General features: G+C 41.9%; 1 protein-coding gene across 4 annotated transcripts; it reads right to left on the bottom strand.

Moving 5' to 3' along the window:
* Window positions 1–14,933: 14,933 nt before the first annotated feature.
* FRMPD4 (FERM and PDZ domain containing 4) lies at window positions 14,934–219,058 on the bottom strand. Of its 4 annotated transcripts, none has more exons than XM_081196987.1 (17): window positions 218,708–219,057; window positions 92,766–92,879; window positions 72,353–72,513; window positions 70,667–70,769; window positions 50,238–50,283; window positions 40,628–40,732; window positions 38,647–38,754; window positions 36,287–36,418; window positions 32,238–32,357; window positions 30,469–30,605; window positions 27,692–27,818; window positions 24,497–24,586; window positions 23,942–24,124; window positions 22,461–22,599; window positions 20,904–21,968; window positions 19,284–20,570; window positions 14,934–16,879 (listed from the first exon to the last, which is right to left on the bottom strand). In XM_081196987.1, the coding sequence occupies exons 1-17, from the start codon at window positions 218,746–218,748 to the stop codon at window positions 15,534–15,536; spliced, it is 5,304 nt and encodes a 1,767-aa protein (XP_081053113.1). In that variant the 5' UTR covers window positions 218,749–219,057; the 3' UTR covers window positions 14,934–15,533. The 4 variants fall into 4 exon arrangements, with proteins under 4 accessions (XP_081053113.1, XP_081053114.1, XP_081053115.1 ...); XM_081196988.1 differs by lacking the exon at window positions 218,708–219,057 and adding an exon at window positions 139,898–140,113; XM_081196989.1 differs by lacking the exon at window positions 218,708–219,057 and adding an exon at window positions 108,041–108,100.
* Window positions 219,059–252,323: the final 33,265 nt, after the last annotated feature.

The raw sequence follows: 252,323 nt of genomic DNA, 5'->3' as shown, positions 1-252,323 counted from the left end.
GTTCAAATTCCCACCCCACCCAGGGTGGCTGAAGTACCAGTAACAGAACAGTTCTGCATAGAGCAAGTAAAGCTCCGCCCCAAAATCAAAACACTAACGTTGAAACCATCTCATCACCTAAAGGTTTTTTAGTATCGCAGGAGCTCTGCCCATGGCTAAGTAGGAGAGACGACTTCTTTTTTTAGGACCAACTAAAATGACACAAAGCTAGTCAGCAAACCTTCAGGCTGGGTCACAGTCTAGACTCTAGAGTCATGTGCAAAAGTTATAGTTATCAGGTTACTGGCATGGGACATACAGTACAACAGATAACAAGTGCCCACTCAAACCACAAACACAGATGGCTCAGTTCCACAATCTGACCCTGCCTGGCCAAAATGGCAAACTGCAGTCTTTGAAGGTGCAGGAGTTGTTAAGCAAAACCTATTCCAGATAGTATTGTAGTACAATAAGCCCACAACTTATGTGGGGGGTTACACTCTGGGGCTCAAGCACCTAAAGCCACAACACAATGGGTGCACTAGTGGGTGGGAGTGGCAAAGTAATTTTTCTCAGATGCCTGCTACCTTTTTTTTTTTTTTTGCCAAGCCGTAAAGCTGAATGCACAGAGGTTAAATGTGGCAGAGTCCAGCCAGCCAGCACAGCCCTTGGATCATCACAGTCTTGCAAAGTGGCGCAGGGCTGGCAGGGCAGCGTGAGGAGCCAAATGTGCAGCACCCCCTTAAAAAGTGTGCCCCAGCATCCCCCCACAACACGCTCCGTCTTCATAAAAACCTCAGACAACTGTCATAATTCCATTACAATCATTTGCTCTTTAAAAGCAAGGCAGGATGAGAATAATGTTTAAAAATGCCTCCCAGTTCGAGGCAGCATAATTTATTTTGCCTATTCCTCTGCCGTCATACCTGAGACATGGATGTGAATAGACTCTATAAAAGGGAAAGCAGAGTGTGACATAGGGCTTTAAGTAACACACAAGGCAGCTGCCCCCCAAGCCAGATTGTTATGTACTGAAGTTCTCACCCTGGGCCAGCAGGGGGATACTGTAGATAGTTTTCACTCAGGTCCACATATGCAAATAAGGAATTGAAAGTGACGTTCAGTGATTGGATAGTTACAGAAAATGGTTACTGTTGCGTTCTAGTGGAGCTCTATATCAGTGTTTCCCAACCTTTTTTGGGCAAAGGCACACTTGTTTCATGAAAAAAATCTCGAGGCACACCACCATGCCAGATGGGGAAAGGTCACTTTTTACTTATGTAAAAAAAAAATAAAAAAATAGTAACTTCCAACGAATTCTGTAGGTCTTGTTTCTGAATCATTAAAGCTGCATTTGGGAAGGATTCGTAAGGGCGCACAGCAACTCAGTCCCACCAACTCCACAGCAGGGTTCTCAGGTTCAGTGAAGGGCTCCCTCAGGGGGGCACATATATACACCTGGGCTCCCGAAAAGCTACCGCAAGAGCCCTTCAGGAGTTCACACAGCGCAGGCCTGAAGGCTGCAGCTTCCCACTTAGCATCCCGCCAGAGGAGGAAACCTCAAGTGGTCGACCTGTTTTTTTCCCCTTTTGGAGCGCAAAATTTTGAAGGCCGGCATCAACTCCGTTTTCCCGGATACTTCCCGCTCGAACCGAGGGCTGGGTGAAGCAAGGGCGGCGCTGCGCGTTTTACCTCCACGGCGCAGGGGCTCTGGCTCGCCTTCAGCCACTGCACGACAGCGCTGGCTGCCACTTCGTCCTGCAGCAACAGCTCCAAAACAGCCGCCATGCCCACCTCTCTCCTCCTCTAGCACTACCGCGCGGGCGAGCCTCCGGGGCGGGCGCACAAGGAGCGTGGGCGCCACCCCTCGACGCCGTCCCAAAAGCCGCCAAAAAGCCCTAAAAAAAGAGGAGCAGCAAAAAAAACACACCACACACGGGGGGCGTGTTCTAATTCGCTTCTAACTCCGGGTTAGAGCGCAGCACGTGGAGGATGGGTGGGGAAAGAGAGAGGAGGCGCACTGATAGAACGCCAGGCACGGGGGCCGCCAGGGAGAGCCAGCGCGCGCCCCACCCCGGACGCTCGCGGCCACCGCCGTCCCTCCCTCCCAGGGAAGGCGGGATTAGAGCAAGCGCCCGGGCAGCAAGAAGCGCGCACGCGCGCGCCGGCCCTGCCCTGGATCCCTCAGAACCGCCAGTCTCTGGGAAAGTGGGCGTGGCTTCAGAACTCTCAGGCAGCAGCGCCCGCCGCCCGGCAAGGCTTCCCATTGGGAGGCGCGAATGCTTTAGTGGGCGGGGATTGGCGCAAATATAGGCAGGGCGGGCTGAGAGGAGGAGCCGCCGCCGAGGAGCAGCGGCACCAGCAGCGTTTCCTCTCCCCCCTCCCCTCCCGTGTCAACAAGCGGGGCGCCTGCGCCGGGGGTTTGCGCGTCAGGCAGGCAGCCAGGCAGGCAGACGGCGAGAGCCCCGCGCTGGGCGGCCTCTCCTCGCCGCCGCCGCCCCGCCTCTCGCCGCCCGACTCGCCCGCCTCCCTCCCACGGCACACCAGGCAACGTCTGGCGGCACACTAGTGTGCCGCGGAACACCGGTTGGGAAACACTGCTCTATATAAGCAGGCTGGCTGAACCCTTCAGTTCAGTTCTGTTCTGGCCTGTGAATAAATAAGAGCTGTTTTGAAGAATTGCTGTGTCGTCTGATATGTTCACCCACAACTTAACACAGATATTGCTACAAAGCACACACCATACTTCCTAGCAATAGGTCACTGCCAGAGGCAGCGTGTCTCTGAGTGGCTAAAAATTGCAGGTGAGTAGAGTGTTGTTGTGCTCAGGTACTACTTGGAGGGTTCCTCCTGCCATCTGGTTGGCCACTGAGGACAGGATGCTAGTCTAGATGGGTCATTTGCCGGAGCCAGCAGGGCTTATGTGCTATGTCATTGAGCTATAGGCCCACCTCCCCATTGTTATGTTACAAATTGGGTGCTGCAAACACGGGCAGAGCACAAGACAATTCTTCTGGGATACACCTTGCGTTCTACTGCTGACCTGCAGTCACATCACATGCATACAAAAGTATGCATATAGTTGTAACTTTACAGTGCAAGCCTATATTTGTCTATTCAGAAGCCCCACTGAGTTTAATGGGACCTACTTCTTACCAAGTGTCCTTAGGATTGCAGCCTTAACCAGAATTGTGGTCACATTTCATGGTTTCAAAAGGAATCAATACAAAATAGACTAAGAGAAACAAAAATATAATAGGCAAAAACTACATTTTTTACCCATCTCATGCCAGGACTAACAATTGCTTTGGGGGAAAAGGTGGAAATGTTACAGACACAACTGAACTGCACGTTCAATTTCCTGCATGTTTCATCGTAATTTTGCAGAGCAAATGACTAGATGTGCATTAACAACTAAGAGCTTCTGAAACTAGAAACTCTCCAAAATGATTAGATGAATGGATGTCAGGGAGAAGACCCTCCTCTGTTGGGCCTTTCTTTCCTGTTGCCTGCTGAGAGTCTTGTGCTTATCATGTGAATTTTTTTCCTGGAAAGTTTCAAAACTTGTATTGTAAGAGAGAACCTCGTGGTTGTAAACTAATGCATGGATGAATTCACAACGTTTCAGTAAGTGGGTTTTAAAAACATCTCTGTTATAGCCAATTGTGTGAAAGTGAATTAAATAGAAAACAAAAATTTTGGATAATGTTCTCTCTTTTCTCTCTCAAAAGTTCTGTTTAAAATCTTTTCCAGGAAGTACCGTATTTTTCGCACCATAGGACGCACTTTTTCCCTCCTAAAAAGCAAGGGAAAATGTGTGTGCGTCCTATGGAGCGAATGCAGGGGGGAGGCAGGCGGGAAAAGCCCTCAAGAGCCGCACAGAAGCTTTGTGCGCTCTTGCGGGCTTTTCTCCAGGAGGGAGAAGGGACTGACTGGCTGCAGCAGTCCCTTCTCCCTCCTGGGGAAAAAGCCCCCAAGAGCGGCACCCTCTTTAAAGGCTGCGCGGCTCCTACGGGCTTTTCTACGAGGTGGGGGAATCCCCCCACCTCCCAGAAAAGCCAGGAGAAGTCGCACAGCCCCTTTAAAGAGCGCACGGCTTCTGCGGGAGGTGGGGGACTCCCGGGCTCCCTTTGAAGCGGCAATGTGGGAGGGGAGCAGCTTACACTCGTGTAAGCAGCTCTTCTCCCACTTTCCTTCTTCAAAGCAACCACGGAGGAGGGAAGGAAGGGGACCATGGATCCTCTTCGCTGCTCGAGGCTTCAGCGGATTCCCTCCTCCGTGATTGCTTTGAAGCGGCAATGTGGGAGGGGAGCAGCTTACACTCGTGTAAGCAGCTCCTCTCCCACTTTCCTTCTTCAAAGCAACCACGGAGGAGGGAAGGAAGGGGACCATGGATCCTCTTCGCTGCTGGAGGCTTCAGCGGATTCCCTCCTCCGTGATTGCTTTGAAGCGGCAATGTGGGAGGGGAGCAGCTTACACTCGTGTAAGCAGCTCTTCTCCCACTTTCCTTCTTCAAAGCAACCACGGAGGAGGGAAGGAAGGGGACCATGGATCCTCTTCGCTGCTGGAGGCTTCAGCGGATTCCCTCCTCCGTGATTGCTTTGAAGCGGCAATGTGGGAGGGGAGCAGCTTACACTCGTGTAAGCAGCTCTTCTCCCACTTTCCTTCTTCAAAGCAACCACGGAGGAGGGAAGGAAGGGGACCATGGATCCTCTTCGCTGCTGGAGGCTTCAGCGGATTCCCTCCTCCGTGATTGCTTTGAAGCGGCAATGTGGGAGGGGAGCAGCTTACACTCGTGTAAGCAGCTCTTCTCCCACTTTCCTTCTTCAAAGCAACCACGGAGGAGGGAAGGAAGGGGACCATGGATCCTCTTCGCTGCTGGAGGCTTCAGCGGATTCCTTCCTCCGTGATTGCTTTGAAGCCTGCCGCAGAACTGTAGGACTGTATAGAGTTGGGAGGGCCACCCAAGGGTCATCTAGCCCAGCCCCCTCACAATGTAGGAATCACAGCTAAAGAACGCCAGGCAGATGGTCCCCCAACCGCTGCTTAAAAGCCTCCAGTGGTGGAGACCCCAAACACCTTCCGAGGTCATAGAATTGCAGGGTTGAAAGGGAACCCCAGGAGTCATCTAGTCCAGCCCCAGTGGACAGCGGGCGCAGTCCATCCCGTTGTGCAAGACTAAAGATGCTGCGCAAGGCTAAAGAAGAAGCCAAGGCAGTGAGCGGATGGATCGCGCTTGCTGCCTTGTCTTCTTTAGCTGCACTGGAGAGGTTTAGCTCCTGGCTGGAGAGGTTGCGCGGCTATGGATCCCGCGCGCTGTCTTGGCTTCTTTGCTCTTTGGGGCTGGGGGGGGGGAACCCGGGGGAAGAAGCTCTGGGAGAAGCTCTGGGAGAAGTGGACAGGCTGCATGCAGCCTGTCCGTTGCTCTTTGGGGCTGGGGGGAGGATAATATTTTTTTCCTTGATTTCCCCCTCTAAAAACTAGGTGCGTCCTGTGGTCCGGTGCGTCCAATAGAGCGAAAAATACGGTAATCAAAATGTGTCTATTGTGGGGTTATTTTCCTATTGTTATTTAGAGTATGGTGTGGTCCACAACTCTCATTAGCTCCAGCCAGCATGGCCAATGCTGATGAATGATACGAGTTGTGGTCCCAGCAACATTTGATGTGCCACAGATACCCAAACCCTCGCTTTAGAGCAAAGATTGGATTAAGGACTTGTGCTGGTTGAAGAATGATAGGGGTTCCTATCTTCTGCTTCGTAAATGAGCCTCCTTCAGTTTCATGAGGAAAGAGGAAGGAGGAGCTCACAGCTGCTATTCACTTTTTCATATTTCTCTCTGGCAGAAGCCCAGACATGCTGGGTGGCTTGGAGCCTCACTGACACCCCTCTGGAGGCTTCACCCAAGGCCGAAACCCTGGCTAGACCCACCCCTCAGCTACGGCTCTGCATTAGGTGTGGGGAGATGGGCTCCACTGAGGGTATAGACTAGGCTGATCCTGAAAGTCAGGCCTTTAGCTGTTAGCTTTTGCCAGCAAGGGACAAGCATAAAAGGAGTGATGCAGCAGAACCTGTGTCCAGCATAAATGCTTACAAAACTCCAAATTGCTTTTCTTTCAGAAGGAGCCTTGGATATATTTGCAAGGGAGAAACAGCAGTAGATGTCAAGCACCTCCACCACCGGCCTTCCGAATGTCCACCCTCTACATTAACCATCATTCATGTGTTTTGGGGGGACACATTTTTGCTAGTATAACAATTCTGTCTTTATGTGGAAAACCGTGAGTCACTGTCATTATATTGCATAAAATAATATTCTTTTAGGAGATGACTGCACTTGCACATTTCATTTTACTTGACATATATACTTTACTTTATATAAGTGGCTGCTAATACAAAATTGATCCTGAAAATATTTAGTCATGAAGTACTTGACAGCTGTACTGTTCGTACCATCCCTTCAGAGGGTTTAAGCTACAGTGGTGCCTCGCAAGACGAAAAGAATTCGTTCCGCGAGTCTTTTCGTCTTGTGATGTTTTTCGTTTTGTGAAGCACGGTCCGTCACAACTGCGCCTCTTCAAGCGGCTTTTTAAAAAAAGCGCAAGACGTTTTCGTCTTGCGAAGCAAGCCCATAGGGAAATTCATCTAGCGAAGCAATGCAAAAACGGAAAACCCTTTCGTCTAGCGAGTTTTTCATCTTGCGAGGCATTCGTCTTACGGGGCACCACTGTACTGTTGTTTCCTACTGGTCTTACATCTGCATTTGAAACACTGTGGCTATCCTGTATTCTCATGAAAAACAGAGGCTACTGTCTTGGATGGGAAACAAACACGCTAGTGAACTGCCTCCACTGTTACTGCCAGAAGTTGTTCTACCATCTCAATCATCCCAGGTGAAAGGATTGCAAATTACTGTTGGATTCGCCACAGTAATTGAATGCCAATTACCACTGGTTGGGTGTGAATCTTAAAGCAGCTGGAGCTCCATCCAGTTCCAGTTCTCATAATGTTAGCAGCAAATACACTCTCAGACTCAATGCCAACACAACACAACACAACACAACACAACACAACACAACACAACACAACACAAGAAGGAGCTAGGTGTTTAAAGAAGCATTACAACCTTGTAAATCCCTGCGGCACTCTCTCAGAGGCTGTTTCTTCTACCTCCCATCATGGAAAAAGCAGGGAGGGAGTAAATTTGACATGTCAAGGTTTCCTCTTTTCATCACAATGAATGGCAGGATAACCCAACAAGCTTTCCCCCAAAATTCTCAAGCACCTCCATTTCTCATTATCCCACTAACCATGTCTGATGCATCATGATGTGGGTCAGACAAGCGTGCTTTACAACTGGATATGAAAAACTGGTATCAGCATCCTCTCCCCCCTGGAAAATGGCTCTAATATTAGACTAGGAAGCAATTACCTTGAGACAGTGCCTCAGGGGCTGTGCATTTAGCCAGGGAAAGGATCAGATGCTCGCCAGTACTTCTTTGCTGTCAGGTTCTCTCATTAGAGACAACATAGCAATGTGCAGGTGGTTAGTCAGGCTGATCTCATGGGTAAGAGTTAAATGCACAGGAGAAATGAGGACCACAGAAGGCTGGTGCTGTGCCAATAGGTGCATCGTAGGCATTCCGATTAATGTATTTGACTCCAAGCATTCCCACAGCATAACTGGGCAGTTTAATTAGCAATTCAATCCCTAGAAGCATGTGCCACTAGGACTTATTTTATGGTAAGAATGCTTAGGGTTGCCACAACTGGCATGTGGCATGCAACTTCCAAGCAAGCCTGAGCCTCTGCACTTTTAAAGAAACTAAGCAATGTTTATATTGATATATCAGAATAAAAAAAATCCTTCCAGTAGCACCTTAAAGACCAACTAAGTTAGTTCTTGGTATGAGCTTTCGTGTGCATGCACACTTCTTCAGATACACTGAAACAGAAGTTGCCAGATCCTTCTATATAGTGAGAAGGTGGGGAGGGGTATTACTCAGAAGGGTGGTGGGAATGGGAGATTGGCAGATAGCTGAGATGAGCCTGTTGACGACTCATCTCAGCTATCTGCCAATCTCCCATTCCCACCACCCTTCTGAGTAATACCCCTCCCCACCTTCTCACTATATAGAAGGATCTGGCAACTTCTGTTTCAGTGTATCTGAAGAAGTGTGCATGCACACGAAAGCTCATGCCAAGAACTAACTTAGTTGGTCTTTAAGGTGCTACTGGAAGGAATTTTTTTATTTTGACTATGGCAGACCAACACGGCTACCTATCTGTAACTTGATATATCAGGACAGTGTATAATCTTTTTTCCCTTTTTCGTTTTAAAAAGAATTGAGCCAACATTCTCTCTTATTCATGGATGGACAGAAATCTATAATAAAAGTATTTTCATAAGAAACAATTTATCTAGCTCTTAATGTTTATCTAAATGCGTTATGCGTGATTAGATAAATAAGCACTTGTGCTCATTACTGCGTGAAAACTGCCACATCTGCACAATGGAATCATTTCTTTATTATTATTGCTGTCATTTCCTTCATGGAAGACCCAAAGCCTGAATGTGTATTAAGCTTTCAGAGTAAGGCTATAACATGATCTTTAAATGATTTGTGTTAAATGAGTTCTGCATAGTGTGCTAACAAACCTGAAGTATGAATTAGCTCTCCATTTATTCAAATTGTCAGTACGATAGAACTGCTGAAGGTTTTGAAAGTAAAATGTGTGTGTATACCTATATCTAAAGGTAAAGATCATAGAATCATAGAATCATAGAATCATAGAGTTGGAAGAGACCACAAGGGCCATCGAGTCCAACCCCCTGCCAAGCAGGAAACACCATCAGAACACTCCTGACATATGGTTGTCAAGCCTCTGCTTAAAGACCTCCAAAGTAGGAGACTCCACCACACTCCTTGGCAGCAAATTCCACTGTCGAACAGCTCTTACTGTCAGGAAGTTCTTCCTAATGTTTCGGTGGAATCTTCTTTCTTGTAGTTTGGATCCATTGCTCCGTGTCCGCTTCTCTGGAGCAGCAGAAAACAACCTTTCTCCCTCCTCTATGTGACATCCTTTTATATATTTGAACATGGCTATCATATCACCCCTTAACCTCCTCTTCTCCAGGCTAAACATGCCCAGCTCCCTTAGCCGTTCCTCATAAGGCATCGTTTCCAGGCCTTTGACCATTTTGGTTGCCCTCCTCTGGACACGTTCCAGTTTGTCAGTGTCCTTCTTGAATTGTGGTGCCCAGAACTGGACACAGTACTCCAGGTGTGGTCTGACCAGAGCAGAATACAGTGGCACTATTACTTCCCTTGATCTAGATGCTATACTCCTATTGATGCAGCCCAGGATTGCATTGGCTTTTTTAGCTGCCGCGTCACACTGTTGGCTCATGTCAAGTTTGTGGTCAACCAAGACTCCTAGATCCTTTTCACATGTACTGCTCTCAAGCCAGGTGTCACCCATCTTGTATTTGTGCCTCTCATTTTTTTTGCCCAAGTGCAATACTTTACATTTCTCCCTGTTAAAATTCATTTTGTTTGTTTTTGCCCAGTTCTCTAATCTGTCAAGGTCGTTTTGAAGTGTGATCCTGTCCTCTGGGGTGTTAGCCACCCCTCCCAGTTTGGTGTCATCTGCAAATTTGATCAGGATGCCCTTGAGTCCATCATCCAAGTCGTTGATAAAGATGTTAAATAAGACCGGGCCCAAGACAGAACCCTGTGGCACCCCACTAGTCACTCTTCTAAGATGGACGACTCTGGGGTTGCGCACTCATCTCATTCTATAGGCCGAGGGAGCCAGCATTTGTCCGCAGACAGCTTCTGGGTCATGTGGCCAGCATGACTAAGCCACTTCTGGCGAACCAGAGCAGCACACAGAAACGCCATTTACCTTCCCGCTGGAGCGGTACCTATTTATCTACTTGCACTTTGACATGCTTTCGAACTGCTAGGTTGGTAGGAGCTGGGACCGATCAATGGGAGCTCACCCCATTGTGGGGATTCGAACCGCCGACCTTCTGATCGGCAAGCCCTAGGCTCTGGTTTAGACCACAGTGCCACCCGTGTCCATATATCTATATCTAGCTTCCTTTAAATCTATGGGGCGTCTTTCTAAGAAAGCATCTACATGATGTTAGACTCATTTCCCAATTCAAAAGGTTTAAGGAAGGGGTGGTTCTGTGGTTCTCCAGATGCTATCCTCCCCACCCCCAGCTTCCATCAGCCCCAGCTAGCATGTCCAATGGTCAGAGATGATGGAAAGTGGAACATAAATTTAATTGGGAGGAAGAGATCTGCATTTCATAAATTGTCCAGCAACATCTGGGATGCCCCCAGGAGCTCCTTCCCTGGTTTAATGGGCTCCAAAGCATATTAATTCAATGCTACACAGTGGTCTGTTTGAGTATTTTCACAGTGCAGGGAAACAGTACATGAGTGTTGTACAAAAAAAGAGATAGATTTTGCTCTTGCACAGCTCCATATCAGAGCACCCATATTTGTCTATAGGTGGGATCAGATTTCCACACACAAAATATGAGCAGTGCCTACCAGGAAGATCTACTGTGCAGCATGGGAACAGAGCAAATATATTCTGACCTGAAAACACATTCTTCCAGATTGGTTCACAGAGTGCTGGCTCTGTTGGTGCAGGCAGAAGGACTCTTTCATCTGCAAGTAGGTGTTTTACTGTCTGCAACAGTGGCTGGACCAGCAGCAGAGGGAACTCTAATTGATATTGGCTCATTTAGTGGAGCAGGTTCCTTTCCAATTTCTCCCCTAGATGCTATGGTAGTCTCCCTGGAGTTGCTTCTTAAAGAAGACTCCCAAGAGTCTCCCTTTAGCATCATTTCCACCATTGTACTGCACTAGAAAAGGGGTGTGGGGACCAGGTGGACTCTGGCTCCCAACATTAAAAGTTGTATTTATTGTTTATTAAATCTGTATACTGCCCTATGTTCTCAGGGAGGTTACAACATAAAGTCACAATATAAAAAACATAAAATACATAATAAAAACAAAAACAACCTAATAACCCCCTTCCCTCCACAACACCTTTTAAAAGGGCATTGGATGTCAATCAGCCAAAGACCTGGTTAAAGAGGAACGTTTTTGCCGGGTGCCTAAAATTGTGTAATGAAGGTGCCAGGTGAACCTCTTTGGGGAGAACATTCCATAAACGGGGAGCCACTGCAGAAAACATTCTCGTGTTGCCACCCTCTGGACCTCTTGTGGAGGAAACACCTGAAGAAGGGCCTCAGAAGATGATCTCAGTGTCCAGATAGGTTCATATGGAAAGAATTAATGTTTTAATCTCCTCTTCCACTCACAACCATCATGTTTGGTAAACTGCAGCTTTTAAATAAAACATACCTTTGTTAAACGCTTGTATTCTTGGGTTGCCATCTTTAGTAGAGCTATTTTGATGTGAATGAGACCTCTTCCATATAATTGTCGTGATCCTTCCAGAGGCCATCTGCATGGAAGCAGGTTTCTGTACATGGAACTGTACATTGAAATGAGTTTCCTAGGCTGCTTCAAAAGCTGGAACTATGAAATACATCATCATTCGTGCAATTCAGCTGTTTGGGAGGAAGAGGGGCTGGGATTCTGTCTTCCTCACTCTCTGCTTCCCAACAAACTACTGATCAACACAGTGGTAATTTATCTGATTGAGTTATACGTACACATAGTTGGACCACAACCAGTGAGATTGGCTTGAAGATGCAAATGTGATGCTGCAGATCATAGCTTTGTCTTGAATAGTGACTGAAAAATATGCTATGATGTTTCTATCTGTTTGGTTCCACCTCAAGCTACAGAGTTCAGGTTATTAGCTCCAAGAGTTAGGCTAAGTCAGAAATGGACATCTCAGGGGCCACTCAATTCCCCAAACAATGTCTAGGGAGCCAAAGAAATGTGGGATATGCCAACTGCTTCATGGGCTGTCAGGCTCTGTATTAGTGTAATAATGGCTTCTAGCCAGGCCATTACTCCACTCAGCCATAAAGTTTAGTAGGAGACACTGCAGCAATAAAAGATTGGAGCCCTCTCTGGGTATAGAATTCTGGTAGACTTTAGGTGCCTGATAAAGTTATTTGAAGACTAGATTGTGGGATAACCGGCCTCATATAACAAACATGCTTAGGCCTAATTAATGCATAAAGGGACTAACACCATAAAGTCAGCTGTCTTGCCAGGCTTAGCTCACCTTGGAAGGGACTAGGTTCAAACCTTTGTTCACTCTCCAGTCTCCCCAAGAAGCTCAGCATGTGAAGAGGGCCACATGGCTCTCACCAGCCACTCTTGAGTTCCTATACCAATAATTTAGGAGCTTTCACCACTGTAACTAAGCCAAGTTTTACTGTCTGTGCAACCTTTTCCAAATGCTGTATGGAAAAGCACATGAATCACACCTTTGGAGAGTTTGTAAGTAAACAGTTTTTAACTTGCCAAACGTGTGGTATTTTTCTGTCCTAGGAGAAGAGGGGAGTTTGGGAACTCACAAGGGCATATTTTAAAGGTCTAACAGCCTATATTTCGACACTTTGCTGTATATTTTGTGATTTAAAATCTTTGCAGGGGTTCTCTCACTAATTAGTATTATTATTAATTCAATGTACAGTCATACCTTGGCTCCCAAACGCCTTGGGAGTCGAACGTTCCCGCTCCCAAATGATCAAAAACTGGAAGTGAGTGTTCCAGTTTTCAAAAAAAAATTGGAAGCCAAATGTCTGGCACAGCTTCTGCTATTGTTTCCGGCATGCCTGCACAATTGGGAACCAATCAGAAGCTGCACCTTGGTTTCTGAACTTTTCAGAAGTTGGTCAGACTTCCGGAACAGATTCTGTTCGACTTCTGAGGTACATCTGTAAATACTGCCCTTAATCAAAAGATCTCAGGGCAGTGTACAACATTAGAAACACATTACAAAACATAATTAAAACATCGTAAAAAGCACACTGACAGACAACCTAATTGTAAAATATTGGGGCAGTACTTGCTCCAAACTTGGATCTTGACAACCTAGGAATTATTATTTTATACATATTTTTTCCCTTGAAGCAACATGATTGGGCCCATAAATATCAGTTGATCAACTATGGGTATGGGCTAGGTATCTTTAAGCTAATCAGCATATCTGGGATAAGCCCTCACCCTGCAGCCACACACATGCACAGCAGCCATATTAATTATGGACTTTTGGGGGTTGTTAGTTTGACATAATGTACATTTATAGGCTTAATTTGAAAACAAAATTTGCACAAAACGGAAGGCATCCTATTCCTTTTTATTTTAAAGCATGATTTAATGGTACTAGAGCTTTTAGTCATGAATGTTCAATGAAATGCAGTTGACTAAGTCTTTGGGAAATTCCTAAATGGTAAAACACAAGCAAGATTGATGTGGAAGGCTGGTGACTAAAAGTAGAGCAGTCGTATCTTAGATGTTAGCCTGAGAAGCCTAAAATCTTGAAGACAGATTCTAGCTGTTGAGAAATGCTTGAAAACAGTGTCTGGCATGTACCCAAAGGGCACAAATAGCCTTTAGACAAAAAACTAAGTCTTCTCAATAAATATCTCATTTGTTCCTCAGATAACTGTGTTGACACAGTCTCTGCTGCGTATGCTCTGGGATCAGCTGGAATAGCAGCAGATGTTTCTATGCAGCAATGTGCTCTCATCCTCTCTTCTCACCAGTATTAAGCACATGAGTGTGTACACTCCACATGGTACACACCGTAGTTTACTAGCATCCTATGGAGAGAGAAAAGACCATTTGTATGAGAGAACCAGTTTAAGTAGGCACTTCAGTTAATGCTGGAAATGATCCAGATTTACCAAGCTAAAATGGATAAAATAAATGAAGAATGCAATCATGTTGTCGTTGATTAATACTTCACTGCATTACTTGTTCTTCGTGAGCTAGAGATACGCACCATATTGTTCTGAATATTGCTTAGATCTGAGATGGGGCGATCTGTGGTACTTCAGATATTTTTGTTAGACTCCAACTCCCATCAACCTGAGCCAACATGGACAATTGTCAGGCTGATGGAAGTTGTAGTCTAGCAATGATTGGAGGACCAAAGGTTTCCCTTAATGTACACTGATATGTTCCCAAGCTTTATAGGTAATCACTGATTACTACAAGTCTGAAATGTTCATAGGAAAACTGATGGGCCAGGAAATTACAAGTTAGTTATATGACATCCTTTCAAAGCTCTATATATTGACCTAATTGAACAAAGAGCAGAGCAGGAAAACAGACCACAAATCACCAAGTGCATAAAGTAACAGAAGATGATACAAAGGAGTAAGAAGACTAGGAGATGCCTTAAAAAGCCTATACATAGAACTCAAGTCACTCTGTTCAAACTGTCCAGGAAGTTATTTCATGTAATGCACAGAGCTACCTGTGGCAAGATTGCTTTTGATTCTGTTTTCAAAGGGTTGGGTGTCTTAAATCGTCTTGGGATTCAAATGAAAGTGTTCCCCACACACCAGCTTTTGTGACGCACCATCTTGACATGGCAGACTAACCAAAATAACTTTGAGCAAGTGCTTCAAGCCACAGCGTTGAAAAAAGACTCAAGGAGAAGCTGTGTGTAGATGTGGATATAATATAAGGCAAAGCTGCCCTTTATTTTCATAGAAGGAATTGCTACCAGGGAGAGTGTGTGTGGCGAGACAGTGGGGTGAGCTTCTCTACCTGTTCTAAACCAGCCCCTTTTACAGGGAACCTTATGAAAAAAGCTGCAGTCTTAACTGGAAAGTTAAGGGGAGTAAACGTCCCCCCTGCCGAATGTCATAAGCTGCATTTACGTGTTTGAATTTTGCATTTGCATTAAACATTTGGGAGCAGTCCTGCAGGCCTTTTTGATTGAGCAGTGGCACAGAAATAAACTACCAATGTAACAGATGCATCAAGCAAGCAGTATGAACAAAAGAGTAATTTATTATGCGCGTATATATATACACATATGTATATATATATTTATATATATATATAATCTCTATTCAGTCACAATAGTCTCTGGGTTTTAAAATGTATTTTTGCTAAATTCAATGCTTTAAAAATTATAATTCAAACATTAAATACTGTTATATACATTATGATTCAATTTCTTAGTTCTAACCATGAACAGTATAGTTCCCAAGTATAAACCTGGAGGGGGAAAGGAAGTAAATCCTCTAGCATTACAGTCTTAAGAAATTAAGATCAAACACCTGTAGATTTGACTATGGAAAAAGTCAAACTTCCAAAGGCTTTTATATAGTTTATCCTTCAAAAAGAAAGAAAGAAAGAAAGAAAGAAAGAAAGAAAGAAAGAAAGAGGAGGACAGAACTGGTCAGAAGTCCCATAGTTGTTGTTGTTGTTTTTTAAATCTCATACCTATTTTATATAAAATAACAAAATATACAGAGAGAGCGTCAAGGTTTGTTTGTTTTAAACATTATTTCATACACGTACAAGTAAATAAAAGGTTTTTTTTAATGTATGGCTTTGCAAAGGTAGATTATGAAGTGACTTCTGTTTATTTATTTAAAAGCATTTTAAGAGAACGTGTTAGTGTGCTTACGATAGTGGCCATGGTGGTCGAATTACGAGCCAAGAGTTTAATGCTAGAGTTACCGGAGGTCTTACCAGATACTGCTTCCGCAGCTTTTAGAAGACAAATGTAGTTTATTACAACCTCATCTATTTTAGCTACAATTTCCTCCTGCTGTGTTTCAGAGTTCATGATTTTAACTAAACGCATGCAGGCTTCTGTTAAGCAACAGAGTACTTGAAAGCTGGAAGTCATAGCTACAAGCATTTCCTCTGGGCTTTTTTCAGCCATGGCCATTTTCCTGCAGGCACTTCCCAACTGTCTCGATTCTACAGATAACAGTTGTTTATACTGAGAAAGTTTAAGGTCATATGCTTCTGAATGATCCTCCCTCTTCCCCATACACGATCGGACCAAACAGAGGAGCTCATTGGCATCTTTTTGTGCTGCAAGAAATCCATCAGGCACTGCATAATTCTTCTCCTTCATTACGCCGAGTCTCGCTATTCGTGCATCGAAGGACATGTCGCTGAGATTCCTATCGGTTTGACCATCCTGGTCTCCGCGAGTGCTCTTGCTGCTTGGGCTGCTTTCCGCATCGCTGCCAGTCTTTGTGCCCTCCTTCCCATTCTCCTCACTTTCAATGGAAGGAGGCCGAGGGGACAATTCTGCGACCTGGCACTGTATCTCGGGACGATAGAGGAACGAGAGCCGGGCGCCACCTCTGTGTTCATCTTCATCCTCGTCCTCTTCGGCATTTCCTCTCGCTAGGAAACAATAACTAAAGGGGCCGCGGCACTTCCAATTGCTGGCATCCAGCTTTCGTAAGGGCAACGTTCTGTACTGCTTGGACTCCTTCCGGATGGCGTTCAAGACAGGAGATCTCCTGCTGCCCACGCTGCTGACATTCACAGAGCTCTGGGAATAACTTTTGGATAACGTTTTGCCCAGAGGAAGTTCTCCTCTTTTTTCTGATTTTGTTGAGCCACCTGCTTCAGCGATGTCTGTACATAACACACTGACTGGGGCTTTCTTCTTCCCGAGAAACGTCTCGAGGCTTGTCGATTCTGCAGTGACGCTGCTGCTTCGTCGCAGAACTTTCCTGTTGTGCGGCATCTTGAGGCTTCCCCCCATCATCTCATATGGCCATAAACTAACCGCTACCCCACCTGACTGGTTGACTTTGGGAACATCAAAAGAGTCTTGGTTTCGACTTGGCACCTTTGATTCTGAGTGAATGTGGGATGATAGCGTGATGGAATCAGCTCTGGGCTGGTTAGGAAAAGCTGAAGACATGCTTCCTTGTCTTCCAGTCACAGGCTCTGTGAAAGCTACACTAGGGGGAGTAGAAGAACAAAGGGAATAATTAAGCATCGCCTCAAAAAGCCATTTAGTGGCCAAGCATTTCAGCCATATAGTCTTAACTGATGCTTTGGAAATTTTAAAAAGGAAAGGTTTAATATTCTGAATACACAGACCCCACATGCAATCACAAATCTTTCAGGAGATGTGCAGTTCATCAAAACAAAAATTTAAAAAAAGATCTTTACATCAGTCATAGAATTATAGAATTGTAGAATTGGAAGGGACCCTTTAGATCATCTAATCTAATGCCCTGCAATGCAGGTATATGCAGCTCCCCCATGCAGGGATTGAACCTGCAACCTTGGTGCTAAACCAGTGCTAAACAACTGAGCTAACAGTTCCTTCCATATGTTATTAGTTAACTCTGATGAAGAAGACAGATGTAGGCTGGATCTACACTGATCTAAAAAGAACGCTAAGAAAAAAAGTTATATACAGTGGTACCTCAGTTTTCGAACGTCTCTGTTGACAAACATTTCAGTTTTTGAACGCCGTAAACCCAGAAGTAAATACTTTGGTTTTCGAACATGCCTCGGAAGTCGAACATGCCATGCGGCTTCCACTGAGTGCAAGATCCTGAGGCCTAGCTGTTGACTATTGAGTTTTTGGTTTTCGGACGTTTCAGAACTCAAACGGTTTTCCGGAACGGATTATGTTAAAAAACTGAGGTACCACTGTAGCTCTCAATGCAATTTTACATTTACTGCTGTACATTTTTACAACTCATTTATAACGTTTTAACTCACCAGTATAGATTAGTCTATGGTGTAGAAAGAGAAAACGCACCACCTCAGCTGTGAAGCTGCCTTGCAGTTTGAAGTGCACTTGTCACAGGAGTGACGAATTGAATGCTTGTTTAGCTGTTGGTTTTGTCCTTTCCCCTGCTTGAAGGATGACCCCCGCCCCCTGACTTTAGGAATCAGCATACACGTTACTCTGTTCATTCAATGTCTTGCTCCATTCTCAGAACTACAATTCCAGGAGTTTCATGTGAAGAAGGATTGATTGTGAAACCAGCTGGGAATTGTAGATCCATGAGGGGAAATAGGGGTTTCCTAACAACTCTCAGCACCCTTAGCAAATCGTACTTTCCAGGATTCGGCCAGGTCTAACTGGTACCTCAACCTCCCTTCAGTTGGTCTCTGGGTTCCTGCTACAGCCTCTCATTTCAGTATTTCCAATTCAAAATATTCTTCTGAAGACTTTGATTCTTTTATTTGTGGGGCTTGATCCCCCACTTCTGAGGAAATCAGACAAATGTGCATGTGGCCCAAAGCAGATAATGGAGCATGTGTTTTGGATATGCACAAAGTCTACACTCCACTGCACAGGTGGGATTTCTAGAGTAGCGACTGTGTGAAACCATGCTAAGGCCACACTCTTAACACTTGAAGTACTGTCAGGGCTCTGAGGAGTGGGGGGAAGAGATAGCGGGGCCAGAGGCTGATCCAGGAGCCCTATATATACCTGAAGGAGCATCTCCACCCCATTGTTTATCCTGGACACTGAGGTCCAGCTCCAAGGGTGTTCTGGTGTTTCTCTCATTGCTAGAAGTGAAGTTACAGGGAACCAGGCAGAGGGCCTTCTCGGTAGTGGCGCCCGCCCTGTGGAACACCCTCCCTTCAGATGTCAAGGAGAAAGAGAATTGCACAACTTTCAGGTGACACCTGAAAGCAGCCCTGTATTGAGACGTTTTTAATGTTTGATGTTTTATTATATTTTTGTATGTGTTGGAAACCACTCGGAGTGGCTAGAGCAACCAAGTCAGGGTGGGATATCAATAATAAAATTATTATTATTATTATTATTATTATTATTATTATTATTATTATTAGGTAATGATTTATGGGCTGTTGTGCCCCCCATGAAGCAGGAGCCAGAGATGGAAGATGGGGAAGGGTTTGAGCAGTCAGAGATGGGGGAGTAAGGACAGGATGTGCCAGAAGTGGGTGGAGAGATGGCGCCTGAAGGGAGGGGGCTAGCAGAATCCTCTCCCCTGCTGTCCCCCAGGACCAGGAGGGCCTTAAAAAGGCAGACACAATGACATTTCCAAGTAGGAGAAGTCACAGGTTGCTTGTGCTCTTGCCATCAGACAAAGGTACTTAGGTTTGCATGCAGGCATGGTCCCATCATTGCTCCAACTCAGAGCACAAGCCTGCAAAGGGGTGCTAGCTACCTAGCTACCAGGTGCATGTGTATGCATGTTTAGTGTGCTTCAGGAGCTACTGTTAAGTTTGTGCTGGTTGTTTGCCCTTCTTGGGCTGTGTGTGCTCTGGACAGTCACTTCATTTTTATTTTATTTTAACGGTTTAAAAAATGCGGCCCATGTCTCTTACACACATTCAGATTAACACTTTGGTGCTGCCGTACCTGTAGTTTCTTTAATCTTGGGGATCCTGTGACATCCATCTCTCAACGTGCCGAAGAGTGGGTCAGCGGAATTGACTGTGGGATGCATAACAGGCACTGCCATTCTGTGGCACACAGTTTCAGGCTGCTGGTGCAGCTCCTTGTATGTTGCTCCGTGGCTGGAGAGCATGGCGGCTCTTTCGTCTGCCGGAATAATGTAGCTGAGGCCCTTTCCTGCTGAGTCAGGGATAATGTGCTTCGCGTCCGAGGTGCAAAGAGGAGATTCGACCGGGGTTCCGCACGTGCTGCTGCCTGTGCTGCACCCTGCGTCCACCGAGGAGCACTGCGAGCTTTGCAGAGAAAAGTGGCCTTCGCTCTGCAGGGATGACATGCGCTTAGCTAGGTGATACTCACACAATCTAGTCATGCTCTGCTCTGCTTCCGGAAGCTTTGGGAGGTGGCCATCGCCAGGTGAATTAGCATCTTCGGAGTCACTGCGCTCCTTGGGCGAAGAGAGAGTAGTCACATCTGAAACAAAATGTTCATCTGGCCCATGCCCTAAAGCCCCACTAGGACTAATCTCAGGGTGCATTTCCTCTTTACAGTCCACCTCTGTTTTCCCGAGGCTTGAAACTCTCGGAACTGCCTTTCCGTTCACCGTTTCGGAATTTGGCTTCTCTGCCGCTCCCTCATCCGAAGCAGCATACCATCTTTGGCCATCCTTGCGAAAGGCAGTTCTTTCCACATTAAAAGTGCTTATGCGCTGACCCTCTCTTGAGGAGAGAGTGCTGACTTTGCCCTTTTGCTCATCGGCTTCTGTCTTTTTAGCCCCCGGCTGTTTTTTCATAACAACATTGCCATCAGGGGTTGCTTTCCCTTCCCCTTCGGCCGCCTTATTTTTCCGTTTCGTAGTGCAAGAATATATCACGGACCCCATGTGCAGCTTGCTGAAATATTCAGTAACAGACTTTGTCTCCATGGTTTCCGGTTCCATCTCCATGTTGTCTGAATGGAGAATCTGCTTGGAAGGCACAACTTTTGACTGTAGCTCTGCAACTTGCTGATTGGCTGAGGACTGTACGGATTTCAGCAGCAGCCCTCCAGCCTGGCTCTTGGTGATGGAGAACTCAGCCTGCTGCTCCACAAGCGGTTGATAACCTTCGTTAGTGGGCAAAAACAGGCGCGTGGCATTTTCAGACAGTTTCTGTGCTGTGGCCAATTCAGAAGTTTCAGTCATTTCGGAAGAGTTAGTCTCATTGCCAGAATCTGAGGATGATTCGGGGCTATATGCTCTCAAGATGGCTACACCTGCATGCCGTAAAAAATAAGAGCCAGTTAATGAAATCACACCAGGCACTTCAATATACCGACAAGGGGGGGGGGGGAATGGATTGTTTTAAGTTTTTTAAAAAATGGTCCTAGAATACTGATTCACATATTGCATAGTTTCCAAGAAAGGCAACTTAACATTATGGTAGTTCTGTCACATGGTATGTGTAGGTGATGGAGGAAAAACAAAAACAAAAAATAATAATGAAATGTTTCCAAAAAAATGGGCTAATGATGAAAAGGCTAAATGGTGAAAATGGATGAAATGGTATGGTTTGTTTCAGTGAATAAACGTAACAGTGGTGTAAGAACCTGAGTTGTCATTCGTCTGTTGTTCCTCGGAAGCAGCCAAGGCCTCCAGTGCTTGAAGAGTAGAAACCACAGCATCATCCAGACCCTTTTCAGATTTTCCTTCAGTATTTGTAGGAACAGCATCAATAAGTGACACTGGAATATCATCACTCCCTGTATTATTAGTCTCTTCCTTGTCCTCTCCATACTGCACTGTGTGATTTTGAGAGTCTTCTTCGTCAGAGCTATCCCTGAATCCAGGTGGAGGAGCTGCAATGGCCATGTTCAGAGAATGCAAGAGGAAGTCGTCTTCATTGTCATCCCCTTCTGGAGGTGGGAGGGATGTCAAGTCAATGATGTCATCACTGGAACCCGAAAGGCTGAGAAGAGCAGGCCTGTTGATCTCTCCCACCATCATGTCTTCCTCACAGCTGACGTCGTCCTCATCTTCAGCATCGTCTGTGTTCTCTGCATAGCAAATGTCATGCAGCAGGGGCTCCTCTATTCCTTCCGCAGCTCCAAATATTTTGCCATCGTTCAAACCTGCATAAACAGAATTTGCAGCAAACTGAATGCTTTCAGCGTCAGGGGACAACTCCAAACTCTTGATGTCGTTGGCATGGCTTATATAAAGAGCTCTCTGCTTTTCCAGTGCTTCTGGACTTTCATCCAACAGTCTTTCATAGCCAAGGGTTTGGGGGTTAATGCCATCCAAACTGTGATCTCCAAAAATAAAGGATACTTTTGCAGCTCTCGGAGATCCCTGCGTTTTCTTGTTTGATTCTATTCCTCCTGAGTATGACAGTGCAGATTGCTGGTTTAAATTTTGGTTCTCTTCTTCTGCCTCTACAGAGTCCTCTTGTTTGGCCAGCTGCTGATCAAGGACACTAGAATTATAAACACTCTCTATGTACAAGTGCCTGTGTTCTTTTGGGCAGAAAGTGCTGTCATTAGCCTCTGCAGTTTTTTGTCTCGAGTCTATATACATGTGCACCTCCTGCTCTCCTTCCGCTGGGAATGTTGTCGTTTTCGCTACACAGTTCCACTCGGGTCCATGGAGGTTATGCTTCCCCTTAGTTTCAGTCCCTAAAAAACGGAACAGGGGGGTAGAGAGGAAAGGCGAATTATCAAATCAATTTATGCTATCTCGCCTACTTCAGATTAGATAGCTATTCCTAAACAGCCATGTTTTAAGATTGATCCTTTCCATATAACCTTGAAATAAGTTTCTAACAGTTGCCTATTCTTAGGCTACTCCTTACTTCTCAAAGAAGTCAAATGCTGAATTCTTATTGTGAGAATAAATAAAAAACTCAACCCATTTTGATTGCGTATCCTAACAAGCAGACTTAATAATTCTACTTGGCTTGGTTGACACCCCGATACCGATAAGGGAATTTATATGGCTCTGAAGTCACTTTCAAGTTCAGCATGCCACCTGCAAATCAGATTTGCCAAGATACATACTTTTGCTTTCCTAGAAGGTCTCTGCTGACTGAAAGCAAAACTTACCTGAAAGGTAAACTGGTACATCATTTTGTATGTCTGTGTATTCATCACATGATAAGTATACATTACCTGCTTCACGGCTTCCACTATTTTTCTTGCAGGCCATGTTAAATATTGAACGCCTGGAATCAACTAAAAGTCTATAATATCCAGCAGTTAAACAGGCAAGATTCATGGCATCTGACGATTCCATTAACAAAGTGATTGGCTAAGGGGGAAAAAGGACAGCAAAGTCAAAGCTATAATCTCTGGTGGGGTGCCAGATTTAGAGCACAAATTGGTTGTTGTTGTTTTAAAAAAGAAAAATAGTAAGAAAATATTCTAGATGGAATTAAATTGATAGCATGATCCTAACCAAGCTTAACCACAAGCAATTCCCACTACGTTGAATGGGATTTCCATGAATTTGAGAGAGGCATCCTTATATGTCAGATCCACCCCTGCCACACTCTCTGTGTCTTCCAGGCACAACATATCTTGTGATCTTGACTTCCATGTCTTATAACATCAAAATAATAGCAGTAGAAGGTAAAAAGACTTAAAAGGTGCTCCAGAATGGACACTTTAAATTATGAGTGTTCATTTTTTCAGGTGGAACTGCCAATTGAGGCAACTGAGATCTGTTTTCTTAAGACCCCACCCCACCCACCAATTATTGGTCCAGGACCATTTGGACTGTGTTTTCTTCTGTCCCAGTTCTCAGGGGATAAGCTGTAGAGATAAACTGAGACAAATTCAGGCCATGCATCAATTCCTTTAATTAAGAATCTCACACCTAACAACCCTATAACTGTATATGGGACTGGATGCTTTTAGAAATCTACCACAGTTCAGTATTTTGCTAACGATTGGCTCTGTGTCATTCCCATAATTGTAAAGCATGTAAAATATTGGCTCATATGAAAAACACATTTTTCTGCTTGCTTTTGGTCAAAAAGTTTCACTTCAAAACAGTCATTCATTTTATGCTGAATGACAAGAGCTTTGGTATAAAGCCACTCAGAGCTGTCTTGGGGGGGGGGGGAATAGCACAAGTTAACAAAATATGGTGAATTCTTAGTTTGGAGGTTTAGAAAGAGCAAGGCTGCATTTTATTTTTCAATGTTTGAAAAAGGTTTGTTGATATTTATTTTTCTGAGGAGATGTGCCGAGGTTAATGTTTCCCAAATGCTTTCAAAATCCATTGAAGCATTATGCAAATAAACTGTTGCTGGTCACTTCTTTCACAAAAGAAGTACTGAGACTGAAAATAAACATTAAAAAGAAGAGAAAAACAAATACTCTTCAAAATAATAATTGTAATTGTGGTACTTCTAATCAGAGAATAAAGTTCAAACTAAGCTTGTTTACAACTACATAGTGAGCTTTGACAGTAACTAAGATTATTATTCCAAGGTACGACAAGAAAATGAAAAGAAAGGCTAATTGAACTAGACCTGATGCTGAATTTGATGGATCACCAAATTTAAAGGGATAATTGAACTCTCCTTTTTTATTCTTACAATGCAGAGCTGAGAGTCTTACTGAAACAATTGTGACATTCAACTTACTTTTACATCTAGCACATGAAGCTCAACTCGAACAATAGTTTCATCTTCTGTAAACATCTCAATTCTGTTCACGTGGCTGAAATCTGCCAGCAGAGCTACCAGATTTGTTTTGGTGTTTATTACGTGGCTGATACCATATCGTGGCCCCACTAACAGTGTCACCTCAGAACGTTTTTCACCCTGCTGCAACACAGGAAGCAAAAAGAGAAGGGGTTTTCACAAAGCAAGGAAATACATGTGGATTTAAATCAGTTTACCTCCACTTAAATCAACATTATGCAACAAATCCACAATATCTAACTTAACCAGCTAGGTTGTGGATCCTCACAGAAAATAATTTTACAAGATTTTCATCAGTGTATATACTTGGTACTAAGGGATGAAAAATCTATTTTAAAAGTACCTGATTGAAATGAGCCTGCTGGAAGCTGTACTAAAGCTATTGCATGATTTGGCTCAATATTACTTGTGAAGCAAATGATTAATTGTCTCATTAATTAGCCACTTGCAGAATACTCAGCAAACATTAAAAAATGATGGTGAGGGAAAGCCTACCAATAACGTTGCTTTGAATACACGGCCCCCATAAAGCCGTAGATCACTGAGGAACTTGAGATAGTGTACCTTGGCTTGCAGAGCAGAAAGCTGAAGATAAAGAGAGAAAACAATCAAATGACCATAGGAGTTAGGCGCAATGGTGACTATAATTCACTATAATTTTATTACACACCCCAGGCAAGCTGTTAATAAGGACTTCTCAAAGCCCATAGGTAAGCCATTCTTTAGAGAACTTCCTAAGGGCAGAAATTACTTTTAGATCTTGAAATTAGAAGTCTTATTTCATCCAGTCAGATGTAGTTCAAACTATATCAGAAATGATCTAGTGCAAGACAGATCTAAATGACTCATTGAAGGATTACAGAGGTAGAACACAGCATTCCATATAGTCAGAACTAGCCCCCTTTGTGAAAAGGTTTAGAGTAGCAATATACCAGATTTTTAAAACCATGTGGTGGCAACAATTCCCCAAATGTCTACTGATTAATCCCTCTGTGAATATGTCTCATTGCTACATGTGTTATGTGGACTGGATGAAGCTCATAGCTACCGTACTTTGCCATGTATAAGACTAGGTTATTTAAACTCAAAAATAAGGTTTAAAAACTGCGGGTGTCTTATACACTGGTAGTGGGTATGGGTGACGGGTGATTGTTTGCAGCTGCGAGCTGCAGATTGTCATTGGTGATTTGTATTGGCTGTGGGAAATGGGTGTGTGACTGGTTGCAGCATCAAGAGATGCTGAGGATTGGCTGCTGCTGTGACAATTGCGCTTGCTATTTACTTTTGCTGTTGGTGATTGGGCAGATGCTTGTAGCAGACGCAAGCGATTACAAGCGTCGGGTTAGTGATTTACTGCATCCCCCCCCCCCAAATTGGAGGTCCTCCAAAACAGGGGGTGTCTTATACACGGAAAAGTATGGTACTTTTTAAAAAAATGTTATCCACAGTTAAAAAGAAAAGCCTGATACTATTCCACCTTCAGCTCCTGCAATCCGCTCAAACTGAGGCTTGAACTGCAGCAGCTACAGCAACTTCCAACCCAAGGAAACTGAGGTATAGCTGTGTTTCGCCTCTCCTCTGACGCTTCCACAGATCCTTCTAAACACCTCATAACTTTCTGCCAGCACCAGAGTAATAAAGTGGAAGAGATTGTTCACACGGGCCTTAAGATGCCATACAACCATATCCTTTAATGTGGGAGCTTTTCTTCCAATACTATTGGAATATCTCAGTGCAGAATGAGATGCCTCTACCCAGCAGAATGAAATCTTAAGACACTTTTTCAGTAGCCTTAGGTACCTTTTAAATAGCACCATCCCACGGTGCTGTTGTAATGTTTAAAAGTCTTCAGATTGTGTAGACAGGGCCATTAGCACCCCACTGAGGAAAGACTGTGGGTCTTTAAAATTATAGCAGCGTGAGGTGAAACCACAGAAAGGTGCCTTTCACCACATGAAACCTGCAGCTTTCTAGCTGTAGTTGGAGTCCAACTCCTATCAGCCCTGGTGAGGAATTATGAAAGTTGAAGTCCAACAACATCTGGTGGGCCACAGATTCCCCCATCCCGGATTGAGAAGTTCCTTGACTGATGAAGGAACTGATAACGGACAGTCACATGCTGGCTACTGTTGTGATTTACAAATGAGGCATAATCAAGTGATTTCCTCGCTCCTCAGAAGCCAGAATAAGTAGACTGGCAAGAAGGGCAAGTCTGAGGGGGGTGTGCTCTCTGCCCCCATCATGATATTATGTTTTGCCCACAGGAATATCAAGATTGTGGTAGGCACCACATCTGCTTCACATGGTGTCTACCTTTTCAATGCCGGGTTGAGCATTGGTGCTTTCACCCACTACTGCCCACCTTCTACCTACTCCTTGGTAATCTTACTAGAGCAGCAGCAGGTAGTAGTGGGAAACGGCAGGGATGGGGTGCATTAGAAAATCTAGTCTAAGTGGCTACAGGTGCCGTCTTTATTTTAGACCTGAAGGAGCATCTCCACCCCCATCACTCAGCCCGGACACTGAAGTCCAGCTCCAAGGGCCTTCTGGTAGTTCCCTCACTGCAAGAAGTGGAGTTACAGGGAGCCAGGCAGAGGGCCTTCTCAGAAGTGGCACCCGCACCATGGAATGCTTTCCCATCAGATGTCAAGGAGATAAGCAACTATATGACTTTTAGAAGACGTCTGAAGGTAGCCCTGTACAGGGAAGCTTTTAATGTTTGATGTTTATGGTGTTTTTATATTCTGTTGGAAGCCACCTAGAGTGGCTGGGGCAACCCAGTCAGATGGGTGGCATAGAAATAATAGCAATAAGAATAATTACTGCTGCTGCTGCTATTTTCCCTTCCCCATCCTCTGGGTGCCCATGTAGCAGAGGCATTCTGGGAAAATGAAGATGGCAGTAGTTCCTTGCATCTTCATCAAATGCATCACTTCACAGTACAAGATTATGTGCTGCCCCAGCAAAATGTCAGTAACCAGCATCAGCCCTCTATGCTAGCTGCTGACTCTGGGCCCTCTATGCTAGCTGCTAACTCTGGGTGTTCAAAGTGGTCCAAAAATATAGGGCATGATCTAGTCTAACTGATGCATTTTAAAGCCTAATAATTTCAGGAGGAGAGAGCTAAGTATGTACTTAAGTCTAACATGGCAATTGAATTAATGGAACTTAAAATTGCTTCCGTTCAGCTGAACTGTGTCTTAAAAGTATGAATAAAATTTCAAATGTATCCAATGTGATATGCATCTCAAGGAGCCATGCCCATTAATGCCAAAGGCAGATCAATGGACCGGGATATTTCACTCACAGAAATGAATGTATGGCATGGTGAAGAAGATGTGTGGCAGACTCCTAGGGTAACACAGTTCGGAACAGAGAAAGCAATTTCCCAGCAATTGTGTTATGAAACATAGAAGCAAAATGAATGCAGGTAGAAGGAAACTGTCATGCCCCTGTGGTTAACTAGCAATTTCCTACCATTTTCAAGATAAAATAATGGTTTTGCTAAACTAATTCCTTTTAATTGTTCTTGAAAAAATGGCAATAAGCAGTGCGCATTGTACAGGCTGGCAATCTCGGAAAAATGCATTGGCCACTTATTTCTCTGAAGGATGGGACGGAAAATCTCTCCGTCAGATGCAGTCCTCCTGATTATGAAAATCTATTTCTATTAAGATGCAAATGCATTACCTTTTTACCCGGAGGAACTAGGTTTTGATTTGCTTTGACAAGGTGCGAAAGTGCTTTCTTTATGTTCTTTTCTTTCATGCTTTGCAGTACAGCAGATGGGAGGAAAGTCTCCAGGCCCCATTCTTTTCTGCAATACAAGGCACAACTTTAATTCCACAGTCCTCTGACAATTACCTCTTCTAAAAGGTATCCCACAAGGTTGAGGAAGCATGGAGAAACCAACTGGGGGCAAACGCAAGTTGCTCACCTGCACCCTGCAGACGCTGTTATCACATAGAAAAATACTGTAAAAGAATTTCAAACGCTAGAAAAATGAATAGAAGGTCATTTTGAGAAATGGCTTTTGTTCTAAAGCCACAAAGCATGATTGTGTGTTGGAATAAGTGATGGAAACAAACTGCTGATTCACATGTGCAGTCTTCAGCATGACCCAAGCAGAAGGGGTTGCAGATAAAGGCTCCCTAAGCCATTCAGAAAGTTTCCTTGCGACACTGGGGATTTTGATGATCTGGATAATCCATGTGGGAAGCTTCTCATGCAACTGGCTTACCCTTGCACAGTTCCATTTCAAGTGGCCATAGCAGCTGCCATGGGCCCACCAAGGCCCATGTGTGGCCTAAGGTGTTAAATTGGCCTAAGGTATGGCCAATTTAAATGCTTTAGTCATGGACACTGAACTGCAGCTATTAATCCTTGCTTAGGAATCCTGGTTGGGCTACTTGTTTAGGCCAATAGGACTATGAGCAAGGATTCGTTTGGAACAGTATACATATTAACATAAATTACATGACAGCTTGTGCGATTAGAGATGCTGCGGGAACCCAACAGAGTCAATTTCCAGTGTAGATATTATAGTCTGGATATTATAGTTCCACCAGTGTGGAAGTGTATCCCAGACTCTCCCTTCTGCCCAATTCTCTCATTCTCTCTGATTTAATTTCCATTAAGGGTTTAATAACTTATTGGCAGCGGGATACATAACGTTTTGCACAAGCTTAGAGATTTGTGTTCTTAGTTTGCAGAGTGACAGGATCGATATTCCCAAACCTGGTTCCCTTAAGGTATTTTGGAGTGTAAATCTCATCATGGAGAAGGTAGGCAATAAAAAAAAGTGTGGATAAGCCCCAAATCTACAATTCTTTGATAACTTAGGAAGTTCAGAGATGGAATGCTATACCCCAAACCACATACTTCAGGAGCTCCTCTTCCAGGGAGGTTTTTCAGTGGCCACAGTATGGGATGCCAATTTTTTCCAGGCAAGCAGCTATCCATTTGTTTGTTCCTAAAGGCTAGTCACTGTTTTATTGTGGCAATGGTTTGATATAAAATAGTTCTGACACTAGGCACAGGAGACTTTTAAAGTATTGCTGCCATCTCAACAGTGCCATTTTAAGGGTCAGTCAGCACACTACCCTAACCACATGGAGGATAGCTAAAATAAGTTCTGCCTGGCCACTTTTCTATGCCGTTGGTGTGACATTATTAAAGGAACCCAGGTTCCTCCATCTGAGGTGCATGGCAGAAGCTTCAGAACTGGCAAGTGGAAGCACTTCTTCACACAGCAGAGAGTAAAACTATGGACTTTGCCACTCCCAAGGTGCAATGGCCACCACATTAGATGGTGACACATTAGATTAGTCACAATAGCCTTACGGATCAGAAGTACCATGCTTCTGATAACCAGTTGCTGAGGAACTTACAGCAGGAAAAGGGTATTGCACTCAGGTTTTGCTTGCCATAGGTTTCTGGTTTGCCGTTGTGAAGAACAAGATGTTGGACATGAAAATGTCATGGATGTATCTAAGGCATCAGAGCAGCTATTTTGTCAATGGCACCCCCAGCATTCCCACAAAATTAAAAATGTTTCCACTGGTCCAAAAAAGGATGGAAACCCCTGATTTACTGTATGACTCAAAATAGGATGAATCTTACCTTATTCATCTCATCTATAATTATATAAATAAGCCAGCTGCTGGACATACAAACATGATGCTTCTGCTATGTTAGCTTTTGAGGCTTCCACCTTATCACAGCATTTAGTCATAACCATCAAGGGGAGCCTTATTTTCTACACTAGACCACACCACTGAGTGTTTTGCCAAAAGAAATATTGAAAGGCATGATGCAGGGGGGAATAATGACACACTGACCTTTTTTTCAGTATTAACAGATTAGTTTGATGAAAACAGTTGCCTAGCTGTTATCCAGGTTGCACATGAGGTGTGTGCATATTTAATGTGTAGCTGCTGTATGTAACAGAGGAAAGATCCCTGTAACTCAGCGTTGTTGTTTGACTCGTGAGAGACCTTTTGAGCAGAAGGCAATGGTGTCATTTCAACAGCAGATATAAATTAAACAGTAAAAAATAAGTTAGTGGAGAACTAGTAGTATGATAAGACATACTGACTTAGCAACTGTCTCAAAGTTTAACTTTAAGGTTCTTAGGAGGGCTTTGCTGAGAAATTAGCAGCACAATCCTAACATGTCTACTCAGAAGTAAGTCCTATAAGTAGCAATGGGGTTCACTCCCACTTAAGTGGGGTTAGGACTGTAACCTAAGGCTGCAATCATAGCCCCACTAACTTGGTAGTGAGTCCCAATGAATTCAATAGGATTTACCTCTGAGAGGAGATGGTTAGGATTTTGCTGATACTGAAAGTATCAAATTTTACTTGGTGTTTGCAGTTGTTCCATTTCCATCACAAATTCAGCTTGCACATCAACAGACCACATAAATGGTAACCACAGATATTACAAGGTTTGCATTCTATACTTACTCAATGTATTTGAGAGAGATTTTCTGCGTGTGCTTCGTGGTCACGGTTGCAATATACATTTGCAACGCAGCCAGTCTCAGTGCAATATCATACTTGAGCTCAGGTCCAAACCTCTCTTGAACCACATCGTTACAGCTCTGTCAAATAACCAGCAGAGGGAGTATCAAGCTCAAAAATCTCTGATTTTGAACATAAACACCGCATTATGACTAATTCTTCTTTAAAAGGCAAGCTTATAATTAACAAGAACTGTGACTGCCAGATGAGCCATCCATAAATCCTTGAAGATCACAGAATGAGAAATGGCCAGGAAGACACATGAAAATGTTGATATGTAACATGGAGCTTCTTAAGTGGGAGTGAGCAGAAAATCACCCTGTTTCCTTTCCATGTCAAGGACAGAGAACGTCAGCTGTTCTAACTGGTGTGCTGGGTATGACGGGTCAGAATCTAGTCATGTTCAAGGACTAGGAGCAAGGAATCTAATTCTCTTTATTATCCTTCCTCCATCCAAAGTGGTGTACCTTAGCCAATTCATGGTGAGTGAAAGGGCAGGTGACCAATCTACCACTTGGCTCCAGCAAATTAATATGCTACAAGGTCCTAACACTGTAACTCCTCGCACACGAAAAGGCCTAAGAGTTTGCACAACCTCTTTTGGCAGAACCAGGAAGAAGGAGCACAATAGATAGGTTCAGGAATGCGGATTATAGGATGAGCGTACATGCCAAATAATGAAAAAACGCACGTGCGCACACTGGCATCCTCTTACAAGAGCTTTTGGTAGGCTGAGGAGCTCACTGCAAATCAGCAACTGCTTTGCATGTGGAAGGTTCAGTCCCTGGCATCTCAACATGGGTCTGGGAATGGCTCTTGGAGAGTCGCTTACATCAGTTTAGACAAGACTGAGCTTGACGGACCAGATGTCTGACTTGGTATAAAGCTGTTTCCTATGATCCTCACTGAATGACCATAGCCAATCATTCTGTCATAGTTACTTCCTCTGGTTCTTAAAAGGATGAGATGGGCCCCATGCTGCCCTAGGTTCCTTGGAGGAAGGGTTGAATAACAGATAAAAATAGTCAGCAAGGAAACCTATGCAGTTTCATCCATGCCTGTTATTTCAAGAAGATCAGTGATCCTGGAAACTAGAGGTGGTTAACCTGTGATCTCCCCCCAGATGCTACTGGATCCCAGCTCCTATCAGCCCCAGGAAGCATAGCCAACTACCAGAGGAACCACTTAAAGGGGGAACTGCTGTGCACACAGCTTTGTGAGCCCTGTGTATCAATCCAGCAGGCAACTTCAGTGGTGGGTGGGAGAACTGAAGCCTGCTTTCTGCAAGCACTGGCTCTCCTGTTCAGCTGATTTAGCAGGCTTTGGTTTTCCTGCCCATCAGCTGGGGTTGGGGAACCAAAACCTGCTTTCCCTTGCAAATGCGCCATTGCCCGTGCACTTTAAGGCTCCCAATTGTGCATGGGCAGCAACAACTCCACCTGCACACACCTGATGTCACATGAGATGTTGACTGTGTAGCTGGGGGGCATGGTTTGGAGAAAATGGCCTAGTGGGATGAATTTGAACCACTAGCAAGAGGCCAGGTTTGGCCCACCCTAATCTAAACCCTTGTGCCGTTTTCCTGCTATTGCCATCATAAACAAAATGTTGTATTCTATTTCTTTTCTCTGCTCACATGTCACATGCCTTTAAAAACCTTCTCTTAAGGAATCCCAAATTGCCCTGATTTATAGTAAACCCATACAACTCACCTGTACATACAGATATTCAAAGGCAACCGCATCCCTTCGTAAAAGGTCAATGGGATCCTTTGGGACAAAACTAATTCTGAAGAGACATCTCATCTTATGGGAGCTTGGCCTCTGGGTCACCTGGAACAACAAAATGCATGTGTGGAATTCCTGACATTGCATCCTATTTTGCATAACACACAAACCTTGAGATGACTAGACAGAAATTCTAACAAAGGGTATTATTATTATTATTATTATTATTATTATTATTATTATTAGTTCCCTCTCCCCCTTCATTTTTTTTTTTACAAATGGTAACCCAAAGCAGCTTACAAAATAGTACAAATATTAAAACTAGTATAAAACCAGAACAAAATGAAAACCTAAAAACACAGGCAGGGAGCCACCACAGAAAAGGCTCGTTGTCATACCACCACCCCCTCTGTGCCTCCTTTGGAGGGGGCATATGGAGGGATAATCCTCATCAGGACGAATGGTCTTTTAACCAAAGGGCAAGTTATTATCACTCTGTTAATTAGTTATCATAAGGAGGCTATGTGGTATGAAGAAAGAAATAGAGGAACCAAAATCAGTTTACTTTGATTTCAGAAAAGGAGGAATCCTAAATTATTATTATCTCTTACACACACACACACACACACACACACACACACACACACACACACTCCATATGCATCAATGGAAAATACTGGTATTTCTCTTAATTCTGAAACATCCCAGACATCTTATGCAGTGTTCCATCATTGCACAACCTACCCAGGACAGACTTTCAGAAATCAGCACTCCCCACCCAGATTGCTAAACACCAATAAAGCCAATGAAAATCTAGGTACTCATAGTCCTATTTCTTCTCATAGTCCTTCTCCCTGACCTATCTGCTGAATGCCTCCGCCTGTTAGAATGTCCAATTTTGACCTATATTTACGCTGCTCCCGACCCATCAGGGTCTCCACCATAATCTCTGGAGACTGGCACACTGACTTATATGGCACACAGGCCATTTCCAAAACTTTCCAAATTAAACAAAAGCCTCTATGGAGTAGCCAGAAATTTATCAGGAAATCATCTCGCAGAGAAAATACAATCAAAAGGCAAACTTGGTGTATTATGAAGCAGAAAATCTTAGCTAATAAGCTAATCTTTCACAGAAAGATTATGCTGCAGTGTGTAATACTTGCTTGCTAATATCCACATTGGACAGCAGTTTGATTCAATTGTAAGATTTTTATTCAGTTCAATCGGTTTTTGGCTAAGCCCTGTTATACCCAATTGAGAGATTGCATTAAATGCAAGCATCAGTCAGAAAAGGCATTGTGACCCACCCATCCAATTACGGTGTTTCCATTTGCTAGTAAACAGTAAGAAAACATGGTGGATGAGCATTAAAACAAACCTAAACGGCCTCGGTCCAGTATACCTGAAGGAGCGTCTCCACCCCCATCGTTCTACCCGGACACTGAGGTCCAGCACCGAGGGCCTTCTGGCGGTTCCCTCACTGCGAGAAGCCAAGTTACAGGGAACCAGGCAGAGGGCCTTCTCGGTAGTGGCGCCTTCCCTGTGGAACGCCCTCCCACCAGATGTCAAAGAGAACAACAACTACCAGACCTTTAGAAGACATCTGAAGGCAGCCCTGTTTAGGGAAGCTTTTAATGTTTGATGTATCACAGTATTTTAATATTCTTTTGGAAGCCGCCCAGAGTGGCTGGGGAAACCCAGCCAGATGGGCGGGGTATAAATAATAAATTATTATTATTATTATTATTATTATTATTATTATTATTATTATTACTACTACCACCACTTGGACTAATATAAAGAGCAGGAAATCAAGGATATAAAAGGGAGAAACTGAGGTTGACTATTGATAGCTTAATCATTATTGAACTCCCAGGTTTATGCAATGTCGATCTAAAATATGGTATCTTACAGACCAGAAGCCCCATCATCCCTAATCATTGGCAATGCTGGTTGGGGTTGATAAGAACTGTACTCTAAAACATCTGGAGGGCATGAGGTTGGAGAAGGCAGCAATAGATTAACACAACCCAGAAACCTACCTATATATTTAACAATAGTAATTGGGTAGGGGAAATGGTCGCCACTATGCACCCTTCCCCATGCATTCCTTGTATGTAATTCTGTCTCCTGTCTCCTGTGGACTCTATTTCACTCAATCAATGGGACAAGATGGTGAGTAATATGACAAAGGGAAAGAAATAAAGCAGGAAATGTTGTATGGGCAGTTTCCTGAGGCGCCTGTATTGTTAAAAGGCACCAATGAAGGCCTAACAAGTAACTGCACATGACATTAATAGCGTTGCTTGGAGCAATTTAAAAATTAGGCATGGGGGCCAAGTTTGATTGGGACTGCAATGCACAGGGAGCGATGGGTTAAACCAGCTGCAATGCCACAGTGCAATTAAAAAAAGCTCCATTTGGCACCATCATTAATTTTGTCATGAATTTAAAATGCTAGGTTGGTCTTATGAAAATGAATGTTTATTTGGATTGCCATATGTTTTGAAATAAATTGGTATTAGAAAGTTTGTGGTAATGATGTACTGATATGTATTTTTCATGTTGTGCTGCTGTTATATTATGGGCTGTTTTGGACATCTTTATGAGGAAAAGTGGCTTATTTATTATTATTATTATTATTATTATTATTATTATTATTATTATTATTATTTAATTAATGGCACAGAAGGAAATCACCACAAGATCAATTTATATATATATATATTTTAAATCCCCTGATATCACAGTGACACAATTAATGCAATGTGTGGTTAGGACCTACTGTCTAGGTGGCAAAAAAGCAATCTGAGAGCCAATGTTTGTGCTTAAATCTCTCCTATTGAAGCCAATAGATGAAGATGCTTAACTTTGGCTGAATTGTGCCCAGCTCTGTTTGCTTTGATTGACAGGAAATTGGCAGCATTGTTCTTCAGCCTTTTTGTCTCTTCAGTGCCCATAATACAGTCTCCTAATTCATAATACAGCCCTCTGCTTTCCTTGCTCTAACAAGCTACTTCCTAATCATCAAAAGGCAGGCAGGCAAGCAGACAAAGAAAGAAGCACTAACAAGCTATTGGTGAGCTTTTGAAAGGTCTTTCCAAAACAAATATCAAAGAAAATAAGAATTGATTCCAGTGACAGCAGAATTAGGCCAGAACCAACAGCTTCTAAGAACCCCATACTGCTGTTTCCACAATGAGCTTAATCTTCCTTAATGATCTAATAAATGAAGTCACCCAACAGTGTTTTCTGCATCACCATTTATCACCGCAGAAGTGGATGGATTATGGCATTACTGAAACAATCAGGGAACAGGTTTTGTTCGAGCAGGCTTGAGGAAACACACTCAGTGTGATTTGGAGATATATGTAAAACGAGGAAGACGGGGGGGGGGGTAGCTCAGAAATCAGGCAGGGGATACAGGCAGGGGTTTTTAATTCTCTGTTTAATGCTACTCTTCTGCAGCACAACACACAAAAGGGAAGGAAGGAGATCTCACACAATACAGCACCTACACTGCTGACCAGAGCACACACATAGAGCCCCACCCCTGGGATACTAGCTGGACGGGGAGGGAAAGGCTCCTTTTCCAAGCAGCCAAAGGCAGGAGGAAGAACATGCAACAAGGGCAGCCACAGACACACACTGTCACCAGAAACCAGAAAGCAGGAGATAGATTGGGCCCCAACAGGAGAAGCCTTTTTTTTTTTTTTTTTTTTTTGCATGATGAGGGTGGGAGCAGAGAGTTCTTCCAGGAGCTAGAGTTGCAGAGCTCCCAATAGTTAAATCCACACTGCAGACTCCACAGAGCAGTTCCCTAGCCACCTCAGCTATGGCAGCAGGATGGAAGTTTCTGCTTATAGCACCATCTTTGATTTAAGTTCAGTTCACTGCATTATAACTAAACACATTTATATGCTAACAGTAGCTATCTGACACTGCTCTAGAAATGATAACAGTATATTCCAGAATATTTCAGGATCCACAGTGCTTCATTGTTGCATGCATAGTTGCATTATTGCACAAACCTGAGTAAGAGTCTCTTGTTCGTGTAACAAGAGAAGTTTGGTTCCAGACCCATCAGTCTTCTGCTCCAGCATCAGGGAAAAGTGTTCAATACACTTAATTGAGAGCTTCTCCTGAAGCGTTAAGATCACATCCTTCAAAAGAGAACAGATTGATAACAACCACCCAGAAGAAAAGAAACAGATAGAATGGGGACCTTGTTTTCTCTCACTCTGAAATGTAATTTCTCAGTCCAAAGGGGTAGGAGTCTGTGGGCCAGACCTGGAGTTGCTCAGCTGCCAATCACATGATGTCACACTGATGTCCTCTGCAAGGCACTTTGAAGTCCCAAGGTCAGGACTTCAAAGCACCTTGCAAGGCATTGCTAAAAGGTTTTCAAGAACCCCCTGCTAAAATGATGGTTAACAACCCCCAGCTCTCTAAGCAGGAGATTCAGATACACACTCTTTCTGAATTTGGCTAAGAACTGCCTGCAAAAAGTGAGGGCTTTTCCCCTTGCTTTAGCTGAAGTCTACTTTATGGCATTTCCCCATATACTTTCCCTCCACTTCAGTAATAAGCAATGTTGCTGTCATAAAAAAAATGATTTCTCTCCCCCCCCCCCCTTCTTTTTAAAAGACATTTTTTCATCAGTAACATTCTTGTTATCTTTCCACTGCTAAACATCTGAGTGGATATTTTTGAACAAGCTTTTGTAGCAATCTCTACCTTCTGTTATTACTTCTAAAATGGCAATTAAATGTCAGTTTGCCTAAATGCAGTTCTGATTTCATTCAAAACTGACCACCCATCCGTAAAGATCCACGTTATTTTCAATTTATCTCTGAAGGATATATATATAGGTTAACCTTGCCACTTGACAAAAAATTTGTTTGGTGAGTTCAGTATTAGAAATGGATACCTAGTAAACTGAACATAAAAATTCTGGTTCACAAAATCATTATTGATGCTAGGGAGATAAATAAATTATTGAATCAGTTAAATAGTTCCAAAGATTTTTGAAATATATGACTGAGATGCATCACAGATGCATCACAGACATATTGATTGCACTTCCTCGCAAGTTCACTTATTTTTGCTAAACATTTATTTTTAGATCAGAAATTAGGCCAAAATGTGCACACTGAGTATATAACTAAGAGAAACTGACTGTAGAAAGGACAACACATTACTGCAATTGTGAGGTTTGAGAGGTTAGTAGAGATATCAGTGGGGAACCAGAGCGAAGTCTCTATTCTCAGAAAAATAAATAAGTCACAATGTTGATTGAACTGTACTATATAATCTACATTTATCAACATGCTTAAGTTGTGCTAATGCATTATGGGTCAGCGTTGGATAAAGGCTTTGCTTTCCTTAGATGGGAAGGCACCGTCCATCCACAGAAGGCCTTTGATCAAAGTGGCAGGGTTAGCCCACCCATGAGGCAAGGTGAGGCAACTGCCTTGGGAGGCAGGATCCGGCCTCTGAGGAGTGCATCACCTGCTGCTGCCGCCTCTGCCATGGTGGCAACGACTGCTACGGCATGCACCTTGGGAGGCCAGATGTGCCTCCTCCTTGGCAGCCCTACCCCAATTGTGGCTATTGTGGCTTCTCAGCAAATAAGAGACACTGCTGGTCTCCTCCCACTCAGGAAATGGCATGGGCTGCTTGCTGGGATCTCCACCTGCCTGGCATGATTTAGAACAGGCCCATTTCCCTCTGTGCCAGTCTTTGATTCCCAAGAGGGTGTCATTTTGTGGTTTGCCTCAGGTGCCAAAATATCTTGGGCCAGGCCTGGACAGTAGGCTGCAACTTTTGTTGACTTTCTCCTCCTACTGCATCCCAAATGCTGCCTCCCACACTCTTCCAGAGGATCTCCAAAGCCAGAGTAGCTTCCAGCTCCCATTAGTACCATTCCCATTGTGAATTTATTTCACGATATCCCTTATTCGTTTAGCCTGTGGTCTACTTACTAGTAATATAATTCACTGCTGGCATAACCCTAACATACCTATTTCTCATATTATTGACCCATATTTGTTGCAAGTTATTCAATTAGCAATCAATATCTTAATTTCAGCTGGCACAGCATGCTGACTTCTGGCAGCATATCATGACTTCTTAGTGAGGTCCATGTAATTTTAATTAAGTTGCAGTAATTAAAGCCGTCACCCCTATTTTTGAATCACTAGCGCCACATTAGAGTTTATGAGCATAAAATTCATTTAAATCCACAAAATTCGTCACAAGGAAGCCTTACAGTACAGGCTTGAATCCTGCATACAAAAATGTAATTGTAAGGCTTGCTGGAACTTTATTCATTTATTTTTTGCAGTCTTAAGATGCAATGTATGTTGAAGATTCTGAGCAGCGAGCCTACCTTTATTGAAGTGCTGCAATCAAACCGAAAAGATTTGGTCTGCCCATTTTCAAGATACACTTTCAGAACGTTTGGCATGAAAAGAAGTGAATTATCTTTAACAGTTTCCTGTCAGAGAGTAAAAACAATGAACATGATCAGAGCTCCCATATAACAAGGCTTTAAATTAGCCTAGAACTCCGATTCAGGGGAAAGAACCACACAAGCTGTCTGACACTTGAAATCAAGGACTCTGGATCCCCCTTAAGCAAAATAAATTATTATTTACCACTAATATTGAGTTATTTTTCTGGTGGCCTTCACATGGAGGGATGGTGCTCAAGTTGTCCTTAAGCCACTGATGTTACAATCCTAGTACTTATTACCAGTGTTGAACTGCCCATGAGGCTGACTGAAGCAAGTGCCTTGGGTGGCGGAATCCCACGGGGCTGTGACCCTGCAGCTGTGCCCCTGCCACCACTTGGGCCATGCAGTTGAGGCTTCCAGCAAGATCTCATAAGAGTTCCACACGATCTAGCTGGAAGCAGCTGCCCCGCGACCCTGGAAAGTAACGCTTTGGTGGGGAGCACCTTCTTGTTTCACCTCAGTTGACGAAATGGGATGGGTTGCCCCTGCTCATTACTCATTAGTCGAAAACGAGTTAGAGAAAAAGATGGCCTCAGCTTTGATACAATATATTGCCAAATTATTGTCAGCAGCCTGGTTTCCTTCCCCAGCAGTACCTTTTATGCAATATGGCGCAGCATGAATACACTCTTTGTGTATGTGTTCATTGGCGGGAAGGAGTCTGCTGCTTGCATGTTGTTCTTCCATTGTGCATATCCAAAGGTTTATTTGTTTTATTGCCCACAGATTGAATTCTGATCTGAATGGGGCACTGGCGTGACCCAGCGTGGCAATTATTATACCCCACATTTTTTATAAAATTACAAATAGAAATGTGCAACTGAGTGGCCATGTTGCAGGGATTACGGTAGTTTACGGAAAGGACGAGACAATGATTAACACAGTACTGGCTAATTGGTACTTGTTCTTCGCAGGAATGAGCAAAGGTAAAAGTTGGAAGCTTGAAATTCAAAGAAACTAGATACAAAATTAAGCAGCGGTGAACTCTTTTTAAAGCACAGCATTTATAATATAATATTTATAATATAGCTCCTATATTAGGAGATGATTCCTATGAAATATTAATGCAGAGATGTTGTTTACTTTGCCAAGAACCAAAGATTTCATTGTGCCCTTGGTTTCATAACGGGATTCTTTAAATTATTAAGAAGGATCAAGGAATAAAAAAATACTGTTGCATTTTCTGAAACACCTTCTTTCTCAGGTAGGCAATTGTGGGGCCTGTGTTTATGTGGGGAGGACAGCCCTGTCCCCCCGAGTCTCTTCTGAACTGCCAACAAACCTTTATTATGGCTCAGGCGCAACCATTCAGTTAATTACACAGTAAGGTCCTTTCACATGTTGAGTTGCTTGCTTGAAAATACTCTCCATCAAAACTAAAACCTTGTGAAGAGTTTATAGATTTGTGTGAGAGAATGCTTTCCGTCTTAAGAACTTGTGTGTCATAATGGATGTTCACTGTTATGTAAGCTTTGCACATGATGTATAATTTCAACACAGAGATATTTCCAAACAAGCAGCGTTGAATAAAATATGCAACGGTACAGAGGAGCATAGGGAGCATAACATGCCACTGATTATATGCTTGAATTGATCCTTAGAATCCTGGATAACTTTGCTTTCTTTCTTTTTTTAAGGCATTAATTTCCACCCCAAATCTTGGCATGGTTTGGATATAATGTCTATAATGAATACATTGCTCACACATATCTAGGCAATTTATCATACTATTGTCCATTTAAAGTTTTAGAGAGTGATTTTGAATGAATCTCTCTCTCTCTCTCTCTCTCTCTCTCTCTCTCTCTCTCTCTCGGGAATTATATTTTAAAATGAAGAAATAAATATTCACACTCACAGAAACCTGGCCATTAATAATGACCTCTTCTGAGAATCGCACTTTGACAGGATTCGACTTCAATCTGGCCTTTTTCGCAGCGCTGATAAATGCCGATTTAGGAGACTAGAAAGAAGGGATGAGTGGAAAAGGCAAAGATGACTTGACTGACAGTTAACTGCCAACCACTGCTATAGATCTCCTGATCAAGTCTCATTTGATCCCATCTGTCAGAAATATTACTGCTTCTGCCCAATGCTATTTATTATATAATGGAAATAAAAGCAAATCACACTTTTCTGTTAGCGGTATGAAAAAAATGTAAACACAGTCGGTCAGATGCAACAGGAATAGGCTGACATTCTTTCAGTGACATGAAGGTGGGCAACATTAACCCCTCCATATGGGAATCCCTTGAAGACTATCACAGCGCCTGGAGGTAGACCATCAGGTTGTGTAGCTACAGCAGTGACCGGAGGAGGAATGGTTGCTGGGAGCAGGACAGAAAGAAGAAGCACCATGGTACACCTGTAGCAGCACAACTGGGCACCTTCATCTCCACCTGAAATAAAACATGTGTCTCCTGTATCACCCTCCACAGCCATCGTTGGCACTGTAACTCTCCAATGGTTTGATTTTACCTCCAAAGGGGCACTCTTCCACTGTCTCTGGTGACAGATGGATTCTAACAACACAGTCGGTATGCAAAATATTTTCACCAGTGTAGGCTTTTGAAAATGGAGCAGCTGTAGTAGACTGAAACCACTACTATGCTATAAGATCCACTATCCTGTAATATTACATATGAGCCTTTTCTACTGATGAAGACTAGGATGGCAAAATAAGGCTAATATTCCGGAAATCCTTGTCTTAGACTCTGTGAAAGGATTCTGTGGAACTTTAACAACCCTTCATGTGGATTATTGGACTCTTTGAACAGACAGGTGGAATAGATACTTATGCGTGAACTGACTAGAGAATGAACTGATCCACTGGGTCTTCTGTTTTTTTCCATTGAACTTTATGAGACTTCCGTTGAAATATACAATTTGATATAATGAATAGTATACCTTATTTATTCAAAAGTACAGCTGGTTACATCTTGTGTGTTTATTAAATAATGTAGTAACTGGGTCTTCACATGGAAAGAGAAATTCATAGGCGATTACTTCTCTTTTGTTTCAGGGATTTTTATTTTTTTAATATATTACAACAATATTGATCTAGCAGGCTGCAATGGTTTGCTGCCATAGTCTGTTGCAACTTCAGTTCTGCCGCAGACTTGCATTCAGGATGCAAAACGATGCACCAAACTTCTTTCCAATGAATAAATTGATAAGGAGCATGTGAAACAATGTACTGCACAATGTGCGGCGGGAAAGCTGTCTATTACTATATATATGCCCCCATTTTAGGTGGGACCAATATGTGCACAATTGTGCACAGTGCTGAACCTAGAACTAACCTGGAAATGTCATAAAATACATCACTTAAAGGGTGTAACTGGGGTGGAGGCAGAGCAGGGGCACAATGGGGCAGAGTGGGGGAGGAGTGGGGAGTTTCAATTGCATGCGATTTCACACAAGTGTGCAATGACTCTGAATGCAATCCCCACATGTGTGTGTGTGTACGTAGGTGTGTGCCTTTAAGAAAATAAGTTGTTATTTTATGCCATGGAGAAACAAAAGAATCACAAGAATTCCCAAGTTGTGACCTTCATCTAACTGGCTGGGCAAAAAGGTCATTACAATTGTTTTGCTAATTAATAGAGTATGGCTGCTGTCAAAGCAGCATGTTTTATATCCTTTTAAAAGGTTCTGTAGTACAAGTAAAAAGTTTTTCTATGGATTAGAGTAAGAGAATGGCATCTCTGATAATTTTAATATTTTCTTTTTCCTGCCATGGAAATCTAATGCAAATGTCCAGAGTGCAGGTGGGTGATTGTATGCAGATGTGAGTTAAAGGTCCCTTAATCATGATGGGTTCTAATGGGTGTCTATGTATCTAGAGTATGATGGATTTTCTGGTGCTTCAGGCATGGAGATTTCCCTGTCCAGGGCTCCGAAATACAAATTAATAGGTAAATACGGAGTATTTGACTGCATTGGGGACTAAGAAGGGAGAAAGGCACCTGCATACTCCAGAAGTCTCACATATGTTGCATGAACATCAAGAGCTACTTCTATTCTCTGTTAATGGAGGTGAGCCAAGGTGCACATGTTGCTTACTTGTCCTAAGTCTCAGCATGGGCTACCTTCTTAGGTAAAATGGTGACTTTAGAGTCAAGGTGCTAAGGAAATATCAAAATGGCAGCAAATTTGAGCCTCTTGGTCATACTAGCAATCACATGAGATCAGGAATGGGAAACTTCAGGTACAAGAACTGATAATGTTAATAGTTCTTGTCTAGACAGAGGATGGAGAGGGATGTGTGAGTGCAATGGAACTAGCCTCTTGTACAAAAATAAAATTCATATCCATTTCACTGCCCATGTTTGCCTTTGGCACCACTGGCCTGTGTCCCCTGGAAGGTTGTCTATATGGCCTTGAGAAGAAAAAGGATTCCCCGCCACCACCACTCTTGCATTAGATGATCCAGGCTTATCAGATCCATTGCATCCATCATATCTGGTGATTCATGCTAAATACCAAATACAAACTTTCCCAATGATCTAGGGTCAAATGTTTAAATACTGTTGTTTTAGAATCTGAACTGCAATATCATTGAAGGTTGCTGCTTCAGCTTTTAAATGTTTCAAAGGGTGCTTCTCTTACTAAAAGAACTTGATTTATATTTTCAGAGCTCGTGTGTCCAACAAAATAAGTCCAGCAATAAAACCAAAACTGATATGTTGCAACAATTTCTATTTTAATACCTTCATATTCATATTGTGATTAACGGTTCATGGACCGACTAGTTCATTTTTTTATGAAAGCACTTCTTTTTAGCTAAATAGAAGACATTATTCTTATTTAATGACCTTAAGCAGGAGCTTAAGGAATGCATTTGTCAGGGAATACAGAATATAGAATATTTATAGGGTTTGTAAGATATAGTCTGTAATAAAATCAGCAATAAAACCAGTCTCATTAGCACTATGTTGTTGGGAGTAGGAAGAATGAGAAAACTCTAATACCTTACCGTAACCAATGCCAGCAAGAACTCTTCTGTGTGGACCAATGACATTTTTTTCATGGCCACAAGTGTGGAAGCAAATTGCTTATGATAGTATGAACACAACGGTAGGAATGAAAGACCACTACAGTTGTACCTTGGTTTTCAAACAGCCTAGTTCTCAAACGTTTTGGTTCCTGAATGATCAAACCCTGGAGCTTCCTGCAGCCAATCAGAAGCTGCACTTTGGTTTCCGAACGTTTTGGAAGTTGAATGGATTTCCAGAACAGATTCCATTCGACTTCCAAGGTACGACTGTATTCCAAGCCAGCCTCATGTGCTTCATTTGTTTGCTTTATGAAACTCACAGTTACAATAACATATTAACTTACTACAAATCTATTAACTGCAACCGGCGCACAGAATACAACAGTAACAAAGGAAGCTTCCTTATTCTGAGTCAGACTATTGGCCCGTTTAGCTCAATATTGTTTACACTGACTGGCAGAGATTGAACCTGAAGCTTTCTGCATGCAAAACATGATGTACTCTACCACTGAGCTGCAGCCCAGTTAAGTCCATAGATAACTGTGCACATAATGTTCAAAAGACATTGACTGCACAAATGCAAAATGCCTATCCACAATATCTTATCCTAGAGTTACTGGTTCCCATAAGGGATCTTACACCATATCATGTTGCTACAGACCTTGTGACAAATATTGTCCCCTTTATTTTCCACTATTGTTATTTATAGGATTGTGAAAGTTTCAAAAAGGTGCAGCTATCATTGCATATAAAAAAAACACAAAGGGGTTTTAGCTTAATAACAATGAAATGGATTACAACATGTGTATTAGGTGGGAGAGAAAAAAACGTTCTATGAAAGTTATGTGGAATTTCATACTTTAACATTTACTGAGAATGAGACAGTGAAATCAGATATAATAAAAGATGAGCAAGGTTTGCATATCTTCTTAGACGCTCACATTAAATATGCTATTAAATGAACTTCATCATTACATAACAGTAAACACATTAACTATGATAATTAATAGCCACAAGCTACACGCCAGCTAGTTTACAGGAACAAGAATTGGTTTACTGGGAAATAACAAAATTAAAACAATAAGAATTGAGAGGACACATGTCTGCAGCCTTTATTGTGAGGCAGGCTTTTTTTTTTTTAAAGAAAAAGTTGCTTAGATTTCCACAACAAATTTATGTCCCTAGTACTTATCCCCATCTCATTCATTCTCTCTTCACAACACTATCCATCATGGCCAACTTTTTCTTGACTAATAATTATGCAGCAGTTGCTGACTACCAATATGGCTCCAAGGCTGTCATATTTGTCAATATTTATTTTAATGAAAGCATCTTGGAAAGGCAGTGAATTATCTCCAGGCAAATAATGGTACATAGCCATTATGCACTTTTTACTGGGGTAGACCTCAGAATTCCATGGAAACAAAGGGTGTGTGTTGTTCACACATCCAAGAGATGGAAGAGCACAATGATGTTTAAGTGGAAGTTATAATGTCTAATGATATCTATAATTAGGCTCTTCCCTAAGAGCTTAAAACACTTTACATAATTCTCTCTGTGGCATTAGAATCCTTACAACAAAACTGCAATGCAGGCCAGCATATATCCATAGGACCGACAGCACGCGGGAGGACTGAGTCTGCAAGACACCCAGATCTGAACTGGGGGACTACCTGGTCCATCACCAGGTATTGGAATGTTTTTAATAAAGTACGACTGAGCATCACAATGTATTTGAAAACAGTCCGAGAGTGTATGAAGGAGGACTGGTAAGGAATGTGCCCTGGAGAGAGTTATGAGGGGCATAAATGCTTGGAGGGCCACATTTGGCCACTGGGGCTGAAGTCACACACCCACCCACCCACCTGCCCGATATGAAGAAACAGAATCAGGAAATAAAGGGAGAAACACATCAAGAGAAAGGCAGAAATTCAGGAGCAGCCTGAAGTGAAGCAGAAAGCAGCTGCAGTAAGAGATCAAGCCACTCTGCCCTTTGGCCCCAGGCTAATTCATTGACTCTCCCTCTCTCTCTACCCTCCATTTTCTTACTGCAGGCTTTGCTGGTAAACCTTCAACTTCACTTCATGGCAATAATTTGGAGCAAATAAAGACTGCCATGCCTACCCCAGCATGGAAGAAAATGTTTGATTTTCTAGCAAACATCTCTGGATAACTCGGGGTGGGCAGGAGTGGGGGTTAAGACCCAGAGCTGTTTTCCTGATTAGGTCTATATCAAAATACATTCCCACAACAATTTCAAAACACCAAATAATTGTAAGTCCACAGAACAAACCACATGCTGAAATCAGTTTGTATAACTGTGTATACTTTATTGTTTATCTGTATAGATGTTGAGCTTTACAGTAAAAGGATTCATGGGGATGATTAAAGGGTCTCCTTCCATTGCCAGCCTCAGTAGGAGCAAAGACTTGCTTATGCTGTTCCCTCACAGCAAGATACCTTCTTAGGATTTAATAGCTTTCCAGAATGATGGCTTATCAGACCCTCAATTGAAATTTATTCTCCAAGCCTGAATGCACAGCACAATGGATAAATGATCTAATTGGAAATATGCCTAAGCCTAATAAACTACCCATTGCAATGATAACCCATTTACAAAACAAAATGTTTTCAACAGATAATCAAATAAACTTCCAGAAAAGTGAAACTTCAAAGTGCTCCAAGTGATTAAGCTCTTAAATCCTTTCCTTATCAGTACAGATGACATTCAAATTAACCTGAGAAAGATTTATTAGATTGACAGGAAGCACAAAAGAAGAATGTTTGGCTTTGGTTGTAATTAAACTGAAAATGAATGAGCTTAAGCAAAACTAATCTGGAAGACACTGAGTGAATTATGTTCAGCAGATGACCAGAGTACTGTAATTCTATAATAGTGTTAGTTTCACTGAGTTGTTTTCATGATGGGTTAGTAGCAAGCGTACATATACTACTGGTTTTATCCAATTCAGAATACACCTTTGCTCTCTCTTCTGTTTACACAACTGCTGGACAGACAACACTTCCTCAGGAGATCAAAACAATTTGACAAAACAAATGGGGGCAATTATACTTCATTTAAGATCATCTCTACCATGAAACAAAGAAAATAAAATATTTCTGCTGTGGTATCTGGTTCGAACACATACAGCATCGGAGTCAGATTTTAAAAAAACAACAAACTCATCTGGTAAAACCCATGAGCTGAGATTAACACCATCTACTCACTAGCACACCACCTAAGAGCAATGTTACTGGCAATCAGTTGTTGTTGTTGTTGTTTTGCGCCCACTCAGTCTGCTGCCCAGGTACTGTTGAGTTCTGTAAGTCCTGGAAGACCTGCTCCCTGCCTTGCAGGTCTTATATCCAGCTGACCTGGGAGGGCAGGGGCCAGACCGGCTTCACCTACAAAACCTGAGGCTGCTGAACAGACTTTTGGGCTGGATTGCGTTGAGGAACGGCTGTTGCTGTTGGTATTTTGTATCTTTATGTTAGACTTTGTGGTTTATGTGGAAATTGTTTGGTTCAGTTGTGTATTTTTTAAGGTTCTGTTTATTGCTCACAACTACTTTTATTATGTTGTAGTTATGTATTTTTTTATGTTGTAAGCTACCTTGAGCACAGTTTGAACTGTGGAAGGGTGGCATAAAAATAAAATTATGTTTGTAAGTATGTATGTTATGGGCAAGTTCAGAGGCTCTGCTTTTATTTCCTTTGGTTCTTTATTTTAATTCAGACTTGGGCTGGACGGCCCTTCAAAGACAGGACTGTCCTCTGTAAACTAGGAAACATAGCCACTCTAAAACGGCTCATATTGTTTTGTTTCAGCCAATGAGAAAATTCAGTACATATAATAGGAGAATTTTAAATACACACACAGAGTAATGCACTAGGTCCTTCTGAGGTTATTGTAGTGGTATGGGTACATCTGAAGCTTCAAGTTAACTACCTTGGTTTGTTTATTCTTGCAGTTGACCTAATATGCTTCTATGTTGTTGTTGTTTTTTTAAAAAAACCCAAGCAACAGTTCATTCTGAGTACACAGCCAGTTACTGTTTCAGCATTCTAAATCTCAGGAGCATTATAAGTGTACAAGAAAGGATTGCTGCCATCCAATCAGAGGTAGCACGGCCTGAGGCCAGGAATAAAATTTATAACATGCATCCCTCTGATTGCATTTAGCACTATAAGAATGTCTCCAAGCTGCATACAGGTTCACTGCAGGCTGTATATTTTTGCTTTCTATGTTATTAAATCCAATAACGGAACAAGCAGTTGTATTTCTTAATAATAAAATGTGGAATGAATTTCCTAAAAACCATGGCATCAAACATACTGTGAGTTTAATTCTGATGCCATTTTATACTAACTTACAAACCTTCAATGGATCCCTGCTATGACTTCAATTAACTGGAGTCAAAAGGAATAAGGTACATCAAAGACACAAACTTTAGGCCACAAATAGATCTCTGTTTACATAATAATTGGTGCAAACATGATCTATTCCTTGCTGCTAGCCTTAGCTACCTGGAAAAGATGCGGAATCAAGGCAAGGGGATATATTATTACCATTTAAATAGGGGGCTGTCCAAGCATGAAGGACACTACTCACTTAGGAGAATTCTGCATAATGAGTTCTGAGATCTATGAGCCAGATTTCTTCCATCATTTGCTCACCGCAGTGAAAGCTACCATTTTATCACATAGTGTAAATAAAATGCCATGTAAATTAATAAGCACATTAAATAAAATGCCAGTAGGCTAAATTGTGTAGATAAGGCTAAAGGGAAGGAGAATTATGCAATATTTTATGGTAGAATAAGAAGTATCAGAGCATCTTAGGAAGTGCCTATATCTCAGTCTATCAAGCATTTGCTTGGTCAGAATCAGGGATGGGGCTGGACTCACCTGATCCCCACACGTCTCAAGTCAATGTAAAAATCAGACTGTGACCTTGTTCAGAATCTGCACTGGACCAAATTCCTCCATGAGGTAAATCTGAGGATTTAAAATTGTTCCCCCTCCCTTTTGGATGACTTGTACTCAGAAAGGTATACTATATATATATTTTTTAAAAAAAGACAAATTAATGTGAACATCCCAGGCCCTCACCACCCAGAGTGGCTAGGAAACACTTGCTGTGTGGGTTGCAAACAGGGCCACAAATTCCTCTGGGAGTATTGGGATGCAATAATGTCCCATCCCTTCAGAGACATTATATGGGGAGGAAGCATGACGGCCGCATGGGAGGAGGAGGAGGATGTCATCACAGCCTGAAACTCTTAGGGGCATTTGTAGACCATGCTGCAGCAGCTACACTTCTTAGCTGATCCAGGCAGCTAGCTTATAAAGTTGGGAGAGAGTGAGCTTTAATGCTCTTGGGTGACCTTCATAAGCACTTACTTTTTGTTATATGCAGACAACTCTATGAGGCCGAGGTGTCTTCAGCCCCCTCAATACCTGCTGGCAGGAAGCCGGGCCCCCTCAGTATGGGGGGGGGGCTGAGCATGGAGCCAAGTGTGGCACGGTTCAGTGACCAGCTTGCTCCATGCCCCCATAATCTTGGGTGCAGGACCGCACCTCTGGTTATATCTATGTAGATTATTTGCCAGGGAGGGCAGCCTGCATATTAACTGCAGAAATGGGATTGGACTGTTTATATCCAAAACCAAAATGAACATGAACTAGGTTTGGAGAGATCTATTCATCTCTAGCCAGTATGTCATCGTCCATATTTGTAGCTTGGGCACTCAGAGCTTCCTCTTAGCTTAAAGCACTCAGTTGTCCAGAAAATGGACATCATATGTACCCCAAGCACTTTTGGAGGAGGCCTGTATTTTGCACTGTTTCATGTGAACAAAGGGATTTTGCCTGCCACACGCCTGTGTACTTGCCCGTACTACATAAAAACAGGCAACTGTTGCTTTTGTGTCTTACAATCTGCAGGGGTGGGGGATACCATGAATTGCCACATTACTTTTTGCTCCATTACTTAACTCTAGCTGGTTTGCTTGGGTCTTGCTCAAGGGGAATAAATGCAGCCTCCTGTCACCAAAAAAAAAAGGAGAGAAAGACCCCCTAGTCATTTAATACCCACTGAAAAGGAACATAATCATGGTGTTGCTAGACAAGGGGGAAAAGGGAAGCCAAAAAAAGAAGACTCAAAAAGATTGGCTAGTATACTTGTGAAATGTCTTGGAGTAGAGTTCAATATCCTTGTTCCTCTGCCCCCAAGAAGCACTCCTCATACATACTGGAACATATCCATATTTATTTAAATTACACTTACATTGTTCCACTTCTGTCTAGAGTAGTATATAATCATCACATTTATCTTCAAAGACACAGCTCGTACTTCACTTGTGCTATTGGTTATGCAGATAAGGAAGACACACACAGAGAGAATAGGCAGACAAAAGCAGTAAATGTTGCTAGGAAACTAATTCTAAAAAACATGATAACTACTTACAGGATAAGGCTGAATAACAGTAAGGAGGATCGATTCTTTGCAGCTTCTGTAAAAAAGGAGATGAAAGTGACGATTCATATTTTTATGCTCCAGAGATAACAAGGTTTCCTTTTTTAGTGGAGAGAATTGGGATCTTGTAACAGGACATTTGTTAACAACAACACCAAGAGTATTGAGAACAGAGCTGAGCCAAGACAAACAGCAGTTTCCCCAGATATTTTTGGCTACAATGAAATGTCCATACCATACATGCTTTCTCTGAAACAGGGTGAGAGTTTGCCCATCAAGAATGAAGGCAATTCTGGTGCACGGAGTCTTCACTCTGACTTATCTTTCTTTGCCCTCAGTGATGTTATTACACAGTCAAATCTGATTAGTTATAGAGTATCCTGGTATCACTCCATCTGCTATATGGTTCCACACTAGCTGGGGACCCAGAAAGAAGACACATGGGGGCTGGCGATTGTGCCAAAGCAGTGGCGACTGATGCTGGATTCAGATACCACTTTATTCCATCTTCACAGCATTGACTTACCTGTTCATTTGTTGCATCTTATGCTATCTTTAACATGACATAAAAGTCACTTCTGGGAACCTAGTGGAATCTAATGAACGTTTAGCACTAATTTCCATGTTCATTGTTTCCATAGAAAAATCTGCTTGCAACCCCCTTAACTCAGAAAACTGCGGGAGTTTTATGCTGATGAAATTTCAGGTGGTATGCAGTTTCTCCAGCCATTTATGGCAGTATATTGATTTTAAAAAGGCCACAGTTCCATAACACAACAAGATATTGCAGTTTAAAGGAACATTAGAAATCAAGACAGAAGCACAAGCATTATAACCAGTAAACCCCATGTCTTAATGCAGCCGGAGAGGGGGGCGGGGAAAGCAGCAAAGAAGAAGAAAGTAAATATTACTAATTATAGTGGCTTTTAAGGTATTTCAAGCTCTCCCCACTTCTTGCAGTCCACAGACAAACAGACCAACATCTGATAAAGCCAGATTGACAGCAAAACAAACGAACATATGTACATAAATATAGGAGTCAAAAGTAGTATCAGAATTAAGGCACTTTAACTTGCATCATAACAATCCAACTTGTATATTATTACTTATTTTTCTAATGAGAACCAATAGTGTCATATGCCTGTACACATATGTTATCTGGTGTTTGCTTTCAAAGTGGAACAGCCTCCCTCAGGAGGCTAAGGACTCTTCTTCTCTGGAGGTTTTTAAGTAGAGGTTGGATGGCCATCTGTTATGGATGCTTTAGCTGAGATTCCTGTATTGCAGGGGGTTGGACTAGATGACCTCTGGGTCTCTTCCAATTCTATGATTCTATGAGTCAACACTTAGGTTGCACTCCTAATGCTCAATTTTCTTGGGAGTAAGCCCCATTAAACACTGTGGGACTGACTGCCATGCATAAACTTGCACTTTTAAAGTATGGATAAGATATTTGCAAGGCCCTGTTAGTATTTTCAGATGTTTGTAGCATGATACTTAAAAAGATGTCTTTCCTTCTTTGTGCATTTGCTGCCAGAAATGCACACCAAACATGTTTGCCGCATCAGGTGTGCAGCTGCCCTAAGAAAATGTGTTTGCACATAGTCAAAGGTAATTTTGGGTCACACAAGGATAGACTCAGGCATTCAAATCCTTCAGCATCCTCTAAAGGCTAAGAGGAAAGATTCTGAGAAAACCACAGTCATTATCATCTACTTATAATTAATTTAAAGTAATTAATTGATAGCTTTCTGAAAAGTTGAACCAGTACATTGGGTAAAGCAGCAAAATGGGACACAGAGATTGCAAAAAGCCTGTGCTGGAGCATTCAAAGCTTTTGCTGAGGAACTCTTATGAAGTGTTAATCTTATTGAGTATCTCAGAAACACATAGATAAATGCATATTTGTTTGCCATGTAAACACCCTCAAAGCCAATATTTGTTTTATTACATCAAGGGGCTGTTTTTCTTTTTAACATTTGGGAAAGGTTAGTTGCCACTTGATGGTGATGAACTTGAGTTTCTGTTGGCTCCCCCGATTTCCAATGCAATTAATTGCCTGCTTCTGAGATTTATTGCCGGGTTGACTGAAGTGCAACTAATTTGCATGCCAGTGCTGCTCAGTTGGAAAAACAAAATAAATCACCACCACTGCATTAGCCTGAATGAGTGCAAAGCCCAAAAGAATTTACTCATGAATAATCCAGCAGCTGAAGTAACTGGGGACTCCTGGTAAGTGGTTCCACATTTGCAACTTAAGTGACTGGTCTTAAAACACTATTGATCTCTCCATCCCATTCAGTCTGGAACAACTCCGCGAAAAGCAACCATGTGTCAGGAAAGCATTCTAGTAGCAGCTCTTCCTTAAGGAACATGACACACACTCTGTCTCCCCATTCCCACCCAAGGGACAAAGTCTTTTTCAGTCTTTTCAGCCAGAGTGGAAGGGAAAGAAAAGGTATTGGTCCCTGTAACTTTAGAGAGAGGAAACAAAAATTCAGAGAAAGGCCCATTTGTGAGCAGCTCTTTGGCTAAAAGGGAGGCTTTCAATGCGACACTGTCAGGATGGAAAAAATGTACTTGAAGATTTTGTGGTAGTTGTGTACTGGATGAAATCATTGTATTGCCGTGCTGCTTTGTGTAGCTCTTTGGACAAAGAGAGAATAACCCTACCCTTTTATATAGCTGCGGAGTGAAATATTCACTTGGAGGTTTATAGGATGCCTCGTCTGTGGTTATCTTTGTCACAGCAGCTTGTGAAATCATGCAGCTGGTTAGGATAGGCAAACATGCTCAAGTGTGACAGGTTATCATGGGCTGATCAGTGGATGGACAATTTATTTCAAAAGCGAAGAATGTTGTAGGGCTGAGAGACATAAACTCATGAGGCACCACCAGAGTTCACCGTAAGGCCACCAATGCTATACTTGTCATTTTTCAAACCCAGGATAACTATAACACAATTGGATATTCCTGTTTTACAAGCTATTCTTGAATGATTAAGGCTTGAGAAATACATCTCCTGCCTCAGTCAGTCAATACAGTGAACCTTGCACCCAATTTTATTAAGAACCACAGCAAATGCTATTAATTTCTGCCCTAGAACTCAAGAAGCAAAACCTCCTTTTGCTGGTGTTTCCATGCCTTTGCTAGCTATGCCTCCCTAGATACAGGCATAGCGGTGTAAATGTATATTCCACCCTGAACAAAGGCAGATTTGAAAAGAAACCAGAGGTCATAAAGTGGCTTTAGTTAATATGCTCTTTGTGTAGCTAACAAAGAATCCAGATGCTAATAACCAGATTTTCTTTATTTCCAGAGAATTAACACTTGCTTAAGAACAGCAACAACCTGAATGAGGATTTTTCTAAGAGTAGGGGGATTTCAGGGCCATCCACTTTACATTTACGGTGCATTCCGCTTGGACTGTATTTGGCAGTTCTACCCAGTTTCATAGAGATACTTAACATGCAAGAAATGTGGAACATAAAGGTGAACAGAAGTATTAGATGATGGAACATTACAAAGGTCAAAGCAGTATTGCTAAGTATTATCTGTCTCGGACTACATGAAGCATGGGAATTCTAATATAAAATTTGCCATTGACTTTGTCTGTGAACTTGCAGGTGCAGAGGTCTCCCCCCTTTCTACTTATTCAGTGGAGAAGGAAAGAAAGAAATTTGGAGAAGAATGTCCCTGCATGGAGATGAAATATGAAACAGCTGACCCTGAATCATATTCTGATGACAAATGACTTATGAGACTTTAGTGGGATAGAAGGTCTGATCCTAACAGAAGGCACTAGAAAATATGAAGGGCATTGATGGGTATTGGCCACCACAGAACAAGAATCCAATCTTTATGGGTCAGAAAAGACAGACAGAATAGATAAGGCTGTTGGCAATGCAACGGGAGATAATTCCATGTGTTACTTAGAGTTCATTCTCTTAAAGTTAAAATGATCTAGCCAAGAGGGGACAGGTGACAGGTGCTCAGCAGCCAAGCAGAGTGGCATGATCTATATTGAGGTAGCATGTGTTCTGACTGGCTGTGTTGTTCTGATGGAGTTTTGCTCTGTACGTTTGGTCAAATGACACCCTGCTATGTACAAGGCCTAAAATAAGAAAGGCAAAAACCTTTCTCTATTCCTTTCTCTTCAAATTATTCTTTGTTTTTGTTCAGTTTTCTTAGGAAAGCCTTCTCGAGACTTTTATCTCTAGATTCAGATTGCATTACTTAAGTGGCTTTGCTCACAAAAGACAGGGTCAAGCAAGGAACTATGTGTGTGAGAGGGGATATACAGACTTCAGGGATAATTTCACGATGCAAATTCAGTATGACACATTGCACAGGAGACAACATCTTTCTCTAGAGAGCTTGACATTTACAGGCAATCTTAATCAGAGAATGAAGTTAGAGAACAAACATAAAATTTATTTGCATGATATAAATACTAATTATTATAAAAATATGCAGAGGGCCTTTTCGGTAGTAACACTCCAGTTATGGAATAGCCTCCACAGAGAGGCTTTCCTGGTATCTTCTTTATTATATTTTTGGCACCAAGTACAGACCTTTTCTTATTCATCCAGGCATTTGAACGGTATTTTAAACCACTCTGGGGCTGTAGCTGCTTAGTGTAGTTTTGATCTGAGCTGTGAACTATTTATGTTGCTTCTGTTGCGAGGAAATTTTCATTGCCTTTTATTGTTGATTTTAATTACTATAAATTGCATTTTTAAAAATATTGCCTGTTTGTAAGCCGCTTCAGGGAATATTTGTTGCTGGGTGGCCCTACAAATCGAATAACTAAATGGCAAATTATTCACTGAAATGCACCTAAAACTTTCATAACACCCCTCAAGAGCACAAAACAAAACTAATCCTTTTAGACATTATATGAAAAGAGAAGGCAAGAAATTATGTATCTAGAGATTAAAGTAAAAGGCTGGAAGGAACCTCAGTCTGTTTGGTCCATGCTTTTCAGTCACCAGCCTAGTTTTCTTGAACTCCATGTTCCTTTGCAATCTCTGCATGCACACACAAAAGTGGCCAACAAATGAAAAAGATTTCTAAAAGCAATAGATGATATTGATTCATTGCACAAAGGAACTAATTTTGAAATGTAAGAATCTTGCCCACCATAATGCCAAATAACCAAATTTCCTATTGAACCAAAATGAAGTTAGCATTGATCCCTCCTAAATAACCTGATGGTACAAAGCTGTTTTAGTTGCTATGGGACAAACAGAGACTTAACATTGGCATGCAAAAAAAGAGAACAAAGGGTCCTACTCTTGGTAAGTAGAGCAAAGCTTCTGGGCTCTGGTTACTTGACATGAAAAAATAACAACACTACAATCCTTGGCTCAACACCTACATCAGCACCAGCTTCTGGATCATTCAAATGAACCTTATGAAGCCAGTTGTTTCGCAGCAGGGACCAGTAACTATTGTTGATGACTAGTGTGGAACTCAGCTTCTTAACCACAGACCTGATATCAATCATTTTATGCTAGCAATCCATTTCATAATATTTCATAATATTTTCTACTGTCTTTCTCCCTTACTCCCAACAACTGACTGTACACTATTATTTAAAGCAGGGGTCAGCAAACTTTTTCAGCAGGGCGATAGTCCACTGTTCCTCAGACCTTGGGGGGGGGGGGTGGACTATATTTTGGAAAAAATAATGAACAATTCCTATGCCCCACAAATAACCCAGAGATGCATTTTAAATAAAAGCACACATTATACTCATGTAAAAACACGCTGATTCCCGGACCGTCCACGGGCCAGATTTAGAAGGTGATTGGTCTGGATCCAGCCCCCGGGCCTTAGTTTGCCTACCCATGATTTAAAGCAATAGGCTTGTGAACAGCTATTTGCTATGAATGGATTATTTATGTTTAGACTGAGTATATCCTTGATTGAGTTATGATACAGATTAATAGTAGCAATCATGAACTTTGATTACCAGATGTAGGGGAGAAACAACAGAGATTGTGGTACATAAAGTTTTAGTATGCCATAAACACCACAGCACCATTGATTTACATCTAAGTGCTAACATTTATTCCTAATATTGAGGGATGGAGCCAGGTTTGAGAGAACCCTTGGCAAAGTGGGACCCTTCCTACATTAATGAGCCCTGGCGGTCTTATCTTACAGCAACAGCAGGCAAATTACCGTATTTTTTGCTCTATAAGACTCACTTTTCCCCTCCTAAAAGGTAAGGGGAAATGTGTGTGCGTCTTATGGAGTGAATGCAGGCTGCACAGCTATCACAGAAGCCAGAACAGCAAGAGAGATTGCTGATTTCACTGCGCAGCGATCCCTCTTGCTGTTTTGGCTTCCTAGATTCAGAACATTTTTTTTCTTGTTTTCCTCCTCCAAAAATTAGGTGCGTCTTGTGGTCTGGTGCGTCATATAGAGCGAAAAATATGGTGGGTCTCGTCCAAACTTCTGCTTGTCCATGCCTAGAAAGCATGGGTCTGAGCAGTTTTGCCTTTGCCCCACTGCTTTCCTCCAGAAAACCCACTCCTTAGTGCTAAATCAGATGAAATGTCAATCCAGATAAAATTGACGTATGCTCCAATTAGCAGTAAAGAGCGGGTTTCCCTGGTGGAAAGCAGTGGGGCAAGTGGCAGTATGGATGAGCCCTTAAGCAGAATTCTGGAGAAGGGCTGAATGGCTTGGATTCACCACTTGAATCTCCTGCAATGTCCCAGAATGATTCTTCTGGGGCATTGTGGAAAATCTAAATGGCAGCTCCCAGCGCCAGGTACTTTGTAAAAGGAGATCCTAAGCAAGGCATGAAAAATGAGCCCTGTAGCTGCCCAAGGATACAGTGCTTTGAATTCCTTTGGGTAAGAAAGTGCCGGATCCTTATGGTCTATTAGTAATAGTTGCTTTATTAACAAATACGCAAGCAGAGCATAAGAAAAGGCGTGCTGATTTTAATAGTTCATCAAGGGCCTAACAGAAGAAGAAGAAGAAGAAGAAGAAGAAGAAGAAGAAGAAGAAGAAGAAGAAGAAGAAGAAGAAACAACCTTCATTCCAGAGCCAAACACTGCAATCCATTGTCAGATGGAATAAATCAGATGATTCCGCCCAGCAAAGGAACTTGCTGGCTCAAAGGGTACAGATTAAAAATAGACATTAGAACAGAGTCAGATCACAGGAAGTAGAACAACCAGCCCCTTGATCCCATCTAATCTCTTATCTCAATGCCACCTTATCTACATTGTTCAAAAACGTCTCTATCATTTCATTATAAAGAACTCGAATCTAAGTGTTGGGGGTGCTGAGCTGAGATGGCCCAACTGCCTCTTGCTTGTTCAAAGCAGAATAAACATGTCCTAATTATTTGCAATGAGAAGCAGGGTCATCCTAGGGGAGAAACAGGTCCCGAGACAAATCATTGTATGGGCCCCCCTGGGGCCTTTATATCAATCCCCTCCTCATACTGATGGCAAAGGAAGGAGCCCTCCTCCCCACAGCTTTCTTCTTCTTCTTCTTCTGCTGCTGCTGCTTCTTGACACACCCCTCTCTCTATCCACCCCCAGCTTACATTTTTCTATTTTGCCACTGATATATCAGTGATGTGCCTCTAAGACCCTTGGCCTCCACATCCTCCCTTCATTGCCTTGCTTTAAGATGAGAGGAGGTGGAGAGCCTCAGCAGGTGAGTGGAAAGGTGGCAGGAAAGGCAGGACAGCAGGTTGTGGCCGCTGGAACCAGGTGCTTCCCATCCTCAAATGTGCAGGACTGGAATAGTCACCTCTGTTTTCACACCCCAGCCCTGCAGGGACAGCCTTGCCAAAAGGGTAATGCGTTTGTTAATTAAAATATTTATATTATGCCTTTCAGATCCTCATCCCCACCTTCCAGCAGCCCACAATATTAATTACAGTTTTTTTATAACCAGGGCTATTCTTCAGCTGGAACTCACCTAAGCTACTTTGTATTTAGGCACAACTTGTGATTTTGCCCCAGAAGGAAGACAGAAACAGCCTAAGCTGCGTAAGTACCAAATTTACAGATATCTGGACTAGGGAAGGGATAGAGCTTAGCACTTAAGCATATGTTTTGCAGAAAGAAGTCCTGCTTTCAAACCCTTGTGCAGGCAAGGGGAACCTGTTTCAGCCCAAATGTTGCATTCCTGTCTGGACAACCTTGGGGGGATTCAGGACAGATAAAAGAAAGTACTTTTCCCACACGCTACATGGTTGAATTCATTCCCTCAGGAGGCAGCGATGGCTACCATCTTGGGTAGCTTTAAAGGAGGATTCAAAGGAGACAAATTCAATGCTTTTTTCTGGGGGGCGGGGTACGCATACCCCTAAACATTTTGTGAATCTACGTTTGGCCTCATTGAGGGGCAGTATTTCAATATGAGTAGGAAAATGAGAGTACCCCTAAACATTTTTTAAGAAAAAAAGCACTGGACAAATTCATGGGGAATACATGTACCTCAGGTTACATACGCTTCAGGTTACAGACTCCGCTAACCCAGAAATAGTGCTTCAGGTTAAGAACTTTGCTTCAGGATGAGAACAGAAATCGTGCTCCGGCAGCGCGGGAGCAGCGGGAGGCCCCATTAGCTAAAGTGGTGCTTCAGGTTAAGAACAGTTTCAAGTTAAGTACAGACCTCTGGAACGAATTAAGTACTTAACCTGAGGTACCACTGTACAGCTATCTAACCATGATGGCTATGTTCTGCCTCCACAGCTGAAGGCAACATGCTTATGAAGACCCATGGCTGGAAACCACAGGAGGGGAAAGTCATGTTAGTGGGTTTCCCATAGGCATTTGATTGGCCCCAGTGAGAACACGATGCTGGCCTAGATGGGCCACTGGCCTGATCCCACAAGCTCAGGTTCTTACGTTCTTAACAGTCTGGCTTGGTATATGGCAGCTTCGTATCTATTACCTACATATTTATTTTTACAAAAACAAAATGAAGGAAGTGGGTTAGTTAATCTCCTACTTTGTCACCCCATAAAGCTTTTCAAGCTCAGGAATTCTTCAAAGCTTTAAGATGCAAACTGCCCTGAGGCCTGCAGGTATAGGGCAGTATGCAAAGTTTAGTAATAATGATGATGATGAAGATGAAGATGAAGATGATGATGTCTTTCCTACAGACAGACCTCATCATGAGATGTTCCGTTTCCTAGATTATCAACATACATAGCATTAGAGAAAGTCAAGGAGAGTTGCCAAGTTAGGAAAGAAAATTTTCATTTCAAAAAATGAGTGAGTTTTTCAGGTGTCAAATGCTTTGGAAATCTTCTCCTATGGATTGCCAACACACACACACACACACACACACACACACACACACACTCACGTAAAGTTTTATGTTTCCCTTCATCTCCAGCATAGAGTGCAAGCCAATATAAGAGAAGGTAGGATCGGCTCTCAGTTGACTTAAAGGTCAACTGAATGAGGGCAGAAAGCTCTCAGAAAATCAACCATCTATTATGGCCACGGAGAAAACTCCATTAAAACTAGAAAATGTGCTGGTTTCTTGATGTACTTTGAGGAGATAAACAACCAGATCCATAAACCACCTGAGGCATTCCCTAACTAAGGTCACACCCAGAAGCGGAGGATGTGTTAGTTCAACATATGAGACCAAGCACTATGTAATTTAACTCTTAATTCACATTACACCAACAAGGCCCCCCCCTTCTAATTCTTGGAATAGCCAGGCTAGCTTTCTGGTGAGGTGATCATCTGAATGATGGGCCATTAAGGGGAACAAAGGAAGTGGATTTGTGCAAGACAGCAAATGGGTGGGGTGCCCCTCTCTCCCAGCTCATGGGTACGGTAATTAGAAAGACAAAGTTGAGAGCTGAGAATTGGAGTGATGTGAGCTAGAAGCAAAGGAGCAAGCTGGGGAGATAGAAACAGAGCATTTTTTAATTTCTATTTGAATCCAAGGCTGTGGCTGAGGGCAAAGCAAAGCCCTCTTGGGGTGCTAAAGCTATGAACCCCTCCACCATAGGCTCAGGCTGTAGATATGCGTAAATAAACCATACAGACATCACAGACTCTATGGAACCTCATTCCATGGGTAAGTGCCTGGAACTCCTGGAATCCCGCACTGCTCTGAGATTGGGGTGATGCTCAACAATATTATTCCAGTAATACAGATGTCTAGGTAGACCAAAAGAAAACATTTTATCTGTGGCTACACACCACCCTAAACAATGAAGGAATGGCATTTAGCATAATATTTTATCAGAACTTTGGAAAGCTGTAGCTTTCTGAGAGACAAACTCTATGGGAACTTTTAACCCCTTCCCTCAATGTAAATGTCCCTGAAAATAATTCAGAACCACAGCAGTTAGAGGAAATGGGTAAAACTTCCCCAAGCCTGGTAGATGAAGGGAATGCAGTGGATGTAGCCTACCTTGATTTCAGCAAGGCATTTGACAAGGTGCCCCATGATATTCTTGTAAAGAAACTGGTAAAATGCGGTCTTGACTATGCTACGACTCAGTGGATTTGTAACTGGCTGACTGACCGAACCCAAAGAGTGCTCATCAATGGTTCCTCTTCATCCTGGAGAAGAGTGACTAGTGGGGTGCCACAGGGTTCTGTCTTGGGCCCGGTCTTATTCAACATCTTTATCAACGACTTGGATGATGGACTCAAGGGCATCCTAATCAAATTTGCAGATGACACCAAACTGGGAGGGGTGGCTAACACCCCAGAGGACAGGATCACACTTCAAAACGACCTTGACAGATTAGAGAACTGGGCCAAAACAAACAAGATGAATTTTAACAGGGAGAAATGTAAAGTATTGTACTTGGGCAAAAAAAATGAGAGGCACAAATACAAGATGGGTGACACCTGGCTTGAGAGCAGTACATGTGAAAAGGATCTAGGAGTCTTGGTTGACCACAAACTTGACATGAGCCAACAGTGTGACGCGGCAGCTAAAAAAGCCAATGCAATTCTGGGCTGCATCAATAGGAGTATAGCATCTAGATCAAGGGAAGTAATAGTGCCACTGTATTCTGCTCTGGTCAGACCTCACCTGGAGTACTGTGTCCAGTTCTGGGCACCACAATTCAAGAAGGACACTGACAAACTGGAACGTGTCCAGAGGAGGGCAACCAAAATGGTCAAAGGCCTGGAAACGATGCCTTATGAGGAACGGCTAAGGGAGCTGGGCATGTTTAGCCTGGAGAAGAGGAGGTTAAGGGGTGATATGATAGCCATGTTCAAATATATAAAAGGATGTCACATAGAGGAGGGAGAAAGGTTGTTTTCTGCTGCTCCAGAGAAGCGGACACGGAGCAATGGATCCAAACTACAAGAAAGAAGATTCCACCTAAACATTAGGAAGAACTTCCTGACAGTAAGAGCTGTTCGACAGTGGAATTTGCTGCCAAGGAGTGTGGTGGAGTCTCCTACTTTGGAGGTCTTTAAGCAGAGGCTTGACAACCATATGTCAGGAGTGCTCTGATGGTGTTTCCTGCTTGGCAGGGGGTTGGACTCGATGGCCCTTGTGGTCTCTTCCAACTCTATGATTCTATGATTCTATGATCTAGGGTCCTAATCTGGATTAGGCCCACTCTGCCTCCAACTGGCTTTGTAAGAGCCATTTATGCAATTGCTAATTGTGCAGATGGCATCCCTTCTAGTTTCGATCTGAGAATATCCTGATGTTAAGACTGGCTGGCTTGTGGCAGGTTTTACGAGTTTTCGTTTGATGCATTAAAAAACCCTTCAAAGGCCATTTGACCATACATGACAGCGAGGTAAGTGCACACACCACAGGCAACATTGCCTCTTTCAGATCACCTTCAAGCCTCTGAAACAGCTACCGTCTGTCTCCTTTCTAAGTTCTGCATATTCTTCCACGGTTAAATCCAGCTATTTCTGTGAGTATCTGACAAATGCAGGGGACACATGCTGTTTGCCTTGAGCCAAATGGTGCACAGCTCTCCTCTTTCCTCTCTTTTGCACTAATTAACCTATTTCCTTTTTTCTGTATTAATTAAAAACTGGCTCTTTTGGCAAAATATGTATTAACTTTAGATTACTGAATTTTTCCTCTTTTTAATGAAACCTCTCTTTTTTGGCTATTTCCCACATTTGAGAATAATTTTCAAAATCAAGGCTAGTTAAAGAAATAATAGCTTCCCCCTCCTCCCAGGCCTTTAGAATTCTCTGCAGCTTGCTCAGGCTGAACTTTCCTGTATAATTAGTAAAGTTAAAGGACCCCGGATGGTTAAGTCCAGTCAAAGGTGACTATGGGGGTGTGGCACTCATTCCGCTTCAGGCCAAGGGAGCCGGCGTTTGTCCACAGACAGCGTTCCAGGTCATGTGGCCAGCATGACTAAACTGCTTCTGGCGCAATGGGACACCATGACGGAAGGCGCACGGAAACGCCATTTACCTTCCCTCTGCAGTGGTATCTATTTATCTACTTGCACTTTTGTGTGCTTTTGAACTGCTAGATTGGCAGAAGCTGGAACAGAGCAATGGGTGCTCACCCCATCCTGCAGATTTGAACTGCCGACCTTCTGATCGGCAAGCCCAAGAGGCTCGGTGGTTCAGACCACAGTGCCACCCACACCCCCTTGTATACTTAATACTGACATAGATACTACTACAATCAATGCATTAACACGAATCAGCAGCTGTTCTAGGTTGCATCAACAGAAGTATAGTGTCCCAATTAAGGGAAGTAATAGTCCTGCTGTATTCTGCCATGGTCAGACCACACTTGGAGTACTGTGTCCAGTTCTTGGCACCACAACTTAAGAAGGATATTGACAAGCTGGAATGTGTGCAGGGAAGGTGACCAAGATGCTAAAGGGTCTGGAAGAAGAACAGTGGAGCGAACTGGGTATGTTTAGCTTCTAAAGAGGAGACTGAGAAGAAATACCACAGCCATCTTCAAAAATCTAAAGGGCTGTTACATGGAGGACGGTGCTAGCTTGTTTTCTCCAGCTCCAGAGGCTAGGACCTGAAACAATGGATTCAAGTTATAAGAAAGATAATTTTGCCTAAACATCAGGAAGAACTTTCTTACAGATAGGTAGCCGTGTTGGTCTGCCATAGTCAAAATAAAAAAATTCCTTCCAGTAGCACCTTAAAGACCAACTAAGTTAGTTCTTGGTATGAGCTTTCGCATGCACACGAAAGCTCATACCAAGAACTAACTTAGTTGGTCTTTAAGGTGCTACTGGAAGGAATTTTTTTATTTTAACTTTCTTACAGTAAGAGCTGTTCGCCAAAGAACAGACTCCCATAAGAGGTAGTGGGCTCTCTTTCCTTGGAGGCTTTCAAGCAGAAGTTGGATGGCCATCTGTCATGCATGATCTACTTGAGATTCCTGCCTTGCCAGGAGGTGGATGACATGACCCTTATTCAATGATTCTATGAAATCTTTTAGTCACTATTTTCAAAAGTTTCACTAATACTCTAAAAAAGTATGGAATTTATGTCAGTTGATTGCCCAAATCAGATTTGTTCCTTTGCTTATTATAAACTTACAAGCTATATCAAAGAACTACACAAATACCACGGTATCTACTATCTTTAGGTACCTAAGAGCTTTCACACAATTCTATGCAGTCAAAGGAAATAATAGACTTTCAGCATCCTGTGAAACCTCATGTGTTCAGCAACAAGCACAATTAGTGTCAAATAAATCCATGTTTATGATTCAAATGCAGACTCCAGGTTCTTTAGTTGTTTGGGAAAACAACACAGAGAACCATAGGGATATATGCTAAACAATGTGACAATTTGTTTTAGAGGAGTGTTACTCACTTTTCTCGTGTATGAAATAAAACTGACAGCACAGAGATTCAAATGAGAAATCAAAATGTTCTCAACTGTGCCACATTAGCAATTAGAATATGTTGCGGCAAACTGGGGAAAATTGAAAACTTTCTTAAAACAGTAAATTAGTCTCAGAGAGACCATTTCAGTTTCTCCCAGCAAAAAGTACTCATCCAATGATTGGTCTATAAAACATTAAGAACACTACCTTTCCTAGGGAACCAACAGGCTTGAACCAGGAACTCTGTCAGTGAGAGTCAAGTGTTTTACTCCCTGTGCCAATGGGCAGTTCTCAGGTATGAGGAACTTTTGGACTCATTTTGCTGCTATGAAGTACTATCCAGATAATGGCCAGAAAGATGTACTGCAGCCTATCAGCCCAGGCCACGTGGACCCAGGAGCCAATAGGCGACCAGCTAGTCTTATATAATTGCTGCCTCCTCAGGAAAAAAAATCAGACAGAGTAGCTGCTTCCCTTCCACTGCAATGCTGCCTTTGGAATATCAGCCACCTGTCTGCCTGTACTATACAGGGTAGACACACACACAGAGAGATTGGATTTGATATCCCGCTTTATCACTACCCGAAGGAGTCTCAAAGCGGCTAACATTCTCCTTTCCCTCCCTCCCCCACAACAAACACTCTGTGAGGTGAGTGGGGCTGAGAGACTTCAAAGAAGTGTGACTGGCCCAAGGTCACCCAGCAGCTGCTTGTGGAGGAGCGGAGACGCGAACCCGGTTCCCCAGATTACGAGTCCACTGCTCTTAACCACTACACCACACTGGCTCTAGATTGGGATCTACGAGTAGATTACTGGATTATTTTTTGTAGATCTGAAAGGCTGACTCCTGTAGTAACTCGGATATAGGCCTATACTTGAATATACAGCTCATCCAACTAGCACCTGGTATCATTCTTGAGACATTATTTTGGACCTAGCTCCACCCCTCAAACTGCTAATATGCCCATAATAGCCATAAAGTCTAAAGTTTAAGACAGATAAGGCAGAATTAGCTTTAAGTCCCCTAGCATCATAAATTTGTGGATCTCTAACTTCATTCCATCACCTCCAACAGGTCTGTCAGTCAAGTCCCCTTGGCCATTAGGTGGATGCTACACCTAATGGTCAGGGGTACCTTTACCCTTTTACACGTAATGAGTGCAGGATAGTGAGTAGTATCCTCAGCTGTCCCTGGAATCCAGCATCAGAAGCACATAGTCAAGCACTGTTTGCTCAGGATATTTGTGCAAGGAAAAACATTCACAAAGGACAAAAAGGATCACAATTTCTTTGCGTGCGTATATTACGTTATAGGATTTGGCAGCTGGTTTCAATGTTGCCTGCAGGTCTCAACAAAGCCTATGGTTTTCTATCTACAAGAGGGGAGTTTGTAGTAGAAGGAACTGCTGAACTGGTCAGAGCAGCTTGTTTGCCAGGCTAATATGCCATAGGTGGACCTGTAAGCACACTCTATTTACATGAATGAAGAGCAGGCCATGTTGCCAGAGAGTTAAATGGGTGGGCCTTCCCCTTTCTCACCTGGTCAATTGTTCAATCAACCTAGAGGCAGAAGAACAATAGCCAGGGCTAGTCCCTAGATGAGGTTGTCTGGGGCTGGAAGGTGGAAACAGAGAGTCTTGATTTTATCTCTGCGCTAAAATGATAGCTATGGCTTCCCACCTGGAAGCCTTCTGGGGAGGCAGGATTTGTTGGAGTGTTATTGCAGTGAGCCCTTCCATCTAATGCTCAAGGGCTGTCACCTGTCCTGTACAATACAGGATTGTCCTGTATTTCAATGTAAAATGCTGCATCCTGTATTGATACAGTTTTGTCCTGTATTTTGGGTCTTTTCTCTCTCTCTCTCTCTCTCTCTCTCTCTCTCTCTCTCTCTCTCTCTCTGCCAAGTTAGGGATCCTCTCCAAATGCATGTGTTTGAAAGGGTGCAGGAAAGGTCATGTATTTAAGCTCTGGGTAGCCAAGCACAGACAGATTTACAAATTCATGTGTATGTGTGCGCACGACAAATTCCAGAGGGGCCATCCTGTTAGGCTGCAATAGACTCTAACAGATTGATTTGAAGTCACTTTAGTACCAGATTGAAAACAAAAACAAAAACCCAACTGCCTTGTCCTTTATCTTGCCAGAACGAAGGTGGCAATCCTAGTTCAAGCTGTATATCTGTGTAAATGAAGCCATATATCCTACAGACACCACAGTTGCCACTGACCTTCATTCCAAGGATATCAAACCTGGGTAAGTGCTCAAACCCCTGAAGCCTCTCATTGCTTGGCGATGAGGGTGTGTGCAACAATACAAACTGAAAATCATACCTCACTCTTGGCGATTAAAGGCATAAAATTCCCTTCAGTCATTATTTTGTATTGTACACTTTGCAGCATGCTTGACATGGAATAAATTGAGCATTTTTTCGGGGGGGGGGAATGCAGAAGTCTGCTATGGTGTGTGTTGATACATACATACATACATACATACATACATACATACATACATACATATTTAAAGGTAAAGGGACCTCTGACCATTAGGTCCAGTCGTGACCGACTCTGGGGTTGTGGCTCTCATCTCACTTTATTGGCCGAGGGAGCTGGCGTACAGCTTCTGGGTCATGTGGCCAGCATGACTAAGCCGCTTCTGGCGAACCAGAGCAGTGCACGGAAACGTCGTTTACCTTCCCGCCGGAGCAGTACCTATTTATCTACTTGCACTTTGACATGCTTTTGAACTGCTAGGTTGGCAGGAGCAGGGACCGAGCAACGGGAGCTCACCCCGTTGCGGGGATTCGAACTGCTGACCTTCTGATCAGCAAGTCCTAGGCTCAGTGGTTTAACCCACAGCGCCACCCGTGTCCCACACATACATATTTAAAATCACTCTAATTCCAAACTATACCGTGATTAAGTTTAAGACACCAGAACAGGCACCACCAGCATAATAAAATCAGCAGCAGCTGCTGCTACATAGCAACACAGCAGGTTCTTTAAATAGACCTCAGCTGCTTGGCATGCACGTTACCCACTCTCCTTCTGCAGTTTAATAATATAGTAAGAATTGAGCTTGGTTTTTAGAAGCAACTTATTCCCTGTTTCTTTGCTTGTAAAAGAAGCACCTCTGCCCCTCTTGTAAAGCACAAGTCTGGTTTACAGATACTGATATAAGCAAGCCGTTTTCTTATTTTTTGTCCATGGGGGGTCATTCACCTGGGGGAAAAGAAACTCAGCAGAGCAAAACGCAAGAAGAAGGGCAGTTCAGTGTGCCAAGGAATAATGAGAGCTTACCGATGCAAACTATACTATAACACTATCTGAGCAACTGGGCTTCAAAAGGCGACGAACACTCTAATTAAGCATGGTCAGCATAACAGGAGCCCAGTAAAATGAGAAATGTGGATGAACCACAGTTCATTATTTTTTAATGAATCTACTTGGTAGTCTCTAGACCTTTAACTTCACGTTCTTCCAGAGAGAGTTTTCCTACAAGAAGGCTGATCAACATGAACCGTGATAGACTCTCAGTCAAAATTCCTACTGCAAGGCAGGAGTCAAAATGCACACATTCAAAAATATCACTTCAGATACACATTTGGACTACAGCTGGAGGATCACATTCGTAAATCTTTTGGGTCCAAAAACTACTTGCCTGTAGACACCTAAGGACAAGAGTTCCTGACCAGATGCTTCAGTGACATGCCGCTTTTCTATGATTTTTTTTAACCTGTTAAGCAGTAAATAATGTAATCATGTAATAGCCAGCAAATAGCCAATTATATGTAGAGTGAATATATATAAGACGAAGCATTAGAGGAGAGCTATTATGTTATTGGCTCGGTATGCCAAACATTTAGAAAATTGCAAACACTTTGCACCTCCCCAGTTTTGCTTACTGCTACACTGCCAGAAGCTAAGCTATGGTTTCACTTAGTGATACATACAAACCTGGGCCCTGTGGTGTGTCTACCCCAAACCCTGGTTAAAACTCATGGTTTGTTTAGAGAAAGACAAAGCATGAGACCAGGTTTGCATGTAACATTAAGCCAAACCATAATAATAATAATAATAATAATAATAATAATAATAATTTTTATTTATACCCCGCCCTCCCCAGCCAAGGCCGGGCTCAGGGTGGCTAACAAGCAATATTAAAAACAAGTTGAATGAATACAACTTAAAAACAAGATTAAAATACAACATTAAAATATTGAAACAATAAAATATTAAAATGCAGCTCGTCACAGGAGGAGAAAGGAAAAAGAAAAAAGAAAGAGGGGGAGGGAATCAAATTGGCTCCAAGCCAAAGGCCAGGTAGAACAACTCTGTCTTACAGGCTCCGCGGAAAGAAATCAGATCCTGCAGGGCCCTGGTCTCATGAGGCAGAGCGTTCCACCAGGCCGGAGCCAGTGTTGAAAAGGCTCTGGCTCTGGTTGAAGCTAATCTAACTTCCTTAGGGCCCAGGACCACTAGGGTGTTGCTATTTATGGACCTTGAGGCTCTCCGTGGGGCATACTGGGAGAGGCGGTCCCGTAGGTACGAGGGTCCTAGGCCATGAAGGGCTTTAAAGGTCAAAAGCAGCACCTTAAATCTGACCCTGTACTCCACCGGGAGCCAGTGCAGCTGGAAAAGCACTGGGTGAATATGCTCCCATGGCAGAGACCCCGTGAGGAGCCTCACTGCAGCATTCTGCACCCGCTGGAGTTTCTGGGACAGCTTCAAGGGCAGCCCCGCATAGAGCAAATTACAGTATTCAAGCCTGGAGGTGACTGTCGCATGGATCACTGTGGCCAGGCCCCCTAAACCATGGCTTAGCTCTCAGTAGCAAAGAAGCAGCAGGGGAGGTGTGCAGCAGCCCTGGTTTTCTAAATGTGCACCAACATGTTTGCTCATTCATATTAAGCCATAGTTTGGTTTAGTATTACCTGCCAACCAGGCCATAGTTTCATTTTGTTAACTTTCATTATTTTGTGCAGAAAAATCATACCCCTTGGATTCATGTATCTTTCAAGTTTTGTTTTGTTTTTTTAGAGAGAGAGAGAACTGTGGGTGCAGGAATGGGGGAAGGAAGGGAAGCCCAATTTCTGAATACATAAAAGTACCCAAACCATTTATAATCTTGGGCTATGTTGCCTCACAGAAGGGATGCCTCATCACATTGTCACCATGGATTACTTTCTGCCATGATGTGGTGATTGTACTGTACTTTTCCTAATCATTCCAGATGTCCCCATTGAGACGATAGTAAGCTCTTTATGTGGAATGAAGTATTATGTAACAGTAATACAGCTCACTGAAACTCATTAAAGGGAAGACAACTGCTGTCAAAAGTCCCAGCGGCAGGCAGACACGGGAAAGAAAGGGTAGCTTTCTACAGTAAGGACATCACCATCGCAGTATTCCTCCAAGAATTCAGTACCACTTACAGGATCCGTTTACAATTGCCTGACTAAATTGGTATCAAAGGGGTTACACGCAGAATTAGCCCTGGAAAATGCATGGCTCATCTAGGATTCTAGAATGACAGAAGTTTGCTTAAAAGACCTACAATCAACTGCCTGAATTCGCCTGCAGGAAACTGCATTATACTCCAGGACTGCATACACTCCCTGCAACCATTGCTTTGAAGCATAAAAACAATCTGATGCCTAGGATGGAGTACAGACTCCTGAGACTCTCTGTTTTCATTTAAAAACCGAATGTCTCCAGTTCTTATGGAGGCCGAGAAAATCATGGAAGTCACAACAGGACAAAGTAGAAATTCCGAGGGGGGTTCTGCTCACAGCAAAACTCCTTGTTCTTCCTTCATAATCTCATATTCCTTGAAGCTGGCCTCAGTAAATTCCCAGTTTCCATGGCTCTCTTTCTTACAATCCTTCTGTCTTTGTCAAGATGATTCTAATACACAAGTACATATAACTAGCTATTAATTTCATACTTGTCACCTGCCAAGCTGTTTCACTAGTAATTTGTTCAAATCGACAGCTTTTGTGTCTGCCATAGTCAGACTGTTAACCTGTATAAAATCCCTGCTTGTCACAGGTGGTCTTGGGGAGGGAAAAAAAGAAAACACCTTTTAAAAGCCATAGATAGCTTTTAAATATATTTTCTTTTCACAGACTACAGTTTTTCATCTTTTCCTAACATTACCAACACTTGGGCAACCTAATTCCAATATATGTAGAATAGGAACAATGAGTGTACCATATACAGCCATATACAATATTTAAAAGCTTCTTCCCAACATGGAGTTACAGTTCCCAGAGTGGTTTAATAATCCATCCATCTGGGAAATACAGCTCCATGAAGGGAATATGGGTCTCTGAACAACTTTTAGCACCCATAAGAAACTACAGTTCTTGGGATTATTTGAGGGAACACATGACTTTTGAAAGCAGTATAAAAGCTGAATTTGTAGCTCAGGTTTGAGTTTGAGGGTAGGGTTGGCTTTCTGTCTTGTGGCTTATAGTTAAACCAATAAAATTATTACCTACCTATTAATACTACTAATACTGAATGCAAAAGTGAAATGGTGTTTATCAAACCACAGCTTGCTAGAGTAGTTTATTACTCAAAATAAAACAAAAAACAAACAACTACCTGACGAGGTCGATGACTCTCTCCCTTGGAGCAGTGTTGACAGGCTCATCATTAATCATTATGATCTGATCTCCCGGTATAAGTTTTCCTTCAGAGGGACCCCCTATAAACATATGACATTCAAGCACAGATTATACATCATTTCAAATGTACCAATAAAACGTCTCTGTTAGGCAGATAGTAGATATTCATTATATATTACTATGATGGAAATGTGAAGTACCTTCTACATCCAGATCATCCTTGTTGAAGGCTAGTTTTAATCATTCAAAAATATTAATTCCCTTTGCTTTTAAATTGCCCTTCATGAAAAACAGATCCCCAGGTGGCTTACAAAATATTATATAAAACAGAACCCAGTCTCAACAACAGACAAAATACAGTTCTGTTGACTCTATCATAAAACCGTAACACCACCAACCAGCAAGTGAGAAACTGGTTTTTTTGAAAAACATCATTTCAATAGATTCGACAGCAGTACATCATAACAATAAGATCATAATCAAAATGATAAATTTCCACCAAAAGCTTGGGTGAACAGACATGTATTTAACTAGATGCTGCAAATCTAGAAGTACAAGGGCCAGCCACATCACTGCAGGGAGGGAATTCCACATTTGGGGATCCACTAAGGAGAAGGTCCTATTCCACTTCACCAAACAGTGAGCTACACTCACTAGTGGGATACCCAAAAGGACCATCTCTACAGATCTCTGGGCTGGCTCAGCTGATATAGGAGGTGGCACTCCTTCAAGCATTTTGCGCTGGAGATATCAAATATCAGTGGGAAAGCAATGATATCTGCCCCCTCCACGTGACATGTACAGATATACAATCAAAACTTGCTGACGGATCAAAGAATTGTACCAATAGTAGTTTTAGTATCAATTTCAGCTTCTTATTTTAGACTTCTGAAATTCCCTAGTGGCACATGAAGCAGGGATGAAGCAGGAATGGGCAGAAGCTAGACCAGGGTCTACTGGTAGATCACTGAGTGATTTGCAGTAGATTATCAAACATTTCTGACTTCCAAGTAACAGCAACATCATCATCATCATTATTAATACTTTTCAAATTAGCCTGCTAAAATGAAGAAACAAGGCAAAAATAGGAATGGATTATCAGCTTTTTTCAGGTCCTGAAAGCAAGAATTCCTGAGCTCTTTCTTAATTCCAAGTGTATGTCCATTTTGCATTTGTACTTGATTCTAGCAGGTTGATCTAGGGGTTCTAAGGGTGGGAAGAAGGACCGAAGTAGATCCTGACAGCTGGACATCTGCCTGCTCAAGGCTCTGCTTAACCACAGATAACCATCCACCCTTGCACACTTCCCAGAAGTGTGGTCCTTGTGCTTTAAGAAGCATCCAAGATATCCCAGATCCTGGGATACTGAGTAGGTAAAGCAGGTCAGGTCTGTGAGATGCTGCTCTGCATTATTAAGTGACAGCCACAGTGGAGGAATGATCGATAGTAATGTGCCACCTGCTAATTCATTTAGGATGAGGGAAAGAGCCAACCTAGTCACCAATATAAGCTTTAATGTTGATTATGGCTGTACATTAGAAGGATTCACAGCAGAAAGCAGAAATGTTGAAATCATAATGCAGTATGTTACACACAATAATCAGATCCATTCTTCTGCTAGGTCATAAGTTTTAGAATAACTCAAACATAGAAGGAACCATACCTGGTGTGACAGAGCGCACCACCACAGGCTTTTCACTGCCAGCCACAAAACCAAATCCCAGCACTGGATCTCGCCTCATTTCCACTTTTCGAGGGGCTGGAGGTGTGATTTGGCAGCTGTCTAATCGTGGGTCATCAAAAGGGGCAGACTGCGTTATGTGACTAAGGGGAAAAGAAACATAAAATATATGTTTGTTATCTGTTAAAGGTTACCTACCTGGGTGACAGAATGACATGGTGAGAAACTGAGGACTAAGTCATATTACTCTAAAATTCATCATCTTATGTTGAAGAAATGAGGAATAAAACTTCAAATCTACATAAAACATCCTAAGTACATATCAGCAGAACACTCATAAATGGGTTCACCTTGTGCCTTCTTGGTGTTTACACAATATATGCAAGTCCAGTCGAAGTGTTCCAGAGAGTAATAACAGTAGTAAAGTTACACTTCAATACATCAGCATGGACACTTTCTTACCTAGTAAATAACACACAGGGGGACTAGCAGATACGGCACTGGTAAATTGAATTCAAATTTTGTCTCCTAAACCAAGGTTTGGAGGCTGCGGTGGAGTGGATGGCAGTGGGATGGATGAAGGTGAATAGTGAAGGGGAAAACTGAATTCAAACAAGTTGGAGAAGATGCTAAGGAAGGATCTTGGATGAAAAATGCTGAGATCCTGGGTAGGGTTAATTTAGCTGTGATACAGTGAACTTAGAAAGCTGCCTTATACTGAATCAGACTATAGGTGATGGTAACTACATCTGATCAGAAGGTTCTTGGAAGTGATTTGGCAATGCTTCTTGAAAATAGGCTATTATAAAATGTAGGTATTATAAAGAGCATTCACAATAGACACCAGCTATGTGTGAGAGGATGTTCAGGAGCAGTCACATCAATGGCATTCCACCCATCAGCCAGGAAACTCCCCAGAGCTATCTGGAAGCCATCTGGATCAGTCAACTTCCAGGTGTGGAATATTCCTATATGTCAACAGAATGTTACCTGCCCATGACAAGGAGACAGTTGTAAAATCTCCCACTTTCAGATCACCCTCTCTTCTTGCCTGGCTAACAAAACCAAATCCAAAGTGTGTCAGCATGAATACTGACATTCCCCAGGACTAAACGTGGGGGTGATCAGCACCATGCCCAAGGCAGCAATCTGTCCTGCTCACCCAACACAAATTACAAAAATTCAGCCAGACAGGAAACCTGGAAAGAGTGATAGATGGACTTCTCATAGAGTACCACAACCCCCTCCAAAACCCTATATCCTACCCTGATTAAAATTTTGTATTGTTACATTTGTATAGTATTTAGATCTCTTTTCAAAGTCAACTTAGACCTTCCTGTTAAAGTATTAAAACCAGGAGGAATAAAATAGGAACACTGGAATAATGTGTTTGTTATGTATTTCTCTCTCTACCTACAAACTAACATCACACAACAAACCATTAGTATTTGGCAGTCAAATAAGTACCGTGAAGTTAACATCTTCTGATCATTTAAGGAAAATGCCCACAGGGTGTAAAGCAAAGCAAAGCAAATTATCATGAGGACTCTTGTATGAATACTTTGTCTGCTCAATCAGCTAAAAAAAATTCATTTCTAAAAATCAACTTCCCCTTTCCACAATTCTGCATTTATAATCTTCCTTTTCTGCCCTTTCTCTAGGAAGCTCAAGGTGGTGTATATATGGAGTCATCAGACAGTCTTACATCAAGGCAACAAATAGGCCCAGATTACATTCAAAATGGCTGCTTCATTGTCAGGTGCCTCTCATGCCCTGGTTCCTGCATTTTCATCCTTACAGCGTTTTACTCAATATATATACTCAGTATATAGGCTATATGACAACCGCATCAGGTGAATGGGAAACTTCGTATCAAAGCAAGGGGAGGGGAATTCTGATTTCCCCCCCTTTTCTGACAAAGTGTCAATTCTATTTGTTCATAAGCTTCTTCAGCGATTAAATCCTCTGAAGTTAGGTCATTTTATAGCGCTCTATAAGTAGAAGCCATCTGGATGAGCATATGGTAGAAATGTAATTAGAAAGGGGTGGGGAAAAGGATCTGTTTTTTTATAAAGTCCATTTTCTTTTTTTAAATAAAGTCACATACTTTTCCATAAAATTGAGCTTGGTCAAATCAATCATATGCAAACATGCCAAAGGCTGCCTTGCCTTCCTCATACAACATGTGGAACATCTAGACCTAAACACAAGAAAGCAGAAATACATCTACAAACCTGAACAGAGAAATGGTACATAATGACTTATAATTGGGGACTTTGGTATTTGTTTTTTTTCCTATATTGCAATTTCCCAGATACTTCTGAGCCCCACATAAATGTAACTCATCTCTCTCTGGTGTATACTAGCGAAGTTGTTGTAGGGTGCCCAAGGCTGACTGAAGAACTCTTCAGTGAGTGAAGAGGTCCTTACAAAAGTAGGAATCTCCTCCTGTGAGTGGGAACGCCTTCCGTTACATCTCACGTAATTTTTATTGTATGGAAGCCACCCTGGCAAATTTAATTTGAAGGTTGGGGTAAAAAATCTATTTAAAATGTTGGACCCAGCCAATTATGTTGCTGAGTCAGCACACTTAGTAATCACTCTGAAAGGGCATCAAGGGAATCTCTCTTAAGTTGTACAGGTGTACATGGGCATGTCCAGATCATATCACATCGTGCATTGCATATGTAGTGCATACCTTCATGTGGAGTACTTCTAAATTTGAAATTGTGTGAACACAAGCCTTTGAGGATTTTTCTCTATTCACATTACTGCTGGTATGTGCTTATGCCATCTTCCTACGTTATTAGTCAACAAGCTTATGCTTTAGAAAAGAAATTGGCCTGAGAAGAAAGAGACTGAGAGCTATTTTTTCACCTCATAAAAATGCATCGGTAAACCCGATTGCAGAGTCTTAATGAAATGCAGTTTACAAGATAAAGCAGAGTAAAGTGGGCTGGAGAACTGAAAACACATGGTAAATTAATTGAGGTTGAAGGGCTCTGTACTAAAGTGGAATGAACAATTCTTGTTAGTTGTGTCTGTGACAGGTTTCATTCTAAGGGGAATGACAGCAACACATCTGCTTAAATTGAACCTCAGTCTACAAACAGAACTCCAATATGCCTTCAGGTGATGTTCTTGAGCATTTCTCCATCATGAAGAATAAGGCACTGATGTGTCTAATCTATCATGAAAAAACACGGGTAAGCCCAGCAAAACTGATATACATGCATACAGACATGTGTGTTTGTGTGGTCTAGACATTAGAAGACTAGAGTACACAGTACAGTGGTACCTCAGGTTAAGTATTTAATTCGTTCTGGGGGTCTGTTCTTAACCTGAAACTGTTCTTAACCTGAAGGACCACTTTAGCTAATGGGGCCTCCTGCTGCTGCCGCGCCGACGGAGGCCAATTTCTGTTCTTATCCTGAAGCAAAGTTCTTAACCTGAAGCACTATTTCTGGGTTAGTGGAGTGTGTAACCTGAAGCGTATGTAACCTGAGGTACCACTGTACTCAAATGCTTCTGAACGAAAGTTCCTAAACCAGTAGCATGTAATCAGAATGCTCTTAACATTTTTGCGGCAATCCCAGGCAAATTTACTCACTAGTCACTTTAGCGACAAGAGGAGAGACGATTATCACACTTGACATTGCATGTAGACAAAGTTCAGGTTTTTAAAAATGCAAACTGCCTCAGCTGTAGGAGGGGCTGGTATGAATGAGAATAATGGGGAATTCTCCCTCCCCAAAGCTTCCGAAGAGAGGTTCTTCTCAGGCCTGCTCTGAAATGTCTAGTGCTGTTTGGCTCATAGATTGCTGTCAACAGAAAATCTAAACAGTTGTAATAAAGTAACTCTTATTTATTCCTCTCCTTAATGTCCATTCGCATATGAATTAAGTGCAGAGATAAACTCCAATAATAAATACATCTATATTTAACAAGACACAGAGATCACTGTGCTTAAAGACCTTTGCAAACATTAGCTCAGCAAATCTATAGGACAGGCCAGTATCCCCATATGAGGAGTTGCTTTAATGGATTTTGAAATGTATGCATTGCCTTCTTATTAATTTATATTTCAACTATTGAGATACTGGAGGCTGATTGTTTATGATTTTATGCATTGCAATATTTTTGTCAGTTTGATGTAAACTACCTTGAGCATATATGGGAAGGGGATATGCAAATAAAACTGGTATTTGCATTATCAGATGGGATGCGGGTGGCGCTGTGGGTTAAACCACAGAGCCTAGAACTCGCCGATCAGAAGGTCGGCGGTTCAAACCCCCACAACGGGGTGAGCTCCCATTGCTCGGTCCCTGCTCCTGCCCACCTAGCAGTTCGAAAGCATGTCAAAGTGCAAGTAGATAAATAGGTAAACGGCGTTTCCGTGCGCTGCTCTGGTTCGCCAGAAGCGGCTTAGTCATGCTGGCCACATGACCCGGAAGCTGATCCCTCAGCCAATAAAGCAAGATGAGCGCCGCAACCCCAGAGTCGGCCACGACTGGACCTAATGGTCAGGGGTCCCTTTGCCTTTACCTTTTGCATTATCAGAAGAGTGGGGATAATGGCTTGCCTAAGTTTAGACCAGGGGTAGGCAAACTAGGGCCCGTGGGCTGGATGCAGCCCAATCGCCTTCTCAATCTGGACGGTCCGGGAATCAGCATGTTTTTACATGAGTAGAATGTGTCCTTTTACTTAAAATGCATCTCAGTGTTATTTGTGGGGCATAGGAATTCATTCCCCCCCCCAAAAAAAATATAATCTGGCCCCCCACAAGGTCTGAGGGACGGTGGACCGCCCACGGCTGCAAAAGGTTGCTGACCCCTGGCTTAGACCCTTCTCTGCGTGTGTTTGTGTACACATGCATGTAACTGCTATGCAACTGAGGTTTCCAGCTTAGAATGTGAAAGGGAAATGTCCAATGACATGCAAATAGGTGACCACACTCATTCATGCAAAGAGGCTTGTTGGACTGTAACTGTGTAAATGGCTTGGATATGCTGTACTGTGAAATGTCAGGAAATTACTATAGCCATTGCTGCTGTTTAGGCTCCAGATGTTACTTGTGTATAACTTACTTCCCCTCCAGCCAGTTTTTCTTCTTTCCACTCCTTCCCTAACAGTTACTTCAAAATAATTGAACTGGAAGTAATGTGACATTTGGATCTTGACATTTACATTTGGGGTAATCAAGGAAGCATTGCAAGTCTCTAATGAAACAAACAAAACAAGAAATGAGAGTAAGATAATTCAAGTTTTTTCAGGGTTTGGGTTGAGTTCTTTTTTAAAAAATAAAACAAAACCAACTTCTAGAGCAAAATATGCTACCCAACTGTTTTCCATTAAAATTGTGAAGCCTTCTCTTCCAACCTTTCTCAAAGTCAAAAGCAAATGGTTTTATTATATTGCATTTGGCAGAGAGCCACATTTCGGAGCTGGGAAAATCCTAAATAGACTGCATCAATTTTTGTTACGGGCTGTGACAATGATATTTTGAGAATTATATTCCACTGGAGTCATCTGTACTGGGTAAACTTTTGAACACTCAATACTGGGAAGTCTAAAGTTTCAAATGTCTTAAAAATGTCATAAGTCCTGTGGATATGTAATGGCGAGAAACATCAGATCCTGAGGTAGAATGGGTGGAGCCCAGAGAACTGGAACTCGGTGACCCTGTGGAGGGTCCTAGCATGATGAAGGAGATGAGTCTGAAGAGGTGTTCAGTAGTCCAGGGAGTGGAGAACTGGATGCAGGAGAGGGACCAAGAAGGTTAGCAGAGGAATGTCATTTTCCTTTGACACTGGAGACCTCCTGCTAATGAGAAATCTCCTCCTTTAGAGGAGGCAACTGAGAGTAAATCGGAGGAGCTGCTGCCACCTTTGCCTCTGTATCCAAGGACACAGAAACACCAGTGCTGGCATGAACAAACTTTGCAAACCCAGGCCACTTGAGGTATGCCCATTTGGTTACCCAATCCTGGGACAATGGTCACCTGTCATGCTAAATGCTGTGCCCACCCTATATTTTAAAAGAAAAGTACTGGGGTGTGTCACTTGTTGGCAGCGGCGTAGCGTGAGTTGTCAGCACCCGGGGCAAGGCAAGTAACTTGCGCCCCCTAACCTGGGGCAAGGCAAGTAATTTGCGCCCCCCTAACCCCTAACCTGCCACGTCAGGTGATCTGAGGCGAGTTGCTGCTGGCGTTGCCGCCCAAACGACGCCGCTTGCCCGGAGGAGGAGGGGGGCAGAGAGGCAAGGAAAATGCAACATGGCCCAGCAGCTGCAGCAGCAGCGGCGGAGGCGGGGCTGTGAGGAGGGGCTGCCTGGCGCGTCCTCCGCGGCCCTGACGCACGGGGACCACAGCGAGCGCTGAGAGCCACTGCCTGCCAGACGCCTTCAGCCCGGACGCGCGCACAGCTCGTCGGTTCCGCGAGACATGGGGCTCTGCTACAGCCTGCGCCCGAGGCTCTTCGGCGACTCCGGAGGCAGCGAGCGCGCCCCCCCCGATGTTGCGCCCAGTGCGGCCAGCCCCCCTTGCACCCCCCACGCTATGCCACTGCTTGTTGGATCTCTTAGCCATGCATCTCTACCTCTTCTGCACTTGTTGCCCTGTGGAAACTGAGCTTTGCCTATGTACTGTTTTGATTAATGCATTAGGGCTTTTGGAAGCCGAGTCCAATTCTTCATCTAGCACAAAAGAATAAAATGAAATAATATAATTCTGATGGAATATGCACAAGATTTATGTATATTAACTTGTAGATTTTTGAATTGTATTTGGTGAAGTCCAAATGAAAATGAACAGAATAATTAGCAGAACAACACTTTTAATTAATAGTGACATATTTAAGTTGCTCAAGTTAAATAACATATTAATATCAGGAAATCTAATGATTTATTAATCCCCAATTAAATTAGCATGCCTCCTTATTAACCCTAATTTAACAGAAACTTTCTAATGTAATTGATCATGGTCACCACCAAATGCATGTCATTTACTGAATTCAATCATAACTTTGTGATAAAATATTTCTCAGAATTAGGGCCTCAAATCCAGAGTTCTTTAGCATTGGTTCATTGTACTTCAGCAAAAAGTAGGAGATAGGAAAGACCTATTCCATGAGCAGAAATCTATTCATGGTAGTTAGGATCAAAGCCAGAAAGTTTTGCTGTCATTTCCTCCTTCTGTGATGGCCAAATTACCTGTGATGCTAAACATGTCAGCTTAAAAAAAAACAAAAAACCCAGCAACTGGGAATTGATTTTCAATTGGCACTGCAGCATGGGGGGGGGTTAAACCCTTCTTTCCCCAGCTACAATGCAGATGAAAATTCTTATTCTGTGCTGCCCCCAATGAAATTATTATATAGTTGCAATATAATTGTGTTATCAATAAATAATCTGTGACCTTGAGAGTACCCACGTGTAACTCATTGCTTCATTTGTAATCACAGGTATAAGACTTTATACCTGTGACTTTACGCTAAGTCAAAGGATCTCTTAGCAACTAGGACCTTAAAACTTGCCTTACTGAGAAAATCCTGCAAACTTATCACTTAAGCAACTGTGCTTATCACCATGAATAATGAGCCCACATTTCCATCGCATGCAGCCTTTAAATTGTTATTCACAAAAGTAGGATTTTCTGACTTTCCTGCATATTGACAAAAGGTTTAAAGCACAATCCATTCAAAGGTAGCCAAAATACACTGAAGTTGAGGTGCTTTTTTTGTAGTTTCTACTTAAACTCTTCTGCATAGAAAAAAGGGAAAAGGCTACCATATGAGACCTAAACTCAAGTTACTGAGTAGAAGAATTGTTGCCTCAGCACAAATCTATACAAAGATGGGCCTCAGTAACCAAGGTAACAAGCCAAACAAGTTCATGTAAACTTAGTATATAAATAAGGCAAACCTTTTGAATTTAGAAAAACAAACAGTAGTTAATAAAATACACAAAACACACTTTCATCAAGGCAGGCAGAAGATATGATTACATTGGTTTAAGAAGCTATCCTCCCCCCCCCCCACAGTCTAGTTTATAAGCCAAACAAATTGAATAAAAAGTCAACCTGGAAGATAAAACCAGTATATTTAAACACACTTTTGCCAGCTCAGAGATTTCACTCTGTCACAGAATCCATAAATTTAGTTGGACAGTAATATCATTTTATGAAGCCGCATTTCATTTCATTTTCTTTTGTGAAAACCTTGACAAAATATTTGACAAAGAGAAGAACAGATTTTACTTTCTCATTTCCATAGAAACTACAGCCCCCAGGAATTAGCAGAATCCTTTTTGTCTTCAGACCACAAACTTGTCAGAAATAAAAAAAAAAGCATATCCCAAGCTGGCCTGAGAACTGGAGTGGGCAAACTGGGCAGTAGTAGGCTAAATGTTTTTACCCTTGCTTTGGAGCCCAGTTTGCATTAAAAGAAGCATTTTGAGTGCATGACATAAGTAGGGCTTGCCAGTTGACCAGAAAAAACAACTGTATAAGATGTAACACACCATCACTTCCAGAAAATGCTGCCTCCTAAATCTGTAAGGTCAAATGACTGAGTAGATGTGTGTTCAAGTGCAGACTCAACAAAATCAGAAGCAGCTTATGCAGTACAGACACAGGGAAATGAGCCTTTGGGGTGCTTCTTGGCAACCTGTTCATTGTTGTTGTTTTATTATCGTTACACTTATTAATTGCCTTGTAAACCACCATTGCAAGGCAAGTTACACATAAAAAAGTTAAAAACATTAAAAACCGCAAGTGCATTTAAAACAAGATGAAAGCCCTAACACATGGAAACACATGGTAAATACTGGTTTAGCCAGCTGGGGAAGCTTGTCAGGATAGTGGGTACCTGTCGTATCTCGACAGGAATGCTATTCCACAGAACTGGGGCAGCCACTCTAAAAGCCCTGCTACAACTTACTGTGGAGTTGGTTTCTGAGATCTTTGGAAGGAGGATTCTTCCGCGGTCTGCAGCAATACTGGGTGTATAAGGGATTAGGCCAGGCTTCCTCAACCTCAGCCCTCCAGATGTTTTTGAGACTACAATTCCCATCATCCCTGGCCACTGGTCTTGCTAGCTAGGGATTGTGGGAATTGTAGGCAAAAAACATATGGATGGCCAAGGCAGAGGAAGCCTGGATTAGGCATTCTGCTTATTGAACATTCATTCTGCTTCCTTTGCAGGGAGGTTAAATAGCCATCTGCTTCTGCCCCGTAACCTGAATCTCATCCAAACTGGGGCTGATGGATGTTCCGCCAGAATTTCTTGACATATCTTTAAACTTGAAAGTGTAAATAAAGGGGGGGGGGATCCATTGAATGCCCCCTTTAGAAGTATGCCATCTTCTTATAGCACAAAAAGGTCTGATCTTTTGAGGGAAGTGGGGTTGTTGCACAAGACCTCCCAATCAATGATTGTGCAACCAGAATTTGTCAGTATGTGATTTTCACCTCAAAATAGCAACCGCCTGGAAGTGCCTTAAGTCCAAAGTCACATGCATTCTTTATAACGGGCTGAAGTCTCATCCTCATTTGCTTTTGGTGCTCTCAGGTTGCATCAGCTACTTTTGCCTACTGAGTTCTCTCCTTCCTTAATCCTTCCGGCCATTTCAACAACACCAATGTAATCTTCAGGTGAAATGAAAACAGTCTTAGCCATGCTGAAAGCACTTAATTTGCTTTCCAAATCATGATGCAAATGCTTTCTTCCCCTTCCTGGGGGTTGGACGAGCAGGGCAAGGAGAGAAGCAGAGGGAAGAACAATTAATCCTTTCTGTCAGTATAAGAGTGTGCAGCAATGTTTTGATCAGACTCTCAGAGTCACAAAGTGAAGGAGTATTTGTGATTCATAGCAGGCAAATTCTCTGCAGCAAAATTAGCTATTCATCTCCATTCTTAAAGGAGCAAAACGGGTTGCGGCCAAACTGTGGGCCTCTACAGGCTGTTAAATCATTCTGAATGCTGGACTGCACTAAGAACAGGCACCCGGTAGTGATTAGTTGTCAGTAATCGGTACTGCTGAGTTTTTAAAAAGAGAGAGAGAGAGGATTTCCTGCATGAAAAAACCATCCTAAGCAGATGCAAGGATTTGTGTTTATTTTTAATGACTGAATTTTGAAGAGTTATTTGTTCATAAAATACATCATGAGGCACAGAACAATCTTTGAAGCCAAGAAGCTAAGACAGCCATACTCACTAAGAATTCTTAAGGCAATTCTATTCAGGTTATCCTAGCACCACACCCAATATTACTAAGGTGCAGTTGGCATTGCTAGTATTGCCCCTTTTTGATTTCTTGGCCAATGGTGTGTGGTTGATTAGTCTGAGGAAGTACAATACAGTGGTACCTTGGGTTACAGACGCTTCAGGTTACATACGCTTCAGGTTACAGACTCCACTAACCCAGAAATAGTACCTCGGATTAAGAACTTTGCTTCAGGATGAGAACAGAAATCGTGCTCTGGTGGCGTGGTGGCAGCAGGAGGCCCCATTAGCTAAAGTGGTGCTTCAGGTTAAGAACAGTTTCAGGTTAAGAACGGACCTCCGGAACGAATTAAGTACTTAACCCGAGGTACCACTGTACACAACTTTCAGAAGAGAAGACCTATCACTTCTTTAGTTGATATCAGTCAAACATAGATTGCATGAAGTGTAGCTGTTGTGGCAGAAACATGTTCTATCCTCCACTAGGCTGCACCAGTTTAAAATGCAGGTGAGAGATTGCATTTTAAATGCCCCTGTCCTGTTCCCTGGACTCCAGCTACAACATATTTTACTTCTCAAAAGAAATACAGTACTTTCAAAACCCGATACTTGAGAAATGAAGTTTGCACTTCAGTATCAAACCAATCCAAGGCACTATGGTTCCCACATATGCTGCTGTACTCTTAAAACTCCTTTTTATTTTTGGGCCTCCTATATGGCTTTTTGTTACACTTATATCAGCAGCAAGTGTAATCTGTCCCAGAGCATAACTAGGGAAGGAGAAAGAGGGGGCATCTGCCCTAGCAGGCTCTTGGAATTCAAAACAGCGTGCAATATATTCATAGTAGTTAAAATAGTGTTTAATTATGTAGGTCAGGGTCCATGTGTCAGCAATTATTTTATCTGGGCAGGCAGAAGATGGCAGCATACAAACCTGGATATGTTAATTGACTTGTTACTGCTGCTCCTATTTGTGCAATTGTGTAAACTTCCAAAATGCCAATAAAATATTGCTGATGCACTGAATTTCTTGTCCAAACATTTATAGCCCATTTTACTGCTTTTACTTTAATAAGATTGCAGGTGTACTTCCTTTTTAACTTGAAAGAAAATTGCTGGGTTTTTTCCCCTTGACCATTTCTTCCCATAAATAAATGAGAAACTACATTTCTGCAGCTGCCTTGCGATGGTGGCAAAATGGCTTTTTGGCAGAGCTGTCATCCATCATATTGTAACACACTGCATTTAGCAACTACTATTTATAGTGTGTCTGATGCCAAAGCAATTTTTCAGAGCATGCACTGACTTGAGAAATGTTATTGTACAAATCCATTGGTCCAAACGTGCATTGGAAATTACCTGTAGCTCAAATTTATTTTATGTAAAATAATGGCTTCCCTTCATTGGGGTCACTTAATATAGTTATGTTTTCTAGGGGCAAATCACTAAGATTCTAGGATAACAAAACAGAACACAACTAAGACTGACAGAAATATATATAGTCCACCGTGACCAATTCAAGTGTTATTTGCTTTTTGCAGAATCACAGCCTGGTAGCTTACAGAAAGAAAGATAGGAAGGAAGGAAGGAAGGAAGGAAGGAAGGAAGGAAGGAAGGAAGGAAGGAAGGAAGGATCACATTAGCGATTTTGTGGACACAATAAGCAAAGCAGGCTCTTATAGGGGCTCTCCTTATCTTCCTCTTCCCCAAAAATGTTACCTCCAGGTTTCCTGTGTCTTGGCAAACTGGTTACTGCAAGACTTTTCCATGCATCACACATTATGGCATCCAACAGAATGGTTCTCCCCCAGACTCCCAGCTGCTTTCACGATGGGATCTTTCTCATCTTGGATCATGGCAAGTTTAGAGCTCCAGTCGCCCCTTCCCCCTCCTACAGCTGCTGCAACAGTCCCTTATATCTGCCAGCTTTCTCACATTTTTATTGCTAACACGCAGATAGACACACTTGCACCTCTGTTATTTATTCATGGTTTGCATGTTTATATCTGCACACACACACCGCACCCCTCTGCATTAGCCCAAGGAACATCAAAGCAGGAGAAATGATGATATCAGCAGGAAAGGAGACAGCTGACATACCAGAACACCCAGGAGAGAAACAGGGTTCCTGCCAGTTTTCCAAAACCCCAACATCACAGCCCCCTAGATTCTGTTGCTCATCTCCCTCTATACTGCAGGTATAACTTCAAAAGGCTTCAAAATGTCATGTGCCAACATTTTTTTGTTGTTGTTTAGTTGTGTCCGACTCTTCATGACCCCATGGACCAGAGCACGCCAGGCACTCCTGTCTTCCATTGCCTCTCTCAGTTTGGTCAAACTCATGCTGGTAGCTTCAAGAACACTGTCCAACTATCTCGTCCTCTGTCGTCCCCTTCTCCTTGTGCCCTCATTCTTTCCCAACATCAGGGTCTTTTCCAGGGAGTCTTCTCTTCTCATGAGGTGGCCTAAGTATTGGAGTCTCAGCTTCACGATCTGTCCTTCCAGTGAGCACTCAGGGCTGATTTCCTTAAGAATGGATAGGTTTGATCTTCTTGCAGTCCATGGGACTCTCAAGAGTCTCCTCCAGCACCATAATTCAAGAGCATCAATTCTTTGCCGATCAGCCTTCTTTATGGTCCAGCTCTCACTTCCATACATCACTACTGGGAAAACCATAGCTTTAACTATACAGACCTTTGTTGGCAAGGTGATGTCTCTGCTTTTTAAGATGCTGTCTAGGTTTGTCATTGCTTTTTCCCCAAGAAGCAGGCGTATTTTAATTTCATGATTAAATAATTTCATGATTTCATAATTTCATCTGCAGTGATCATGGAGCCCAAGAAAGTAAAATCTCTCACTGCCTCCATTTCTTCCCCTTCTATTTGCCAGAAGGTGATGGGACCAGTGGCCATGATTTTCGTTTTTTTGATGTTGAGCTTCAGACTATATTTTTCGCTCTCCTCTTTCACCCTCATTAAGAGGTTCTTTAATTCCTCCTCACTTTCTGCCATCCAAGTTGTGTCATCTACATATCTGAGGTTGTTGATATTTCTTCCGGCAATCTTAATTTGAGTGTCATCCAGCCCAGCCTTTCACATCATGAATTCTGCATATAAGTTAAATAAGCAGGGAGCCAATATACAGCCTTGTCGTACTCCTTTCCCAATTTTGAACCCATCAGTTGTTCCATATCCAGTTCTAACTGTAGCTTCTTGTCCCACACAGAGATTTCTCAGGAGACAGATGAGGTGATCAGGCATTCCCATTTCTTTAAGAACTGGCATTAGGCATGCAGTATTTTGGCACCAGTGAGGTTTGGTCCAAGTAAGAACTGTGCAGGCATGCAGATGCTACATGCATATGGAGAAGAGCAATTCAGTTGTAATGCCAGATGTATGGGGGTCACTTACACAGGTAATACTTTTTGGCAGATTCCACCAGGCTTCTCACACATTTAAATCAGCTTTCAGTGACCTGAATGTACAGGCAAACTGACCCTGATAGATACAATGCTGAATCTACTTGCATATGTGCTTAAGAACAATGAAGGCAATAGACTTAACCACACCTCATAGGGCATAAGGCCGTACTCCAAGCAAAACATATAGGTAGCATAATGTACAGCAAATTCTCTCTCTCTCTCTCTCTCTCTCTCTCTCTCACACACACACACACACACACACACACACACACTATTGGATTCCTCATATGCATTTATTTTCATGATAGGTGGCTTTATTGTTCTTCTGAACTATATTGAGGCACAAACATTATTACTGTGCATATTTCCTGCGTCCAAAAATAAAACACAAACCTTGATTTTAATTATGGGAAAATGATTAAGCCCTAAGGAAGCACATCTACATTTTTGTCTGCCTTGTTCCTATTTGTAATCCCAGCTAATTACTTCCCTTGTCAGAAAAAAATTCTCTGAAGTCCTAAGACACAGGAGAAACACTTCAGTTCCTTTCATTTTGTATGAAACGGGTTGGATGAAGTTAGGTGCATTTGTGGCTTATTGACTGACGAAACCCAAAGAGAACTCACTAATAGTTCCTTATCATCCTGGATAATTTATGGGTTAATTGCCAGCAAATTAGCTGCTCCTCAAGCAGAGATATTTTGCCACCTGGAGAAAAGGATAAGATGGTACCCCTTTCTGCATTCCTCATATTGAAGCCAGCTGGCAGCTTAATCTTATTTCAGCACTGGTAATGGGACAGAACCCTCTCCCTGTATGCCACCCCCCTCTCCGTGGGGAGTCCACAGAGCAGATTTTGAGGGGTCAGGGTGCATCAGAAGAGGAGAGGGTAAGTTCTGATGAGCAGACAAAATCCTTTGTACTAACATAAGCATTTCATTGAATACTGTCCAATATGGTTTTCATTAAATATTCTAAATCTCCACATTCACTTTGAAGTTATATTCACCCATCTGAATTACTGAATGATCAACAGCTGTATGAGTTTACTGACACCACTGACAAATATTGTTTGAAGTGAGCTGAGGTTATATGAAAGCACTGTGCATCTCTGGAATTTCCCCAGAATTATGTAATGACACAGAACGGAAAGTTTCCAAGTTTTCTATAAATCATGTTGCTCTGATCTCACCAAGACAGAGGCATCTTCTAAACTGCATCTGTGAGGCTTTTGTTTAACTTTTCTAGCCTGTAAATTCTTAACTGTTAGCTTGCAGAGATCGGCACAGTAACTGACATGATGTGGACAAAGTATGTTTAAAGGGTAAAGGGACCCCTGACTGTTAGGTCCAGTTGCGGACGACTTTGGGGTTACGGTGCTTATCTCGCTTTACTGGCCCAACCAGAGGAGCACACGGAAATGCTGTTTACCTTCCCGTCAGAGTGGTACCTATTTATCTACTTGCACTTTGTGCTTTCGAACTGCTAGGTAGGCAGGAGCAGGGACCGAGCAACGGGAGCTCACCCTGTTGCGGGGATTCGAACAACTGACCTTCTGATCAGCAAGCCCTAGGCTCTGTGGTTTAACCCACAGCACCACCTGCACTGTTTAGCATTGTTTAGCAATCTCTCTCTCTCTCTCTATATATATATATATGCACTGAAGGTATAAAGTATTCTAAGAAAATTACTGCATAGAAAGTTCATTCCTTATTAAGCCTGTAGTATTTGTTTGTTTATTTACAATCAAAGTATTTGCAAAGGATGCACATTCACTTCAAACATCATTCAGAACAACACTGGGTCTTTAAAAGAATTGTACTGCCCATGTAAACAAGCCTCAGGGATATTCAGGATTACAGGTGTTAAGTAACAACTGGGAGTATCCCTGATTCTGTGAGCAAGACAAAAAGCAGCAAAAATATATTTAAAAATTCAAGCAGAATAAATATTTGGGCCTGATATTAGGAAAAGCAGGCAATGTATAATGCATGCCCAATAAAATATATGAAAGCAACACAGCCTCAGAGCTGGAAACTATAAGTAGATGGGAGTCAAAAACCTTGACCTTCTCATTTGTTCACTATTGATCTTGGAGCATAAATTGATGAGTATGTTTGTGAGCCTCTGTGTTGAATACTGTAGGTATTATTAGTAGTTAGGGAGCATCGCCTACCAGTGACATGCCATTAATAATATAAATGATGGAGTTTGGCTCTCTCAGAGCCAAGGAAAGCTGCATTCACAATAAAGAAAAACAAAACAAAACCCATTTGGTTGCATCTGCTTGGGTAATTGCATGGCTTCTTCAAGGTGCTAAAAGAAATACAAGGCAGATGCAACTAAAGAGCAAAAGGAAGCATTGTAAGAAATGTACTACTTTATTATAATTCAGTTCTTTGGGCTATATATGAAATTAAATTCTATCACTGTGAGTCCCAGTGCAGAGAAATGAAGGCTGTTGTGTCTGAGAGTTTCAGTACCCAACATAGAAGCTTTTGCATACTCATCTGCATGGCTAGAGAATTTAATCCAAATGTCAGACTCAATACTGAAGACTGCCAATACTGGTCACAAACCACTGTGCCCTTTTCATAATACTGTTGTGAGTTTGGGGCAGGTGTAGGCTGTATGCCTGAGTCCCTTCTAATTCCTAAACGGCCTCGGTCCAGTATATCTGAAGGAGCGTCTCCACCCCATCGTTCTGCCTGGACACAGGTCCAGCGCCGAGGGCCTTCTGGTGGTTCCCTCGCTGCGAGAAGCCAAGTTACAGGGAACCAGGCAGAGGGCCTTCTCAGTAGTGGCACCCGCCCTGTAGAATGCTCTCCCACCAGATGTCAAAGAGAACAACAACTACCAGACTTTTAGAAGACATCTGAAGGCAGCCCTGTTTAGGGAAGCTTTTAAAGTTTGATGTATTATGGTATTTTAATATTTTGTTGGAAGCTACCCAGAGTGGCTAGGGAAGCCCAGCCAGATGGGCGGGGTATAAACAACAACAACAACAACAACAACAAACTTATTATTATTATTATTATTATTATTATTATTATTATTATTATTATTATTATTATTCCTGGATCCAACAAGGGTTCAATTGCTGGAATAGCCAGGCAAGTTTCTTTATAATGACCCCTAAATATGGGCCATTAAGATAGCAGACAACAAATGGGTGGGGGTCCTTCCCTCACCTGGCTGTTAGTGTGAAGTACAAAGGCCAGAGTTGTACAGTGGTGCCTCGCAAGACGAAAAGAATCCATTCTGTGATTCTCTTTGTCTTGCGAAGCAAGCCCATTGACGGATTAGCGGATTAGTGCTATTAGCGGCTTTTAGCGGCTTATCAGCTTATCGGATCAGCTGATAAGCGGCTTAGCGTCTTAGAAAAAGGGGGGAGGAAAAAAAACCTGCAGGAACTCGCAATACATTTTCGTCTTGCGAAGCAAGCCCATAGGAAATTCATTTTGCGAAGCACCTCCAAAATGGAAAACTCTTTCGTCTAGCGAGTTTTCCGTCTTGCGAGGCATTCGTCTTGCGGGGCACCACTGTATGTGAGAGCTAGAAGCAGGCTAGGCAGCTGAGAGACAGAGCCATGCTTGATATCTGCTGGAATCCAAGGCTGTGGCCATAGGAGAAGCAAGAACTTCTTGGGTCATTAAAGCTATGAGTTGATCTACAGTGGGCTTAAGTTGTATATACGTGTAAATAAACGATATATCCTAAAGACACAACAGTCTCTGCTGTTCTTCATGCCGAGGAAACTGAATCTGGGAAAGCACCTGGAACACCTGGAATCTCACACCACTCGGAGACTGGGATGGCATGCAACAATATACTCCTTCTCAGAAGAGGTTTTCAGTCCTCTGGACACTCCCACTAATAGATGGAGCAAAGATGATTTCCCACTTACCCCTGCAGTCCCTTACACTGGCTTACTTACTGTTCTAGAAGGTATTCCAACTCTCTGATGAATATTTCTGCGGGGTGAAATTAGTGACAGAGAGGAGGGAGGTCCAGTGAAAACTACCTATACCTTTACACGGAAACATGCTGGAAGTGTCCTTCTCATGAGTAGAACCCCATTCATGGGATCCTTGAATACAACCCAGCAGCATCACTAACAGACCCAAGCCTTTTAGACCTATAGAGCACACTTCACCATGTAGTGCTAACGCTAAACTCAGGTTACAACAAAACCTATGGATTTCACCCTGTTGGTCAAAAAAGAGGTAACAGAAACTGAGAATGCCCCCCTCCCCATAGGCTCAGAGTGCTCTGGGGCAGTGAAGGCTAGTCCATTAGGTTGAATGGGACACTGCCTGACCCACCTCAGCCTCCACCTGCTTGCCTTCTTACTTACACAAGGACAGTGGGAGCCTTTGGCTCTGGTTCCACCCCATTTTGGTCTCCTTGCCCTTCTACCCTACCAGTCTCAATGGGCACCGCCTACCACTGCTCTGAGGTATAAATAGCATTTATCTATCCCAATCCTTCTGTTTATATCTCAAAGCACATTCACCCCCCCCCCCAAAAAAAGAACCCTGGGAATTGTAGCTTGTTAAGGGTTCTGGGCATTGTAATAATACTAATACTAATACTAATACTAATACTAATACTAATACTAATACTAATAAATTTTTATTTATACACCGCCCTTCCCGGTTCAGAAAACAGGGTTCAGGGCGGCTAACAATAAATTTAAAACACTTAATTGATGCAACAAAAAACAGCATAAAATACAGTATACCATATTTTTCGCTCTATAAGACGCACTTTCCCCCTTCAAAAATAAAGGGGAAATGTGTGTGCGTCCTATGGAGCGAAGACGCCATAGCCCCGCGACCCTCTCCCGGCTGGAGAGGTGACGCGCGGCTATGGCAGGAGCCTCTATAGCTGCGCGTCACCTCTCCAGCCGGGAGAGCGCGCGCGGGGCTAAAGAAGCCATAGCCCCGCGACCCTCTCCCGGCTGGAGAGGTGACGCGCTGCTATGGCAGGAGCCTCTCCGCTGCACCTTTCCGCTTCTCCCTGACCTGCTCTTTGGGGCTGGTGGTGGGCTTTCCCCCCCTGCCAGCCCCAAAGAGCAGGTCGAAAAGAACCTGAAGCCTGGAGAGCGAGAGGGGTCAGTGCACACCGACCCCTCTCGCTTTCCAGGCTTCCAAGGTAGCCGCCTGAACGCACCTTAAACGGCACCTTGTTTTAGAGTGGGAAAACAAGAGGGGGAAAGTTTTCCCCCTCTCTGCGCAGCGCCTCCTGCCGCTTCGCTGAAGGGGCGCTGGGCAGAGAGGGGGAGAATTTTTTTTTTCTTGTTCTCCCCTCTCTAAAACAAAGTGCGTCCTATTGTCCGGTGCATCCTATGGTGCGAAAAATACGGTAAACTGTGAATAACAATAAATTCAGAATTCAAAAATCAATTTAGGGGGAAAATCCACCCAATAAACAGTAGATGATCACCAGGGCTAGCTGGCTAAATTAGTCCTATTTGGGCCAGCGAGGAGACCAGGGGAGAATTAGCTGTGGGATCCCAGAGTGGGTAATCTTCACAGAAAGGGGAAGAGGGGAAGGAAGGGGAATAAAAGATCAGGCTGAGTTCAAATTGAAAGCCAGGTGGAAGAGCTCTGTCTTACAGGCCCTGTGGAAGGAAGTTAAATCCTGCAGGGCCCTGGTCTCATGGGACAGAGCATTCCACCAGGTCGGAGCCATCACTGAGAAGGCCCTGGCCCTGGTGGAGGATAATCTGACTTCCTTAGGGCCTGGGACCTCTAAACTGTGATTATTCATGGACCTTAAGCTCCTCTGTGGGGCATACCAGGAGAGGCGGTCCCATAAATACGAGGGCCCTAAGCCACAAAGGCTTTGTAGCTGTGTAAGGGGTAAACTACAATGTCCAGGATTCTTTTTTGGGGGGGGGAGGGGGAGGAATACGCTTTAAATGAGCTTTAAATATATCATGCACATGCAGTCTTAGAGCTCACTCTCAGTGGATTGGTATTAAGGTACGTTTGGGCTTTTGACGCACCTGACAAAGCAGAAGTACAGCAGCAAAGCACGTACAGCCGCCCCTCCCCCACTCCCCCAGCATTTGTATGTCCCTCAATGTACAGCCACTAGGAACAGAAACCTCAAAAAGGAGATGAAACAACACACATTCCTTCCTTTTTTTATTGTCCCTGTTCTGGAACACCTTCTTCTTTTCCCCCTTTCAGCTGAATGCTTTGAGTAGAGATCTCTTTTACATTCAGAGTGCTGAATATATGGCCTTGGCCAATTAACTGTATTTCAGACATTACCTCTGCACCCCGGGACCTTCAAATCAGAAACGCTTATTTGAAAACAAGGAGCACTCAGGCACACAATGGAGAACAGCAAAACCAAAATGTAACATGCTGCACGCTTGGTTAATGAATTCAACAAGCCTACACCTTGTCTGAAGCCTTGCATATTTGCTCAGGAACAACCTGACATAGGCACAATGGACATAGGAAGAAAAGTAGCTGTGTTATATTGGTGAGAATGCACTAACTTCAGATGAACAGACTAACAGAAAATATGTTTGACATGTTTTAAATATCCAGATTTCAAACACTGAGATGTTGTTGTTTTTTACAGTACACATGTAAGACTCTTTGTGGAAGATGCTGTATACAGTTCATGTTAACATATAACCTATTGGCTAACAAATTTGCAGCTAGCACATAGCATACTTAGGTTTAAACTCTACACTTCAGTCTGCATACAAAACTCATCAAGCAGCAACCTACTTGAAGTAGTCTCTCCCATCTCTGTTTGCCGTCATCTCCCATCCATAGGAAGATCCCTGGTTCAAGGTCCAGGTTCCTGAAGGGGGAGGCCAGCCTGAAGACTTGGTTCTGTGGCTAAAAACAAATGAAAATCATTAGTATTTCAAAATGAGCCTGATCCATTCAATCCAACAGTGACTTTTCTGTATTTCTGAGTGCAAAGTGAATTCATGTTAAATCCTATTATATGTGTGGAATTGTGACATAAGCCAGTAATAACTAACACAAGCATAACACACTTTAGGACCTAAATGTTTAGATGCACTTTGTTGAATAATCATCGGACTCCTTGTTTTATTAAAATCTAGACTTACTTTGATTTTGGCAGACCAAATTGAACATTCCAACTAGCTTTTCACCTGTGACCTTAAAGAGAGGCTGTTTCAAGAAGACTCTTTTGGGAGGTTCATATAACCACCCTTGCATATTAACAATGGGAACTGTGTGAAGGGGCCTTATATACATAACAATGCACATAAATAGGGTTCCTTCAGGGAGGACCAGTGTGCACCTACAACCCTTTCACACAGCTGCCAATCCATGGCTTGTGCATATACCCCCATAAGTGGCAGAGTAGCTGGTATGACCCCCAAGACCCACTCATGGGCACCTTCAACACTTGGGAAGGTTGTATGAACCTCTTCCATGTTGTGCACACATGATAAGAAATAGACCTAAACTGGGTTTGGGGAAATACATAATGTGAAGTAAGAACCACTCAGCTTCTTCCCCAGTCAATGTCGTATTGAGTGCCATCATGCTTTCCAAGTATTAGTCACCTTAGACCATTTCCTGAAGAATGAAAGGATGAATAAATCATGAATAGATTCATCAGAGTACACACTGTAGGAACATGGTTCCACAAAAGAGCCTTTGCCCTTCAAAAAAGGTGTCACGGTTGCTAAAAATCTCAACGGTGGGGGGAGTGCTCTTGAGCTCAGGTCCCACTGTAGGTTTCCCACAGGCATCTAGTTGGCCACTGTGAGAAAAGGATGCTTGACTAGATGGGTCATTTGCCACATCCAGAAGACTCTTCCTATGTCCTTACGGCATTGAGCCATTTCTAAGGTGCTGCTAAAATACATATGGCCAAATCTTAACTGCAGTGTCAATTTAATCTGGATGTGCTCAGTGCAGAAGAAAAGCAGAGAAAGACAAAAATAACTGAGCCGAACTGGATACCCTCCTGATCGTCTTCTTTTTTAAATAAAGAAAAAATCAGCACAAATTATTTAAACACTAACATAATTTATCTTCACTCTTCACATCCGTAATTATTAGTTACTTTACAGGGATTTATTTTGCATTTCCCATTGCTGGATATAAACAGTAGCAGGATTATGTGATAATCTCCTTTGAAAGCAATCCTTCAAACGCCCAAGTGCACCACTCAGAGGCTGTAAAATGTGCACAACAACTCTCTGTGTTGTATGCCAGTGTTTACAATGCTGTTGTGTACTTAGAACTAAAAGAAGCAAAATTACTCATGTGGTACCCTAGAAGTCTCCATACACATTAATGGCATAGCTTCTAGGAGAGAGGCTATTGTTGACTGCTTTGCATGCAGAAAATCCCACGCTCAATCTCTGGCGTTTCCAGGTAGGGCTGGGAGATACCCCTGCATGAAACCCTGGACAGCTGCTGCCAGTCTGTGTTGACAGTACTGAGCTAAATGGGCCAACACAGACTGAGGTCAGTCAAAAGGAAGCATAGCTAAAACTACAGAATTCACCAGCACAAAGATGTAGCGATGACCGTCAACTTGGATGACTTGAAAAGAGAACTAAACAAATTCACGGAGGTCAAGGCTATCAATGGCTTCTAGGCATGATTGCTGCATATTAACTGCACGATCAGAAGCAGTAACCTCTAAGGGCAGTTGCTGTGGTAGGTGATTTCCGAACTGCTCTGAGATTTTACTGGCATATGCATGAGTTTAAATCAATAAAATCCTAGGTATGTTTACTCAGATGTTTCATTGTGACTGAGGAGTTGGGTAAAGCAACCCAAGTCCCACTTCTGCCAAGCTGGGAAAGGGGGGCTGGGTTGAATGAAGGTGTCCCTCCATCTAGCTCTTCCAGTTAAACCAGTTTCCTACTGGCTGACAACAACGGACTGATGAAATTCTCACTCCATCAGTGTGGCAACTCCCCCTACTACCAGCAGCACCAAGCAGAAGGTCCTGAAACAGGGCATTTCAAATTCTGCAAGGACTGAGCCACCTTTCCATTTACTGGATCCTGAGCTAGTCTTACTGCCACTGCACAATGGCATCCAGAACAAAACAGCCCTGATAACTTTGCCCAATAGCTCTGTAAAATCCACACTGGCAGGGAGGGGGAAACTGTATCTTAAGCCTGTTTAGTGCAGAAAGCTAAGAAGCTGACCTTTGTGACAAAGCCGTTTATGACACCATCTGATATAAAAAAGGACTCCAATCTTAGTATACACTGCTCAAAAAGGAGGAGTGAAAATTTAAGGCAAACAAAAAAATGGCAGCAGTAAAAGAAAACTCATCTCGTGAGGTGAGATGCAAAGAAACAGTTAAAGATATAACACACTGAAAAATGGCATTGTTTCTGTGGAAAACAAGGAGGACTCACTCCTAAATCTGCTTTCATCACATGCTTTGATGTGTTATATTCTCTCCATGTAATCTTCAGGTTTGATCCGACCATTAATATTTACAGTCGTATCAATTATGAAATAGATTCAGGCACTCAAAACTATGACAGTAGTAGTGATTGCCACTGAAAATGTTCTTGTATGAAGGAAGAAATAAAAGATATGCTGAAAACTATGCTGCAGATGAACACAAAAAAAAATATACATTTCAAGTGCATTTAAATTAATACACCTTTAATATGCTTCTCTGTTCTTGTTTAGCATCATCTGCTATAACTGCATTTCAGATAAAGATGGCTTTAATATGGACGTACAGATCACCTTATAAAGAAGGAATAACAAACAGCACGACAACATTTACAATGTTCATTCCAGCATCATACACAGCATGGTACAAAGTACTGTCTTTCACAGTTCCTCACATTTTAGCAGATTTTAGCAGCTTGCCCCCCAGAGTTTAGAGATCTTCCCTGAGGAACAAGGATTGATTTCCACTGAAAACATATATGCCAAAGCTGTAGGACAGCAGTTCTCAAACGTTTTGAGACAACTTGGAAATTGTTGAGGGTTTCAGTAGACCACTTAATAAACTTCTTTTTGTTCTACAAATCAAAGTAGTATGCAACACATATTTTAAAAAGCAGTTTTGACTTTCTAATGTGATGGATATGTTTGTTGTCAGTGTAGGCCCTAACATTAGGCAGAGCAAAGTGGCTACCTGAAGTAGCAAATTTGAGGGGGAATGGCAGAGAATAATGGCAATATATTTGAGTTGTGTGTGCCGTGGGACCTGATGACACTCCCTAAGCTAGCCTGCTGCCCTCAGGTTGTGGCAGATATCTCCAGAACGGGATTTCTCTGTATGAAGTTTACAATGCATTTAACTGAAACACTTCTTTGATCCAGCCTGGATTAGGAGGGGAGGACACCATCTTGTCCATGGGTAGACAAACTAAGACCGGGGGGGCCAGATCTGGCCCAATCGCCTGCTAAATCTGACCAACGAATCAGTGTGTTTTTACATGAGTAGAATGTGTCCTTTTATTTAAAATGCATCTCTGGGTTAATTGTGGGGTCTACCTGGTGTTTTTACATGAGTAGAACGTGTGCTTTTATTTTAAACGCATCTCTGGGTTATTTGTGGAGCATAGGAATTTGTTCATATTTCCCCCAAAAAAAATATAGTCCGGCCCCCCACAAGGTCTGAGGGACAGTGGACTGGCCTCCTGCTGAAAAAGTTTGCTGACCCCTGATCTTGTCCTTTGCCTCCGACAAAAAAACTATTTTGGGATTATGGGCTGACTCTGATTTTGATTCTGAGTAGATTCTGTTCTGAGTAGTTGATCTTTGTAATAAATCAAAGAGCAGGACCAAATGAATATGTTTTTGACTGTTCTGCAAACTTTCATCATACCACCAGTCTGCTGACCACCAGTGGTTCCTGGAGCACAAGTTTAGGACCTCTCCTTTAGGGAGGGTGGGGGACACACAAAGTGCTTCTATGTTAGAAAGCTAGTCATCATGACAATCCTTAAGTCCATTCCTGGGGGGCAGGGGGGGCAGTGTCACTGTCCCAAGCAACATTCCTTACTTAGGGGTTTCAAATGTCTTCACATTAGTTACTGCCTTCTCCCCCAGCAGTTTTTCAACTCCAAATTATCTCCTCTAATGTTGCTTTTATTTAAGAAAATAAGTCATTTGACTCCTTTAATTAATGTACAGCATAGGCAAACTCTGGCCCTCCAGATGTTTGGGACTACAATTCCCATCATCCCTGACCACTGGTCCTGTTAGCTAGGGATGATGGGAATTGTAGTCCCAAACATCTGGAGGGCCAGAGTTTGCCTATGCCTGCTGAAGATATGAAAGCTTCCTAGCTAATATCTATTTCTATGGTGCTCATTGTTTATCTCACTGCACAGAGATGCAGGATCCTGTGCTTAAAGAGGTCACCACTACACATGCCTAATGATGCACAAGATGAAGATTTGTTTTTACATCTTTTCACAGTTACTGACAGCACTTGGGAATGGCAAATTGTTGTTTAGATAGTCAATGTTTAGAGACTGTCAGACTGAGTTGTGATTACATTGAATATACAGCGGATGTAAATATGCCTATGTTGACTTCAATTAAAGTTAATTTTCCTTACTGAATTGTTATTAAGCAGGCTAGTTCATGGTTGTTGTTGCTGTTTAAAAAAAGAGATAGTCTTTGAACAAAAGAATTCCCCCCCCCCCCCTTTCAAAACATACCAAGCTATCTGCCTCACTTACGTTTCAAAACTATGGCCCTGCTAATAAAAAGAGAAAAGAAGATGATGGCGACAGGGGGAGAAAAAATAAGATCTACTCTAATTATACAACATATATACACAACTGTAACATCTTGCCATTGCTCCGCGCCAGGACCCCTTTGAATTTGCTGCCTGAGGCAGCCACTTCACTCTGCCTAATGATAGGGCTGGCCCTGACACACTGAGTAATTCAGAGTCCATCTCTCCCCAAATTGCTTCTCAAATTCTTCCCCATTTAGTGCTGAGTTATCCCACTTTGCTGATAATATTAGGGACCGATAAGAGCAGTATCCTTATGAAAATGAGCAGGCTTCTTGTTTTCGAACTGCTCTGAAATTGGAGCTTGAACATGCTCTAGAAGTGGGGATTTCCCCCCTTAGTTTCCTTGGAAGTTAAGAATTTCAGAAATACAAAGTATTCTCCCTGCTACCGATATCCGAAAAAGATTTTCTAGCTATTTTCTTGGTAGCATATTGACTAGAAAACAGGAGTTGTTACATGATGGATATACATACTGTAGGAAAGCATTCATCTCATGAAGCTTAGGAAAGCTTATGACAAACTACAAATGTTTATCAGCTTGTACTGCTGTGACATAGGTTTCTTGGAAATCATAGGCTTTCTAAAAACAAAAAAGGTACTAAGAGTTTAAAAAACAACTCTCATTTTTTTAAGCCCCTTGTCATAAACACAACTCCCAAGATTCTTAATGGACTCAACACAGAGTCTAATAGACCCTCAGATCCCCTTATGAAACTACAGTTATAATAATAATAATAATAATAATAATAATAATAATAATAATAATAAAAATAATAATAATAATAATAATAATAATTTATTATTTACACCCCGCTCATCTGGCTGAGTTTCCCCAGCCACTCTGGGCGGCTTCCAATCAAGTGTTAAAAACAATACAGCATTAAATACTAAAAACTTCCCTAAACAGGGCTGCTTTCAGATGTCTTTTAAAGAGAAGATAGCTGCTTATTTCCTTCACATCTGAAGGGAATGCGTTCCACAGGGTGGGCGCCACTACCGAGAAGGCCCTCTGCCTGGTTCCCTGTAACCTCACTTCTCGCAATGAGGGAACCACCAGAAGGCCCTCGGCACTGGATCTCAGTGTCCGGGCTGATGATGGGGGTGGAGACGCTCCTTCAGGTATACAGGACCGAGGCCATTTAGAGCTTTAAACGTCAGCACCAACACTTTGAATTGTGCTCAGAAACGTACTGGAAGCAAATGCAGATCTCTCAGGACCGGTGTTATGTGGTCCCAGCAGCCACTCCCAGTCACCAGTCTAGCTACTGCATTCTGGATTAATTGCAGTTTCCGGGTCACCTTCAGAGGTAGCCCCACGTAGAGTGCATTGCAGTAGTCCAAGCAGGAGATAACTACAGCATGCACAACTCTGGCAAGACAGTCCGCAGGCAGGTAGGGTCTCAGCCTGCATACCAGGTGGAGCTGGCAGACAGCCACCTTGGACACAGAATTAACTTGTGCCTCCATGGACAGCTGTGAGTCCAAAATTACTCCCAGGCTATGCCCCTGGTCCTTCAGGGGCACAGTTACCCCATTCAGGACCAGGAAGTCCCCCACACCCGCCCTCCCCCTGTCCCTCAAAAACAGTACTTCTGTCTTGTCAGGATTCAACCTCATTCTGTTAGCCGCCATCCATCCTCCAACCGCCTCCAGGTTCCCTGGCTAAAGGAAAATACGGATAATCTGTAAGTCTGTAATATCATTAACCCCTCAGGTGCCAAAGCACTTTTTATTCAGAAGTTCTTGTAAGGAAAGGAATTATTATTTATAGAGTTCGAAAATTCAAATGCTTTTTAAAAAACAAACAAACAAAAACGCTGTTAAAATCATACGTCACCTCTGAGGCAGTCTTTTGACACCCTTATTTGCTGTTTAGCTGAGAATGTAGAAGAAAATATTGTAGGGGGGAGTGGAGGGCTAAAATCAGTATGTGACAAATGGGTACCGCAGAAACTGCCCTATTTTCAAGCTGAAGGGAAAAGCTTTGAATGATGCACCATAAGGAGTATTAATCTTAAACAGCTCATTCTCTTTTCCTTTTGAGGAATGGGAAAGTTAGCAGGCTCTTTTCACCCCTGCAGGAAGAACGACAAGCTAAAATATTCCTTCAGGCACCCAAACAGGTCATTTTCACTTTTACATATAGCAGAATGATTTACTGTACAAAGCCAGGGATACATTTGCTTTGTTATTGTTTCCAGCACTGTAGAATTTAGGGAGGAATGTGAGGGAAGAAATGGAAGCTCTCAGACCAACTAAATGCATAAGGTGCTCGGAGCTCCTGTAAATCTGCACAAGGCAGGTCAGATTGAGGAAAAAAAAGACAAAACCATTTTTATTTACTTTTTCTTTTGGAAAAAACGACCTTGTAATAAATTCTGAGGGGGGCAGGGGAATGAAACAAAATGTGGAGGGCTTCAGAATTGGCTGCTATCACAGGCTCTCCTGTGGTGATTTTGATTTAAACAAAATAATTGTGCTTATTAAATGAGTCACTACTGTGGAGCTATGAGCTTTTACTGATTGCCACTGATGATCTGCTGGGAAGCTACGTTGTTTATTTATTTGTTAATTTACTGAGCTGGGCATAACCTCTTTGAACCTGGAAGGCATTATATAAATGCTAAAAGTTATTTTGTATTTAGCACTTGCGCAGAACCTCTGGAGTGTTCAAAGTGATTTTGGGTACATTATTTCAGCGGTTCTCTTACCACCTCCCTGTAAGGTAGGCCTGCATTATTATTCCCATACCACAGAATATTAGCCTTCCCCAACCTTGTGTTTCAAGAGGCTGTTGGACCACACATCCTATCTCAGCCAGGCTGGCTGGGGATTAAAAGAACTGGAGTAAAACAACATGTGAGGAACGCTGCCATTGTGACTGCAGAGTGCTTTGTACTGAAAGATCTCTCAGCTATAATTTTGGGCACAACACTACAGGGTTGTTGTTTTTTGCAATTTCCAGATATCATGTATCACCAGGGGAGGGGGGAAATGATTTCATAATAGACTTCCATCAGTCTAAACCAACAAGCCTTCACAACAGAGGCCAGATGTTCCTACCAGTGAACTATATCGGGGGGGAACCTGTGGCGCAATGGGTCAGTGTATCTGGCTGTTAACCAGAGGGTTGGTGGTTTGAGCCCACCCAGGAACAGCTGCAGGCAGGATTTCTGCATTGCTAGGGGTTGCACTACATGATCCTTGGGGTGCCTTCCAACTCTACAATTCTATGATTCTGTTTCACAGACCGAATCTTATTTCTGCCATGGTCACTTGGAGCACAGTTCTTCAATCTTGGTTCCCCATATGCTGTTAAACTACAACCTCCACCATCTCAGGCCAGCTTAGGCAATGATCAGGGGTGATGGGAACTGTAGTCCAACAACATCTTGGGCCCCAGGGTTGAAGAAAGCCAACTTAGAACATTTGTTCAGTCAGATATTAATGCAATGCTATTGACAGCAGCGAACAAAACACACACACACACAAAAAACAGCCTTACAAAAAATATATTAAAATCCATCATTGACCCCAAAATGTGCCAGTTCAGGAATTGCATCATACACAGAAGGTGGCTTTTTAGAAAATCAAAAAGAGCTTGCAGGTGCATAGCAATTTCACTTTCCATCATTCTCTGTAAACAAATGCCGCTATTACTTATCTGAACACATGTCAAATGGTTTGCAAGATGCATTTCACATTTTCCAGTGAGTGTTAATTTGTTTCTCTTATCCTCTACAATTATTGTCTTAATTGCAGGTGGCTATTCATAAAATGCAAAGGAGTTTTAAGGATTCTGAACACTCTTTCATCTTTGAAGACTATAGAAGGCTCCCCACCATGCCTGTCCCATTGACAGTCCTAGTCGCATTAAGCCTATCGCAGTGCACTTGAGAGTAAGGTGCCACACAGAAATGCAGTGCAATAAAGGTATGTGGAAACAGCCAAGAAATGAAAAACAAGAGAACAAAGTTTCCCTCTGTCTTATCTTTAAGCAAAACTTTTTTCTAGAAATATACTAAAAAGGGGGGGGGGGTATGCTGGATGGCAAAATACCTGTATTCAAATCTAGGCTTGTCCTAATCATGGGTTTATCAGGGGTCAAAATACAAAATGGGCACAAGATGGACATATGTGTCCTGAATTCCTTCCCCTTGTATCCTGGTCCCCCCCACTGCCATCTATCCCCTAAGATATTCTTACTCCAGTAACCAGGTGTGACCCTAGGCAAAAGGGGAAAGTGGCCTGGAGTCAGTATGGAGGGGAGATAGTTATGGTAGTAAGGAGGATTCAACACTGCTACCTGATTTCCTGTTTTGTACTTTATATCAGTACCCTCAGTTTGAAACCTTCAGTTTAGATACCCGGCTGAAGGATATTTGCATTTGATGATATGATTGGCCCACAGAGAGCCCCCGGTGTTGTAATACATTAGTCCTTTCTGCAATTAAATTCTCATTAGCAAATATGGCATTCCACTACAATAAGAACTTTTTGGCTGTGCGTATGAATAGCCATCGACTCCCCCCCCCCAAAAAAAAAAAATCAAATGAAAAATGCTAAGTTATGTAAGAACTACCCATCGAGTCTTGTAGGTTGTGCCCATCCAGCTAGAATCAATATGAAGAGCCACAGTAAGTGCACACAGCAAGGAGAAAATAATTAACACGTGTACTCTTGAGCTCCATTCATGTCATAACGCCACATAACAGAAAATACAAACACACAGCAGATTCTGAACGCTATATCAGAAATATGGCAAAAGCCTCGTGATTATACACACAGCAACACATAAACAACCACCCAAAAGCTGGCAAGGGAGCAGCATTAAATACACAAAGCAACAGGGGCCTAATTATCAGAGAAATGTGTAAGGATTTTAACACGAAGGCCTTTTTTCCAGCGAGAAGTAAGGAGTAAATGTTCGTGTATTCTAGAAACAATCAAAAACTTTCCACAAGAATGCTTGAGAGTTCATGATTTGGAGGGACTAAAAAGATACACAAACACATATTTATCAGAGTTATTAAGAGGAAGAGCAGTCCCTTACTCTCTACTGAAGGCACTATGGAGGGAGATAAATTGTTCAAGCTCCTTTCTCACTGCTAAGAAAGCCAGTGGAACAGTTTGCTAAGGAAGCAAACATCTGTCATGGTAGCTACTGTGCAACTTGGGGGGAAAGCCTCAGGAAAGACACATGTACCGTATTTTTCGCCCCATAAGACGCACCGGCCCATAAGACGCACCTAGATTTTAGGGGGGGAAATAAAGGAAAAAAATTTTATTTCCCCCCCAGGTGCGCTGCGCTACACAAGGAGCTTGGGGCGTGCGGAGCTCAGCGCGCCCCAAGCTTCTGCATGCCGGCAAGGTCTCCGCTAGCGTGGGAGAGCCGGGCGCCTCTCCCAGGGCTAGCGGACCCCTGCGCTAATCCAGAAGCTTGGGGCAAGCTGAGGTCAGCGCGCCCCAAGCTTCTGCGTGCCGGCAAGCAGTCCGCTGCCGCCCCAAGCCTCCCGCACCCGGCAGGAGGTCCCGCTGGGTGTGCGAGGCTTGGGGCGGCAGCGGACTGCTTGCGCGCACCTAGAAGCTTGGGGCTTGCTGAGCTCAGCGCGCGCCAAGCTTCTGCATGCCGGCAAGCAGTCCGCTGCCGCCCCCAGCCTCCCGCACCCGGCAGGAGGTCCCGCCGGGTGCGCGAGGCTTGGGGCGGCAGCGGACTGCTTGCGCGCCCCTAGAAGCTTGGGGCTTGCTGAGCTCAGCGCGCGCCAAGATTCTGCATGCCGGCAAGCAGTCCGCTGCCGCCCCCAGCCTCCCGCACCCGGCAGGAGGTCCCGCCGGGTGCGCGAGGCTTGGGGCGGCAGCGGACTGCTTGCGCGCCCCTAGAAGCTTGGGGCTTGCTGAGCTCAGCGCGCGCCAAGATTCTGCATGCCGGCAAGCAGTCCGCTGCCGCCCCCAGCCTCCCGCACCCGGCAGGAGGTCCCGCCGGGTGCGCAAGGCTTGGGGCGGCAGCGGACTGCTTGCGTGCCCCTAGAAGCTTGGGGCGTGCTGAGCTCAGCGCGCGCCAAGCTTCTGCATCCCAGCAAGCAGTCCGCTGCCGCCCCCAGCCTCCCGCACCCGGCAGGAGGTCCCGCTGGGTGCGCGAGGCTTGGGGCGGCAGCGGACTGCTTGCGCGCACCTAGAAGCTTGGGGCTTGCTGAGCTCAGCGCGCGCCAAGCTTCTGCATGCCGGCAAGTAGTCCGCTGCCGCCCCCAGCCTCCCGCACCCGGCAGGAGGTCCCGCCGGGTGCGCAAGGCTTGGGGCGGCAGCGGACTGCTTGCGCGCCCCTAGAAGCTTGGGGCGTGCTGAGCTCAGCGCGCGCCAAGCTTCTGCATCCCGGCAAGCAGTCCGCTGCCGCCCCCAGCCTCCCGCACCCGGTGGGACCTCCTGCCGGGTGCGCGAGGCTTGCAGACACTCGCCGGAAGCAGGGGGAGCCCTCCAGAGGGCTCCCCGTGCTTCGGGCGACAGGCTGCCGCCCCAAGCCTCGCGCACCCGGTGGGACCTCCTGCCGGGCGCGCGAGGCTTGCAGGCATTCGCCCCATAAGACGCACCCCGATTTCCCCTTCATTTTTGGAGGGGAAAAAGTGCGTCTTATGGGGCGAAAAATACGGTACTGAACTTGAAAATAGCCTGCTACTACTACTACAAAAAAACACACACACACCAAACTTGCAAGGTATTGAGAGAATGCTCCATGATACAGTCATAATTTACAGTACTAAACAAAAGCCTTGTTATTTAATCTGAAAGCAGAGATTCTTATTGCAGATAGCAGTTATATACACAAGAAGAGTTAGACAAATAAAGGCTTATTCGTGGCAGAATGACACCTGTCCCCTCATATCAATTTACCAAAAAACAAAACCCCTACTCCAGGCATTTATTCCAATTACCTCTTCACTTTCGGTATGATTTCCCTTTCCAGGGTTCTGTGAGACAAACATTTTCACAGTTTGGCTCATGCTGTGAGTTGTCTGTGCTCACCTTCAAAATCTTAGACTGTGGTGGCAGAAGCCAACATTAATAATTCATTTCTATAAATAAATGAAAAATTAATAGCCGGTCTAGTATTCCAGGATAGCCACTTAAAGACCTGGAGCTACACCACAGTATCATCACAACCCCCAAAGTATACAAAGTGGTTTATTTGTGAAACAAGTAATGCTCACAGGATTTATGTCCAGCCAATGTTTCAGTATATACATTAGGAGTCTGATCCTATCAGTCCCTTGCATGTATCATTTAGCTATGAGCTGTTCTCTTCTACGGGGGAAAAAAAATCGATGAAGGCTTGCCAAGGGAAGTCAAGGTTGGCGGAAGAAAATACCCAGGGGTGGAGCAGTGACACGAATGGAGAGGGTGGCTCAAGCAGACCCTATGAAACTACTGAAAAATAGGTCTACTTGTTGACAAAAGAATATAAAAGTTTAAAACAGGATTTACTTCCCAAAAGGTTTGTAAATAGCCTGGGAAAATGTGTTTTGAATTTGATATTTTTAATCAAAACATAGTTATTTAGGAGAATGCAGTTTTAGGCCAGGATCCAAGAAGGAATTGCAATTTTACAATATATGCCCCCTTCCCCTTTTAAAGAGCTACCTTTGCAAAAGCATCCCCCTAACTCATAGCTCTGGGATGCGGGTGGCACTGTGGGCTAAACCACAGAGCCTAGGACTTGCTGATCAGAAGGTCCGCGGTTCGAATCCCCGCGATGGGGTGAGCTCCCGTTGCTCGGTCCCTGCTCCTGCCAACCTAGCAGTTCAAAAGCACGTCAAAGTGCAAGTAGATAAATAGGTACTGCTCCAGCGGGAAGGTAAACGGCGTTTCCGTGCGCTGCTCTGGTTCGCCAGAAGCGGCTTAGTCATGCTGGCCACATAACTTGGAAGCTGTACGCCAGCTCCCTCGGCCAATAAAGCGAGATGAGCGCTGCAGCCCCAGAGTCCGCCACGACTGGACCTAATGGTCAGGGATCCCTTTACTTTTATCTTTAACCCATAGCTCACAGCATGATGCTGATAACGCCAAGGTTGAGGGTTCGATTCCAGAATGGGGCAGCTGCATATTCCTGCATTCCAGGGGGTTAGAAGGGACCCTGAGTATCATCTAGTCCAACACTACAATTTTGCGATCATCATCTAAAATTCAATCCACATATGACAGAGTTTCTCCCAATAGGTGCTCCCCCCCCCCACAGCTGAGTGGTGTTCATGTGGGAGGTACACCCCCCCAAAGGAACAGGTTTATAGTAGGGGGGTGCTCATAGATTCAGCATTGCCACTGGAGGCGCACATAGCCTTCATAGAGAGATATACAAATATAATAAATAAAATAAAATGCTGTTTGAAGTGCTCAGACATCAAGAACTAATTGCGTTTTCTTTCAAGTATCATTGGGAAAAAGCTATCTAAAGGGTTACACTTTGATTACGCAAAGAAAAATCTTCTGAAAAAGTTGGTTGGAGAAAAAAGCCTAACAATTAATCAAGGATTAAATATACATGGCACAAAAAATAAAAATGAGAAAATAGATATTTTAAGACATATTTGATTATCTGAAAGTTTCTGCTAACTTTAATGAGTTTTACAAAGTGGCACAAGATTAGTCTGTGGAGTTCAAAGTTTTTAAATATGTCTAAGTTCCTTCTTTCTATGCTTTCACTGTAATTAGAACAGAACAATGGGCTCCGAGATACTAAAATATATATGCTGCGAAAAGAACCTTCTCTTTAGAAAAACTATTTTGCAACTTACCAACAGACTGAGAAGCCCCTTCATGTCTGCCTTTGATGTAAATGTACAATCAAATTCCTAATACAGTTAAAGAACAGGCAGAGTTTATAAAACCAAGCTGCACTTTGTTTAACAAATGTGGAACAATGACATTTATCTAAACTTTTTACAACTTGAATAGCATTCAATTTTTATTTTTATTTTTTAAAAATCAAGTGTTGACACACAGTTTGAAACTTTACCAATGAAGTGCTGTATTGTGTTGCACTGGAAAGTTACAGGTAGGGCTCTTTTGAATTTTGTGAATTTTTATGTTAAGGTTACCTTGATCAGCAACTCCTAAATAAATGTGGCAGATCGGAATGTGATTATGCTTCACATTTCACACTTCTACAAATTGTATGATACAGTGCTCAGCTCAGAAACATACCATGAATACATATTAAGTGCATTTTCCTGTGATAAAATGAGACTGGTAATGCATATGTTCAAATGAATATCTCGTGATAAAATATCAAAATATGAATTTTAATGTAGCTTTTTAATTAGTTGTTGAAATAATTAAAGTACAAAAATGCAGATTAGCATGGAAAAAGGATGCAGCAAATTTATAAATAAATATAGGCAAAACTGGTACAGACCAAAAATAGTCCAATATACCTATCTTTTGTTATAGTTCAGATCTCTTCTCATTGGTTTGTCTTTGGAAATTCCCCTTCCCTCAGCCTGATCTATCTCACTGAATTTTGTGAGAATATAATGAGAAAACCTTACATACATAAACCTTAGACTTTTTGAAGGAAGTATGATAGCTTGAATTATCAAGCTTTTTGAAAATTCACAGGAGAGAAAGGTAAGGAAGTGCTTTAAAAAGAAAAAAACAGGATAAATTAGGGAAGTAAAAATAACCACAGAGATTTTAGTCACTCAAGTAGCAAACCACCCAAAGGATACGTGGTATAACAGGGCATCCACTATATGTTTCATAATTGGGAAATCAAATCCTTAATTTCAGAGGACGTTTTCCAATAGGAAAAAATGACTTCAGTTGAGAAATGTGAAAAGTAAGATTTCTGCAGCACTAAGCCTGCAGTCCCTGCCATTAATCTTGCAAATGGTGCCTATGTGCACCAATGGAAATCCTGCAAAACAGAACCTCAGAAAACATACCTCAAGGGAGAAAATAAAGCAAATATTGTTCCTACCTCTGTCTGTCCCTTTAAGAGAATGCCTCTTTACCAGGACCATGCCATTAACTAAGAGATAGCCAGCTACCTCTAAAGCATCTCCCTCCCATCTTCACATCCACAGGTGGTGTCCTTTCCCTAATCCACTCCCCCCACCCCAACCCCTACCCCGCCCAGGAAAAAAGAAAGAGATTGGCCTCACTGACATGCTTTGTTTCAACAAGCTTGCAAACACAAATGACAAAATTCCCCTCTGAGTATGTGATGGATCTCCAGGATGCCAAGTAGAGTTGGCTTTCCTGGATTGGTGGATCATCTTCATGCCTTTTAATCTCCAGGCCCTCCCCTTTTGCAACTGCAGAGATAAAAAGAGCAAAGCTTCCAGCTTCCTTCCACCTCCCATTTGTGTGTCTTCGATGAATCACCTGGGATGACCCATTTGGTTTTGCACGTCAACTGAACATATTTTTTGTCAGTTGCTAAGACAACCTCAGATAGTGAGTATGTGTTTTCTTTCCCTTTAAAGCCACTTCCCACTCCTTCCACTCTCTCGTACTGATTTAAATAATTCTGCTCTTTTGATCCGAATTCAGAAGTGGACAACCATTTTGCCTAGTCAAAGGACCTGGTTTTACTCATCTTGCCCCACCAGTTCAAGCTTCCAAGGAGAGGGACTGGGAACTGCAGACTGTACTCTGGCTGCCCCCCTCTCAGATCACTGTTACCACTTTAAGTCCGCACCTCTTTCCCCTTTAACCCGTCTTTGTCTCTGGGTGGGAAATTGGGGTTGGTGCTACCCAGGAGTAAAAAACTGAAAGAAAGCACCAGTCCTACAATACACATGTGAGTGTTTCCTTTGTGTTCCTAAAGATTTTGATGTAACACAAAAGTGATTTTTGTTTTTAAAAATCCCCCCCAAAATGGGCAGGGCTGGCCCTATCATTAGGCAGAGTAAGGTGGGCACCTTAAATGGCACATGCACAGGGAATGATAGGTAATGGTGACAAAGTATTGGATGAGAGAGCTGTGCTTGCCATATGCCTTTCCTGTGCCCCATAAACAAATCTGCTGCTCTCAGGATGTGCCCTGTCACTAGTGTTGAAAGAAGATTCAAAGGAGAAGATTCAGCTACCATCCAGGTCAGCTTCTATACATGAAAATACATGTCATTCACCTCAGGCAACAAAATGTATTGGGGGTTATGCAACATAAGCCAAAGAAGGTGGCTATCTAGCATTTGGTTTTCTTGGGCTCCCTTCCTCTTTGCCCCACTTCTTCAATGTATGCAACACTAGGACTTCAGTATACTGCTTCATTTGACTGCACAGAGGCAGTATTGTAGGTATGGCATAGGACTAAAGCCGTTGCTTGATTGTGTATTACCAGGACAACGGGCAACCCATGAGGGGTCTTTTTTATGCAGCTTGTTGTCAAAGGCAACTTTTACTCAGAAAGGCTTTTTCAATCCTGCGCCAAGATGCATTGAAGACTGTAGCATTTCCTTCCCCCGGCCAAGGAATCCATGCTGGCTGAATTAATGAGAAGGCCTTAATTAAAGGAGTTCATACTTACTTGCTTATGTATTCTGAATGCTGAGGTCTCTGGTGGGTTACATTGGAAATCAGTACAGTTTCATTTATATGCTGCTTAACTCCTACCTACCACAGACCCCTAATAGCTCAACTGTTTCCAAATCCAGGAAAAATAACTTGCTTTTCATGAACATTTTCAAAAAGTCTATTTTATAACAACGACCACTGTCAGATGCTTCTCCAGCATTTCCCTTCTCTTGCCGGAGCACCATAATGTAGGCTATTCCATCTTGATATATAATCAATTGAAATGTGTCCAGATTTCTATCAAAAGCATGCTATGTTCTACTGGTGACCAAGCATCACACATTTTTAATATAACTGGCTGGTTCTCCTTCACACAGCTATTTTGTGTGTATTTTTGTTTTTTAAAGAAATCCATAGCTTTGTTTCTTTTCTGTGTGCAAATTTTCTGGGTTTTTTTATTATTGGTTCATTCCTCGATTGGCATATTTTCAGATTGAATGGTTACTATTGACTCTGTTTTCTGTTCGTTTTGGGTTCAGACGGGGAGGGGGTAAATAATTCCCTAATGTGCAATTGGATTCCATTTTTGTTATGCTCTAATGCTCCAGAAAAGAATGAACTGCAAAACAAGCTGTGAAAGCAGCGATTTCAACAAGGTTTTTCTGCTTTACTTTAATATGAATGTAGGTCATTGCATCAGATGCGCACTAGTTGAAAAGAATGAAGAGGATAAAAGAGAGACTGCTGGAATCGCCATCTAGAATGCCGCTTAGTAAACTGATAAATATTATGCAAAAGTTGGTTGTAGAGTTAGGTGATTCATGTCGCAGGCCAGAGAACCACAAGAACTGCATCATCATCATCATCATCATCATCATCATCATCATCATTAACATTAGGATACTGACCTTCACCCAAGGATCGCAACAGAAAAATACAAAACGAGAACACAAAATACATAATAAGACAAAAGGAAACCAATAACCCCACTCTCACAAACACATTTTAAATGCTGTAGAATGTTAACCAGCCAAAGTTATAGAGAAACATTTTTGTCTGGCGCCTAAAGATATGTAATGAATATGCTAGGTGAGCCTTCCTGGGGAGAACATTCTACAAAACGGGGAGCTATCGCAGAAAAGGTCCATTCTCCTGTTACCACCCTCTGGACCGCTCATGGAGGAGGCACACAAAGAAGGGCCTCCGGTGATGATTGCAGGGCCTGGCTAGGTTCATATGGGGAGAGATTTTGCGGTCCTAAGCTGTTTCAGGTTTTATAGGTCAGAACCTGCACTTTGATTTGGGCCCAGAAATTAGAAGCCAGTGCAATCGGGGCCAGGATCGGTGTAATATGTTCAAACCATCTTGCTCTGGTGAGCAACCTGGTCGCTGAATTCTGTGCTAGCTGAAGTTTATGAACCATCTTCTGAGGCAGCACCACATATCTAGAACATGGATTACTGCAATGCGCTCTACGTGGGGCTACCTTTGAAGGTGACCCGGAAACTACAACTAATCCAGAACGCGGCAGCTAGACTGGTGACTGGGAGCGGCCGCAGAGACCACATAACACCGGTCTTGAAAGACCTACATTGGCTCCCAGTACGTTTCCGAGCACAATTCAAAGTGTTGGTGCTGACCTTTAAAGCCCTGAACGGCCTTGGTCCAGTATATCTGAAGGAGCGTCTCCACCCCCGTCGTTCAGACTGGACACTGAGATCCAGCGCTGAGGGCCTTCTGGCAGTTCCCTCATTGCGAGAAGCCAAGTTACAGGGAACCAGGCAGAGGGCCTTCTCGGTAGTGGCACCCGCCCTGTGGAACACCCTCCCACCAGATGTCAAAGAGAACAACAACTACCAGGCTTTTAGAAGACATCTGAAGGCAGCCCTGTTTCGGGAAGCTTTTAATGTTTGATGTATTATAGTATTTTAATATTCTTTTGGAAGCCGCCCAGAGTGGCTGGGGAAGCCCAGCCAGATGGGCGGGGTATAAATAATAATAAATTATTATTATTATTATTATTATTATTATTATTATTATTATTATTATTATTATTATTATTATTATTTTATTATGTTGCAGTGCTCTAACACAGAGGTTACCAGAGCACAGACAACAGAAGTTAGGCTACCCCTGGCCAGAGCCATCAGCCAAGCTGACAGGAGGCACTCAGCACCACATTAGCCACCTGAACCTCCAGCGACATCAAAGGATCCACTGTAGATGACTGTGTGTTTCCTGATGTGCTCACAAATATCAAAGAGCTGTTGGGTTGTTTCTTTGAATAAAGAGTTAACTTAACTGATGCCATGTGAGTTATTACTGACCTGCTCTTGACATCACCCCTGACAATAACTGTTCCTCCTTTAGCTCATATCATAAGCTCCTCAAAACTTCAGTTACAAATGCCCATTTCATTGTGTTTCTGCCCCATAAAACAATACACATATTTTCTGAGGGACTTTACTTAGAAGCAGTTTGCCAAGACAATTTGACACACCTCTGTAATTATTAATTTTGTTTTATTGTATTTTGCTATGATTTTGACTGTGAGCCACCTTGAAATGTCCTTGGTTCTAAAATTAGCATAGCATTATTTTAAATAAACAAATGTTAGCTTCTTTCATTGTACAGTTGCCCATATTAGGTGGCTCTATACATAAAAACTTACCTCCATAGGAATTAATATCAGTATCAAAGGCCTTGATTTCAGTACCTTGGAGATTTAGTTAGTGAGTTTGTTAGTGAGCATGAAAGGTAGGGTCTATCTGTGGTGACGCTGCATCTCTGAAAATCTCTCCCAAACTAAAAGTGTCAGACTCACTCACAGTTTCTCTTTTGTCAGAAATTGAAGGCACTTTTATTTTGATGGACAATGAAGACAAACTATTAACTGTATGAAGCTTTCAATGCAGATTTGAAAAACAAGAGAGACAACAAACTGGAGAGAGGGAAGGGAGCAGCAAGAATAAGGGATAAGTGTGTTAGTACATGCAATTAAACACATCAGGGAGAAACTACTGTTTAGTGGTAGAGAGCATGTTTGGATGCAGAAAATCCCTGGCGTCTCCAATAAACAGAATCACAGGTAACAAAACTGGAAAGGACCTGAGACCTTGGAGGGATGAAGCCAGTCATTGGCTAGGGTATTGGGATAGATCAGTGGTCTGACTCAGGATATGACAGTGTGTACAGTGATTCTGAAGCCCTCTTTGAAAGAAATTTGAGCATTCGTTCCCCTTGTTTGCTATTTGCTGCCAGAGTTCTCCACTCTCAAGCTCAGAGTAAGACATGGAGCGGGAGGATGCATCACTCGGTGAACTAAAGCTTCTCATTCTGGCATTTTCCAAGCTGGAAAACATGGTCTTACTTGATGGCACACATCCCCAGGAAGTTCTCACGGTAGCATGCCCTGGGAGCCAATGGATATAGAATCAGGCAACACCACTTTTTTTAAAAAAACAGACCAATTCTCAACTGGGATAGGGTCCAAAGTGGTCCCAGGTGAGCCAGCCTTCAGAAGGCCCCAGCCTTGTGCTGAGCTGACTGTTCTTCCTATGTGAGTGAAAACACTCCAGCCAGCACCTTCCAGAATGCTCTGTCCAGGGTCCTGACAGATCCTGCCTTGTCTGCCACGATCCTTCTCCTATTGCAGTCAGCTTCCCTTAAGCTTCACGCCATAACCCACAGGGTAGGACACAGTTTTGCCATTCTTTTCCTAATGGAAAATATAAGGCCACATCACATATTACATTTTTTTAAGGGTTTGCCTCAGTTATGTTATGTGTGCCTGAAAGGGACTTCATTGAAAGGTGGTGAACTCTCATTCACTGGAGGTTTTTAAGCAGAGGCCATGGATGCTTTAGTTGACTTTCCTGAATTGGAGGGGGTCCCTTCCAGCTCCACAATTCTATGACTCTTTGAATGCTTCTACTGTAGAGTTACAATTGACAGGAAGCCATGACAGGAAGTCAGCAACCGATTGAGTATACACAGTGGCAAGCCTGACTTGCTTCTGCTGGGTGTGTGAAGTAGCCCTCAGTGATTACAGTAACATGACCCCATTTATCAAAATGGATTCTATTGCCATCTCAGCCAGGGGCAAAACTACATTAGGGTTGAATATATAAAACCCTTGTTTACTACAGGAATGAAAAGTATAAATTTATTCGACATGATATGTCATGGAATAAATGCAACCTGCACACTGCATATATATAGTTTGCTTCTTGCTGAACATTTCTGAAGTGTCACAATGTTCACTTTATAGCATATTATTCTGCTTATTAATTTGCACTATCTATAGTCCCTCTTTTCATCCTTCTTGAAAATTATTAGTGCTTTTCAGACTAAGGATAATAATTTTAAGGAGGGTTTATATTATACCGATCAATATCTGGCTAATGACTTAACTCTGACCTTTTGCAAACATTTAAAAGAGCAGCCTGTTTTTATTATGAACATTATTAATTTTGTGGTGTGTAATTGTCATAACTTTTATGGCTGGCCATAAAGGGCATGTGAATTACTTGCTCAGGAGCCAAAATAGCTAGTTTCTAGAAATGAAACATTGCAAAGGCTTTCAGTGAAGCCATAAATAACCAAATCGAGGTTAACTGGAGAGTGGCACAGATCCATTTACCAGCTCATGGTTATATGCACTGATCTCTGCCTTCATACTTCAGCAACACTAGCTATGGAATATCAAAGACCAGGTGGATTGTTTGTGCCTGGTTCCATGAATTCACAATCCTTTGTAAAATGAACCTTCTGGCCTAGAAAGACAGGGCCCTTTTTCACTATGGCAAAGATTGTTGTGAGGGGCGGGGGGACTGGAGGCCGTGTTAGAGAAGGAATTAGCCAATTTTCTGCCTTGCAACAGGCAAGGCATTGAGATACATTCAACCAAGGTCTCACATGGGCAACGAAGAGGCAACAGCCTGTTTCCCATCTGAGCAGCCAGTAGACAGGGTAGACAAGGAGCTATTCGTTTCTCATGCCTTCTAGTGCTTCCAGTTGCATTTTGGTATCCAGTGCCTTTATCTCCCTTGGGTTGGTCCTAAAGAGGAGGCAATGACTATAAATGTTTGGTCAAACCCCAAGCCCTGATGTTCCTAGCCCCTGTTGACATGCTGACAAATTCTAAGGAATCCCTATGGCTTCTGTGAGGAGGTACCTCTTCTTTTGGGTACATCAAGAACGTATTATTTCACTTAAACAGGTGGTAAAAGAAGAACAGCCCATGCACACTTCAAATAGATTTGATGTGTCAGAGCGGGGGTCAGAAATACAGACAGGGAATTTTATATTTAGCAACATATTCCGGCTGTTGAATTGTCATTTTAAAATGTGAAGGTTCATTATTATTTCACAAGTTGTGTATGTCTTTAAGGGCCAGGGCATATAACAAGACCCAGCCTTGCAGCTGTGAAACATAGCAGGTGCTGCTAGGTTGTGTTAATTAAGCTGTGTCAGCATTTGGGCATAGTATATAAGGAGCAGCACCTAGCTCTCCCATTACCCTGGGGGTGGGTTGGTCATGTTTGTTGTTGTTATCTTTAGTGTAAAAGGATTTTTTAAAAACCTTAAAGGATTTTTTAAAAAAAAATCCATTAAAGGATTTTTTAAAACCTTGTTTAAGAAGTTTTTGAGCTCCTTGTTATGCATGGTCGCCCCAGCAAGCTCTCTGCAGCGCTACTAAACTGCAAATATACAACACTGGTGAGATGTCATGGTAGAGGTTAGAAAATGCCTGACTTTTGCTCTCCTTTACAGCATTCCGGAATTATGGTACTTTGTTAACTATGATTACTGGAATCATTAAATAAATGGGGTAGACTTGGGGGTGGCTTGAAAGTGGAACCACAAGGATACAGTATGAGGGGACATGACAGAAGTTTTAAAAAAGTATGCATTGGGGTGAGGAGAAACTTTTTTTTACCCATCTCTCATGATAGAAGTCAGTGAAACCCAATGGAACTGATCAGCAAAAGATTCAGGACACACTAAATAGTTATCCACACAGCACATCATAATTGTTTATGGAGTTCATTGACACAAAGCATGCTAATAGCTACTAGGTGCAATACTAAGTATGTGTACTCAGAAGTAAGACCTATTGCATTCAATGGGCTTCTTCCCAGGCAAGTGGAATTAGAATTGCCATTTTAGATCCCTTAACTGGAAAATAAATCTACCATTGGCTACTAGTTGTGGTGGCAATGTGCAGGCTCTTAAATTCAGAGGCAACATGCCAGTAAGTACCAGTTGTTTGAAAGGAACAATAGAAGAGGGATATCACATTCATGAACTGCTTATAGGCTTCTCAGAAGCATATGAGAAACATAAGGAATAAATACATACATAAATAAAATAAATCCACCATGAATAAATACATAAATAAAATAAATCCACCATGAGAAACAGAATGCTATACTACTGTATATGTCAAGTTGGTCCAATACAGTAGGATTATTATGGTCACAGGGTTCTAGAAAGCAACTCTGAGCAACTTCATGGCAAATTAATCTAAGACAGTAATTTGCACATTACTGGTGGTGTGTAGTGCAAGAAAAAACATTACTCAGTAACTTACAAAAGGTTCTGTGATCTCAGACTTCTCACCCACAGACAAGTCTCTTGCTGAACTTCTGCATTATTCCCTTTTCTATCCCCATCTGTACAAGTAATTCTTATCTTTGTATTGTGTATCATTCCATCATTCCCAGTATACAGATATTTCCAGAACTGAACGACTGCAGAATCTCTTTTGTTCTGCTCATCCCTAGCGCTAACTCTTACACACTCAAAAAGTAATTCTGTAAGTGTGTGCATTTGCATGTGTTTAATTTTTAAACGCCCTTAATTAGATTAAAACAAAACAATAATTTTCCAGAAGCATATTTCTAGTAAATTGTTCTTCCAGTTTTAACTCTGAAGAAAATACTACAACAAGATTTAGGCTGCAATCCTGTACACACTTTCCTGGGAGCAAGTCCCATTGAACCTAGCAACATTATGGAAACATGATAGGATTGCAACGATCACTTTAAACCCCACAGAATATACATATCTACACAATTCTGTTTGCTATCTCTTCTATAGTTACTAACAGGGAAAGCTTCACTACACAGAAGAAGTAGCACACAATCCAATCATTTGAAAGAAAATGAATGCTTAATAGAGAGCAATTTGAGATTGAAATAATATATGATAACAGAACAAACATGAAAGAAAAATATTATCAACTTGTTATAAACACCTAAGTTATGTGCAACACAGAATTGGAAATCTCCAGACGTTAACCAATTTTGCATTGGATTCATAAAGTACTGGGTATAGAGGCAATGGAAAAGCATAGCGCAGGAACTAGCCAACATTAAGCTGTTTTAATGACGCTCCATTCATGGAAATTTTTAACACACACTTGCTGCAATCAACGGAACTTTAAAATGCTCAACTATGGCTGGCTCAGGAACCTGCTGCCTGAACAGGACGAAAGAATGAAACCCAGGGCTGTGCACACACTATACTTTACAAGCACATTTGAAGGACATTATCCCCAACTCAATGAATTCTGGACACTGTAGTTTATTAAGGGTTGCTGAGGACTGTAACACTTTGAGGGCTAAGCTACATTGCCCATAATTCTATGAGTAGAATAATGTGCTTCAAACGTGCTTTGAGGGTATAGTGTTTGTGCAGCCATAGTCTGCAAATCTCCAGAAGAAAATACATTTTAATTGCTATATAGAATAGCCAAATAGAATAGCTACATTCACTTGCAGAAGTTGAAAGAACACCTCTCCCCACCCCCTTGACTTTATAAAGCTGATTTGGGATAATCATTCAACTAAAATGGTTTTCTTTCCTTGTTTGTGGAGAATTTCAGCTGTTAAATCATATACTTGGTTGGAGTTCAAATAGCTGCCAACTGCCTATAAAAGAATCCACAATACATGCTATTTTTCCTGTCGTACCTTAGTAGGCTTAGTTAATGGATTGCATAAGTGGTATCACAAACTATTTTCCATCACATGAATGGGCCATGAACCCAGTCAGCACACTTGGATCAATTTGCAATAAAAACATTTCATTAAAGAAGAATACATAGAATAAAGGTGCTTTGTGAAAGAAAACCTATTATACATTCTAATGCTTTCAAAAGATACTTACACTCTTGAAATCTGAAGGAAAGCACAAACTCTGAGTTCCACAGCTCTATAACAGCCACCAATAATGACTTACTACATGTGCTAGTTCTGGGTTGTATCCAACATGAGTTCTACTCAGAGGAGACCCACTGAGATGAATAGGTATGCTGATAATAAGGGATGCAGGGAGAGAGCCCAAGATAGGAAAAGAAGTGGAAATGGAACCCTTGCTACTGTAAATGAATTCAGATCTGCAGGGCCTGATGAACTGCATCCATGGCTACTTAAGGAATTTGCAGATGTAATCTCAGAGCCTCTGTCTATAATTGTTGACAATAGGTGAGGTCCCAATAGATGGGAGGTGGGCAAATGTTGTCTCTATCTTCAAAAGGGTGCGGGGAGAAGACCCAAGCAACTACTGCCTGGTTAACTTGACGCTGATACCAGGAAAGGTGACCTCCTCTACTTCCTAAGGAAGGAGCTATTATTTGCTTTTTAGTCCAGAACCAAGCTTTGTAAGAAGGATGAAGCCCCATTACATGTCCAATAAGTCTTCCTAGAAGCCACTCAATGCTGAAGGTCACTGTGGATGTTTGTCCCATATTCCCGCCCCCCACTACAGCAATAAAACATGGGAAAACTTCAGCAGGAAAGAGATTAGGCCACAAGAGACTCACACATAATAGGGAGCAACCTAGTCACCACCACAAACTCCATGAACTGAGCAAGGACTGATAATCTGAGCTTTCCCATCAACTCTTTTAACACTAGCTTTAGCCAAACCCCACTCACTTCATTCTCATCCCAAATCCATAATTTCAGTGGTGCCCATTATGTTTTGGTCCCAGATATTGTCTTATTTTTACTTTCAAGGTAATGCCACTGCAGCTCATTAATCTTTCCAAGACAGGAAAAAACTCAAGCAAACCTAGCATCCACTATCCCTTGAACTTGTCTGTCCGATAGTGACTATCCAACCTAATATCTAAAGCTTGAATCCTGATACTTGGGGGAAAGGGCAAAGGAAGATTGCACAAGTTTTCATCTATCTCAAGGCTAAACATTATTGAGTTCTAAAATAAACTGTCACTGGTTCACATCAACACATGATGGGATATATAAAGCTTAGACTTTGTAAACTTCTGCATGGTGTATCTTCCCCATGCTCTGCAAGAAAGCCGTTTAACATAGAGCCTTTAGGAATGCCAGCCCACCTATACCACCTCAAACTGAAGAGCATGGTGGGGATGCTCATCTGGAAAATGATAATTCACAGTTGCACAGCATGCATGTGTGTTTATAATAAGCTCTCATATTTCAAAATCATGCAAAAGACCACTGTGCTTATGGAAAATGTAATTGAGCTTGTGAAGTCAAGATGGACTATGCCGTTCCCTACATTCTGAAAATAAATGACTCAGCTAGAAACTTAATGCCATGAAGCTATTAGCTTCAGACTAATATTATCAATCAAATGTTCAGTAGGAAATTTTCCTGTCTATAAATACTAACAGTGATTTGAATCCAGATCACCTGTCTGAGAGGGCTCATCTGCACTTTTCGTTAGTCCTGGTTAATGTTTGTTCTGATTCAGGGGTAAACAATAAGTTTTCCCGAGGAAAGTGGAATGACACAAAGCAAACCTGATTAGACCCTTGCCTACGAATCATGGACTGTGTCTAGAAATCGCAGCATAAATGGAAGTGTGGGTGACCCCTGTGTCATAACACTCTCTCTACTACACCACATGTGGAGCACAGTATGCCACAAAATATACTGCTGATGTCCCAAATAATCTTCATTTTAAAAAGAATTTTAAGGCATTTCTATCGTAGCTGCATGGAGACTGCCAGATACCTATAATCAAAGCTTTCAGACACCATGCCATGCTTTTACATGAGGGAACAGGTTGACTCTTCCATACCTAACAATTTTCTAAATGTAGCAACTTAATGTAAAATACTTTTTATGGCACCATTGTTATTGTTTAAGTTGCAAGAGGAAAAGAATTCACTGGACACAAATTAATGCCAAGGTACCACTTGACTAAATTGTCTGTGCTGCAAGATGGAGAGTTTAAGAGGTATTTGGTAATTGACAAGGCTTCTATAATTTAGGTTAGGTAGTTGCTTCAAGCAATTTCAAACATCTCTCTTGGAGTCTCTGTACTGTGCTCATATACATATAAATTCATTTTATTGCACAAAAATCACAATTCAGCACAGAGGGAAAGAGAGAGATAACTGGATGCCATATAGCCAGCCTCAATTGCAGAGTGCTGTCAAGCTGAACCTGCCATAGAAAGATAAAAAACTGTAAAGCAAGGGATATGCACAGTTCAGAAGGTAAGGAGTATAGTAATTGACTATTAATCAGTTATCCAAATTGCTTCCATTTAAGCAAGATGCAAGATGGTAATGCATTGCTATGAAAGGCAGCCAGATTTGGGATTATGCCCGCTCTTCTCAGTTAAATGAATCAGAAAAGTACTCAGCAAGTGTACTGTCCATTTGGGAGCTGGCAGTCTTTCCAAGGTTCAAGGTAGCTCTGTTGGGAATGGATACTTAAAGAATCAACAATCCTACAAATCACAAGAGGAGAAAAAACACTGCAATAGTGCAGATGGGGGAACATCCACTCACCCAAAAACCTGGGAAAAGAGGTGCATCTTGACCCAGTGCCAAAAACTATACAACAATGGTGCAAGATTCAGCTTGGAGGGGAGGCCATTCCACAACCTGGAAACAACAGAGGAGGCCCTCTCACACAACACATATCCCTCAAACCACAGCATGTGGCAGTTCTGCTAACAGGGCTTCTTCTGTCCATCTTAACACAGAGAAGCAGGCTAATAATGACATAAGTGCTCCTTCAGATATTTGAGGCCCAAGTTGTTTAGAGATTTGTGTGTCAACTTTGTGTGTGTGTGTGTGTGTGTGTGTGTGTGTTGTTATTGTTGTTGTTGTTGTTGTTGTTGTTGTTGTTGTTGTTGTTTAGTCGTTTAGTCGTGTCTGACTCTTCGTGACCCTATGGACCAGAGCACGCCAGGCACTCCTGTCTTCCACTGCTTCCCACAGTTTGGTCAAACTCATACTGGTAGCTTCGAGAACACTGTCCAACCATCCCGTCCTCTGTCATTCTCTTCTCCTTGTGCCCTCAATCTTCCCCAGTATCAGGGTCTTTTCCAAGGAGTCTTCTCTTCCCATGAGGTGGCCAAAGTATTGGAGTCTCAGCTTCACGATCTGTCCTTCCAGTGAGCACCCAGAGCTGATTTCCTTAAGAATGGATAGGTTTGATCTTCCTGCAGTCCATGGGACTCTCAAGTGTCTCCTCCAGCACCATAATTCAAAAGCATCAATTCTTCGTCGATCAGCCTTCTTTATGGTCCAGCTCTCACTTTCATACATCACTACTGGGAAAACCACAGCTTTAACTATACGGACCTTTGTTGGTAAGGTGATGTGTAGTAATATGTAAATAAAGTAATGAAGACATGACATCTTAATCGATATGCATATGGATGTATATTCTACAATGCATTCATTATAACTTAAAGGCAGAAAGAACTTCTGTGAAAGAAAAGTAGTTTTCTTTTTTTAGTTACCACATTTTAAAAAGGTGATATTCTTCATGTGACTGATACTTTGAGAATTGAGGTTTTATAGTTTTGCCTTTTCATATGTGGCATACTGTGATTAATGTTAGATTTTTGAGCATTTAAGCTTTGTGTGCTGTACATATTGTGATTGAATACTGTACTATTTGTTGCATTCAATTTCTTATGTTGGGTATTTGGCTTTCTTCAGTGTATAATTTTATCTCTGCTTTTAAACACATTTCCCTTTGATAGATAGTTTCCTTGATGCACAAACCCACCCATGCACCTTCCTTTCCCATAACTACTTCTTAACTGAATGTGTCGTAAAAGAATTCAGGTAATTTATATGCAGTTCTTTTATTTGTCATATAGCCATCTGAAGTATTTATGTTATTCTAATACTTTGCCTCAAACCAAACATCTATCTTTGTGAAATATATTTGCTTTTAGTGGGTCACAGCTAAAGGGAATTTGCAAAGCAATTTATATTAACCTGGGTTGTCTTTGATCAATATGGAGCTATGAAGCCACACAATTTGTCCTTGCACTTAAAATAGCTGTAAGCCATTTAGAGTTGGAAAGTAACACAGAGATGTTAACAACAGGTGAGGCAAACAGAAGCTATGCATAAAATTCATTGTGGAGCTTCACATGAGGGAGAAAGATTTTTCATTTAACAAAAGTGAATGATGGTAAACTCAATAAATTATATGCAGGAGAAGCCAAACAGCATGGTAGCTAACCTACCTGCAAGTATATTATGACTGAAAAGTCTTAGGATGGTTTTGCTTTCTATTTTGAAAGAGATTCATGATGAGAGACAAATGACTTATTTGCTCAGGTAATTGGTTTCACATGGAACATGGAAACTATTTGCAGCAATAACACAAAACAAAACAATAAAAATGTATCTTTGCTCAGCTCCATGCCACACAATGACAACATAAAGATCAACCCCTTTGTCTGCAAAAGAGGTCACAATAGCCAATAGCAATTAGCAGCATTAGTTTGTGACCTGCACATAAATTAGATAGCTCAGGGTAGCGGCTGTGCACTAATGATATATTGTCTGTAGTATTTAAGTGTGCTGAAATAATACCTTCTCTCTCTTCCCAGGTTAGCTTTCCCTTTCAAATTTACACAGCTCTCATTTACTCTGGAGATTTCTAAATACTTTCCACACATAGCCAGTTATCCTGTGTAAGAATTCCTGGAATAACTTAAAACTTTGCTTTGCTTACACGTTTGAATCAGAAGCTTTCCTGAGCTGAAAAGGTGCAAAATCAGGGTATTCTTTGTCAATCTGGGGTAATTGGCAATATAAAACAGTAGCATGATTATTATGCCTAGAATGCAAATGGTTGTAGAAACATGGTAACCTCTGTAAGTGGCCCATGAAAGGAGGGATGCACAGATCAGTTTTGTTTCTGTTCATTCATGTCTACCCCATTTTGTTTATGATGTAATGTGCTGTTTTTTAAAAATAAAATAAAACCCACACCAAAAATCCATTTAGATACATATTCATTGCTAAAAGTGTGTTTTATCTTAAAGATGCATTTTAAAGCACATTTTTGTACATTTTCAAGCAGAGAACTGTATTATAAAATTTGGAGGCCTGTAAAATCTGAAGGATCATTGTGTTTGCCTTCTGTACATCTGTCTGGAAAGTGTCAACCAGGGTTAATTTGCATCACAATTCACAGAAATTAGAGTGACGAAAAAAGCCCAAAACACATAGTACAGTATAAGGAATTATTTGTATATGTGCATGGCTAGCACAAAATACAGCAACTAAGGAAGCTCAGTTGTGCATCCTTACCACACTCACATGATGCTGTGTTAAAGGAATTGCACTGGCTACTGATTAGCTACTGAGCAGAGTTTAAGGTTTTGTTGCTAACATTTGGGGTTCTGGACATCTTAGGACCAGGCTATCTGAGAGAACACCTCCTTCTGTACAATCCAGTCCATTCACTGAGATCACTGGAGGAAGCTGTTCTCATCACATCATGCCTGGAGATCTGATTACCTGAGGAAGGGCCTTCTCCGCAGTGGCCCCCATACTATGGAGCAGCCTTTCCCAAGAGATAGGGCAAGGCACTTACAGTAATGCTGGTCCACTGACTGACTGATATATACTTATTCATGAGATCATTCACAAACATTAGCTTTTAGTACTGGTTTTATTAAAATTTTCAGATATATGTGGGTATTTGTGGTTTGCTTTGTCTTTAGTAATTTATTGTCTTCTGCATTCCATCCTTGTTAATTTATATGAAAGGCGATCTATGGATGATTTAATGAACATATAAAATACTGTTGTTTCAGGATGGCAACTCAGGTCTAATTCAAGATCACAAATCATACATCAGAGACAGAAAGAGGTTTCATATTACTGCTCTTCACAACAGCATGGATCAAAAAATCTGCAGAAAGGATTTCTGCTCATTCAACAGGGCCTTCTTGACCCCCTTCCTCCTACAGTCTCTTACTTCCTTCCCCAATAGGTTGTTCCTAAGAAGTAGAGGATTTGGCATTGGGAATCCAGGATGGAATTGGCAGAAATCATGCATACTTTCTGCTCCTGCAAGGCACTTTTTGGAGTCCATATTTTTCAGTGGAGGCAGCAGCTGACACATTCATCTGTAAGGTACTAGCTGACTGAGCTCTTAGCAATGGGAACGTAAATGATGCACATACGTATATGAATCAGCCCTACAGCAACAGCCACTAAAACCCTTGATCATGAAACCATGATTTAAATCTAGAGAAATTAATTAATACCAGACATATCCAGCACACTGCATCTGGCACCAAGAAAGAGATAGACAGGCAGAAAATGATTTAACAGTGAAACTCTAGTTCCTGTAGATGCCACTTTGGTTCAAAGTCTCAACATTTTTCATAGGAAGCAGATTTATTATTTCCAACTCTGTATGCTCCTTAATCACATTATCTTGAAAGAGGCAAAATTCCTTTATTTTTCATAAGCTGTTTACAGTAGAGAGAGAGAGAGATGCCACAACCAGTAGGAACTATAATGTGCACAAGGCTTTGCCATCTGCAATACTAACAGATTCACAGAACTTTCCCAGTACTGCAGTTACCACCGATCCTACTGTGTTTCATAGGAGCCAACTCCTAGGATCAGAGGTCTCTTCACCACCACCCCAATACAATATTTGAGGAGGCCAGGGCCTCCCCAAAGTTGATTGCCATTCAAATGGTGTGTGTGCACCATATCTTGTGATCAATTATGTGGGGCGAGGCTTACCTTTCCCCCCAATATTAGATGATATATAGATAGATAGATAGATAGATAGATAGATAGATAGATAGATAGATAGACAGACAGACAGACAGACAGATAGATGATAATTTATTACGGTCGGAGACCAGCTTATAAAACACACTTGGGGGTACAGTCACCGAAGGAAAACAAACAATTAAAACAATGTACAACAATAAACTACTGCAGGGAGCTGACTCAGAGTCACCCATAGAACCGAGTTTGGGGATTTTCTTAATAAACTAGTTTGAGTTGGGCGATTGTCTGCGCCTACAGATCTGTACACAGATTCTGGCGACCATCTGGGTTGTCTTCTGATCTTTGCCTAACAGGAAAAGGTCAAATTTTTGCTTTTCCGGAAGGTCAGCGAGCCTCACCAGTAGGGGATCAATGGTCTTACTACGTGCCTCTTCATAAAAGGGACATCTAAAGAACAAGTGCTCTGGGCTTCTTATCTCCCCCAATGAACAGGTGCAAAGTCTCTGAGCGTATGGGACTTTTTAAAAGGCTCCTTCCAGGACCCGCGAGGGCAGGGCAGAGCTTCTGGTGAGTGTAAAGGCACTTCTTGCATTCTTACCCCCAATATTTTATTCAAGTTGGCACCCTTTCTGTGTTTGTCTATATACACATAAAACTTTTGCATCACATGTTGCCTACCCCTGTGCTAGTGGATCAAACTTATGTTTCTGGAACAGGATTTCTGCTTTCTTTCTTACCCCCAGCATTTGTTGCCAAATCTGCTCTAGAAGGTCTTATTATGGACTGATATGGCATTCACCAATCATCAACAGCAGCACCAGGTTGCCATGTGTAGTGAAGTTAGGAATTTCAAAAGCTCAAACTTTGGTCAAGTGAGGAGCAGAGTATTGTGGGAAGTCAAGAAGCCACAAGAGTTATGGGAAAGGGGACTTGTTGCTTTAACACTGCGGACTATCAGTCTCCAAATGTGTGAATTGTTATCTTGGGAAGGAACTTCTCCAGTTGATTTGGGGCTTGTTTGACACCTGGTGCCTAGCTCATTTACACCCAAATAGTGTTGTTATCAACCTTCCAATTACCCTGGGAATGTGCATCTGTGGAGTGTTAATGGAAGGGAGGAACCCTTTGATCCAGAAGTTCTGGGAACTAACAAGCTCAGCTGTCACAAGTTAAAATTATTAGTCAGCCAGCTGACCATTGGTGAATTTAAATGTAAACAAGAATTCTGATTGGGTCTAGGTTCTGTCTCCACGTGAAATTTGGAAATAAAGATCCCAGGAAAATGCTGAGGAGGTGCGCTCTGCAACCTGCCCGTCTGTTAGCTTTGCCACCTTGCTAACAGTCATCCTGCCTGTGTGTCTTTGTGATGAAGATTCTTACTATCCTTTGAGATGTGGATTTTGCTGAGGACTCTGAAACTATCCTAACTTTTTCTCTGTTCTTAGAGTGAGTATCTTAGTTATACTTTACAATGTTTTTGTTTTATCTGACTGAAATGTACAAAAGATGTGCCTGCTTTTTAAGCATGTTAAATTTATTTTTAAAATATTTTTTTAAAAGAGACCTTCTTCTGTCTTGTGTGCCGATTCTGAGGGAAAATCTAAGTCCAAAGGCCTGCTGGCCAGCGGTTACGCACTACCTGTTGGATTTCTGCCTGCAACTTTGTGGAAACAATTTGCAGGGTGGGCAGCCGGTAACTAGGAAGCATCGCCTTCTCCCTGGGCTGTGTCTCCTGGTGCCCTGAGACAAGGGAGCGGTGGCAGCAATACCATTTTTTGATGCGTTTTGTTCTGTAAAAAAGTAAATGCTGCCGGCTACCGTCCCTGAAATCTGACCCAGCTGGATGGCAAGGACAGGTGAGGGAGGGGCGAGTGGCCGGACCTTTACTACATGTTGGCAGCATTGTGGGATAGAACTTCCCTGCAGAAAGGCACTTTGATTTTAAATCGGCACGTATCTTTTGTATGCTGCAGACGTTTTATTTTTTTGATAGACAGTTAGGAAATTATGGAAGAAAATTCACTGCAAACTGTAGACGAATGGGTGCCAGGTGGAGAAGGCAGTTCCCTTCTACAGAGGTAGACCCCCCCCAACCTCCAAGTCCCAAAGCGGAATCCTCCTCTTGGGTTTCCAGAGATTCCGAGGCTGAGGAGTTGGCGGATACCAACCAATTAAGAACTGTTCGGAAGGGTGGGCACGAGTCCTGCAACTTGGAAAGAGTAAGGGGCGTGCCGGTTAACCAACCCTTGTCACCTCGTGAGGAAGTGGAAGCTGGGATGGTCTCCACACGTCCTAGAGGGAACTATCTTGTTTTTGCAGAGCCTAAAGAAATGGAATTTTCAGCTGGCGACGCTCTTGAGTGGGTACCAGATCCTGCACACGGAGGATTCCGGTGTCGAGATAAGTTTCCCAGAATGGGCCAGTCCATTCTTAGGGGCCCGAGAACCAGCCGGATGGCTTATGAGTATCAAGACTTGCCACAGCAACTGCAAGAAGTATCTGTGGGAGACTACCGTCGAGAGCGTCCATCGCGCAACATTCACAGATCGTCGAGATGGCCTTCGCCCAGTCCAGGTTGGGTCTACTCACCAGTAAGAGCTTGGGACACTCATGGGGCGAGGCAATGGTACGAGGAGGAGGAGGAACTTCCCTCTAGACCCTCACATGGATACAAAGAGGTGGAATACCTGCGTCCGGATGGACAGGCGCCTCGTCATTATGCTCCAAGGTATGACTACAGCCCAGAACCACGAGGAGAAAATACCAGACAGTCTTCTCCGGGGTTGGTTTTGAACAACTTGAACTGGAGGGCGTTCCCAAAATATCAGCCCCCCCCCCACTGATGTCCTGAGTTATCTGACTCTTTTTGAAATCACTTGTCGAGATATGGGGGTGTCCTTGAAAATGTACATGCCAATTTTGCGCTCCCTAATTTGTGGAGAACTAGCCGAACTGATGGGCAATCTCCCATCAGCTCCCATTGGAGCAAGCCACAGAATTCGCAGAATCTTTTCAGTTAAACCGTTCCCATCTGGCAAACAGGGGACTGGCCGGTGGGAATAGACTGGCAGCTTCAGTTTCTGCCGGGAGGTCTGTTCTTCCCGCTAAAGACCAAAGTAGAGCCCCCCTATGCCTGCAAAGGACTCCTCTACAGCAGGTGGGGAACACACTAACTTGCTCCTAGTTCGGGACTGTGTTTTTATTGCAAAAAAACCGGGTCATGTAAAAGCAGCCTGCCCCCAATTAAGTGAAAAGAAGCCTCCAGTCCTGACTTCGACTCCTGCGGTGTGCATGATCCAGCGGCCGGCGGAAGATTGGGAATCGGAACAGCAAAGTTCAGAAACTGGGGGAAACCTGGTCCCGGATGGGAAGGGTCTGATACTGTGGCTTCCAAACCAGCTATAACCAATTTAAGTGCTGTTACCATGGGGCCTGTGAGTACCGATGATGGACCAAGGGTGCCTCATCTGAAGTGGGCTAATACGTGCTGCCCCTCTGAACTTTATTGGAAAATGACACGGTGTTTAAAAACAGGGTCTTCGCTTCATAAATAGTCCATTCATATATGGGGATGTTGTGCCAGAGGTAGAGGGGCAGCCCCCACCATAAAAGGGGTCTCCTCTCCCTTGGACAAGGCGGATGGAGGGTGCTACGTTGGACAGCCATGTGCCCCCCATCCTGCCCTCCCTGCAGAATCTGGCCCCTCAGGCCTCGTTGGGGCCCCGGCTGGCTGGATTCTTCCCCTCCCTCCCCTTGCCCTTCCCCTTCCTTCCCCCTTTGGCTCGGGGGGGGGGGCTTGGACTCCTGGTCACCCTTGGCTTTCTCCCCTTTTGCCTCTTTGGTTTTCTTGGCCGCTGCAGGTGCCTTGTCATCGCCCCCATCTTGCTTTCCTTAGACACAGCTTCCCAGGGGGCACCATGTGTGTTTGTCGGGAAGGCCTCAGAAGAGCTCTGTTTCTTGAGGATTTGGGTCGTTCCCCCCCCCGGGGGACTTCTTTGCCTTGGGCTTCACTAGAGGTTTGCCTGGATGCTTGCTAGCTTTCGCCTTGGTACTCTTGCTGGGAGCCGCCTCCTCCTTCTCCCCTTCTGGGTTGCTCCCTGCCTCGGTTTCTCCACCAGAACCTTTGCCGTGGGATTCTTGTCCGCTTTCTTTGGTTTGGGTGCTGTTCATCCAAATCTGAGCGCTTTTCCTGGCTCTTCTTTCCCTTAGTTTCCTCTGTGTCCAGCTTGAATCTCCCTGTGGCACCCCGTGTGGAAGAGTTTTGTGGCTGGATGAGGCAGCCCCTTTCCCGGCCTTCAGGGCTTTCTTCAGGCAGATGGGGTCCACCCTGGAGTAGCTGCCCAGGGTGCAGCACTTTATGGCCATGACAGAGACCCCCTTGCACTCATCCAGGGTCTTCACCACCTCCATCACCATGGTTCCAGTGATAGAGTTGTCTAATACAAGGAGTTCCTCCTTTATTAGCTTCTGTTTAGAGTAGAGAACGCTGATCAGATGTTTGAGCAGCTTCTTAGAGAAAGTGTTGCATAGTTTTCTTGCATATTCAGTGGGATACGTGGATTGTAGAGGGTTCTTAATTCTAAGACCCTTGGGTATAATGTCCAGGTTCTTGCATTTAGTAAGAAAGAAGATATCAGTCTGTACCTGTGCAAGTTTCTTGGTGAGGTTGATGGCACCACATCCATCACCATGGTCAGTGTGAGCGGGTGCTGCGCCTTGGGGCGGTTCAGGAGGGCCAGGGTGCTGGCCAGCAAGGCAGAGGTCTTGGCTGCTGACAACGGCTCCATCCCAAGCAACTGCCCAACTCTTCCACCCCTTGCCACCTCAGAGCATCTTAAACCTAATGCATCTTTGACAGCTGCCTGCCAGGTTCTCCTCAAATGTGGAAGGCAAGCATGGAAGCCTATAAAGCAGCTTTGGAGCTTCCACTAAGGTTACTGGACATCACATTAACCTTACATTGTCTATACAATTTTCCTTTAATAGTTTGGTTCTAGGATATATTTAGGATTCAGTGGCTTCCCTCAGTTCTGTTCTGAGATAGTTCTGAGAATGGACACAGAAATGGCAATATAGAACAAGGTGGTAGGGAACATTTTAGCCACCCAGGATGCTCTGTAACTAACTGTAAGGTGGCCATCCTTGAGCAGACAAACTTCTTCTTTTAAAAAAAATTTCTTTTTTATTGATTTTGATTAAATAAAGGAATAAACAAACTATAAACAAGAACAAACACAAACAAGTACAATAATATAAATTTCCATTACAATCATTCTTTAGCATCATCTTAACACCACGCATATAGACCTCCCTCCCTCCTGGCTAGGGGCTTCTTGATATATCTTCCCTTTTGCAGTTTCATTCTCAATAATCTATACGTTGTAAGATTTATGTTAATTCTACTGTAGTTCTTAAATTTCTAAAATTTCCTTCAATGTTCTAAATTTATTCCAATCGTTAATATACTGTGTACCTTTTTGGTGTCTAATTTTTTGTGTCATTTTTGCTAGTTCCGCATATTTAAATAATTTTACTTGCCAATCTGTAACAGTTGGAATGTCTGGGGTCTTCCATTTTTGAGTTGTGGATAGGCAAAATGATGGCGCTCAGTCTGTGATTTGGGAATCTTATGGTAGGTGAAAGACTTAAACCACATTGTTATTTGACAGATGTTTGCTAGTTTGTTTCATCACTGGGACTCATGTAGAAACATAGAAACATAGGAAGCTGACTTGTCTTATACAGAGTCATACCATTGGCTCATCTAGCCTGGTAATATCTACAATAATGGGCTCCTATGAAGTCAAATACTGTATAACAGCTGCCCAAACTAAGTATTGTAAATAAAAAGCATCAAAAACACCAGGTGCACTATATGACTGAACTAATAGTATATATTGACATTATGTAACTTCAATGATAATGCCACTAAGTTTCTACCCATTAAGTGGTTAAAATTATCTTGTGAATGTATGTTATATAAACTGCCATTAAATGCTCACAAATATTCTGCAAAGAGGATTAAAGTGTCAGCAATCAAACCCTGGCAGAACAGTGTCGTTTTTATTTTATTTTATTTGGGAAGAAAAGTTTTATTTTTGCTGAGTACCTGAGCCCAGGACTGAGTACTGCTAGCAGAGATTGCAGTGGTGGGATTTAATTTTTATTTGGTTGCATGAATTATATTTATAGTTATCTAGTTTTATCTGGTTTTTATATTAAAGCTCCACTAATTACAAGAACAAATGACTTAATTCTACCAGTAATTAACATTAAAATAACTCAGCATTTTTATTTCATGGGTTAGTTTCACAGTACAGCTGGATAACAACAATAATCCATGAAAAATTATGTCTGGGCTTTGACAGCAAGTTGTGCCTGTTCATTGGTCAATTCCCAATCTCTCCCATGGTAGATTTTATGCATGCACAGTAGATATCTGGTTGTCTGAGCTTTCGAAGTACCATCCTATAGCAGGTTAGAAACACAGTGTGCTCCAGATACCACGTTAATAAGCATTATGCTAGTTTGCAAAATTAGTACAGTATATTGGATCTATACTTAGTCATATGTCTAGCAAAGACCCATTCTACTCTAAATCATGACTAACACTGATTTTCCTGCAAACAACCCATCAATTTCAATGAAAGTTTATCTTTAAAAAATGTAAAGAAATAATGTGTGGATTCATCACATATAGCACATTGCCTCCAAGTAGGATAGAAATATAAACTGTAAAATATTATCATCAGCAACAACAACAATGGCACTTAGGTCTTCTAGACAGCAATGAGATATATCGAATCAATGTTAACAAACAACTTAGCTACATACAACACTTTCAACCAGTCCAGTATTCTTTTTTCCAAAAACAAGAAAGCTAAAAGGTATGCTATGTTGGTGATTGACACATTTATAAACAAGCAGGGTGCATTCTGTTGTTGTTCTTGCCTGCATGAGTAACTACAATCACTATTATGGATTGTTCCTAGTTTGAGAGCTCTGTCCATATTAAGTAGGTAAATTTAACAGAGCTCTAGAAAGAACAATTCAGGAGAATAAGAAGAATAAAGGGTGGAGTTTGACCCTCTTTTTATGGGGAGGATACAATTGTGTGTCTGAAGAAACTTCTGTGTTTAGTTTTAAATACAGGAAGCAAAGAGCAATCCTTACTATCCTTCAAGAATAAAACTACAAACAAGGGCAGATTACCTTGTAGAAATATAGGTCAACATCCAGTTGTACCAGTTTAGCCCTACAATGGATGTTCTGCACAAGTGAACTCATCTTTCCTCTCCTCTCCCTGCAGCTCCTTGTACACACCTAGATCTGCTCCAGAGGGTTGAAGGACCCTCTGGGGAAGATGTGGGGAAGGAAGGAGAAGAGGAAGGGGAAGTCCCACTACGTGTCTACAAACATAATATTGCCCATAATGTTTAGTGGGTAAGAGAAAGGTTGGTCTTCTTTGGTGAAGCTCAAGGATAGATGTTTTCTATATTACTTGTTTTAAAAACTGAGATTGCTGTGCGATTCAATAATAGGAACAATGTGCATATTAGCTATGGTGGTTACACTCTGTTTCCATGGTCAGAGGCAGTAATGCTTCTGAATACCAGTTGCTGGAAACCACACAAGGGGAGAATGCTCTCATGCTTGGGTTCTGCTTGTGGGTTTTCCCACAGGCATGGGCTTGGCCACTATGAGCTAAGGTTGCTGGACTAGATGGGCTATTGGCCATATCCAGCAGGCTCCTCATAGGTTCTTACATGACCCAACAGCCATTGAAAAAGATGGTTACAACAAACTTTTAATATCCTATTTTGCCAGCAGTGGTAAATGGCTAGACTGACTATAGTGTACCAAGTGAGAAGGTGGAAGTCTTATGGAGATGGGTAATTCAGCAAATGTGCAGAGTACTTCTATGTAGACAATGCAGGCTTCCCGTATCTACTTTGAATATCTGCTCTGGAAAGAAGCCTCTCTATGATTCATTGTCCTGTGCCATTTTATAGCCACCTTCTGTCACCTTCTCAGTTTGCTGCAAACTAATAGTTCCCCACCCTTTTTACCACAATCCATTATTACAGTCTCCTGAAATTTAATCTGCCATTTAGTCCTTGGAAAATGGAACAGAACAGAGTGATTAATTGTTGTTTTTACAGCAATATCATCATCTCATCCTCATTCTACCCTTTGGATGAGGCATAGGTAGTCGTCTATGCAAAAGTTAAGAGATTCAAGGACAGCTTTTGAACACAAAGTGCTCTCAGCTCCATTTTCCTGTGTTAAAAAAACTCTTCAAATCTGTCTCATAATGAAGGACTTTTATTGTTTTAAACTGGTGTTTTAATGCAAAGATTGCATTTTCAAAATAAATATCATTTTAAAGTACGGTAGTTCAAAGGCACCTTTGGGTAATTTTCTATGTAAATGTAAAGTTACATATATGTGCTTTATCTTAATTATTCCATCTAAACCTTTTCATTTATACTCCTCCCACAAAAGATTTATTTCCCCATGAAGCTCTTTAGTTACCAAGGAGATCTGTTCCTTTGTCAGCTGTGAAATACGGCCTTTGATATTTTATTGATCTGGTGTAAACCTGCCAACATCCCTATACAGCATGAAAGAAACTTATATTTCAACATAATCTAATGGAACATCAATAAAATAAAATCCAACCTTTCTCTAGTTACTCTCAAAATGAACTATTTGCATAATTCATTTCATCATGAAAGTCCTTAAAACAACGTTATTTTATTGCATTTCTATGCGAGGGCTTTTAATATCTGCATAGAAATGTGTTTCATGCTTCACTGGGATGATATTATATGTTTGAAATGTGAAGCCCTAAATTTACACTGAGATTAACATGTTCCACAAAAGAGAAATATGGGTGGCTATTGACTAAATACTTGAGCCACTGAAGTCTCCAACATAGGTCTTACACCTCTAGCTTCATATGACTTTCACCATTCATGGAACTTAGTTTAGTTCCAAAACTACTGCAGCTATTTGAACTAATTTTCCAGTCTTCTGTAAATGTGAACCAGCTCTAAGAGTATACCCCCCCCCCATCCACACCAAACACCTTACAGTTTAGAAATATCTGTAGGAGGTGAACTTATTTTTGAGAACAAGAACTGCTCTTGTGCTGCAGTGACTTAATTCTGCTGCTCCACTGGGATCACAAAAACAGTATTTGCAATTGCTGAGCTACATGCTCTGCAAATTCATATTCTAGAGTTGTACCTGGGTTATTTGGATTCAGACTGCACATAAGAAACTGTATTTTTGAAGGTTAAAAAAAAAGCTAGCACTTGATAGAAACAAGGTTCTACTAAATTACACCAGTCCAAAGAGTGAAATGGTAGATTGATAATTATACCCTTTCCCTAGTACAGTCATACCTTGGTTTTGGAACAGCTTAGTTCCAGAACGCTTTGGCTCCTGAACACCACAAACCCGGAAGTGACTGTTCCACTTTGCTAACTATTTTTGGAAGCCAAACATTCAACAGGGCTTCCATGGCTTCCAAGAAAGCTCCTGCAGCCAATCAGACGCCACACTTTGGTTTTCGAATGGGCTTCGAATGAACTGATTCTGTTCGACTTCCAAGGTATGACTGTGTTTTGCTGTTGTTGTTTTATAATATATCAGACCTTCATAGCCCACATGTATAGATGCTCAGAGCAAATAATAACTTTATGGGCTGCTTCATTAGCACCAACAGAAAGTAATGCACAAAGTGGTCTGTACCTCATTTATTTGCATTAGTATCCAACCACCGCATCAACTCCCCTCAGTTATGTTTTTTGGTAGGAGGGTCTTCAAAGAGACACCAGTTTCAAATAAATGTGAAGCAATCCAGCTCCTAGAATCCTAGAATGGAAGGGACCACAAGGATCATCGAGTCCAACGCCCTGCAATGCAGGAGTCTTTTGCCCAACGTGGGGCTTCAAAGAAAACGCTAAGGAGTAAACCCTCTCTAAGACGGTTGGATGGCACCTTGTTCGCCTCCTTCTGGCAAGTCCTGCAGCCAAGCAGGTGCCAAACATATTGCTCTGCATTCCTTTGGACCACAACAGTGAGGCTGAGAGTGGGGTCTTGTTGTCTGGGAAGCCCAGGATCTCCATATGCACTGCCCAGGCTTGCACCCCAGAGAGGTCACTTTGGTGCTGCTAATGCAGCAAAAACAATGCAGGATGGAGCAGTTACAAATTAGCTTTCTCTGCAGCCACAGCAGGTGCTGTGATTCTCCAGTGGTTTAACTTCACCCCTGGAGGTGCACTCCACTGTCTCTTGAGACAGATGGATGCCAACAAACCAGTTAATATTCTGAAAATCTTTAAGCAGTGTGTACAACACACAGGTGGCGCTGTGGGTTAAACCACAGAGCCAAGGACTTGCTGATCAGAAGGTCGGCGGTTTGAATCCCTGCGACGGGGGTGAGCTCCCGTTGCTCGGTCCCTGCTCCTGCCAACCTAGCAGTTTGAAAGCACATCAAAGTGCAAGTAGATAAATAGGTACCACTCCGGTGGGAAGGTAAATGCCGTTTCCATGTGCTGCTCTGGTTCGCCAGAAGTGGCTTAGTCATGCTGGCCACATGACCCAGAAGTTGTACACCGGCAACCTCAGCCAATGAAGCGAGAGCCCAGAGTCGGCCACAACTGGACCTAATGGTCAGGGGTCCCTTTAACTTTACCTTTTACAACATAAAAACAGTAAACAATCTCACTAAAACAACAAGAACATAAAAACAGTTTTAAAAAGCATATAAAAACAGAGCAGGGATTCGGGGAATCTCATACAGATAAAAACAAGGGCTGGTCTTATGGCCCTGGCAAAAAGATACGTCTGTACAAAATGTCTGAAGCAACTGAGGGTTGCTGCTTCTTGTATTTGTCAAATTTATGATCCTGACCCTGGTATGAAACATTTTGCTGAGTTAGTTTGCCCTTGTTCTTTCTGTTACTTTATCATGCTGCGATTCATAAAAATGGGATTTTTATAGGTATAATACAATATTTCTATGTATTAGAGATGAACAGATTTTCCCTACCAGTTGCACTGTTGTTATGTGGCTTTGCTCTCCCAAATCTTCACTGTCTTCTTCCTAATTTAACATGGACACTGTCTGAACTTAAATCCTGTGAATGGCGCATGGCAGATTTTGGAATTGCACCACTTTCCTTCTTATGCATAAAATATTACACTAGTTTTCACTTCTGCCCAGGGCTTTTTTCAGCCAGAACTCGCCAGAACGCCATAGCCATCATAAGAGAACAAGGGAGGCATTCGTGGTGAGTTCTGGCACCTATTTTTCTAGAAAAAATGGCACCAATTATACATAACGAACAAGGAATACCAGATGCTACCTGGAATTCCAACAGGACAACCCCTATGTTCCAACTGAGCCACAAAGGGCTCGTCTACATTCTGCTTGTTCTGTACCTAGAAAGCATGGGTCTGAGATGTTTTGTGTTTCTCCCCACAGTTTCCCCCTGGAAAATACATCCTTTAACGCCAAATTAGACCATATGGCAGTCTGTGGATAACCCGATTGCTGTTTGGTCCGATTTAAGAGTAAACCCCAGGTTTTCCCAGGGGAAAATGGTGGGGCAAACAGAGATGGGGTCTAGCTGGTGTACCGTAGCCACAATCCTACACCAAATCTAACAGAAATGACAGCTGTAGAAACAATCCAAACAAACCAGTACAGGGGCACCTTGGGTTAAGTACTTAATTCATTCTGGAGGTCCGTTCTTAACCTGAAACTGTTCTTAACCTGAAGCACCACTTTAGCTAATGGGGCCTCCTGCTGCTGCTGCACCGCCGGAGCACAATTTCTGTTCTCATCCTGAAGCAAATTTCTTAACCCAAGGTACTATTTCTGGGCTAGCAGAGTCTGTAACCTGAAGCGTATGTAACCTGAAGCGTATGTAACCCAAGGTACCACTGTACCTGCAGACTTTGCCACACCATCCTTGAAAATTGCATAGCCACCATTCAATCATGGCGTTATTGCCAATGAGGCCCTCATGCATATTCATGCATGGATTCTACCCATCAATATGCAGCAAGAGCAGGGAAGCCACAATGATGTCACCGTTTCTAATGTGCATGTTTGTGTGTATGCACGTACACACCCAACCCACCCACCCACCCACACAGGCCTTAAGATTTAATGGCATAAGGTTCCCCCAAGGAGAATTTCCTAGGAGGAGGGTTCAACTCTGACTGTGGTGTATGATTTTACACACACAACACTAATAGCGCGGCACGTACCATTGGCAATGGCATCTCCATTGGGGGGAAATATTTTTATGAGGGAAAGGGAAGGAAGACACATTCATTTCCTTTCAAGAAAGGAAACCAAAGCATACAGGATCTACAGGAAGCAAAATGATAGCACCCCATTTATTTGTGACACCCCTTTCCTTCCTCTTTCTGCCATTCCCATCCCCTCCCCCATTTTTATTTGCTGCCTGAAATTGGGTCACAGAATCTCCAGCCTTGTCTTAGGACATGAGATCTTTGGGACAAGCCTGTCCCTGTATATCTGGCATACACTGGGGATAGCAACGTGTCGAAAGCCAAGCAACAGGGCAAATCCTTCCACCTCCATTTTCCAGCCAGGATAAAATAATAATAATAATAATAATAATAATAATAATAATACCCCGCCCATCTGGGCAGCTTCCAACAAAATATTAAAATACAATAGTCCGTCAAACATTAAAAGCTTCCCTAAACTGGGCTGCCTTCAGATGTCTTCTAAAAGTCTGATAGTTGTTTTTCTGTTTGACATCTGGTGAGAGGGCATTCTACAGGGCGGGTGCCACTACCAAGAAGGGCCTCTGCCTGGTTCCCTGTAACTTTGCTTCTCACAGCAAGGGAACTGCCAGAAGGCTCTCGGCGCTGGACCTCAGTGTGGCTAGTTTCCAAGGATACACAAATTACTGTGCCTAGTGGCTAGATGAAACTGTTCTCCAAACCATATCCCTGCAAAGGACACAGGTTACCCAAGAATATGATACTTATTACCCTGTGTAGTGTTGATCACTCACTGAAAATATACAATGATTCGTTTTAATAAACCAGGTGTAGGCCCAAGCAAAATAGACACATCTTGCTGAATATACACACTGCCTACTATGTGAAAGGTAGAGTGCTATTTATATAAGAGCATGCCTTAGGTTTTGGAACCACTAGATATGTAACCACTTGTTTCCATTATCATGTCTGCTAATGGCAAAATATTATTTATTTTCTACTCATATTCTCAGTGAAAATATACTTTCCTTTTTAAATATCACAATTCCTAGTTTCCATACTGTTCAATATAAAGAATAATAAGACAGTGCAATGTTGAAAATAAGGAACTTTCATAGCATTGTAAACAAGGAAATCACACCCCCAAACAAAAACATTAAGGAAAAGTAAGTTTTCACCTCCATTAGACGAAACAGCACTGCTAGTAATGCCTGCATTTCCCCCCCCAACAAAACACTAAAAATATTAAAACACATGGATATTACCAAGACAAATGGAAGCACTTTTAAAATGTATTTGTTTCAGTTGGAGAAATTCAAGAATGCACTTAAACCCTTCCATTGAAATCAATGGGACTTAAGGATAACCCTGACTTGATCACCTCCATTCAAAAAAGCTAAAAAGTGAAACTTGAGAAAGCTCGTTGTTAATATGAGGCAAAAGTTTAACTGGAACTTTACAACACATCACTTTGCTGCTAACACAGAAGAGAACACAGAGCACACAGAAAGAACATCCCCTTACCTCAGAAGTCTTTAATGGGTCGGAACAATTTGGATTGTCTCTTGCCCTTTTTCTATGCACAACCATAAAATTTTAAAAGAGCTCTTTGCCAGTCTCCACTGCACCAGATAAAAATAAAATGCACAAGCTAGAGCATTTGACAAATGGAGGTACCAATGCAATCCCTCACCCTAATTTATTGCCAGACAACTTGTCACTTTCTCCCTCTCTTTTCTTATTGGATCCTTCTTGGAATGTGAGCCAGCTCACATTCACATCAACCTAAAGCAGCAGAAATAGCAAAACAGTCTCACAGGTCTTTTAAAAAATGTTTCATATGACAACAGTTCACATAATCATTTGCCATCCAGAAAAATAGCTCCTCCTGAAAAATTCACCAGGGCATTAATTTACTAGTGAAGCGGGCTCTGTTTATTTAGAATTTGTGGTCCTCATGTATAGGACTGCCACAGGCATTCTTAAATTATCAGTCTCAAACACGGATTAAATCTACTTTCATGCAATAAATGGAAAACAGCCCCTTATGATACTCCTTTGCCAGTGTGCATGAAATAAATTGCAGCCTATGACTAGGTTGTAATATTTAAAAGAGGACTCCAGCCAGTAAATGTGAGGATATAGGAACTGAACTTATACTAGGCTGAACTCATATCCAGAGAATATATATGCTTAAATAGCAGTGACATGACGCTTACTACACAGTTTTGCAGCTGCTCTTTCAGGCACACCAATCAAGTGGTTCCAATGGCAAGGCATGTTACTCATTAGTGAAATTCTTCAGCAACACAGTGTGTGAGTGTGTGTACAAGTGCGTGCATACACTCATGTGTGCATACATTTTTAATCTGAAACTTTTTGTTCCTTACAGGAAGTAAATTTTCACCAGCAAACTCTGCAGATTCATAATAAACTGAGTATTAGCAGCAAACATTTTCTACAGATTTCTGTCTCTGGAAATATCATTTTCATCCTTTGCATAAAATAACAGTGTTGCAGTGCTATGGAATATACTTTTTGGCTCAGTGAAACTTGAGGCCTCTTTAGTAATGCAAGTTGCCTAATGTTCAAGGAGGAAAGCACATGAGAAGCAAATCCTCACAGACATTGTGCAATCACTTCCAAGAGAGTAATTTCTCTTTTCTCTCAATATAGCTGCAAAATCTGAAGCCGAATAAGTTTGAAACATGCATGTGCCTGGAAGTTACACAGAACATTAATCTTAACCTTCTTGTTATTATCTAATACTCTCATTCATTTGCTGTGCCAAATTAATACTGTTTCTAAAATATCAAGTAAAGAAGCAAGATGATACCCATACCCCATTGCAAACAAACATCTGATTCCACTTAAATGAAGAATTCAGTGCAATACTGAAGAAACGATCAAGTCTAGGATTGCTTCTCTGTATATTAAGCTTCCATGACTATGAACGCCCAATAACCAAAAAGCATGTCTCTAAGGTATACTTTGCTCACAAAAAATATTGCTTTGGGATAGTCATATCAAACATTCTCATTTACAGTCTCATTTTGTTTCAGCACTAAAATAGAGAGGTACAGGAGGGGGGGGTGAGAGAAAGAATGAGGGAGGGAGGAGAGAAAGAGAGAGGAAAAAATGAATGAGAGCTCTGCAGTGCTGTTACAATTTTAAGAAGCAAAATGAAGAAGGAAAACCTGGAAAGACATTTGAATCCTTTGTGGCCCCTGACACAACACTATCCATTCCATAGAATGCTACAACAGGTGACGTTGTGACGAATGCAACTTTGTAAAGCAGTTATTGGTTAAATTTCGTCCAGACCTGGGCTATGCAGAAATCTGTAATCTTGCCAAACGATTCTTTGAAGAATGTCTTCAGCGTGCAAAAAGACCAGCAAATAAACATCCAGTAAAAGAGTAGGGTAAGTAGCTGACAGCTTTAACCTTTCCTCCCCGTTCCCAATAAACAGGTAGATAAATAAATAAATAGACAGACAAGCAGACAGTCTGTTCCCTGTTTGCTCAAGATGCTTCTCCTTCCAACATTCAATTTGAATGAGCCAGTGCAAATGCACTGCTCATCCTCTCATGAGGCCAGGATGCATTTATGTGAAACATGAGGAGAATGCCTAATGCTGAAACATACTCTCTGCATCTTCAATGAGATTTCATTACAAGGCTCTCTTTTCACTTCACTAGCACATACTATGGTACCCGGCAAGTAGTCTCTATCTTCCCTGGTCATTCATTGCAGATGCAGGAAAATGTCGCTTTCAGATATATTAACTATGCCCTCCGCAAACACCAAGCAACTACCATTCCCAGCACCCTTAACAAACCACATTTTCCAGGATACTTTTGGGGAAGCCATGTGCTTTAAATGTATGGTGTGAATGTGACCTATCTTCAAAAGGCGGTGCAATAGCGTTCACAAGAAATAAACACACATGCATTGCTGCGTGTTTTTAGGGCACTGAAATATCCTGTAAATTATGAAGGGTAATGGGCAACTTTAGTCATGCTCAGAGCAGACCCATTGAAATCAACATTACGTCTCTGGAGCCCATTGGTTTCAATGGGTCTACTCTGAGTATGACTTAGCTGGTTATCACCCATTGTAATATGAACTGTGTGTATATATGTTAGAGCTGAACACAAGAATGTGGGGAAAAAAAACTCTGGATAATCTCAGGCAAAAACAAGTAAAGTGCCACCGGCTTTAGTAATACAGTGGTACCTCAGGTTACATATGCTTCAGGTTACATACGCTTCAGGTTACAGACTCCGCTAACCCAGAAATAGTGCTTCAGGTTAAGAACTTTGCTTCAGGATGAGTACAGAAATCGTGCTCTGGCGGCGCGGTGGCAGCAGGAGGCCCCATTAGCTAAAGTGGTGCTTCAGGTTAAGAACCGTTTCAGGTTAAGTACGGACCTCCGGAACGAATTCAGTACTTAACCCGAGGTACCACTGTATTATGTTTTTATATGTGTTGGAAGCCACCCAGAGTGGCTGGAGCAATCCATCCAGATGGGTGGGGTATAATAGAATTAGCAAAATTATGAGGAGCTATTTGGGAAGGTCGCCTGTGATGTGCCATTCTGGTGGCATTTACTATGCATGTGTAAGAAGATGAAATGTGCTGAAGATCTAATTGCTGCTAAAATCTATCATTGCAGAGAACATTGAGAACTGCAGAGGACTTTCCCAGCCCCCATTGGAGAAGTGGAAAATGTAGGTTAGGGTGATTGCTTAGCAGTGGCGTAGCGTGGGTTGTCAGCACCCGGGGCAAGGCAAGTAATTTGCGCCCCCTAACCCGTGGATTTGCGCCCCCTAACCCTAACCCCCAGATGCTGCGCCCGGTGCGGCCGGCCCCCCCCCTGCACCCCCCACGCTACGCCACTGTTGCTTAGAAGCATTTCATAATCACAGTATTTTCTACCTGAAGAAATATTTATTCATACCCACTTCCCCTATAATGGAAAACCTGTTGACCGAGACCATTTATTGCTGCCTTTAGAGTGTCTGGTACTAGACCCTTATTTAGCAGCAGCATATAATGGTGACTAATTCCACAAGTTGTAGGGACACCTTGAGGATAACTCCCTTATTTTCATCGACCAGAAGCCTGCAGGCAACATTTATTCCTTTTTAGCACAATCACAGCACAGTGCCTGACATTTGAAGCACATAATTTTTTCTTATTTTATTATCTGACTTCAGGTTTTCTAAACTGCTTCCTCTGAAGGAAAAGATTATACTGCACATATGGAACAGGCCCAGGCACTATAAAAAATAGGGAAACATGTTGACCTTTGGAAGTTCCATATACTCATGTGATTTTGACTCTGGTTAGGGGAGAGATTTCAGGTAAAGTGTTGAAGGTAAGTTTCAGAGGAAGACTTCATTATCATTCCATCCACCTGCCACTATAGTGAAAGAGAAAGCCTATTTTTTATTGCAAGAAAGTGGACTGTAGCACTACAATTTATGCTTATAGCAGCCTTCCTTAATATGGTGCCCTCAAGCTGTTTTGGATTGCTGTGATAGCTCAGTTAGTAGATTAATCTCAGGGTTGTGGGGTTGAGCCCCACATTGGGCAAAAGAGTCTTACATTGCAGGGTGATGACCCTCATGGTTCCTTCCAACTCTACAATTCTGTGATTCTATCAGCATTCCTGTCAAGATATGACAGGAAACAACTGGAGACATTTTTGTTCCAACAAGCTATTCACAGTTGGATCACTATTTCTCTGCCATGGGTCTACACTTTGTTTTGTTTGTAAATTCATCATCATGTTATTTTATATGCTGTTTTTAATCGTATTTGGTACACTGCCTTGGGATATATGTGGAAGGCAATTAATAAACACCACCATGGATAATAATAATAATCAGCCCCAACCACCATGGGGTTAATGGGATTTCAGATCCAAAACATCTGGAGAGTCCAACTTGGAGATGGCTGGTTTATAGCAATATTTAGACTACAGTGGTACCTCGGGTTACATACGCTTCAGGTTACACACGCCGCTAATCCAGAAATAGTGCTTCAGGTTAAGAACTTTGCTTCAGGATAAGAACAGAAATCGGGCTCCGGCGGTGCGGTGGCAGCAGGAGGCCCCATTAACTAAAGTGGTGCTTCAGGTTAAGAACAGTTTCAGGTTAAGAACGAACCTCCGGAACGAATTAAGTACTTAACCTTAGGTACCACTGTACATCTTAAACTGGATATGTGGGCATCTTAGAAAAATAAGTCATTTTCATGAAATTTAATTGTGGCACAGGATCTTAATCCACCTGGACAAATTGACCCAAATATAATATAATCAGCTTTTTTGCCACCTGCCATTCTTATTTTATTTTTAAAAAATGATTCTGGGACCTGGCCATAAATGTAAAGCATAGCAGTTTTGAAAACTGAATGAATTTGTATCCATGTCTAGTCAGAAACAAGCCTGAACAAGTTCCATGTGCTTTAATGCCCAAAAAGCAAGTTATCAGATGGCAAACTTAATTCTTGATCAGCGTACTCTGATCATATCTTCTACTACTTTCCTAGCCTCAGTCCTTTTCTTTGATATTATTTACAGGACCAGATATCATAAAACAGTAACTATTGTCCAAGGGTGAACATCAATGACTGCACAATATAAGTAGTTATTAAAGAGAAAAGGAGCCTGTATTAAAGTTGTTTTATTTCTACAAAATAATAATACTAATAATAATATGCACAGTTCTTTAGAGTTCTTATACAAACTTTCCCATAAACCATGCTACATTCAACATGCCTCTAAAATGCAAGTTAAAGTTTCCAGTAACAGCATATACCATAGAACATATTCCAAATTCTTCACAGTCTTCATTTAATTTGTACACTATGCCTTTCCTTTTCCTTTTTAGATCATTTTATCCTTTCCAGGTTGCCTTCCCATTATTAGGGATGTGAATTCTGTATGAAGCTGGATGTGGGGATGGTTGTGTGCATCTACTTTATACTGTTGCTCTCATACCACTGCTTCCCTCCAATGGCCTAGAACTGACAGAGTAGGTCCAAGTTTATAAAAGCCTGCCCACTGCCATAGTTCATTACCTTGGGCATGGTGTAAAGCAAGAAAAGGGACTTTAAAAGACTTACCAACGAACGCATTGAAATCTGTATTGAGTTAGATATCAAGCAAAGGAAGAACTTAAATACAGATCTGCAGCTAAAATGCTGCAACCCCAAAACAAATATTAAAATATATATATATTTATATTTATATTTATACTTTTTATTTTACAACAAATACAAAACATAGATTTAAATTATTCCACACATCATATTTTGACTCTCCTCCTCCCCTTTCTACGGTTTTTTATATTTATACTACTTTTTTACTGCATTTCCAAGTTAACCCTATTTATTCCCCCCCCCCAATCAATATATGTTTTCTGTTACTGCACATTTTTACTTTAATCCTGCTAAAGTCTTAATTTGTTTACAATAATTTTGTAAATATTCAATAAAAGGTTTCCATTCTATATTAAAAAGTTTATTGTCTTGGTTTCTTATTCTTCCAGTAAATTTCACCATTTCTGAGTATTCTAATAGCTTCTGTTGCCATTCTTCTTTGGTCAACATTTTCTTCTTTCCATCTTTGGGCAAAAATCACTCGAGCGGTAGTAGTCGCATAAATAAATATTTATATTGCTTAGGTAACTCTAATCCACATAATTCCCACAGCAAACATGGTGGAAATTGAGACCCGTCTCCAATCTACGTAGAATAGCAGGGTAGTGCTCCTTTCAGTATAGAGACTTTGCTAATTATGAGACACATTGCTAATGGGTAGTGTGGAAAATAATTCTTCTACTGTCTGTACCCTGTGCTAATCTTCCAAATTGCTGCAATCAATTGACTGGTGCAAGAAAAAAACCATTGTGCTGCTGAAATATTATGCAACAATCCCACAAGCTCATCAGTGAGGGAAGGAACGGCCTGGGTCTATCCATCCCCCCTCCCTTTCAATTGGCAATTAAGCCCACAAATGAGAGAAATGGTTATGTGCTGAAAGTAGGCTTTACTGACAAAAGAAAAGTACAGGTAACATTCCTCAGGTTCCCCTTCATATCTGATGTATAGATGGCTATGACAGCATGGGGACAGCTGCTGAGACTTTACCAGGCCAGGAACCTTTTGACATTCTTGGACAACATGGCCCAATGCGTACCATCTCAGTTCCCTCTGGACTTGGGCAACTGCATTGTTATGACTCCATGGATAACATGGAGTCTTCTACTTCCTGATTAGAAGATTATTCTCTTCCTTGGATAATAGAAGTCTTCCATTACAAGCGGCTGCTATTTCCACAAGAATTTCCTTTTAACATTAATAGCTCTGTTCTGGCAGCTCCATCTATTTAGATGACCCATGCATTACTCCAACATAGTTTCAGTTACTCCTAAGTGTTCCAAGTACACCAAGCTCTCTAGATTAACAGGCTTTGGGTTCTTAAAACTGAGGGTCTTGGGATCAAGCCAAGCAGGAACAAGGTGGGAAGATTTTATGAATGCTCATCTTTGGCCAAGAGTATAGAGAAACTCAGTATAGAAGCCAAGTTGCCTGCGCCAATCTGTATGCATTATGTATCCCTCAAGGACCCCAAAGATCGGATTTAACTGCAAGGGGCTTCTCCACCCTTGCCAGAGTCCCCTCCCCGCACATAAATTCTAGGGATTTGTTCTGACTGTGTGATTTGCAGTATGTGTGAATTATATTCATGCATTTGGCTCTATGGATGAAAATGAGAATAACAGCAGAAGAATCAGAGCGATTCCTTTCTTCCAGCTGTCTCAGAGGATGCTCTGCTTCATGCAAGTGAGCTGCAGCAAATCAGGTGGTAAATCAGAAGCTTGAGTGCTCTTAACCTTTCAAGAGTTGGTCAGCCAATCTAGAATTTGATTGACAGTCCAGCCTGAGGCTGCAACCAGGCCCTTAAAATTAGAATTTCAGCTGGATCTTTCATAGTTTAGCAGCAAGACAGGTCACCTTGAGATGTCCTGTTGTCTTCTCTCTGCAGATAGCTTGCTCTTGAGGAAATGATTGTCAGCTCACTGAATTGTCCATTGAAAGTGATCTGCTTCTCAGCCCAGTGACTCTTTTAGTCTTCTTCTATTAGTTGCTCTGTGATTTCAGACAACAATCTGGATAAAAACCTCAGCCCCATGTATAAACTTCCAACAGCACCCTCCTTTCTCTTTAGCGCTGGTATAGTTATGGGGAGGTTTGGTCTTTTCTCATGCAGATCACTGTCTAAGAAGCTGAGCCACACTCTATATCCCAAATAAAGTTTTCTAAAGCAGAGAGTAATCTTAACTCTGAAACAGACCATTCACTAATTGCTAACCCAATTCCTATGGTACTTCTGTATTCTCTCTCCCTCCTTCTTACACTGTTTCTTCCCTCAAATGCTTATATCATGGTACAAACTTACAACACAGAACAAACACAATGTAAGTTGGATTAATCATAACAGAAAATGCTTAAAATAAAACTGTTGGTGTCATTAAGTCTTCTGAGGAGCAGAAAAATACAGAAATGTTCTCTGACATTTATTGCCAAATTCCAGTCATAGGTTAAAAAAAAAAAGAACAAATTCGCCCAAGGCTCTTAACTATGGCGGAATTTACACACATATTAAAAAGTTCTGGAAATGCTTTTTTACAAAGCATTTTTAAAAATGCATTGAATTTACCATAAGGCTCACCATTGCCATCTAGTGTCACATTGTATATTGCACTTAAAACACACTTAAAGCGTCGTATTTTCAGCTGTATAGCCGAGTCCTATATGTTACGTATAGGTTAAGTATTTTGTTTTTGTCACAAAAGCAAGCAAAATTAATTTTTTTAAAATAAAAATATTTCCTAGATGAGAAAGGCAATTCCTTTTTTTAAAAAAATCCTTTTTAAAAAAAGACTACAATAAATTGCTAGTTTTTCAAAGCTTAAACAAAGCACACAATGTGAATACATACAAAAAGTTAAATTTGGGTGGTTCTGTTGGAAACATATTGATAGTTAATACAGAGTAAACAGATGCCTAAAATGCTATGAACTAATGGTTTGTGTTTGGGAACAGGCATTTTCTTTTTACTGAGTACAGTAAAAGCTATCATACCAAAAAAGGTAAATTCCTTTAAACGTTTCTGTTCTTTAGTATCTTTGGCTTGGTGCAAATGTATTACACACCATGGAATTCAACTTCTGGGAGCATGCCCCTCCCCCACCTCCTTTCTCTGGAGCAGGGATGGGAACCTGTGGCCCTCCAGATGATTTTAGACTCCAACTCCCATCAACCCCTGCAAGCATGGCCAATAGTCAGGGAAGATGGGAGATGTAGTTCAGCAATTTCTGGAAGCTCACAGGCTCTCCAGGCCTGCTCTAGAGCAACACTTTCCCATGACTTTTCCATCCTGACATTGAACATTATTTTACATTACGCAGGCGCTGATAACCATAGATTAAGGGCAGGGAACATTTTCTAGCTAAAGGGTCACATTACGTTATGGGAAACATTTCAGGGGTTTCATTCCTGTAGGGTATATAGCCAGAGGTATAAGTAGCCAGCCGTGACTTTTGCTTTTTTATTGTAGGTTTCATTTCAGCCATGCAAGAATCAGAGGTTTCTACTCACTCACAAATCTCTCTCCATTCTCCACCCAAGTAAGCAACATACGTTAATAGGTTAATTCCAGCCTGGCAAAGGTACTCAAGGAGAGTAAAGAGAAGGGCTGGTGAGAGGTGTGGCTTGGGGAAAGGAGTATGGCTTGGGGAAAAGGGTATGGCTTGGGCCAGAGGCCCAGAGAAAAAGAATTTGACGGTCTTATTTGGGGACCTGAAGTTCCCTATTCCTGCCATTGTTAATAAAATTGCATGCCTTTTTCAAATGTTTTTACTCCAGTCTTAGGCAACTGGGGGAAAATGCAACAGCTAGGTCAAAAAGACTTAGTAAGCAGAAAGCCAACCTGCCTGCTAATACATTTTTCCAAGTCCTTCAGATAAGATCACTTTACCCTACTCTATTACCCTATTAAGATCAATGAGGCTCAAATTTAAATTGGCCAGTTCTAGAACATCTTTCTTATGAATCAAATATCTGAAGCAGTCTTTGTCCAGAACACAGAGGTATATTCACAGAAGTATGTTTGGAAAAGTCTCATTCATAATTTGATTGACTAGGACCTTTCTTTAAGTTCTGGATCACAGCAAGGACACTTCCTCTGTAATAAGCCAACAAGCCAATTGCTATTCCTTATTGCACAGCTCCATTGGATTTGATATCTAATTTGATGTTCCCATCACTCAATCTACTTGCACATTCCTCAAATGAATACACTGTATTTCCTAAAACGACTTGGCTATTAACCCTTAACAATTATGTCCCCTCCCACTCTCTGCCAAAAAGCTGGAATGGCACAATGCTAATATTTACCTCCCCACCTTTTGCTATTATCTACAGTGGTACCTCGGGTTAAGTACTTAATTCGTTCCGGAGGTCTGTTCTTAACCTGAAACTGTTCTTAACCTGAAGCACCACTTTAGCTAATGGGGCCTCCTGCTGCTTGCTGCGCTGCTGGAGCACGATTTCTGTTTTCATCCTGAAGCAAAGTTCTTAACCCGAGGTACTGTTTCTGGGTTAACGGAGTCTGTAACCTGAAGCGTATGTAACCCGAGGTACCACTGTATTTAAATTCTTACAGACATTTTGAAATTATAATGAACTTTAAAAAATAATAATCAATGTCCATTTGTTACCATGCCTTTGAGTAAGCACATTTCAACATCATGGAAAAAGTCGGGAGGCCAGCATCCATCCATCCAATCAATGATTATTGCTTAGAGCATAATCACTGTGGCCTTCTTTTTTTTTTTTTAACCATATAAGTAGGTCTCAACTCTCTGCAGGACAGAGGTTTGCCACACAAACAAATGCACCACAGACATTATCAGATGTTATTTGAAAACTATTAACCGTGACATTCCAGGTGATCTTTCTTGTTTGCTTCACAATAAAAAAAAGAAAGCACTGGCAGATTAATATTTTTTAACACAAAACCTTACATCTGCTCACAACAGATGGCTCAGTTTTCAACTTCTTTTATGCACATGTTGTGTTTCTTCCATATTTAAGTGTTGCATAAATAAAAGCTCTTTCATGATATTGCAAAGTTACTTTCAAAGTGCATATGCGTGGGCAGGGGCAATTATAGGAATAGCATACCCATTTCTATTTAACTTTAGAAAAGAGAGGTTTTCAGTCGCTGCCTGCACAGAATACTAGTCAAGGTTAGTTAGTATACAATAAGCCAGGAGTTGCACACCTTGTCCCAATGCACCCTAGCAAGAAATGATTCCCTTGACCACACTGGTGAAGTATCCAAGCCTAAAAGACTTCAGTGAGTTATCTCTGCCCATCCCACTCCCCACAACTTCACACAGATGTGTGTTTCCTGGTTGGCAAGTGACAGTGAATCCCATAACAAGCTAGACAAAAATTCAAGAGCTTTGGGGCTTATATTTCTGAACTAGGTACAGTTCACATTCCAACACAGTTCAATCCTGAATTTTTTCAAGTACAATGGCTTTCTATACTCTTCCCTTGATTTACGATACCTACTCTTGATCACCAGGCAATCTGTAAGGAGTTGATTGTCTGTCAGATATTGTGTGGTTTGGCCCAAAAAGTCTTATAGTCTTATAACAGAAACTATTGGGGAAATGCTGTCAGATTTTGGCTACAGTGATAGATTTAACACAAGCTATAACTTATCAGACATCAGTTCCCCTTTTTGTAGTCTGCAGAGGATCCAATGTTTATCAAAGATGTTTGCACACTTGCCTGGAGGGTATGGTATATAGAAGGGGAAAGATGCCTCTTCAAGGATATGTGTGTGAGACAGAGGTGGGGAGTGCAGAACTACGAGGGGAAAGGCGATTGTCATAATCTACTTGGCTGTTCTATGCATTTATATGAAGAGCACAGATTATTCTGACATTTGGTTTCTTCTTCTTGTACACAGGACAGCCACCCAAAATAATAGTCCCATGTCAATTTTCACCTTCCCATTTCAATAAGGTTTAGTTCATCTTACCCTATCTTTACTAGTACCCCACATTACTATCACGTGTTTCCCTGCCCAGCACCCTTGGCTGTCATTTTCAGATAGAAGGAAATGCACTTCACAAAGACATGAGGACATAGGATGCACTGAACTAGAAACACACCTACTATTTGGGGGTGGGGGGCAGTCTCATTTTCTTAACAGCATGCAGTTCTGCCTCAAAAACACCAATCTATGTATGGAGTTATCCTATCTGCTGCTCATGTTCTGCTAGCAGCCAATCATTCTCAGAGCCCAAGCATTTAACGCCCATACTCTGTAAGTGCAACCATCACCACATATTTGACACCCTAGGGCTTATCACATACTCATGCTGACCGAGAGCTTACTCTTTGAGCTGTTTTATTCGCCAGTACCAAGTTTAAGTTGGGTTCACAAACGGCCAATTGTACATGCCCATACAAGCAGATGCTATGACAGCATTAACCTTAAATGCAAGTTGTTGACACACCGCTGCAATAATAGTGGTGGGGGTGGGGGGAGATCCAAAAGAAAACAATACGTTGATTTAACACTTAGATGTCTGAAAACAAGTGCAATTAATATATTAGAGATCTCTATAACTCTATAATGCTGAACATCAAAACAAAATTACTTTTGACTGAATAGCCTTGAAAGACCATAAGGTCACGACCCTTTCATATATAAACCTCGGTTTAAGAACAGTCTGGTTTAAGAACAATTTGGTTTACGAACTCCACAAAACCGGAAATAATGTCTTGGTTTGAGAACTTTACCTCGGTTTAAGAATGGAATCCAAATGGTGAAAGGGCACTGGCCGCAGAAAGCCTCATTAGGGAAAGTGCACCTCGGTTTAAGCACGGCTTTGGTTTAAGAACTGACTTCCAGAACAGATTATGTTCGTAAACCGAGGTACCACTGTACGTATATACTGCAATCCATTTACTTCAACTTGATAATAGCCAGTCAAGCTGCTTCTTTTAACTGCAGCACAATAGGCTTTTATTTTAACATACCATAAATGTTCATGCACTTCCTCATTTTCTGAAGTTGTACCTTGTACAATGAATAATACAAGTCATTTTAGTCTAAACGAGGCCCTGCTTGGTCATTTGGTAGCAGGTTAAAAAGCATCCCAAGCAGGCATTGAGGATGTATCGGCTACACTGCATCATGAAGAAGGAGAACGTAACATGATTTCTTCCCTCAGGGCTTTCTTCTAACTGAGCCAAGGAAGGAAGTTGCAACTTGGCAAATAAAATGGCTGCCTAGGAGCCAAGCAAGGAAGTGGACTGAAACATGAAATGCTGCCAAGATTTGTTCAGCTTTCCCAGATATGAAAATTAACTGAGTAATGAAAATGAACCACAATATAGTTATTATAAGAATGTTTTCGTAATAAACCTTATAATGGAATTTTAACCCCTTGCACCACATTTTATTTTTTTCTCATACAATGTTTGTTTCACACTTCACCACCTCCATGTATCTCTCAAAACCCTCTTGAGAGGTTGCACACTACTGTGGAACTCAGCACCATGAAAGTATTGAGCGGATGATCATCAAATTTGCAGACGACACCAAGCTGGGAGGGGTGTCGAATGCTACTGAAAACAGACTTGGGATTCAAGATGACCTTAGCAGATTGGAGAACTCTGCCAAAAACCAACAAAATGAATTTCAGTAGAGACAAATGTAACATTCTATACTTAAGTAGGAAGATAAATCTCTGCACCAATGTAAGATGGGGGACACCTGGCTTGTGAAAAGGATCTAGGGGGTCTTAGACCACAAGCTTAACATGAGTCTACAGTGTGATGCAGCAGCAAAAAAGCTAATGCTATTCTAGGCTGCATCAACAGAAGTATAGTGTCCTGATTTAGGGAAGTAATAGAGTCTAGTCTGCCTTGGTGAGTCCACACCTGAAGTACTGTGTCTAGTTCTGGGCACCACAGTTTAAGAAGGATATTGACAAGTTGGGACGTGTTCAGAGGAGGGTGACCAAGCAATCATTTTCCCACAGATGATCAAGGGTCTGGAAACCAAAGCTTGTGGGGAAAGATTGAGGGAATTGAGTTTGCTTAGTCTGGTGAAGAGGAGACTGAGAGGAGATATGATAACCATTTTCAAATATCTAAAGGGCTAATGGCAAATGATTGCAAACTTTATTCATCAGGGCAAGAGACCTAGACTGCAAGTAACTGTATTGAATTGATATTCCCGAAGAGAGGATAAGGGTATTGGGGGGGGGCACACCATTATGTCATTAGTATGATATACAATGTAATGGAGAAGATCTGGATAAAATTACAATTTTGATTAACCAGTGCAACACATATTACCAGACACCATCCCATTTTTGATCCATAACAAAACTCTCTTAGAAATGATAACAAACCCATTTGCAAAAATTTCAAGAAAAAGAATATATCTAAAAGGATGACACAAGCTTGTTTTCTTCAACTCCAGATTCAAGTTGCAAGAAAGGAGATTCCGACTAAACACCAGGAGTAACTTTCTGACATTAAGAGCTGTTCGACAGTGGAACAGATTCCCATGAGTGGTGATGGACTCTACTTGCTTGGAGGTTTTTAAGCAGAGGTTGGATGGCCATTTGTCAGGAATGATCTAATTATGATTCCTGCATTGCAGGGATACTGGACTAGATGTTCCATGCAATCCCTTCCAAAGCTACAATTCTATAATTTTATGATCACAAATCAACTTCCACTAAATCCCTGTCCACAGGCTCTCTTTACTTGTGTGTAAATAAGTGTGTGAGGACCAGTTGGGGTGAAGGTCTGAAGCAGGGAGCCTGCTCTACCCTTGGGAAGTTCCCTGCATGATTTAACCCCTGGATTGTGCAGGTCACAAATTTCCAATTACTCTGTTCTTAACAAAATCACATTCATCACTTAACATGGAAGAATCAGGGGCATGAACCCAAAGCAGCTGTAAAATAAAAGGCAAATGTGTCTGATTGACAGACATGAAGTTATGTTTTACAACTGAGTGTAGTCCTTACCACAAAACAGGCTGAACCAATATGTTAGCCAAACGCCTTCAGCAAACAAAACATGTAAAAGGAAAATAATTGCCTACCCATTAATTTTATTTACTAATAAATCACTTAAACATTGAAAAATGTTACCAGGGGTTTCCAAGGGCTTATAAATATGTTATACCTCTATTATACAGGCTTGTCATCATATATTTTACCCAGCTATAAGAAATGTTTTCACCTAAGTGACTAGAAGACTTGTGAAGTGTTCTAAATCATATCATATTTATCCAACATAGCAATCAAGTTAAGCTTTCAAGTGTCTCACGGCAAATATAAAATATTTATCAATCTGAGCAACGAAAATTTGCATGTATTTATACGTCACAGAGCAGCCTATGGGGTGATGTGGAAATGTCACTTACCCCAAGCTCATGGAGAGTCATAAGTCAAGCAAACACATTTGTCTATTGCTCGTGAATAAACAAAATGCAAGGCTAATGAGTCAATGGGCATCGGCTACTGTATATAGTAGCCTACATCACTAGCTGATAAGTAAACCTTCACTGTAATTTCCTTTCCATTACAGTCTAAGTAGACATTAAATTTGCTATTAATGAGGTGACGAGTAGACTAAGGAAATGATGTGGCTGATTTGAACCAAAGAAGCACTTAAACAACAACATTCTGCTGTAGATCTTCTGCATGATGAAGTCTGTGACCTTCTTGGTTTGGATCACAGAATATAATTTGTCAGTTGATGTGCAATGCAGCATTGTATCACGTGCAGAAAGACTTAGGATAGCTATACTTTACCAACTTTCCACTTGATAAGAGATGGCACCCTTGATTAACAATTCTCTTTGCATTAGGCCTTCAGTAGAAACTTGTTGAAGCAACTTTATGCCTATTACTGGTGCAAATCAAATCAAGCTAATTTTCTCTTTTGTGTTCTCAAATGCATATAGGAAATTAATTAGCTGGGAATTCAGATTAGGTATTTTTGGTATCCACACTTCCTAGGAGTGATTTATAAGTGTCACAATATTTGATTTATTTGACAACCTCAGAAATATACATCCTTTAAATAGATTCAGCAGGAAACTGCATCAAGATTCATGACTCCAACACATTGAGGCATCGCGTGCAGGAGCTTTATAAATTCTTAAGCAAAAAAACAATTAGAAGAATATTGGATATTCTTCAACAAATTGCCCATAAGTTTTCTCATTGTTCTTCTTGGTACTTAGCAGTCAACTTTAATTCTAAAGTGGCTGAAAAATTGTTTCCCTATGTCTATGACACAGCAAATGATTGCTGCAGCTCTTGTAGAAATTTGTGTGGAACACAACTAGTTTTGGTGAGCCAACTTGGTGAGCCAACTGTGTAGGGCAGAGCTTTGAAAACAGCAGAGATTTCCTGATTTAGCAGCATATAGAGGGTCTCCATGGGAGGAATTCAACTGAGTGCCATGGCCATTGCTTCATCAGTACAATTACTTCAGCTTGCCAAACAGAACAATCCCTTGTCTCCCTGTGCAGTGTTTTGGGCATTCTCCTAGCCCTTGCCCCGAGCCAGTTGGAGGGATATGGAGTTAAATGATGGGCAAGGGGGGAATCTCTGCTGTACTAGTGGAAGTCCTTGCACATATTTCGATTAGTCGGAGTCATTAGTTAAATCTGCCCCTAGTTTCCCAATTGCCCGGGGTCTGGTCTTGTGCCACTGTGACAGACTAACCCAACTTCCCAATAGTTCTTATTGAAATTTCGTTTTTAGACATTCAGCACAGCGTGATTTAAAATAAAGAATATAGCTTTCCACAGTTGTTTTGGGGTAATATCAGTGCTCTTTAAGAAGGGAGATGGAGGCACAGATTTTTATTTTATTTTTTGTAACTTTGATTATTTCTTCTGCTGAGTATTAAGGGAGGGTCAGTTCAAATAATAAAGGCATTATAAGGGAGAAACAAGTACAAGAATCACCATGTTTCCTGTTCCAGAAAGTACCTAACTTTTAAATACCATATTTTTCGTCCCATGGGACACACCGTTCCATAGGACGCACCTAGTTTTTTGGGGGGGAAATAAAGGAAAAAATCTTTTCCTTTATTTCCCCCCCAAAACCAGGTCGGGGAAACCGAACCAGGTCGAGGAACAGCGGGATGGCGGCGCTGCGCCTCCTTGCTGTCCCCCGAGCTTGTGGGGCTGGCCAATGTCTGTCCGGCGCGCGGGGCGCTCTGCTTCAGGGCGCCCCGCGCGCCGGGCGGCAGGCTGCTATCCGCAGCGTGGGGAGCCCTGCGGGAACTCCCGCAGGGCTCCCCACGCTGCAGATGTCTGTCCGGCGTGCGGGGTGCTCTGCTTCACCTGCAGGGACCTCCCGCAGGGCTGCCTACGCTGCGGATGTGTTCCCAAAGCGGCGGGCACTCTGCTCTCTGCGTGCCCGCCACTCCGGGAAGCAGGCTGCTATCCGCAGCCTAGACAGCCCTGTGAGACTGCGGGTGTCTTCCTGAAGCCTGGAGAGCGGGAGGGGTCGGTGCGCATCGGCACCTCTCGCTCTTCAAGCTTCAGCGAAAGCCTGCATTCGCCCCATAGGACGCACCCAGATTTCCCCTTCATTTTTGGAGGGGGAAAAGTGCGTCTTATGGGGCGAAAAATACGGTATATTACTTACAGCATTTTCATTTTGCCACACATTTCTAGGTTGTGATTTTTGCATTAGAGAGGCAAGATATATTATTAATAATATTTATAAAATTCAAATGCTGCCCTTCATCTGAAGATCACAGGGTGATTTACAACATAAAAACACAAAATACATAAAACAATAACAACACTGTGCCCCACAATCACATTGTAAAGGTCATAGGTTGTTTAATCAGTCAAAGGCATGGGAGAAGAGGAATGTTTTCACCTGACACTTAAATATATGTAATGAAGGCGCCAGGCAAGCCGCCCCAGGGAGAGCATTCCACAAGCAGGTAGCCACTGCAGGAAAGGCCTGCTCTCATGTTGCCATCCTGTGGAAGGGACACACGAAGAAGAGTCTGAGATAGTAATTGCAGGGTCCAGGTTGGTTCATATGGTAAGAGGTGGTCCTTAAATCACTGCAGTCCTGAGCTGTTGGTTTAATCAAATCTAGTTGTAATGAAGCAGCATGTTGTTGATTACAATGGGGGCAACTTTTATGTGGTAGGGCCAATATAGAAAGGCACATTTATTTTGATGGTTTTGCTATTGTAACTTCAAAAGAAAAACATCAAAGGCAGCACTTTGGAAATGAATGGTGGGCTTTTGTGTATTAAACAGCATTTCATTCAGCATCTCAAACAAGGCACCTAAACTGAGTTTTTACTTATATGCAAATTTTAATAGACTGGTAATTAAGCAGTTAATATTATTTAACTGATAGAGTTCCATTACAATGGTGGAAACAGACCTAACCATCACCATCATCTTCCATATTCTATACTAGCCCACTGCAGGGCACTCGAAGCAAAGAGAATAAAACATTTGGGCTGTTAAGTAGCAATTTACTTCTCGACACTCAGAAAGACAGACTTCAAATATGAAAGCCTGTCCTGAGGGTTTACTCTAGTCTGAGGGAAGTTGGAAAACGTGGCCTGAGGACATCTGAAGAGCAAGAGCTATGGTGGGAGAGTTACACGGGGGCGGGGATGAAGCTATCTGCCAATCATGCACTGCCAAAAAGGAGAAAAAATGCAACCGCTCAAAAATTGCATATCCTAATTCATACAAATGCAGATTTAGAAATAATTGCTATAATTTAAACAGAAATATTTTGCATACTATCATAGTAGGGACAACTGTGACTAGGTGACGTCTGTGCCTGCTCGGTCTGCTTTCCATGTGCTTATTGCTAATGGACAATATCCAGGCCTCTGCTCCACTTTCTTATGGTTCTTTATCTTTAAACCAGACTTGGACTGGGCTTCCAAGAGGTGACTCCTTTAAGTAGACCGGTGGTCTCCATAAAGTAGGACATGTGACTATCCTATATCACATCTCTATGGTATTAACTATTTTTCACATTTTATCCTGGCCCCCTGCACTAAACATTTTGACAGTGCATACAGTGGTGCCCCGCAAGACGAATGCCTCACAAGACAGAAAACCCGCTGGACGAAACGGTTTTCCGTTTTTGAGCTGCTTCGCAAGACGATTTTCCCTATGGGCTTGCTTTGCAAGACGAAAACGTCTTGCGAGTGTTCCGATTTTTTCCCGCTCCCCCCCTTTTTCTAAGTCGCTAATAGCCTTTTAGCGCCGCTAATCCGCTAAGCCTTTAATAGCCACTAAGCCTTTAATAGCCGCTAAACCGCTAATAGCGCTAATCCGCTAAGCCGCTAATAGGGTTGCTTCGCAAGATGAAAAAACCGCTAGATGAAGAGACTCGCGGAACGGATTAATTTCGTCTTGCGAGGCACCACTGTATATTATAGGTTAAGCAAGAGAGAGAAACTACGGTAGCCTCCTACCTTCAGTGGGAGGAACAGGCCATGGCCCTAGGCCTCTGCCATTGCTGGTTTCTGGTTTTTGCTATAGCCAAATCCACAAATTGCAATATTTAAATAATATCCTGAATGTAGACTGGTTTTTCAAGCAACCCAGGTTAAAGCCCAGCCTTTGCAAAATCTGCTGTAACTTGTAAGCTGAGACACAGATAGCCTGCCACAGATGTTCCCTTTGTAATGCTTAGGCCAAATTAGCCTAGTTAGGCCTCTGTTTGAACAAAGTCGGTGCCTTGCAGTATTACTAAAATCCTATGCAATACACAGTGGTTCCTTGGAGGATGTTGGAGAACAGCCTTTACCAAAGGTGTCATGGACTTTAAGACACTCAAACTCAGGACGCAAGGGAGAAACGTGCTAAGAAGGCGGCACGCTTGGCAAATCCACATCGTGATCAACTCCCACCTGGGAACCAACGTCCCCACTGTGGAAGGACGTGTGATCCAGAACTGGCCTCCACAGTCACTTATGGACTCATTGTTATAACCGTGTCTATGGAAGACAATCTTACTCGGCTATGAGTGATTGCCAAAGAAGAAGTGTGGAGATTCCTTGGAAGCATGAAACCTACCGATGTAGGATGTACACAAGGAAGTATGACTGGAGGGTAGAACAGTGCTTAATTTGCTTTTTTAATTATATTTTAAATATTTCTTTTATTTGGAATATTTATAAACTGTTTAACATTCTAAAATACCAGGGTGGCATAGAATAGTAAAAAGCAAAACAAGTTTACAAAAATAGTACAGTTCAACAGTTCTCAGTTCAACAGTTCTCAAATAAATAATAAATTCATCCTTCAGTGAAAACTTGGATTAATTTTACAAAATGTTTTCGGCATCTGGTGAAATGTGTACAGTGCTAAAGCCTGTCTAACTTCAGCAGGCACTGTGTTCCATTTTTATTTTTTTAAGATCAATACGGCATTTGTCAACATGCTCCGTTGGAAAGTCCGATTGATTTCAGTGTTTGCAAATAAGTGTTCTTAGGATTAAATCAGAAGAACTAGGTGTTCTTAAACACAACATGAAAAGTTTTGACATACTGAGTGATTCCATCAGCAAGAACATTTGTCAACAAGACTAGCAGGATTCGGCTTGTATGTGAACACACCCTAAATATCCAGTTCAGTTGTAGTTCCTTACTTATCACTACACCAACCCCTACAGCTCAGTTGGCTGGTCCCACTTGTTTTCCTGGAATCAGGAGCACTTCCTAGGTTCAAGCAACACCAGTGAAGACTGTCTGCATTTAAAATAGCTTGTTCTATATTTACCGGTAACTGACAGGAGCTCATTTCCCCCTGTAATGTGTGCAGGTGCAGGGCACTCAGAGAGCAGGAAAAAAGAGCAAAACGTTTGGGCAATTAGAAAAATTCCAGTGCCTGAGATGCAGAAACCCAGGCATTGACTGGGAAAAGGCCGAGGTTTTCCAGTAATCCAAGGAAAGCCAGGGAAACTTGGAACACAGTTCATATTTCTCATCACCATTCCAATGAGCAATCAGTTCTTCAGAAGACAAAATACTCCCCAGGGACACCAAAAAGGGGAGAGGTGATATAGATTAGTCATTCTGTGCAAACAAAAAAGGTAAAGGTAAAGGGACCCCTGACCATTAGGTCCAGTCGTGGCTGACTCTGGGGTTGCAGCGCTCATCTCGCTTTATTGGCCGAGGGAGCCGGCGTACAGCTTCCGGGTCATGTGGCCAGCATGACTAAGCCGCTTCTGGCGAACCAGAGCAGTGCACAGAAACGCCGTTTACCTTCCAGCTGGAGTGGTACCTATTTATCTACTTGCTCTGGTGTGCTTTCGAACTGTTAGGTTGGCAGGAGCAGGGACCGAGCAACGGGAGCTCACCCCGTCGCAGGGATTCAAACTGCCGACCTTCTGATCAGCAAGTCCTAGGCTCTGTGGTTTAACCCACGGGTTATATTCAAATTCACACCAGAAGTCAACTTGCACAACTGATCTCTCTTCCTCGCCTCCCCTTCTCCACTGCTGCAGCCCCTCAAATCCTCTCCATAGCATTTTTTCAGTGGGGGGTGCACAATCACCTGAACTATGTGTGCTTTGTTGTAAGGGTCTGCAGTTGGAGGATGGAGAAGCACCTGAAATTAGGAAGAGGAACCTTATCTAAGTACTCCCTGCTTACCTGTTGATAGAACGTACAAGTCTTTCTGACCAGTAATAAGGTGTGAGTTTAAAATACATGTCCACATACGAAAGAAGAATGGCAGATGAAATTAACGAACTACGCAGAATTGGACAAGCTGACAGGAAGGATTCGAAACCTGTGGGATCAGAGATTCTTAGAGGACTGGAGTAAATATGTGAACTATTTGAAAAGCAATTGTAATCAACAGATTACACTAGTAGGATTACAAGAAGTTTTGTAAGGAGGACTATGCGAAATATTGCAGAGAAAATTTGCGAATAGAATTATTAGTGAAGGACTATAAAGCAATAATGAAATAATGAAATGCAGACTAAGTGATAAAGATTGAAAAAATCTTCAGATGTAGTTGCTGGAAGTCCAAAAACTTTGTATAAGATAAGAATAATATGTTATATGATTTTTGGAAATCATATGCAAATCATATATAAAAATACATGTCCACAGTTTGTGTACTGTTTCCTCTTCAAGAAACAGGGGAATAATTTTGCAGCTCATCTGCAAATGTTCCCTCGCCACACATTATACTGGAGTCAAGATGGGACCAGGTAATTTCTCATTCTCTCCTACGGTAAGTGACCATACGCAAACAAAACTCTTTTCTCCTTCCCCAACCTTGTTCTGTATACAACACCTACTGTCTCACATATGTAACTGATATATGGAAAATACTTTACAACCTGAGAAAAGAGACAATGCACGTACTTTCGTAAACAAACAAAAAAAATTAATAAAAATAATAATAATAAAATCCATGGAAGTGTTTCTGTGCTTTTTTGTAAGCAATGCTCTTGGTATTAGTGATATTAGACTTCAGTTCTCTCTCTATCTCTCTCTTTTTCTTTTTCTTTTTAAAAAGGAGAGTCGCATGCAGAAAAGCACTCTGAAGTTTTCTGCGGAGTCATTCAGTTCAAGCAGAAAAGCAGAACAAACTCTGCAATTCTTATTTTCATTTTGTATTTTTATGTCATGAACTACCCTGGGATCTTTGGATGAAGGGCGGTACACAAATTTAATAAATAATAATAATCGGTACCAAGCAACTTTTCACAGTCATTTCTCTAGTGGCAGCTTTTCTCTTTGGATGATTATTTTAAAAAGCATTTCAGCAACATGTTCCAGTAGGAAACATCTGGTGATTCTCACTATTATGCATTTATGTCAGTGGCCTAAAGGAATTCCTCTATGCTTAGAAACATGCTTACCAAGAGTGGGCAGTGGCGGTGTGTATAAAGAGGATGCTATCTTTTCATTACAGTGGTACCTTGGGTTAAGTACTTAATTCGTTCTGGAGGTCTGGTTCTTAACCTGAAACTGTTCTTAACCTGACGCACCACTTTAGCTAATGGGGCCTCCTGCTGCCGCCGCGCCTCCGGAGCACATTTTCTGTTCTCATCCTGAAGCAAAGTTCTTAACCCGAGGTACTATTTCTGTGTTAGCGGAGTCTGTAACCTGAAGCGTATGTAACCTGAAGCGTATGTAACCCGAGGCACCACTGTATTTTTTTTTTAATGAAAGGGAGGACTGCACAAACACACACACATGTGGGTGGCTCCAGTGAGGGGATGTTAAAACATACTAGAACAAAAATAAAGAAAGAAATGAAAGAAATTATTCAAACATTGCTGGAAGGAGCTCTCCGAAGGAAGGTCATCATAGCTCCATTATTATGGGCTACGTAACAAAATCATTTAGCCCAAATTATGCACTGCATAGATTTTGTGCTCCATTAGAGTGCTTTATCAACAAATGGAGCACTATGCTCCAGTAAAGCAGAAAGTAGTTCTAGTATCAGCATGCACCACTGGACATATTAGCCTACTTTCCTGTGTTCTCCGCTACGACATCTCTATTTCCACAGCCTACCTTTTCTTTATACTGCCTACATACAAATGCTGCCTAAGGCCTCTGTTATTCATATTATTATTATTATTATTATTATACATGTCAAAAGTGATTGCATCACATAAGTTGATGTTTCCTTGCATGTTTCCTTCCTTGGAAAATATTCATTCTTCAAACAATTCAAACCTTTGATACTTTTTATGTACCTCCACATTACTATAATTTACTGACTGTATTGGTACTTGCCATTCTTTCATGAGTTGAGGAGATCTGCTGATCCAAAACAAATACTTACATGAATCTTCTCTCAAAAGTACATGATTTGAGGAATCCAGGGAGCACTTACATCTGAGCTCCCACACCTGCAGCAAATCTCTGGACTGTGATGAGCATGTTTATAGAAGATTCTTCTTTAAAAGATATGCTCCTGTCCATATTTTTGGTAAAACAGTCCAAACTCCTTTGCGTGTGGATTGAATAAAGCCTCTGAAATGTTTTTCCCCCTAATAAAAATAAGAAATTGCTATATCCCATTATATGAGACACAACATTTATTGTAAGGTATTAGTTTTAATAGCCAACTTACTTAAATAGTGTTTTGTTGGGTATGTCATGCAATGGAAAACTGTCATCCTCTCATATATAAAAGAGATTCTCCTTTTTAATGAGATACTTTGAAGATAATTTGTTCCATGAAAACTGTCAATCATAATAACTATATTGTGTTTTTTTTAAGGATGACTCACAGTTTACTTTGCAAATACAGTGGTACCTCTGGTTACATACTTAATTGGTTCCAGAGGTCCATTCTTAACCTGAAACTGTTCTTAACCTGAAGCACCACTTTAGCTAATGGGGTCTCCCGCTGCTGCTGCCCTGCCGCCACGCAATTTCTGTTCTCATCCTGAAGCAAATTTCTTAACCCGAGGTACTCTTTCTGGGTTAGCGGAGTCTGCAACCTGAAGTGTCTGTAACCCGAGGTACCACTGTAGTAGGAAGCCCAGGTCTTGGTTTCTTGGAATTTTATACAGAGAGAAATTGAAAAGCAAACATGAGCTATAGTATAACTCATGGGTAGGCAAACTAAGGCCCGGGGCCCGGCCCAACCCAATTGCCTTCTAAATCCAGCCCGCGGAATCAGCATGTTTTTACATGAGTAGAATGTGCCCTTTTATTTAAAATGCATCTCTGGGATATTTGTGGGGCATAGGAATTTGTTCATTTCCCCCCCAAAAAAAAATATAGTCTGGCCCCCCCACAAGGTCTGAGGGACAGTGGACCGGCCCCCAGCTGAAAAAGTTTGCTGACCCCTGGTATAGCTGATGCCAGGGACCAGCAATGTGGGGTTATGTGTCACGCACAATCCAGAAATTGGGGCTGAGGGAAGAGGAAGAGTCAGGGCTGTCAAGTGGGGGGGGGTTGTGGCAGGAAGTATCTGAAGGGGAGTGTGATAGCCTGGGATTCGGAGTCGGATGCTGAACCTGAGGAATCCCAGCCTGCACAGGATTCCCCGCCTCCAGAACCAGCTGAGCTAGGGCTGGGGCATGAGCCTGAAGGGTCCTCACCTGTGCTGGATCCTCAGGTGCAGGCAGCAGCTGAGTCTGCTCTGGCTCCTGAGGTGATGGAGGACCCATTGCCTGCAGGTGCTCCACTCTCAGCCCGGGCAGAGGAAGCTGAGGTTGCCTCTGGGTCCGGTAACCCTCCAGCCTCTCCTGGGCTGCAGAGGCTTAGGGCAGAGAGGCGGAGGGAACTAAGTTCCCGCAGGAGGAGTGCTTGCCTCCAGGCCGGAAGGCGAGTCACCTGAGGACTAGGGCCGCCCTATGCCTCGGGGCAGATAAAAGCCAGTCAGCCCCAGTCCCAAGTTGCGGAAGCAACATTGTTGGTTGTCAGATCCTGTCTGTACCCTGCCCTGCACCCAGCTTCAACTTTTACAGACTGCCTCCTGATTGCATCATCGACCACGGACTGGACTTGGACCTCGCCTCTTGGTTAACCCCCGGGACCAGCACAGGGAGAAAGAGATAGTCCCTGGGAGAGCAGGGCCATTAGGATCTCCTATATCCCCTCCTCTGCTGTCTCTAAGGACAAGAAGCTAGCTATGTAGCAGGAGAGGTGTGTATATCCTGTGCACCTTGAGAAATGCTGTAATTGAGTGCTTTCCCAATAAAATAAATTACTACCCTTTGTTCTCCGTGGGCTGGGTGTGCTCAGGACAACCTCTTATTAAAATTGTTGTTGTTGTTGTTTGTTTAAAAAAATCAAATATTTTGGAGCAAGTACCATTTTTACATATCAGGTTGTGCATGTAACTAGCTCTTCTAAAAGCCATGCATATTGTTTAGAGAGTGATGCGGTGTATATGTTGTTGAAGCTCTGACACTGATTCTCATTGCTATAACTCTGAATATATTCCTATCTGAAGCATCATTGGTGATGCTAGTAGTTGTGTCACAGGTCAAGTATTTTGCTCTTTGCTGTCACGTACATGTCTTGGGAACACTGTTCTTACTGTACTCAAAATGACAGCTGTTTCCTCCAGAGACTGGATATATTGCACACAGTAGTGTCAACCATGACACAAGTGTTAAATGATATGTGGTTTGTGTGTGTGTATTTCTGCATTACTGCCACAAGCTCAGACTGTTGTTTACTCCCGGAATGGGGGAGACAGATTTCTGCTGCTTTATGTATATCAGAACAGGCTGTGCATCTGTATGCACACTGCCGGGAGTGCTTAAAAATATATTTCAAACTTTAAAACCAACTTCTTGAGGAACATCAATATCTATACAGCTCATCATTTTGGCAGTGACGATAAAAATGCTCCATGATGTCAACGTTAGGGTACGGTAGGCATAGGCAACTTCAGCCCTCCAGATGTTTTGGGACTACAACTCCCATCATCCCTAGCTAACAGGACCAGTGGTAGGGGATGATGGGAGCTGTAGTCCCAAAACATCTGGAGGGCCAAATTTGCCTATGACTGGGGTAGTGTTTGACAACAAGCATGTAGAAGCTAATGAGTCAACTAAAACTACTGAAATATCTATAGTAAAGTTTAAACACAAATAGACATTTCAAGATGAGAGGTAGGTAGGTAAGTATATTTCTAGCCAAGAGGAATAAATTAGAAAGTTCAGACCAAACCAAATATACATATGGAGAATGATCAGGAACAGCTAAAAAGTGAAAATCTGTGAGTTATTCTATAGAAAAGCCCAAATAGACCGTGCTGAAAGTAGCGTAATACTGTACACAACACATATAAAATTAATATAAATCCTGACCCATTTTCAGTAGGTCAGAAATTTACCAACATACGGAATTCCAAGTTCAAACCCAAAGAAAATATTTGTGCTCTATTTCAATAGAGCAGAGAAGTTTTGGCACTTTGTACTTAAATATGCTCTGCCTTATTGCCCATTCTCTTGCTCAGTCTAAGGAATTCATTGTGGAACTATGCACAGTTTGCTTGGGATTTAACCTACCTAAATCGTTCAGTAACCTTATTATGAGCTAGCTCACTTTAATCAACCCCTTTTTAAAGGAGCGTGATACTTATTATTCATTTAGCCACCATACTTTCTATGGTTTAATCACTATGTGTTAGTGGGGTCCGTCCGTCCTTCCTTCCTTCCTTCCTTTCTTTCTTTCTCTTCTCCATGGATAATGATTTGTATTCAAATTTGTTAACAACACTGTAGCACAACTAAATCCCAACCAGTAGCTCATAATAAGACACATTTGGATGTTTTGATTGTTGGCCAACCTGTATGCAGCTGAATGTGCTTTATCCACACATTTCATCTTTAAAAATAACATAAGAAATAACTTCTGCATTGCTATTTATATTTCTTGTTAGAAATTTGCTTTTCAACGATGTGGCTGAGTGATATGCCTTTGCATACATCTGCAAAAATTCAGTGAAGAATCTGGCAGATGCTGGCTTAATTATTTTTAAATGGATAAACAATGCAAATTGATTACAGTAAAAAAAAATAGCATAGTAAGAATGGATATGCTAAATATGCACCCTGAAGCAAGCAGTAACTTATGTGACAACAAGTTATAACGTAGTTTTAAATATACACATTGGAGCCAGGCGTCACACACATATGGCAATCACACTCTATGCATAATTCAAAATGCTAATTATGAATACTGTGCATCTTAATATTGTAACTACATATCTTTCCTGATGAATGAAGAAAAATGATATTTAAATTGAGCTTTGCCCTTAGCTTTTTATCTACGTTAAACCTTTCCATGGAATATATTTTCAAAGTGACATCCTAGAGGTAAATCTGCAAAACAGAAATTTCAGTGCCTACTCGGAATAAAACAGGGTTGTATCAAATGCTGCACAAATGGAGTTCTGCTTGTAAATTGGACTCCCCCCTCCTCTTATGCCCCCAAAACTGCTCCAGAGGTTCCCCAAACTCTCTGCTGCAGATGTGGATGGTGCATGGGGGCGGGGCTACAGGAGAGAGGTGAGGAGGAGGAAATTCCATTGTGCAAGTAGAAGTCTGTTGCATAGGAGGAAAAGCAGTGAAGGATTCAACTCAAATAACTCAGAGCAGGGCTTTCCCTGTGGCTGCCCCTGTTCTGTGGAATACCATTCCTGTTGAGATATGGCAGATGCCCACTCTAAACTCCCTGAAACAAATGAAGATGTTTTTGCTCCAGAAGGCTTTCCCAGCTGGATTAATGGGACTTTGCCATGAGTGTCTATTTTGTATTGTTTTCATTTTAATTTAGAAGTGCATACTGTTTTTCTGTGTTTTTAACTTTTTTTTGCTGTTTTAACTGTACATTGCCTTGAGATAATCGTGTAGAAGGCCATTGTTGTTGTTGTGGTGGTGGTGGTGGTGGTGGTGGTGGTGGTGGTTATCATCTATCAACAACCAGAATCACTTGTGGTTTGCAATAATAAGGAAATAAACATGTTTTGGGATGGCATCCCTAAAGCTACTTGCCATGAAGTAGTCTCAATGAAATTATTGGTACAATTCAATAATGCATCTTACCATCTTGGAAGTTACACCAGATGAGTACAATGCTGGATGCTATGGAATAACAGACCCCATTACATCACATTAGCAAGTAAAAATAATATTGTTTCTCCTACGACCTGCTTTCACATGTCTTAAATTTCACATACTTGGGGACATAGCCTAAAGGGAAAAAAGTCACATTCATCCCACTGAATTCATTGTAATTAATTAATTTTCCATTACACATTCTCTGTAAACTTCACACAGGGTTATGGTTGAAGCTCTAATGTAAAAATATCTCATTCAGGATTGTTGCAGGTCATATATGCTGATACATTTCCTCCTACAAGATAATGGGTTTTATAGTATTTATGTTGTCATGCTAAATTACATGACAAATATCTTCCAAAGGAAGTGAACTAAATTCCAGACACGCAGCATTCAAAATGAGTTAACTGGGGAAACAGCTATACTGGAAAGTAAATAAAAGTCACTTTAAAAGATTCAAATATATATTTAAAGAAATGAGAGCATAATTTTCATTGATATCCTATCAAAGGCAACTGACCCTTTTCTGGCCCTCCAAAACAAATAAACGAACCTGTGTTTATATCCATTTTCTGTCTTGCAAAAAAGTCTTTTAGTACAGCATGTTAAGTGGCCCAATTACTTTCCATTTTTGTTTCTTTCAGTGTCAGCAGATAATTTAATCCATGACTCATCCTAGATATGAGTATATGCCACATTTGATGTTCTGCATAGATCTCCCCAGTAAAGCATTTTTTTTTAAAAAAAAAAGCAGAATAGTTATTCCTCCCTCCAATTCCGTTCAATCTTTTCACACTACTCTAGTCCCTAAACCTTTTTTTTTAAAAAAAAAATCCTGTCGATCCTATGCTAAATTTCAAGGCACATGTGGATACAGTCCAGATAATTTTAAATTTTTATATTCCATTAAGTGGGGGGAGAGTTCGTTCTTTAACATTTTCCTATTGAAATGATAGCACTTGAAAGTGCTTCATTTTGTCTGCATCACAACTTACAGGTCCCATGAGAAAATAAGAAGTCAATATTCTCTCCTATGTGCACATACCCCTTCATTTGGGTTCTGTATTACTACTACTACTACTGCTACTATTGAAATCAACATGATTGTTTCTCAGTTGTAAAAGAAATGTGAATAGTAGAAACGGTGATTAAAGAGCCCTGTGCTTATTTTGCAAAATTTTACTTCTGTGAAGCTGGGGAGATAGCGGCCCTGCAAGGGATGGATCATCTGAATCAGGCAATGATGATGGGCTCTCTTTTGACTTGGAGGACCCATGCCCCCACCCAGGGAAGCAGCCTGAACCTCACCCTATTCAGAGTCATTTGCCACTTTAAAAGATTCTTTCAAGAAAACTTCACAGAGCCTATTGGCTTTTATAAATGCATTAGCACTGCTACTGCTGAGTGTTGCTGCTGTGCCCCTATGCTTCCTGGTCATTCAGCAGACTTGTGTTGTTGTTTTTTAAAAAAACAAACCCACAGGCAGTGTATATTTATACGTCTCTTTCCTGCACAAGGAACTTGCCCTGAAAAAGCTGGCAGCCTTGAACATATTGCTGCAAAGTGAAAGGGACAAGTGCACAGCCATAATCACAGCAAATGCTGAGAGGTCTGGTCCTAGCCATTTTCTCCTTTTTTGCTATTAAGGGATTTAAAAAACCACTGATCTCCGCCAGGTACATCCAACTCCCAAGAGACTGTGATCTACTCCCAGTATTTAAAAAAAACACCAAAAAACTGGCAGTGATCATAGTTGTGGAGCTTTTTTTAGGGGGGGGGAGTGGCCAGAGTTGTTCGAATTCCCAACTGAGATAACATCCTCAGCAGGAGCTGTCTGAGGTCTTGCCTTTGCCTCTTTGCCCTGTGAGCCTCAAGCTCCCATGGAACTGGAAACCAAGGCAGCCAGAACCAGGTAAAAACAATGACTTCCTTCCAGCTCTGTTGTTGTTTTAATTGAAAATATTGTAATCATTATATGGACATTGCCCAAAAATGATTGTAAAAGCGCCTTTCTTCTCTTAATGGTTGAGGTTGAATCCTGACAAGACAGAAGTACTGTTTTGGGGGGACAGGGAGCGGGTTGGTGTGGGGGATTCCCTGGTCTTGAATGGGGTAACTGTGCCCCTGAAGGACCAGGTGCGCAGCCTGGGAGTCATTTTGGACTCACAGCTGTCCATGGAGGCGCAGGTTAACTCTGTGTCCAGGGCAGCTGTCTACCAGCTCCACCTGGTACGCAGGCTAAGACCCTACCTGCCCGCGAACTGTCTCGCCAGAGTGGTGCATGCTCTAGTTATCTCACGCTTGGACTACTGCAATGCGCTCTACGTGGGGCTACCTTTGAAGGTGACCCGGAAACTGCAATTAATCCAGAATGCGGCAGCTAGACTGGTGACTGGGAGTGGCCGCCGGGACCACATAACACCGGTTCTGAGAGATCTGCATTGGCTCCCAGTACGTTTCCGAGCACGATTCAAAGTGTTGGTGCTGACCTTTAAAGCTCTAAACAGCCTCGGTCCTGTATACCTGAAGGAGCGTCTCCACCCCCATCGTTCAGCCCGGACACTGAGATCCAGCGCCGAGGGCCTTCTGGCGGTTCCCTCATTGCGAGAAGTGAGGCTACAGGGAACCAGACAGAGGGCCTTCTCGCCCACCCTGTGGAATGCCCTCCCATCAGATGTCAAAGAGATAAATAATTACCTGACATTCAGAAGACATCTTAAGGCAGCCCTGTTCAGGGAAGTTTTTAATATGTAACGCTGTACTGTTTTTAACACTGATAGGGAGCCGCCCAGAGTGGCAGGGGAAACTCAGCCAGATGGGCGGGGTATAAATAATAAATTATTACTATTACTATTACTATTATTATTATTATTATTATTATTATTATTATTATTGCCATTTAATTAATGGCCTTCTGGTGAACCCTACAAAAAGCTAAACAGTGTCCTTCTATGTCAGTTGTTGCTCCATTTCCTGATTAAAATCATTGCTGGGCAATAAAACTCATTAAATACCGGGGTGGAAACACTTTTGAAAAGTCATCTTAAACCAGGAATCCATTGTTGACCATGCATATGCTTTGCTGCACTAAGACTACAATCTAATAAACACCTACATAGAAGTAAGTCCCACTGAAGTCAGCATACATACGCACAACACCAGTGGGTATTACTCACAAGCCCAAAATGTGCTCATTTTTGCCTTTAACATGCAAATATATTTAATAAACTATCTATAATACAAAGATCTAATTAAGATGTTAAAATAGATGGTCAGCTATTTAAATCTTGAGGGAACAAATACAGAATACTACAATTTGTGAGATTTACATCTTCTGCCAAGCACAGGGAATGTAGGCACTGTGTGAAAATGCTGCCATTGATTTTATGGACAAATACATTATTAATTGCTTTCAACATTTATGTCTTAACAAGGGATTCATTATATCCTGATGACAAAACCTTATTATCCTACTGTTTATATATTGATTTAAAATATTTATGCCCTATCTTTTTACCCTAGCACTGGAGACCACTAACACATATAAAATCCTATGGAATCCATAATTCAAAATAATTCAAAAATAATTTAACAGAGCAGAAGGGTAGCAATAGTTTTTAAAAGTTTCTTTCTAAAATTCCCACCTGAAAAAACAAAAAATATATGGCTTGACACTGGAATGATAAAAGGGAGGGCGTAGCCTGGATTTCAAGAAGGGATTTTCAAAGTAAAATACTATATGACTGGGAACATCAATCACCATGTGATCAGAAATGATTAATTGTGATTAATTTCTCCTTCCTCCTTCCTCACTGTGCTTTTCCTTTAAGACTGTGCACACAAGCATGAAACTGGGAACATTTGAAATTCCCTTCCCCACTCCAAACTCCCCTCAGCTACTAATAAGCAGAAGCTGCAAACCTTTGGGTCCTGCTGCCAAAAGATGATTTGCAGCAGCTAAACTCTTCAAATGGGCAAAGTTGTCTTGCCATTTTGGTATTTTGCTGCTAGGCAAGGCTTGCAATGAAAGGGATTTATATTCAAGAAAGAAATTTTTAAGGACATGACTTTGAAGCACATCACCAAAGATAAATTGTGGCATCTTATTTTAGAACACTGGTAAAATAAGATTCAGAATCGCAGATGCTGTGATATTTCCCATCATGTAAGTGCTGTGTTACTGCCAGGCAGTTATACAGTTCACAGGCTAAAATAAATGTCTTCCAACAAGGCTTGACATGACAAACACTATGTTTACTTGCCAGATGCAACAGCTACAGTGAGAGGAGCAAACAATGGCATAACTGTAGCTCTCAAGTTGGCCTGAGATACAAACTAGGTATTCTGTCCTTTTCTGCCGTTCCTTTCCGCAGAACATTGGCACTGCTCTTCATTCTTCTCTCCTCCGTTTTTTCCATCACAGTGCTATCCCATCTATGTGTCAGTCACAAACCTCTATTTAATCACTGACTATTTTCTTTATCTTGCAGCAGAAAAAATAAAGCAATTTTCAAAGCCAACTAGTATATCTAAATACAAGAAGCTCAACTCCAAACTTGGATCTCAGCGCAGACCAAATTGCCAAAGAAAATTCTGTACTGCAGGAGTGGAGAAATTCAGGTCCAGAAGCAAACAGTGGACCTCCATGCCTCTCTGTCTGGCCCCTGGGGCTTATGCCCATCCCCACGTTTCACCCATTCTTCCCAGACCACACTTTTCATTGGCCCTGCTCCATGACTTGCTTTACTGCTTTTGCCTGACCGGAACATGTACTTGAACTGTAGTAATGCCTTTTGCTTATCTTGATTGAGAAATGCATGTATGTGTTTGTGTATGTGTAGAAACATCTGCCTTTGGTCTGAAATGTAGTCTACAGTACAAAGGTTAGAGCCGCCTCAGTTGTTCTACCCATTTTTGCCTCTGGCGCTGTGCACCACTGGCATGCAGCGTTTGGGAGCTTGCTCATAAGGAGATATGACCCTTTGTCTGAAAAATGTTTCCCATCCCTGTTGTGCTGCGTGAGCTGAGAGCCTCTACATATGTAGCAGAGGAAAGCTTTAACTGAGTTTACAGGAATCACATGGAACTACTAGTCAGCTGTTAGATAACAGAATGAGGGTCAAATTACATGTTTCACAGCAGCCACATATAATGTTGCAAAAAGGTCCATTTTCTATGCAAATCAGGATGATTATACCTTGAACCACATTAAGTATTGCAGGACCCCTGAGAACAGAGGAAGGAGGCAGGTCATAAAGAGGCAGATGAGGAAGCAGATGGAGATAAGCGCCAAAAGTTTAGCAGAGCTGAAAATCTCAGTTATTTTTTTCCCTGAGAATTCAAGATTTTTTTCCAACCTCCCCACTCTGAAAAAGGCCACTTTGCAGATTTTACTCTGGAAACTTCCTACCACAATTTGGGGGCAACCCCACCCCCACAATGCCCTAAAACAACTCTGGGGGTGGGGCTTTGCAGCGGTAGGGTGGTATTGTTTCATTTGTTATTATGGTATGCATTTTTGTGGTTCTGTATTGTAAACTGCCCCATGACCCTTGGATGAAGCGCAGTATATAAATTTAATAAATAATAATACATAAAATAAATACAGTGGTACCTCAGGTTACATATGCTTCAGTTTACAGACTCCGCCAACCCAGAAATAGTGCTTCAGGTTAAGAACTTTGCTTCAGGATGAGAACAGAAATCATGCTCCAGTGGCGTGGTGGCAGCAGGAGGTCACATTAGCTAAAGTTGTGCTTTAGGTTAAGAACAGTTTCAGGTTAAGTTCGGACCTCCGGAACAAATTAAGTACTTAACCTGAGGTACCACTGTACAGTGGTACCTCGGGATGTGAATGGGATCTGTTCCGGAGCTGCATTCGCATCCTGAATAGAATGTAAAACACGACAGCACGTCTGTGCATGCACGGGTTGCGTTTCGCCACTTCCGCACATGTGCATGACGTCATTTTGACTGTCTGCACATGCGTGAGTGGCGAAACCCTGAAGTAACATACTCCATTATTTCCAGGTCGCTGTGGAGCGCAACCCGAAAATACTTATCCTGAAGCATATTTATCCCAAGGTATGACTGTACATAATAATAAAAGGTAGTTGGGATGCTTACCTGGATTTTCTCCAAAGCAAGCTAACCCACAACGTTCTCCTTGGGTGATGCAACAGTATTCCCCCAGTGCTATAGTACTTATCAGGCCTGGTATTTCTCTTAAATCGAGCCAAAAACTGTACAGCATCTCGCAAATCTAACCTAAAAATCATCCTGTTATGGTTATGACAGCCAGTTTTATGTGAGTTCCCTTGAGCCAGTCTGTCTGCTATGCCTTATTCTTTTTACAGTCTCCTATTACATCAATAAATCATAATATGCATTCTGTCATCTCTCCTGCATGGCATATGCTATAAAGAGCAGGTAGCTTTGAAGTTCCCTTCTGTAAGAATCTCTCTCTGCTCCCCGCTCCCCACCACCTTCAGACCAGAATATCTGTTCACTTAAAGCAATACACTATATTTTAAGCCCACACTAGGATACAAGTCTGATGCAAAAACAACTTTAATTGGTGCACTGCTAAGATAGTGTAAGACGTTGAAACGTTACCTTCCTATCTTACACGCAACTTCATGCACAGGAAGAGTATATATCTGAATACCAGTTGCTCAGAATCACAAGTGGGGAGAGTTTTACTGTGTTCATGTCTTACTTCTGGGGTTCCCATAGACTCTGACTGGGAAAATTGAAAACAGGATGCTTGTAGCAGATGTGTCTTTGGCCTCATCCAACAGACTTCTTATTATATTCTTATGAGATCTACTGGCTTCTCTATCAACAGAGGGTGGGCCAGTCACTATTAGGAGTGCTAAATGTGTTCCTGTCCCAGTGTACCATTTTCTCTAAGCCAGGGCTTTATTTCTTCTTTCATCTCTCTGAACTGTGTCTGGTAAAGAGAAACACTCCTGAAGATGATATGGGTGGATATTAAGACCGCTTTTGGTTATTCCTGTCTTCTGATGTGAGGGTCTGTTCTTAACCCCTCTCAGTTATGTTCCAGATTGAAACCCACTTATTCTCTCCCCCCCCCATATAACTCAATAGGAGAATCTGAAAATGATTTTATATCTTCCAAGATTGGTAGTAATGTGATTCTGTGTTAGGGTTTGTACAGTACAGACCTGAACCAAGGCTTCCGTGAACTGAACTAAGCAGCCATGGAGTCCCTTGTGTCTTCTTCATATGAACACCACCCATTTTAAGAAGAAAAGTTACCACCTGGGACTTGGTTTTTATTTGGAACTGTTATTTGCTGTTTGTGCTGATAGAACAGGCTGCCCATAGACCAGTAACAGCATCAGCCTTGACATCAGTTTTATAATTCTGACAACTGAATGTCTGGGGAAAATATGGGTTTGGAAACATCAGCAAGAAGAATGCCATTGAAGTAGAAATATATTTTGAAAGAAATTACAGATTGAAAGCTTCTGTTCAACAGATAGATGTGCCATCAAAAATGGCATAGCATTTATCTTTGGTAGACTGGCACTGCATGGCACAGTTAAGGACCGGTTTATTGACAATACATTAAAAAGCCAGTTCCCAAGGTTCTTCCATCACACTCTAGCAGTACATCAAGATGTGAAACTTAGAGAGCAATAAATAGGTGCAAGTGTAGGGGCATGCAGAATGGAAATGATTCAGTTCTCAAGGACTGCAACACAATACACACACACACACACACACACACACACACCAATTTATTGTGGTCCATAGACCCAAAATACTCAGTACAACAAAAGATTATAGTAACCCCAGTATGGGGCAGTGTCTGTCAGGGCCATTAGGACTTCCTCTAAGTCATTTTTAAAAAGATTAAACAATAGGTGAGTGAAAATACAACCCTGTTGGATGCCTCTTGACATCATGATTTTGTTAAGAGTGTTGTCCCAGTAGATCATATCTTACCTGCATGTTACTATCACTATATAAGGCAGGCATAGGCAAACTCGGCCCTCTGGTTCTTTTGGGATTACAACTCCCATCATCCCTGATCACTGGTCCTGTTAGCTAAGGATGATGGGAGTTGTTGTCCCAAAACATCTGGAGGGCCAAGTTTGCCTATGCCTGATATAAGGTATAGGAGTATTTTGTCCTCCATCACCAAATACAACTTTGACCATAACTTGGATCTTGGGATGGAATCAAAGGCATATTTTAGGTCCATAAAGGCCACATATAAATGGCCTTGGAGTGGCTATGAGGGAAAATCAGATAGCCCACCAAAAATAATCACCCATTGATCATCCCTCCCACCCAAGGGGCATGTTTGGCCCTGCCTGGAAGTAACTGGGCAAAGTGTGTATGTGACCTTGCTGTGGAGTTAAGTAGTTCCCTGCTGGGACCAGGGAGCAAGCTCCTTGCAGACAAATTGGGCACATTTGCCTTCCTCATAGCAACTACCACAACTTTTGGTGAAAAAGGCATTGGCTCAGTCTAATCCAGGGGGTTGAGAGGGAGCCTCACCCTTTATACAAGTCAAAATCTCAGTAAAGGGGTCTGGGTGGAAGGTTCTGTCTGAAGGTCCAGACGGGGCAGATGGGCCATAGAACTTCACAGTTGGCAGCCTTAAGGGGGGGAGGGTCACCTTCGTTGAGTTTCACTTTGAGGGGACCTTTAACCCAGGACAGACCCTTTTCAACAATCAGCCAGGAGTCGGGCTGGTTGGTTCAGGATACTTATCCAATTGCGATGCCAAAGCCTACTATTATCTGCAATCAATAAAATTGCGACCATTTCAATTCAAATATGTTTTAATGTCATTTTTGCTGCTTCTATCTCCTACATCCCCACTGGTTTCACGGGGCTCACTGCACTTGGGTCCACAAAACTAAGGATCATACTAACTCACTCACCCATTAAGGACTTTCTCTCTCTCCTATTCACTCCATGATGCGTACATAGACACATTATCCATCCATCCTTCTCTCATACACACACTCACACACACATTAACTCAGGAATTAATCTTGCATTTTTATATTGTCCAAAGAGCCTCATTCTATCAGCTAATACTGCCAGGAAAGAAAGTGTTTCAAGTGAATGCAAAGGCACTTTTGATATTAAAAGAGTGCATTCACAGCAAATGAAACAGCAAATGAAACTTGATACAAATGACAGCGAGAATGAATTAATGCAGAGCAACTCATCTTTTCAAAGCAATGAGCAATCTGAATATTTTTTTTCCTTTACGGTACTGACAGTTTTCAGCTTCAGTCACTTAGCCTTCTTCAGGCAATATCCCATAGTGTGTGTGTGTGAACTGCTTTTACCTGAGATAACATTTTTACTAAAATCTGTTGCTTCAGTTAGATTAAAATTTGCAGAAGATTTTTCTTAAAGTAAGCAAGTATGGTAACAACTGTTCCATGTTATTTTACTAATCTGACAAGTTTAAAATACAGTGGTACCTCGGGTTACAGACGCTTCAGGTTACAGACTCCGCTAACCCAGAAATAGTACCTCAGGTTAAGAACTTTGATTCGGGATGAGAACAGAAATCGCGCGGCGGCGGCAGGAGACCCTATTAGCTAAAGTGGTACCTCAGGTGAAGAACAGTTTCAGGTTAAGAACAGACTCCGGAACTAATTAAGTTCTTAACCCGAAGTACCACTGTATTTCTTTCAGTCCACTCACATAGAATAACTATCAACATGTATGCAATATTTTTGGAACAATGATGGAAACACCTCATTACAGAGGATGATTGTCAAACCATCACAACATTCCTCAAACATGTTAACTCAGGAAGGTTCAGAATTTTGCCCAGAGGTAAGAAGTGCATTATGGCAGTGCATTCACGCATTCACGCACACCCCAGCTCCCTAAAAGCTTGCAGAATGTCAACAATGACTTCTTGTTTCATAGAAATAGTTGTATGCATGCCCTGCTCCCACTGCAAACAAGCCACTTCCTTTTCTTGTCTGTCTTCCACAGTGAGAGGCTGGAAGGCAAAAGGAAAGATCCCAGGTGAGAGCTCAGAGGAGCTACTGTCCTCTGTGGGTGCTAAAGGCCAAGAATTACTTGGATTCCGTATTTTACTTACTCGATTTGTAATTTCTGTAGTTGTCATTTTACTGCATTATGGGAAAATCTTAATAAAAATTTCATGAGAATAAATTCCACTTTATTTCCCAATGACTCAACAGGACGCACTGTCAAATCCCAAATCTTTTTTAACTGGCTATCCACTACTAATTGCGTGATTCCCCCCCCCCAAACACTGATGTCTCGTGTAACTGCTTCCTATTTTGAGGCAAAGATAGCTATGACTCACAGTGTAACCAACAAACCATTTACTCCACCAAAGTCTTGCTGGCTTGGCTCTGGTTTAATTATCATGGCCTATTTCTTCACGCTACTTTAAAGAGCTGGTTTTTAAAATAGTTTAAAAAAAAAGAATCCTGTAAATGTCTTTACCTTTTCCATCAAAATGTTTTCATGAGAAACAAATATCTCAATAATTTAGGAGTGTTATGACTCAGTGTCACATTGAGTTTTACACTATACCTCTAATTACTTTCAGAGCCACAATGGAATCTAACGGGGGGGAAACCCACCAGGCTCTCCACTCCCCTATATACAACTTTTTATTTTATTTTATAGGGGAAAGATTCCACTGTCTAGAACATCTGCTGTAAATCACAAGGATTATTCCAAGTTGACAGAATGCCCAGACCCACTGAAATTAAATGTTGCTTGCTCATCCATGATCCCCATCAGCATATTGCTCATGTTCACCATATTACTAATCCTCACATGCTAACAAAAGAAGCCTGCACAGAACATATGGTAATGTTATTACACAGTTACCTGTTGCAGCAAACCCTAAGAAGAATATTAAAGTTAATTTTTATGTGTCAAATATAAAGAAGAAAACAAAGATATATTTTTAAAGGACAGGAGGAAAGCACACACTGCTGGCAAACATATAAGCGAATGAATGCCCTCCAGATAGCTTTCCACAGAAAACGGGTGTATGTGAAAAATACATGCAAAAGCAGCCAGGGGAGTGAGGTCCACAGACTACTGCATAATAGATAGTGGGTATTTAGCCTTGCAGGCTTTAAGAATAAGTCTCAAGGGCTCACAACACCCACTTTTGTTTGTTACTGAAAAGCAATGACAAACCTAGACAGCATCTTAAAAAGTAGAGACATCACCTTGCCAACAAAGGTCCATATAGTTAAAGCTATGGTTTTCCCAGTAGTGATGTATGGAAGTGAAAGCTGGACCATAAAGAAGGCTGATTGCCAAAGAATGGATTCTTTTGAATTATGGTGCTGGAGGAGACTCTTGAGAGTCCCATGGACTGCAAGAAGATCAAACCTCTCCATTCTTAAGGAAATCAGTCCTGAGTGCTCACTGGAAGGTCAGATCGTGAAGCTGAGGCTCCAATACTTTGGCCACCTCATGAGAAGAGAAGACTCCCTGGAAAAGACCCTGATGCTGGGAAAGATTGAGGGGACAAGGAGAAGGGGACGACAGAGGACGAGATGGTTGGACAGTGTTCTCAAAGCTACCAGCATGAGTCTGACCAAACTGTGGGAGGCAGTGGAAGACAGAAGTGCCTGGCGTGCTCTGGTCCATGGGGTCACGAAGAGTCGGACACGACTAAACGACTAAACAACAACAAGTATTTACTATTTCTTTCATGGAACAAAATGCACCAGTTCCCTTATGAATTGTACAAGGAAGTGCTGAGATAGGAAAAATGAATCACTTCTATTTCCTTCCTCTTAATCCTTCTTACCCTAAGGGGCAGATGTGGCTCATCAACCTCACAATACAGGTGGATGCCAACCAGAAACCCCTTCCCCCAAGAGATTCTGCAATACACATACCCACTTATCCTCAGTTGTTAAAGGAACAAGGCACACAGAGTGGGAGAACTCTCCAGAACCCTGTTGTTTGTTTGGAGAAAGACCAGAAAATATTGCTCTGAGTGATCAACACCTCCACATTTACTAAAAATATTAATTAGTCCATTGCAGCAAGTGTAGAAGCCAGATGGCCAAATGGAGGAAGCTTCACAATTATTTGGAAGCAATTTGATACATGATTCCTTATAGGTGTTTTAAATCAAAACTCATCTAAGAAAACAAGGCTTTCAAGCTTTTCATCCTTCCAATGTATTTCTCTCCCCCAAATGTAGGACAGGAGCTTTCAAATTGTGGCATAATTACTGTGTGTGTGTGTGTGTGTGTGTGTGTGTGTGTGTGTGTGTTTAAAAAAAGGTTTATAAATAGTTTGGGTTTCCTAAGGGTATAATTGAGAAGACACAAAAGACAGATCACATGGCTGGCAGAACTCTTTCTCCGTCTCTCATCACTGCCTTGGAAACAAAAAAATAGGCAAAGGCATATGGGCTGGCCAAATGTTTCATGGTTCCCAGTGGGGAAACTGCACAGTAGCAGAGGAGTTTTAAAAGTGGCAACTTCCCCTCCCCATCTCCTTCAAACATAGAACCCAGCCCAGAGGGAGCCCTATGCAAGTGGACCCAAACATATGCTCCCCACAGACCACTTAAATGATCCCCCCCCCGCCGCCTGCTGTAGCAAATGTAACATTCTGTATAAGATTCTATATGTTTATTCTTTTATTTCTTATATACTGTATTTTATTGGATTGCAATTCAAATTCCATAGACTCAAATACAATTAAAAATCATTATGAATATTGAATCTACATCCAACGCCACAGAGTACCTGAATGAAGCTTACAGACCACTGGTGGTCTGTGGACCACAGCCTCAGAAGACCCTGCCTAAACCATAAGTTTGTCTATGTTTTTATATACAGTGGTACCTCGGGTTACATACGCTTCAGGTTACAGACTCTGCTAACCCAGAAATATTACCTCAGGATGAGAACAGAAATTGTGCTCTGGCGGCGCGGTGGCAGAGGGAGGCCCCATTAGCTAAAGTGGTGCTTCAGGTTAAGTACAGACCTCCAGAATGAATTAAGTACTTAACCCAAGGTACCACTGTATGCTGTAAGTCACCCAGAGTAGCTGGGGAAACCCAACTGGATGGGTAGGGTATAAATAATAAAATGATGATGACGATGACGATGGTGATGAGTAACTCAGGTGGTGAATGCCAACATTAGAGCCGAAATGGGGCTAGTGAAAAAAAGGGAAATAATTTTTTTAAAAATAGACATTAAAACCTGCCCAATGATGTTGTGTGACAGTAGAAAAAGAAAAAGCATAACATTGGTTGGCGGAGGAGGAGTGGGGAGCTGAATGGAATATTCTTGAGAGAGAAATGGAACCCCGAACAGATACGCTGGATACACTGCAACATTTTGTTGTAAGACCATTTGTTATACATCTTGGGACGATATTATGGTATGGAGAACATTGTTCCCTTGAACACAACTGAGCTGAAACACAGCCAAAGTGGTAAGATTTGAGAGCTTGCATTTCTTCCTTAGAAACTGTCTATGTACCATTTCCTTAAGGAGGCTTATCTATTATTTTGACAGCTATAGATCTAGAAACACAGCAGTTATTTAATTTCACTATAAGAGAAGACATTTGATTTCATTTTAAGAGAAGACACTGTTATAGCATCTTTTTGGGAAAAGTGTTGAGAATACCTTGTATCAGTCATACACCCCTTTTATACAGAGTATAAAAACCCCAAGTGACATCCTCTTGCACAATGGAAATTTTCCAGTTTCTCCCCCCTGTAGTGCCTGAAAATCTGGTCTGAAGGACCCCCAACCCTATACAGCAGGTTTTGGGGGTGCACTGGGGGTGGAACTGCAGAGAGGAGAGGAAGAATCACTACTGCATGAGCTACTGCATGGGCACACATCACATCTATAATCAAAGGTTCCCAAATGACTTCTTGAAAAAAGAAAAATGCAGAAATGTGAAATAGATATATATATATATATATATATATATATATAGATATATATATATATATATATATATATGGAGTGAAGTAATGCAATTACATCTAGCCTAACACTTTTGGAGAGAGTTTATCCTTCAAAACCTATGCCAGATCAGCCTACATAACTATGCCAGCAGTGTGCCAGAACAATATGGGTGTTCTATTGCCTGCTATCATCTTCACTGAGGTCAGGGTTTTTCTCCCTTTGGGAAAGTATGTTTTCTGCCAAAGGAAAGGAGGGACAGAAGTGAAATATGATGCAGTTCAGGTGAGGCCCTATTTGTAATTGTGATCAAACTGAATTTAGACTGCTTTCATTGAACATTTCCCATAACAAACATTCAGTGTAACCCCCCACAATTTATTTTTATTTATTTTTATTTTTGCATATTCCAACCTAAGATGTCATGGGCAAGACTACCTTACAAGTCTTCCCCTAAAATGCTAAGTTCTGTACATGTGCAAAGGGCCTTGTGTGAGGAAACGTTCATCAGATATTTGAAATGGCACAAGAAGATTATGAGATAAAGCTTTCTGTTCTGAACACACAGAGGTACTAATGGATGTCTAAGAGGTTTTTAAAATATATATATAAAAATATAAAAACCCGTTCCTGAAAGACAACATCTTTTGACACCATGTGGGAATAGGCTGATACATATTCCTTGAGAAAGAACCACACAACCAATACATAGTTTAAGATATACTCATGTTACAGGTATACTCCAGCTCTGAAACACAGCCCTGGAAGTTATAAAATATGGGCAATCACCTTATTATATACAATTAAAGGTCAATCACCTGGATGAAGAGATGACATGCCCTATCTCAGCTCTGGAACTCACAGATGGAATTGGCTTCTTCGGATTTTATTCCAGATCACTTTTCTGAGTAGCAGCGCTTTCTTTGATATACCACAATAATCCACAATGAGCTCGATAATTTTCATGTTGAACAAAAACTCTGCACGGTTTTACACCTTACTCTATCAAGTGGGCTTAGTTAACAAATCCTTTGAGAGAAATTTTGTAATAGATACTTAAATGATTTTTTTTCTGCTCAGTCTGCAGTTTGAACTTGAACAAAATGGGTACTTGGGTGCAGCAATAAAGATTCAAGTGACATTAACAAGTTGTCATTTTGAGATAGGTACGGTGCTTATCTGAGCATTTGTGAAGGGCATAGATATTGCTATAAGAAAGCTTATGCTTGAAGTGAGCCCTTGGATGATTTATTCTTAATAACAGAAGCGTAACAGAGATTTATGTGGGGAGTTTGAATCCAAAGAGGCATATAGGCCATGCCACTTTTATTTCCCCATGAATAAAGTTAGGAAGATGAAGATAATGAAAGTAAAGTTCAAACCACCAAGATTAAAAATTTAATAAGATCATCATTTGAAGTTTTGCATTCAAAGCAGAAGCATAGGCATGAGATAGAGGCAGAGTGGGGTGGAGAGTTGAGATGAGCTGGAATAATCAATGAAAGGGTATTATTGTGAACCTGTGTAATATATTTAACTTGTGGGTCTTGTAGCTTGCATACTCCTGATATTATGATGCCAAATTGGTATATCACAACAGAATCAAACTCTAATATAGCTCTTTAAAATATTACCTTCAAATGCTACAGTTCTACATTTTAGCTTAATGCTGTACCCATTAAATCTGCTAAAGTATCAGGCTATTAAATCTCATATATATATATATATATATATATATATATATATATATATATATATGGATTGTGCCTGTGACTCACTGTCTCTTAACTCTTATTTGAGTTAATGCCATGTCATGTCTTACTGATACACAATTGTATATTGCTTGTAACAACCGATTCATGAACAGTAATGCATGATGCTGTGCGTCTTTTCATTGTGTGTTGATATATGGGAGTCAAAGTTTCTGGAATTTCTTTTTACAGGAAAAGTCTGTGGTCAGAGTCAAAGCCAAAAATGACACATTTGCGGCACGCATGGTGTAATCTAGGCAATGAAAAAGGCTGGCCACCCCTCTTGGAATGGACATGTGAATTGGTTGTTACCATAAACAGAAGGGCAAAAAAGAATTGTGCAATTATCAGTTTGTATGAAAGTTCTGAACTCCATCTGGATTATGATTAAATGAATCCTGTGGGAATATATATTCATGGGATGATTTTGAAGTCACAGTGAATTTGGTAATGAAATATGTTTTTGGGTCTGAATGATGTTTCGGTAGCAAGAGCTTCTGGATTGCAATTCATTTTAACAGTACTGTTTACAGTTCTCCTCATGAGAATTTCTTTAAGGGTCCATTGCATATAATGACATTTTATTACAAGAAACTACAGTTGAAAGTAGTAACATGATTACAATGAAAAAAATGTTTTGTAGAATTTTTTGCTCTACATTTTAAAGTACCTGATTTATTTCCATAAGCAAGTTTACATTGTTTTGCAACAATACAGTCAGAAACTGTAGTGTATGCTTTTTCCTAAACACTTTCATCTAAACTTAGCTTGTAAAGGATACGCAGCAGGTAGAAACCATTACATTTAAGAAATCATTTTTGTTTGGTATTCATAAATATCCATGTTTGTTTGTTTGTTTGTTTTATTAAAATATTTATATTTGGCTTTTTGATTTTACAGAATCTCCACTGGCAGCTCTTTTAACAAATATGCAAAGTAGGAATTAAAACAATAAAACAAATATAACAATGTAATAAAAAATCAACAGAACCTCTTAGCAATTTTGGCAATAATAATAAAACACATTTTTTGATACATGGTAGAGATGGATTTTTTTGGGTGGCAGGAGGTTGGGTATATTTGATCTCTCATTTTTTACCAGCAGATGGGAGAGCATGAAAGGCAATGTCTAAATTAGAGCTATAAATTAAGAAATATCAGTGGTTTGGTATGTTGAACTTTGACTTCACAACGAAATAATTGCTTATTTGTTTTATTTAATTTATTTTAGACCTTCAGCCTCCACCATTCATTATAAAAACGTGTTTGTAAACAATGCTAATAGAGTTTGCTTCATGTTACAGCTGGATATAACATGTTTTTGAAGAGATGTTACATTGGCCAACTTGTGATTTGTTCAATATTAGGATTTGTTAGACTCAGTCATGTCCTATGGAAACCCCCAAATATTTACAAGTACGAACACACACACACATACACTTGCATGAAGGAAACGCCATTGGATAAAATTGCCTCCAGGATTATGGAAGTGGGTCCCCTTAACAGGGCTTATTCTGAAATCTCATAAATGTTGATTCTGGGTAGCTGCCCCCAAATTAAGAAATTTCCTTCTATGGGCACAAGTTTGAGAGTTAGCATCCTTCAGAACCATTATAGATGTTCCTTTTGGGGAATACATATCTCATGCTTTGAAGGGTTTTTATCTTGCGTGGAATGAGTTGTTTATTCAATGCTAGTTTTGATTTTGTCACCTGTCGTGTTCATTCTGAAGATAGTAAAAACATAAATAATTAAGAGTCTAGAACTTTTTATCATTCAGTTTTAAAACACAATCGGGAAACTACTTCATCTGAATCCAGGGATATTTGCTGGATGATTTTCCTACATCTGGGCCCATAGTATACAGCACAGATGGGATAGAAACCACATACAGATTTGAGTAAAGAACAGGTCATAGCTACATTGAACTGATCATTTCCTTTGGCTGATTTAACATTCTATGGACTTTAAAATGTGTTTGTGAGACGGAGATTATGGGTTTGTTTTTGTTTTATAAAGTATTTTGTGTTGTCATTTTGTATTTTTATGTTTTCAATAGTTTAGGATTAAGAGAGCAGGGCATAAGTGTTACTGTGTGAATTTTTATTTGTGGGCCTATCAGAGTGTTTTACAAAGCTATGCTACATTCAACAAACGCCAAGCTACATTCCAAACAAGTTCAATGTAAGGAGCTAAAACTATTAATTTAGAGGTACAATAATTCAAGTTGATACAAATGTCGAGCTGTTAGACAAGACCTATAAAACAAAAATCAAGTAACCTGCAGCAAAATAAAAGCTAGTAAATAGTTAGTAGCATTACTGCAATGCAATATGACTGGCCACTTGGAAATAAATAAAATACACTCTATGCAATACTCTTAAGAGAAACATATTCACAAAATAAAATATAAATCACAGCTAAAGAGACAGTTTTATTGTATTCTTTTCTGAATACTTCACTGCCTTTAGTATCAGTGAACCTATACATGCATCATTGTTTCACATTATGATTTAAAAAGTGACTGCAAAAAAAGAAAGGGTTTTTAAAAAGCACATATGCTTGTCTCTCTGCAAGGCTCTGCAGATGTTGCTGAACTAAAACTCAGACCATCCCTAGCTATTGCCCATGCTTGTTGGGGCTGATGGGAGTTGTAGTTAAACATCTGGAGGGTCAAATATTCCCTACAGCAGCTCTGAACACAATAACAGCTTTATCAGCCAGTCATTAAGATACACGACTGCACTAAAATAAGATTACCACAGAAATACAAATTATTTCAAGAAGGTCAACTGGGTCACTTCAATATTGCTCATTCAAGTAGTTTTCAAGTCAACCTCAGATTGGCCTGAAATTTCCCCCTCCTGCATACATGCAGCAAATGTATCATTAAATCAAAATGTTATGAACTATTGAGCAGTCCATATTTTAAATATATTTGGTGCTAGTTTTTTTCCCCCTTTAGAGAAGCTTATCTTGATTTACCATCGTTAGGTGTTTGCAGAGTTTTCTCTGAAATCCTCTTAATGCTGTCATATACTTTTCCTGCATTATTAAACTTGAATCATACTCTAGGTATTTTTAGTGGGTAAGGCTTCAGGCATTATGCAGCCGGCTACTGCTCATTTGTCATGACCCAAGACAAGGATATGAGGACACAAAGGGAGGAAGGGAAAAGGTGTGTTGTGAGAATGATTCCCATAGCAAAACTCCAGAAGATGCCACTCTGCCAGAAACTTCTGTGAGAGAAGTACCCGAGAAGCCAGCGCCAACTACACATAAGCAACCCAGGGGAACCACTCTGCTTTCCATGTATTCTGAAGACTCCAACTCCAAACCTTTGGAACAGCAAAGGCTTCCTGCCCTCATCTCCTCCACTAGAGACAATGCCAGAAGAATCAATAAAAGCCTCCTTAAGCACCAACAGCTTCCTCAGAGGCAGTGAAGCTAGAGACACTTGCCATCGCCAATAACTTCAGGCCTTTATTCCAGCTGTACTTGGAGCTGTCCATGGTTCTACTTCCCTTACTCATATATGACTTGTATCTGGATAACCACGAAAATGTTACAATGAGGTCATAAGTGATCTAATTATTATAATTAAAAATAAAAGGCTTGATTTGGCATAGAAACAGATCTAGGCTGTTTCACAATCCACGTCTTTCTCTCTGTGCAATAATGGTTTTTACAATAATTATTAGCTCTACTCAGGCATTCAGCCAAACTTGCAAAGGTACAAACTGTATAGCGGGCACAGAGCCATGTGTGCCCACCAATTCCACCCACCCCCACTGTATGCCAGCTCAGCCTCTTCAACTCCAAACCTTCATGAGGACAGAATACAGCTTGTGAAGATCGGGGGAGGGGGCAGGACTAGTATGCTGTTCATGCCATTTATTGATTATTCATCAGTTACCTACAATGAAGTTTACATAGGCAATTCTCCAATGCTTGTGGGTGTTGGTTAGTCAACAAACTATCAGCAAGTATTCAAGGACCAGTGTATCACAAAAATATTTATTTGTGGGGGTTTTGCTCAGATAACAACGTTCATTCTACAGCCTCTATTAGCCCAACACATTTCAAGTCTTATGATTCTTCTTCAAGGGCAATCCATTTTGAAGCCATTTAAAAGATAACCAAAACTGTCTGTCACACTGTCTCAATGCAACTCTGAGGTCTCCTTTCTTTTTGTTTTTATATATGCATCCTCTTTCCCCCTCTTCTCTGACGATGCTGACTAAAACATTCAAGTCTGCTGTGGCTATTTTGTGCACTGTGCAAATTTGTACACCATGCATTGTACCACTGCACACTCTTCAGTTCTGAATAGCTGTGCAGACCTATTATTTAATCTGAATCCACCTAACAGTAGTTGCAATGATGTTTGTAAAACCAGGAGTTCCATCCTACAGCTCAGTTCGGGCTACGATCACTTACCCAGGAATTCTGTGAATATGCCATAGTCTCAGTACACACAGAGAAATCCCTTTTATAAAGCATTAGTTCATTTTCTAGGGTTTTGTTTTTTTTAATGTCCTGACTGCTCTGTGCCCTAATAATCTATTGGAGATTAGCAACATTACACAGCCTTGCAGAACTGCTCAGTAATTGCTCTGATATGCCGCGTCAGAATGATGTTATATAATAAGACACCAGCTCAGCAGAACATCTGAATTTATTTCAATTTCATTCTGGGGTTTGTTCTCCAATAATTATTTCCCACTAGTCTTACTTAGGTATTACCACTGGCATTTAATACAAAACATTGAAATCAAGCATACTTGATTCTTGGTGATATATTCTTTTTTTCACAGACTCGGAACTAAAACACTGTACTGTACACTGAAACCAAGTATTTATCATTTTAAAAACATTGGAAATAATATGAAATTAAAATTATTGCATTAGACTTTAATACTTTACTCATTGTAAGCTTTAATACACACACACCAAACAATTTTTCTACTAAGCTTCATGTTTTATCTTTGCTTTAGAATCATTCCCTTCCTTTTAAAAATTCCACAAAAAATGTGGAAAAATACCTTCTGTCTAAAAGAAGAAAGAACATATAAGTATTTGAGTTTTAATTTTTCACTTTAAAGAAGAATCCTTTATCCAGAGTAAAGTTTGATTCCACTTCTCTCCTGATAAGACCCAGAGAGCTAGAAACATTCCCTTTTGCTGCTATGGTTACCTGAAAATTTAAGCTTGAAAGCTGTCTAAATTGAGGCAATTATTTACAACCACTTGAAACGTGTCCAACATGTCACTATTTATCCTTGCAGAGACCAAGGTAAATAATAAGAATGAGCATAAGCACCCTCCCAGTATTTACCAAAGGGCCACAATACCCTTTTCTCATAGAAGCTTGTCTCTCCCACTGCTTTTAATGGGAAGGAAGAACTTATATGGGTGACACAATTGCAGAAGAGGAAGAAAATGCCCATACACAAATCAGTGGTGACCACTGTTGACAACTTATTCGGGACCTGAACTGCAGAGAAAGAATGCATGGATCCTAAAGTGCCTCCATGCTAAATCACAGTTAGTTTACCAGTTTATGTGCCATGTTTATATGGTGGCTGCTGCTTAAATCTGGACCCATCCAATGCTGAACTGTTGGGTATGCACAGCAGCTATCATCACTGTTACCACAAGCTTGGGAAGTACCCTTCTGACATCCCATCCATTGCAGTTCCAGAATACATAGTGTATCAGCACAGAATGGAACTCAATTATGCAGAAGCCTCCTTCACTATAAGACTCCTTCACTGTACTCTTCTTGGTGCCTGAGAAAAAACTTGCTTGTTTAGACAAGCCTACCCAGATGCTGAGAAAGTTCAGCAATTTTAATACAGTAAGTTTTAGCAATTTAAATTTCGTACATTTTAAAGGATGGCTGTAATTTTTGTTCTTGATTTTATTGTTTTGTCTTTTTGTACAGCACTTTGTGGTGTGTGTTTTTACAATCAAGCAGTATATAAATTTGATGAAATAAATTAATAGTGTCTAAATAGATCAACCAAACCTAATGGGTTGTATTCGAACAAAGTTGTACCAAAAGCACAAGGACTTCTGCCTGCACAACAGGACTTCCTCTCCCTTTGCTCTACCATCCCAAAATCTGTTCTGATACATTGGTAAGAAATACAGAACACATTTGGGGGAGTGCAGGGAACATGCAAAGAATGAAGAAATCCCATTGCGCAGGCAGGCAACTTTGTTGGATATAGCCTACTAAGTTTCCAGCAAAACCCCTCTAAATATAGAAAAAGAATCATATGCACAATTGTTTATTCCCCATAGTCATATCAAAATAGGACTTGTGGAGTCAAAGAAATCTGTCCCAAATCAGACCACAGAGCTTCAAACACTCCATCATAAAGCCTTCAGTAACATTAAAAAGAAAGAACCACTGCAAAATAAACCAGTGAATTCGATGTCCAAACAATACAAAAGGCCATTTAGAAATATACATATAAAACCTTGTCAAATAAATATGAATGCAATCTACCAAAGCAACCTAAAAAACACTCATTTCAGATCAAAAAAGCAATCATATCAAATCATTTGAATTTTATGCTGTGCTACATCACAGATTTCTGAACAGGTGGCTACATACTTCAGATGAACCAAAGGAAGAGTAATGGAAAATACTTTGCCAAGCAAACATCAATCCTGGTAGACTACATTAAAACACTAAAGAGATGATCAAAAGAAAATAGCCTGCTCTAATTTCTAGAAGAAATGTTCTGTTCTTTTTAACGAAGCATATGTATTCAAACAGAATGCACAGAAAAATGCCCCACCAGGTCTCAAAGTACTAGTTAAAATATATTCATGTAAACCTTTCTTATGGCTTCATATACCAGTATGCCTATTATGGCTTGTGGAGGGTGTCTGTGTATGTGTGTGGACCAGGATAGTATATGCTTGCTTTACATGCATTATGCATTCCATACAACTCTTCCCAAGTGTGCTAGGATAGCCATCTCTGTACAGTTGTATGGATGGAGGATCTTTCAGGCTTTGTAATGATCAAATGGAAGTTAAGACAAATTAATCCACTGCTTCCACATATTCATATGATGTCTGAATAGAACATTATTAATGTCTTCTATTATCCCTAACATTATAGGGGATCCCTAAACCCCTATATGGATCCCTGAATGGATAATTGTTAAAGAAACTTTAAACGTCTACGTTTAAAGAACCACCACCACCTCCTGGGCTGAGAGACAATGTGATAACAAAGCACAAGAAATCTTCATTATTGTATCCAGAAGCAAAACCTCACAGTGATCCATACCTATTGAAAAGTTTCATGCTACTCTCTTTTTTTCACAAGACCAGGGGTATACCCTTTTTATAGCATAACAGGATAGAATGGAATGGAAGAAAAGTATGACTGCATGGATCTACCCTAAAGTATCCAGTATAAAAACAAAGTACTTAAGTTTTGAATTGTGCACACTTCACTTTTTCCACAATGCGAACTCAAGACCTTTTGCTGCCTGATGCATAGCATCAAACTGTCCCTGCAACAATAGGGCCAGCACTTTAAAAAGTCTTGCTCCTCATTTCAGACATCAGTTTGACAATCTATTCTCATGAATTTAACAGCCTGAAGGAGCCAGCTTCACCCTGCTGCATAGTAGGGCTGTTTTCCAAACTACTTTAACACACAACTTTTAAATTGATTTTGGAGGTACACAGTACAACTGATTAAAGATTCACTGTGGAAATAGTATTTGCTGATACATCCTATTTTTTTCTTGTGGCTCTGCGCTTAGGTTTAAACAACATATAGCATGCAAGCACGCACGCGCACACACACACACCTTTCATAATTTATTTTATGTCTGGTGATGACTAATAGTGATTTCTAAACTTTTATATTTAAAAAAGCTTCAAGTTAAACAAATATACAGAAGCGGACAGACTCCCATATTCACTTGAAACAAAAAGAATGTAAAAAAAGCCAGCATTCCATAATAGGTAAAAATAAGAAAAGTCACATGTAACTGTTTGCTGCTTATCAATAAGAAAAATTGACTGTTCAAATATGTACAAGTGACAAAACATATAATGTGCTCTAATTTCCATTGGAACAAAACTACACAATTCTTAAAACAAATCATAGCTACAATTCCAAATGATCTGTGGTGAGGAGCCAATATAGAGCTGTAGATTGAGTTTCACTGGGTAGTTTATAAACATTAAAACATTTGTTAACTCATGCATCAAGAGGAATGGGATTTTAAAATCAAAATTAGAAAGACTGTTTAACTTTACTAAGTGAAATGAACTTTTCAAGCCTGCCATTATCAAAGTAATAGTACTTTAATATTTATTTTGTGTTAATGCTTGTATATGGACAGATTACAGTTTGACTTTGGGGGGAAACCTACTGAGTATTTTATATCTGAATAAGCTAACTATGCAGCTTTCACTTTTCCTCCCTTGAAAGGTGACAGACTGACTAAATTGTGAAGCCAAGTGCTTTCCTTATAGATTTTTTATATTATGAGAAATATCTACATAACCAGCTGGACTTGCATGTTTTCTCCCCTTGCAAAATGTAGTATGTAATGAAAGTTTCACTAAACCAATTAAAACAAATCACCTCTTCTTACTATGAAAAACATGAGATGAAAAGCTGCATTTTCCTGCTGATGTGAATTTTGGGCACACTGATCGGAATCAATTTTTTGAAAATACTTTTATTCAATCCCAGAGTTATTTCAGCTTGAGATATACATTTTTTTTTCTTCTGATGGCCTTCCAAAAAAAAAGAAAGAGAAAAGGATTGGAAGTAGACTTCTAGCCAGCTGGGGCTGGCTGTTCATAAGACATTTGGCATTGGAGAAACACAAAACATATTTAGTTATTCCAGAGGACTTGTAAATTTAAATGTTACACCAGTTAAAATAGTAAGTTGGATAATATTCTTTACTACTCTTATTTCTACAAGTTTCAGTGTAACCTGCAATTTGAGTTCACATTTTCTTATCTGGTTAAAAAGAAGAAACAGATAGCACCACAAAAACACATGTTTATATACAGTAGCTGTACTTGCTTGCACTGACACGGCCAGTTGGCACATCCTGTTTTGCATCCATGTACACTACAGGACCACAGAGCCTAGGACTTGCTGATCAGAAGGTTGGCGTTTCGAATCCCCGTGATGGGATGAGCTCCCGTTGCTCGGTCCCAGCTCCTGCCAACCTTGCACGTCAAAGTGCAAGTAGATAAATAGGTACCGCTCCAGTGGGAAGGTAAACGGCGTTACCATGCGCTGCTCTGGTTCGTCAGAAGCAGCTTCATCATGCTGGCCACATGACGTGGAAGCTGTACACCGGCTCCCTCGGCCAATAAAGCGAGATGAGCACTGCAACCCCAGAGTCGGTCACGACTGGACTTAATGGTCAGGGGTCCCTTTACCTTTAGCAAACTTCAAGAATATGGCCAAATTTTTCAAAAACAGGAGTGAGACTCTCTTTCCCTTTTTTCCAGCCTCAGCTCACTGGCTATAGGACTCAGATTTCCGCAAGGCGAACACTCTCCCCATAAGGCAATCTGTAAAACTTCATATGAGAAAGCAAGAAGGAATTGTGAGATAGAAGGGGCAATGCTTCTGGTTTGTTAACGTTACCAAATAGTGCTGCACCTAAATCAGAACAAGCAGCAAAAAAGCGACTTTTCAGTTACATACAACACAAATTTTAACCTACAGGATGAAATATAACTTACCCTGTACAACCTCATGACAAATTCATCAACATATCTTGCAGCCTTGTCCTAAAGTGACCCAGTACCAAATGGGAAGAAAAGCTCTGCAGGTTGCTTGTGTGCTTTCTGTACTAACTGCTGAGCTAAGAAATTAAAACCCCAAGATAAAAGTCTAAGTTCTTAATATAACATGCCACTTAGTTATAAGTCTCATGATACGAGGTGACTTCCAGTTCTGTGACTGAGTGCACCACTAGTACAGTATAGTGGCCTTCTCAATGGCTGACAGTTAGCCCCAGGCAGAGTGGACTGACTAGAAGTCTACTTCCAATTCTTTTCTCTCTCTTTTTTTGGAAGGCCATCAGGAAAAAAAAATATTTATGTCTCAAGCTGAAATTACAATGGTATCAGCTTCTACCTGTGTCAACTTTAGTTGTGCTATGTTTATAGACAGATTATTCAGCACCATATTCTTTCAACTTTGAACCTGAAAAATGACAACAGTGAAGTTCTTATAGGAGGATATACAGGAAGTCAGATCTGGTATACGTTCAGGCAATACCAGATTGTTTCCAGTTCTTCAGCAGAGGGGCATTCTTGTTCTCAGTAACTTATTGTGCTGGCATGGAGATCTGCATGTTTTTGACTAGTGCAAGCCTTAATTTGTTTTTGTTGTTTTTTCCTCAGAAGCTGTTGAACAAAGTATCAGCTTGCTTGGACACTGAGTCATTGTTCAACTGTTGAACAAAAATATTGACAATATCCCTAATGTGTTTGCTTCTGATGTCTTACTCAAAGCAATCACCATTGCCTGTCCATCAATTACTAGAAGAATGGAATCAGTGACATGTTCCACAATTCTTGGACAATCAATGTCAGCTTTAAGTAGGTGTATAAGTGACACCTTCTCTCTGTCTCGGACATCACTGTTCATTTCTATCAATAGTACAGATACAGGCAGAAGTTCATGCTTTAATATTGGTTGCAAGACAATGTGCCTTCCAGGCTCATGCACCACTATTAGATGCTGTAGACTGTTCCTGTCAGCCTAAATTACTTTCTTCACAGTCCTTGATGGTTTCACTCTGAGAGTCTTTAAGACATAAAGCCAGGGGTCTTTTCTAATGGCTTGAGATAACTGATATTGGGCTGTCCATCTTTTTTTTATGTAGGACCCTGGCAGAGACACATGCCCGACTGGCATGTTCTCTCCCTCCTGGTCGTTCATTCGAGAGCTTCAAAAGCTTTCTTCTGCCCGAACATCACAGCAACTGATACCAAGAAGCATCAGCACACTTAGGGATCCGCAAAGTATTCACAGTTTGCGTAACAGAACTCAGTAGCACAGCATTTTGGCTAATCTACGTTTATTTACATATAATACGCTTGGAGCATTCTGACTTGGCTCCTTCCTCTTTCTCATCAGACAGCAGAGAGAAAGAACAAAGGACAATAGTCTCACTTCACGGAACACAGTAACACAAACATCCTGTCTCCATCACTTCCCACACTGTGGAATGAAAACATACACCATCATGTGATAGACAACAATCTCATGACTGCAAACACGGAGCAGGAATCTTAACACTTCTATCAACACAAGTCACTAACAAAAGTCATAACTTGCTCTTCTGGCATTCAGTGAATGAGTCTATTTTTGGTTCTGTCCTTCTTTGCTTTTTCTTTACTATTCAAATTCAGGAGTCCTCTTCAGTACATTGATTTTTTTAGGTAAGTTCGTTTCAATTTCTCCTAAGCTCCAATACAGCCATAGAGATGAGAAGAACTAGTTCAAGACATCAGCTTGGATTCAGGCCTTCCAACTGAGAAATCAACCTGGAAACTGTGTTTTTCATATTTCGAATGCTCAAATTAGTCTGTAGATTTTGAATGGTCAAATTAGTCTGTAAAAACAACCTTCCATCATTTCCCAAACAATTTCTAAGAAATTCTAAGAAAGCCAAGACTAACTTTTCCCAGTCTGGAGAGCACCATGTTGAGGAAAACTATTATTTTAAAGTAGTCTTGCTCTGGTCTTCATCCAAAAAGGCTCTCAGAATAGCTTATACTAAAATCAGCAAGAATGACCCTCAATTAAAAATGGATGTTTGAAGATGTGGGAATGGTGACAGCGGCTTTCCTCTGCTTCCAGTGGCCACTGTGAGGTGAGGTGGGTCCAATCATAGCTGGTGTAGCAGCAGCAACTGGAGAAGGCAATGACTGCATCTTTTGTTCTCCCAAGTCCCAATTCTCCTGAATCCTGGAGAATTTCTAAAATTAATTCCAAAAACTGGAACATGAGCAGGTTGGCACAGATTTCTGTTCTCCTCTGAGTTACCACATGCTCACAGATAGAACAGAATACAAAGGAAACAATATTGGCATGCTAGTAAGTACAATTTCATTAAGATTCTTTTTTGAACAGTGTTTTATTGATCCTGCACATTCAGCATACTCTTGCACACCAGTAAAACACATTAAAAACATAGTGAACTACATGTACTATCAAATCAAATGTGCTTCTCTAAAGTGTTCTCAGTGCATCATAAAAACACCAATCACACATATGATCAGGTGGAGGAGAAGAGGGGAGAGGCTGGAAAAGGAATGTCACTTCTGGCAATGGTAGAGGAGGTCCACATTGCAGCATTCTCAGGAAGAGCCTGATTTTATCTCTCCAAATAATTCTTCAGAAACATTCAGAATTTAGATGTCAGATTTCACCCATCACCACCTTGCATTAATTTCAATTTATAAAGCAATCACAAATCATAATGGAATGGTCATCTCACATGGAAGTTCAATTTTAAAGCTAGTAGTTGATGTGCAGGAATCTTGATTAAAACTAATTAACTACTTAATAATGTATTTATTATGTGGGAAAACCTCAGCGCCTAGGACTTGCCGATCGTCAGGTCGGCGGTTCGAATCCCCGCGGCGGGGTGCGCCCCCGTTGCTCGGTCCCAGCACCTGCCAACCTAGCAGTTCGAAAGCACCTCCGGGTGCAAGTAGATAAATAGGGACTGCTTACTAGCGGGAAGGTAAACGGCGTTTCCGTGTGATGTGCTGGCTCGCCAGATGCAGCTTGTCACGCTGGCCACGTGACCCGGAAGTGTCTGCGGACAGCGCTGGCCCCCGGCCTCTTAAGTGAGATGGGCGCACAACCCTAGAGTCGGACACGACTGGCCTGTATGGGCAGGGGTACCTTTACCTTTACCTAATGTATTTATGGCATTTTAAAACGTATGGCATTTTAATATACTATTTCAAAATTCGCTAAGGTTTTACACGAGTGGAAATGGATGCTCTCTATCCCAAACTACAAAATGTCCCTCCACCATTTTCATCTGCTTCCTGACTACAGACTGAAGAAAACTGAATAAAATCAGATTAAGTTAATCTGAAGCAGTTTGTCTGAAGTCAACTCTTCATGCACTTGGCTTTTAAAGCCTCGTATTAGCAAACCAAAGAAAACTTTTTCTGAGCTGCCATTTCAGTGTCATATCTACACATTTGCGTAAAATAAGCATCAATATACTGAGTTTTATATTGCTGCATATATATATATATATATATATATATATATACACAGAGAGAGAGAGAGAGAGAGAGCTACAGATGGTCCAGAGTAGCCTCTCCCTCTACCCATTACAATCTTTAATACGTTGGTGAGGATGAGGGATTGTCCTCATAAAAAGAGGATAGACTGGCACAGGAAAGAAGAGGTAATTTGGCAGAGTCTAAGCAAATGCAGATTAAAACATGCAAGCTACTGCAGACAAGTACCAGGATAAATAACTCATTACTGCTTAGAGAAGAGACAATAGTTAAAGGCACAAGATGTAAAGCTTATGTAAGAAAATCACATTCCCAGCAGCATTAGCTTTCAGTATTCATTACTTCAAAGTTCATTTTGTATACGTACTAATATTGGGGAGGATAGAAATTTAAAAATTAAGTCAACACTGGATCTTGCATTGCAGGACACACATCTCTTTTAAAAAAGAACAATCTGAGTGAGAGACTACTGGTGTCCTTCTACCGAGGCTCCATAGAGAGCATACTCACATACTGTATTTGTGCTTGGTTCTCCAGTTGTACAGCTAGAGAGAGGAAGGTGCTCCAGAAGGTCATAACCACAGCCCAAAGGATTATTGGTCACCCTCTCCCACCTTTGGAAGAACTGTACGGTTCCCGTTGCCTTAGGAAAGCAAACAACATCCTGCAGGATCCATCTCACCCGGGATACAGTCTGTTTGCACTACTGCCTTCTGGCAGGAGGTATAGAAACATCAAGTCAAGGACAAATAGACTGAAAAACAGTTTCTATCCAAGAGCTGTGGCCTTTTTGAATGCTGTAACTCGATAGTGAGATCTGGGAGTTTTTGGGGGTGGGTGTGGGTGTGGTTGGAAGGTGGTTTGTTTGGTTGTTGTTGTTGTTTTGCTTTTACTGTTTTTAAGGGATGGCATCCAATTTTGTTGCACTTGTGCAATGTTGCACTAGTGTAATGACAATAAAGAATCTATCTATCTATCTATCTATCTATCTTTTCTAAACAATTTGGAGATGTTCATGTGCTATTACACTTAATTTGTTTCCTTTCACTGTTGCAGGAGAAAATCAAACCAACATAAAAGTATGAAACCTACTGTAGTTGCTTTGTCATTTGGTATATGGAGCATTAAGAGTAAAGGAACACCTGTTAAGTAACCAATTAAATTGAGCATTGAAGTAGAAGTACCCCCCCAAAATCTGATCATCCCCCCTCCCCCAAATTCCACCACAGTGTTATCTCGGGTTAAGAACTTAATTCGTTCTGGAGGTCCGTTCTTAACCTGAAACTGTTCTTAACCTAAAGCACCATTTTAGCTAATGTGGCCTCCCCGCTGCTGCTGCGCCACCGTCACGCGATTTCTGTTCTCATCCTGAAGCAAAGTTCTTAACCCGAGGTACTATTTCTGGGTTAGCGGAGTCTGTAACCTGAAGCGTCTGTAACCCAAGGTACCTCTGTAAGAGCTTAAACTAAGCAACAGTCATCAAATCCTTTAGCTTATGTGGGTCTATCCCAACAGCAGATGGGTCCATTAACCTAAGGTTTGCCTACTTTTTAAAAGGCCTTCTATATTCTGACAAATTTTATCTGGCTTGTGCTTATAGCTTTAAACAACTTCCACCATTTCCTTTATAGCATGCAGTTTATCTTATCTATTATAGGCAGTGGGGTTTTTTCTGGGGCTCCTCAAGGGTACACAGTACCAGCACCTTTCTTCTTAGAAGAAAAGCACTGATTACAGGAGTCACTATAAGAAAAGAGGTTCTTCCCGAAGGTATGCCCTACCTATTGTAAGGTTTTATACTGAGGTTACCAGATTTTTTTTCCAAAGAATCCGGGGACACTTTTTTTTTTTAAAGAGAAAAGTTATTTTTTAAAAATGGTTTTGTTGGTTTGTTTCTTTTTTTAAAAAAGAAGTAATATCTTCTCTTCTGTGGTCTCCTCTGTCACGCATCCTTCCTCTGGGCCCCGGCCTGCTCTTTTGGAGCACTAGCCACCATGGAGTAGGCTCGGGTCAGGCCTGGGCTCGGCCACGTGCTCTCCTAACTTTTATCCTCAGCGGCGGCGGCGGTGCGGAAAGGTTGGGGCTCCCCTCTTTTTTCTCCTTCCTTTTATCTCTCTTCCTTCTCCTTCTCCTCTCCTCCTCCCTGCGTTGGCTCCAGGGTTTTCCTGGCCCCGGAGCACCACTGGGCAGTTGGCCAATTGCTCTCAGTCCCAGCTCGATTTGGATCAAGGGGGGGTCAGCGGTTCCTCCAGTTGACGCACCGGGCGTCCCTGGTTCCCCCTCGGCAGTGGCAGCGGCAGCGGCAGTCTCAGCAGCCCGGAGCCAGCCTGGTAGTGCAGTTGGCTCTGGCTGGCTTTAGGAGCTGTTCGCTGCCAAGGCGCCCACCATTTTGCCTCACCGGAAGTCCCCATATGACGTGTCTTCTGCCGTTGAACCAATCATGCAACATTCATTCCCTACTAATAAATCTGTAACACTTAAAATATAAATCCAGGGACATTAAATGAAATCCGGGGACATTCCGGGGACGGGTTTTGTCCGGGGACTGATTTGTAAATTCCGGGGGACTGTCCCCAGGAAACGGGGACATCTGGTAACCATATTTTATACTCTTTCCATCTCTCTCGTGGTTGGGTTCTTTCAAATATCCCTGTATGAGTTTTCCTTAAAGTCAGTTAGCATTTCAGAAAACCGATTAAGACCAGTGTTTCCTTCAAAGTATGTACTTAATGCAGAATTCTAGTTTCTATTTTCCCTTGTACTAACTTCATTCATACATTTAGCTATATTTTGTTCAAAGATGTTGCCTTTTACTTGTTTTAATTACCATGCTGTAATCCCAGGCAGCAAGGCAGACTCACTCCTGATACAACAGAACCAGTAATTGGATCCTTTTCTATGGCATTCAATACAAGGATTAATCCCAGCCATTGCTAAACCTCTTAATGCTGCATGTGAGCACAGTACTTTTGTTCCTAAAGTAGATCCTGTACAGTGGTGCACAATGGAAAATTAGCCAAACAGAAACCTTTTGGTAGATTTATATCTTTGTCTTCCTTCATCCTCTTGTCAACCACTCCTCTCAGGTTCCAAAACACATGACAGTAGAAGCAACCTCCTGGTTCAGTCGCCAATTATTTAACATGCAACTTGCACAGTACATGCTGATTGACCATCATGGCTCTAAGCTCTCTGCCCTTCTTTTGATTTTCCATTCTTTTGCTTTAAGGTTGTTTAAACATTTCTAGACATCTGGAATGCCCCTTCTTTGCTACTTTTATGCTTAGCATCCACAAAAGAAGGGTCGTAAAGTAGTAATTTAAGAGTCTGATTAGCATGACACTCTCAAGGATGCCTTGCTGTCTTCAGCTAATTTCAATTTTTATTGCTCCAAAACAAAAGCAAGTGCCACTGTAATGACTAGCTTTCCAGAAGGGAGGCCATAATTACGCCTTCCATGGAGCTGCCAACTTTTTTTTTTAAAGTCATGAATTTCCAAGGTATGCAACATGCTTTTTCAAATGTCTCTGGAGTAAAATCACCACATAGAAATATGTAAATACAAATGTAATATTGCATTTTATATACATGTGTACTCTGCCTTGTCTAGACACAGCTCTCTTTAGGACTTCTCCAATGCTTTTCAGTCTATCCACTTTGGACTTCTGCCATATGTCCACTAGTATAAAAAGCACCGTTTTGGAGGTGCTTCGCAAAACGAATCTCCTATGGGCTTGCTTCGCAAGACGAAAATGTCTTGCGCGTTCCTGCGGGTTTTTTCCTCCCCCCCTTTTTCTAAGCCGCTAATCCACTTATCAGCTGATCCGATAAGCCGATAAGCCGCTAAAAGCCGCTAATAGCGCTAATCTGCTAATCCGTCAATGGGCTTGCTTCGCAAGACGAAAGAACTGCTAGACGAAGAGAATCACAGAACGGATTCTTTTCGTCTTGCGAGGCACCACTGTATGCAATGATCCATTAGAAAGACACAAAGTAAACAGAAGTTTGGGCAGGAGAAGTATTTATTTATTTCATAAAATGCACATGCTGCTTGATTGTAAAATAAATAAATAAATCTGAGAACAGTACATAAGAAAAGCCTGCTGGATCATGTAAGATGGGCGTGACCCATCTCCTCCAGCATCCTGTTCTCTCAGTGGCCAATCGGATGCCTATGGAAGGTCCACAAGGAAGGCCCAAGTATTTCACTCTTTATTTGGAATAAAATATCTCCCTTAAAAGGAATAAAATATCTCCCTTATCCCTAGGCAGGTGGTGAGGCTAACCACGCAGCTTCCTCACCTGCTATTTCAACACATAGGAGAGATTTGTGTGAATGTTGCTTTGCTTTCTCCTGAGCTTGAGCCGTTGTGGGAAGGGGAAGGACAATGAATCAAAAATAAATAGTAGAGCCCTTTCCAATGCTGTCTGCCACACTGGTGGCTATGGCACACATTAGCAGCACAGGGGGCAGGACAGCCCACCCCACCTTTTCATATGCACACAAGCCTTTCTACGTTCTTCATTTTTTTATCCAAAGGGACTGTGCACAATGCAGGTTGGCTAGTCCTTCTGACAATCACAACATCTCCTCATATTCTCTCTGGAGCAGATTTTCAAATTTAAAAAAATAAAATCCATCTGGTACTGTGTGCAAGGCAGAGCATGGGATAGGAGGAGGGAGAAAGAGAAAAAGGAAATTGCATTTGATTTGGGGGAAGTATGCATGCTGTCTGGAAATTTGAAGGAAAGCTGGACTTAAAGCAGAAAACAGCACACTGGACCATGTGTAGATACATCTGAACACACCAAATGTCCCTGTGCATATTGCATTATTTACACTGAACATTTGATTGATGGACATCTATGCTGTAGTCCCATAAAGCCATGTCTAAGAATCTGGGGATCTTTTATTTTTTTACTTCAGCAATTTAATCACATTTTATATGTGAAGTAATGGGTACTGAAAACGTTAGCCTCAAGACAGGAGGCAATCCATCATTCCTTCAATTTTACTGAACCTGACACAGTAAATCTTCATAAGACTAAATGTATTTGCTGACCTTATTATGCTTAATTGCAAATTACTGTAGCAAAAGTATCAGGGTATCTGGTCAAATCACATAAAGCTACATCTTATCTGTTCCAAGGCAAAACAGTGAAATAAGCGAATGTTCTACTCTGTCACTCTGTTTCATGTTGAGGAGCAATGTGCATTAGTGCCAAAGGATATGAAATTAACCTGTGTCACCTCCATTGATCCCTGCTGATAAAACATTTTTTGACATGTAAACCTCACAGTGTTTTCAGGATGGATGTTTTGGGTCTTAACCATTCCTTCCTGGGAATATTTATTATCTCTCTTTCGCTCTCACTCACTCATTCGTACAGAGTTAGAAAAAGGATAATGAAAAGGTAATAGCTGGCCTAGAGAAAGCTTTTCTAACTACTACTTGGAAAGAGCCTGGGCTGTTAAACATCACCATTTGAAGATAAAGAAATGTCTACTATCATCCTCCAGGATACTGCAGTACACATCCTTTAAAAGTAACAGTCGATCCAATGTGTTAACGAACAGTGGATGCAGTGTTTTAAACTACCACTACACTTTCCTAAGAATTATGCTTTAAACACCAACCCATGTGGGCACATGTTCAGTTTATTTTGCTCAGATTCTGGTGTTTTTTACATTAGCCTAGAAGAGCGGTGCTGGAGGAGACTCTTGAGAGTCCAATGGACTGCAAGAAGATCAAACCTATCCATTCTTAAGGAAATCAGCCCTGAGTGCTCACTGGAAGGACAGATCCTGAAGCTGAGACTCCAATACTTTGGCCACCTCATGAGAAGAGAAGACTCCCTGGAAAAAACCTTGATGTTGGGAAAGATTGAGGGCACAAGGAGAAGGGGACGACAGAGGACGAGATGGTTGGATAGTGTCCTCGAAGCTACCAACATGAGTTTGACCAAACTGCGGGAGGCAGTGGAAGACAGAAGTGCCTGGCGTGCGCTGGTCCATGAGGTCATGAGGAGTCGGACATGACTAAATGACTAAACAACAACAACAGAATAGTGGTGGAGTAGCCTATTTTCATGTAGCCTTCTGAACACTACAAGTCAACTCTTTTTCTGTGGACTTCCCCACAGGGAATTGCTCTGCCTTCTGCTGTGTGTGTGTATGGGAGAGAGAGAGAGATGTGGATGCCATGGTGTTGGGGGAGCCTAGAGGACGAGAAGGAGGGTTAGAGGAGAAGAAAAATGGAAATAGATAAAGTGGTGGAACCCATGAATATGTAAGAAAATAATCAGTTCTGATTTGTATAGATCAAAGGGGTATGGTGAGGAAGCTGAGACAGGCAGAGAGGAAATGAGAGAGAGAGAGAGAGAGAGAGAGAGAGAGAGAGAGAGAGAGAGAGAGAGAGAGATCACTTTATGAGATTCTGCAATGTTGCAACCACCACACATGTTTGATGGGGACTCTGAACCCATCTGGTACACGCACTGCCCTTTTATGCTTCCCACTGCAAAGCACAGACTGTAGAACATATCTGAGAACAGAGTCCATTCCTTTGCTCAAACCTGTATAGAGCAGCACCAAGTCAACAAGAGCAAAACTGAAAATAAATGGAATGAAATGCAACAAGAACTCAAACTTAGCATCTTTAACCACTCATAGTTGCAGTAAGGGAATGAATACAATTATCTTCAAGTTGCAGGAATTCCATGTTATCTATCTATCTATCTATCTATCTATCTATCTATCATCTCAACAGATATTAAAGGGAGGAAAGTGGCCAGGCCAGCTGTAATTCCTTTCAGTTGCACTCATATGTGTACCTGCGCTTTTCATAGCATGAGCTTCCCTGGCAGTAGTACAGGCTCAGTTATCTCACTTTCTGATTTGTGCTCCATCTATTGGCTTAGCAAGGCAACATCAGGCAATCAAGCAACTATCAATTAATTTGTTGCCATTAAGAACTGAATTGCACTGAAAGAATAAGGATTTTATAAACTGCAGAACACTTCCCACAGAATGTGAGCTGATAAGGGCAAAATCAAGGCAGGGACCTTAAATATAGCACTTGACAAAGAGTAAACGAGCAGGCAGTTTATTTCAATGGAGCATTAAGATATTAACATATGAAGAGATTTGAGCCCTACCTACTGAATCATGCAGAGAGATCACAGACTAGTCATGGTGCTTTTAAAACTAATACTTTGTTGCACAAAATGGTAAAGAATCCCCTTCTTAACTATACACCATATTGTAAATATGTCTTCACAATATGTTTATAAAATAGCAATGGAGTGGATTAAGTCTGGATTGAACCCATTATGCTATTTCCTGTTTCATTTTCCATCGTTTTCCTAAATCATTCTTTTGTAAATTGTAGCTGTAGCACAATAAGTTGCTTAATTCAATGTGCTTTCTGCCTTAACATCACAGGGGAAATAAACACAAGGGGTTGTATGCAATGCTGCTGTTTCACTTGTGTAAAAGAACACACCCCTCCTCTTCCCTGCATCTGTATGCACACCCTCAAGGTCTGCTCCAGAGGACTGAGGGATCCTCTGGGGAAGACTGAGGGAATCACAAGGAGAGGAGAGGAGAGGAGAGGAGAGGAGAGGAGAGGAGAGGAGAGGAGAGGAATGGGACATTCGAATTGCATGAGGGGAACAGTGCTCACACAGCATTGGATATAACCTAAGGAGTCAGGTAAGAGGACAGCATATCCACCAAATTGTTCCTTGCCAAAAAGTACAATTTCCACTAGCACCTTGATTTTCCAAACTTAAAGGGTGAAACTTGGTTGTGATTTACTGTACAAAAGAACAATCCATTGAAGTGGGGTGAATTCCATATCTGCCAAAGCACTGGGGAGCATCTTAGTTGCATCAGTTAATTCATCTGATACCAGGCAGAAATGACAAGATCTGGATGGAAATAGATGTGCCAGGATCAAAGCATGCAAAATTAGGTAATGTGTACACATTGTGCACCTTTATGACATATAAAGCAAGGAATCCAAATTAATCTGGAGTCAGTACCTCCTGATACTTGTGTTGAATCGTCCATCCTTCTACAAAGCAGTCAAGAGATATAATTTAGGGATTCGGAAGAAGAGGGACTGTACTGGTGTAGGAACTTAAATAACACTCATCCAGTCACAGATGAAGAACTGACCAACTGATTAATCAATATCCAAGTCAACTGATTTAATTAATCATATCAGTTATTTTCTTTCCAAAAGGAATATTCAGGAACAAGCTAGTGAATGTCTCATGCCTGTTAAGGCCTCAGTTTGGGCACAGCAGATGAGTCAAGGGAACTGGTTTCAAAAAAATACCCTGCATTTTTTTACTTGTGGAGGTGGGAAAATTGGCATTTAAAGACTTGATTAAATTAATATTAGTTGCTGTCAGGCTCATATTAACAACAAAAGAGCAACAAGACTCTTACTATAAATCTCGGGAATGGTAAGCTTTGGGAAGCTGCCACTGCAGAGACACAGACATATATGTTGTTTGTATGATATCTCCTTGGTCCAGAATGCAGTTTTGTTTCTCATACTAAGACTGACAGTACAAGGACACTTAAAGTATGTAACAAACTTCAAAAAAATAATGAGAAAGAAAGTGCTAGCTCAGCCACCATGCCACTGAAGTTTCTCTACTCTGGAGTTTTGTTTATTAAAGTTTGTTTGAAACATGTAAATAATGTAGTACTCAAAACATTAATATTAATAAAAAGAAGGAAGCCCAACACATTTGGGGCACAAGCACCTCTTCAGCAGGGGGGATCTGAGCTTTAGTGTAGCATGGTAGTTGAAGTGTTGGACTCGGAACTTGGAGACCAGGGTTCAAATCAACCTTCAGCCATGAAGCTCCAGGAGCAACACTGGGCCAGTCCCTGTCCTTCAGTCAAACTTACCTCACAGGACTTTTTAGAGCATAGAGTGGGGAGGAGGAGATCCATGAGCTCCTTATAATACCATATTTCCTGTAACTATAATAATAAACTCTGTGTTTAGTAGGTATACTATTTCAAATATAGGACTGTATCCAAAGTTTGCACTAAGCAACTGCTTGCATGATGAGAATGCCTTCCACTTGCAGTACAGTATTTTCCCTTTACCCCTCGCTTCATACGCCTCCTAAATATGTTCTGGGTTTTATCCCACCCAGAGAAATCTCCCTCTGGAGCAGATCTGGGCATGGTGCAGGTACACATGGGGAGACGAGAGTACATTGTGCTCCTCTTACACTTTAGTTGGATACCGCCCAGAGCGTCAATGAAGTGCATTATTTTACCAACAGAGATTATTGGTGAGGGACTTTGAGTCCAAATAATACTACTGCTACTACTGCTGCTGCTGCTATTTCTCTCTCCCCCCCCCCAACTCAATAGTCTGTTTTTATACTCTATAACTTAGGCCTTTTAAATAAACCACAATTAACCACAACCACAAATCAACTTAAAATCAAACATAATATTAGAAAAAGCTACTCCCTATTCTAGTGATCTTAAATATAGAATTAAAGTGTTGCTGAGCGCTAACAGAAATGAAGGTTTGCCTCAATGCCAGACCTGGAAGTGGCAAACTTGACTGGCTTCTTTCTTGGACTCTGTCCCATCACCTACTGCTGACAGATGGGTAACAAACCAATAATATTCCCAAGCTCCATTGGCTATGCCAAATTTATTGTTATAAATGCTGATAAATGTTCTCTTTATCAGCAGCTAAATAAAAGCCAAAAAAAACCAACAACCCTGAAGTAATTCTTGATAACATTTTTTCTATCAGAAATTAAAAGCAATTCTCTGCTCCGTTTCAAATACGTCTTAAATAAGCAGAGAAAACAGATTTTTTATCTGAACTGACTCAAACATCAAAAAGCTTGAGGGTAGAAGTTGTTCGGCTTTTTTACTTTTCAATTAGGGTGATATGCTTCACTAGAGGTCTATTTTCAGAAAGCAATGTTTTCCGGTACTATAGTCTTCTCAAGTCCTTTTCATAAAAACTGTCAAATATTTTGACAGCTATGTTCTTTCGAGTGCTGTTCGATTTGGAATCAGATGCATTTTGTTTGGCCTTGTCCCGCAGTAAATGTGAACAGTTATTATCTTTTCCAATCTACTAGAAAAGCTATTTCTGCAGGTTTTAGACGCCCATAGCAGTGAAAAGAGAGAACAATTCCTATATTGCTCTGTGAAATTTTAGAAAGGCCTAGGCTAGAATATGCAGGTGCTACCAGGTAAAAAACTGTACAAGCAGGAAATCTGTCTTGCTGTTAAAATGCATCCTACTTAAAGAAGCTTCCAACATAAGAAAATACATAAGGATCACAGTGAATTTTATTACAGCAAGAATGACTGCATTACGTCGACCTTCCTTTAAAGAAAAGTACTCAAAAAGGTTCTATCATATTTTAAAAGGTACAGAACTGAATCTATGATTAAACAGGCCCAAAATATATAGAATATTCCATTGGAAATCTGGGGAACTTATGGGAAAGGACACACACATTTTCTTCAAGCATAGTTGGGAAAATAAGCAGTATGAATAGAAGTTATCCAGGCATATCCTGGAAGTGTCAAAAAGAAAGGGGAATTATGATATATGGTAGGAGGGTAGTTTGGTTTAAAAGGGGGGATGAGGGGGGGAAAGATCAAATGCATAATAATTTCTATAGCATGTTTTTGTTTGGGTGAGCTGGTTTGAAACTGCACCTGCCTAGCACAGCCAATTAACGACTGATTTGATTTTGATTTATTATATTTCTATGCCGCTTTTTATTCAAATGAATCCCAAAGCGGCTAGCAAATACAGCATAAATCATATAGAGTAATTATCAAATTATCAATGAGAGAATTATAATCTAGGTAAAGGTGAAGGACCCCTGAACGGTTAAGTCCAGTCAAAGGCGACTATGGGGTGCAGCACTCATCTCGCTTCAGACTGAGGGAACCGGCGTTCATTCAAAGACAGCTTTCCAGGTCATGTGGCCAGCAGGACTAAACCACTACTGGTGGACGGAGGACTGCGACGAGTATCAGAGCGCACAGAAATGCCAGATTCCAAGAGCTTGATATACAGCAAGGATCAAACTCTACCATGATGATGTTAAGTTCCATATCTTTTGTTCCCAGTGACTTTGACCAATGCAGATAGGAAAGAGAGGTCCTGACTCCTTCCCCTTAAACCATTTCCCCACTCAAAATCATCCCCTTTGATTGCTTTTGACCGAGGGGGGAAAAAGCAGCTAGGAAGGCATGATTTTGGGGAAAACCAACGCGAACCAGAAATGGGTAAGGATACCGCTGCCCAGTACCAGTTTCCACATTTTTTTGCCTTAACTCCACTTTATTGGGGACAAATTACACATGACTAAGTATCACATGCAGTCTAGCCCTGAAAAGTCATGCCAATATGACTCTACAAATTATCTTTTAGATGGAGAATTCATTTTGCTAACAGAACTCATTGCCATGAAGGCTCTATTGCAAATGGGATTTTTCTTCCAGATACTCTTTCAAACAAAACAAAACAAATATATCCAAGTGACACCAACAAATTAGTTATAATATGTTGCTGATAATTAATGTCTACCTTCCCTCCTCTACCCCCACCCCAGAAGACAACCTCTTATACCATATTGTGTTTGGGACACATGTTTTGAGGGGTGGATGATTAATACTAGTCTACTAAGCAAATTCCAGCATTCATTAATATGACAAACACCACGAACTAACAAGCTATCCTGATTACACAGTGTGGCTAAAATGAAGATTTGGCAGAATAAAGCTGATTGAGTGGGCTGAGGAGGGGAAAAAACTAATGAAGGACAAAGAAAGTAGGGCACTATGAAAGAAAATCAAGCAGTTAAGTGTACTAGAAAAAGTGAAATAGCAAAGAGAGGAAAGCAACGTGTTCCACATGATTGCTTTTGCACACAATAAAATGTGAAGATCTCACTGATTTATTCTGCAAGATTAGAGCATCTTCCTTCAAAGGTAGTACTTCTGTTGAAGAGACACCACATTCTGCAACTACCTATAACACAGAATTTCATATTGCAGAAAGGGCACTTTACCCCACTTCACACACCAACTAGTATTGCATCCATCATACGAAATGTAATTGCTTGAGGGACAGGTACCTACTGGATACTGCCAACAAATGAATGAAAATAAATGAATCAATCCCCACTTCCCTGGCCTGTGCCTTTTTCTGAAGTTGTATTATTGGCAGCGCAAACCTATAAATATCTACTCAGAATTCAACCCCATTCAGTTCAAAGGTACCACTCTCAGGCAAATGTATATAGGACTGCATATACAATGTTTCTTTTAACACATTAAAAACAGAGCATCCCTATGCACTATCATCACATAGAACAAGGCAGATAGCACCAGTATTCAAAGGTATCAGAAGCAAAAGAAATTAATTGACACTAGAGGAAACAATGTGACTTGGGGAGCTGCATTTTTAGCTGTCATTTGGGTTTGGATGTTGAGCAACTGGAATTCAAGTTACAAATAAGAGAGACCCTGCAAGAATATCCAGACACCATATTTATCATTTATTGTAATGCAAGTTAGCACAACATTTGACCCATAATACCCAAATGGGGGCTTTTCTGGGATTTCAAAATGGGTGTGTATTAAGAATTTGGTTGTCGCAATACATGGCTGGCAAGATACAATTGGCTTGGTGCAATACCAGGACAGGCCTCCTATAATGAGACTATTAGGTCATGAATTTAAACATAAAAACATTAGTAGCAGCATAAATGGAAGAAATAGATTTTCCATAAAATGAGAAATATGTTCATGCATACAACTACACAGATGATTGCAGCGAATGCAGTTGAATTCTCACTGTTAACATTATCTTCCATGTCATCAGATGTACATAATCATGACATGCATAATCATAATAATGACCTTTAACAGTGAACAAACTGATAGCATTTTCAAAAAGCACATTATATTATGGTTTAAGGAAAGCCTTGGAAAGCCCAACCAGGCCATGATGTTTATAGAAAAAATATTTCTATAATTTAATGGAATTTAACAGAATTTAATATATAATTCTGTATATTAATGGAAAATAAAAAGATGCTGATGAAACAAAGTGAGATTTCAAGCTACTCTGTCATGAAGGTTTTAACTTTCTCAAATATGATGAAACTTCACAAAGTTGTTTCCTCAAATCACCTGTGATAAAATCCACATTATACAAATATAATGCTTACTTCTGAAAAAGTACCATTACACAAAATCTGTATTTCTTTGGGATTACATTCAATTAGACACAAGAGGCATGTTTAACACAACATTTGTATGCAGTATCAAAGGTGCATTCATTACCGGAGGTCTGCAAGAGAAAACAGTTGAAATGAGAAGCAGGAAACAGAAGGAGGAAGGTAGAGATGAGGTACATGTGACTCTCCAGAGGTTGCTGGACAACAACATCCTTACATATCACTGTGAAATAATTTAAGAATTACAGTAACAATAGCAATTCCAGTCTAGCAACCATATAGATTCTAGGAGTCACACATTCACTGAAACAAAAGATCAGTGGGGCAAACCACCTATGGAAGAGGCGAAATATCCTTTGACAATGATTCCCCCACCCGAAAACAATTGTTCAAGGATCCATCCAAGATACTTTAGATGTCTCTCACAGAAAGCGGAAGCGTCCCATAGAACGTTTAACAACTCTTCACATTTCCTTCAGAAACCCCACATTAAAGGGTTTTGCACATTTTAAGGTAAGATGTGCAATGGGTAATTCTTAAATAATTTGTGAGTTAGTGAGTGAGATTTTTTGTATAACTTTATTAATCAAAGTTTGGCGCAAGCTATAGAACAAAGGTGAAAGAAAATGTTTTTAACAAGCACTGATGAAAAATGATGCGAAATTCAAAGTCAAACCAGAAATAACTTTTCCCAGTTATTGGTGACTCATACCTTCTTAAGCCCTACTTTGGCTCATTCATAAAAATTCCAATTAAAGTTTCATATGGCATATCTGGAACTGAATTTTTTATCTACAGTTTCCTTGAAAAATTGACTTAATATATTAAAAAAAAAGTCTCTGGAGTCTCATTTGGAGTCTCCAAATAATTTCTACCAAGACTAAAAGGAATAATTCCTTGAAGATATGGGGAATTTAGTGAGCTTCTTACCCCTACCCCACATAGATTCTATCAAGCAGTCCTACTTTCTAACAGCTTCCTTCTTCATAACTGCTTCACCTTTTTACCTGAATTTACCAGAACAATGTACCCATTTTTCCCTCTTTCAAGGTTTTGAAGTCCGCTGATTGCAGTAAAACCTAGAAGAAACTGGTTGTATCTAGCAGATATGCTGCTAAAAGAAAACAGCATTTGCACCCTGAAACTTTACTTTTAATGCCTTTATTATAAAGCAATTCCTCACCTGAGAGATGTTCTTCCTTTGCTCATAATCATTATTTGGCCCTGTTGTGGAAGCTCCAAAATTTTCTAGCAGAAATTTCCGTTGCAGACAACAGCATAATAATCCCCCCCAGCTCCTTCAGAAAGAGAAACTCATTAATCCCTAGTGCTTAACAAGAAAATCTCCTGTTTAAAGAGCATCCTATCCCCCCCCCCATCCCAGGTCTTAAATCATTAGATAATGAAGAAATGTTTAGGGTGTGTTGATGCCACTGGGACTAGAACAGCAGCTAACAGTAGATGGAGCCAGAGCCAATGACAGGTGGAGTCAAATAATTCTGGTTTTGTCTCCATTCCCCTTCCCTGCTATGTTCTACAAGGGCAACACTGAGATGAGGAAGTTGACAGCTAAGGTTTGGCTGTAAGTAAAAAGGAAGGAAGGTGTGGGTGGCTAAAGGCAAACCAACATTGGTAGGGCACTCCCTCATTCCCTCTAATGGATCAGCCTATACTACGGATGCTAATACCAGATTCTTCTCTATAGCATGCTCAATACATTTGTGCTCCCAACAGCTTTTAAAGATGAAAACAACTATGCCTGTCAACACACTGCCCAAAATCCCCACCAACTCAACAGAGAACACAACAGACTTGTTCTGAATAAGGTGTCCCAAAAACTGTGTTCAAGTGGAGAAATTCATAAGAATGGGACTCATGCACATTAGCAGGTAAGCAAAAAAATTAGGGAGGGCACAATTTTGAAGATTAGGTGCATATTAGGGAAGTGTTGGATGCTTCTTTCTTCAGGCTATACCTCTTATAATCTATATGAGAGTACGTAACAGAAACCTCATAATCTACATGAAGTGGCAGCATAAGTAAAATGTTTTCAGCCCTCCAAACAAATAAGCAATGAACAATATTCTGTTGTACTGCACAGGAAGCATAATCCAATGCATATTTACTGGGAAGCAACTAGAGGTGGGAAGGCCAATTTTTCTGATTTTTCCCCCCAGGCCTTCCCATCTCTAGAAGCAACTGAGCTTGGGGCGGGAGGTTACTCTCCAACAACTGTATTTAGGATTGCATTCATAAAACGGGAAAGGCGCCACAAGACCTCAAAGAATGAATTTATATGAGGATCTTACACTGACAAGTGTATACAGTTCGGATGTCTGGAATGCAAACAGTGCATTAACACTTGAGGTTTGGGAACATGGTTTTCAGACCTATATGCATACATCAAATGGAATGACTGTTTGACTGACTGTTTTATATTGCATAAGTAAACTTTTTGTATTAGTATTATGAAACCAGTTGATAACACGGTCAATACAGCAGGGGTGGACCTTGGGAATATAGTGCCCTGTGCAAGACCAATATTTGACACACATACACACCTCACCCATCCCAAAGCTGCCTTTCCAGAGTCAGGTAAGGGACTTTCCAGGCTTTGGAAAAGGAGGAGTAAGGCTCTGGCATGGTCATAGTACCCTCGTGCCTCCTTTCCAGAACTGCGTAAGTGCTAACTAGGCTTTGAGAAGAAGCAAGGCAGTGCCTATTGGCCCCTGTAGCCTGTGCTGGGGAACCAGTTGTGCTGCCCTAAATCTGCCTCTGCTTCCACTTCAAAGTGTCTGGGAAGGGTTGTATTGATTTCCAAAGCTATGCTATTGAATAAATGCAATCTGTGATGGTTACAGCCGTACTGCTTGCAATCTTGACCCAGCTCTGTAGAGAAGGTGAATTTGGTTCTATTTTGCATTCAGCTGTTCTGCTGAACTCAATAGTAACATTTATTCAGTCTAGTTGTCTTTTCCTTAAAATTAATTACACACTGTAACCCAAGCAGTAAAATTGTTCCAGAAGAACATAACTGCCCCAAGGCCAAAAGTATACAGTATGGCTTCTCTCATCCTTCTAAGTTTTTGCCTTAGGGTTGTTGCCTTCTTCCTCTGTGGATTATGAAAATTCACATCTACTTTCAATATATATTATATTTTACACTTTTAAAAAAATGTTGCATCTTCTGGCACTTGAGGAAACTCACCATGTTTACAAAAAGGCCTAACACTTCAATTAAAGATATGTTAGTAGATTTATAATATGAGGGTTAGTTTATTAATTGAATAATTGAGTTAAATATTTTTTAAAGTTATATATTACACATTTCAACTACATTAATTCAAGGTGGCTTACAGCATAGATGAGAAACAAATACAAATATATACAAATTGCACAATAAAATCAAAGTTTTATGTATGGGTGAGCTGATAAAAAGTGGGAAAATGAAAGATTCTACTGAACGTGTTTGATCCTAATCAGCTTGTTCATGCTCTGCTATTAATCCAATCCAAAATCTTCAACGTCTATCATTTAAATATAAAATTTTGAGGAACAATAATGCTATTGTTTTTAGAACTTATCCAACTATCAAGCTGCAATCCTAAACCCTATTGAATTCAGCAAAACGTTCTTCTGAGTAGGCCTGGTTAGGACTGTGTTATTTATAATTATTGTGTTGTTACTTTTATTTATTCACATTTATCTCAGCTATCTTCTAAACTAGGAAAAGACTGAAGTTGAGTTTCAGAAAACACTAAAGCATTTGTAAAAGTTTATTGAAGGATTGGTCAGCATATTTTATGATGTTTCCATTGCAGTATATACTCTTAAGCACACTCAGGGGAATTTCAGTTCAGCTCAGGGGGACTTCTGAAAAAGCTTGCACCGTATAGGTTCTAACTGAAAGTGATTTCCCTTCTCAATTCTTCTTAGCAGTGGAGATCCTCTGCTTAGATGTTAGCCAGTTGGTGCTTTTGTACATGGCCATGTGCTTATCATGCATACATTTGATTGGTGTAGAGAGACGCCAAGAGCTGTACATACTGCGTTTCATTGTGTTCTACTCTCATATTACATTCCCCCCCCCCTCTACAATCATGCAACATTAGACACATACACGACAGAGAATGAGCTCCCATGTATCATTTTATGGTCCTATTCCACAGCCGGTCATGCCACCACAAATTGGATAAGGTGCTGTGGAGCATGTTACTCCAAGGAAACTGCAGATAAGAGGAGGATGACTCTTCAAGTAATGATGTCCCTCAACTGTATATAAACATATCTAAAGAGTAGCCCTACTTGTTTGAAGAGTCCCTTTTTTCTTCCTTTTCATATTTGATCTTGTGCATTAATTCACTTTATACATAGTAATGCACTGTCAGTTTAGAGAATAAAGAGCGGATCTTTACATGTATCCACTCTGGCTTTTTTTTTTTTACTTTCATCACTTAGATGCTAAATTGTGATATACACAGTAATCCCTATTTCAGAAAATTGTTGAGAATGCAATAGAACATCAATTCTTTCCAGCAGACCTGAGAATATCTACAATCCATTTATAATTTCAGGCTCATGCTTAAAATACAATTGGCTGGCATACCATAATAACTGAAAATGACACTAAATAAGAAAAACCTACCTTCAAAGTGTCTCCATGTTACAGGCAATGAAAAGCACCCTTAGCACTAAAATCGTCTTGGTCAATTTAACAGTGCTAAGTGCAGAACAAATTGATCCTAAATAGAACCAAGCTCTTTCCTAGCATATGCCTACACTGAATAAAATCCAGCAAATCCCATGCAACCCGTTCCCCTCTTTATCAAGCATTCCATAATGGCCAGACTAGATTTAAATGCTATCATATAATGCTTGAACCAAATGGCACACAAAGTTGGCAGTAAAATCCCAGTTAGTTCAAAGTCACTGGTCAAATATGTCCCCTTCTAGCATTGCAGAAGACCTGTTCTCAACTACTGAATGACAGCAGTATGTGGAAATGAAAGAAGGCTAAACAACATAGCCCTTTGGGGCTGAATTTGCTTATAAACTTATTTATGTCATGTTTTCAAGCACCACTCACACAAGATGGCTTCCATATAAGAAAAACACAAAACATACCAGAGAATTTTAGGTGGCAACACAGAAAAAGAAAACACAGGGCAGTTCAAAATAAAGCATCAGTAGATATTCTAGCAGCTGAAAAATTAAACATTCAAAAAAGTTCTTTTATGTGTGCTCATAAAACAAAGTCTAAATCAGGAAGAAGCAGCCCAAAAGAAATAATTTTCCAAAGCTCAATTAAAGATTTGCACAGCTGAAGATCTGCAGAGTTCTACACTTCCATGGAAAGGGAGTTCTGTAATCTTGGAGTCACAACAAAAAAGGTCTTGTTTTTCATTTTTTAACATCACAAAAAGTTTTGGCACCACAACTTTAACAAGTACAATTAAAGGCTTTATCTACACTATCCTTTAAATACAACATACGGTATATGGTACGCCAACAAAACACAACTTAGAATGTTATGCTGCATGCGCAAAGCTTCAATGTTGAGCATTCTAGAGCACTTCTTCAGTTTAAGTAATGTGTGTGTAGTTTATTTAGCAACTGGAGACAGAAATGCTTCAAAATAAATCCAGCACAAACAGCAACTACTCAGAAGCAAGTCCCATTGCATTCTTTGGGGCTCACTCCCACATAAATAACTCAGCATAGGATTGTAGATTTTAACTACAATCCTACATGAAATTTTCTGGAAGTAGGTTCAACTGAACTCAATGGAGCTTACCTCTGAATAAACAAAGCATGTGACAGGACTTTAACAGTGAAATCTATGTAACAAAATATATCTTTCATCAAAACTCCCTAGCTTGTATCTATAGAGAGAAGTTGCATTGATGCTGCTACAGCAGCTTATAAACAGCCACTCCACCTGGGAAAACTAATAAACTGGAAATGTTGTTTCTTCTTCTTTTTTTGAGTCACTACTGTGTCATTAATTAAGTATTAATTATGTGTGGGCAGACAATCAACTACCAATTTCAATTGTATTCGCAAAGCTTAATTATGTCCAGAATATTGCCATGTTTGAATGAAGGCTTTCAAAACAACTGAATGAGGGAAGAGGGTCACCCCAAACCACTTCTGCTTCCAGGGATATCAAGAGGGCATCTGACCCAGGCTTCATTCCCTATGTCAAGTCATTAACACCGCCAGCGGTTTTCCTTTCTCTAAAGACACATTTCATTTTATTTTTAATAGAAACAATTTTATAAATCCAAACACAAGCAAATTGGCCACTGAAATTAGCATTATGTTCCCTCAAAAGAAGATATGTGGTTAATTCCATTATGCAGAAAAATAAAATGCGATCAGTTGTGAAGTTATTCCTGGGCCATAGGGGGGAAAGCACTTACAGTACTTAAAAGAAGTTCTCATACATGCACACTGTTTGTTTGTTTGTTTGTTTGTTTGTTTACTTACTTATTTACTTAATCAATCTCCATAGCTCAGTAGCAGAGCACATGCTTTGTATGCAAAAAGTCCCATGTTTGATCTCTGGCATCTCCAGTAAGAATTGGGAAAGTCTCTGGTCTAAAATCCTTGACTGTTGCTGTTATTCTAGACCAGATGGATCAACAATTTGACTTGATATAAGACAACATGTGCAATGTGACACAAAGGCAACTGTATTCATCACAACTTGCCACAGAAAAATTTCTTCCTGTTTTATGGTCCTAAAATGGTAGAAAACTACCCATGAAATGATAGAAGACTGCAAGATCTCAGAACAACTATCCTAAAAAAAAATAAGGGTCTGCTGCTTAAGTTCCACAGAAACTTGGGAGTAAGCCTCATTAAAAACCAATGCATTTGAGTTCAAGTAATTTGAATTAGTCTGAATGTAAGGAACAATCTTGTACTCCACACCACCAGACAACACTTAAGAAAGCTAAAATTTTAGGCAAAAAAGAGACCATTTTTAGTTAGACCTATATTGATATTTGTAGATGAACACAACCAGTTCACATACAGAAGTTTTTATCCTAATTCACAGATGCTCCTTGCATATGAAGAAGACTGTCCAGGGTAATTGGTAAATTTATTTATTTATTATTTATTAAATTTATATACTGCCCTATACCCGCAGTTTACAGAATAAAATCACAATATAAAACCACAAAATCCATAATCAAAATACAAAAAACAATCCAATAACCCCTCCCCACAAAAAAACCCCCACATTTAAAAAGGGCATAGGATGTCAACTGGTAGACCTTCTAATGCCATGACTATAACAGTCATCACTTGAAGTGATCCTGTGTCTTAAAGAATAATTAATCAGCTTTTTTATCATTAAACGTGTTTCATGCACAGAAAATCAAAAATAGGCCTTACGGGTTAGCACAATCCTGCATCTGAGTTCAACTCTGTTTTCTCCCATCTAAGTATGTATAGGATAACTGCATTGTGAGGGATCAGTCTCACATCTGAAGCCATGTACAAGCCTGAGAACAAACTACAATTCTAATTGTACACGCACTTATGTGAGCATACGTCCCACCGATTTAAATTTATGTCAAAGTAAGTATGCTTAGAATTTTGACACAACAAGGAATAACTAGCAAAATGCCTACCAAATGATGGAAGTGTGTGTTCATGGAAACATGACCATAAAAAGACTACTTCTGATCTGACAGGCATGTGTCACCCTCAATTCATACTTCCTGAGGACTTTGCCCCACATTTCCCCACAACTTCCCCTGTCTCAAGTCCTCCTCCCATAGAACTTTTGCTTCCATCATTCTTCTTTGCCCCTCCCCCACCACCTCATCTGCTCTCCTTCAGTCAGGTCTCTGCTGTCCCCCACACCTTCATTGTTGCTTTGCTCGCCTCTACCTCCAGGTTCTCTCCTCCTTTTCTGGATTTTCATCCAATTTTTAGTCAGTTGATCCCCATTATTCAAATTCAGATGATTGCACTATTAACCACCACCATCAAATTTGATGATCATAAAATATTATACATCTTGAACAAGGAATACCAGATGTATTTTAGGAGCCAATTTATTCATCTAAATTTTCCCCCTGATGTATTTCTATCTATAGATTTTTAGAGTATGCAAGTCTTAGGATGGGATCAGGCATTCCATTATACACATGATAAGTGTTATAATTATCATTTATGACTCTGAAAGCATAAAATGGATATAATCCACTATCATAAGGTTGCACATCATAGGACAGGTCCTTTCATAACGCTGAACAACTTTGCAAATATCACATGAGAGATATAACTTTAAACTTGATTATTACATCACCCTCCGAAGGCCATTTATAGTATACCAAAGTAGCTTCTGAGATGGGTTAGGTTAACCACACAGCTAAAAACCTTAGCAATTGACACAGGAAGATGTAATGGGGATATTTTGGGTAGGAATACTTTGAAAATACTGGGGGCGGGTATAAAGACAATGATTTTTTTTTTGTTGCTTTTACTGGAGAGACAGCTTGGCTTAATATGCTTTCACACCTGTGGCATTTTCCAACTTTAGTACACACTGTACTATAAAGGAACCATTTGTCAATTTGGCAGGTGCACAGCCTGTAAGACCCTGATATAACGTATCTGCTTTTTACAGTGGTACCTCGAGTTACAAACGCCTCAGGTTACAAACTCCGCTAACCTGGAAGAGTTACCTCAAGTTGAGAACTTTGCCCCAGGATAAGAACGGAAATCGTGTGCCGGTGGCGCAGCGACAGCAAGAGGCCCCATTAGCGAAAGCACACATCTAGTTAAGAACAGTTTCAGGTTAAGAATGGACCTCCGGAACGAATTAAGCTCATAACTAAAGGTACCACTGTACTTCTGCAACAAGAGTTTTCTTCTTTGACTACATCTCATTCCAGTCAGAACCTCAGAAATGGCTAAAAACCAGTGGTAAATATGGCATGTTAACCAGCATATATGAACACAGTAGCAACTTGGAGTATGTTGCAATCTAAAATAAACTCTTTAGTAAAATTATCCTTATCAAAAACCATGAAAGTGGTGGACCACTTTCACACCACAACCTCGAGAATGTCTGTGGTTTCCATAACACCTTTTTTCCAAGAAAGCCTAGTCCTGTTTTTTAGCCACAATGAAATGGCTTTCAATGGTCTCAGCTTGTTTGTGCATGCATATCTCTGTGTAGCCTTAGGCCTAACTTTTCTCTAAAGAGCTTTCCTTTCTACAGCAATAGATCAACATTCCGCTACTATTGGGAGAAGAGAAGAGATATCTACGCATAGGGAGGTGGAATGTATCAGACACATAAATTCATCCTCTGGAAAGATGCATTTTCCACCTGCTGTGCTAAGTAAGGACACAATTAACTCATCACTGATCTGGTACCAATGCAAGGCAGAACTGAAAGTCGTGAGCATTGGTACACATCTTCTCTTTAAAAAAAACCACAACTCTTAATGCGCAACATTTCTAATTTACTAACGCCAGCTTGATAACCAAGGAGCACCACCATAGTTCAGTAACCAAGTTGGGGGTAGCTGGTTAACCAAGACCGGATTGCAAGTTAATTCACAAGATTTCTAAAAACTAGATGATGCTTTCCGTAAGATTGTAGATCCACCTTCCTTCCCATCCAAGCAGGACTTCAGGGCATCTCAATTAAGGCTGGGGAGGGGCTTTCTCCACCTAGGGTCACCCTACCAGCTTTTGGAGTGCTGGTGCGGGAATCGCCCACCAACTAAAGAGAACCTACACCTGGAGCTCAGCCAAAGAGTTCTGACACCACTGTCCAAGCCCCTCAATCCCACGTTCCCCTGTTGAGGAGCATCGTCAACATGATGATCCATGCAGCGCACATAGGGAGCCGCTGGCTGCATGACAGGCGCCCAGAGCAGCTGCCTCGGGCGGGAGGAGGGAGGGGGCGCCCTCCGCCAGCAAACGCAGGACCTCCGCTGGAGCGGCGAGGAAGTTGAAGGGGCTTCGCGGACTCACCTCTCACTCCCTTCCGTTTCTCCAGCGCCAAGCGCCCATCACCGCCCCAAATGGACCAGAGAGACCAAGAGAGGAGGAGGAGGCAGCAGCAGCAGCAGCTGAAAGAATTCGAGACAACCTAAGAAAGACCTAGTGAAGAGAGGGACCTACCCGGAGAGCTTGGCAATCTTGACAAAGCTAAACACATCCATCCATGCAGCCGCCGGAGCTCTGCCTCGCTTCGTGCCCCGCTCGCCCGCTCACTCCAGCAGCAGCTCCATGCCAGGAAGCAGGGGAGGCATGGCTCGTCTCTTCCAGCACCAGCAGCAATCCTTGCCTCGGAAGAAGGAGCTGGCGACGAAGGCGGTGGCGGTGGCTGCTGCTGCTGCTGCCGCGGCTGCTACCCCCCTCCGGCCGCGAGCTGAGCGTGCAGCATCTCCCAGCGGCGGCACCATCGATAGCAATGAAACTGCTGCTGCCGCCGCCTGGGCTGCTTGCTTTCTCGCGCACGCGCGCCCCCGTCCGCCCGGCCAGCTCTGGGGCTAAGCCGGCGAGGCGTCAGGCCGGCTAGGCGAAGGGAGGAAGCGCCTCCGCGTCTGCGCAGAGGCCCGCTCGGCGCAGCAACGAAGCAGGCAGTCTCCTTGCCGTGGCGCGCGCGACCAGCCTCCTCTCAGGGGGCGGGGAGAAAAGGCGCCTCGCGCGGCCCGGAGCCTCAACAGCTGGGGAAGCAGCAGCTGTTGCTAATCCCGTGCACCTGCCGACGGGGCCCACCAGCTGCCTCGCGCCCGCCGCTGCTTTCCCTCAGGCGCGCAGGGCTTCTGCTCCATGGGGGCGGGAGGGCGGAGGCAGGATTCTCCCTGTCATAGCAGCCCGCGAGGCCATCTTGGAGGGGGCAGCTCAGTGGTGACACTTTGTGTAGGCACACGGTGTTTCTCATTTGTTCCTGCAAGACACTCGCACCGTGGCAAACAAGTCCCCGGGAGAGATGCAAGCGAGCCCCTTCTCAAAATAGAGCTGTGCTTGGAGATGCGAGATTGAGAGTCAACGGGCGCCATACAAGCCAACTCCTAGGGGCCAAGCGGGGCAGGGGGGAAGCTCCCCCCCCCCAATAAATAAAAATCAATAAAAATACTTAACTCACTGGGGTGCTGCCCCCTAACAAAAATCCTGTCTATGCCCATGTGCCCCCCATAAAATATTTGAGGGTGCTTGGTGCCCCCAAAGCTAATGGGCATTGCCATGCAAATGGTGTGCTTGCACTGCATCTTGTGATTGATTATGTGGTGCGGGGCTTACCTGCTCCCCCAATATTTTATTCACGTTGCCACATTTATTTTTAAGCACCCTGAGTGCTTCACAGCTTCTCTTTCATTTTGAGGGAAAAGCAGATCAGCAGCTCTTGCTGGTTTGGAAAGAGCATAAAAGCAGTAAAAACAACAACAACCCCTTCTTCCTCAGAGGGAAAGCAGTGTGAGGTGGAAAGAGCCCCAGTCAAGAATCCCCTTAGAAGCCATCCCTGCTGGGTGCTACCTTGGGGAACAGCTGCAACTTGGGATGGCGAAGGCCTCAGGTGGTGTCTGGCATCTCCGGCTAAGTTTGGGAGAGATACCTGCCTGGAATCTGGATTAGGTCATGCCAGTCAGTGCAGACGTGCCTGAGTTAGATGGATCTAGCATTTGAGTTGGTTTAAGGCTGCTTCCTTTATCCCTCTTCCTCTGAGCTCTGCCACTTCCAGGGAAGCCTGCTGGTCCCACCTCCACAGTCTTGTTCACCCTCTCTCTAGGCACTGCAGCAGGAGGGATTGGGGCCATGGTGCTACCTATTAGAGAAACTGTGAGCAGCCACTTGTGCCTCCTCACTGGCTCATTCTCCTGCTGTTGGGCCTGTGGTATAGACTGGGTGGCACAATGGTTGGGATTCTGCCCAAGGAGCCCAACCCTTCCCACCATGCTGCCCACAAGTGAAGACAAGCAGAAGGCTGTGCAAACAATGGTTGCTACTACTGCCCTTGATAATTGCCCATTTGCCCTCTTTCCTCCGGAAAGCTCCTTCTGCCCACATGTCCTCTGCCTTTTGGGATTGAAACAAGAAGGGCTGAGTCCAGCAGATGCCATCCAGAGGGAGCCTGTTGGCATAAGAAGGCAGGCTCCCCCCTCTCGCTGGGTGGTGAGGATGGCAGGATTGGGGCTTTGGACCCAGTTCCAACCACTGCACCCCCACCCACCCCAAGGGAGAGCACAGGTAAGAAGGAAGAGGCTGTTCCTTCCATAACTAACATACTGGGCCAGAGATGGGGGAACCGGCTGTGGCCCTTGAGGTGTTGTTGGGCTCCATCTTTCATCAGACCCTAGCCAGCATGGGATTATGAGAGTTGTAGTACAACAACATCTGGACGGCCGAAACCTCCCTTCCCCTTTCTCTGTGCTGCACTAGACGGAGGGAGCTGCTCATAATGGACCCAGTCCTCCCTGCTATGGTGCCCAGAGAGGATGAGAATGAGAGGAAAGGGAAGCAGCCACTAAATAATAATAATAATAATAATAATAATAATAATAATAATAATAATAAAAAATAATATTGTACCGCACCCATCTGACTGACTGGATTGCCCCAGCCACTCTGGGCAGCTTGCAACATACATAAAACATAATAAACATTACACATTAAAAAGCCACTATCTTTTTCTTGCTTGCATACTTCCCTGACACCAAGTGGAACAGAACAGATGAGGAAGTGCAGCTGGGGGGATGAGCACCTGGTGTCTTCCTGACGGGGGGTGGGTGGGTGGGTGCCTGTCCTTTCAGCCTCTTGCCTTATTCATGGCAAAGGAAAGGCTGAGCGATTGCTATTCTTTTGCTTCCCGTTTGATCTCCTCTCCTCACCAGCAACAGCTGCTGATTGGCTCCCCGCACCCTCCACTTCCAAAATGTTGTGAGCTTGTCTCCTGAGAAATTGAAAGGCGTGATCTAGAAGATGAGGCTGTGTGCAGTCAGACTGTGGGAAGTGCTGTTGTTCATCTATTTGGGAAAGTGGGGAGGGGGGGAGGCTTGATTGTCCCTCCTCGTACACATATACGCACAAATGTAGAATTGCTGTCTTGCTTGTTTTTAAAAGCCAAGGTTGATTTTTTTAAAAAAGGTGTGTGCTTTCTGCTGTGTGTGTATGTGTGAGAGTCACACACCACCAGCAGCCTGCAGCTACCCAATACAGCCCTCAAGCTAAAAAAGCAAGGTTAGCGACCCCTATTTTAATTGCTGTGTGGTAAGGTAAGGAAATGTTTGCTAGGTGCAGATTATTCTGTCTCTGTTGCACTGTGTATGGGGAAATCCACCTATGCCAAATGAAGTAGTCCTATACCGTTAGACTACTGATCCACCTCTAAAGGTAAAGGGACCCCTGACCATTAGGTCCAGTCACGAACGACTCTGAGGTTGTGGCGCTCATCTTGCTTTATTGGCCAAGGGAGCTTCCAGGTCATCTGGCGAACCAGAGCAGCACATGGAAACACCGTTTACCTTCCTGTTTACCTTCCCGCCGGAGCGGTACCTATTTATCTACTTGCACTTTGATGTGCTTTCGAACTGTTAGGTTGGCAGCAGCAGGGACCGAAAGACGGGAGCTCACCCCGTCGTGGGGATTTGAACCGCCGACCTTCTGATCGGCAAGTTCTAGGCTCTGTGGTTTAACCCACAGCGCCACCCGATCCACCTCTAGGTTAGCATAAAATCTGCCAACAGTTAGTAGCTTTGTAAAGCTCTGTAAAGCAGCCTTCTCCAGTGGGGTTTTCTTTGGAGATGCCAGGGTCAGGGACAGAATGTAGGTACTTCCATTTACAAAGTGTGGACTGTACGTTAACTAACCTATTATCCTCCACTAGTGTCTTCTCAATGCCTGTGTGCAATAGTGAAGGGACGGGCTTCAATACATACTAGTAAAGTAGGCAGTGTGTGTGAAGCAGCCTCAGTAACACTAAAGTGCAATGCCACATCAGTCTGTAACAGGAGTGGAGAACCTTTTGAACCTTCTCAGCAACTGCCTGAGGGCCGCATCAAAGTGACTGGCAGGGTGGGAGGCAAAGGTGGGCAGAGCTATAGATGTAACGTTCTGTGTGTTGTACAATAGGCTAGTTTCTACACGTGTGCGCGCACGCACACACACCTCTATCATCCATCAAGGCAACCAAGAGGCATTATCAGAGTTCAAGGATACATTCCAGCCAAGCAAAAACGCCCAGAGTGCAAATCAAGGGCGAGTGAGGGGGTATGTGGCTTGGGGAGAATTTTGAGAGCCAGAGTCCTGAATGGCCATTTTTGGTCCCTGGGCCTGAGGTTTCCCACCCCTGGCCTATAAACTGAAGCCAGAATATTAATACTGGAACTTTCTCACACAGCCTAAATCAGTCCAGGATGTGGAGTTCTACAATAAAACAAAACTAGGATCCTCCCACACCACCTACATATAGCCTGAAGAGAACAAGGAAGCAAGTAGATAGAAAATCATGAAATACCTGCGGGCGGGAGTTGTGGAAGGGAGCACCATCCATCATTGGGATATTGTTGACAGAATCTACCCTCTAATATTTTTGGAGTGGTTTCTGTAGGGATCCATAGGTGGGAGGGTCTTTTTTGCTTCAGGCACACCAGTAAGAGCAGGATTTATTCATTGTTTCCTGTTGTAATTTCTGCTTGACAAGAAGACTTGCAGCCGTTCTGTGTCTGAGCTTACTGATCTTGCTCAAAACCCATGCTGTGGAGATACATGCTTGTGTACAGTCCTTTCCCCCAAAAAAGTTCATTTGAACATTAAAAAAAAACACCTTCACAGGTTTATCCATCTCCTCAGCCAGCTTTCTACCACATGTCAGCCATATCTGCTACCATTCTGCTCAATGCCACCCTTCCTCATCTTGGAACACCCCGTTTTTCTTCAAATGAGCATGTTTACAACCCATGCATGCTAAATACGGATGAAATCAATTTAGAGTTGGGCAGATTTCTTCATAGTAGATAAACTATGCAGTCTAAAATGGTCTAAAATAGTCTTTTCAGACTGCAGGAGCAAATCTTGCCCCAAGTCATATTTTTATGCTCATCTATACGGGATGCATCCCCTTCACCAAAGCTGTGGGACCTGGTAAGATCTAACCACCACATCCTTGAAAGAGCCAGCAGATCCTTATTCGTGTTCAGAATGGTACTGGGTAAAAGCGGAACGTTTTGTACAAACACACAAGGTACTGTTGGTTTCGTGCTATTCTATTCTTTAAAGCAACAAAGAAGAATAATTGACTGCCTCCTTACCTTGTGAGAACTCTGAGCACCCTTGACAAGAAACACCCATTCATCTTAGAAACATACCACGGGCAATTACACAGCATAGCATTTAATTTAATGTTTGTGCTAAGGATCTGAAAACTTCCCAATTAAATCTTCTTGTATCAATTCAGAATTAAAATGGTACAAAAATTAAATTAAAACTACAGAATCTTGGCATGTAATTTATCTTAGGACTGATTCACAAACATGTACCCAAGAAGATCCAGTTTTGCCTACTGCAGTACGATCAGAAGCAAGACAGTAGTAAATACAGATTTAATTCTGCACACACACACAAATGCCCTCCGCTTCCAAGTTTAGGACAGGAACCTCTTTTTACATCTCTCCATTCCATGATCTCACATGCATGCACAGCTTATCCAGTTTTCGTACATATATTCCTGAACACCAGTGTGATTTCCCTTCTCTCTCTGATCTGAGACCAGTGCACATGTGTCAAAGAGGAATGCTTTTACCTCTGCCTTGCATCTGCCACAGTTATTATCAGAGCTCCCAACCCACATCATGACCTCTAAGAATCTCAAGAAATGAAGTTACTGAAATATTAGGTCTTTTCAGGCAACCACCAATTTTCTCACTTGCTCACACCCCCATAGATTAGAAAAGAAGATAATTCCAAAGGACATTTTCTCAAGATGTGCCAGGCATTCAACAGTGCTAGACCTAGCACATTATGATACATAGCATATGTTATAAAATATATTTAGGGCATTATTAGAGTGCATTTCCAAAGGGGCAAGATCTCTACATTTCATTTTAATTCACCAAGCAATTTTTGTTGTTTTGCAGGATACATCTAGAAAACTCTGATAATTTCATTGCACTTTTGACTCTACAGCAGATGAAAACTAATTAAGTCAGTTTGAACGTAAATACTTTTCATAACTTCCAATTTGCTTTAGTCCCAGAGAAGCAATTAAAAGCTCATTTTCATAAACAAGCTTTTTATTTTGTTACTATTAAATACACCTTTGTGCGTTTCTTTTTCGTGGCAGATCTGTTGATTGAAAAATACTGTTTAACAGAAAATAATGCAAGCTGGATGAAGTGCCAAACAGTAAACTCAAACTCTTTTTGCTTCTATATCATTTTTGTCTATCCCACTACGTAGTCCCTGGTTTATGTGTTATACATTTATAATATTGTTGTGCACGCCCCAAACTCTGAGAGGCAAGAGAATTCAGGAATTCCAGCACTTATCCAGGGTTCAATTTCTTTTGAATGAAGATGGTGTCTTTAATGCATATGGTTTTGTGTATGCATACATATCCTGAGCATAGGCTCACAACACTAACTATCCAACCTATCTTGCTTCCCCATTAGGTTTCAATGGGGGAGGGGTTCCCCAAAGCCATAGCTGTGGATTCAGTACACAGAACAACTCAAGTCAGCAGCAGATCTATTTAGCTGATTGTAGTCTCTGGGAGCTCATGACATGGACTGGTAAACAGGGGCGTTTGTGAGGGAATTTTGAGGGGGAGGCCCAGAGTAAGGTAACTAGCAGGTGGATTTGCGTGGACAGGCGGAGTCCCCAGATCCCGAGTGCCCCCTCCCCCCGTCATGTGGAATAACAACTCAAGACAACGTGCTATGGGATTAAATTGGCCACAACTTTATTAAATTTCAAATGTGGGTAGACCTTGGCTCAGGCATTGGGCGTTCTCCCTCCCCAGTCCCTAGCCGGGGACCTAGGGAGCATCAGGGTTATCCACTGTGGGGGGGGGGTTGGGCCAGCTCTGGAGAACATATGTTCAAGCAGAGATAGCCGCCCCCGTTACGCCGCCGCCGCAGGGGAGAGCAATGACCTTTCGGCGTACAGTCAAAGCCTCCCTTCAAAAACCCCTTTAATGGGGAACCCTGGTATCGCCGCCGCAAGAGGAAGATGGACTAAAGGATTCCGCCCAAGGCCTGATACCGCCAAAGTTGTGATGTTTTGCTATGGGAAAGGCGAAACCTGCCAATGCAGGGAAATTCCTTTCCGGCCCTTTAACAGCGACCTTAACGTAGCAGCACCCGCATACCTGTGAAGAAAAGTTAACCTGCAAAACCTGTGAAGAAAAGTTAACCTGCAAAATAAGACATTAACTGAGGGTGGGTAGGGTGGGAGAAGCTCTGGAGCCAAGTGAGGATTCCTAGGTAAGATCCTCCCTCTATTGTGTGGGCAGGTAATCCCTCCCCTACCTGGCCTGGTCTCCTTGGCAATGCTTCCCCCAGGTGGGATGGGACAACTGACTGGGGTAGGCGGAGACCTCCAGGTATCCCACCTGAGGGAAGGCAAAGCCAAGCCTATGCTGATGGAGCCGCTCCAGATCCAGGGGCTGTGCAGTCCATGCAAAGGGCACCCCCCATTTTAAGCGGGGAGCGGTCATTGTAGCTGGTTGACTGGCCAAACAAAAACTGACAAGTGGGGTGCTGCAGGGTTGTGTCCTGAGCCTGCTGTTGTCCAACCATTTTATGAACAACTTGAATGAAGGAATTGCGGAGGTGCTCATCAAATCTGCAGGTGGCAGGCTTAGAATAAGAAATTACTGCCTAGCTGCTAGCTGGTGCACCTTTTATCCACCTCCTTACCTTAGCTGGCTTGTGGGCACTACTTCTGCTGTTTCTGCAATTTGTATCCTGGCTCCAGTTTTAACCTTCCTTCCTAAGTGAATAGCTCCTCTGTCAAGCCCATGGCTCCAGGCCTGGCAGTTCTTGTATTGGCAGGAGTAGGATAGTTGGCTGGGAATAGTGAGCAGGAGAAGCCAGTTATTTAGATAGTGCAAAATGGTGAACAGGAAAACCAGGCTGAAGCAAGGCTACAATGCAGGAGGAAATGAAATGCAAACTGGTGACAGCAGTGAAGCACACAAAGATATACTATATTTTGTGCTCTATAAGACTAACTTTTCCCCTCCTAAAAAGTAAGGGGAAATGTGTGTGCGTCTTATGGAGCGAATGCAGGCTGCGCAGCTATCCCAGAAGCCAGAACAGCAAGAGGGATCGCTGCTTTCGCTGCACAGCGATCTCTCTTGCTGTTCTGGCTTCTGAGATTCAGACTATTTTTTTTCTTGTTTTCCTCCTCCCAAAACTAGGTGCGCCTTGTGGTCTGGTGCGTCTTATAGAGCGAAAAATACAGTAAATGCCATAAGTAAATAAAGAAATACCGTATTTTTCGCCCCATAAGACGCACCGGCCCATAAGACGCACCTAGATTTTAGGGGGGGAAATGAAGGGGAAAATTTTTATTTCCCCCCCAGGTGCGCTGCGCTACACCAGGAGCTTGGGGCGTGCGGAGCTCAGCGCGCCCCAAGCTTCTGCGTGCCGGCAAGGTCTCCGCTAGCGTGGGAGAGCCGGCGCCTCTCCCAGGGCTAGCGGACCCCTGCGCTAATCCAGAAGCTTGGGGCGTGCTGAGGTCAGCGCGCCCCAAGCTTCTGCATGCCGGCAAGCAGTCCGCTGCCGCCCCAAGCCTTGCGCACCCGGCGGGACCTCCTGCCGGGTGCGGGAGGCTTGGGGCGGCAGCGGACTGCTTGCCGGCATGCAGAAGCTTGGGGCGCGCTGACCTCAGCACTCCCCAAGCTTCTAGGTGCGCGCAAGCAGTCCGCTGCCGCCCCAAGCCTTGCGCACCCTGCCTTCAGGGCGCCCGACGCTCCGAGAAGCAGGCTGCTATCCGCAGCCTAGGCAACCCTGTGGGACCTCCCACAGGGCTGCCTGGGCGGCGGAATTGTTCCCGAAGCGTCGGGCACTCTGCCTTCAGGGCGCCCGACGCTCCGAGAAGCAGGCTGCTATCCGCAGCCTAGACATCCCTGCGGGTCCTCCCACAGGGCTGCCTGGGCGGCGGAATTGTTCCCGAAGCGTCGGGCGCTCTGCCTTCAGGGCGCCCGACGCTCCGAGAAGCAGGCTGCTATCCGCAGCCTAGACATCCCTGCGGGTCCTCCCACAGGGCTGCCTGGGCGGCGGAATTGTTCCCGAAGCGTCGGGCGCTCTGCCTTCAGGGCGCCCGACGCTCCGAGAAGCAGGCTGCTATCCGCAGCCTAGGCAACCCTGTGGGACCTCCCACAGGGCTGCCTAGACTGCGGATATCTTCCTGAAGCCTGGAGAGCGAGAGGGGTCGGTGCGCACCGACCCCTCTCGCTCTTCAAGCTTCAGCGAAAGCCTGCATTCGCCCCATAAGACGCACCCAGAGTTTCCCTTCATTTTTGGAGGGGAAAAAGTGCGTCTTATGGGGCGAAAAATACGGTAAGACCTCTCGCTATAATATGACAGCTTCCATTCTCACTCAAGCAGCTCATTTAGTGTGGCAATACAAAACTGGCAATGTGTGGGGATGGGAGGGAAGTATCGCAGCAAAAATGAAACAATTAGCTTGTGATTATGGGTGGATGTTGAGCTAGAGTACCTGTGTTGGAATGCGCCACCTGCTAATCTTGCAAAGCCCAAGTCTAACACTTTTGAAGTCGAAATGAGAACTGACCCAACCTAGGTGCAGCTTGTGAGTGTCAGAGCAGGCAAGATCTAAGGTAGGGTCAACAATAATACAAATAAAACAATAAAACAAATACAAACAAAGAAACAAAAACAGGAATATACAATCTTGTAAAGGCAACGGATGGTCTGGAAACGGTATTTTATTTATCTTCAGCTAATGACAGTTTACTGGAGGTGAGAACGCTAAGGAGACTTCTGAAGCCATCCTGAGTGTAACAGCTCAAGCATGATTGCTGGACAGCTCCCTCGGAAGGTCTGTGGCTTTCAAGGCAGGTTTCACCCCCAGCAATTACCATTTCATAAACCCCAGAATTCAGCAAGCCCTAGGCTCTGTGGTTTAGGCCACAGCGCCACCCGCGTCCCAAGAGACGTTTGGGCCATAATGAATAACTCAATGCAGATGCCAACACAGCTGTATGTGGGGCAGCTGTGAAACAGGTGAATTCCATGGCAGAGACCCTTAGGAAGGGAACTGAAAATAAAATTGCTGATATCATGATACAAATCTATGGTACAACCACACTTAGAATACTGTGTACATCTCTGGTCACCTCTCCTCACCTCACCTCCCAAAGGATATTGTAGAATTGGAAAAGGTTCAGATAATGGCAGAGGGTGAACCAACTACCCTATGAGGAAAGAATGCATCTTTTTGAGCTTTTGGGTTTACAGAAAAGGTGAGTAGGAGAAGACATGATAGAAGTTTATAAAATTAGGCATGACATAATTTTCACCCTCTCTTATAAACTGGAACTCAGATATATCCAATGAACAGAATGTTGAAAAGGTTCAGGACAGATAAAAGAAAGTGCTTCCTCACTTAGTATTGTAACTGCAGATACCTGGTAATCTAAATGGCTTAATAAAAACACTCCTGAGATAAAGAACTATGGTTACTAAACAAAGCTTGATATACTGTCTTGTTCAAACCCTGGACTATACGTTCTTATCCAAGTCAAGTGCTGTGTGAGTTTTATTTTTCTAAAACGCTTTTGATAGCTCTATATTTGCCTTAATAAATAACTTTTTTGTTATGCTACGAGCTACAGAATTGCACTTCTGGCTCCTGAGTGGTTCACTGATATTATCTGTGACTATGAGAATGACTTGTGTAACAAGTCTGCTAATGTGGCACTCTCTATTTTGTCTTAGGTTAACCAGGCTGAAGGGAGCCAAGGAATAAGATGCATTCTGGACCCAAACGAAGTTTACTATATACCCTCAGGTATGAAAAATGCCTGGTTACAAAGAACAGTTCTGACAGTAGCACAGAGATCCTTGTCCAGCCTCCATCCTGAGCACCTGAGAGAGTGAATTCTAGTCATGGAGTGGAGAGGTGATGGGCATGTGAATTTATTGCTGGGGGATTCAGGATGCAAATGACAACGTGTGGAGGACAGAAGAACAGCAGAAAACTTCACAGCCTGTCAAACCAAACAATGCTAAATGGAGCTGAAAGCAAATTCCAAAGCAACAAGTAAAATATTCCACTATTTTTCATTTTCTTGGAGCAAACAGTTTGACATCACCGCAGTATGGAAATAAATGCATGTGCTTGCCTCTGCAGTGACAGATGAGTTCAATATCTCCTCAGTTTAAGGGCCAAACTAGATATTACATGTAGATCTGTGCAACATCCACACCCAGCCACCCCCCAGTTCATTTGAAAAGCAAAACAACCAACACCAAGGAAAGGACGGCACAAGCAGGAGCATAGGAACTGCATGGGAGCTGGCACTTAAACTCTTTCCATTCTAACCATTTAGCTGTTCCAAATTGCCATCTACTGCTTCCTGCCAGCTTCAGAGTTCTAAATGTGGGCACACATGCTGGAAATATAAGGAGCTGTTGCTTTGCTGAGAGAGAGAGAGAGAGAGTCTCAATCACAATAGATTAATAGATCAATCAATCTATAGATAATAGATACAGATTTCAAATCAGATTTCAAGATAGAATAAGAAACCGTGTCTTCAGTGTATCCAGGCAAATTACCAAATGAGAGTGGCCTAAGTCCTTAAAAAGAAATGGCTTCAACTGGCTCTCTGCCAATGCTTCATTTACATAGTGGTATGGTATGGTTGTTCAGATAATCTCAGAATGCCACTCTACATGCAAATCACTCCACACAATGCACAATTAAATTAATATTAGTATGCAGAGGACACAGAATTTGTATAAAGTAAATTGCCTGGCCAATTGTCATTAATTGATACAAAGCATGACAAGGTGACAATGCTGTCTGCCAATTTAAATCTGTTTTCCCATTTCTGTAATTCTTTGTGATGTGTTGTGTATGCACTTTTGCAAGGCAATGGGGAACTGCCAAATGTGACATGATAATCTACAAAATAAAGCAAATTGGTTCATTAAAAATGGCTTCCAAAGGTATCTTTCCTCCAGCAAACTCAACTGAATTGTCTTGCCTCACACTTAAAAGTATGCAACAGGCATATATTATCCAAAGTTATAAAATATAATCTAAAGCCACTTATGGATTCAGTATACTACCACGTTGCAAATAGCACAGCTCATATTTTCACTAGCCTGCCATCCCCTACGTACTGTACTTGTGTTAGCCACTTGAGGAATATTGACAAGCTAAATGAAAATGCAGACAACTAGCTACATGTTGGCTTACTGTACACTAGTAAAGGTGTTCCAAAGTGATAGACCATGACTGCAACTGCTTCAAAAAAGGAAAGGACTTAGCAGAACATAAAGGAAAAAATAAGTTTGCATCAACAAACACATCTAGTCAGGCAAAGTCAGGAAAAACCACTGCATCCAGGATTCAAATTACCAAATGGAAAGCCAGCACACTGGTTATCTGAGCAGACAGGTGTAGCAGATAGAGCATTGGACCAGCGGTGGGAAACCCAGATTCAGGTCGCTTGCTCAGCCACAGACTTCACTGGCAGGTCCATAGCAGTAGCATCATGGAGTGCTCCTAGTGAGCAAGTTCTAACAAGGGCTGGAAGTTAACCGAGACCTTTTGAGCTTTTGCCTCCAATCCCTCTTTCCTAGGCTCCTCTATCCTCTGGTGCAAATGTCAGGAGCTACAGACCACATTGTGACATCCAAATGCAACAAGTATGACAACATTCCAATTGATTTTGTTAAGCAGTGGAACGACTCAGCCCCAGCTCTCCATTGTTGTTGTTTAGTCATTTAGTCATGTCCGACTCTTCGTGACCCCATGGACCAGAGCACGCCAGGCACTCCTGTCTTCCACTGCCTCCTGCAGGTTGGTTAGGCTCATGTTTGTAGCTTCGAGAACACTGTCCAACCATCTCGTCCTCTGCCGTCCCCTTCTCCTTGTGCCCTCCATCTTTCCCAACATCAGGGTCTTTTCCAGGCAGTCTTCTCTTCTCATGAGGTGGCCAAAGTATTGGAGCCTCAGCTTCATGATCTGTCCTTCCAGTGAGCACTCAGGCTGATTTCCTTAAGAATGGATACGTTTGATCTTCTTGCAGTCCATGGGACTCTCAAGAGTCTCCTCCAGCACCATAATTCAAAAGCATTAATTCTTCGTTGATCAGCCTTCTTGATGGTCCAGCTCTCACTTCCATACATCACTACTGGGAAAACCATGGCTTTAACTATACGGACCTTTGTTGGCAACAGCTCTCCATTAGATCATTTTAAAGATGGCTTTGCAAATGAGCTCTGCTGGACTTCCCTATACCCTCTTTTTTCCTGTAGTAATCTTCTACACAAACCATTACTTGGATGAGCAGTTCAGGCCGAGAGATGGGGTTAGCAGCTATACAACTTGACAGTTTTGCATAACCTTGAGAAACACCACTGAAATCAGTAAGATTATTCTGGAATAATTGGTTAGGTGATTGCAGTCTCAGTATCAAAGGACCCCGAGCTCTCGGTGCTGTTATTAAAACCAGAGCAGGCACATAATTCTGAATGCCAAATTTTGTAGCAAAAGAGGACCCCGGTTTTTCCAATGTTCATAGGCAATGCTGGGGAGTAATGAAAACCAGAACCTGAAGATGTCTGAAGTTTACCCAAAATGTTATGCGTGTTGTATTAAATTTTGACTCACCCACTTCTTAGACACTCTTAATTGTTTTCTGATAGGATAGGAATAGACTTGCACTTTATTTATTTGTCTATTTATTTATTTATTTTTCTGTCGCTGACATTTTCATCTTTTTTTTTCTGTGCAATCTCATGTCATTGCCAAGAAAAGAAGCAAACATGCTGAAAGGCAGCAAATGCTTTCAGTGTCTGCATTTCAAAGGGAAGTGTTTCACCCCATGGAGAAGAGTAAATATTAGGAAATAGTTCCTCAAGTTTCATTTGTAAATTTCCCTTTGTGACAGCTTGTTATTTTACCATTTTCTTCTGTAGCAGCTTGTTAGGAGAGCAATTGAAACCATAGGGGATTTTATTATATTTTCCCCAATCTTTGAAACTATACAAAAATGGCAAGACAGATGTTTCACTGCAGATTTGTTTCAGGCCACAGCAATTTTAAACTGACAAAAAAATGTAATACTCCCACAACGTAGCAGTTAGGAATTATAATAATGAGAGACTATTAACTGCACTACAGACAAGAAAAGAGCATTAAAAAAAATAAAAATAAAAGGAAACAAAAAACCCACTAGATTAGGCAGAGGGAGGATGTTTTTAGAAGAATGTAAATGTATGCGAAGCAGTAAATTCTTCTGCTCTCTCATTCAAGGCGTAAGAGCCAGAGTTAGACTTGGAGCAGAGACACCTGGTTTCACCTCAGCATCTTGGGCCAAACACTATCTCTCTGCCTAACCTACTTCATTAGGTTACTAAGAGCATGAAATGATGTAAAAAAGGTAAAGGTAAAGGATCCCTGGACAGTTCAGTTAAAGACGACTATGGGGTTGCGGCGCTCATCTTCGCTTTCAAGTCAAGGGAGCCAGTGTTTGTCCACAGACAGCCTTCCGGGTCATATGACCAGCATGACTAAACTGCTTCTAGCACAACGGAACACCATGACGGAAACCAGAGTGCACAGAAACGCCGTTTACCTTCTCACTGCAGCGGTACCCATTTATGTATTTGCAATGATGTGCTTTCAAACTGCTAGGTTGGCAGGAGCTGGGACACAGCAACGGGAGCTTGCTCCATCATGGGGATACAAACTGCTAACCTTCTGATTGGCAAGCCCAAGAGGCTTGATGGTTTAGACCACAGCACCACCTGCATAATCCCATGAGTACCACATTGAGCACCAAGAGGCAGGGAAGAGGAAGTAAGCATGAGCTGTGCATTCTGTTTTAACATGACATTGTAACACTAGGCAAGGAACTTGCATGTGGGAAATATATAACCAATTTCACCATTCAGAGGCTCCTGTTCAAGTTCATTTTCTAACGTTATCTTTCCTCTGAAAGAATTGAAATTATTTAATGGAAATTACAACTGTCCTACCCTTTATGTGCAATGTTTGAAGCTCTGCCAAGATATACAATAATGGCACATACAATGGGTTGGAGTTAATCATGGTTTACTTAAGCCCCACTGGTTTCAGCAGATCTACTCTAAGCATGGCTAAGTCTGGATCCAACCTATGACTGCCATAATACCAATGCATTGCAGGGGTTTGGGCTAGATAACCATTTGGGTCGCTACAACTCTATGATTCCCTATTATGTTAAAAGTGTTATTATTGCAGCCACATTATTTACTTCTTTCCTTATTTGCTATAACATGTATATTTCATCTTTCCATCATTGGCCCTCAAGATGACTGATGATGATAAAAGTTTAAACAGACAATAAACACTGAACAGTGAGGCTTGGAAAAAAAGAGAAGGCACAAAAAAACCCAGAGATAAAATAGTGAAAAGCTTTATACAGCACAGCAGACAATTCTGATCAAAGGCGTTAGTTAAAAGGCAAGCTTGGCAGGATACGTAAATGCAAGAAGCATATCAGCATATCAGTCTCTCTAGGAAAAGCATTCTACTACTTCAAGAAAGCCCTGTTTCATGTCCCTGCCTACTATACTTCAGGCAGTAGCACGGCAAACAACGTGGTCTCAAGTGTTGAGGGTATCACCCATGCTGCTTCATACGGAAACACAGTGGTGCCTCGCAAGATGAAAAGAATCCGTTCTGTGATTCTCTTCGTCTAGCGGTTTTTTCGTCTTGCGAAGCAAGCCCATTGACGGATTAGCGGATTAGCGCTATTAGCTCTATTAGCGGCTTTTAGCGGCTTTTAGCGGCTTATCTGCTGATTGGATCAGCTGATAAGCGGCTTAGCGGCTTAGAAAAAGGGGGGAAAGGGAAAAAAACCCAGCAGGAACTCGCAAGACATTGTCGTCTTGCGAAGCAAGCCCATAGGAAATTTGTTTTGCGAAGCACCTCCAAAACGGAAAACTCTTTCGTCTAGCGAGTTTTCCGTCTTGCGAGGCATTCGTCTTGCGGGGCACCACTGCATATGTTTCTTGAGATGAACTGGTCTCAGATACTCAAGACCAGCACTTTGAATTGGGCTCAGAAGCCAACTGCCGCCTAGACCTGTGGCTCAAGGAATGTACTGAGAGATCCAGAAGAATTAGTAAGATAAGAATTAGCAGAAGTATTAGCAGGTTCACAGTCTCCCTCTCCCTTCTTCTAGCAAAGCCCATACACCAAGGTGACCAAGGTAGATTTGAACCCCAAACCAGGCCAGATGTTTGCTGGAACCCCACCCTTTCGTAAAAAGGCAGTTTTAGCTTTCAGCAACCAAGATGCTAGTCCCAAAATTTAATCATCTTGCAGGATAGCGCAAGTGGTCCATCTCACTTCTCCCAGAATCCTGACCACATCTCACGTGGCATAAGCTGTAAAGAACCATATGCATATTTAGAACCAGAAGAAACCATATGAATGATTATAAGCCACATCTCTAACTCTGCAGTCCAACTTGGAATGGATGTGAGTGACTTTAACAGCAAGTTGTACCACAACCTGATCACAACAAGGACACCACCATATGAGCAGTATGAAACAGATGCCTGCCTGTCCATTAAAGTTCCACTGCATGGCCCTAACAAGATGCAACAGTGGTAGGAAAATGATCTCTTCACCTCTACCATTGCCCAAATGAGTTCTAGCTTGTCTTTGTGGTATTTCCTCCACATTCGCTTTTGCCAACATTACAGGCAATAACACAGTTGCAAACACTTAAGATCAAGAATCCATCTGCTAATGGTTTGGTGTTTGTGTTTTTAAAGTTCGTTTTCTCAACTAAATAATGATGAAACACATTTATGAAAAGAGGGGGGGGTCCACTTGCTAAAACTGCCATATGTACAAAAAGGAATTTGTTCTTTCTTTGGCCAAGAAAAGTCTCACTCTCAAAACACCAACACTAGCTTGACATAGTTACAAGAGCCATACTGAAAATCAGATTCTACTTTCTGCAACGGAACAAGCTGCTCCATGCATGAAGTAAAGTGGTTGATACGATGTACTGCTTTAAACACAGGATAACTACTCTGGTGAGTGACCATTCCAAACACAGAAGGCCTATGTTTTATTTGTGCAGTTGTGGCTGCCAATAAACAGCATGATGTGTCTCAGACAGATGTTTGCTGCCGGCTCCAAACATTGATGCTGATGAGTAAAAAGGTCTGAAAGAACTGTGCTGTCAAACAAGATAATAACCCTTCAGCAGGTTGCCTTCTGCTTCCATGTGACACAGATACAGACAGTTCTGCATACAATGGAATGACTCTGCTTCATCCTGCATCTGGGAAAAGAGCTTTCTAAAACTGACAGCTCTTCTCCAAAGTACCAGGTAGTTATCATCATTGTGAGAGCTATGGTCCATAATTTGAAGAGTAAAACAAAACCAATAAAGATGGAAGAGAGATGGATGTGAAATCCAGCTTTGAATGCCTTTGAATAAAGTGGTCTCAGTACAGTTACAAAAAGCTAGAATTTCAGTACTGATGAGCTATACTGAGAGGTATGTGGATAATACCGTATTTGGTTCCCAATTCTGTAAGGTTATTAAGCCCCAGTTTATGATTGCATAAACCTGTGTTTTAAGGAGCTGGAAGTTGCACAGATCCCTCCCCCATTACAGTTCAAAAGAAATGAACCTACAAAAGGATTACAACAATAAGCAGATATCAAGCAGACCATAAAAGAAGATATGAAGTGTGTGTGTGTGTGTGTGTGTGTGTGTGTGTGTGTGTGTGTGTGTGTGTGTATCTTCATTGGAAAGCATAGGTTGAAATGGCAAGATGATAATCATCATCATCATCATAGCAACAACAGCTATCTGCTGTATGAGAAAGCTGCAGTTTCTTATTTTCACAATAATTCCTTTTGGTACAGCTAGTACTGATTACTGCATACTGCTTTCTGAGTTGCAACTCACAACAAGCTGTCCCAAAACCAAGCCTATCAAAGCGTTCCTCGGCTTCTTGCCTTTTTACAGGGGAACAGCCCACACTGCCCTAAATCCAGCGTCACTGAAAGAGTACAACATGAGATCAGTGCAAAATATGCAGACCACAAGGCTGGTCACCTGTCCTCATGCTAGTAGAAAGTGCTCCCTTTCCAGGGAACATTTCCTTTATTTTACAGAAGTGCCCAATTTAAGCAGAAGACAGCAGGAGAGAGAGCTGGAGAGTCAGGAAAAAAATAGACATATAGAAACTTTTTAGAGGCTGCTCCCCATTTTATGCAATTTCGCTTATGTGCACGGGGCTCTGGAATGAATCCTCTGCGGGGAGGGGGGGACCCTGTACATTATTCTGATTGAATCCTGGAAACAGTATTCACTCTTCTGTTTCTTTTGTGTCTGAATCAGAAGGAGGGTAACTGTTATGTAACTGGGTTAAAAAAGAGAGAGCATGTGTCAAGGGAGTTTCAATGAGTTTTAGCACTGAGCTTGGCTGGGCATACACAAAGTGGAATCCTTTTGGAGCGGGAAGTACTTAACCGTATGTCAGGTTGGAGGATAAACAACTCGCAGCAAAAGAATAATATATCAAGGACTTAGACCCCCTTTTTTTGCACATTGTCTCATATATCAAGGACTTAGACCCAATTTTTTGCACATTGTCTCAAAATGTCAAAATTGCGCAAGGATGGAGTCCTTACTTTAATGCTCTTCTGCGGAACAATTTGAACAGATGTGCAAATGTTTGGCCTCGACAGCCACTTCTTTAAGGCATATTGGGAAAAGAGATTATCATGCAGTATGTCATAACTCATAACTAAGTGGAACTGAACTCTAAATTATTTTCTCTCTCTCCCCCACTTCCCTGATAGCTCACCTCTCAGTGCCTCATAAGTACTTGCTATCACATCCTTCAAGTCTTAGAACTTCACAGAGAAAGATAATTGGACGTTCACATTTTCCTTTGACTTTGCAGTGATTGACATTGCTATTAACAGTGACAGCCGACCTTCAAAGTCTTGGACTTGAAGTTCATTTGGGATAAGCTCACAGAATGTTTGTAGGATTCTCAGACACAAATATGAAGAAGATGAGCATTGTTTCGTGCACCTCTGTCTACCTTCCAGAAGTGGGTTGGCAGTGGTGAACCAAGCATGGAACTGCTTCAAGAAGGCTGAACAATCAGATGGTGAAAGAAGAAGCTGGAGTCACCATGGGGAACTGAGCCTCAGGATCCTTTGTATCCTGATCAGTACTCTTCTCTGGCTGGAAAATGAATCAGTGTTTTAGAGAAAGAGATCTTTCCATTACTCATGCATTCCCCACTAGATATCTATTGATGACATCTGTTGGGAGCCGCCCAGAGTGGCTGGGGAAACCCAGCCAAATGGGTGGGGTATAAATTTGTTGTTGTTGTTGTTGTTGTTGTTGTTGTTGTTGTTGTTGTTGTTGTTGTTATTTGATAATTACACTTGCTTAGGTGTGAAATTTGTTAACAAACTTTGATAAGAACATTTGCAGCAATAGCTTTTCACTACCCTATTGCTCTGTGGGTTAAACCACAGAGCCTAGGACTTGCTGATCAGAAGGTTGGCAGTTCAAATCCCCATGATGGGGTGAGCTCCCGTTGTTCGGTCCCTGCTCCTGCCAACTTAGCAGTTCGAAAGCACATCAAAGTAAAAGTAGATAAATAGTTACCGCTCCGGCAGGAAGGTAAACGGCGTTTCCGTGCGCTGCTCTGGTTCGCCAGAAGCAGCTTAGTCATGCTGGCCACATGACCCGGAAGATGTATGCCGGCTCCCTCGGCCAATAAAGTGAGATGAGCACCGCAACCCCAGAGTCGTTCGAGACTGGACCTAATGGTCAGGGGTCCCTTTACCTTTACCCTATATTCTGCCACAGTCTTGGAATCCTGCTAGCAATGATTATCTACCTGCTAGGTATTTAGCAACATTAAATAGTCCTGGACACAGGAGATCATTTATGTTCAATGCTTTGCCATCAGCACTTATGGAAGGAAAGTTTGGCAGGTTGCCTTGGCAATTGGAAGTTTCCCCTTATGAAAGTGACTCAGCCAAGATATTGGCCCACACTCTAAAGGGGTTGCCAACCTTTTTGGACCAATGGGCACATTCTGAGCTGTAGTCCTACTCACAAAATGACTGCCCTCAGGGCTTCGTATAAGACAAACTTCAAGACAATACAGTCATTGCTGCTAACCCCCATGCCCGAGAATCTCAAGCTGACTATGGGAAGTCAGCTGTGTCCTGCTAGTCTTAATTATTTCTGGAGTTAACTCCAGTAAAATTAGCAAAAATGTATAAAAATAAAGAAAGTAAGTGTTGGAAATGTAAATCAGCAGAAGGGACATTTTTCCATATGTGGTGGGATTGCAAAATTGTTAAGAAGTACTGGGAAATGCTTTATAATGAATTGAAGAAGATGTTTAAAATAATGTTTGTTAAAAAGCCAGAAGCTTTCCTACTAGGTATTATAGGAGTGGATATACCAAGATTGCAAAAAGACTTATTTAAGTATGCAACGACTGCCGCATGAATATTATTAGCACCATATTTGGTGTGTCCAAACATGCTAACTGTGGCGGCTGCAAGGGAGCAGAAGTAACAAGTGAATAATGTTATGCTGGCAGGCAGCTAGGACACTGAAAAGAGGCTTTAGGAATTTAATGAAATGATTAACTCAACTGTCACTAACCAGTCGGATCATTAGCATTAAATTGATCTGCTGCCGTTCACCTATCTTGTTATTCAATTGCCCTTCTGCTGAACTATTGCTATTGAACTAACAGGTTGCTAGTGCTGTTAGGAACCTAGGGCCCTTCAGATTATATATTTTTAAAATTCAATCGTCTATAACCATTGATGCTAAAGGCCTACATACGTACACTTAGGGTAAAGCCCCATTGTGTTCTCTAAAACTAGCTCACACATAAGTAAATTGGTTTAGATTATGGTGATGTACACATGGAGTTCAAGCATCTGTAGGCTATTCATTCAATATACCAGGCAGTAGCCTAGAACCTAGGGACGCGGGTAGCGCTGTGGGTTAAACCACAGAGCCTAGGACTTGCCGATCAGAAGGTCGGCTGTTCGAATCCCTGCAACAGTGTTTGGTCCCTGCTTCTGCCAACCTAGCAGTTCGAAAGCACGTCAAAGTGCAAGTAGATAAATAGGTGTTTCCGTGCGCTGTTCTGGTTCGCCAGAAGCAGCTTAGTCATGCTGGCCACATGACCCGGAAGCGGTACGCCGGCTCCCTTGGCCAATAAAGCGAGATGAGCGCCACAAGCCCAGAGTTGGTCACAACTGGACCTAATGGTCATGGGTCCCTTTACCTTTAGCCAAGAACCTATTGAGGTTCTTTGATCCCACAACAGTTAAAGGGTTGCTCTATGGGAAATATGTGTTGGGAGCCCCTGCTGATATTTTGCCTTTCCTCAGTATAACATTTATCCAAAGCAACTAGTAGGAGTGATCATGCTTCTTAGTTAATGGCAAACATATAGCTATATTGATGACCTTGTTGTGATATATTATATTTTTGTTACCCTACAGCTGTTTTAACAGTGCTTTGCCCACCATTTGAACTTTGCCATAATTTAAAGTAATATCCCAAGTGTCTATACAATTTCCAAAAGGTGTGTTTTTAAAAAGATTTAGTAGTGCAATTTCAGAAATATTTCCTTCTTTCTCTGTGTGATACACTGACCTAGGTCTGGGAATGGGCTGTATACCTTTCAGGTGTTGTGATATGATATGTTTACTGTCTTATATTGCAACCCATCAGGGACAGGAATGAAAGTTTTACTGCTGTGTGAATGGGAAAGAGCCAGCTTTGCAATGGAGAAATTCACCATTGTGATTGATTCCAGACTACTAGACCACACACAAAAATAATCCACTGATGCAATATTAAAGTGTCCTTTGAGATATTAAGCAATAAATCCCTCCAAAACTTGTATAGTCCAACTAATATTATTAATATGGGCTTTGTGAGGCAGAAAGATACAAAAACCTTCAATGAAACTGTTTTTTGTATGTTGACTAGTCAAACTTTACCACATATGACAGGGATGGGGAATCTGTGTCTCTTTATATGGTCCACTGCCATTGACCATCCTGACTGGGCTGATGGGATTTGGCATCCAACAATCTTGAGGGCCACAGATTCCTGATTAAATTCTCTACCAACAGATGAGCTAGAGATATGTTGGTGCATCCACAGAACATATATTGTTACCAACAATGAAATTTGTCACTCAACAACTATGACAAAATGACTGTGTGGATGATCATAATAAGTCATAGCAAAGGAACAGACATTATGCAAAAACTGCTGGGTTTAGAAAAATCATTTTTTTCTTAGAGTTATGCTTTTCTTTCTTGCATTTTGGAGAGCACACAGAATCCTAGACTTAATCCTGGGGAAAAGCTTTGCCTGTTAGGTACGATTCTCTTTGCTTGAGAGATGCCATCGTTAAAATGAAGGACTAGGACCACAGAGATCAGGCTTCAAATCTTACCTAGTCATGAAGCTCACTGAGTAATATGGGCCAGTCACCATCTCTCAACCAAACCATCCTCACAGGGCTGTTGTGAAGATAAAAGACGGAGGAAGAGAACCATGTTGTTGAGAAGAAAATGAAGTGGGGAACAACTTGTATATTACCTGAGATCCCTCAAGGAATTGTGTGATAAAAAAAATGTAACAACCAAACAGGCAGCAGCAACCTAAAGTTCAAGTGAGCAAATTTATCAGGCTGAGAAATATTTCCCCCTCTGTTGACAAAAACAAATTAACTTGGCCCTACAAATGTAGGAGAAAATCCTTCACGACACTAAAGACCATGGAAACTCAAATGTTTTCCTCTTGTAATAGTCACCAATGAGCATAAGCTCACTGATTAGATTCCGATTAGTGTTGAATTGGCTAGATTTTCCTTCATTATACTTTTAACAACTGAAATCTTTAGTCAACACAATCCTCAATACAGTCATAATACCTCGGGTTACAGATGCTTCAGGTTGCGTGTTTTCGGGTTACGGACGCACCGAAACCCGGAAGTCCTGGAATGGGTTACTTTTGGGTTTCGGCGCTTGCACATGTGCAGAAGTACTAAATCGCGCTTTACACATGCACAGGAGCACTGAATCGCAACCCGAGCGTGCGCAGATGCGGCGCTGCGGGTTGCAAACATGCCTCCCATACGGATCACGTTCGCAACCCGAGCATCCACTGTATATAGAAGTGCAGACACTTAGATCAAATAGGAGGAGCAACCAAAAAAGATGACTCAGAAAACATTATCACCTGCAGACAAAGTCATGAACCTATCTTTGCCTTGCAAGTATTTATCTCTTTGGAAAAACAAAGGAAGCACATTGTTTCCCATTTGTTACATACAGATCCATTACACTGATTCCATTATTAATTTAAAAATCTATCAAAGACCAAAATCTTCAAATATCCCCATCAGCAACAGTTGCTGTGTCAGTTCCTGTATCAATTCCTGTATGGGACTTGTTTAATTATACTAGATGATAAATAGACTTTTTGTGTTATCCATGGGACATGCATAATTCCTGAATTTCCTTTTCAAGTTTATCTTCCTTTAAGTGATTATTTTTATGTATGATTTTTTAAAAATACCAGTATATTTCTTGAAATTATTTTAAGACAAACAAGTTGATTTTTTTTAAAAAAGGGAAATCTATATGCCAAATATACCGCTAGTAAGAAAAGAAACACATAATGCTATACAAAGTGACAGTAAACAATGAACTGATGGATTCCTACTTAACATATTAGAAATTTTTACCATTTTACTTTTTCCACTTGCCTAGGAGTAAGCCCTATTTAACTTAACGGGGCTTACTTCTAAGTAGACAAGCATAAGTTTTCATTGTTAGTTAATTGTGTCCTAAGCACCAATAAACACAAGACAATGCACCTATTTTCAGTAGATTCCCTTTTGCCTTTTTTGTGTAATTCTTTAGCTACTGTATCACAAGCTTAATCTTCCTCCCACAGAACTATTTCCTTAGTTACCCATCTTCCCCCACTCAGTGAATGCTGTATGCTTAATTCCTGAAAGTCAGGAAAACCCCCACAATGGTCACGGTCTTTTTCAAATGTTTTGATGAGGATGAAGGTATCATGAATACATATACACAGCATTTATGCCAAAGAATACACATTCAATTGACCAGCTATCTTAAATCCTATATTAGATATTTGTGTTTCTGTGTTTCACTGAACAAATATTAACAGTTTCCAACATGTAAATGGCAAGCGACTTCAGTTTGATTCTTTTATAACAAAATTGTTCATATGGAACTTGCAGAGGTGCTCTTGTAAAACTTCATGCTCCATTTATCTGCCTTCCAAATGTTTCTCAATGTTTTTAAATAAATTATGTACAAATTCTCATGAAAGGGATACATTTCCACAGACTTCTTTATGTGCCCTTTGATCTTGGCCTACATCTTCTTCTTAAAGGGTTCCTGTTCATAACATTTCTTGGCAAGTGTATTTCATAGCCTCCTTTGGGATGAAGGGTGTGGGGTATACATTAAATTAATAGATGACTATTCACAAGACGCAAACGGCAGAGCAGTATAGGTGCTACTACCTCAGTCAGGAATGGGCAAATCTGTCAATTTCTGTTTCCTTCATTTCTCATTTTTCAAATCTTGAATTCATTCCTCCACATTCACATCAGTTTGCAAATTTTCAATTCCTCATGAAAATTCATCACTATTTTTGTGTGAATTTCTCCTAATACACACGTTTTATGCAATTTTACTTAATATACACAGATTTATAAGTGATTCTGCCTAATATAATGCATTTTTGTATGCTTCTTCTTTTTGCTTCTTTTTTTTAAAATGCATTTTTGTGTACAGTACCTAGCTGGAGAAATGCACTGTAAAATTCAGAGAAGTGTGAATTTTAAAATACAGCTGCATTTCAGTTTGCGTATTGTTCAGGAAGTCAGAATTAAGTAATGTAAACCGAACCAATTATCTACACCATCCTTACTCTCAACACACATCTGACGAGCACTGTAGCAGTGACATACATCTATATCCACATCTATGATGGTTGGTGTCATGTGCTATCATGTTGGAAAAGTTGTACTAGGAGTGTACAAAAGATCTGGATGAATCAAGAATGGAAGAAGCCAGCTTAAGGCAAATTTGAGGCATGTCAAAGTGGAATCTCTCTGAAGTGCTTCAGACCCAAGCACTTTGTGGTGCTTCAGAGCTTTGGATATTTTAAAACTGCTGCAAAGAGCATACCTCTGAAATTTGAAAAGTTTCTCTCCAAGCTTGCCACCTGAGGAAAATACCAGGGAAGAGAGAGGTGGAGAGTAAATAAGAATTTTTTTGTGATGAACAGTTCCAGCTTGTAATCGCAGAGTGCTGAGCTTACTGTATGATGATCCAGGTGATCCAGGCAAAGGCACAAAGATTGTTTCAGACTGCTAGACTTTTGGGAAGACATGTTTAAGTTATGTATCACCATGTTCCTGTCTGTTCTGTGCTCGTAAATAGCTGGACATTCAAGTCCTTCTGACTGCACCACATGCCCACCCATCCACTCCACTCAAATCATCCTTACACTAAGTTTCTGTGGCTTTTGGCACCAGCTGAACAGAGCACAAGCCTGAAGCTCAGATTATAATTTTTTCTCCATTCAACATTACTCCCTAGCTCCTGCCACTATCCTGAAATTTTGCAGCTTACTTTCCTGGGGGCACCAATACTATGAATGGCATTTTCATAATAAAACTGTAGCCCAGAAAATCACAGGGAGAGGGGCAAATCTGTCTTAAAGGCATCAAGCAGACACAAAAAAGCAATTTTCCTGTAATCTGCCAGTTTTCTTACCAGGGATTGCTCTCCTGTGTTTGAAATTGTCAGACTAATTGCCCACAAAACATTAGGGGACATTTTTTTTCTTTTTTATGTGTGGCAAACTGTAACCATTGCCCTCAGCCACTACAGCTATCCTTCCAAAATGTGTCAGGCGTCATCCCTTCAGATGCAGCTTCCATGCCTGCATATTTCATCCGATTCTGCCCCCAAATAAAGATGTTTCTGAACTACAATTCCCATCACCTCTGACTATTGGCAATGTTGAATGGGATTGATCAAAACTGAAGTCCAAGAACAGCTGGAGGACCATAGCTTCCCCATTCCTGATTTACTGTGTGTGTGTGTGTGTGTGTGTGTGTGTGTGTGTGTAACAATTGAGAAAATCAGGTAGTTAACCCAGCATGAATTGTAGCATCTGTACTCTATTGACAGTAGGCATGTTCACATATCACACTGAGCAAAGGGTACAAATGGTCTCTACACTTGTAACAGCGTTCGTGCAAAAGTGTGTACACTTACTGATTAGTACATAGGTACACAGACTCCAGCGCTGTGGGTTAAACCACAGAGCCTAGGACTTGCTGATCAGAAGGTTGGCGGTTCAAATCCCCGCGACGGGGTGAACTCCCGTTGCTTGGTCCCTGCTCCTGCCAACCTAGCAGTTTGAAAGCAAGTCAAAGTGCAAGTAGATAAACAGGTACTGCTGCGGCGGGAAGGTAAACATGTGCTGCTCTGGTTCGCCAGAAGCGGCTTAGTCATGCTGGCCACATGACCCGGAAGCTGTCTGCGGACAAACACCAGCTCCCTCGGCCAATAAAGCGAGATGAGCACCGCAACCCCAGAGTCGTTCGTGACTGGACCTAACGGTCAGGGGTCCCTTTACCTTTACCTTTACACAGACTCCACACTCGTTGAATGTCATGTGTGAACATTTCTAGCCATAAACACCTACAAATGTTAGACCTAGAAATCTAGCACCAGTAGAGCATGACTATGCTGTACAGTGCAGACAAACAAGGGCACAAGAAACCTTTAGTGAAAACGTACACACGTATACATTTAATATTGCTAACTGAAGCTCTGCTTTCCCACTGATTATAATTCCAGTCATTCAGTTCATCTGGGGGAGAGGCAGTAAAATGAAGTGCACTGCATCACTTAAGATACAGAGTGTGAGATACAACTGATAAAAGCAGCTAAAAAAAGATGACCAGACTCCCCCCACCCCCAGAGTTATAGGAGAAAAACAACCTGAAGGTCAGATGTTTCCAGTTAGTGATTAGTGAGGTCAATGGTCAGCTGACCATCTACTGCCAAGAAATGTATTTAGCAGGAGCCATTATTGTATTAAATTCCGGGAACATAATACCTTAAGTTTTTCTACTTAGCAAAAGTTTAGTCAGGAAATTCATATAACTCAGTATGTACAATTATGCCTGTATCCCAAGGGGATTCATTTTTAGCTGATGTCTCCTATTGCTGAATATGCCCTTCCTACTTTTCCATCTAAACTAGCTTGGTGGAGGCCATGGAACTTGGAGAAAAGAGCATCAATTTATTTATTAACATGTTTACACCTCAAAGCAGTTTACAAAAGATAAAACAGTAAAATCCAATGCACATTATTATATGAAGGATAGATTCTTAGGACCAATCCTTTCGCATTGAACTCTGAAGCCAGCTAAGTTTGTTGTAGCCCAAATGTTGCAGCCTGTGACACTGAGATGATGCCAACCTATATGTTAGGGACTTATTGTGCTGCACTCCAAAGATGGGAAGGAGTGGGGGGCAGGGGAAGGAAGGTGGAATTGTTGATGGCCTACAGCATGGATGGGAAAACCAGGTCCTTTCCAGATGTTGCTGTACTACAACTTCCACCTTCCATGATCATTGGCTGTTCTTGCTGAGGCTGATGGAATCCAACAACATCCAGAGGTAAACCATTTTTAGCTTACCAAATGTGTGCTCTTTTTCTATGTAAGGGGAAGGGGAAAGTTTCTGGAACTCTCAAGGACATATTTTAAAGGTCTAACAGCCTATATTTCCACACTTTACTTTGCTGCATGTTTTGTGATTTTAAATCTCTGGGGTTGGGGTTCCCTCACCAAAGAGTACTGGTCCCATACCTGGTTTTTGGCATCCAGGGAATTCTCATTTCTATATCTTTTTTCTTTCTTACAGCAACAAACCATAGGCCTGCTTACCTCTCTCCCCTGCCCAACTCCAGAGGGCCTCTTGGGTGGTTCTTGTATTCCATCTAGCTGGTCCAAATATTACTGGACTCCAGCTGCCACCATTCCTGACCATTGGTCAAGCTGGCTGGAACAGATGAGAGTTGGAAACAAAAAACATCTGGACAGTCTCAAGTCTCCCAGCCTCATCTGCACTGGTTTCTGACCCTTCATTGCAGGCAGATGCACAGCCAACTCCTAGAGCTGCAGTAAGAGTAGCTTAGTACACATTGGATCACAACCTCAGATGGCTAATTTACATTGAATAACTAAGAAGAATAACTCTTCAATATCGTAAAAGGTATGGAGGGGAGATTTAATGTGTACTGAGTTCATAAATACAAGAATGCCTCTGAAAAATAAGAGAACTGGTATTTATGATAACAATCTAGGATTAGGGAGATTTTCCTTTCCCTGCTGAGCAAAGACACCTGGATGGCACAGAGCCTAGAAGTGGATTACCTTTAGAACGTTGTGTGTTATGTCCATGAAACTGGGCTTTATTGTACCTTTGCAAACTGGAGCACTGCCTAGAAACAGAAGAAATTATAACAGGCCTCACTACTCTTTCGACGTCAAAAAACGGCAGCCTTTCTGTTGACAGCGAACATTTCTGTAAGACCTTCCACCAACAAGACCAATGAAGCTAAGATTTGTGACCTTTGCCATGAAGAAAAACTGCTAATCTTTTTCATGGAAGTGAGTTCTTAATTGCAAGATTTGGAATAATGAAGAGCAGGTTAAAAAGAACAGCAGCAGTGTAAACCAGAATAAAAAAATTCCTTCTAGTAGCACCTTAAAGACCAACTAAGTTAGTTCTTGGTATGAGCTTTCGTGTGCATGCACACTTCTTCAGATACAAACCAGGGATAAGGAACCTCTGGTTGTTGAACTCCAACCCTCAGCAGTTCCAATCAGTATGGACAGGAATGATGAGAGTTGTAGTCTAGTTGACCACAGGTTCCCCATCCCTGTGTTGTTTTTTCCTCCCAGGGAAGTGTGTAGGATTGCAGCCTCAATGTTTGGATTAGACGATGTGAGGTTTTGTTTTTGTTTTTTTGTAAAGTACAAATTTCTCTGGATCACATACAGAAAAAGGTCTACAGAGCAATACAGCCCAAGCACCATCTACTTTCTCCACTCAATGTTTCATTATATTTATCAACTCAAATTAATAATTTCTTGATATAGTGCCCTTAACTACTTAAGCATATAATTCCTTTTTGCAGCAGTTTTCCATTTAAGTGTTCACCAAGCTTGCAGCAACTCTTAATTTTTTTTTTATTAATTACATTTCAATAATTTTATTTTTTTTAAATGAAAATGGAGCATGGACTGAAAATCTTTTTTCATTTCTTAACCAAAGGTAGCACTCACAGTCAGTATCCTGTGAAAGTCAGCCTGTCACCGGCCCTTCCAGATGGATAGCAGCCAAATGATCAAATTATAGAGAGCAGGGAGTTGTAAGGTCTTGGCCCCCTCCCATATTTGTGATGCCCTGCTTTCAGAAAGCTATGGTCTAGCAAAAATCCAGGTGAATCAGGGAAAGAGGTGTGCTTGCCGGAAGCACAGTTAGGCACGAATAAACTCAGAGACAGCCTCTCAGAACTGAAAGAAGTTGGAGCTGATCCAATAAGTCTGAGGAGTCAGTGAATGGGAGGGTTGTTAGACAGGAAGCAAAAAAAGAGATGTCGTAATTTCAATATCTGCTGGAGACGCCGGAAGGAGTCTTCAGAAGGGTCATCTTGAGTAATGATGCCAGAGGCTTTGTTAGAGCCATCCGGAGCTATCTGTTTGTTTTTGCAATAAATCCTCCTTTTTAATTAGCTACGCTTACTGTGTTATCAAGCTGGGGACCTGGACTCCTGACAGTATCTCTATGGCTTCCTTCAAAGCTTTGAGCATGATTATTATTCACTCTGACCATCAGTGACTCTCCAAGGGTCACAGACAGATGCCTTACTTCCTGAGAGCCTCTTAAATTGTATCTGCATTACAGACATTGATTACAGATGGCGATGCCCCCCTTTTTGTTGACAGAGAATGCATGCCAGAAAAATCCAAGAAATTACGGTTTTTTTGTTGGCTTGACAAATAGATTATTGTTCTTATCCAGCAAGGCAGTTCTTTTGTTCTTAGGAACATTGTGGAATAACCCCAACTTGGAAAGCGTCCTCAAACATGCATTTGTTTTCGACAGAATTTAGCCTGCCAGTATTAGCCAGAATTCAGTTGCTACTTGAAGTTCATACACTTCTTTCTTGCTACAAGGAGCTCCCACCCACTGGTTGAGCTACTAACCCTAACGTTTCAGACAGCTAGCAACAATATATGTAAGCCACGCTCCCCCAACCAAGTGTCATTCACAGTTGTTGGACTACAACCCTCTATCATCCTCAGGCAACATGGCCAATGGTTAAGGATGATGTCCAGCAACTTCTGGAGGGCTGGCCCTTTTTAATCTGGTCACCACAGTTAGAATCTTTGGTATGTAGCCAGCAAGAGCTATGGCTTCCTCGCCGTCATCTGCTTCCCCTTGTTTTCCTAGACTTTGACAGCTATCCTTCTTCACTAGCTCCTTTTCTTGCCTGAGCCTCCTTGCTGGTTAACAGGATATCGACCTCCACAACCTTCAACAAGACTTCATTCCTAGGATTAATGTACACAATGGATTTTGTGGCCTAACTCAAACAAAGCCCAGTGGCCCACAACTATTTACAGCTTGGGACCAGGATGCCCAAAATATCATCTCACCCCCTATATACCCAACCCACCACTGTGCTCTGCAGGAGAGGGGTTCCTGCAGATATCTTCTCATCAGGAGGACCATTCCATACAACGTAGGAATTGGACCCTCAGTGTGGCAGCACCTACCTTTTCGAACTCTGTCCCATTGCTTTCTGACTGGTGTAATCTATGTTATCTGTTGGAAATCTTTCTTTTCCAACAAGCATTTTAGAAGATACTGTTATCCCAAACTAAAACTGCGTTCAACTAGAAATTGTATTCCTTGTTGATTTTTTAAATTATTAATCATGGGGGAGTGAAATAAATGGCTTTGCAGCTAATGCCCAGACTTCTGGGTAAAATGTTGGATAAGATTTGAAGGAAGGACATGAGCATCAGCTCCCTTCCTGTTATATAGCAAGGCTCGCCAAACACTTGTCTGAAATGCAAGAATGTATTGTGGAAATTTTCTTGCTTTGCAAAGCTGTTAAAATTCAGCATAAGACCTTGCACTAAGTTCAAGGTACCATCAGTCAGAAAGTCAGCTGGTATAAACTAGCAGTGATTAATTTTGTCCCAAACCCTGAGCCATATATTTTTGTCGTAGAAATCTCCTTTTTCTACAGTAGTACTTAACCTCTTCTGCCGTTGCACAAGCCTCGGCTAATTCAGCCACTTTGGGATTTGGGATGTTCACAGGAATACTAATACGGACCTGGAGAATCTTATCTCGTATTTAGCATCTGCAAAATATTTGCATACTAGGAGCTAGTTCACACCTTACAGCGGGGAGGTTTTATTATCTTAAGTTGTCATCAGCTTGCATGAACAATACAGCTTTATTACTGTTGATTAAGATAAAAGGGGATTAGACGAATTCATGGGCTTGGTCCTAACAAGGCTTCTGCTTGTGGAAATATCCCCTGAGTGGGATTCAACTCATGGGACATTCCCACCAACGGAAAGTGGGGAGGCAACCTTTACTGATTCCCCTTTTCCCCTGCAGCTCCTTGAAAAATCTTCTCTTGAGGTCCGTGGATTCTTCTGGAGTAGCCTGAGGATGCTGCAGTGGTGAGGGGAAACAATCAAGAAGAGCATCCTGTCTTTTGTTTAGTGGGATACTTTGCTCGCACTCCTATCCATGAACAGAGGGAAAGCTTCTCTACAATAGCATTGGTCTACAACATCATTAAAATACAATCACCTCAGAACACTAAAACTTTAAATTGAGTATTATTGTGAAGATATTCGATCATGAAAAAGGAGGGAAACCATTCCCTCACACTGCTGTTGACAGCCTCGTGGAGGAGGGCACTTGGCAACACAGGAAGGTGTCTTATACCAGATTAGATTATTTGTCCAGCAGTGTGTTGTGTACTCATGACTTGCAGCAGCTCTTTAGAGTCTTAAGCTGTGAACTTTTCTATGAACCGCTGCTTTGAACTCAAGGCGCTCTTGGTTAAACCTTCTGCCTACAGCTCTTTTGGATTAGAGCTCCCAGCAGTCCAGCAGAGTGTGGCCGAGAGGTGCCGTCCGGGGCTGGGTTTGGTGAAAGCTGTTAGACAGACACAAAAATTCCTCTACAGTGAGTTCCCATGTTGAAAGATAAATTAGTTATGCACAGTTTGGTCCTTAGCAGTTTTGGGTGCCATCTTGCACTCTGTGTAATCTGAGCAGGATGCAGAGCATCCTCATAAATAGAAGAAATCAGTGCAACCTGCCAGCCAGGGCAAGTGAGCAATTGGTACTCTGCTCTCAATGGATACCCTTCTGTATCATGTATCCCACAGCCCAGGTTTTATTCTGCTTTGATTGGAAGTAGCCACATGCTCTTGTCTTGTGGGAAATCGGGCTGTTGGGTGACCCTGAGGTCAGGCATTTAGAGCAGGGATGGGAGAACTGTGGCCCCCAAATGCTTATGGATGATACAATTCCCATCATCCCTGACCATAAGCCATGCTGGCTGAGGCTGATAGGAGCTGGAGTTCAACAGCATCTAAAGAGGCATTAGTTTCCTATCATAGATTTTGAAATATGAAGCTGCTGAGATGCAATGGACTTGGAATGGCAGTGATGCACTAAGTAGACAGTGGAAAGGAGGCCTTCTGGTGGAGCAAAGGGAAGCTGCAGGGGCTTCTTACAAGAGGCCACTGAGCCTCCTTCTCTGCTTAGACAGGCTGCAGGATTCCATCTTTTCATGGCAACATTTGAATAGATTTTCAGTGATAACAAATTTGTCCCTGCAGAGGGTAACGCTTACATTTATCTGTAGCCTGATAAAATGAAAGCAATAAACAACTTCCAGGATGCCAAGAAGAAAAAAAGACGGGGGTTAATAAAAATGTTCCCAAGTCAATTTTTGAAAAATAACATCTCTACCTATCCCTGTTTAGGTAGAAATTAAAACTGAAAGAGTTTTTGGAATGAAAGAGATCTGTGTTTCTACGCTGTGAAGCAGAAACAAGGAACACCATATGCTATCACTGTCTAAACTGGTTACGCCAACTTACTAAACATGTGATAATATGTGCAAATGAATATTTGAAAGCAAAAAAAAGGAACAGCGCTGCCGCTCTGTCCTGCACCTCCGCTTCAAGTGAGGGCAATAGGAAGGCTTCATTCACCCTCTATAATGTCGCCATGGCCGAATCTGGTCGACTTCATGATGCCATCACACTGGTCACGTTCACTATGTGATCTCCTATAGTCTTGGATCATGCAGAGAAGAAGCC

This window comes from Podarcis bocagei (assembly GCF_964188305.1).
Source record: "Podarcis bocagei genome assembly, chromosome: 6".
Taxonomy (NCBI): Eukaryota; Metazoa; Chordata; class Lepidosauria; order Squamata; family Lacertidae; genus Podarcis; species Podarcis bocagei.
The sequence above is the reverse complement of the archived record's forward strand: the minus strand, read 5'-3'. Positions and strand labels throughout refer to the sequence as shown.

Bases quoted from the DNA above. Each gene is read 5' to 3' on its own strand.
- FRMPD4 (XM_081196987.1), bottom strand. From the start codon at position 218,748: ATGGATGTGTTTAGCTTTGTCAAGATTGCCAAGCTCTCCGG. The intron at 50,284-70,666 runs GTAGTTGTTTGT...CCTTTTTTACAG, and splicing joins AGAGTCATCGACCTCGTCAG to AAGCTGCAAAGAATCGATCC. The intron at 27,819-30,468 runs GTAAGTATAGAA...CTTGTATTGCAG, and splicing joins ATCTCTCTCAAATACATTGA to AAAAGAATGGGGCCTGGAGA.